This window comes from Alligator mississippiensis, chromosome 2 (assembly GCF_030867095.1).
Source record: "Alligator mississippiensis isolate rAllMis1 chromosome 2, rAllMis1, whole genome shotgun sequence".
NCBI classification, from domain to species: domain Eukaryota; kingdom Metazoa; phylum Chordata; order Crocodylia; family Alligatoridae; genus Alligator; species Alligator mississippiensis.
In genome coordinates, this window is record NC_081825.1 from 168,300,421 (window position 1) to 168,566,074 (window position 265,654).

The window sequence follows — 265,654 nt, forward strand, 5'->3', positions numbered from 1 at the left end:
GTAAAAACATATGGAATGGTTTAGAATAAAATATTAATTGCATTAATGTAAAAAAGGAAGCAAAACAGTTCTATGGTGATATATCCAAGTGCTGGTTTACAGCAGAAAATGCAATATAAGGCTATAGAAATCATGTGAAATGTTATATCTGTGTAAGTGAATGACACAAAATTCCTGATGACTTCTTGGGGGCTCCAGTTGAGTCTAGAGTCCACACATATAAGACAAGGTGCAACTTTCCAGGTTGTTGTAAGGCAAGTTAGATATTGCTGAAAGATTTCAGAATTTAACTTAGAATGTTTAAGTTTGTATAGGATCCATTCTAGATTTTTCTGAACAGTTACAACCTTCTGTCTTCCTTCTGCATTCAAATGCTCAGATGGACTTTTTGTGTTCCAGGCTAAGTCCGAATATCTGTCTGGAGCATCTCTGAGCAACTGATAATTATGTTTTCAAATGCTGTATTTAAGACAAGTTGAACATATAAAAGTCTGTTGGGTGACTGGAGATAATCAGATACTGTTTCACATGATATTGTATTTTGTTCCCCTTTTGGGCACTGCTAGTAAAAACACATTATTAAATGTGGGATTCAGTATATTTTTGATAATTAATATCAAGATAATATGGTAGAATTGGTGGCTAGGTAAATGATGTTGTATACTTAAAAAAAGGTTACAAACTCCTTTACCAAATTCTGGTGTATTCATGTTTGACTAGGGGTTCTACCAAACGGCTGACCGAATTCATGGGCAGATCCTGGGTCCAGCTGCCATTTTCATGGGCTGAGCACAGCAGTCTCCCATCCCCGTCCCCCACCTGCCCACATCTCTGATTGGCCAAGGGGCCCTGCCAGTCCCGCTCCATCCCTCCCCACAGATTGCCAGATGGTTTGAAACTTGATGTAATTACCCTGATTAAGCCCAGGGAAGTCATTAATCCACACATTATTAAGCATAGATTAATGTTTTCCCAGGTTTAATCAGGGTAATTAAGGTTTCTGGCCATCACCAAGCTGGACTGTGGTCCGGGTCTGGGTCTGGGTCTGGTTGGTAGATGGAAAGCTGCAAGCGGCTGCACCAGGGTCTGCAGGGCCTCGGCATGGCTTGTTGCCACCAGCAGGTGCACGCGCACAATGAGCTATGCCAAGGCTCTGTGGACCCTGGTGCAGTCACTTGCAGCCTTCCAGATGCCTACCACAGCTGGCTCACAGCTTTGGTCCAGATGCTTGTGCAGCCTCGCCTCCCCATCCTCCACCCGTGCCCCCTGCTGTCTGCCTGACCTCCGGCCTGCCCCCTGCCCTCCACTGTCCTCCTTCCACCACCATGCTCCCCACCTTCCTTTCCTACTCCAAGACTGAAGGGCTTTTCACTCTCCTCTGCTTGCAGGTAAGTTGTTGGGGTTTTTTTGCAGCGAGCCTGCTGTTTTTCACAGAGCCCACCATTTTCTGTGGAGCCCATCTGAATTTGCAGTTTCTGTGGAAATCACACAATCATGAATTCAGTAGGTTCCTACTAATAACCTCCATCTCCTCCCCCCAAAAGTATTCTTTCATCTTAATTTCAGAAGCAAGCTAAATAAAAAAGCCTGTTACTGAAGCAGTCTGTAGGAAACATTTTGCTTTAAGTGTCATGAGAAATAATTGCATAACTTATATATTTCATGTCTTATGTTCTTATGTCTTATTGTTCTATTTGTACCAGGGAAGAGTCAGCAGGGATGCTTACACCAGATGCTGAGGATATGAGGGACTGGCAGCATACTGCAGTGTTATGTAAGTGTAGAACTATTTAGCTCTCAAGTAAAGGCAAGTTAAATCTAGCAGTGGCCTCACATCTGTCAGTTTGGGTTATCTGCTGTACCACATAACATAAAGAATTATTTTGAAAGGGTTCTAAAGCTGAAACGTGAAAAAATGCTTTGGTTCGAAATGGAAGTTTTCATGTTTTATTGGCCAGTAAAGATTAAATTAGTGTACTAAATGCAGAAACTCACACCCCAAAATGTTCTAAAATTATAGCAATAATTTAATATATACTTTCTAACATATGCATAGTACAGTATAACCTCATAAATCTGCATATCAAAAATCCGGAATTATAAAAGATACAGTACTTTTTAAAACTACACTTCACTGGGGAGTAGTGGTGGCCAGTCCCAGAGCAGCGGAGCAGGAAGCTTGCACCCAGCAGCTGCCGCCGCCATCTACCACCCCGTGCCGCTGCTCTGCGTGCAGCCACTGTTCCAGGACCAGCCACTGCTCCAGTTTCTAAAATCCAGAATGTTAACATTTCCAGCAGGTGCTCAGTCCTGAGCATGCCAGATTTATGAGGTTATACTGTACAAGGAAAACAATACTATAATTTAAAATCCGTATCTACAACTAATAAAGATCTGAGAAGAAACTGACAGTGCATATATTTTTATCAGATATTGTTCTCTGCTTGCAGGAGAATGGGTACCTAGATGAGTGACAAATAAAATTATAACTGAACTTTTAAACGTGGGTATCTGATAAAATCCATAGTCAGTATCTCTAGAATGATTTTCTGCACAAACAAGCAATGCATGAATCAAAGCAAGTTTATATTGGCAACTGCAAGGTATCACGTGGTAGGATATAAGCTTTATCTCCCTCCAGAAGTAGGGACATTCTTTAGTCTGGCCATGTCCCATTATTGCTGGGTATCAGGAAGAATGATAAGCATGGCCTTTTGTTGTCTCTAGCATTCCCACAGGGCTTTATAGTTCCATGTTCTCTGTGTCTCCCACTGGTCATCCTCCCAACATGCTACTAGAAAACACCTCTGAAATGAACTGTGGGGAACTTTCTCCAGAAATCTCTGCAACATCTGAGGTATGTAGTTTCTCTGCTGCTTTTATTTCCCTTTGGACCAGACCCAATGCTTTGTTGTATGATGGTGTCAGGTATCCAGGTTGTAGCCATATTGAGGCAAAAGGAATCAGAACTCGTGGCAGAGGTTGATATCTTTTATTAGACCAACTAGATATTTGCAAAAAAACCCAACCCTTTATTTGCAAGCTTTCAGGCACAGGCATCCTTCTTCAGGCATAGGAAAAAGCAAAGATTGTAAAAGTTCTCCTAGGTAGAAATGAAAATTCAAGCATAAGTTGTAGCTTCATAGTAAGATGTGCTAACAGCTAACCCATAGATGAGAATTCTGCTTGTACCCTACTCAGTTCAAAAAAATCTTCAAACCAGTCTGTAAGAAAACAAGATGCACATAGCATTTAGTGGCATTTATCTTGGTAAGTGGTGAGAAATGGTCTGGTTGGAAGCTGATTTAAATTATAGGACAAATGTTAAGAAACAACCTCTATAATTATCTACAGTTTTTTGTACATGCAAAACTTGACAGTGCATATTCAAATACACGGTGTGAAAGTAATTGAGACTTTGTGTATTAAAAGACTAACATGAAAAATTGGGGAAGTAGCTTTAAAGATTGGGTGGAAAAACTATTTTTAGCCCAAATGTGAAAAAAAATAGAAGAGGTAGAGGACTGTTATCAGCAGGGATCCTGGTTTTCTCTGATAAAAAAGCCCCAATTTTCAGATTTAAAAAAGTAACCCAAAATCCAAAGTTTTCCATGTTTAAAATGAAACAGCACTAATATATATTCTATACTAGCCAACTGCCCGTCAGGAATGGTGGGGCCCCCGGGCGGTGCCACCCACCACCCCATCTCCCAGGAGCAGGGGGCTGGGGGGAAGCTTGCCCCGCCATCCCCTGGGCCAGCACTCCCTGCTGCCGCTGACTGCAGGGAACAGGTCCGGCGGGGTGGGGGAGGCCAGAGCTGCTGGCCTCCCCCCTCCCCCTGCTCCATCCCCACCATCATGGCGGCAGTCCGTCGCGCCGCCACCTCTTGTCCGGAACACTCTTGGAGCACTTGTTTCAGACAACCAATCAGAGTGTGAATAAAGTGTTATGGAAAGGCAGACAGACAGACCAAGGCTTTTATAATATTAGAGTATATAAAGGGCTTAGTCTGTCTGTGTGTCTGTCTGTCTGTCATGCTCTTTGGCAACTTTGGGGTCCTTTGACCCTAGCTGACTTCCTGTCTCTAGGGCAGGGGACTGGACTTGATGATCTTTGAGGTCCCTTCCAGCCCTAATGTCTATGAAATCTATGAAACTGTGCCTGCACTGCCGAGAGGGCAGAAATTGGCTGCACAGGCCCAGGTGGGTGCGGGACAGGGGGAGGCAAACGGGGGTGGGGGGTCACAATGTTGGTGTCCCCAGTATGTGGATTTTGGGTTAGATTTTTTAATCCAAAAATTGGGGATTTTTTTTTTTTATCAGAGAGACCAGGATCCCTGGTCATCAGAGGTTCATATTTTAAACTGCCTAGGGTAACAAAAGTCCAGCTTGGCCTGATATAAACCAGTCCAAAAGAGGTTAAGTTATAATTTTTCAAGACCTCTGATAAAGCAGAGATGGGCAATTATTTGGCCTGGATGGCCTCTTAGGGAGTTTTGGTGAGCTCTTGCCGGCCAGGTCAGCATCTCCCCCCTTCCCTCAACACCTCACCAAAACTCCCGAAGTGGCCATCTGGGCCAAATAATTGTGATCTAAAGGCAGAGGTGAGTAGACAAAAGTAGAGGAACCTTTGTTCCCCACTTTTCCCTGCACTGAGTCCCTGGCACATGGCCGGGCCAGTGCCATGCTGTGTTCCTGTGCACCACCTTGGACCATGTGGGTGCAGCTGGAGTGGCTCCTGCCTGACCCAGCCAGGGACTTGGGGCAGGGGACTTGCTGGGGGCTTGGGATAGGTGGTACAGGGAAGAGGTGCAGGGAGAAGTGGGGAACACAGCATGGCACCAGCCAGGCTAGGCCTGTACCCCCTACCCGGTCGAGTCCCTGGCACATGGCAGAGTTGGGCAGGAGCTGCACCAGCTGTACCCACGTGGCCCAAGGAAAAATGTGGGAATGCAGTGTGGCATTGTGCTGGGGAATGGAGGAGGGGGTGCAGGGAGAAAGGGGCCAGGAGCCACAGGTTATCCAGGCCCGGCAAGGCGGGTACCCTGCTGTGTTCTCCCCTTCTCCCTGCACCCCTCCCCCACCCCAAATCCCTGATGTGCAGCCGGGTCTGGCCAGTGCCACACTGTTTTCTCTGCGCTGCTTTGGGCCATGTGGGTGCAGTTGGTGTGGCTCCTGCCTGGCCCAGCTGTGTGCCAGGGACTCAGGGTTGGGCAGGAGCCATGTCAGCTGCTCCAGCTGGGCTCATGCAGTGCAGCCCAAAGCAGCACACAGGAACATAGCACAGCGCCACATTAACAGTGCCCATGCCCCTACTAGGCCCCGGGCTGGCAGGGCATGGAAAACCCACAGCCCATGGCCCTCTTCCCCCTGCACCCTCTCCCCTGCCAGCAGGGAGAACCTTACCTGAGCTTCGACTTGCTAGGGGCTGGGCTCTATGGTTTGCAAATGGCTGCAGGGTTGCAGCTGTGTGCAGATAGCCTCACTAGACAGAAGCCTGGCCTGAAGCTTGGTGGCCCCTTGCCTTGAAGCATACACTAGGGGCTGAGAAGCGGGACAAAGCAGGCTGGGCCAGGGAGGGGTGTGACTGTTCTTGCTGCAGCCAGCTGGAAGGGTGAAGACCAAGAGCTGCCAAAAGCCAGCAGCCACAAGCTGGATAAAATTCTCCTTTAAAGGAGCAGCCAAGGACTAGATAGAATCATCTGGAGGGCGAAATGTAGCCCATGGGCCATATTTTTCCCACACCCATGATAAGAGGCTAGCATAATAACAAAATGAAAGACTGAAGAAACAGAAGAAAATGCTTATAGTTTACAGTCACCAAAATGTGTGTTTAGTACATTTTAGTGACATGAAGATGCAGCTCTTTCCTGGACACTGGTCTTCTAGGGATCATTAGAGTGAAGGGAAACAGGACTGAAAGAAGCAATCTTTAGCAACCTGCCTGCCAATCTTCACCGTCTTCTTTGGTCAGGGACTCTTTCAGGTACAGAACAATCCAGCAGTGGACAATTATTCTGGCTGGAGGGCCACTCAGTGAGCTTTGGTGAGCTGTTGAGAGCCCAAAGGGTAGCCCTGCCCTCCAGTCACCATCTTGGGACCAGAATTCCCATCCCCTGACCTATGCCACCAGAGTCCCTCCTTTTGCCCCTGGAAGTACTCCTTTTTGGCATGGAGGGGGGTACCCTCTTGGACCCAGAAAAAAAACCAAATCATATACTAAAAAATCTACCTATATTTTAATTTTATTGCAAAACATATGTTTGTCCTGATCTGTGTTTGTGTCCTGTATATAGAGGGGATTGCATAATAGCTCTAAAATAAAGTTTTACTCTTATATATTGTATGGGAGAGTGTGTGGGGTGTGGTTGAGGGGGGTGTATGGTAGGGGGGTTGAGAGGGTGTGACTGTGTGCAGGGGTGTGTAGGGGATGTTTCGGGGGATGTGTATATGTTGGGTGGCTGTGGGGGCCTGGGGTTTGTGGGGTGACAGAGGTTGGGGGGGCATTGGGACCCCCCACACATATTTTGCCCACCTCTGGAATAACCCATGTCAGAGAAGAGGAACCAAAGGACAGTCCAGAGACAACGGCTCTCCCTCTGGTGAGCTTTTTCCACTCTTGCTGTGTTTGTCTTAAAGGAAAAGATCCAGTCTTGATAACTGCAATGCTATTTCTGAAGCAAACTTTTCTTCCTCCAGGCAGCATAGTCAGTACAATTTTGAAAATCACCTAAGACTGCAAGTGTGGGAGACCCCTCTATTAAGGAAAAAAAAAAAAAAAAAAAAAGGGAAACAATTGATAGTATTAAAATTAAAGCATCAGGTAATACTTTAATTAGTATTAGGTGAGAGGCTCCTTACCAGCTCTGAACCGACTGCCCAGAGGAGTTTTCCATCCATTGACTCCTCTGTGAAATCCTATGAAATATGAACTTTAATTTCTACCCAGAACTTCTACAATCTTTTCTCCGATGCCCGATGAAGGGTGTTTGTGCCCGCCACTAAAAACTTGCAATTAAAGAATTTTTTTTTTTTTTTGCAAAAATCTTGTTGGTCTAATAAAAGGTATCATTTCTACCACGAGTCCTGATTCCCTTAATACTTTACGTTTAAAATGTGCTGTTGTGCCTTTTCCCCCTCACACAGAACATATAAGGTTTGAAAAGGTGTTGGCGGCGCCCATTACAAGCGGAGGAGGTCGGGCCCGCTTGACCCGAGACCCGGAACCACGCGGGCCTCCGGCGTTTGGACAGCGAGCGAGGTGAGGGGGTTCATCTGCGACCCCCGCGCGGGTGGCGCCGGGGACAGCCACTTCTCATGCCGCGCGCGTCCTGCCACGTTTCTTCTTTCTTTTCCCTGCCGTGATACCGATCTGCAGCGACCAAGCAATCACGGGCAATCATTTCCCAAGGGGGAAAAGAACGATGAACCCGAAGGCAGCGGAGCCGGGCCCGGCGGGAAAGCGGACGCACCAGTGCCGCGGCCCCATGGCCGGGCCCGGGGACTGCCGGGAAGGGGCGGAGCTGCGCGGCCTGGGCCCTGCGTGTCGTCGCGGCGCATGTGCCGGGCTCGGGCCCTCCTCGCCGCTGCCGCTGCTGCCCATGGCCGGGACACGCTGGGTGCTGGGCGCGCTGTTGCGGGGCTGCGGCTGTAGCTGCAGCAGCTGCCGGCGGACGGGGGCGGCCTGCCTCCCGCTGCGCCCCGTCGCCGCTGCAGCCGCCGCCGCCGCAGTGTCCGGGCGCCGCCGGCTCCTGCTGCTGCTGGGGGCGTCCGCGGCGGCGCAGAGCCGCGGCCTGCAAGTGGCGGCGGCTGCCGGGAGCCTGCGCCGCCCGCCCGGGCCCGGCTTCGCCCTGCGCGGCCCGCTGCTGCCCCCGGCGCTCGCGGGGGCTCGCGGCTACAGCAGCGAGGTACCACCCCCACCTCTCCGCTCCCCCCCGCCGGCCCCGGCCCCGGCCCCCCTCAGCCCGGGTGGGAGCGGGCCGCGCTTGGCTCGCCTCTGGGCATGGCCGCTTGTCCCAGCCTGGGGGCGTTGACCCCTTTGGCCGCAGGCGCGGGAGAGCGCCTGGCCTGCTCCTCGCACCCCGGCCTATGGAGGGTACCGGCAAGGTCACCTGGGTTAGACTGCCTGGTTCGCGCTTCATCTCCCCTGCTCGCCTCCATGTCCTGCTTCTCCCTCTCCTTTTCCTATTTCCCTCAGAGGGTCGCTGAAAATCCTGTGCTGGGCGGCCCTGAGGAGAGCTGGCCTGGCCCCTTGTGCTTGCCGGGTGGCTCAAAGGTCATCTCTGCCTTTTTTTCACTCATGGTGGCCAAGGTGCTAAGTTCTCGGGCTGTGTTTTCCACAACGAGCGAGGACCTATTTTCCTGCCAGTGGTGGGAAAAGTGGAAGCCAGTATCTGTGTCACTGCTGGAGTTACCTTCCAGAGCCGTAGTCTTCTCCAAAATTCAGAATAAGAGCACATGTCTCTTCTACGCTCATCCTCACTTCCTTGAGAGGAGCGTAAGAAGCATTTGAAATAGTTAGCTGCCTGTTTCTGGCAGACTTTTTATGGCCTTTGAGGAAACCAGCCTGACAGCAGAAGATCTTGGTCCCTTCAAAGTAAGCTTATTGCTACTTCCCTAAATGCATCCAATTCAAAGAAATTCCTTTTGCTCTTGTGGAATGGAAATGTGTTGAATACATCAAAGAATTGGGTCTTTGAGGTCATAACAAAATAATTTCTGAGTAGGTTTGTCTTATGTTGCAAACATTTCGGGCATCTCTAGTTAGTTGCTAGAAGTGAACTCCTATGGCCTTCTTCATAGGTTTTTGAAAAGCAGATTCCAAGGTAGTTAAGTTTAAGTAATTTAGAGCTAGCTTTCTTGAAAAACCTACTGTTAAAAAAAACAACCCTCCCAGTAGGACTAGATAATCTGGCAGGCTGCTTGGGTCTCTGTTTAGTTTTATGACCTGTTGGAAAAACTCCACATTGAGTACATTTAGCACAAAGACTTTGAGTATGTTTAACACAAAAGGGAATGATTTATAAAACAAGTTATTTTTAAAATAAAATGGAATATTAGAATCTGTCTTAAAAAGCAATAATTCTCTCTCTCTCTCTTTTTTTTTTTTTTAAGGATAAAAACTCTCAGTTTGAAGGTGAATATCCTGTGCTCGCTGAATATGAATCAGATTCACCAAAGGCCGGAGAAGAGGAGGACCTGTTTCTCATTCGAGCCCAAGGACTGCCATACTCTTGTACTGTGGAAGATGTGGTTGACTTTTTTGCTGGTATAGTGCTTAATTTTTGTTCAGAGATATTCTCATCGGCCAAATGTAATGTGATTGAGTGTGTGTTTAAATATGAATAATTTAACCTAAAACTTATTCGTGAATGCCAGACGCAGCATTACTTGTATTAATTTGTTTTTGGAGGTATGTAGTATGATGGAGGGAGCTGTTTGTTCTGTGTGGAGGTTCTGTGTTGATAGTATAAATTGTTGTTTGCTTAGGTTTGTGACCTGACTATAGAAAATAACTTGGAAATAATGTTAATTAAGCCGTTCTTCCTTATAAAATTTTATTTTTCAAATGTGTGAGAGTGATGAAGGTACCAATAATTTAATTCTGTTTTTAAAGGTTTTTAAAAATGCCGTTCAGTTATTTGAACTGCAGAATCAAAGCACAGAGTATGCCAGCTAGTTACAGGCCACTGTGCTGCTCTAGTTTGATTTAAGTGGTCAGACTGCTCCCACATAGAGGCCCATTTACCTCATTTGCACTCCACATGGGGGGGAAAAAAGTGCCTGTACAGATCAGGTCATAGGATCAAGTCCTTAAATTTTGTTTGATAACTAGTTAAAACTGAATTGGTTCATGGTTTAGGCTGAAATTGTCTAATTGTGGTATAGTGTGTGTATGGATAGCCTTTTTGGTACGTATAACTTTATAGTGCTATAAAAGTGTTGTGCAAATCTGGCAACACCATTGGAGTAGGGATGATGTCAAGAAAACTGGTAAGGAAAGGTAACATATTTAAAGGCTTTGTGTCTTCTAAAAACCAGAGCAGCCTGTGGGAAAAACTTAGAATTAGACGTCAGGAGATGATGTCTGTTGGTTATGGTATAGAAGAGGGGTATCAAACTTGCTCTGACCCCCAGACTGGATCTATGGACCCCAAGGCTTCTTGTGGGTCAGATCTGGACCCAGTGGGGGTGGGGCAAGTGATGCTGTGTTAGCATAGCCGTTACTTGCTCCCCTGCTGCCAAAAACTATCTTGAATGGGGTCCCATAGCCCTGGATTTGAAGTGGCCCTGCTCCTGAATTCCCAAGCCCACCAAGAACCCCATGGGCTAAAAGTGTAATGGCTTTGTGGGCTGGGTACAGTCTATGGGCCGTGTGTTTGATGCCCCAGCATAGAATGTATTCCACTTGTATGAATACCAAAGAAGTTCATAATTTGCTTAACTACGTAACACTGTGCCAGTCCACATATTCTGCTTAATTTTTGCTAAAATATGATTAGCAGAAAATTTTTGCTAAAATGTAACAAACACCAGCATTATCTGTACATCAGTTAAGTGCAAATGCATCAGAAGAACACAGCGTGTTTCAACCTCACTGCCCACTTTGAAAATGTGGAGAGAGAGAAGCCCTGAAACTAACTATTGGAAACCTTAAAAATTACAGGAGCTAGGGCTGCAAACACTTCAATACTGACAGTCTGCATACCTCACGTGCACTGATTCTTTACATTAAGTTGGGATAAGTGCGTGCTCCAGGTAAGTACATAGCCCTTTTTAAGTCTTGGAGCTGTGCACTTAAATGGAGTACTGTATCATACTGTTTAGATGAAATACAGATATTCCTTACTTAACGTCGCCCCAGGTAATGTTTCGTTATTACGTCACACATCTATTAGAGAACATACTCATTTAAAGTCACACAGCATTCAGTTATAACATTTTTTGGCTGCCACCTGCTAGTAGGTAACTACTGTGATGCAGCTGGATTCGCTTAACATCATTTTGTTTAAAGTTACAATTTTCAAGAACGTAACTACAACGTTAAGCAAGGAGTAACTGTATTAGGCAGGATCAAGCTACAGTTTTGACTGGATCAGCAGGTTATGGTAGGGAAGAAAATATTTATTGAATTGTATTGCACTTTTTTACCTATATTTTTTGTTTAATATCTTTTTAGGCTGCCAAATTCGAAACGGTGAGAGCGGCATACACTTCCTTTTGAACAGCAGTGGCAGACGCAGGGGGGATGCTGTGATTGAACTAGAGTCGGAAGAGGATGTGCAGAAAGCCTTAGAAAAGCATCACAGCTATATGGGTCAGCGATATGTGGAAGGTATGTGTAATTTTAAATTCAGCTGTTTTGAAGGGATGGAACATAGAGTAGGATGAACCAAGACTCTTTGAAAGGAAAAATAAAGGGGCCATTGATTTTTGTTAGAATGAAAACCTTCCCTAAAAATAATTAGGTTGGTGTTGGTAGGTTGAATGTAGTTTCATGTTTTGAGTGAGACTTTCCCTTTTCAGTCAGATTTCACGAAAATCAAGTGTAAAATCCATTTTTTTTATCCTATGTGGCACATCTTGTCCTTCCATAATAGTTTTTCTGGAAAAGTTTAGGTGTATCTTACAAAGAGCTGGAGGAGGGGGAAGATGACTGAAAAGTCAGCTTTTTCCAATTTTTGTTGGTTTGTTTTTGTTTTGGTCTGCTTGTCACTGAAATGGATAGGCATATTTCATAGTAGAGATAGTTGGAAAATAGGTTTTTAACGTATAGAAGATTTCAGTAAAGAAAATTCTTTGTTATGTCCACAAAAACTTAAACCTGGAAATCTTTTGGTTCTGAAATGGTGTTCTTGTGTTTTATGGAAACTGTAGTTTGGATATCTTGTGGTCCAAGCAGTGATCCTTGCTTATGAAAAATAGGTGCACATCTCCCATTATGCATTGTGATAAGTAGAGACTGTACATCCTAGGTGTCACATGGCTGTGGTGGATCATGGCAGATGGAGCGTGGGGATTCTAGCCCTTAAAGGCTGAGAATGAATCATCCAAGCTAAAACTGAGGTGCAGCAGCAAGATTTAAATATCAAATTTCTATCATTTACAATCAAAAATTGAATTTTTTTAATGGAAGACAATCTGAGTGGGGAAAAAAAAATACTTGTCAATCCCAATCATTAAAAATTTTCTGTGAAAATTTTATGAGAATTTTTTTTTCAACCAATCGTACTTAACAAAAGAGCCTTGCATGGATTTTGTGAGAACTCAGGTTGCAGTTCAGTGAATGTCAACTAGGGTGTCATAAGATCCTTTAAGTGTACTTTGGCACCTGGCCTCTGTGCAAGGAGGTAAGCACTCATTTCTCTCCTCGCCTGTGCCTGTCCAAGCATCCCACGGAAGAGCAGCGCTCATGACTGCTCTTCTGGGGATTCCAACTGTTGCCCTGGGCTGGTTGCCCCATGCCATGAGGAGTGGTCTCCGCTATGAGGTGGCAGACTGGCAGGGGATGTGGGGCCATGCTTTTTAGCCCAGCGTGCCCCCTCCCTCCTCCCTTCTCAAGGTTGGTGGGAAAAGCCATGGGGGCAGGTGGCTTCAGTCACTGGTGTTGCAGCATGCAAGTCCCTTGGAGGAGCAGCCATGGCAGCAGAGGTAACTTTTGCCCCTCCAGTACAAGTTAGGAATGGAGAGGGGGCAGATGGCAGAAAACCCCAGCCCAGGTGAATGGGTTCAGTTTATTTCCTAGATGGAGACAATTTCAATATTTTTTTTTTTGTATCCATTTTATTTTGATCCTAACTTTTTACTTTACAGTTTGTAGCCATGAGAGTAAATGTGATCCTTAAATAGCCTGGGCAGAGTATGATATGCATACACTAAAGGTTATTTTGTGAGAGGTCTTTCTTGCTGTGTGTACCTTTTCTGTATAAAAAGAACTTATAGGGGCTTGTGGTTCTCCATATCCTTTACCAGCTTGTTTTTTTTAAAGAACTCGGGGCCGGTTTTTCCAGGGGCCAGTCCCTGTCTGGAGCTCTTCTAAATATCTAGCCACTTTGGCTGCTTGCAGACCTTAAAAAAACAAAACATAGCGGCATTCGCTTTAAACTCAGTGCGCTCCTGCGCTGAGCCCAGCATGTGCCCAGAAGAGGCAGCACATCAGTTGGACCCAGCTCGCCCATTGTCTGTCTAGATCAGGTGCTTTAGTAGGGCTTTTTTGGCAAATTTATCTAATAGTTGATTGACTCAGCTTTAGGTAAAAATGGCAAAAAGCCCTGCCGAAGCTCCCGATCTATACAGATGCTGCGTAGCCAAGTCACAGTAACACTTTGCTTCTTCCAGTAAAGTGTGTGTGTGTAATGTCTGTAGGCTTCCTTCATTGTTTAAAAGAAGTGATTCTTGAGTGAGTGACCCTGGGCTGCTGTGAGATCCTTTTGAGGGTGCCACAGGCTGCAAGGAGGTAAGGACAGGAATAAATAAATTAGTTTTTGAAATGGGGTACCACTAGACTCAGAAAGGATATGGAGAGGTGCCTTGAATATAAAAAGATCAAGAGAGCTCCTGTTGTAGTTGCATGACAATATCTTTAAATATCTGAAGACTAAAAGGTGAATGACTCATCACTCCAATCATGTGGATTATATCGTCTGCTCCCCATGTTAGTGGGTATGGCTAGTAGGGAACTCTGCATGGAACCAGTGGGTTTGTCCTGGAAAGAATGAAGATTAAAAGTCACGTTGGGAAGCCAAGGCTCGTGCTTGTGCAGTGGAAGAGAAGAAGATACAAGTAGGCAGAAAAAGCTATGGGGTGTGTCCTTACTTGGTCTGCAAGGTCTAAAAGCTTAGGCTTGCAGGTTCTCAGGTGCCTCTCCCTCGCATGGTTCTTCTGCACTTTTTAAACTCAGGAACAAAAAGTATAATGTACACTCGAAACTGAAAATATATTTCTTCAGTCCCAAGCCCTTTGAGGTGATTCCTCAAAGTAGCTTTACAGCAGTAGCTTGTGAAGGAAAATGTTTTTCTCCTGTATTTTTTTTAGTTTTTGAAATACGTGATGAAGATGTAGATGCTGTATTGAAGAGACTGCTGTCCGTTCCACCTTCTGTTAAAGATGGAGTTGTACGTCTCCGAGGCCTTCCATACAGTTGCACTGAAGTAGACATTGAAGAGTTTTTTGCAGGTGACTTTTGAGAACGTTCTTTTCTTTTCAGCCAGTCAGTGCTTATAACTTCTAAATAATATTATGTTATCTAGACTTAGTTCATGAAACTTGAAGTTGCAAAAATTCTCAAATGCCACGGTGATGTCTTGCTGTCTGCTAGCTACTTCAATACTGATACCTGTTAGAGTTACCAGGATAACTGCAGGTCGCAACTTTCCTGTCTTTTCTGAGTGTACCCTCTGTAATCATTGAGGGTTCACTTTGTCTGACCAGGCCATGGGCTGCAGTCTTTTGGATCCAACCATGATTAATTCATCTGGTCTGATTTAGGCTCAGTACCTGTTGCAGCCTTTCCTCTGGAAGTTATGGCTAGTGGTAGCCAGTCAGCTGACTGACACCTTAAAGCAAAATGTTTGTTTAAAGCAGGACTGTCCAACTGGCAGGCTGCATTTGGCTTATGGGCTCCTGCCATGCTACCATTCCCCCAGTTTTTTCTGCTGCTGTGGTAACCAGGTTCTCTGGGGCAGGGCAGCACAGTAGGAAGGTGCCCAGTGAGCCCTCTGCTCAGGTGGTGGGGTGTGTGTGTGTACCCACTTCATGGGGTTTGGGCAGGGCTAACGTGGTGGCAGGCATCTTTCTGCTGCCTGTGCCCTGGGGGTGTTGCTCTGACTGCACAGTGGGGATCCCGTGGAGTTCAGAGTCAGTGTGCCACCTAGGGCTTGGAACCAATATGGAGTGCAAGGCCAAGCTACTTAAAAGTTGGACAGCCTTGGTTTAAAGCAAAAGCATTTCAGATAGATAGTTTGTTTGCTGTTCTAAGACTTCATGTCTGGTTATCAGTGACTAATCCTCTTCCTACAAACCCTCCAACACCTCCAGGGTGCGCAGCTTGGCAGTTAGTTTGCCTGACTTAGAAACTAGTTCACCCCTTTTGTTTTAAGGAATGTCTCTAAATCCTGCTCTGTATTTTATGATCATTTTGCATCCTTTTCTGAGTCAGCTCTTTTTTAACTGTTCCAGAACCTTTTTAAATAATTTAGAAACCAGTGCTAACAGAAAATTTTGCTGCTTCCCAGCAGCTCAGATGGTCAAGCTGATAGCTTCCTGTTTTGACTTTTCAGCATTTTATTTACCTTTAATAAAGGGTATGCCTACAGAGGAGTCATTGTTATGACTTCAGTGAAGTCTGTCTTTTATGAAGACATAACTAGCCAACATTAAACTAGCAAGTTCAGGTCCTGCCAGCAGTTTGCTTGTGGTAGCATGGAGCTCAGCCTGGGCTGCAGAGCATGCCTGAGAAACTGTAGATGTGTGGGCACCTAGTCCATGCTGAACTCTGTGCTACTGCAGCTAGACTGCCACCAGGGACCAAGTTGCCTACAGTATCTGCACTTGCTACACTTTCAGTGGGCTGTACAAGCGTGGACATTACTGCATCAATTTAATATTCAAAATGTAAACAGTGTGTCTCAAATCATAACAGCTAGATACTTTTAAAACAAATTGTGAAAACTAAGAGCTAGAGAATAAGATGACACCAAGTTGTGTAGAGTTGCGGACTGTCTGGAGGGTAGGACTATGATCCAGAATAAATTGGAGAAATAGTCTGAATAAATTGGAGAAATGATCTGAAATCAATCAGATGAGCTTCAACAAGGACAAATACAAAAGTCTTGCAATTGGGATAGAGTAAATGTTTGCACAAATACAGTCTGGGGAGTGATTGGCTAGGCTGCAGCACTGCAGAGAGAAGGACAAGGTCCTGGGAATTACATTGGGCCATAAACTGTGAATATGAGCCAAAAGCATACTTTGATTGCCAAAAACGCCAACAGCATACTGGATTCTATTAACAGGAGGATCTCTTCCAAATCAAGGGAAGTGATTCCTCCACTCTATTCAGCAAGTGAGGCCTCACGTAGAGTTCTGTGTTCAGTTTTGGGGCCTGGACTTCATGAAAGATATGGACAGATTGAGAAGAGTCTGTTGGAAAGTGACAAAAATGATTAGAGGTCTGGGAAGCATGATTTATGAAGAAAGGCTGAAAGAGCTACTATTGTTCAGCATGGAGAAGACTAAGTGGGGGGATTTGCTAACCGTCTTCAAATCCCTGAAGAACAATTACAGAGAGGATGGAAATATAGCCTTTTTTCTGTGGCTGTAGGGGGCAGGACTAGGAGCAATGGCCTTGAACTGCAGCACAGGAAATTTAGGCTGGAGGTCAGGAAGAAATTTTTGACTATGAGGGTGGTTAAACATTGGAACAAACTACCTCAGTGTTGTGAAATGTCTATCCCTGGACACTTGACTGGAATGGTTTAGTCAGGAATGGGATGACCTTGACTGGAACACAAGACTGGATTAGATGATTCTGTGAGGTCCTTTCCACCCTTACTTTCCTATGATCCTATGGTAAGATGATATAGCCTTCCGAAAAAAAATAACCAGAGCACTAATTCCACGTGGATTAGTTCAAGATCACATTTAACGTTTGGTTAGAATTACATAAATTCTGCATATATTGTCAAGTTGCGATTAGTTCTGGATTCTCTGGCCTTCAGGAAGGGATTGTGCAGTGGAAATGCAATGAAGCATTGCAAGTATGGTTGGAAATTTCCTAGTTTCTATATGAGTTTGTAGACATTGAGAACAAGAGTCTGTAATAAAATGAGTACCTGCCAGAGAAGCAGTAAGTTGTTTATATCTTTTTGTTTACGAAAATAAAAGAACCAAACCCTCAAAAAAAACACCCCAGAAAAATGCAAACAACTGAAATTTTACAGTAATTGCTTATTGCTTGCTGGAAGAATTTGAGGATTAAAGTCTTTGAGACTAAGGTTTATGAGACAGTACTGTGTTTTCTCACATACATTGCACACCTCTTTCCAAAATTATGCTGCTAGAAGTCTGGGTCATTTACATCATAAATGAGGAAATATGGTAATAGCAGTTTCTGCTGGGAGGGGGAAGGACAATGAAAGTAATGCTGCAGTGCAGGCTGACTGGACATTTTCATCTGCCACAGAGTCTCCTGTTGCAGGAGCAAGGAAAACATATTTTTATTTATTTATTTTTGCACTTATATATTCTCCTTTTCAAAAACAAGTTGTGAATCTTGTTTAGGAATGTGTTGCATGTGATAAAATATGGTAAAATGCATATAAATCCATCAAATAGTTAAGAAATAAGAAAACAGCTGTCCAATAGGTGACGCATTGTATTAAGCCAGCTTGAAAAGTCAGTTGAGAATTGGATATCCTTTTCCTTATTCTGTATAAATTAAAAAGATGACTTGCAACCTTTGAGGAAAAATGCATATGGTACAGCTCACATTTGACAATGCTTTTATCCCCTAAAGGTTTGAGTATTGCTGATATAACATTTGTTATGGACCCAAGAGGAAAAAGAAAAACTGGAGAAGCCTTTGTGCAGTTTACTGCTCCAGAAATGGCAAAGCAAGCCCTGTTAAAGCATAAGGAGGAAATTGGGCATCGGTATGTGCTTCGGTGTGGTTAACAGGCGGCATTTGTGCATATCATAAAGCTAGCTTTATACACGTCATTTAAAGTTTGATACAGCGAGTGAATGATCATATTATGTTCCCTTTTTATTGATGATATGATCCTTCACTCCACGTCCTCGTTCTTTTACTTTGTTTCTTCATAAGAAGAATGAGAATATATGAATTACTATATGGCCATTTGAAGCTACTATGATGATGATTATCACATGTCTGCATAGAGTGGAGATGTAATAGACTGCTTTTTGGTTACATCAGTGATTTGCAAAGGAACTCATTATCCCTTTCACAGACAAAGGTAGAGAGGAGCTTCTGGGACACTAAAGCCAAGTCCTACTAAGGAGTTTATGTCCTTGCCTCCTATTGATTTCAGTAGCACTTAGATGCCTAAATACCTTTGAACCAATCCTTAGTTTATTATACACTTAGGATTCTGCAGTCCCCTACTCCCTGCATGTATTTTATTTAAATTAATTGTGAACACTTACAGTGGTTATTTCTCAGTTACTGCATCTGTACATAGTGATTTCCAGAAGATGGGAGAATTCTTTCGTTGGATAGGGAGGATCCTGGGTCAATATTTCCAAAGCAGGCTCTGTGCTAATAACTGAAATTTGCAAGGACCTGATACCTGCCAGATACTTCAGAAGAAGACACATTTTCCTCTTTTTTTTTTTTTTTGAAGAGAGCTGAGTCATCCTCTTTAAAGAGAGTTTTAACAGTATTCAGAGAGGGGACATAAATTGGAAATAAGTTGCTTCACCAGTAGCTTGACAAATGTGTTCTGCATGATATCTACCTCTGATTTCCAAAGAATTGTAAAGCATTAAACAGTATGGAACTTAACTACGTCAACCCTATCTTTATTTTTAGTATCTGTAGTGGCTGAGTTTATCATTTCTAGGTTGTGTGTTGTAGAAGGGGTGATATACTACCCTGTGCATCCTTGCCACCATGGTTGGCATGGCATCCTCTCTGGTGCCCCCTACTAACTGCCAGTCCATTCTTTGGGTGGGTTCTTTCCTGTGGTTCAGTCTTCCTGTCAAGTCCTACTTAGTTCTTTTGTTTCCAAGGTTTCATAGATTCATAGATGTTAGGGCCGGAAAGTACCTCAATAGATCGAGTCTGGCCCCTTGCATGCGCAGGAAAGAGTGCTGGGTTCAGATGACCCCAGCCAGATGCCTATCTAACCTCCTCTTGAAGACCCCCAGGGTAGGGGAGAGCACCACCTCCCTTGGGAGCCCGTTCCAGACCTTGGCCACTCTAACTGTGAAGTTCTTCCTAATGTCCAGTCTAAATCTGCTGTCTGCTAGCTTATGGCCATTATTTCTTGTGACCCCCGGGGGCACCTTGGTGAGTAGAGCCTCACCAATTCCCTTCTGTGCCCCCATGAGGAATTTATAGGCAGCCACAAGGTCGCCTCTCAACCTTCTCTTGTGGAGGCTGAAGAGGTCCAAGTGCCATAGTCTCTCCTCATAGGGCTTGGCCTGCAAGCCCTTAACCATACGAGTGGCCCTTCTCTGGACCCTCTCCAGGTTATCCGCATCCCTCTTGAAGTGTGGTGCCCAAAACTGCATGCAGTATTCCAACTGTGGTCTGACCATTGCCTGATAGAGGGGAAGTATCACCTCCTTGGTTCTTTCTGTCATGCATCTGCTGATGCACAATAAAGTGCAGTTAGCTTTGCTGATGATTCCTGTTTATCTTGGTGTCCACTAGGACTCTGAGATCCCTTTCCGCTTCCGTGCTGCTGAGCAGGTAATTTCCTAGGCAGTAGGTGTGCTGGACATTTTTCCTCCCTAGGTGCAGCACTTTGCATTTCTCCTTGTTGAACTGCATTCTATTGTTTTCTGCCCACTTGTCCAACCTGTCCAGGTCTGCCTGTAGTTGTTTCTTGCCCTCCGGTGTGTCCACTTCTCCCCACAGTTTTGTATCATCTCCAAACTTGGACAGAGTACACTTCACTCCCTTGTCCAAGTAACTGATGAAGACATTGAAGAGTATCAGTTCAGGGACCGAGCCCTGCAGGACCTCACTGCCCACGCCCTTCCAGGTCGACATCGACCCATCCACCACCACTCCCTGGGTATGACTCTCTAGCCAATTTGCCACCCACCGGACTGTGTAATCATCCAAGTCACAACCTCTTAATTTGTTCACCAGTATGGGGTGGGATACCATATCAAAGGCCTTCTTGAAGTTTTAAGTAAACGATATCTACCCCTACTCCTGCATCCAGGTGTTTTGTAACCTGGTCATAAAAAGAGACTAGATTAGTTAGGCATGATCTACCTGCTACGAACCCGTGCTGGTTTCCCTTCATAATTTTTCCTGCTGGGCTGTCACATATATGAGCCTTAATAATCTTTTCAAAGACTTTGCCAAGGATGGATGTGAGACTGACTGGCCTATAGTTGCCTGGATCCTCCTTCCTCCCCTTCTTGAAAATAGGGACCACATTGGCCCTTTTCCAGTCCTCTGGGACCTGGCCTGTGCGGCATGAGCAGTAAAATATTCTTGCCAGTGGCTGTGCAATGACATCAGCTAGTGCCTTCAGTATCCTTGGATGGAGCTCATCTGGGCCTGCCGATTTAAACGCATCCAGTCCTTCCAAGTGACTCTGCAATGTCTCAGGGTCAACGCTTGGTAGTCTGGTGCCCTGCTGTTGCCTCTTTACAATCCCATTGTGAGACTTGTCTTGCCCCTCATTTAGGAACACTGAGGCAAAGAACTCATTGAGGAGTTCAGCCTTGTACCCCCTGTCTGTCACCAATTGCTTTTGCCCATTCAGTAGTGGTCCTATACTGCCCTGGGCCTGCCTTTTACTCCCTATATAGCTGAAAAACAATTTTTTGTTATCCTTAACTTGGAATGCCATCCTCAGCTCCGTGGTAGCTTTGGCCTTTCTGCCTCCCTACAACTGTGAGCTGAGGAGGTATACTCCTCTTTAGTAATCTCCCCCTGTTTCCACTGCTTATATGCCCCCCTTTTTGCCCTTAGGCTGCTCTGGATTTCTCTGGTCAGCCAAGGAAGCCTCTTGGCCCCTCTCCCCCTTATCAGGATCATCTCCCTCTGTGTCCAAAGGATCACTTCCTTAAGGCACAGCCACCCTTCCTGGACTCCCATCTCACCAAATCTCTTACCCTGAAGTGCATCATTGACTAAACGCTTGAGCTCGCTGAAGTCAGCCTTCCTAAAGTCTAGCACTTCCACCCTACTAGTTACCTTTCCCACTCTGCGCCTTATGGCGAATTCTATTATTTGGTGGTCACTGTCCCCAGGTGACCACTGCCATGTCATCCTCCATTGCCAATACCAGGTCCAGTAAGGCATTCCCCCTAGTGGGACCATGTACTTCCTGCATCAGGTGGAGTGGCCTTCAACTTCAAAATGAAATATCCTTAGTAGGATTGGTCCTCAAAACCAAATCCCATTTCCCTCTTGGAGGTCCCCCAACTTGCACTGGAGATAAACCCTCAAGAGTCTAAATGTAAAGTTAGGTTTGTGTGTCTTGTCTCTCAGGGATGTTTCTAGCTTCTCATTTGTGTTTTTGAGAATGCCAACTTGGAAGGCTGCCTTCCCAGGCCTTGTCTGGAGCTCAGCTGTAGAACTAGCTCCATTCCTGGACCATATTCCTTCCCTGCTCAGGATTCTCCACTTGTTGAGCTTGTCCAGCCCCGTTTTGAAGAACGTGTACCTGTCTCTTGTGCAGGTGTTCACTGGTAACCAAATTACCCAGCCATGCCTCCAGGTGTACCCGTGAGGCTTATTTGAGGTCTGAGGCTGCCATTAACTCTTTTTCTGACACATTTTGGATTATATACTCCAGCATTTGCATTCTTATTTCCTCCATAAAAAATGCTTTCTAAAGTTTCTAGCATCTTTGTCCTCTTTGTCCTCCTTCCAGTTTGTTTTATGCACAATGGAGAATCTGTAGCTGTATGTATTCAGCGCAACTTCACCATAGTGAGATTGTCTGTCATATCATATAAAATAATTTTTTATGCATTCCTTGATATAAGTCAAGGCTTATTAGCATTCTCTAATATTGCATTTCATTTTGATGTTTATGCCTATAACTTCCCATTTACCTGAACTATATTTTAATTGATTATGGTTTCATCCAGTCCAGAGAAGTCTCAAGGTCTAGTAGTATTCTGTTTTCTACTGCATTCTCAAGTACTCCTCTTTTTAGGCAGGGTGCATGTTTTGCTGTTCTGCTATTCTTATTCTCTTGTATTATTTATCCCAACTTTTTTTTAAATTCTAATTAGCAATCTCTCGTTAAAAAAAATCTGTTAGCTTTTGTTATCTGTATACTTTACATATAATATGCCTCTCCCTCTGAGACGGAGGAAATGAACTAACTTGTTTTCCTTCTGTGTTCCTACAGTGCTGATATCATGTTTGAATGCATATAAGACCTGTCTAGCTATTCTATGGGATGCTTCTTTTGCTTCCCTCTCTTCCTCATTGACTCTCAATATCTCCTAACCCTTCTCTGGCTTATCTACCTTAGAGAACATGGTTCCTTTGTCCCCTAGGAGCTATATCTCCTAAGAGGCTTAGTAGACCTTTTGTTACCTTCCTTTTCGTAAAATTAGTGATTCTACCTACATTTAATTGGCCCTGGGATGTAGCTCTTTAGATTACATGACAACTTGATATAAAACTGAGAAGATGGGCTACTAGACCTGCTTGGGTCCTGTTTAGATAGGGGAGTCTATGAAGTAATGAGAGTAAGGGGTACTTGTGTTTTGGTGATGGGCCACTTTCATCATCATCTCTGCTTAATCTATTAAAATCACAGGCTTGGTGATGCAATGAATTCATACCTCTAAATTTTCCTCCAGGTTTTGGGAGTCCTGGTTAGAGAACTGGACTGAAAATTGACTAGAAATAGTGAGGTTTTGCTACTGAACTTGACGTTTCATAAAGATTCAGAATCAAATTAAGTCATTGGATTCATCATACATCCTAAGCTCTTGGGAACTATACCTGTTACTTGTAGGTCATGAAATTACATTTTTCTAAGAACTTTCCATGTTTGTCCCAGTAGCTTTCCATTTTAGTGCCGATATTTTCAACAAACTATACGGAAAAAAGTCCCTTACCTTTCAGGTACTTTAAAAGTGACTACAATACCATCATACAAACATTAAAGAGCAAATTGCAGGGTTTGGCAGCATTCCATTAGTATGTGTAGTTGCTGTGATCATTTTGGATTCACTTCTGAAATGCAGCAGGTAAAGTGGTTCCTAGTGCTTTAAAAGGCTCATTTTAAGGCAGGTTTGCTTAAATATATCTTGGTCCAGTTGAAAACTCAGCTTTAAAATGGCTGTCTTCAATGTGGGTGTGTTCTTGCAGATACCTTTTTCAGTTCAGTAAATTGTAAAATAGACTTACCCAGCACCCCAAAACAAAATTGAATAGGAACTATGGTGGCAGTCTTCAAGGCAACAGCCTTTTTTTGAAAATCTAGTGTGTTTTCTAAGCTGAATGAAGGTAGATTGTCTGTTTTCTTCCTTTTACATCTAGGTACATTGAAATATTTCCCAGCAACAGGAGTGAAATTCAAACCCATAGTGGCTCTCCCTGGAGGAAGAAGATGACCTCTTATCCAGTCACTAAATGGACAAAAGAATCTGAATTGGTCTTTGAAGAAAATGAATTGGGGAAGACTCAAAGACCACACACAACCTCTGAAAGTGAGGGAGAGAATGGTCAGTTCTCACCTTTTGTTCTTTGAAATTCTGTTGCTTCCTCTCATGTGCTTGCCTGCACACAGGTAACTGTTTTTGTTTGCTTCTACAGAACCTTACAGAGGAGTAAGTGAAAAGCCTGAGGATGCTTTGGAAAGTGGGAATTCCTATTCGTCACTGCATTATGTTCATCTGAGAGGCCTGCCATTCCAGGCTAGTGCCCAAGACATTATAAACGTATGTAGCCATAAGATTGTGTGGCTTTATGGAGAATTGCTAAACCACTGTTCTAAATACTCCAGCCTTTAGAACACAGTGTCATTTCTAAGGTTATGCATAGGTGTTACCTTTGTGCTGGGGAAAAAAGCCTTTCTCCCGGTACAAGAAAGTAGTGACAGTCAGTCGAGGGTTTTTATTTGTGTTGGAGAAGTGGCTTCTCTGCGCAAAAAAAAAAAAAAAAAAAGACAAGCACTTTCAGCCAGGCAGATCTCGCCTCTTACATTAGCTTGAATATCTGTATGCTTCTCTCAGTACTGGAATGCACTTAGTATCCCATTGTCTTCCACTCTCCCTCCCTTCCCCCACCCCAAGGGGGATGGAGGTAGAGCCACTGGCTCCCTGCTAGCCTTCTCAATGGCAAGCTGTCAGGGAGTTCTGCAAGGAGCCTGCTGCTGCTTGAATACTGGGAGAGTCTCCAGACTGTTCAGGTAACAGTGCTAATGCCCCCCAGCACTGAACAGAGCTGGCTGTATGCCAGGGGTTTCCTAAGATAGGTGAAGCCATAGGGGAATGCTCCCATCCTGCTAATTAGCTAATTGGGGTGCAGGTATCTTTCCATGGTTTGAACGGAGTTCCAGGTAGTTCCAGCAATGGGCACATCTGCTTCCTGCTCTCTGCACAGTTCTGGATCACCCTCTGGGTCCTGCCAGTCAGCTCACTTCTCGCTAACAAATGTTTAGGTTAGAAGTAACTTAATACAAACCCAAGACCCTGGGCTTGGTCAAGCTGCTTTGGGACCCTCATTGGTTCCAGACCAGCAACTGGGGCTATCAGCTATAGGCAGGATGGAAGTGGTCATAATCCCAGGGCAGCAGGTGGGACAGCGAGCGCAACTGTGACTTGCCTGCATGGAGGGCAGGGAACATGCCCCTGCCCAGAACTAGGTGCTGCTTTTCCTCTCAGCTGCCTTCAGCTGATGTCCATGTAACATCACCTGGAGACAGCTTGTCTGCCATGGCAGTGAGAGGGAGCAAAGGAGCAGTTCTGCATTGCCCCCTGGCTGGAGAGCTTGTCTTTGAGGTGACTTTGCTCTCTAGCCAGGGGACTGGACTGTGTCACGACATTTTTCAGTGCTGCAAATTTCCCAGAAATTTCCCAGAAATTTGCAGTGCTGGAATAAAATGTTAGTCTTTACCTTAAGTGGGTGGTACCTGAAAACAGCTCTGTGAGGTTGGAAAATCAAGAAATGAGTGGGTTTTGAACCTGTGAGCGGGAATCAAGCCCAGGTTGGAGGAAGATGAGTGGAACAGATTCACTAGCTAATGAAATCCCTGTACCTTAAGTAGAATGTCATGTTTATTGGTGTGTGTTTGTTTTTCTGTTTCGTTTTCCTTTGGGTAAAGACATGTTGTGTACCATGAACATCTTTAATGTGTTCTTTTTTGGATAAGAAAGTCTCAGTCTTAAATTTCTCTGGCACCCTGTGTTACGAGTAATTTGACCTGTGGTAAACTGTGGGGTGTGCCATGTTCCAGGCATATGCATATTATATAAATGTTTAATTTGCTTAACAGTGTAACACATCAGTCCCCATCACCTATTGCTTACATAATAACAAACATCTCTTATCTCATTACCAGTTACATGCATAAGCTATTAAGTGCATAGCATCTTTCAGACCTATTGTCTTTAACTTAACTGTAATCCATTTAACTGTATACTAATTGGCACCAGGAACTATGAAGGAAAAGTAGCTGTTAAAAAGTCTTGAAAAAGGCAGGAGATCTCTGTTTCTTGGCTGCTCTCTCCTCATTTTTAAGGCTTTTATTAGTTATTGGTATCCTAAAAATTTAAGAGACCTTGAAAGTGACAGAAGCTAGTTAATTTTGTAGCTTCCAGCACTGCTGGAAGTGCTGTGTGCTTAATGAGCATTTCTCACATTGAGTTTGGGTAAATGCATAGTCTTTTTCACACTTGAGGCTACTGATATAAATTCAGTTTACTATAATGCAAGTAATTCTTCCATAGCTGAGATATGCTAATCCTGTATATTAAATTATTTGACAATTATTTTGGGGCAGAACCCAAAGGCTTGAGCAAGGCTGGTGTGCTAAGATAGCAGACATTGTTCTGATGCTAAACAACTATCTGTTCTAAATTGTGGCTGGGTCCTGAGATGGTGCTAAGTTATTTCTGACATAGTAGTTCTGTTAGCAAGAGGCTAGTGGGTTGGGGAAGGTAAAGGTGGTTGGAATTCCAGAGGCAAAGAGGGGACTAGAGCAAAGTTTCAGTTGGGGAATGTGCACAGTTAGGTAAAGAACAGATGTCAAGGATGACCTGGAGTGGGAAGGTTGGGTGGACTATCTTGTGTGCGTAGATATGTGTATTTTCTTAATGGAGAACTGTAAAAACAGCCTTTACAGTAGCAGGAAGCATGCTGGCCTGAGGCTCAATTTTCTTGTTTACCAAATCTTCTACAGAAGCTTCTGTGCAGATGACTCTTGTGAATGATGTGCACTGAAAGAAAGATGGAAAGAAAGCAAACTTTTGCAACTATTACCAGATCCACTTGGTTTCAGAGTGTATCCAAAGCCTGTCAGTGTAAAGCTATAGCTACTGGATGTTTATGGTTTTCTGGAGAAGAACAACATAGAATACAGTTTACCTAAATAGAGATGGGATGCATGGAATTCCAACTTTGAACTCCTTAGGGGCAATAGATAAACACGATTGCTTTATTCCTTAAATCATAATGAAATGATCACCCATCTTTCTTTGTGTAGGCTGATTTAAGTTTCCATGTGAAATAGAATTAAGTGGTTTCAAATTTTGTTACTATCAAATAGAGAAACTATGAGGTTTGAAAGAGTAAGCTTGAGAGTTAAAGGCCACTTTGTTCTTGTCACTGGTTCCTCTTGACTTCAAGACTTTTACCTGATCAGCATCAAACAGGTTATGTATTTGATCTTCCATTTGTGTTTTCATTCAGTTTCTTGCTCCTCTGAAACCTGTAAAGATTACCATGGAATATAATTCCAGCGGGAAGGCTACAGGAGAAGCAGATGTTCACTTTAAGAGCCATGGCGATGCGGTTGCTGCTATGGTCAAGGACAGGTCACACATGCGTAAGTAGAGTTCATGCTTCTGTGCCTGTTGGATGTCACTGCTTTTTTTGTTTTAACCTTTCATCTCCAGTAATCTGGAACTACTTGTCTGGTGTTGGGCTGTTTACTGATACAGCATATTTCTTCCACTTCTAGAGGCTGAAATATTTTATCCTGCAGTGCTAAACTATATTTGGATAGGATGTTTTAGACAAGGGTGGTCTTGCCCTGAGCAGGAAGTTGGACTAGATCTCCTGAGGTCCCTTGCAGCCCTGTTTTTCTATGATTCTGTGCCTGGTTACGTGCACTCTGTATAATCTATTCACTCAAATTCAAGATGTCTCCTCCCTCCTCCCCCACCAAATCAGCCTAGAGGAAAAATAGCTTTGTCTTGGATTCAAGAACCAGCCCAGGTCAAGCAGCAGCTGCCTGCCCCAGGCAGAAATAGCTTGTTTGGTTGTGGGAGGGGACATGGTAGTTGAAGTGCAGGGGAAATTGGAGGTAAGGATGGGACCTGCAAGCCTCCCTTCCATTCCCCCTGCTCCCCTCCTCACCTTCTGCTCTGGCCTTCCCTGCAGCAACTCTGCCCAGTAGGGAGCTGCTGCTGCTTCACCCTGGTGAGCTGGGCTGAGCTAGGGCTGTGTATTGCTGCTGACTGCCCCTGAAGAGTAAAGCTGCAGCATACAGTGAGCAGGGCAGGCTGTAGGAGAAGTAGGAGGTGGGGGGGATGGGACAGGAAGGGGTGGGAGGCAAGGGCAGGTGCAGGCATATTGGGACAAGGGGCAGGGATCTTGCCCCTGAACCCCCATCACTGCTTTCCCTGCCACAGCAGTGAGAGGTGGGATGAATAATTAGATTATTTACATGGAAAATTATAACAAGTTTTACAATTTTGGATATATATAATCTACCGGGGTGGGGGGTTGTCTTAAATTCTAAATCATCTTGGATTTAGGTAAATAAGGTAATCTTGGTGTTGAAATTTAATAAACTAAACTTTTGTTTAATTTCTTCCCAGAGCATAGATATATTGAATTGTTCCTGAATTCATATCCAAACAAAAATGCCCAGTGACAGTGGCACAACCCCATGGTAGGTAAGTGTATTAAATCCCCTCATCCTTGTGATACCTGCATTTTCCAAAAGTGGGCAAGTTGACCCTTAATTTACATGCTTATATAAAACACAACGCCTCTATATGCTGCTTTGCGTGTTTAAGACAAATTAGTTTCATGGAGAAGTAAGGCTGGATGGGACCTCAAGAAATCATGTAGTCCAGGGGTCAGCAACCCGCCCGGCACACGTGCCAAGCATGGCGCACAAGGCCATTTTGCTTGGCACACCACCACCAGCCTGGGCTCTAAGCAGTTGCTGCCAGCCACAGAGCCCAGGCTGCTCCCCACTGGGCTTAGTGTGCTGGCTGCAGCTGGGAGGCTGCAAACAGCTGCTCCGGGCTATGGCATGTCGGCACTCCGGCACCTTCCAAGGTAGACGTGTTTTTTTTCGGCACTCTGGCCAAAAAACGTTGCCTACCTCTGTTCTAGTCCAACCAGGGATCAAACCTGTGACCTTGGCATTATTAGCATCACACTCTTAAAGCTTATGTCAGAATGCTCAAAGAAGAATGCCTAAAGTTGGTTACCTGAATTTATAAACAGCAACATTTAGTTAATCTAATAAAAGATATCACATCTACCCAAAGAACCTTGATTGCCTATGTCCCTAGGCCAACACAGCTACAACCAACAATCCTAAACAAGAAGTTGAAGCATATCATTAGATATCAACATTTCAGGCATCCGTGTTCAAACACTTAGTTCCAAGGACCCAGTCCAACTTTCATTATAGATTCATAGACATTAGGGCTGGAAGGGACCTTGCAAGATCATCGAGTCCAGCCAGGGGCATGAAGGTCAGTAGGGATCATAGGATCCCAGCAACATCCAATGCCTCTTGAAGGCACTCAGAGTAGGTGCTTGAACCACCTCCAGTGGCAGTCTATTCAAAACCTTGGGGGCTCGGACAGTAAAGAAGTTCTCCCTTATGTCCAGCCTGAAATGGTCCTGGAGGAGTTTGTGACCATTCAACCTTGTCATCCCTTGGGGTGCTCTAGTGAACAGACATTCCCCCAGATCCTGGTGAGCAACACTGATAAACTTATAAGTGGCCACCAGCTCACCCCTGAGCCTGCGCTTTTCCAGGCTGAAGAGCCCCATAGCTCGCAGCCTCTCTTCATAAGGTCTGTTTTCCTGACCTCTGATCATGCGTGTGGCTCTCCTCTGGATTCTCTCAGTTTCTCCACATCCTTTTTGAATTGTGGAGCCCAAAACTGGACACAGTACTCCAGCTGCAGCCTCATCATTAGATTCATTCTTTCCATTAGTGGGAGCTGGATCAGGACCCAAGACAGAAAACACAGCACTGAGGCATGACACACTGCAGTGGGGTAGGGAAGGAGGTTGCTGGGTCCACACTGCTAGACAGAGCCATAGGTGTTAATAGTTAAGCAGTTCAGTGAGGGTATTACAAGGTTTTAAGGGATCATTTTTTCCTGCATCCCAGCCAACCAAGTCTTTATCTGCCTTCAGGGAGAGAGAAGGGAAATTCAGCATCCAGACAGTTTCTCCCTCTTGTGAAAGCTTTTGACTTGATTCTTTAACAAAACTGACTTGTTGCTTGTGGGAACAATCCTTGGCAGTCTGATAGAACTGAAATGTGCCTGAGTTGGCCCCCCAGTCGGCACAGGTGAAATTTATAACACCTGCTTGTTTCAGATAGCTATCTGTCTGATTGTTATTAGTAATGAAGTAGGAAATTTTACCTTCATGACCAATGGAGACTGGATGTACTATTGCCCCTTCAAATACATTGGTTCATTTTGATCCAGCTGCCTCTAAATTGAGTGCAGTGCTGGTAACAGCTTGGATCAAAATGCATCTAAGTAAAATCTTGTCAGGCTTTTCATAATTCAGCAGTAGGTTCTGAATCCTTTCCACTGTGCCTGGGCAGTGAGCCAGCCTGATGGAGTCCATGGGACAAACCAACATAAATGGTGTTCTAGGACTCGGATGGAAGAAAACAGATGACTCCTGAGGAGCTTGTGGGTGATGCCGTTTGGCTCTTATGACCAGAAAAAGTGGGCTGGGGTATCTTAAAAAGGTTATTCTGGAGTTCTTGCCGATAGAGGTAGTTGCCCCTACTGAACGCAGGAGACTCCTCTCCTGTTCTAGAGTTCCTGCAGGAAACTTTGGATTCTTCTCTCTAATGTTTTCTGCAAAATCCAAACTTATTTAATAGCTTTTAGAGTAAGTAGAACCTTTGGAACACATTTGCTGCATTGAATGTGCATCTTTCCCTTTTACATTAGTAACCATAGGAGGGAACATGGTAGGGAGACTTGTGGAATTTCAGTGCTTTAATCTTACTAGAGATAGCAAACACTTATGCTAGACAATTTTAAGGATTGCCCTTACTGTTTGTGTCAGGCAATAGTTCTGTATCTCACTAAGCATTTCCCATAAGATCTCAGAGGAATGTTTAATTACTGTTTATGAACAGTTCAGTGGGAGTTGCATTGTATGCAGTCTTGTTGAAATCTGTTTAATGTGAAGAAGGTGGTTGGATTTAGCTTATACATGTGCCTTCCTCTTGTCAGCATATATGTTCACATCCTTTTGAAGAGCCAAATGTTTCAGTAGCATTTTGGCTTAGACAAAGTTTGGATTTCTCCTCACAATCTGCAAATTATTGTTTAATGGGGGGAGGATCTTATTGAAGGTAGTTGTACTTGGATACTCTGAGACTACACAAGAAGGGTGATGGGGATTTAAAAAGCCATCATGTTACTCTTAACTTTCAATACTTGTTTCCTCTTTCTTCTTAGACTAAAGCAAGCAGCATTTCATTCGCACATACCTGGAGGTGGAATTACAGGCGTTTTTGTCTGGTAGCAAAGATAAAATATAACAGACACTTTCTGAATTGCCTTTAAAAGCAGCTTGTATCAAATTCTTTCATTTGGGTTTGTGTAAGAAGCACATAATAAATTGTATTCACATCCTGTACATGATTTGGCTGATTTTAAAAACAGGAAAAGGTCCACTGCTGGCCTTATACTAGTTGTTAATACTGTACAGTCAGGGGAAGGTCTGGTTCTGTTTTTGCCAAAACTGAAATGGTAACTCCTGTGCATTAGAATTCAGCAGCTTAATTCTGATGTGAGTTGCCTGTTGGATCAGAAAACAGTTCTTGCTGAGAATCTTGTAATATGTAAACACCATCTGAACAGTTAAATGTACCTATAAAAGGGCCAGTCTTTTGCAGCTAGAGCATAACTTTTTGTAAGTTTGATTACAGAAGATAGAAGAACAAATACAAGAGTCCAAAATGATATCTCTAATAGAGATACCATTCCAACAGTGCTTTCCTCATTGTGCAGCAAACAGCCCTTGGCCTTTGTGCTTTAGGATACCGTTGGACACTGTGAAATTGCCTGGGCCCATACAGTTTATAGAAATTAAATAGCAAACTACAACCTGAGGTAGAAGGCGAGTGATTTTTTTAAAAATATTTCTCTGAAGTGCACGAAGACAGCTACACAACTGTTTCATTAAAACTGTTGTCTTACATTTAGTGGATCATTTTTAAATTACTATTGTGTAACAACATTGCCATCTTTTTCAGGTGCTTTACTGCAAGACAACTAGGGTGAATGCATCACTTTATATAGTAGGTGATAAGGTCTTGCATTTGCTCCTTAAGAACAAGCTGTTCTGATGATAAGGAAACCAATTTTGTTTCCACTTGTATTGTGGATAGGCACTTGTACTTTCCTATAGTAAGGACTTTCTGCCCATTCAGTAAGCTCTGTCTCACTAAAAATTAAAATGTCCCAGGAAACTATTGGACAACTTACAGTAAGTAATGTGTTGCAAAGGGGTTAAAACATCATCAAAACATCTAATTAATGTAACTGCAAGTAATAAAGGAAAGCTTTTCCAAATGGAAAGAATGCTTCAGGCTATTCACTACAGTGTGTGCTGCTATTCTACAGTTTTTAAGAGGCAAGTTCTTGTAAAGTTTCAGTGTTGTTGCCGTAATGGTTCAGGAAATACGTGAAAGGCAAGGATTTTTGTGGGTGATATCCTTTATTGGACAAACTGCATGGTTCGGAAAGACAAGCTTTTGAATACAGTGTTTTCTTCTGTCTAAGTCCATCCAAACTATGCAATTGGTCAAACAAAATATGTCACCCACACACACCCTTGCCCCTCTAGTCTTTAAATGTGTTTTGAGCAAAGAAGCGAACTGGAACTTAATTTGGTTTGAAAGGGAACACTCTAGCACATTACAGTTGTCCTTGCAAATCAAGTATTTAGGATACTTAAAGAAAACAAAGGCTGCTATTTGAAAATAAAAATCAAGTAGAGGACTCTGAGAAACATTTCCAAAGTTCAGTAATGACAGTTTGTGGTTTGATGAAACAACTCAAAATGTTTTTTCAAATACGCTGTTATAGAAGTTTTATTTCAAGATTAGGGTGACTATTTAAATGAGGTACAATTATCTAGGAACAGTGCCCTATTTTACTAGGCAATGTGCACACTTATTCCCTGTTCTAAAGAACTGTTGAATCTTTCCGTGGTGGAGGTTGGGTATCATCACTTTCTTGACTTCTGCAACATGCCAACACTCTGGGTGGTAAAAAGCTGTTCTTCAAACACTAGAAGCCAACCCTTCCCCAATAGCTTGGGGAAGAGTGTCATCTCCCATTGAAATGTCCTGAGTGAGTCTGGTAACTGCCTATCTCAAAGAAGAGTAGGGGCATTGGCACAGGTTACCTTAACATACTAGCCCTTAAAATGAGAGCAGTCATTAGTTAAGGCAGGGGTGGGCAATTATTTGGGCCCAAGGGCCATATAGGGAGTTTTGATGAGCTGTCATGGGTTGGACAGGCTAGGTCAGCCTCCCTCCATCTTCCCCCTGCAACAGCACCAAAACTCCCTATATGGCTTTGGGTAGGTGAGGACCAGTGTTCAGGAGTGGGACAGATGATCCCCATATGGAGCACCACAGAGGCAGCCAGGGGCCGGATGCAGCCAGTTGATAGGCCATGGGCCATATTTTGCCCATCCCTGGGTTAAGGTGTGTTAAAACTGCCATAAGCACCCTCTTTGAACCACTAAGTTATGTGACTGCAGCACAGGTTTATCTTTGATTTGTTTTGCCCAGGTCCTTCCAGGGATTTGTGTGGATGCTCTGGGCCAATTATATATATATTACTTTCATTCCTCCATCATCCCAGGTTGCTCTGTGCCCAGCCTTTCCCATTCCTCTGTTCCCTGGGCAAACTTGCAAGCCTCCTGAATGCTACTGCCCAGGGAGTGGTGTGGATTGCAAGCCAACATCCCCTCCCACCTCCAAGGGTTGATGGCTTTGAGCACCTGGGCATTTTCAGTTTGCTGCTGGGCTCTGAGCACCAATAGCTTTGCAGTTTGCTTGCTGTGAGCATGCACATCCTCCTCACATTTACCTCATCGGGTTGCTGCATGCTTAACGCCTCTGCAAACAGCAGCACCTGTTACCTATTTGCTATCTACTTCCCTGGAGATGAGCCAGAGGATCATGGAAAGCAAAAACTAATCTACAAACTGGACCTGTACTGAGGTGGTGGATCTCATTGCTTTGTGGGTTGAGGAGAAAGTACTCACTACTGCCAGGGCCTCAAAAGACATCAAGGGCAGCACCAGGTGCTCTCCTAGTACATTACAGCACAGATGGTGTTGGGGGGGGGGTGGTACTATAGGGACTGGGTGGGCTAGTGGACTACCAACAGCTTGAGCTGCAGGCACACGCCTGCCTTTTACCTCTGTTTCCCATCAAGCGTCTGGCTGCTTCAAGCAGGCTACCACCAGGGTGTGTCCAAACAAACCGGCCCAACCCAATTGCGCACCACCTGTTGCACCAGGCCAGGCTGCCTGTTGCACCACTCATGCGGACCGCCTGGCGCAACAGACGGTCTACATGAGTGGCGCAGGGCCCCAGGTGACTGCCTGAGCAGCTTGGAGCTGCCTGAGAGCACATAGTACTGCACCAAGCTGGGTTGGGTCCACATGATGTGGCACAGGCAGTGCTAGGCGGCCAGGACTGAGCCACACTACCCAATGCCACCCTGGGGGGCTGTGCCAGGAGGCCCCAAGCGCCCCAATGGCTGTGCTGCTGCTGAACTATGGGCTGTGGGGGGGGGGGGGGGTGGCTATGTGGGCTGTGCAAGGGGGCTTTGGCCCCTGTGAGGGAACTGGGATTGTGCGTGGGGGCATGCAAGTCCTGCAGGGAGGCAGGGGCCCTCTGGGTGGGTATGTGGGCCCTGGGGAGCTCTAACTGATAAGAAACCCAGAAGCAAACATCAATACACACAGATATTTAGAATTTATTTTATTATGATGATAGAGACACTGGTAGGCTTCCAAATTGTTTTAACATTGCATTGCAAAACATTGCCCGACTGGTCTCTCTGTCTTTTGTTTTAATTGTGGAAGAACATGTATTTTGGGGTATTTTAAAAAGAGTGAATTTGTGATTTTTTTTAATCAAATTTTGGAGTTTTCAAATAGGGAACACCAGGATTCCTGCTAGTGAGGCAAGTGGCAGGACCCAGGCAGAGAAGTCTGCTAAGGGCTGGTACAAGAGACCCAGCTGGAGATGGCTGACCTCCTGGCCACTTAGGGCCAGGAGGACATGCTTTGACAATTCAAAGCAGGCCACCACACTGAGGACATCTTCCAGACAATAGATTTCATAGACATTAGGGGCTGGAAGTGACCTTGCAAGATAATTGAGTCCAGCCTCCCTGCCATAGGCAGGAAGTCTGCTGGGGTCAAGTGATCCCAGCAAGGTAAACATCCAAACACCTTTTGAATGAGTCCAGAGTAGGTCCTTGCACCACCTCTGAGGGAGTCTGTTCCAGGCCATGGACACTTGGACTGTAAAGAAGTTTTTTTTTTCTTATGTACAGTCTAAATTGGCCTTCTAGGAGTTTGTGGCCATTAGACCTTGTTATCCCTTGGGGAGCCTTGGTGAGCAACTGTTCTCCCAGGTCCTGATGTACAACCCCCTTATATACTTGTAGGCTGCCACCAAGTCCCCCCTGAACCTTCTCTTCTCCAGGCTGAAGAGTCCCATGTCCCTCAACCTCTTCTCTTAAGGCTTGCCCTCTTGGCCTTTGATCATAGAGGTGGCTCTCCTTTGGACTCTCAAGCTTATCTACGTCCCTCCTGAAGTGGAGGGGCCAAAACTTGATGCAGTACTCCAGTTGAGGCCTCACTAAGGCCAAGTAAAGCAGGAAGATGATGTCCCTGGTTTTGCTTGAGATGCACTGGTGGATGCATGCCAGTCTTTGCTTTGCTTTGCCAGCCATGGCATTGCATTCGTGGCTCATGTTCATCTTGTGGTCAATCAAGACCCCCAAGTCTCTTTTGGTCTTGATGCTAGTGAGCGTAGCGCTGCTGAGCCTATAAGTATGCTGCTGGTTCTTCCTCTCAAGGTGGAGCACCTTGCGCTTCTCTATGTTGAAGGCCATCAGGGTTTGGTCCGCCCACCTTACAAGCTGACCTGGACGTGCTCGCATCCCCAGCCCGTCTTCCATTGTGACTACCTTCTCCCATAGTTTAGTGTCATCCATGAACTTTGCCAGTCCGCATCTGATGCCCAAATCCAGATCATTAATGAAGATGTTGAAGAGTACTGGCCTGAGTACTGAGCCTGGGGGACACCACTGGTCACCTTGCACCATGTGTCACTCCCATCAACTAGTACTCTTTGGGTCTGACCCTGGAGCCAGTTCCCCAGCCATCAGACCATGAGATGATTGAGGCTGCAGCTCCCAACCTTAGTCTCCCATGATGTCTTCGTGGTTAAGTCAAAGGGTTTCTTGGAATCCAGATATATGACAACCTAGTCTTCCTTGTCCAGGTAATGCATCACCTGGTCATAGAAGGAGACAAGTTGGTCAGGCAAGACCTGCCGGAAACAAAGCCATGGTGGTGCCTGTTGCAGATGGATCCCTTGATGATTTTCTCCAAGATTTTTTCAGGGATGGACATCAGACTGATTGGCCTGTAATTCGCTGGATCTTCTTTCCTTCCTTTCTTGAAAATTGGGACCATATTGGCTCTTTTCCAGTCTTCTAGAACCTCACCTGCATGTCACAAATTTTCAAATATCTTTGCCATAAGATGTGCCATGATGTCTGCTAGCTCCTTCAAGACTCTTGGGTGCATTCCATCTGGGCCTACGGACTTACGGATGTCTAGCAGGGCAGGCAAATCCCACAGTAAAACAGAAATCCTCAACTCTGCTTGCCCTGCATTGGGCAGAGAAAGTGATCAGTTCATGGTCACTGTCACCAAGCTTCCCCTTGATCCTCAAAGATCGTTCACCAGATCCAGTAGTGCCTCTCTTAGTCAGCCTGTAGACCCCTTGCATTAGGTAGAGTTCATGAGTGCAAGCAAGAAAGCTATGCAACTGGTCAGATTGGGCCATGTGCTCTTCCCACAAAATGCCAGGGAGTTTGAAGCCCCCCCCCCCCCCCCCCCCCCCCCCCCCATTTTCTCCAGCTGCTACCACCTTCATCACAGAACGCTGCCCCAAGAAATGGTTGGCCAAAGCTTCCCTCATCAGATTTGCTGCATGGTGGGTCTGGCCCCAATACTCAGCGGGGAGTGGTTTCTCCAGGGATGACATCTAAAGTGGATGTAGGTCCCAGTCCACCTGCTGTCTGGGAAGACTCCTCTCTTGGCCTCGTGTACATTGCGCAGAGTGCAGGCAGCAGCCACAGAGTTGGAAACATTCTGCAGCCTGAGTTCAAGGTGGATCCCAGGGGCCTCCAGAGCACCTTTAGTCACCCAAAAGTGCATTCTATCCCTATCTAGCAGCTGCTCAGGTAGAAATTGAAGTACTCCTTCCTGGTGTCCAGCCAGCCATCATCTCTAGGAAACCAGAATTCCTGAACACACAGGCATCATCCACCTGTCCCAGCCACCTGACACTGATGTAGGTGAAATGACCCCAGTAGGCCACAACTCCTGCAGTATAAATGAATAGAACCCCTTGTGATTGATAACCTCCAAGGCATTTTGGGGGGGGGGGGGCACAGAATGGGGATATGGTTTCCATTGACAGCCCCCCACATAGTTTAGGAACTCAAACCTGGCAATGACCTGTGTCAGGTTACCATATTTGCAGTTGCAAAAAAGAGGACACCTGTTGCAGGGGGTGTGAGGTGCCCCTCACTCCCAACCCACAGCCCCCTGGTGATGCCAGTGTCCTGCAGTCCCAGCCCACAGCCCCTTGCCCACCCTAGTGTCTCTCACTCCCAAGACACAACCCCCCCCTCCCTCAGCCCTGCTGGTGCCCCTCATTCCTGACCCACAGCCCCCTGCTCTGCTGGAGGGGACTCCAGGCTGACCCCATTCTGACCAGGCTTGAGTGCAGAGGCTGTGGCAGCTCCAGCTCATGCAGTTGGCAGCAGAGCAAGTCCAGCCCCTGTGTGGGCTGAAATGAAGAAGGGAGGCCTGTGGCTGCGCCCCACCAAGCAGCTTGGCTATAGTCCCTCCCAGGCATCCTGTCCCTGCAAGCACAGGCACCAGCCCCAGTAATGCTGGCTCCCCACCACCCCCAACAGGCCCTCCCTGCCCACTTCTGCTGGAGGGGCAGGCACCTCACCCATGCCCTACTGCAGCCCCAGCACCTTGTCACCAACCTCCAATGCTGGCAGGACACTGGACCAACCCCCCTCTCACAGCCATCCCTACCACATACATCCCTGTCACCCCTGCCACCAAGACAGTCCCCAAGCCCTGGCCCTTTCCAGGGCTGCTCCCACCACCCTGCCTGGCAGTATGCCAGCCATGTGTGTGCACAGACACACATGGTGCCCCTCACTTCCCATCACCCCAAACAGCTCTTTGCAGGCTGGAAGGCTGCCCACATACAAGGGGAAAGCTGCAGTTTCTTCCTTTAGAGAGGAAAATCTGTGTTTTACTGCAAATGGAAAACTCAGATCCCTAGTAAACACACAGGCCACTAGAGCAAGCTGGGAAATGCAATTGTACCAGCAATTTCCTGGGCATTTGTTCATATTTTTAAAAAATGCCTGCATGGAGATGGGAGGACCCAAAAAGAGGACTTGTCTGGGAAAACCCAGATATATGGTAACCTACTCCTGTGGCTACCAGAGCACATCTTAGTTCTTGCAATATGGCTTTGCACATCTTGTGCACGGCCATGGTTGCTATTGCCTGTCCCACACCAACCAAACTGGTTGGCCACAATGCTAGTGTCAGGGCTTGTAAGCTTCCACACAGCTATTGTGATGCTTGACAGAAAGGGGAAGCCAGAGCCCAACACATGTCCTGCAATTGGAGCCGGGGGCCAACTTGGCAAAAAGGTCCATGAATGTGCCCCGAGACATCCTGAAATTCCGTTGCCATTGGCCAACATCCCAGGCTTGAAGCATAAGCTGCTCCCACTAGTCTGTGCTCACCAATAGTGCCCAGCCTCAAAGTGACACTCAGTAGCAGGCCCAAAGTGCCACAGCCTCCAGAGCATTGTCTTCTGCATCATGCATCACAACCAGCATGGTACCCACATCAATGTCATTGTCCTCCAGGCAGTGCCCCATCAGGGCCAGTGGCTGACATTACCACTGCCTAGACTGCATGATGGTCCTGGCCAGGACAAGGGTTATTAGGCACCATCTCCCCAGTCTCAGCAGTAACAAGGGAAGATCCTATGTTGTGCCTGGAGAAGGAAGGGATTTGAATTCCCTCTGCACGCCTGACCTTTGGTTCAAGGAGAGCAGTTCAAAGGATGGCCCTTGTTAAAAGGCTAAGTAAACCCTAATGGGCACTAGCATCCCTTACCCACAGTACTCATTTGAACTTGAACCATTATTCACTGAAAATGGCTCTGGCAGCACCTCCCTTACCCAACACATGCAATGAACATTCTGGGTCTTGGTTTTGTCCTCTGTGAACACAACTCAAAGCTGGGGCTTGAACCCCACCTGCCTCCCCTCTCCCTTCTCCCCCTGAACCCCATCTGTCCCCTCTTTCCCATCTCCCCCTGAACCCCATCTGTCCCCTCTTTCCCATCTCCCCCTGAACTCTCCAACTCTCCCCGCCACCCCCAAACACTCACTCACTCACTCACTCACTCACTCACTCACTCACTCACTCACTCACTCACTCACTCACTCACCAGGCAGATGGGCAAGCAATCAGGATCCTAGTTAACTGCTTGTAACCTCATCTGCCAGTTTTAAAAGTCTGGGTACAAAAAAGGAGAACCCCAAAAGCAAGCAACACAAGATACATGCACATACATCTGGGCTCCCCCTGCCCCCACTCCTCTCCTGTTTCTCCCACCCTGCTGCCTGTTCACTTCAAAAGGGGTTTTAGTTGGGTTTTTTTGGTTTGTGTTTAAGGCCCCTGGTGAGCTACGAGGCTCCCTCCAAACTTTCCACCTAGCTACTGTTTCCATGCTCTTGCTCATCACCGTCATCAGGCCCTCTAGGGGCAAGTCACAGTCATGCAGGTCTGAAACAACATGAAATCTATGGCTGTTCTAAAAAACACCATTTTATGACACAACGACGTTCTGTAGATTTCTGACATTATATTGGTGACCTGTGCCAAAGCCCTATTGGGCTAATCTAGTTTCATGCAGCCTTACTAGTTTTTATTGTCATACTCTTATCTCTGCCCTCCTAAATTAATAATGGATTATTTCAGCTTCATAACTGGAGCTGTCAGCATTTCTTTACATGTGTGCATAGTGCATAACATTGTGCTATGCAGACGTACCAGAGAATTAGCTCTGGAACTGGAATCAGGATAGCAGCATTAACACAGTGCTCCACCTGAGCTATTTATCCCTGCTTTTCAGCTGGACAGAATACTATGCTAATGCAGCTATATACTGTTCTTGATTCCCAAGCTAGTTTGCTTGGAGCTCAGAGGCCACTATACAAATCTTTCTATTTATAGATAGCAAAACTCCTGACTGGGCCACAGGTATAGAAGGCTATATAGACGGAGAGAGAGAGTGGACAAAAGGGGCGGGGGTGTAGCTCTCTGTCAAGGAAAGCTATACATCCCTGCAAGCCGACATTGGTGCCCAGGGTGGACAACTGGAGACCTTCTGGGTTAAAATCCGTGGGGAACATGGCACAGGGGACACAATGGTGGGAGTCTACTACACACCTCCTGCCCAGGATCAAGAGCTTGACCAGGAGTTTGCCAGGGAATTGGCTGAGGCGGCACGCTCCCGGTGCATGGTTGCCATGGGAGACTTCAACTACCCAGACATCTCGTGGGAGGAGTGCTTGGCCAAATCCGAGCGGTTGCGAAGCTTTCTCTCGTGCGTGGATGACCTCTATCTGACTCAAGAAGTCGATGGGCCGACAAGAGGTAAAGTTCTGCTAGACCTGGTTCTGGCAATGGGGGATGACCAAATCAGCGATCTAACGATTGAAGGGAAGCTGGGTGACAGTGACCGTGAGCTGATCAACTTTACCATCTGCCGTAAAGCTGGCAAGTCAGTCAGCAATACAGAAGTCCTCAACTTCAGGAATGCTGATTTTGACAAGCTCAGGAGGCTTGTCAGGGAGGCCCTAAAGGGCCACAACCCAAAGGAGAGGGGAGTTCAGGACAAGTGGTTGCTCCTCAAGGGAGCAATCCTGGATGCGCAAGCAAAGTCTACCCCATCTCAGAGGAAAGGCAGCAAAAGGGCACAGCAGCCCCCTTGGCTCTCCAGGGAACTAGTGGACCTCCTGCGTCTAAAAAGAAAGACCTACAAAGGATGGAGGACGGGATCCACCTCCAAGGAGGAATACTCTGCTCTGGTCCGGACCCACAGGGAGCAAGCTAGGAAAGCCAAGGCTGCGACTGAACTCCAACTAGCTACAAATATCAAGGACAATAAAAAGTCCTTTTTTAGATATGTGGGGAGCCAGAGGAAAAGCAAGGGCAACATCGGACCCCTGCTAAACCAGATGGGGCAACTGACAACTGACACCCAGGAAAAAGCCAATTTGCTAAATGAGTACTTTGCGTCAGTCTTTCACCAGTCTCATGGGATGCCCTGCCCACTACAGGACAGGGAGGCCCAGAGGAGGTAGACCCCTTACCCCCTATTGAACCTGACCTTGTGAAGGAACACCTTGAGAGGCTGGACACTTTCAAGTCAGCCGGCCCTGACAGTTTATACCCCAGGGTACTCAAGGAACTGGCAAGCATCATACCTCAGCCCCTGGCACGGATCTTCGAGAGCTCCTGGCACTCTAGTGAAGTGCCCAAAGATTGGAAGAAGGCCAATGTGATGCCTGTCTTCAAGAAAGGGAAGAAAGTAGATTCAGTAAACTACAGGCCCATCAGCCTGACCTCTATCCCGGGGAAGGTCTTAGAAAAGATTATCAAAGAAGCCATCCTTAACAGACTGGCCGATGGCAACATCCTGAGGGATAGCCAGCACAGGTTTGTTGCAGGTAGGTCTTGCTTGACCAATCTTATTTCCTTCTATGACCAGATGACCTATCACCTGGACAAGGGAGAAGAGATTGACATTGTATATCCTTACTTTAAAAAACCCTTCTATCTGGTATCCCATGATCACCTCTTGACAAAACTGGCTAACTGCAGCCTCAGCCTCACCACAATCTGCTGGCGGGGGAATTGGCTCTGCAATAGGACCCAGAGGGTGGTGGTTGATGGAAGGTGATCATCGTGGTGCCCTGTGACCAGTGGGGTACCTCAAGGCTCCGTCCTTGGGCCTACACTATTTAACATCTTCATTAGTGATGTGGACACTGGTATCAGAAGCAGACTGGCCAAGTTCGCCCATGACACCAAACTCTGGGGTAAAGCATCTACACCTGGGGGCAGGAGGGTGATCCAGGCTGACCTTGACAGGCTCAGGAAATGGGCGGACGAGAACCTGATGGTGTTTAACACTGAAAAATGCAAGGTTCTCCACCTTGGGAGGAAAAACCTGCAGCATGCTTATACACTTAGCAGTGCTACACTGGCTAGCACTACGGAAGAAAGGGACTTGGGGGGCTTCCTGCCCCTGGGGCAGAGGGCTGGACTTGATGATCTTCTGAGGTCCCTTCCAGCTCTAATGTCTATGAAATCTATGAAAAACAGAATAGCAAGAGCAAGTACAGCTGTTCTTAGTTAATAGTGATATCCTAGAGGCACGACAGACTGTCAGGCTCCTTCCAGTAAGTAGCTGATGAAGATTTGGCAAAAGGCCATTGCCACTTGTGGCTACAAGGTCAGTAAAGAGAAAATAGAAACAGCCAAGGATTTGGCAACGACGAACCTGAAAATGTTTTCATCAGAGTTTTCCACAATGCCTTCAGCAGACACCAATGGCAACTGTTAAGCCATAGCATGGATGACCCTATTTCCAGGTTCCATGCTGTATGGACGAAAGCAGATGCTCAAATTGTTAAAATAGCATGGGGGGCTGTGAAGTCAGTCATACACAAACATACAAGCAGGCAGAAAAATAAGGGAGGGTGACACCTTACAGACTAACTTGTTCAGACACAAACTTTTGCAGATAATAACCTACTTAGCTATATGCTTAGTCAGATGCCAAGTAGGTTACTATCTGCAAAAGTTTGTATCTCTCTGAACCAGTTTATCTCAAAGGTGCTACCTCCTCCGTAGCCCAACTTCAGACTAACTATACTAATAACCTTGAGGATAAGCTGATGGTGACACTACAGAGACAAGGAGCTGAACTGATGAACAGAATACTCAGTCATGTACAAGTCTTCTGTTAATGATAAAAGTTAGCTTGCTTTTTTGTTCAAAGTAGAAACAAATACATTCCAATTTATAAAAATCTGTAAGTGGAACAGAAATAAACACAGGCTGTAAAAAGATGCTTTTAAACAGTTTATTTTGTGCCAGAAAACACCTTTTCCTCTCCCACTCAGGTTTCAAGGAATGAACCCAAAAGCTACACTTTCAAGCCAGACCTGAACAAACATGCTTGGATAATTTACCTTGTATAGCATCATAAATTAAAATAGTCAGTATTTAAAGTGGAGACAATCAAGTCAAATACTAGAAGTCACAGAAGAGGCAACTGCTGCTGCCATAATAAAATTACATTGTAATCTACCTTTTTAATGTTTTCCTTGCAAGAATTTAAGCTTCAAACAACATATGTAAACCACTGGTAATAGCTGTAGGCTGAAATAAGCTCCTTAAAAAACAAAACAAAACAAAAAAAACCCCAAAAATCAATAAAAGATTTTGCATAAAGTATTTGCTTATTTAATAAAATGAGCTGATCCTGCTTTTAGCATTAAGACTTCAGTTGCAATGTTAATATGTAATAAGTGTAGCAGCATATTTTCCTTTTTTGTGACTGTAAAGGAGGCATAAAGATAATTAATCTGCTACCATCTTAGAACTAATTACAAGGGAAATGTGGACATGTCAGCATAAGAATGATGGTGCTTCCAGTTTAATACCCAAAGGCTGTTAGCATTGTTTACATTTCAATTTATTTTCCAAGTGACCCTGCCAGAAAAGCAAAATTAACTTAATTCAAATATCAGGTTCCAGTCCTGGAATCTGGTACAGTGCATCATTGATTAATTTACCCACCCAGAAACAATCTTATCTTCAGGATAAAGATTCATTAGTTTAGCATCTTTTCCATTTACCCCTGACTCCACATGGATGGCAAAGTACAAGAACTATCTGCCTGGAAAAGAGGCTAAAATCTGAAAGCTGCATTTTCTCCACTTTGATTCTTGGAGGTAAAATAGCTTTGGATTTGGAGTCTTTTACAACTTGTTTCCCGTTCTAAGTGAATGTGGTCAACTGCAGGGAAATACATCTATTCTAACTACTAATCTAATGGGGATAACTAGTATCCTAATGGGGAAAGTATCAGAATAAGGGAAACCATGTCAAGTTCATCTTCTGATCTGTCCCATACGCAAATGCCTGTGGTTAGAGCTCCTTTCAAAAAAGCCTATCTACCTCCTTGTATTCATCATGTGGAGTCAAAACAGAGTACATACTGATAAACAGCATCACCAGCCCAAGCAAGTATGCTGAACTCTGATCTACACATTGTGCTGTTTTTAAGATTAAATTTTAACCAATTTCTAAATAATCCCCTTTAAGGAAAAAAACCCAACACATTTTCCTAAAATAGTTTTGTACAAAAATGCAAACACCCACATAACACATATATAAATATACATATATCAGTCTTTACAGGTTATAGTACATTCTGCAGTCTCAAATGCTTAACTTAAGCTTCCAGTAAAAAGTACGTCAAATAAAAACTATGACAGTCTGATTATATTCCCACAGATGGCTGTAGACTTTAGAAGGCAGCTGCCCCTTTTTGGAATAGTCACTTTAAAGGATTCTACATCTTACCTGATATTCTGATGCAGCAGGAGCTGTAAAATGTACTGAACATGAGTTTCAAATTAGCATTTCTGAGCTACTGGCTAGTAACCACCACTTTGTGGTCAGGCTTTACTCTGACAGCCTCTTAGTAAAACAGGTTATTATTGCTTCAATAATCAGATATAATATTATTCTTACACAGCTGTATTAACCAAAAAAATGTTTAAAAGTTAACAGCTGTATGGTGGGACAGAATGCATAGTCCTAGCCCTGAACATTTGGTTTAAATAATGGAGTAGTATTATGCACTTACATATTTAGAAATTAAGTTACTCTAATTATCAGATCAAGATAGAACGCAGATTTACAATCTCTAGTATGGTCACAACTTCCAAAATCTTGTGTTTTTAGTCTAAATCACGGTGACAGCCTCCACTACAAAGTTCAAAGGTATTTTCTTTTAAACCCTGTATTTAAAATACAAGTGGAACATTTTTCTGTGAAGACTTTTAAACATTCAATACTGGGCAAAAAGGTTGCCATTCAATTCTCATATCATATACAGGCCTCCAAAAGATGACAAAAGAAAAATCCCTTGAGAACTTGCCTCTTGGAACTTCTGAAGTTACTCCACACAGCCCAACATAAGTGGCCACTGGGGGATTTAATTCAAGAAACAACTGGGCCAACATACATTTTTTAATTCCCACTTCTGTAGTGCATTTTTTTTCTGGCTGAAGTATCAGTTTAGCAGAACTGCTAACTGCGGAAGGGAAAAAGGAACAGGTATTTCAAGCACAATCACCATTGTATGTTCATTATGTTTCATTCTGCCTTCCTTGAGGAAGTGACCCTTACTGATTTGAAGACTCGCATTTTTACTTCTTCCAGCAATTCCTTTGTTACATAACTTAAAGCTACTCTGACATGAGGCTCCAAACGGCTCTCCACCCCTGCGACAAGCTCATGCCTGAAAACTAGCGTGTTTTCCTTAAGGAGGGCTCAGACCAGTTATTTAAATGTTTACAGTTCTGAGAAAGATTGTAAGTATGATAAAAGTGCTTCCTTTTTCTGACCACACAAGCACAGAAAATGATTCTTCTCTAAAAACTCCTATTGCTCAGCTCTGGAGCTGTAAAAGTTACAGTAGTTATGGCTTGAACATGCTCTATTTGTGCATCACTGTCCACGTCCTGCATCCTCAAATGGGCTTGTTGAATATTGCTGTATCAACAGTTTGTGACACGGGTTGCAAACACGCTCAGGGTTGATGCTAGATGGAAGGGGCAGTTCATTTGCTGAACAGGCCTCACAGAAGATCCCACCACAGTTCTTGCAAATGTTCTAAAAAAGAATAAAAAAAATGGAGGGAGAAAAAACCCCCTACTGTTAGTGAGATGACAGTAACCTAGGCACAAAGACAGTGTGAAGCATCCATTGGTGCCTCCCTACTGTGCACACAGCCAGCACAGTGTCTCTCTCTCTCTCTCATATAATAGGTTGGGACAGAAGGTTCTATTCTTCTCTCAGGCAGATACCAGCCATTGCGAACCCCCAACTTGTCAGCAACAAAAGGGTAATTCCTTTCCCAAGGATGAGAGGGGTTCTTTGGCACCTTTCCTAGTTTCCAGACTAAAAACAACCAACCAACCAAGATGCTTAAAAAAAAAAAAAAAAAAAAAAAAAAAATCAAACCAAGGCTTCTTTTCATAACTGCCAGAGCAAGCATCCTGAACTGCATACAAAAGCAACTTATCTTTCATTCTCATACTATTTTGCTCACTTTGAACTGGAGATTGTTTCGCAAGTCTGTCAGACAAGTAAGACAACATTTCTACTAAAATAATTTAAAATACCAATTCTTGAACATTCAAATGTTAGTAAATACAGTCTAATGAAAACCTGCAGCTATATGCAAAACCCTGAAATCTTTTGACATACAAAAAATATTAGAGGTGTGCGAAGCAGGCCCTATTCGATTTGGATTTGGCCCAAATCAAGGACAGTGACAGTGATTCAATTAATTGATTCGGATCCCTGATTCAATTCAGCTGAATCTGAAGATTAGATACTGATTTGGAGAATCAGAGATTCAGACATAGACACAGCTTTAAAAGTTTTTTCTACATACCTTGAGGTAGCAGGCACGGCTTGTGAATGCTGTGATGCTGGGGCGCATGGAGCATCCCACAGGAGTGTGTGTGTGTGTGGGGGGGGGGGGGGGGTCCTCCATGTGCTTGGTGGTGAACCTGGAAGTGAATCGGAACTACTTCCGGTCCACTTCTGGGTCTGCCAGGGAGCGTCCAGGGGAACACTCTACCCCCCCACCCACACCTCCTTGGCTTGGCGATTGGCCATGGGGAGACCCCGGGTGTCCCTGTCCTCCCCAACACAGGAGGCATCAATCACTGAGCCAGAGGGGTCATGGGGGGGCCCCCCAGTGCGCTCCCCAGCAGACCCAGAGTACTTCCGGTACACTTCTGGGTCTGCTGTTGAGCATGCTGGGGAGCCCCCTGTGCTTCTGTGGGACACTCCATGCGCCCCAGCATTGCAGCAGTCATGAGCCACCTGCTACCTAGAGGTATGTAGAAAAAATATTTAAAGCTGTGTCTGTCCGAATCTTTCCAAATCAATTTGGAGGGTTCCGATCCGATTTGGAGAGATTAAAGAGTCTCCTGATTTCATACACATTTGGGCTGGAAGGGACCCCAGAGGATCAGAGTCCAGCCCCCGGCCCCAGAGACAGGAAGTCAGCAGGGATCATAGGATCCCAGCAAGATAAGCAACCAAATGCATCTTGAAGTCGTTCAAAGTGGGTGTTTGAACTGCCTCTGGCAGCAGTCTATTCTAAACCTTGGGGGCTCAGACAGTAAAGAAGTTCTTCCTTATGTCCAGTCTGAATCAGTCGTGGCAGAGTTTGCGACCGTTCGATCTTGTCATCCCTCGGGGCGCTCTGGTAACAAGATGTTCCCCCAGATCCTGATGAGCACCCCTGATAAACTTATAGGTAGCCACCAGATCACCCGAGCCTGTGCTTTTCCAGGCTGAAGAGTCCCATGGCTCTCAGCCTCTCATCATAAGGTCTGTTTTCCTGATCTCTGATCATGCGCGTGGCTCTTCTCTGCACTCTCTTAAGCTTCTCCACATCCTTTTTGAATTGTGGAGCCCAAAACTGGATGCAGTACTCCAGCTGCGTCCTCACCAAGGCCGAGTACAATGGGAGAATGACATCCCGGGATTTGCCTGAGAAGCATCTATGGACGCAAGCCAGCGTTTTGCTCGCTTTAATAGCCGCAGCATCACACTGGAGGCTCACGTTCATCTTGTGGTCAATCATGACCTCCAAGTCCCCTTCATCTGTACTGCTAACCAGCATAACACTGCTGAGCCTATAAGCATGCTGCAGGTTTTTCCTCCCAAGGTGGAGAACCTTGCATTTTTCGGTGTTAAACAGCATCAGGTTCTCATCTACCCATTTCATGAGCCTGTCAAGATCTGCCTGGATCACCCTCCCGTCCTCAGGTGTGGATGCTTTACCCCAGAGTTTTGTGTCATCAGCAAACTTCAATTTGGATTTGGAGATTTGGCCACCAAATCGGGCCGAATCTCCACCAAATCGAATCAGGGACCAAAGCTTCACACAGTCTTAAAAAACATACATTTGTGTGTGTGTGTGTGTGTGTATATATATATATAAACAAACTAGAGGAGGAATGTCAAACCCACCTTGTGCCCTTGGCTGGATGTGAACAGTAGGGCTCCTTGCGAGCTTGATCCAGCCTGGGGCATGCAGTGGCAGCAGCTCTAGCTCTGACATGGGGCATGGGCCAATGCTGGTAGCAGCTCTGGCTCAGGCACAGGGCAAGTAGCATAGCTCCAGCTCTTACTTCATGCCCCATCCTGGAGCTGCCACACCACCACCACCACATGTCCATGGCAGCCAAGGAGCTGGGGCTGCAGCAGCAGCAATGGGCAAAGCAGACAGAGAACAACCGGAGCTGTATTAAGCCCTTGCCTTCCTGCAGGCGATCACCATGTCCACCAGTGCCTAAAGGCTCCCGATTCTGCAGCAGGCCACTCCCTCTGGCCAGGCCCCCAATTTCTGGTGGCCTGCTGATAGCCCAGTGGGCTAGATACAGCAACTCCATGGGGGGCCAAATCTGGTCCCTGGGCTGTATATTTGACATGCCTGAAACAGAGCCACCCAACAGGAGTGTATATAACCCAGAAAAACAAGCATTTGCATACACTTGGGAAGTTACAGAACGGTGGTATTAGCACACCTTAACCTGAATGTTTCCCAAAGGCAAATTGAAAAAAAAAAATCTATATTCAATTATTAAAAGGACCTATCCTGACCCAAACTGCTGAAAACTGATGTCTACTTTAGTGCCCTGCCCAACACCACACAAACAAGAAGGCAATTCCTTGCTCAGTCTCCTGCAGAACAATATTGCTGGGATTACAAGGGATGGACAGAACCCTCCGTTCAGGTCTTGGAGATGAGGTGGGGGAGGGGGAACCTTTCAAATTCAATCCTAAGTACTCATGATGAGAGCACAGTTTACACCACCTTTATGCAAACAGCAGTTCAATGCAAGGTCCCCTCTAACCAGCAACAAATTTTTGCTGTCCTCAGGCAAAGATGCCAACTGCAGGAGGGACTAGGTACATCTCCCAGTGTTGTTGACAGCTCTTCTTCACTACAGCAGAGTGGGGGACAGTAGGATCTTTCCCCATCTCCCTTGAGTACAGGTTCTCCAATACTACGGTGCATTTGGGGATAGTTCACTAGCTCTACATGAGACAAGTGGCCTGGCAGCCTTGAGAAAAGCAAGCTAATCTAACTGGCACTCTGTTTCCTCTAGCTGAGGTCAGGCTCATTTGGCATCATTTCCATAATTTTGGGAACGTGCTGGGACAGGAGGGAGAAGGGGAAGAAGTGTGAAGAAAGAAACAGCGGGGGAAGAAATGACCAGGTAGAAAGAGCAAGGGCAAAAAGAGGAACCAAGACAAAGAAGGAGGCAGAAGAGGGAGGGAGCAAAAGAAAGTGGGAAAAATAAAGTAACAAAAAGAAAGCTGACATCCACAGTCTCAAATTCTGACTGATTTTCTGGCAGAAACCAGGAAAATCAAGCAAAGGATAAGACTGACTGTGCTGTTGGGGAAAGTGGGGGGAGGGAGGGGAGTCAAACAGAAAGTGACTCTTTGAGGGATCCTATGAGCACTTTTTCCTGGTCCCCACATCACTAGAGGCAGGAAACAAATATGCCATTAGGCTGTCTGAAGCAGGCATGCAAGCCCCCCTCATTTTCCCCATTATAGGATACCTTTCCTTTGGTTAGGCTGCCTTCCTCTTGGCACAGTTGACATATCTGTAACTTTTCAGGTCCAGACAGCTGATCCTACATCATTAGAAACAGAAACAATTACTTGGTATTACTCACCCTGCTTTCTCCACTTCAGCATTACTGCTAGCAACTGGGACCCTCCACCCTCACAAAGGGCTCCTCCATTTCCCTAGGCAGCTTGCTTAAGAAATGTGCTCCCTGCCTGAAGAGCTGTTGTGAGCAACCATGTGAACAGGACTTCCATCAAACCTTTCAGAAAAAACACAAGGTGTGCTGCTGGTTTATGAAGTAATATTTACAGCCTGTCCAGCAACAGACAGAAAACAAAATAACTGAGTATAACCAACACTGGCTTCATTTGCAAGTTCCTCACAGAGGACCAGAATCCTGATGTGGGACACTGAACCCACCCCACTAATCCAAAGGTAGGTCATGAAGTGCCTGCACAGACAGAAGTAACAGGCTCCCTAAGAAAAACAAGTATGAAGCATTGAAAAAAAACAAACCAAACATTCTTTAATTTGGTTAACCTGATAGAAAACCCCAGTGCAGTACCAGTAAGGCCTGCTTCAACCCTGTACAGGATCTTTGGATCCACTGACTGTGTCCCTGCCACACCTCCAGACTGTCCATAAACGTCCACGTCAGTGCTTCAGTTGGTCTCTATGGCACATAGGGGACTGTAAACCTTTCAGTTCAGCCATTGCACCCTCCTACATCCCTTTCTCCCCAGAGCTACAGGGATTGTTTAAAGTGAAATGTTCCTAGCTGTGCAGCCTGGGAGGATTTGGTTAAGAACACCAAACTTCATGCCAACTTCATTCAATAAGTAGCTCCGATGTTCTCCTAATACTCCTGTTCTCTTCCTTGACATTTATCCATGTGCCTGTAACACTGATCCCCACAACTGACACTTATTTCAGCTGGGCTCTTGTGGCATTCATTTCACATTTTTAGATCACCAGTACAACGCTGAGCTAGTATATGAAGCAACACTCTACCACTGCATTAGTTCTAATGATTGCTTATGCTTAGAAAGAAGTGACTACAGGAATGGCATCATCTTACTTGCAATTTCTGCTTTCTGTGAATTATCAAATCAGATTTAAATTTACCAACAAAAATATCATTCACAAGCATTAGCCCTGCAGAGCAAGTGCCAGATATCAGAGTGAGCTGGCCCTATTGCCAGCACTCATCCAATGCTGTCCATTGAGGCTCAGTCACAGACTCTTCAGTTCTGGGGATGGCAGAAAAGGCAGGAAGAACATAACTGGACATGTTTTCTGCTTTGAAATTAAGGAAGCAAACAAAATAAAAGATGCTTACAATTAAAACAGGGCAAGACCCGACTGAGTGAAATTATTTGTGTGGACAGACTACATAGGCTATCCAAATGTGTTTGTGTAGTTTCTTTTCTGAACCCATCTCTACAGGGTAAAAGAAAGATTTAATTTGGACAATAGGGCTTGGTCTACTCCTTAAAATAACAATCAGACCCCTGACTGATGTAGCTAATCTGGCAACATCTTTGTTAGGATGCAATTGTACTGTAAGAGAAGTCCTCTGGCTGATAGCCGAAAGAATTATTTTGCTAAAGTAAGCAGCCTCCACTAGGGGGAGCCTGTTCTAATTGCAAACTCTTAAACAGATTACTCCTGAGTGAAGAACACAGAGGTTTGTGTGCCAAGAAAGAAGTTGTGGTGAAAATCTAGAAGATTAGGCAAGGAGAACAACTGACCTGCTCTTCTTGTACGTCAGACTCTATGCTACAAATAATTAAAAAAAAAAAAAAGAGAGAGAGAAAGAACATGGTAGTTTAGTATTATCATTTTATCCACATCTTATCAGAATTATTTTGCCCATCAGATATCAGAGCCAAACGCATTAAGTAAGTCCTCATCCTTGTTTGGATTTCCACACACTAAATTTTTATTTTTGTTTCTTGGGATTTATAGGCTTGTAAAATATAGATTAGACATTCATACACCGAATAAACCACCACAAAAATATATATATTAGGGCAGAGGCTCTCAGCCTTTTTATAGACTCAAGGTACCCCTTGGAATATGCCAACTCTTGTGTTACATGCATTTTTTGACTATAGAAATAGAGCATATTTGTTATGTTGCAAAGAACGCAAAAAGACCGTAACAGGTCAGAATGCTTTTAACACTGTGAATTCCTATGTGAAATCTCTGGAAGTATCTTGTGATCATGTTTCCAGGGCTGTGCTTTTGGGGGGGGGGGGGGGGGGGGTTCACTTTTGCACAGCCAGACTATGAAATGTTCCTAAACTGAAAGAAAAGCTATACAGCTTTCTAAGGCAGCTCACAAGAAGATGGGAGAGCAGCAGGAAGAATCTCTCTCTTGTTCTAGAACAGGGGCGGACAAAATTTGTCCCATGGGCCACATCTGGCCTGCCAAACCATTCTATCTGACCCACAGAGCATCTACAAAATTTAGAAAATTAATACAGGTCAGTTGCATCATACGTGCATTTAACTTGCACGAATTCAACTATACAGGGGGTGGGAGGGGGGGTGGGGCTTGCACGCAGCCCTGCCACTTACCTGGAGGCCCATTATGGCGGTGACGGCCACTGCCTCCAAAACCTTCCGCTGTCACCATGGTGCTGTTCCCGGAGCTGTGTGGCCAGCCGCTAGGTGGCAGCAGCAGTGTGGTGGTGGCTGGGCAGCACGCAGCCATCCCCACCACCACCCTGTGCTGCGCTGCTGCCGCAGGCTGCACAGCTCTAAGCACGGCGCCGCGTACAAACTCAAGCCCCACCCCCCCTCCAGCCCCATGTATGGTCACCGATTTTCGCCTTACGCACTGACTTCAGCCCCGGCACACAGGGTGAGAGGTGATTGCACAATAGCTTAAAATGAAGTCTTACTCCTGTATGTTGTGGGGGCTGGGTATATGTTTGTGGGGGGCTGTGGGTATGTGGGGTGTGGGTGGGTATGGGGTTTGTGGAGGGTTTGGTGCCTGGGGTGTGTGAGGGGATGTGGAGGGGTCTGCCTGTATGGCAGTGTGAGGGGGTATGAGTGCATGTGTATGGTTGGGTGTGCGTGTAGGACTCAGCCTATGAACACACACACACACACACACACACACACACACACACGGTGCCCTGCGTAAGATGCGACTGACCTGTATTTATCTGCCCTGACAGAGCTGACAAAAGCCGGGGGAAGCAGGACTCAGGGGGAGCCTCAGCAGGACTGAACAGCCCAGCCTCGCCCCACCCCCAGCCATTGCACACTTCCTGCTCCCACCCTGCTCCAGCACCACATGGATGCCAGCTGCATCACCAGTCTGGGGAGCAAGGGGCTGCGCGGGGTGTGTGTGTGTGTGTGTGTTCATAGGCTGAGTCCTACACACACACCCAACCATACACATGCACCCATACTCCCTCACACTGCCATACAGGCAGACCCCCCCACATCCCCTCACACACCCCAGGCACCGAGCCCTCCACAAACCCCATACCCACCCACACCCCACATACCCATAGCCCCCCACAAACCTATACCCAGCCCCCACAACATACAGGAGTAAGACTTCATTTTAAGCTATTATGCAATCACCTCTATGTACACTACACAAACGCATGTAAACCGGGACAAAAATATTTTTAAAAAAATCAAATTAATGAATACTGTAGATCAGCAGTTCTGAACCTTTTTCAGTCGACGTACCCCTTGGTCTCAGAGTGAGAATTCACGTACCCCCTTTCAATGGGAAATTAATTTTTTTAGGCCCTTCGACCTGTGTTAGACAACATATGAAATATCTCATGTAACCCCTGATGAGGCTTCACATACCTCCTGGGGGTACATGTACCCCCCATTCAGAACTGCTGCTGTAGATGTTTGCATTTTCTAATATAAATTTGGTATTTTTCTGGTTCAGAGATGGCAAAACCACTTGCTGAAAGGAGTACTTCCAGGGACAATAGGAGGGACTTCTGGTGGCAAAGGTCAGGCATTATGGGCGGGACTTCGGTCAAGGGGCAGGGCTACCCATGTGGCCCTCGACAGCTTGCCAAAACTTAGTAAGTGGCCCTCCACCCAAAATAATTGCCCGCTCCTGCTCTAGAAAGAGAAAGCGAAGAAAATGAGGTAAGATTGTAGAAGCTATTTCTTGCTTATAGAGCTGCGGAGATACAGCAGACACAAAGATGACTGCCCATCTTCGTTAGATAGGAGAACTGTCAAACTGGAAAACCTTGAGTGGAACCCTGCCCTCTGAAAGGATGGTTGGGGGTGTGAAATAAGCATGTAGCCTTGCGACCCTCTTGTACGAGGTAGACTTCAATTTAAAAATCCAAAGCTAATGTAAAAGGAAACCAAGTTCCTCCCCTGGCCTCAAGACCTCTCCCAAATTCCCAAAGTGTACACAATTCTCACTCTGCACCTTAAAGTTAACTCCTTCTATGTATTCCAGGTTGATATTTAACTGAAGAAAGCTCAGCACTCTACCATGACACTTTAAAAGTGAAGTGCATGGATTTAGCGTACTATGGGTAGCTGTTCAACAGCTGTAAGTAATTCTAAGGTAGTGAATCTCAACCAGGATCCCATGGCACTTTGGGGTGCCTTTGAAATCCTTTTAAGGGTGTCACGGGATACCACAACATGAGCACTGTTAGGTGTGCAAACATGATTCCCGCTTTTTTTAGTGTCAGGTTTTTTTTTTAACACTGGGATCTTCCGGTGTCAAATTCTGACACCACGTTGCAAATTAGCAGTGTGGCAAACAGGTGCACATGCACCTATGCGGTTTGCAGCACCTTAAACAGCTTTGAAGCGCTGCAAACTGCACTTGCACACTTGTCTGGACACACCTAAGAGATTTAAGATAGGAGAATCTATAGTGTTAACAATATTCTAACCTGTGGTCTTTCCATAGTCTTTGCAAAAAGAAAAATTGCTCTTTTAGTTTTCTTGTAGTAAAAAAAAAAAAAATGAGAACTAAGAGCTGACATTTTCCAAGGGGTGCCTTGAGTCTACAAAGGTTGAGAACCACTGTTCTAGGGCCTTGCTGACACACAAGAGTTGAACTGAATAAAGTAAAATTAGTTTAGAAATCAATTTAACAAAATGAGTGTAACTGCTTTGTATAAAGTCAAATAAACAGACTGTCATCTTTATTTAGCATGCATCTTTATGGAATCATATTAAATAGATACAAGATATCATAGCCAATAGACCAAAAGAGCAAGTTATGGAAATGGGGGATCTCTCCCTAAAGTAGATGTGTACCCGAGATTCTCCCATTGGGAGGCTATAGTAGACTCTCATAAGCACATTGGACAGGTCTGCACCCTCTGCTATACTATGTCATTCAAAAGTGATTTCAGCCTGGGGCACAGATCAATGCCCATACTGGGCAGACATGTTGATGGGAAAAGTACCACTTTTTTTTTTTTTTTTTTTTTTTTTTTACAATTTCTGTGTTCCAGATCAAATTAGCCAAATCAGTTCCAAATCATATTGACTGAGCAGAACTCAATTGTTCCAAAAATTGTATCAACTGAGCAGGCAGAACTCAATTGTTCTAGACACCACGCATAGTGCTACCAGAAGGATAAATTAGTGCAGATTTTTTTTTTTAATGTCCTATGCGGAGGCAGAACAGAACCAGAAGAGGTTCAACATAGAGAAATGCAAAGTGCTGCATCTGGGAAGGAAGAACCCCCAGCTCACCTACAGGCTGGGCATCACTAACCTGACCAGCACTACAAATTCAAAGAATCTGGGGCTAACAATAGGCCCCAGCATGAATATGAGCCGGCAGTACGGTGCTATAGCTGCTAGGGCCAATAAAACTCTGGCATGCATCAATCGATGCATCTCCAGTAAAACCATAGAAGTGATTTTGCCGCTTTACTCAACATTGGTGCAGCTGCAGCTGGAGTACTGCATCCAGTTCTGGGCGTCGCACTTCAATAAGGACGTGCTAAAACTCGAGAGGGTCCAGAGAAGGGCCACCCGCCTGATCAAGCCATACAAGGCAAGCCATACAAGGAGAGACTGAGGGAACTTGAACTCTTCAGTCTAAAGAAAAAAAGGCTGAGAGGGGACCTGATTGTGGCTTACCACTATATCAGAAGCGTACATCAGGGGCTCAGTGAACAACTGTTCACCAGGGTGCCCTGGAGGAAAGCTAGAAATAATGGCCACAAACTCCTGGAAGATAGTTTGAGGTTGAACATTAGGAAAAACTTCTTCACAACTAGGGTGTCCAGACTATGGAACAAGCTCCCCCCAGAGGTGGTGCAATCATCTACACTAGAGGCCTTCAAGAGAAGACTGGATGGTCACCTGGCTGGGGTCACCTGACCCCAGACGTCTTTCCTGCTCATGCAGTGGGTTGGACCCAATGATCCTATGATTCTATGCTTGCCTGGCAAGGGAAACACCATGACCATTGAGGAGGTCTTCCTAGTCGCACCCAAGGAAGACCGCTATCCTGGCACGGGGATAGTACCTGCCACGGTAATGTATAGTAAACCTCCCACTTAGCTGCTGAAGTGGGAAGATCTCGGCTTTATGCCCACTTTATGGAGAGGGGAGACTCTTCCCTAGCTTGCTCCTGGGGCCTTAAGGCTAAGGGCTGTCATAACCCAAAGGTATGATTGTGTGCGCGCTTCGGCACTAAAATTATCCCCGTTGAATTACCGCTTCATTGCACGGTGGAGTTTTGCTGCATAGAGAACCCACGTGCAAGGGAAAAGTTCCCGCCAATTTGCAGCTCTATTAGTGGGTTGCATTTCTCAAGTTGCATCAGAAATGCACGGTGCAAAGGAGTTCCCGCCACCTGTACGCAAATTTGTTCCCCGCTATTGGCTAGTTCTAAATTATTCCCACATGGCGGCTAGCGATTGGCCTGCTAGCCATATAAGAGGCTTGAGCGGTTTCCGCCCAGGCCGAGCAGGACTCCACATTGATCTCGTGGGGACTCTGGGTACACGGCAGGGCAACAGAAACCTTGTGTGAGATTCAGAGGAGTCTGGCGGCCTGATCCACCGCCCACCTCTTCCTGTCTTCGAACGATAAAATTTTATAAGACGTATGTACGAGTTTCCATTTCGGTGGCGCGCTTGTCCAGGGCATCCGGAGCTCTGTTTACGTGGAGCCTAGCAAACTCCACGTGATAGTTCATGTTGTTTTGTCTGTAACCGCAACTCAAGCAAGTTTTCCAGCCTGCACCGCGACCATCTCCGGCGTAAGTAAACAAACTTCAAATCTACCATTATGCGTCTGTGCCTAATTCTAGCTCGTCGCCCACCTTCTCCGATCCGGCGTGCCCGGGCTGCTGGCCACAGCCCGCGTGCAGCACGAAAAGGGTCCGGATCACACCCGGCCCGTACAAGGGCAAGTGAAACTCCAGGGCATCCAAGCCTCTGGGCTTGGGCCTGCAAGTAGGATGTTCACCAAAGGTTCTGGAAACATCTGAAGCCCCAGATGGGGGTGGAGGATGTTTACCAGTAGTAGGGCCACTTATGGTTCTGGACTGAGTTATGGATTTGGAATTTGGTTTGGCTAATTTGGCTTGGAATATGGAATTTATTTATTTATTTTATTTAAATTAAGTGGCTGGGGAAATAACATGACCATGATGGTGGCAGGGGAAATACCCTGACTGAGGTAATGCAACTAAAACGGCACTGTGTAGTGGTGGGCTGCACCCTTGTCTGCTTGCAGACAGGACTCCTTACAAAAGCCTCATGGGGAAGCAGGAAGTGAGGGAGGTTCCCCAATTTTTATTGTCCTGATCTCTAATGCCTCTAACAGAAAGCAGACAAAACTGCTTCTTGGATTACAAAGGAGAATAAAACAAGGAAGAACCAGGAAACAAAACTTAGGGAAGGAGATACTTTTCAATACATACTTGTTTGGTAAAACTGCATTTTCGTCTTTTACCAGTCTGCCATTTTCCTCCTGGGCTTTATGTTTTCCCTCCTGCCAAAAAGGAGAACATATTTACTGGTCAAATCCAAATTTTACCAGCTCCACCACAGATTTTACATTTGCACACTGTCTGGGCTATTTGGTGAGGATTCTCAAAAGTGTTTAAACAACTTTTGGGAAGTGCAAGTCTCATTTGATTTTCCTCGGAATGTGTACTCTTCAGCTACTTTTGATAATCCCATCCTTTGATATTATGGACTAAAGTAGCACTTGACCACCAGTCTAAGCACATTAACCAGCTGCTTGCCTTCTTTCTGCAGGGACCAGAACACAACTGAAAGATATCCCAACTGAGCTAGAATTGAACAGAATTCATTATTGTCTCCACCTGCTGGAGAGGAGAAACCCTACACTACCACCTGGATTGGCATGGCAGAAACTGGAAGTGCAAACATTACTGTACAGACTTATTTAAAATGTATTGATGAAATAAAAGCATAACCCCAGCCACATAATACTGTATTGTTATGACTAAGACAATAAGCTTATCTAAACCAGTGATGGAGCGAGTTTTAAGAGTCCTGGTAGCAGAACCCATGCCTATGGGGACTGTAAGAAATGTCAAGCAAAATTTGAACAGACCCTAAATGTGAACCTGCCATAGATATGAGATATAACATATTAGTGTTGTGCTGAAGATGCAAATGCCTGATCTTCTGACCCTGTCCATTCTACAAGCAGAGATGGACAACTTCGTGAAGAAAAAAAAGGACATCAAACCTCCCTCTCCTAATAAAGTGACAAAGTACTGTTGTTATTCAGTGCCTTATATTAGAGAATGCTTGTGCTTAAATTAATTGTCATTGTTAGCCAGTGAATGAAAGCTTCACTGTGATACTGACAAGACGGATCTAACAATATTCAAACCAATGGCTTTATATTGAGGAATAATTAATGTAAGTAAACTATTGATCACTTCTTGACCTCTCGTGGACTAAGATCGAGTGTAGGAAGTACCTGAGGCCCTGGACTAAAGAGTCTGGGATGGAGGATGCTTGTCTGTAGTATCTGGGGGCATCCAAACCCCAAGACCTCTGGGCCTAGGCCTGCATATAGCATGGCTACCAATGGACTTGGGAGTATCTGAAGTCCCAGGGTGATAGGCCTGGGATGGAGGATGCTCACCGGTTGTAGTGACATACATCATGTTCAGAATGATTGAGTCTGCCTGCTTAATTGATCTGATTTTTGGAATGACTGAATTCTGCTCAATCAATATGATTTGGAACCAATTTGGCTAATTTAACCTGGAACACGAAATATATGATAAAAGACTGAAAAAAAAAAAAAACCCAGTAGAGTTTGGGACACAGTGGCCAAAATGTTAAAAGGCTGGTCACAACTTATTCAGGAAAGACACAGAAGTGTCTACGGTTTGTTTGGTAAAGCTAAATGGGACTAACATGTAGTTTTGAACATTCATTTTTGGGGCGTGGGGCAGACCTGACAAGAGGTAACTCCTGTGACCTTGCTCTCCAAAGTAGCGTTATAGTCATCTGCTAATGATTTCAATACTATACAACACATATTGGTCATATGCAAAGATCCTGTATGTGTGTGTGCACATGCATGCATGCACAACTATTTTGCATATTAGCTGAAGTGGGCAATTGCAACAGATTTGGATGCTGACAACTTTTAAGCAGCTGCTTAAGCTGCAATATGCATACCTTAACAGGTAACTTTCTTTAAAAAAATGCTTACTATTAAATAATATTGCTTTTAAACATTTTTAAAAATTTGCTCTTTTATACATCCAAAAAGCAGCAGCTATTCCTAATTTCTGCTACTTCAGAATGTCAGGACTGGAATTTCCTGTTATCATGATGAACAGTTTTTTAAGTGCATTGTACTTAATCAGATATAGCACTCAGAGTACCTTGCATATTACTGTGTGTTCTTCTTGAATAAAGCTGAAGTACAGTCACCTTCAAGATTCCGTCAATTATCAGGTAGGGAAGGATATGCTCTCTTATTAATTGCTGAAATTATTGCTTTTAAAATATATTTTTCAGGATCATACTGAAGAAAAAAACATTGATTTTGTAGTGTGCGAGAATGAAGTACAAAACAAAAAAAAAAACAAAAAAAAAAGGGCTTTCCTATCTTACATAGCTGATGTGGGTAGAAGTTAAGTGAGGCATGATGACAATGCATACACAGTCATATGAAGTACAAGGCAGGACAACAGATAAAATTAAACCATGTTTAAACATGAACAAACAAGAGTCACCAAAAGTGACACTACCGTTTTTACTTCAGTCTTCTGGCAGCCTTTGCCTTGGACTAGAGTGCTTTTGCTTGCTTGGATACCGTGATGGGTATGTGACCATCTGTGCCTTTCCCGTTTCAATTCCAGTTCAAGATGGTTGCTACAGTATAACAAGATAGAGTTAGGATCTGGTTTTAAAGTGATCAAATGCACAGCAATTAGAATGACTTAGTTTGCCCTCTTTTTATGTTAAAACCATTAATCCCCACTAAAAGAACTGCATTTCTGAATGATAAATTATTCCAGGTTTATCAGGCCTGAATCCATGCTAGAGCTATAGTCCAGTCTACCTTAATTTTGTGAATTATGCACCTGTTCACAGCTCCCTGAGGATTAAGAGCCATGGCTAGTACTACAATAATTATTTGTTTAAAAACAAATTAAAACTGAATATGAAATCAAAAGCAAAACCCTCAACCAGTTCCTAGAGTCACCTTTAATGTTCTTCCTATCACATTCAGTACTATCCATAACATCCTTTCCTGCTGTTAGAGCCACCAAGTTCTAGGATACAGGCCCTCTTCAGTGAGAATGCCCTGCTGCACGTCCCTGGGTGTTCAAGTCCAGGAACTGTTAAGCCAGAGTGTCTTACAACTGGTCTCAGTGCTATGGCACTAGTGGGGTGCGATTTGATCTCAGGTAACAGAAGTTAGATATGGTTTTGCAGATATGATATAAACACAATTAAATGTAGCATAATACCCTACTTACTTGAATCCAAAACTCTCCCCCGCTTCCTCTGGAGTCAGCATGGGGAGAAAAAAAGCCTTGTATTGAATTTGAGTATCTTCCCAGAGCAGGCAGTGGCTTAACTCCAGCTTTGGCCATGGGTTTAGGGCTGAAGTCAGAGCTAAGCTGCTGCCTACCTCAGGCTGCAATACCTTGTTTGCTGGAGAAAGGGGCACATAGCCCAGGGGAACCTGCAGCCTGCCCCTCCCTTACCCTGTCCCCAATGCCTGTACCTCATCTCCCCCATCCCCAGCCTATCCCTGTTCCCCAAGCCGTCCCCTCTGCCCTGTACCTTCTGCTCCAGTCCCTGGGCCTCAACCGCAGGAAGGAGACTGCTACCACTTCTCCCATCCTGGGCTAGGCTGGGGTCATGCTACTTTTGACTGCCCTGGAAGACCAGGCACACAGACAGGCTTGCTAACCTAGTGAGGAGAGCTAAGTTTGCTGGGGGATGCAAACCAAAGCCCTGAGGTAAGTGAGGAAGTGTGAGTGACCTAGAGGAAGGACAAGCAGGAGTGAGTAACAGGGGAGTCCTGCTCATTTTTCCTGAGAAATCAGGGCAATCAGATAGTTACCTTAGGTGCCTGTACACGAATGCACCGAACTTGGGAAACAAGCAAAAAAATTGGAAGCCCTTGCACAGTCATGGAACTATGATGTGACTGGAATAACAGAGACTTGGTAGGATAGCTCGCATAACTGGAGCATTGTATGGATAGTTATAAACTGTTCAGGAAGGACAGGTAGGGGAGAAAAGAAGGAGAGTTGCACTTTATGTTAACGAGCTGTATGATTGCTCAGAGATCCAGTATAAAAGTGGAGATAAGCCTGTTGAAAGTCTCTGGGTTAGGATCAGAGGAGAGAACAATAAGGGTGATGTTGCGGGGTGGGTCTGCTTATAGACCACCATACCAGGAGGATGAGACTTTCTTCAAACAGCTAGCAGATGTTTCCCTGATCACAGGCCCTGGTTCACATGAAGGACTTCAATCACCCTGACATCTGCTGGGAGGGCAATACTGCAGTACGCAAGCTATCCAGGAAGTTTTTGGAGAGTATTCCTGGCACAAGTGCTGGAGCAGCCAACTAGAGGCCATACTCTTTTTAACCTGCTGCTCAGAAACAGGGAAGAATTGGTGGGGAATGTAGTAGTGGATGGCAACTTAGGCAGCAGTGACCATGAGATGATTGAGTTCAGGATCCTGAGGAAAGGAAGGATGGAGAGCAGCAGAGTAAGGACCCACAACTTCAGGAAAGCAGACTTCAACTCACTCAGGGAACTCATGGACAGGATCCCCTGGGAAGCCAGACTGAGGGGGAGAGGAGTCTGCAAAAGCTAGCTGTACGTTAAAGAAGCCTTACTGAGGGTGCATGAACAAACCATCCCGATGCACTGGAAGACTAGCAAGTATGGCAGAACACCAGCTTAACTTAGCAGGGAACTTTTCAGTAAGTTAAATCACAAGAAGAAAGCTCACAAGAAGTGGCAACTTGGAGAAACAACTAAGGAGGAGTATAAGAGCATTGCTCAGGTATGCAGGGATGAAATCAGGAAGGCCGAAGCACAATTGGAGTCGCAGCTAGCAAGGGATGTGAAGGGTAACTAGAAGGGCTCCTACAAAAATATTGGTAACAAGAGAAAGATTAGGGAAAGTGTGGGTCCCTTACTGAATGGGGGAGGCTGAAGCACTCAATGACTTTTTTACCTCAGTCTTCAGAGGTAAGATCCCAATCTACTGCACTCGGCAGCACAGTTTGGGGAGATCAGCAGCCAACTGTGGCAAAAGAACAGGCTGGGAACTATTTAGAAAAGCTGGACATGTACAAGTCCATGGGGCCAAACACCATGCAACCATGGGTGCTGAGGGAATTGGCCCAATGTGATTACAGAGCCATGGGCCATCATTTTTGAAAACTCATGGTGATCAGGAGAGGTCCCAGATGATTGGAAAAGGGAAAAATAATTCCCATATTTAAGAAAGGGAAAAAGGAGGATCCAGGGGACTACAGACCAGTCAGCCTCACCTCAGTCCCTGGAAAAATCATGAAGCAGATCCTCTAAGCACTTGGAGGAAGTGATTAGGAACAGTCAGCATGGATTCACCAAGGGCAAGTCATGCCTGACCAACCTGACTGCCCTCTATAATGAGATGACTGGCTCTGCAGGTGCAGTATACCTAGACTTTAGCAAGGCTTTTGATAGTCTCCCACGATAGTCTCACAAGCCAGCTAAGGAAGTATGGGTTGGATGAATGGACTGTAAGGTGGACAGAAAACTGGCTGGATCATCAGACTCAGAGTATATTAGTCAATGGCCCAGTGTCTAGTTGGCAGTCAGTATTAAGTGGAGTGCCCCAGAGATTGGTCCTAGAGCTGGTTTTGTTCAATACGTAGAGTGCACCTGGAAGATGGCAGGTTTGTAGATGACACCAAGCTGGGGGGAGTAGTAGATACACTGGAGGGCAGGGTTAGGATTCAGAGAGACCTCGACAAATTGGAGGATTGGACCAAAAGAAATCTCATGAGGTTCAATAACAACAAGTACAAGGTCCTGCACTTAAGACAGAACAATCCCATGCACCAGGACAGGCTGGGGGCTGAGTGGCTGGGCAGCAGCTTTGCACAAAAGGCCCTAGGGATATAGTGGACAATAAACTGAATATAAGCCAGCAGCGTGCCCTTGTTGCCAAGAAGGCTAATGGCATACTGAGCTGCATTGGTAGGAGTGTTGCTAGCAGAGCAAGGGAAGTGATTATTCCCCTCTATTCAGCACTGCCGAAACCACATCTGGAGTACTATGTCCAGTTTTGGGCCCACCACTACAGAAATGATGTGGACAAGTTGGAGAAAGTCCTGCGGAAGGCTACAAAAATGGTGACAGGGCTGGGGCACATGGCTTCTGAGAAGAGGCTGAGGGAACTGGGATTATTTAGTCTAGAGAAGTTTGAGAGGGGATTTAATAGCAACCTTCAACTACCTGATGGCTGGTTCCAAAGAGGATGGAGCTAGACTGTTCTCAGTGGTGGCAGATGACAGAACAAAGAAAAATGGTCTCAAGTTGCAGCAAGGGAAGTCTAGGTTAGATATTAGGAAAAACCTTCTCACTAGGAGGGTAGTAAAACACTGGAACAGGTTACCAGAGAGGTTAAGTCTCCATCCTTGGAGATTTTTAAGGCCCAGCTAGACAAAGTCTTAGCTGGGATGATCTAGTTGGGGATTGTCTTGCTTTGAGCAGGGGATTGCACTAGATGACATCCTGGAGGTACATTCCAACCCTAATTTTCTATGATTTTAACAGAGCTGCAGCAGAAGGTAATGTGGAAGGGGGCAGACATATGGGAACAGGTGGCAGAGGTCAGGCACTGGCATGGTGGGAGCAGGCTGCAGGGGGTAGAGGCAGGGAGTGGATGGCAAGCACAGGCATGGGGGCAAGGGGTAGCGGGGGAGGCAAAGACATGGAACAGCAGGAATAGGTAGAGGGGCAGGCGACTAAGGGGTAGGGGTCTGGCCCCTTGCCCCCTTCAGCAGTGGGAAAAGAAAATTTAAGATGACCTTCCTTCCACTAATTAGACTGTGTATATGTAAAATTACAAATTTATTATAACATTTAACAAAATTATAATTTTCCATGTATAGAATCTAATTATTGGGGGGTTGTCTTAAAATTTGAAGATGTCTTGGATTCAGGTAATTATGGTATATGGTGCAGAGGCATAATAAGTCTCTCTAGCTCACTCAGAAGCAAGGGCACTGGTCTGCATACCAGCTGTGGCAGAGGGCTCTTATGTTAGCCCCATGTGGAATATGCTGCAGTGATCTAAAAGCCAGAGGTGACAGACACACAAATAGTTCAGTAAGTTCTTATTTGAAAGGAAGACATTGTAACCACCAGTCAAAAGGACAGAAGGAAGAGGACAGCCGATTCACTTATGCCATCAGAAGCAGCCAGAAGTGAAAAGTGATTAAAAAAAAAAAAGAGAGAGAGAAAAATAGTTGCAGACCCCCAACAGAAGCCTTTCACTGGAGCAGCAACTTGAACATACAGCAAACAACCCTCATCTGCTTGGTCTGATCTAGAATGACTTCAGCCGGCGCTCTCATTCAAATCTGTCTCGGCCAAGCATAGGAAAATCTGCAATATCACCCTACCTAGACCAAATGAATAGAGATATGGACCAGCATACTGTCAGGACATTACAAGAGAGCTCTCAGAGAAGACGGGTGGGTACACCAATGAAAGTGACAGAAACTATAATTTTGTGCACTATTACACTAAACTGAAAAAAGAGCCAAAACAAAAAGAACCAAACCAAAACAATAAAGACAATGAAAACAAACCCACACAGACAGCTGGGAACAATTCTTGCCCAAAAGGTGAAGATTAGGGAAATCCGCACCTTGCCCTCCTTCAAAACCACAATCTTATTCCACTATCAGAGCCAATGCCTTCTCAAGAATTATTAGACACCATGAGGGACATGGGTTTTTACTAGCAGGTAGCTGCCCACAGAAACCCAGTGAATCTGTGTCCACCCGTGCATTTACTATACTAGAAGTCACAGAAATCTTGACCCCAAAACTGCATTAAAATTTATCCCCCAAAATTTATTATATACCAACAGGAAAACCCTTCACAATCTTTACCACTAAAAAGACTACCCCTATGGCCCTGTTACAGAGAGAAGTTGCACTAAAATTTGGCTGAAACTTAACTACCTAAAATTGACTCAGAAATCAATTTAACTAAATCTGTGCAAACCCCTTACATGGGCATAATTAAACCAGGTTGAGTGCCTCCTTGATTTACCCTAAACTCAGCACAGAAACAATTTAAAAAATAAACTGATAAAAGGCATGCCATTTTATAAAGCTGTCTACACCCTGATGGGGTTGCTCAGATATTATTGACTAAACAAAATAAAAAAAATAAATAAATAATCAGTGCAATTCAGTGCAACTTGCATGTGGAAAAAAAGGCCTAAACTCTCTTTGTGTCTGATGGTATTACTAGTAGTGAAGAAACAAAACCTGGCATTTCTGTCCTTTTCAGTGCAGTCTAACTACCACAGCAGGTGTGTGTGCGCGCGTGGGGGGAGGGGTGGTGGTGGTAGAAATCAGATGTGGGCACTAAAAGGTGTGCTTCCACGAATTTAGTGTGGCCAGCCTGCTGCAGAGGGTTCAGAGGAGGGCCACCCGCTTGGTGCGAGGGCAGCAGGACAGGCCATACAAGGAGAGACTGAGGGACCTGAACCTGTTCAGCTTCAGCAAGCGGAGGCTGAGGAGGGACCTGGTGGCTGCCTACAAACTCACCAGGGGAGATCAACAGCAAATAGGTAGAGCCCTTTTCTCCCCAGCAACACCTGGGGTGACGAGGAACAATGGTAATAAGCTGATGGAGAATAGGTTTAGGTTGGAGAGCAGAAGGCAATATTTTAGTTAGGGTGGCCAAAATCTGGAACCAACTTCCAGGGAAGAGGTCCTCGCCCCTACCTTGGGCAAATTCAAAAGGAAGTTGGACGATCACCTGTCTGGGGTCTTGTGAACCCAGCATTCATTCCTGCCTGTGGCAGGGGGTCAGGCTAGATGATCTGTTCAGGTCCCTCCTGACCCTAGCTACTGTGATGCTATGAATTGGATACGTGTCCTTAATATGCATAAATAATACTCTTAAGATCCCATATAACAGCAGTCAGCTCCCAAAACATTACCATTTTGATTTGTGTTACTGTGCTTTAGAGAGGATCCTTACAAACTGGGTTTTTTGGGGGGGGTATCTATTAAAAAAAACAAAAACGCAGGAGACAGAGAAAAGCAGCAGTACAAGGGATAAGGTATCTGATAATACCTCCATGCAGCTAGCTACAGTGACTCTTCCCTGGGACAGAGCATATGTTATATGTACAAAATGAGACAGGCTCTTCTAAGTTCAAGGTAAGACAATTTGTGTTTCTCTGATGTTAGTAAACTGATGTCACTGTAGGAGGAAGATGCCAGCCCTTCACAGCTAAGTTATCTCTGTTTGACTCTCAAGTCTGTGGCTGGCTATCAACAAAATTAAAGGTGTTTGTGAATTTAAAAACACATGTGTTTACTTATTAGATTGGTGCCAAAGTTGTTTATTATCTCCTTCTCCTAAAGGGCATTTGCTGCTGAAAAGGAAGTCCATCTAGATCATGTCACCTCTCCACCAACTTTTTAAATATAGCAGCATCCCTGCTGGAAAGCCACTGTCGTGCTCAACTTACCTCAGTGGTTTCCAACTGAGCGGCCTAGTCACCCCAGCCAGGTAAAACCATCCCATGAGACTTCCGTGTAGCCAGACTAGGAAGGGCTGTGCAGTCTCTGTCTCATTAGGGTTCATTGCTAACTCCAAGCAGGCAAGAGAGCCAGCTTGTACTGCTGCCATTCCTGGTCCAACTCTGCACAACATTCTCCCAGAAACAGGGTGTGCTTGGGGCAGGTGGCATTGTCCTTTATGCCTCTGTTTCTAGGAAGAGCATGCGGGGGGAGATAGGCAGACCAGGAACAGCTATAGAATAGGTTGGCTCTTTTCCCTGAGTTAGAGTTGTCAGAGAATAATAATGCAGGAAGAACATGTACTTGCCATGGAGGTGCCACCATGGTGGTGGTGGCAGCGCCTCCATCACAGCACCCCTGAGGGGTGTCTCAGGGCACCCCAAGGTGCTGTGGCACCCTGACTGAGAACCACTGTTGTAGATAATGAAACAATAGCTCCTGGTTATGAATATGCATTTTCCTCTCAGAAATTGGTATTCTAGAATACAAAAGTATGTTATTAAAAGGACACTCCCCCCCCAACCCCCCCAGACTTTGGTCAAGTACACTGTATAATCAAAAAGGAGCGACTGCAGCTCAAGAAGATATCTCCAAAGCTGGCTCAGATACTGCTAGCAGCGTAGCTACAGCAACACAGTGCCCAGATCAGGCCATAAAACATGCCTTTTAAACTTGGCAGATAGTTTAAAGCTCGCTCAGGTATGTCTACACAAGCTATGGTCACACTTTTGACTACAACACAGACATACTCCTAAAGCAGTTTTTAAGTGCTTGAAGAACAATTTTATATTTAAATTTCTGCCCATTTTGTTCTGTGGATTGCTTAAAACAAGATTTTTCTTATTTTTATTTCTCTTGATCATTTTCCTCAAAGATTTCCTGTTTTGTGTTTTTATTTTAAAAATATATTTAAAGACCAACTGCAATTCAGATGTCCAGATCTGAAAATCTGAAACTTAATGTAAAGTGAATGCTTTGATACAAATACCCTCTCCCATCTAGGATATATCTGCCTGTCTCTTCCCCCAATCCCTTCCCATTTTGGGAGGGCTCTCTCAAATATCTCCTACCAGGCTCAGAAAACAAACCCAAGTAATATATTAGAAAGCTGTTTCTTCACCGCTGCTTGATGAGCTTTTCCACTTCTATCTGAAGACTGTTGATCTTGTCCCCAAATTCATGCTTGAACAACCGGTTGTCCTCCTCAGCAGACTGGCGTTCCTTCTCTGCTTGTTGCAATCTGGATTTGAGCCACATGAACTTGTGATAAAAAACAAAAGCCATGGTGGAGAGGAAGACTGAATTTAAACAACAAAGAAACTAAACCCAATGAAGGGGAAAACACAAATTATGTTTTAAAAAGTGGCGGGAAGGAAAGTCTTCTAAAGGAAAAACAAAATGTTGGTGAACCAGGCAGAAGAAACTCTGATTTTCAATTTTTTTTTATTCTATTACTACAGATTACAGCCATTAAATGATAAACAGAAACATCACTTTTATCCAGATTCAAAGCAACCCTCAAGTACACAGAATTTTAAGTCAAATTTGATTTTAATGTACATTACAGTTCAACTTTACACATGTAACTGGAACTTGTGACATAGATTATCTACCATATTTAGAATTAGTGCATTTTCCTGGTCTCTTCCACAACTATCACATCAGATTAAGCACACCGGCATTTACACCAAAGCAATTTACGCTCCGTATCAAAAGTAAGAAATTGCTATATATCTGAAGTCTTCCATTTTACTTAAGCATCACTGTGATAGGAAACAATCTAATTTCCCATATGAAGAATCTTGGGGAGTTGTAATAATCCTAACTAGCCACTTGGATACCCTGATGAAAATCTTTATTCTGTAGAAATTAAAACGAATTCAGAATAAATGGTCACTCAAGAATAATTTCAAGTTTTCAAACATGTGAGTTGATGACTATACTCAGATACTTAGGTGTGGCTCTACCAGGAAGGTAGACCTTATAAAAGGTCTGCCTCCATGCAGACATCAATTACACAGGCCAAGAACCAAAACACCTGTGTAGGAAGGCAAAAATTGAGCCCCATACATTTTTAGGTGTACCCAGTGGAAATCAATAATCAATAGGTTGTCCAGCTGCATTAGTCACATATATCTCCCACTGTCCATCAAGGAGTCCTATTCTACATGACAGAGTGGGAAAATTACATGACAGGGAATTTTTGCAATCACCTCACTAGAGCGCAAAACTATTAGGACACAAGGAAAACAGAATCAAACTCAATTTCTTGAAGCAAAGTATTTATAGAATTATTTACAAAGCCAATATTGTGATCTCTTGTGACCACAGCAACAAGGATGTTAACATACAATATTCCAATCTACAGTTTTAAAAAGTTTGCAGTAAAATGTTAAGTTTATAATTATTTTTCCTATTTAGTACTGTTTCCACGCTTTAGTTGGTTTTAGATTAGGAAATTCCACATTTGTACCAAGCAACAGAAACTTAGAAGCAAATTTAACAAGTGTAATAGTGAAAGGCAATTATTTCCTTTTAACTGTATGCTAGCTACTCTGAGACAAGGAGTGGCCAGTAAAGTACTACAAGTTCCATGCCCTCCCCTGCTCAGTTTTATTTATTTCTTTTTTTACACTAAGGTATAAAGAGCAGAAAAGTTTCGTAAAATGTGTAATTCTTTTTTCTAGAGGAGGAAAGGCATAACAAAATACCTCACCCCTCCTTCCTTCAGTTCAGAAGAACTGCAACATATTTCTAGAGGGAATTATGGCAGAGGTAGAAGGCAATGCAAAGATAAAGAGGTTTTTCACTGAAGGTACCACTCTATAATATTACTCTAAGACACCTATTTACTAATTTTGTATAAATGAAGTTTAAAGGAATGTGAAGATGATCCCTGCCCCCAAGTCACTAAGGCAAAATTGTTGCAAGCAGTCTTGGTTTGGGAGGACTGGATTTTTCATGGTGATGATATACTAAGATGTGGTGCTAATTTCCCCATATGTAGTTCATTTGTCCTGGTTTGGGGGTTAAACCAAAGGCAAAAAAAATGAGAAAGTAATGGCTTGGGATACACACAGCTACCAACAACTTCCAGGGACACGTTTTCTTTGTCTACATCACAAAAGGGTGAGAGAGAAATCTAGCCTGACTTTTCCAGAACTGGCCAACCAGGTATCTCAACCAGAACAACTCATCTACTATCCATTAAAATGCTGAAGCCTTGTGCTGCATACATCAATGGTATCTACAGAGCCACAGGTTTATCATTCCTTATGGTTTTTTCTGGTGTATTTATTGGCCAACAAAGATTAAACAGCAAATTTGGGATTTTATACTACATTATAACTCTAAAGAAAAACCCAAAGGTTTTAACAAATTCAGCAAATTCCAAATCAATCTTAGGTGACAAATAACATTTAAACAGTTGCTTTTAATGATTCTCAAGTTTTTCCCCTCATAACTGAATTTTGAGATCAGAGCTGTGAGGTGAACAGATGTAAAAATGCCTAATGGTGTTTCTGGATCAATTTGTTTGCTGCAATGTTTAAGGTTTTTGCCTGTTTCACCAAATCCTTTTCACTACATAAAAGAAGTTAGAATGATGATGTAGAGAAAAATGAAGAGGGAAGGAAAAAAAAAAAGAGAGATAGCAAGAGAAAAGATCATATCAATTAACTGAACAGGTATCATAATACATTTCTATAAAGCACAAAAAGGATACATTTGTGAGGGTGCTCTACACAAGACTATACAAGTACAACATGTTGTGCTAATTCAATTTAGCTTGCATTCATTTTCCATCAAGACCCTTTATATAGGAAAATAACTTAAAAAAAAAATCTCAATGCACCCTCCCCCATTTCTTCCTCCACATTTTTTTCCTAAGGAACAGCTTTCCCTTTCAGAAATGGAGATCTCAGGCTGGTAAATAGCTATGGAGGGTCCTAAGTAAGTGCTGGAGGTATTCTGGAACAGGTCCTCTGTGAAGTAAATCAATGTAGTTCCATTCAAAGTCAGTACAATATTTACTTGAATCCAAGCCAAGATAGCAAAAGCCCCTCATCCTGGATTTGAGTATAAGTGGGGGGAAGGGCTGGGCAGGTAGCAGCCACCTGCCCCCCCCCCCCCCCACTCACTGCCGCCTCAGGAATCTAATTAATGGGGAGTCATCTTAATTTTGAAGTTGCCTTGGACTCAGGTAAATACAATATATACCAGCTAAGCTTCTCACCTTCTCAACAGACTACTAAAAGAGACCCAGCTCAAAAAGCAAAAAGTTGTCTTACTGAAGAGCCCCTTCTGATCACGTGAAGGTCAGTAACACGTTAGTAATGCTCTCCTTTGAAGAGGTGCTTGAGTAGGGTTCCCCAAACTAAATGGATGTTAATCCCAACAGCCACTTCTGCCTCTTTCCAATACTCCCCACTTCAAAACCCCAATATTTTTTTCAGCTCAGGCTGCATACAAATGTTCATTTCTACCAGAAGAATTTTTCTCTGATAGAAAAATAGCCCAAAAGGTGCCACCCCTGCCTTAGGGAAGCCCACTACTAGACAGCCTGCCCTATCCCATCTGGAAAAGGAGGCAGGCTGCCAGGTAGCAGTTTGCATCTGCTGAAAAGCAGTAGCTTACCTGGAGGAGTGCAGGGAGAGAGGGGGAGTGCACTCAGCCACGGTTCCAGAGCTGACCCAGAGCAATGCAGGGCATTGTGGGGGGCATTTGGCTGTAGTGACTGGCCTTGCCCGCACTGCTCCATGTCAGCTGGGCATTGTGGGAGGCAAGGCAAAAGTTAGAGGGGCCAGAAGTTGGGAGCTGAGCTAGGCTGAGGAAAGTCTCTTCATGCCTGGCTCTCAGCCCTTCCGGCCTCCCCACTTCTAACACGTGGCTCTGCCAGACAGCAAGGCAGGGCCAGCAGAAGCTGGGCTCCCAGGGAAGACTTTCCCAGAGCCCTGTTCCTGGCCACTGGCTTTTAAATTGCCACCCCACTGCTCAGCTGGGTGGTGTAGCAGCAAGGGGTAGCTGGAGGGAGCCAAGAAAGCCCCCTACCTCTCCCACAATGGGGGACTGTCTGGTTTAGGGAAGAGAGAGAAAGCAATTGCGGCTGCTACCCTCACCTCCCAGTCTATGGAGAGGTGGTGGGGGGGAAAGGTGACCCTCACACCTTCTCCAAACCAGGGCTCCATTCTTTCTGGTCCCCAGGAGAAATTAAACCAGGGAAAACTGGAAAGTTAAGCTAAGGAAAAGCTACTTTTACTCCAGGAGAAAAAGCCTGAATGTCTGTATGCTTTTGGTTTCTACCAGGAGGATGGCAATTATCCCAACAGAAACTTTTTATTTTTTGCGGCTAGGATCTGGAACCAACTTCCAAGGGAAGTGGTGCTGGCTCCTACCCTGGGGGTCTTTAAGAAGCGGCTCGATGCCTACATGGCTGGGGTCACTTGAGCCCAGTTTCTCTCCTGCCCAGGCAGGGGGTCGGACCTGAAGATCTACAAGGTCCCTTCCGACCCTACTTCTACGATTCTATGAAAGTCTGCACCTGGCCTCAGGCTCCCTAGAAACCATAGAACTACAAAATAAGTTTCAGATCTGTCCCTTTTGAAATACTGATCCTCTTTGCCTCCACTATATTGTGTTATTGCTGTTGAGACCCAAGTGTTTTTCCAAAACGATACTGATGTAGTCAAACATGTAAACAAACAAGCCAACTGACTTCTGTTACACCCTGGTCTCCTGAATCAATAAAATAAGTTCCATGTTTTGCAACCAAGCTGCAGAATTTGATCCACAGCCATAATGGAGCACAACCATTTTCCTACACAAGGCAATGACAGCATGGACAGATTTAAAATGGTGACAAGACTAGGCCACTGAAATTTTAATAAGGACTCTATAAAAGGGACTTTTCTAGGAGTAGCACTGGAACAACTGTTACAGCTCTGCATATAAATATTTGTTATAAACTATCTGTAAAAAAGCACTGGGACACTGATATTCTGAAACAAAAAAGTGTAATTTTACCTTTGTTCAAGCTGTTTAATGGTAGCAGCCATCTGATTTGTCTTCTCCTCCAAGCGGCTGTTTAATTCACTCTTTTGTTTCACTCCCAGGTCTGAACTCTGAAAAGGAGAGTTGTAGCACACTACCAGTAAGTAGCAATACTGTATGTACCCAAATACAAGCTGACCCTGATACAACCCCCCAATAATTAGATTCTACACAGGGAAAATTTATAAATTTATAATAATTTTCCATATATGGCATCTAATTATTGGAGGATCATCTTAAATCTGTGTGCCCCCCACTACTGCAGGTGCTAGGGAGACAAGTGATGAGGGGAGCAGTAACAGGGAAGGTAGTTGGGGAGGCGCTGGGGGGGCACATGGTAGTGCTGCTGGTGTGGGGGGAGCTGCAGGTGACAGAAGCAGTGTGGAGTGGGGAGGAAAGCGGGGGGGGGAAATCAGGGCAGCCTGAAGCTGTAGGGGTAGGGGGGTAGAAGCAAGCACAATGGGGGGTAAACTGGGGAGGGGTACAAGTAGAAGGGGGCAAGCTGCTTGCCTCTTTCTCTGCTTGCCCCACTGCCTTCCCCTCCTCCTCCCCGCCACAGCCTCAGGTTGCCCAATTCCCCCTTCCCGTTCCCCGCTTCTCCACCCTCCACACTGCTTCTATCACCTGCTGCCTCAGGTCCCCACCTCCCCTTTCTCCCCCCTCCCTGCACCCCCCACCCCTCTTATTTTTGTTCCATGCCAACAGCCTCCATCCTTGCTCCAGCCAAGCCCCACAGCAGCAGTGTGGAACCAGCACTGCTAGTCCAGCCTGGCCCCATAGTGGCAGTGCTGGCTCCCCACTGCTGCTGCTACAGAGCCACACTGGAGTTGCAGCAGCTGTCTGCCCTCCTGCATGACTGTAAAATGATGGGCTTCCCCTGCCCCCCACATATTAAAAGTGTGTGTGGGGGGGGGGAAATCTTATCTTCTAATTGAGTAAATAAGGTAAGTAAATATGAAGTCAGTTTCAAGAAATTATTTGGGCACTAAAATGGAATTGGTGACAGTTAAGCAGATAGAGGGAAGTGATCCAAAAATCAAATAAATGGTGCAAAAATTAACACGGAGGCTATTTTCATGTATTCTGGTGACTGTAAATAAGATATACCTGAATCACAGGGAACAAAGTAGAATGATCAACATGTTTTGTTTACTGATGTAGTACCCCCCAATGTCATACAATTGTCCTGCATAGGAATAAACTCTTTGGCATCAAATTCTGTGCACTATTGTAAAATTAAGTTAAGGGCTGCTATGAGCATTAATTGTGTATCCTGCCTTAAAAGCCTGCTCTAGTGATTTCAGAGACATGTAATGGCATTGTATACCATATTTACTGGATTCCAAGAAGAAGTTTTTTAATCCCATTTAACATGGGAAAAAAGCCCCTCATCTTGGAATTGAATACAAGGCAGCAGGGTGGGGGAGGAGGGGGCAGGCAGCAGCTGTGGCTGGAGCTCAGTCTTGGGGTTGGAGCTACAGCTGCCTGCCTCTCTCTACCCGCTCCCACAGCCCTTAGGTCCCACCCCGCTGTCACCTCCCTTTCTTCCACAGCCTCTGGCCCCTGTTCCCCTCCCTCCTCCCAGCCTTGGGAGCACAGCCCCAACCCAGCCAGGTAGCAGGCTGGAGTGGGGATGGAGCCTGCCAGCACCAGAGCAAAGGTAAATAGGGGAATGAGGAGAGGGCAGGCAGAAGGGGGAGCAAGTAGTGGGGTGGACAGGCAGCAGGGGGAAAGCTGCTTGACCCCATAACCACCTACCCCAATCGCCTGCCCTCAACCACTGCTTTCCCTGCTGCAGTGGTGGTAGGGGGACACATTTAAAAGATGACCCCCCAATAATTAGATTCTATACATAGAAATATTTATAAATTTGTTATAATTTTCTATGTACAGAATCTAATTATTGGGGGGTTCATCTTAAATTCAGGTATACACAGTAAATTAAAAGAGTAGATTTTATTGGAATAAACTCTGGAATACCAGTGTTTTGGATTTAGAAAAAATGCTTTCCACACTTGTAGGTTTGATTGCTAAGACTTTTCATTAGAACTCAGTTTGGTTATGTGGCAGATTCTTAGGAAGTACAAATTATAAGGTCTAGGATTGTGTTGGATTTTGGAACTCTCTCTCATTCCAGAACTTTATGCCTTTTGTACTGTGATTTTATTTCAGCATTATGAACTATGTACCAGTCACAGATTAGGAAGCAAAACTTCAGGCTGGAGATGCTGAAAATATTGTCATTTATACACCAAGTTATTTGTTCCTACTGCTGTTAAGATTTATTTTCCAAACTGGGGAATCATTGGGAGGGTTAATATTGTTATCTGCACTAACAAAAGTTAAATGATCAAGGAAGGAAAGCCTGCTCAAACATCTCTTCCCAAAGAGATGGAAAAGATCCATCTCCCTACTTTTTAGCAAGTAAATAAACAATCACAGGTGGAACTATGGAACAATGACCTAGTATTGAGAGCTGCTCCAAAAACATCAAGAGAACTACACATGCTCCTGAGGCAATTCCTCCCCCCCCCCCCAGCTCTTAAAATGAACTGGGGGGGTATACTTACAAGTTTCAGAAACCTGTGATGAAAGAACAGCCCCATTCATCCAAATTGTTATCCACAAAATAATAAAATGTGGTATTTTAAAAAGGTGTAAACGTTAGCAGAACACACTGAAATGTGCGGGATCTAAAATTCAAACCAATTTTGTACAAAATGGATAGCTTCTAGACAATGTCACATTTACCATATTTACCCAAATCCAAGACCACGCTGAATTTAAGATGACCTCCCAATAATTAGAATCTATACATAGAAAATTTATAATTTGTTATAACTTTCCATGTATAGAATTTAATTATAGGTGGATCATTTTAAATTTGTGTCGTTTCCGCCCCCCCCCAATACTGCAGCAGAGAAGACAGTGGCAGGGGGCAGGCAACACAAGGGGGGAACAAGGGGAAGGTCAAGCAGTCTGCCCCCAACCTCACATCCCCCCTTGCTGCCTGCCCCCCCCCCTTTCCCTGCATCTCTGTTACCCCCACTGGCCATTTACCCCTACTTCACACTGGCAGGCTCCATCCCTGCTCCAGTCTGGGGCGCAAAGCACAACCTCAACCCAGCCCAGTAGCAGTGGTGTGGCTTGAGGCCTAGCTAGAGCTGCTACTGCCATTTGGCTGGTCTGGGAGCAAGACGGATCCTGAGAGCAACAGAGCAATGGTAAGTGACTGAGGTGTGGGGGATGAGCAGGTGGGGTGGGCTGGGGGGAGAGGTGGGGAAGGCTGCCTCAGTCTATTTCAAGACTAGAGGCTTTTTTCTCCTTCCACATTAAATGGGAGAAAGGGGGGAACCTTGTCTTGGCATCAAGAACATATGGTAGCCTTCCCTACTTGGGAAGGTTAGCTTTGATGCAGCCTGAAGATAAGTAGTATCAAATGGGAAAAAAAACAGGGATAGAGGGAGAAGTTATGAAATGGGGAAAGCAAGGACAGAAACAAACATGTAGTCTCCCGTTTCATCTCTCTGATAAGAAAAAGAAAGCAAAATTGACTCAGAGGCATCATTTTCACAAAGGGACCATAATCCTGACCTTTTCTTACCTGCAGCTTGAAGGAAAGCTCATGTTTTAGGGCCCTGAGATCATCTAGTTGCTGCCTGAGTGCTACTAGTGCATCCTGCTTCTCACAAACATCTTTTTCCAGCATCTTCATGGCCAGCTCCATCTCCTGTCGCATTCCAATCTGCACCTCCAACTCTTTTTCCACATCCTAAAACCAAATATATTTGATACCTGTATTTTAAAGAAAGTCTAATGACTGCAACATGGTTCACTTAATACATGATGGCCCTTCCATGCTGTGCACTCCATTAAGTCCTACTATTACCAATGCACACTAATCACATGAAACATGCTGCAAGAAGAATACTTTGTTGTTATGATCAAACCAGTTTAAAAAAAAGAGACCCACTATTGCAGCAGCCTAACTAGAACAAGAGTATCCCAGTCAGAACCTACATCAGTGCCCTATACCTATGGTAAGCAAAAGTTTTGATGGGTATGCATATTGGATGCAAGGATATTAATTGGTTAACATTTGTAAAATACAGATATGGAAACTGAGCTCACGCCTAGTCAGCAATGTGCTCGAAGAGTAGGACAATCACTTCTGAAAGAGTATTTTTAGAAGTGGGCTTAAATAAAGCATTCTGCAATATCATCAGTCTCGGCAAGTCTTGATCCATATAACATGCCACCCTTAAAAGCTGATTATTATGTAATGACTACTAAAGAAAATCAACACTGTTCTGAACTTTGAGTTTAGACCAAGCTTACCAGCCGTAGTTGAGTCTCTTCCTTCAATTGTTTGCGTGCTTCACTCAGTGCATGTCCATCTGCAGTTCTGTCTTGCTTAGTTACCTAGAGTTAGCAAAAAGATCAAAGCAGAAGGAAATCAAACTCTCGCAATCTTGGTGTTTGTTATTTACTTCTACTTTCTTAAAACAAATTTCACAGTTGAAAATGTTGTTAAATGTATTGTCTTTCCTAAGTTAATGCAGCATGCAAATTCCTTGTGAAAATAACTTGTGTGAGCACAGGAAAAAAGTATTTAAAGCAGCCTGTACATCAGTGTAGCTATTCTCAGACTATATACAGTAAACTTTTTAAAGTATGAACTAATTTGATTAAGCACGTTTAACATTAAAACCTAAAAGCACACTCCAGAGTAGATACCAATATCTTCTTTTATGGTTATGAAGAAATAATCCTGGAACAGCTCACTGTATTGTCCAGTAAAAGATAGGATTATATAGCAAGAGCATCATTGGGAGAAGTTATGCACACAGAGACACATAGACACACAGACACCTTGCGATTGGATTCTAAGATATAAGAGCTTTCTTCTTTAACTCGTTCCATCTCTTCCTGCAGTGTTATAATCCTATTGTTTGCAACTGCAAGCTGTGAACAAAGAAAGATAATCACAATTTAACATCAAAAATAGGTCTTGCTGTATTTCTTCTCTAGGCAGCACTTAACCTTTGAAACATTGACTGCTAAATTCACTAAATAACAAACAAAAAGTACTGTTTATAACAAGAGTTCAGCCTTCACACCTACTTGTTCATTATGAGCTAAAATGGAGGCCTACCAATTCATTTCAAGTAGGTCAATAAGCTACTCAGTAACTATATCTGGTCACAAACCACCAGCGACCCTTTGGTCCCTCTGCAGAAAGTTCTTTTAATGGAGCTGTGTATGCAGTGCTGGAATACAAGCTCTTAAATGAAAGGAAATATGTCAATTGAATCCCAACTACATTCTTTGGACTTGAGTGATAAACACACAAACAAGGGAGGCCATGGGCAACTGGTGCCACCTTAGGTCAGTGGGGCAGTACGTGGCCCCCCCCAGAGACCAGCAGCGACTAGCTGCAGGGGCCCCCCCCAATCTCACCAACAGGGGGTGGGAGGAGCCCCAGAAGTGGCTGGCGCTCACAGGATAGGCAGATCAGAGAGAGCTTGACTATTTACTCCTGGACAACACACAGGATTCTATGAGCCAGGGATTCTCTGAGCCAATCTCTATTGGAACTCTTAGGAAAAAGATATCACCTTTGACCAACCAGTTACTCAGATTTTAATGCAGTAGGCCAAAAACAACTGGGTATAGTTCTTTCACAAGACAACATAATTCAAGTCTTAGATGACTTCCTTTACACTACAGAAAAAGCCAGCGACATTCTGTGATACTCGTTGAGCAGCTTCATAAAAAGTGTCACAACTGGATAAAAGTGGTTTTAAAGTGGAGGTGTATCTGTAATGGTCTGGGAAATGTGTGAAAGGCAAGGATTTTTGTGGGTGATATCTTTTACTGGATCAGCTGCATGGCTGGGATAAACTTAGACAAGCTTTTGACTGCAATATGTGTAAATCTAGCCCAACCATGCAGCTGGTTATCACCTACAAAAATTCTTCCCTCAAAAACTGAATAAAGAGTGCCCTGGCAACCATGTGATGAAGTGACATGTGACACAATTAAGTGGCTAAGCTCTGATGATAGCTTTGGAGGGCAGCATGTTTCAACATCAGATAAATGATACCCTTAAACAGTATGGAGATTTTACTGAGTAACAAATAAACAAACACCTTTACACACACTTTGGCACTAAAATTAAATTTGACAGGGGTCATGTTTGCTTAGTACAACATTCATCTCTTTCAGGCTGTAAATGAGAGACCATTTGCTACAGCATAATCGGAAAAAAGGTCTGTATAATCCATATTGCTTTTTTAATATCAAGTACTTTGTTTTTATTTGCACAATAGACCTTTTCTCCCTTAACTTTATGAGCAGATAGTTTCATTAGTGAAGATTCATGTATGCCACAGGAGAGATTCCAAAGCTCTTTATAACTGGAACACATCCATTAAAACACTATTCAGTACGCAGATGTATACACCCCTTTTGATGCGATATAAATGAGCAACACATAAAAGGCCATTACTGTATTTTTCCAGATTATTTCTGTGTACTGACTAGACTGTGAGCAACCAAAGAAAATGTAAAGATTACATTTCAATTACCATTTTCAATTGTTGACTACCTTAAGAAAAACTAATGGAAAAAGTTGAATAAAGCGAGTTTTTAAACAAAATGAAGCCCTTTAAAAGTTTTCCTTCTAATTCTTAGCTCACTGGGATTTACAAAGCCATACAGAATCTGTGACTACACAATCAGATCAATGCATCCTGACAAAGTACAGACAGTCAAAAGCCCGAGGCTGAATCGATGCAATCTTTGCAGGCTTTTTAAAACTGCATAGATAGAACCAATAAGCAAGTGAAATGACATTCACTTTTCAAACAGGAAAGGCAGCCAGACCTGGGCAGTGCCCATACTAATAGCCAGGGGGCACTACAGCAAGCCTCCCAGCCTGCTAGTCCCTGCAGTGACCTAGAACCCTCTGATTCCCCAAGCCATGCCCCCCCTCCTCAGCTTCCCTGCAGGATGAGCAAGGGTGCAGGATGAGCAAGGATATGGGGGTGGGGCAGGGAGCCTGCAGCAGGACTTGGCTCCACCCCCCGAGCTGGAAGCAGGGGCTGGAGTCCCCTAGTTATGCACCTTTCTCAGCCTTCGGGCAGGCTGAGGGGAGGGGGCAGAAGGGCAGGCAATTGTTTTAATTCATGCAATTGCTGATTGTCCCCGTTGTTGAGTCAGTAAAAGCTGTCAGCACACTTTGTACCTGTTTCAGATTCCCAGTTTATTACACAGTACAACTCGCATTCAGGAGACATCACCTCTGCTTTAATTACAGGCTCCACAAGACAATGACAAAATGTCCTTGCCTGTGACACCTACCTCTTCAGTTAGTTTAGTGTTAGATTTTTCTAAAGCATCAACCTTTGCCTGCAGATTGTTCACAGTAGCACTGTCAAATCAAAGAGAAAAAACTACTGTAATTATATTGAAAGAAACCAATCACTTTGTATTTCTTTTAGATGACAGCATAACAGAAAAGAATGTGTTACCTTAAGTGTCTGTTGAGTTCTTCTACATAATTTTTCTGATCCAAAATAGCAGTAATTTGACCATCTCTGGAAACAGAACAAAGAGTCAGAGGTCCCTCAAATGCATTTCTTTCAACCTCTCTCAGCTTCATGGCAATAGAAAAATTAGCCCTGGACCAGCTCATTCTTTAATTACCTGAACACTCATCAGCTACGTTATTTCCCTGAGGGTTATATATGGAATGGAGGACCTGATAGCACTGGACTGCTAGCAAGAGACAGGCTGACCCCATCCAGCCTTTCCCTAATGAGAATGACCCCCCTTCCCCAACTGCTTAGGTTGTCTCTGAAAGCAGGGACTCCTAACATAGAGCCCAGAGTAGTTGTGGTTCCATGCTGAGGGGACTTCATCAGAAGACAGAACATAAGAAAGTGAAGTGACATCTTGCCTACGTTGAACCACAAGTTGCTCCCAACCCGCCCCTTCACATCATAAGCACAAGGATAGTGATCTTTAAAGCTTTATGTGAAATCTCAGTAGGACAGCCCTAATAGGCCACTAGACATTTCTATCTTGGTCAGTTCTCCCATGCTGTAGAAGACAAGGTATGACGCAATGGCTTTAAACTGCAACAAAATAGATTTAGATTAGGTATCAGGACAAACCTCTTTACTTTTAGAACAGTGAGGCAATGAAAAAGACTACCCAGAGAAGCTGTTGGAAAAGTTCATTGAAGGTTTTCAAAAAGAAGCTGTATAAGCATTGGACAGGGTAACTTAGAAGCATGATTTTTCTATTCATGCAGGTGGGGCAATCAGATCTTTGAGGTTTCTTGCAACCCTTGATCCTATGATCTAAGGTTCATTTAAACCAAGTAGAAAACCATTTGAACCACAGTAGGGGAATTCCAATGGGTCCAGAAGACTCCCTGTGATGCATAGGCATATTTAAAAAAAATGAAGGGCAGTTAAAAGCTATGCCTTTCTGCAAAATGAGTTACAGCCCTTTGACTTCTGACAAGTTGCCAATGCAACATTCAGCTGAACAAAGGTTGGTAAATCTCCATTACAATATTTGCTGGGGGGAAAAAAAAATTAAGACAATATATCAATTAGCACAAAAAAATTAAAATAAATGAGCATTAGGGCTGCTTAATAAAACAGTCATGTCACCAGGACCTTCCCAATGAAAGTTGTAAACAGAACTTTGATGCCATCAATTTTTGGCATGAAACATTAAAAATAATAATTTTGAAGAGTGAGAAATACAAGAAAAAAAATACTTGAAAAGAAGTTGACCCACCCCCACTTCCCTCCCCACCTGCCACCCACCCCCCACCCCCACTTTTACCCTTGCTCTATGCCAGCATGCTCCATCCCTACTCCTATCTGTGGCACAGAGCACAGCAGTACAGACATTGCGCTGCTGCTATGGGACTGCACTGGGACCACACTCTGGGCCCCAGGCTGCAGCACAGATATAGGAATCTGCCAGCACTGGAGCAAGGTAAGCAGGGAGGGGAGGGGAGGGGCCCTGAGACTGAGGGGGGGCAGAAGTGGTAAAAGCCCAAGCCTGCAGAGGGCTGGTACAAGGGGGAGCAGGGGGGAACTCTGATAAATACAGTATTCAACATGGATCACGTACTGATATTGGAGGCTGAGCACCTATCCCTGCTGGTTGCAGAACCATTAAAAAAAAAAAGTACACAAAAACCTAGGGTGCTTGCAGACATAAAAAACCTCCCCAAAACAGCGCTTTACTTTAAACTCAGTGCTTTCCCATGCCAAGCCCTGTGCATACCCCAAAGAGGCAGCACATTACTTCAACCTGGTTTGCCCAATGTCTGTAAAGATTGGGCACTTTTGTGGAGCTTTTTTGGCACTTTTAACTAATAGCTGATTGAATAAACTTTAGTTAACAAAAAGCCCTGCTGAAGCGTCTGATCTTTACACAGGCTGCAGAGCCAGGTTAAAGTAACATGCTGCTTCTTTTGGTAAAGCATTATTTTTTTGTTTGGGTTTTGTTTTTTTTAAATGTCTGCAAGCAGCCTCAGTTCCTAAACTAAAGGAGAGCTGCAGAGAAACTTTCTGATAAAGAAAGTTTGTTTTATAAAAAAAAAGAAAAAAGAAAAATAAAACATTCTCCCCATGTTATTTTCTAGTTACATCAATAAAAGCACAAAGAAGCATAGGTTTTGCAGAATCTTTCCTCTTTCTCTGGTCTTTAGCTTCTTAGTTGTATGTTGTAACCAGAATTGAAGCAGAAGTCAAGAAAACTGTATTGTTTTTGTTAAAAATGCAGGATGGATTATGGGGTAACTTAAAATTCTACTGAAAAAACAAAAATAACCCAAGGGGAAAAAAAAGGACATGCACTTGCCCTTGTACTTACCCCTCATTGCCCTTTGTGCTGTTCCCATCCTTCAAGTACATGGAAAAATCAATAACTCCAACCTACAAGGGAAGAATTTAGTATATTTAGGAAGAGGTTAGAATCATGTGTAAAATAAGAGTGTTCTTACCATAATACAAATTTGGTGTTGTATATTTAAGACATTGTGTATTTGAGCGCAATGAGGTTTCTTCCAATTTATAATCTGAAATAAATCCACTATACTAAACTGATTAAAATGAGGATGAGTTCAAGTGAAAAATCAGCAACCTTATAGTGCTGAAAGAAGGGAAAAATAGAAGATTCTAACCAACACACTTGTACGTACAGCTCTCATGGCTAGTGTAACAGAAGTGCCCATTAAGCACACACACTTCTAGGAAAAACAAACAAAAAAAACATCTCAAGCCAGAGCTACAGAAGCAGCATCTCCCTCCTCTTCAGCTGTCTCCTTCCTATACCCAGAGAGGATAGCAGGGCGGGGGATCACTGCAGTACGAAAAGATAGCAGTGGAAAGTGCTCTGGCAGCAGTTTTCTGCAAGGGATGTTACATCTACATGACCAAGCCAAGTATAAAAGATCCACTGCCACTGGTAAATCTCAAGAGGAAGCTACTGAAATCCTAGTAGTAATAGTAGTAACAACAACAATAATAGTAATCGTCATCATCAACAAAAAAAATCCCACATTTTGGCAGCATTTTCAGCCAACTATACGAAGGAACAAACCAAAAAAAAAAAAAAAATCAAAATAAGGAACATAATCATAACAGCAAGTTTACAGAATGTTCCTTAATTAGCCAATGAGTGTAATTAAAAACCCATCAAATCGAACACCAGCAGAAATTAAGGGCATGAAAATTCATCCCAGGAATAAATATTCATCAGCTCTTCAGTACCTGTGAATCCAGGTCTTCTCCTTTCATGCAGAAGTTTGCATCAATGACATTTAACCCCACTAAGAGGCCAGCAATTATGGCACCTTCTTCTTCCATCATGAGTGCATTAGGCTCATAAAATTCACTGAAAGACATTAATGTGAGACGAGGGCTCCATATGGAAGGAACTCGATAAATTCCATAGGTACATATCAAACTGCTGTAAACTCTTCCTATGTTCTAGCTTTGGCTACTCTAATACCACTTGAAAATCATTTTTAACATACAGGTAGAGACTTGTTCACAAGATTAATATTAAAATTAAGCATTTTGCACCTGCTAATTCTATTCTATTTTATAAGCTTCACTCAAACAAGATCACCCCCATGTTCGCCAAATGGCAATTTTAAGCTTCCTTACCACTCAATACAAATGAGGAAACTGAAAAAAGTATCACTCACTGAAAACCTAAAAACTTATATAACAAATAAAAACATCACCCCAATTATCACATACTGTTACTAAGCATTCACATTGCACTTTTCACCCAAAACTGGCAACACATTTTTCAGACGTGAGTCATTATTATTCCCACTTTATGGACAGAGAAAAATGGAAGTGTGAAAGCAACTCACCCAAGATTAAATAGCAGGTAAATGACAGTCAGAAGAAAATCCAAGCGTGCTTTATTTCTACTCCTGTGCCCTAGCACCTGAAGGACAACACTCCCTCCTTTTTATGCAAATACAAGCATCTTACCTCTCATTACCTAAATAATATGCAATAGTTGATTCTGCTTCACACTTTTCTTTCTATTTAAAAGTAGAAGACAACAACTTTCAAATAAAAAGCAGAAAATCTGAGAACTCAGAAACTAGCTCTGGATTTCACCAAAGCTGTTCTCAAACAGAGGTAACAGTACTGCTGTGATGTCACAATTGCAAAATAATAAATGAATTCCATTTGAGAGCAATGGATGTACCTCACTAGGGAACACTGAGTTAAAGTAAGCTCTCGAATTCAAGAGAGCAGGCACTGCTCACCTGAGAAGATCCTTTCTGTTAATTAAGGCTTTCATGTATTCAGAAAGCTTCTTCTGCATTAAGGCCAGACGAAGCCAGGCTCTTCCTCTACCCACAGGCGTCCTAGCAGAATTCAGAAACAAAACAAAGAAGTTACTTACATATATGGCACATATTCACATAGAGTTTTAATGTCATCTCGAAGCTGTATTTTTCACCCATTGTTATGGGTAAAAAAAACTGACTGTAAATTAGAAATACCCACGCAATCATTTGTCTTTGTTTCTTCTTCCTTCTGTTACCTTCTATCCTCTTTCCCTTCTTCCCATGTGCTGTCTTATCTAGACTAGGGTGTCAAACTTGTTTGGTTCTGTGGGGTTTCCTGAGACCCAGACAAAAGCTGGTGATCAAAACCCCTGACTATGGAGGTGGGAAAAGAAAGCGTAGGGAGGTGAGTAGTTAGTTAGTTCACTTATTGTGAAACAATAAATGACATTCTAGAAACTTGTAATGAATTTTTAAAACTTTCAATGGTAAGGAAGTGTAAAAGTGGATGAGCAGATTTTTTCTCCTTAGCATTTACTCCAAAGCCCCGAGGTCAGCCCAAACAGTGACAAAATTAAACAACACACACATAGCAACTATAAAAGACAAAAGTCAGTTTTTTAAATGCAGTTATGCTATGTAGGCAGCATGCCACTTCTTCAAGCATTTTGGTGCTTGCATTTGGAGACATTACAGCAGATGGTTGCTAGGAGAAGCTTTTCTATCGTGCTGATTTTGGTTCTTCCCTCAGCAGAATAGCTCCTGCAGTGCTACATGGCTTAATGGTGGTGAAGGAAAAGGAGGCAGGAAGAGGTCAGGGGAAAGAATCAGAGCAAGGGGTACCTGCCTGTAAAAGAAGTAGGAAGCAGAGAGAGAGAGGGAGAGTACATGTGTGAGGAAGCGAGCATGTACACACGTGTGTGCGCACACTGACTCCTCCAGGACTGAGGGGCAAGGCATGTAGCCTTCCTGCCCTCGCTGTGCTAACAGATGACACTATGATGCAACAAATGAGGCAGGCCGCCACCTACACAAGGGCATTCTTGGCTTCATGGAACATTTGACAATTTTTGACTGTGGTCATTATTTGAACAGTCAGTTGACTAGCTTTCCCAACTCTAGTCTGAATTAACACAACAGGGATGCCCACACACCAGTCTGTCTGTCTGTCTCCTCTTTTTCTCTCTCCCTCTCTCTGAGGCCTTGACCTTCTAAGGGTCCAAGAAAGCATATTTAGAATGCTGTTCTCCAAATGCTAGGTAACATTTGTAACACGAACAAGAAAGTTTTCTGGTTTTAAAGCTTCACCTTTTATACTTACCTCCTTTCTCCATTTCTTCTGGCAAGTAGAATATACATAGTTTTATAAATGTAGGTGTTGATATGCAGGATCACAGCAGTGGCTCACTGGGATTGTATACAATGGCCAGTATTCAAAAGCAAAGGCCATAAATCCCAGAGTAAACAACAACATAATCCCAGGAAAAAAAAAATCTAAATTTTAACACTTTGTAAACCAAATAACACCACAGACACATATACACTTTCTTTTCTATGAGCAGAAAGAGGTAGGTAGCTGTGTTGTCTTCTGTTTGACTTCAGACTAAGGTAGCAGTACACCTTGCTTTCTGCCTTTCTCTTCTAGTATAACTAAAGACTTTGCCCCTCACTCTCCATTTATAGGTGTCCTTTAAAAAAAATAAAAGGAAAAAATCCCATTGTGATCAACCTCCATGTTTTGTATCAATTACTTCCAGAGGTTTTTAAATCATTACTTCATGATCACAGAGATGGTTAGCCATGTTAGTTTAAACCAGGTAGAAGAAAGGGAAGAGTGGCACCTAAAAGACTGACGGACTAATGAGGTCATACCTCTCTGAACCAGTCTCCAATGTGCCACCCTGCCCTACATCCTGTCTTAATTAGTTTTAAGTTCACTGCCTTTAATCTTATTGGATGGCCCCCAGATTTTCTATAACAGGAAAGGGTAAATAGGAATGCTGGCCTGCCATGCCAGCACACACACACACACACACACACACACACACACACACACACACACACTAAGCCTACATGAACACCTTCATTAAGCTTCAGTAAAATCAATGGGACACATGGCTGTGCCCACATCACTCACAGGGTTAGAGCTTCAGGTGACAGATGCCTTGGTAAATCAGGAGACCTTCCCTATGCCTGTGTGTCATGTCAATTACTCATCTCCTCTCTGAATTAAGGAGTCATTCTTTCCTCTATTTTTGTATGGAAGTCTACATCTCCTATCGTTTTTGCTATACTTCTCCACATATCCCACTTCAAAAAAATATATATGGCAGAAATAGGAGTTAAGCAAAACTAAGCACACTAGCTAAGGTAAAGGTGTCATAAGATGCAAGGGTGTCAAACTCAGTTGGCCTGTGGAGCTTCTTGTGGGCTGGATGACCCACAGGCAGCAACAGCAGTGTTAATCCCCGCAAAATGTGAGACCCAAGGAGTTAATGAAGTTGCCACTCAACCTTACCCCCACTTTCCTTCATTGCTGCCATTTTTAGTTGTCTTGATATATAAAATTATTCCCTCTACTCCACAAATTATTACCTTCCTATTAATATTTTTGACTGTTTGACCACTACCCCACCTTCCTTTTTAAAATCAATCTTTTCAACAAACTCAGATAGTCACTGCGTTCCAACATATCACAGAAAATTCTTACGGTATATTTTCCTCCTCTTAATCCACCCTCCTAACACACTTCCTCTTGAATCAGACTGGAGAGAAAGGGCTGTTTCTTTTCTCAGAACTCACTGCCATTCATTTATTCCTGGCATGAAACATACAGTTCATTTTTTACAATGAGAAAGAACATCCTTCCTCAAGACCAATTTTTTTCTCAAAGGAAAGATTAAGGCCCCATCTACACATTACACTTAAAGCATGATTAGCCAGTTAATCAGGTCCAAAGTGGTCACTTGACCACACATTAAATCAATTAACGGCAGGATAAAAACAAAAATAAGCTACAAAGTTATGTGCAATGACTCTGCAGCTGCTTCCTATCATGCCATTAACTGATCATGTGGCCAGGGCCAGAAAGCTCCATCAGCTGATCAGAGTTCCCAGGTGAGGGGCCCATGTGCACCCCCAGCCTGGGCGCTCCCACCTGACACTAGCTCCCAGCCACGGGAGTCCCATCAGCTGACATGGTGTCCCAGCCACAGGGGCACCCCATGCACTCCTGCAGCTGCAAGACTGCAACTGAGGCAGTATCCTAGCCACAGGGGTTCACGGGGTGCCCCTGTGATTGGGACACTGTCAGCTGTGGGGCTGGGACCCAGGGTCACCTGATGGGGCTCCCAGCCATGGGATCATGCAGGGGGAGCCTGGGATCAGGATTGGGCTCAGAATCAGGCTCCCCCTGCGCCAGCAGTAAGATGTGGTTGGGTTCCAACTTGTGATCCCACAATCATGCCTCCTGCCAGCCACACGTGGCATGACAGGAGGTACAACTGTGTTGATCACACATCAAATCCCATCGCACCTTTACCTGCCTGTGTAGAGGGGCCCTTAGATCCATTTGTACTGACAGGAAATGGCAGAGGATAGATTTTTCTCCCCGGACCCTAGACCCTTCCCCTCCTTAGAATTAGTCTACTACTTACAATTAAAGCCTACAGGATTTACCTGTAAAGCAGCAGAACAGGATTTTACTTACTTAAGACCTGGTAGATCTTTAACACTTGCTGTGATCTCAGCAGCTTCAGGAACAAGCTTCTCTACCAACTCTAGAGGTCCCCAAAATGACTTATTTTGCCCAAGAAAAGTCTTCTTGGCTAAAACAAAAAAGATACATATAAAATTAACAGGTCTTATACCCACACCATCTAAATACATCCTCAAGCTTGTTCAAAACTGAACTGAAAGCAAATCTGAGACCTCCAGGAAGTTTTCTTTTCAGAAATATTAATGACAACACTGTTTTATTTTTTTATCTTTTTCTTGTAAATAAGTGGGTTCAAGAACAGATTCTCAAATGGTGGAGTGCACCCTAGACAAGCAGGATTGATTGCCTATCATGTTTATGGGTGATATTAGTATAAAGTAAATGAATGATAGCTTGGAACAAATGCTGTCACAAGTAGATATTTAATATGGCATGGAGGAAACACGAGCAACACCCAAGGACAACGTGGTGGTGAGTACCCTTGCCCCAGCTCCTGAGAAAGGGGCTAGAATTTCTACCAGAATGCTGTCACTAGACCTTTCTGTAGTGCACTTGGTCAGATCTGAATCTTGTTAGAAAATAACTCTACCACCTCCTGATTTCTGACCCTTCCCTTTCCTCTGCAGTTTCCAAAATCTTGAGAAAGATGGTTCCCTTAGTTAACCACTCTGGTGCCCACTTTAAGCAGCAAGAGCATGAAATGATACTTTTGCAGTTTTGCTGGTTTCTGAACAGTGACAGTGAAGCTAATCAGATTGTTATTAGCATGAAGCTATGGACACCGGTAGTGGTACTACAGCTGTCTCTGCAGACTTGGATAGCAAATACTGCAGTAGTTCATATACAGCTCGTATCTAGAGGGTTATTTTCACAACTGTATTAGAAACTTATTCTTGTTGCATCTTTCTTATAATTAAAAATAAAAATGAATGGCTTAGATGCACACACCTCACCCAAGATATCTTCTCTCTCCCTAGTGAACAGGAAAGTGGATTTTTTTCTTAAAACCTGCACCTACTGGTGCTAAAAGGATAAAAATAAATCTCCCTTAGCATAATCTTACTATAACCAGCACTGAAATAATTTATTCAATAAGTAATCAAAAAAGCCATCAAGCCACCTGAGAGGTGACTTGATAGCCGCGTACAAGTAGGTCAAGAGTGAGGATCAAGATCTAGGGGAGCAACTCTTCAGGAAGGTACCCCTTGAGAGGACCAATGGACACAAGCTAATTGAGGGAAACTTTAGGCTGGACATAAGGAATAAATCTTTTCTGTAAGGGTAACTAGAATCTGGAACACACTCCCAGCAGAGGTGGTACAGTCACCATCCTTGGAGGTGTTCAAGAGGAGACTGAATAAGTACCTCATTGAGCTTGTTTGAGTGCAATAACCTCCTGCCCATGGCAGGGGACTGGACTCAATGATCTTGCAGGTCCCTTCCAATCCTTTGATTCTATAGTGCTTGGAAGCAGCTACTAAAATAGCATTGCAGGAGATCTGTACAAAAGCTGCAGACAGTTTAGACAATCTCCAATTCATTTTCAAAGTAAATGCTCTTTTCTTCCCCCAAAGTAGTCATTTTATATATTTATTACATTTATAAACTGTCTTTCCTGACAAATGCTCATGGCAACTTGCAGAAGAGGGCAAATAACTTATAAATCAAGTGAATAAGAGAACAAATAGGAGAAACAAAAACTTGTAAAAGCCAATAGAGCAGGGGAGTCAAACTCATTTGGCCCCCTAGACCAGAACTGAACTGCAGGGCTCCTCACAGACCTGATCCAGACCCACCTCTAGACACATCAGGAAGTTGCAGGGGTTAATGCAGTCAACCCACTACCTCTTCAGCAAAAAGCTTTCACAACAGGGCTCCATACCCCAGAATTTGGTGGTGGACCCTGCCCTGGCTTGCACCATTCCTGAATTCCCGGCAGCTCCAAGAGCCCCATGGGAAATCATACATTTGATGTACCTGCAGTACAGTATTAAAATGAACTACAAAGCAGAACTCGTCTAAACAATATCCCAGCTTAACTTTGCTTGCTAAACACCTGCCCAAACAGAAAGATCTTAAGAGTGTTTCCAAAAGATCTACAGGGTCAGGCTCTGGCAGGCCTCAAGGGGGAGGGAGTTCCAGAACTGAGAGGCAACTACTACGGATGGCCTCCCATGTGTTTTTGCCAAGTGGACTTGGTGCACTGATGCTATTTTCAGGAGGCTACTCTTAACTGATCTTAGGGATTGTTCAGGAATTGTGAAGCAGCATAAGGGAGAAGACAAGCCCTTACTTACATCAGGCCCAAACTACTTAGGGCCTTATAGGTCATAGTGAGAATCTTGAATTGCACCCAGAAAGCTAGTGGAAGCCAGTGCAGACTCTGGGATACTGAAGTTATGTGCCCTAGTTACCCACCCACAGTCAGAAAATAGGCCACAGCATTCTGCACCAGCTGCATCTTCCAGATGGTCACTGAGGACAGCCCCACATAAAATGCATTGCAGTAGACTAGCCTTGAGGTTATGAAGGCACAGATGAGGCACACTCAAATCTGGAAGAAAGGGTCAGTCTTCTCACTAAATGTAGTCAGTGAAAGGCATTCCTAGCCACCACTAACCTGAAAAGCAGGTGCAGCACAGACTCCAGAAGCACCTTAAGGCTGCAAACCCGGCACCTTCCTTGACAAAGGGAGACTGAATTCCATAAACAATAGGTGTCCTGACTCCCCACATTCCCCCTCCAGGTCATGTGGGCTGTCCACTGCCATAACCCCCATCTTGTCTGGATTCACCATCAATTGGTTCACCTGCATCCACACCCCAACTGCAGCCAGGCACTGGCAAAGGTCTGACATGACAGGCAGCAAATCACTGATGATATTTTTGCAACTTTAAGTTATACATCCATACTTTATGGTTAAACAAACATGCCGCTGGTACCTTTTGAAAGCTACACTTCAGATTTAAGCCACACAACAACATCTGAAACCTATACAACTAATAAAACTACTGAGAAAGGGTCACTGTGCTACAGCTCACCACACACTCAGAGAAACAATACTACTTTTTTACTGCAGGAGAAGGTGCTGAAAAGTAAGAAATTAAGTTTGCTGAGGAAGCAAGTTATTCAGCAATGGCTTCCAGTCAACCATATTCAACACACATTTAAAAATATTAAGAATGATGAGCAGCTTTAAAAAGAACCAGGTATGCCAGCCAGATGATTATACACGTATATAGATTTCTTCTGCTTTATGCCATGCCACTTTGGCTGCAATCACCTTGTTCAGTCTCTTTATAAATTCATAGATTGTAAGGGGCCAGAAAGGACCTTGGAAGATCATGAAGTCCAGCCTCCTGCACTAGGCAGGAAAGACAACTGGGGTCATGTGACCCCAGCAAGGTGACCATCCAGTCTCCACCACCTCTGAAGGGTGATTGCACCACCTCTGGAGGGAACGTATTCCACAGTCTGGACACCCTAACTGTGAAAACATTTAGACTAATGTTGGCAAGTCTAATTATAAAAGTTACGTTCTTAAAGCAAAACTACCTCACCTTCCCCACCTCACATTCAGATCTGCCATACTATCCCAACCCTCTCCCCTAGTAGCCTTTTAATTTAACATTCTTACCTTTCAAGCCATGTTTAAGGCAGTGCTCCATCACTACAAAGAACTGCTGAAGAGGTGCATAGTCTGAATCCAGTGTTCTGCCCAAATTAAGTGCTGACTCAATCAACCCCTTTATACTCAGTTTAGCCATATTCATTAGGTTCATGCGTTCATTAGCCATGAGATAATTAGGATCTATAAGAAAACAAAAAGGCAGTGTTTGGTGACAAAAGCAGTATTAAATATCATAAATATTATTCTCTATTGCCTTCAGAACAAAATTTAAGGGTTAAGACTTTGAAAGGCAGTCATTTACAGTCCACTATTCTTTTTTATTAAGAAAAATTGAAAATCTGCTCCACCAGAAGTGATCAAAGGCTCTTTTTATTGAAAAAAGGGGGGAAACCATATTTGGAACAGGAAGAGTAAACTCAAGCTACTTTCGTTCTGCTAAAGAATAATCTGAAAAGGAACAGTGCTAGCAGACATGCATTAATACTTTACTTAATGTTTTTTAATATGCTGCCACTTAATCTGGGGAGCGATGTGATTTAGCTGTATGCAAAGAGGAGTGACCAGGAGAAGGACCAGTAATTAAATGCCAGTAAGGTACATCTAGCTTGTAATTGGTCCTTCTCCTATGGATATACAAGATGCTCCTCTGCCCCTTAAATATTTATCCACCCAACGCATTTTCTACCTAGTCTCACATTGCCATTTGAAATGCAATACACTCAGAATTATTACATCAACATGACTAACATGCCACCTTTCTTGCAACTACCAACCAGACAGGCAGCCATTATATTATCTCTGAGGCCTCCCCAACATACCTATTACCATCCAAGTCTTTTCCCACTTTTGATACTTTACTTCCATTGCAATCGTCATTAGCAGTTGATGACTGTATGATTTTGATTCCAGTCTCTAAATACATTTGACAATAAGCTAACTGCATGCAGCATCCCCAAACACACCACTAAAATTCGGATTATTTTCAATGCTGGAAACAGAGTAAGAACAAGACATTTTCCAATTCAATTGCTCCAACTTCCCTGTCTTCAGGCCTCTCTTTACCCTACCTATTCCCCTGCTAGCCTATACAAAATGCTTATGTAAACATCTTTTCTTCAACTTTGACTCCTTACAGATTTCCATATTAGAACCCAAACCAGACAGGGAACCTAGTTATAACAGTGTCATCCCATGACCTGGGTATAAAGCAGCAATCCAAACTTTCAGTATACCCAGCAAGAGGTAGTTAACTGTGTTAGTCTGAAGTCTGGCAGAAGGTAGGGCAGGGTGACACCTAAAAGACTAATTTGTTCAGAAAGGCATGTGCTTTCATAGGCGACAGCCTACCTCATTACATGCACAGCATTCAGGCTCCACCGATGCTGAAGTATAACTTTCAGGGGAACTTGTTACAATAACTAAATCATTGGCCATGGGTAGCGAGGGCACACAGGTGCACATGCACCCCCTGAGCTTGGCGGTACACCCCCTGCAAAAAGGCACCACCAAACACTGCTGGCGGTGCCTGTGGGTGGTCCCTGCTTGCCCCCCCCGCTGCCACCAGCACTACAGCTGCCTGTGGGAGCTCACCGGTCACCGTCGCCGCCACTGCCTGTGGGAACTCCGCGTGCCCCCACCCAGCCTCCAGGGGCACACAACGTTCATGAACTAAATACTATAATGGACAGGATCTTCCTGCCTTGGGCAGGGAGCCGGACTAGATGATCTCATGAGGTTCCTTCTAGCCCTACTTTCCTACAATCTTCCTATGTATGTCCCCATAAGTGGGCTACAGTTTTTGTACAGATTCTGACAAAGTAGACTGTTGCCTATGAAAACTTATGCCTCTCTCAAGGAGTTAGTCCCCACCCTGACCTACCTTGTGTGTACAGCAAAAATTTATATTTCTGGGAACATACATAGGAAGGCCCTGGCTACTGTACTATTTAGCTGTTCTAACAGATTCCCCCAAATGTTACATTTTAGTGCAAATGGGGGCTAAATAGGAAGAAAAAAGAAGAAATTGTACACAAGTATAAGGGAAAGAGTTAAAATTTCACTTCAGTGCTTTTAAAAGTCCTCTCTGAATACCTGTCCTGATGGTCCCTTTACAGTCTCATCTGCAACTGCCTTCTTTTATTCATGCCACCCTATAAACCAGGGCTGTCCAACCTCTGGGTAGCTGGGGGCCCCACACAGTGCCAGCTGCCATTCCAAGGACCACTTGGCATACAAACCACCCCCTCCAGGAGTCACCCCAGCACCTCCCCCACTCCCAGGTCTGTGCACAGCATGAGCACCCTTGTTTCTTACCCCCAAGCTGGGCTTGTGGCATGGGCAGCACAGTTTCCCTCCCAGCCATGTTTGCTGCCCACCTGCAGTGCAGGAAGCTGACTCCTGCTTTTGCTGTATGCACATATGGAGCATGGACACCCTGGCCTCCCTGCCATGTGTACAGCACAGGCACTCTGACCCCCTCCTCCTGTTTTACCCCACCCCCAGGAGCAGGGGCAGGAAGCAGAAATCAGAGGGCAGGGGAGTCCAAAGAACCCAGCTCCCATGATAGGAACTAACAGGAGGGCAGTGACAGCTAGGTAGGAGTCTGTGGGCTGCCAGCTGGACCACCCTGCTGTAAGACTGCTTCTTCTCCTTCCTGTTTCTTCCACGCTATTCCCTTCCCTTGGTATACTATACAAATGGGGATATGCCCCTGAGGCCTCTTCCCTGCCTCCTGCAATCACATCTGTTCAGCCAAGCTTTCTAGCTATAATGATTAACCACTATTTCATTCATTTTCATTTAAACTAATGCTCTCAACATTTTAGACAAAGGGATTCCACTCTTCACAAAACACATTCTATCCATTATAAACCTGTCTACAAGCACTTATGTCAGTCCATATGCAATTTGCCTATTTACATTTGTTAATGGCTTTACTATGTTTAGCAGCAGAAACACAGAGAAGCACTCAAGTGGACCCAGACAATGGTGGTTTGCCAAGAAAAATGTCTAGTTTCTACAAGGAAGTAAAAATATATTTAAAATTAAAAATATTTTAAATGAGCTGCTGAACTGGAACAAGTTGGGAGACTGCTCTACTTAAATACTGGGGATGTACTTAGGGAAGTATGGAGATGAATAATGCCTAGACAGAAGTCACCTAGATATCAGCAATATAACGATCCAAAGGCCACTATTTTATCTTTTTATAACTGATATCCAGCTACAAGCTCCATTTGTTGTAGAGGTGGGGCGGGAGCAAGGGAAAACAAGTGAAAGAACAAAACGTATGGGGGGAGAGGGGGAAGAAAGAACAAGTGACAAAGAACAAACTAAAGGAAATGCAAGGAAAGCTCTTTATTTATTTTACGTTATGCCCTTTATCACTGAACTGAAGACTGCAACTGTAATTACATGTAAATCACACAGAGAAAAAAAAACAGATCAGCCAAAAAGGCTTCAGAGCTTTCCAATATAAACACTGCACTATCACAAACGTCGCTACAGAATAGCGATGCTGCTGCTGATGAAAGAACATGAAACATTTTTCATTTTAACTTAGTAAAAACATTCTGAGATACAAATGGAATTATTTCTCATAGGTTTTTTTCTTCCCCCTTATACAGACAATCAGTTGATCTTGCTCCAATTCCATGTGGATTACCTACTCTTCAAAAAGTACTCACTGATCTTTATTGATGGTTTTTTTGTTAAGCAATAATTAAACTGACTTGCGAAACAAACTACCTTTTCCCTCAGATGTGCTCTTCAGGTCACAGCACATGAACTGGGGAGGATAAATACACACCGTTATTGTCTGAACTGAACTTGTTCTATCGATGGATGGCTGTGAAGGCCAAAACCTGCTTGACACCCACTACATAAAACAAATTCACAAACACAACAAATGAAAAACTTCTGAACGATAATGTATTTCAATCAATGCCAGCCACACAATGCATTTTTTACTATTTACTTTCAGAAAGGAACAGAGCTCCGTAGAAAAAACTAACAGGTTGCAGCTTAAATCCATGCATCGGGCTTGCAAATCCACGTCTAAATTGAAATCTTTAAAGACTGTCAAAAGAACTTCTACACCGAATCTCACAAGAATAGAAAATAAACATGGCTACAAAGCTGTTTTTCAGTCTGTGACTTTCTGCAGTTTGAACGGGTTTAATATAGTCTGGCAGACTTTCAACAAAATAAAAATGGAAGTGAGGTCAAGAATAAAGAATGGTTATTTACCCTATAGCAACTACAGTTCTTCAGGATGATTTTATTTAGGGTACAAGTCCACCATAGTCTTACATGCATGACACTATACAAGTGGGGTACATGTACTTGTTTTTTAAATAAAAATGTCCATCTTTCAAACCACACTTCTCCCTCAGTTCTCTTGCAATTCAATGCTCATGTTGCCAAGGACTCTAGAAAAAGTGGAGGAATCAATGGCAAGTTGTAGGAGCCACATAGACAACATCTTAAAGAACCACAGTTACCAGAGCGACCAATCTTTCTTTTGCAGGTATGTGTCAGTGAGGATCCAACTATGACTAGCAGTGATGGAATTGAAGGATTTCAACTGCATCAGTCAGGGACTGCACTACCGCTCTCCCAAATTTGGTATCTGATCCAACTGGCCTATCAAGGGATCTCTTCCCAATCACCACCAAAGCACGAGACAGACATTGTTGCCAAAGCCACAGAATTAGCGACAGTCCTGCATGTTTCAGACAGCATACAGTTGAGCAATGTATTAATTGGAGCTACTAGTCAGTCCATATTGTTTTGCACTATCAATATAGAAACTCGCTTCCATTTTGAGGGCTCTCTCCTAGAGAGCATCCTGTTTTCAAGACTATTTCCTGAAATTGCAGGCACACCTATCTGTAGTGCTCAACCAGCTTATGAACAACCCATAACCCATGACTTAAGGCCTATGTTCAGCATCTGAGCTTGGTCCACAGAGCATGTCCAGACAGGTTGGCACATGAATGGGAATCTGCCTGGACATGTGCAATTGGCCTGATAGTCAAGGATTGCCTCAGCCAGTAAGAGCTATGAGTATCAACATAGCCAAGATCAGATGGAACAAGATTATTAACTGGGGTTGGGGTGGGGTAGCAGAGGAGACATTGGTGAGAAGTCATACAAGGTCAAGATCACTAAAGAAGAAAGGCATTTAGTCCCAAGCCTAGCCCAGCAATTCTCAACTGGGGTGCCACAAGATCCTTCTGAGTGTCATAGATTGTGAGGAGATAAGCACTTGCTCTTCCCCACTCAGCCCCTATGCAAGGAGGTAAGTGTAGGTTCATCTCTGGGTAAAAAACTCTTGCTTACCCCTGCTGGCATCTGTGCAAGAAACTAAGTGTTTTGCAAACAGAACTTTTTTTTCTTTCAAATAAGATTTGCTCTCGGTTGGGCAGGTTTCTTCACCACAATGGAGTACACCCAAAGCATTACTGCACTATTGAGTCATCATGTTCCAGTCATTTATGGAATTCACTGGTCAAGTTATTGAGGGGTAACATGGTGCCTACCCCAGAGCACTTCTAGTTATAGCATAAACAAACTGCCATTTAAAGAAAATACACAAGACAATTTAATGGGGATTGTGATTACAGTGATTGGTTCTTCAAACTGCGAAAATGCTGAAAAACCCACTAAGGATCACAAACACAGGGTTTTCTACATTCTTTAAAAAGTATGCATTTCTTAGGATCAGATCCTGCTATTTACTATTTACAGGTGAACTGCTGCCCTCATGCAGAGCCCCAGTGAAGTCAAAGTAATAGTATAATCTCCTTGGGGCATGGAACTCACAAGTTGGTATAGTGTATCGCAAAATGCCCCTGATTCTAGTTACAGTCAATGGATGCTACTGTAATAATAATAATAAGCATGTTCACGGATGCCAGTGGTTCCTCTGACCCAGCTATGATACAATGCATGCTCCTGATCCAACTATTACCTGGTCAGGATCTGCAAAAATGACATAGGGCAGTTCCATTTGGTCACAGTGGCCATAGCCAAAGCACCCACACCACAGCAGCCCTGAGAGGGCCTTGCTATTGTACCCTGGTTGAGAGTCACTGTTTTAACAGAATAATTTAATTAATTTTTAAAAGGAAACAAGTATCATGCATCAGAAAAAAATCTCTGCATTTCAGTCACCTAGAATCATTTATGAAAAACTAGGTAAATTTTAGCAGTCCAGATTATGAACCCCTAATCGCCTGTATAATTTCAAATACGTGTAGCAACTGCATCCATTGTTGTCACATTGAAATCCTATTTATAAATGAAGGATTTTCTCCAATTTTAGTTTGCTTTCTCAAAGCCCCTGTTGTGACACTTGGATAAAGCAGAAGGCAGTAGTTTATACACTCATCTAGAAAGACTATAGAGCTCTCCCTGTGAATAAGCAGAACAGGAATAGATTCTGGATAGCATAATTAGCACTCTCTCCTTTGAAGCACTCATGTATGCCTCCTGAGCATTAGAAATGTAACAGATTTTTTTTCCAGTCGTGCTGCAAGCAGGTGGATGTAGAGGCTGTTTCTGGGGACTGGCAGAGGAGCGGCAGCACATGGAGCAGAGCTTCCCAGCAGTCATCTCAAGCAGCACTTCCCGGTGCCGCACAGCAACCAGAGAAGTGGTCCCCAGCATTGCAACTCAGCAGCGCTCCACCCAGCAGCAGTGTGGCAACAAGTTGGAGACGGGCCTTTGGATGGCAGCCCTGGTGTGAGAAACCTCAGACCCTAAACAGCCACCCAGATAACTGCAGAAAAGCTACTGAGGGGAAAGAGCTGTCAATGGCCGTACCAGCACCAACGAGGACTGGAACAGCCAGAGCACTGGCTCCACCAAAAGCAGCAGAGGGGCTGTCAATGGAAAGAAAGCCGACACCACCCACAACAGCAGTAATGAGGGCTGGCGTAGCGACAGCAGCACCAGTAACAACAGTGGAGGCTGAAGCAGCCAGGACACTTGTAGCTGCAGCGGTGATAAGGGCCCCTGGCAGTAGGGCCACTGAGTCTAGCTGTCACCGCAACAGCACCGCAGCCCCAAGTCCCCTTGGAAGTCCAAGACTGGCTATCTGAGGGGTGGTGAACCCACCAAAGACAACGAACTGTAAGTCGGCCACACAGGCTGTGGAGCCCCAGGTGAGTGCCCTGCAAACAGGCCTAGGCTAGGAGCCAAGCAGTAGTAAGAATAAGTCTACTGCTCAACAGAGTCATTGCTGGGGTAGAATTTGTATGATAAATAGGCTAGTAAAGACACCTCATGTTAAAACGAAGAGAACCCAACACCCTCAGAGAGAACTCTTTGCAATAGACTGATTGCCCCGATTCGCTCATAAGAACCTGCTGGGTTTATCCAGAGAGATGTAACAAAGCAGCTGAGCACCCAGGGCACTGGGATGCATGGGGGACAGCAATGACTTCTGGCTGCCATCATGCCACCAACATGATTGTGCAGCTCTGGTGGCCACTGTTATGGCACCCCTGCTTTTTCTACATATCTCAAGGTATCAGGCATAGCTCATGAACACTGAGATGGTGGGGTGGATGGAGCATCCCACAGGTGTGTGGGCCCCCACCTGCATGCTTGGCAGTGAACCCAGAAATGAACCAGAAGAAATTTCAGGTCTGCCAGGGAGCACCCTGCCCCTCCCCCCCCACCTCAGCAATCAGCCGTGGGGGGACCCTGGGTGCCCCCAAGACCCAGGAGGCGACAGTTGCTGAGCTGGGGGGGGCAGCGTGCTCCCCGGCAGACCCAGAAGCGGACTGGAAGTGCTTCTGGTACACTTTCAGGTCTGCTGCTGAGCTCTCCGAGGACCTGGGGGTCGCTCCACCCGCCCCAACATTCACAAGCCACCTGGTACCTTGAAGTACGTAGAAAAACATTTAAAGCTGTGTCTGTCTGAATAGTCGAATCTTTCTGAATCGATTCAGAGGGTTCCGATTTGATTTGGAGAGATTAAAGGGTCTACAGATTCGGAGATTCAGCCACCGAATTGGGCCAAATCTCTCCCGAATTGAATCAGGGACTAAAGCTTTGCACAGCCCTACTGCCTAGCATGTGCAAGTTGCAAGATCCTGGATCTGACACCTGAGTTTCTACCAGATTCACAGAAGTTTAGGGCTGGAAGCAACCTCGTGTGATCATTGGGTCCAGCCCCCCTGCTCAGGGCAGGAAAGATGGCTGAGGTCCAATGACCCCAGCAATGTGTGCATCCAGTCTCCCTTTGAAGATATCCAGGATAGATAACAGAGAACTGTCCACAGCAGAGTGATCAGTGGCTTGGTCAAATACATTTCAATCAGAAAATGACCTTACTTCAGCAAAAAACAGTAAAATTTCATTTTTCCAATAGTAACAAAGGCATGAGAGAACTTTAGTCAATTAAGAAAATTTCTCTGTAATCAATCGATTCTTAGAGACACTTTCAGCTAACAGAAAATTACAAAATTGAGGCTGTACTAAATTCTGCTCCTGCAGAGGAATATTATTCAGGCATCTGCAGTTGCAAGGGGAAGGAATACAAATACAAGTCAACCAGAACTATCAGAGAGGTAACTTCATTCTCTTACAGGGTTTACCTACACATAAGGATTCCTAGGAAAGTTGAGACAAATTAACTATGAGCATGAAGTTAAAACTCCTATGTGGAAGTTCTGAAGGCACAAGCTAAAGTGAACTAAGGCCACTTTATTGCAAATGAGCACATCCACACAACAATTCAATGTTCTTCAACTAATGCACTTTGACTTAATCTAAACTTTCTCAAGTGTCCTGTGGATAATTCGCAGTCAGTCCCTCATCTTTCACCAAGTGTTACAGGCTGCCACCTCAGTGAACCATACACACAAGAAACTTCTCTTAAAAAGTGACCTGCAAAGAAAAAGAAAATTAAGTTTGTGATTTGTTTCTCTACAACACATGAAAACACAAATGTATTTGTTTTTGCAAAAAGTATTTTTTCTCCCCCTGCTTGTTTTTAACGTAAGTTCACATCCTGTCTAACCTGGACAAGAACAGGAAAGTGGGAGGGCAGTGTGGAGAGCAGAGGCAGAGTAGACAGGCATTCGCTGACAGTGCCCTGTCCCAAAACCCTTTCCCCAGGGTGGGAAGAGAAAGCGGCAGCAGAACACTGAGGTGCTGAAGACATCCTCGGCACACTCCACAGAGAACACCTATGTAGCCTGAAGGCAGGCAAGGTTCTTTGGGTAGATGTGTCATCTTTCATGAGACCAACTGAGTAGTTGGGGAAAAGTTCTTAGCAAGCTTTTGGGCGCAGTCACCTGTGGTCAGGCATAGGGAGCCTCTGCTGGTCTGAAACTCCAAGGAATGAGAGAAGCTAAAAGTGTGGAGGGATGTCAATGAAAAATGTAAATAGGTAGAGATAAGCAAGACAAAAGGCAAAGCAGGGAGGAGGAAGAGAGCAGGGGGACAAAAAGTCAGAGGGAGGCAACAGAGATAAAATACAAGGTGAAAAAGACCAGCAAGGTTCTTTGAGTTGATGTGATATCTTTCATTAGACCAAGTAGTTGGAAAAAACTTCTTGGCAAACTTTTGGGCGCAAGCACCCTTCTTCAGGCATAGGAGGGAGTCTCTGCTCTTCTGTGACTTTTTCTTGGAGTCTCAGAACAGCAGACTCCCTATGCCTGAAGAAGGGTGACTGCACCTGAAAGCTGGCCAGGAACTTTCTTTCAACTATTCAGTTGGTCTAATAAAAGATAGCACATCGACTCAAAGAACCCTGCCTGCCTTTGTCCTTAGGCCAACACAGCTACAACCAAAACCCCAGTAAGGTGAAAAAGAGACAGTCTGTGAAAAATGGAATAGTTAGCGATGAGGAAAGCAGGAATGGGAGCAGCTAAAAGTGTGACAGGATGTCAGTGAAAATATAAAAGGGTAGAAGTAGGAAAACAAAAGGTACAGGAGAGGGAAGAAAACAGGGGACAAAAAAGGCCAAAGAGAAAACACTACAGAGGTAATAATACAAGGTAAAAAGAGGCTATCAATAAAAAGGAAATGGTAGGGAACTGGAAAGAAAAAGGGCAGAGGGGAGGGGAGGAGAGAAAATGTGGGGGGAAGAAAGGAATGTAAGATGTCAGGTCAGGCAGGTACCATGTGAATCAGATGTCAGGCAGGTTGTAATGGGTTATAAATCCAATGTCAATATTAAGTGCGTGATTTTTAGTATCTAGGAGGTTGATGAAGTGAAATTTGTAGGCTCACCTACAAAAGGTGTGTAGGAGAAACCAAACAAGTGTGCACCAGAATGAATGCACACCGGAATTCGATCAAAGACACGAATACCCAACTGCCTGTGGGGGCACACTTCCCACAGGACAATCAGTCCCTCCCTATCTCTCAACTGTAATCCTCAAAGGGAATTTACAATGCACCTTTTGTAGACAAGCCTAAAAATCATGGGCTCGATATAGACATTGGATTTATGACACACTACAACCTGCCTGACATCCAATTCACATGGTACCTGCCTGGCCTGACCTCTTACTTTCCTTTTCCCACCCCCTACCTTTTCTCCCCTCTCCTCCCCCACTTCTCTGTCATTTTTCCTTCCTGTTTCCCTACCATTTCCTTTTTATTGCTAGCCTCTTTTTTACTTTGCATTGTTACCTCTGTAGTGTTTTCCCTTTGGCCTTTTTTGTCCCGTTTTCTTCTCCCTCCTTTGCCTTTTGTTTTCCTACTTCTACCCTTTTATATATTCACTGACATCCTGTCACATTTTAGCTTCTCCTATTCCTGCTTTCCTCATCTCCAACTATTCCCTTGTTCACAGACTGCCTCTTTTTCACCTTGTATTTTATCTCTGTTGTCTCCCTCTGACTTCTTCTTCCCCCTGCTCTCTTCCTCCTCCCTGCTTTGCCTTTTGTCTTGCTTATCTCTAACTATTTACATTTTCACTGACATCCCTCCACACTTTTAGCTTCTCTCATTCCTTGGAGTTTCAGACCAGCTGAGACTCCCTATGCCTGACAAAGGATGACTGCATCCGAAAGCTTGCAAAGAACTTTTTTCCAACTACTCTATTGGTCTAATAAAAGATAGCACATCTATCTAAAGAACCCTGCCTGCCTATGTCCTTAGACCAACAGGGCTACAAGGAAAAACCCTGCTATATAGCCCGAATGGCTTCATTTTGAAGTGCTTCTAAATAGCAGCAGTTTTTCAGGGCTGTTTTTGGAGTACTTCTGTCATTTTTGGACTGCTTCACAGTTCATGTCCATATGTGAATGTATGGTTCATCCTTTGAAGCATTTCAAATGCCATTTGAAGAGTTTCAAACATTATGTCTACCTAGAGTACAGTACTTCTCTTAGAGGAGAGAGATGATTTAGTTATAGTTAGAATACTAGTAGTTAAAAGCAGAAATAATTTTAACAGAAAGCCTTACCCATAGAAGATATAATACACCATTAAAAGGGCTCTCAAGTTTGTTTGTTTTTTTATAGTCTCAAATGGACTTTTCTGAACATTGGTCCCATCTGAAAGGATTTACACTATTAGTGCTTCTGCATAAAAAGAACCAAGTTGATTAAGTTACAAATGTTTTTAAAAGAAAACACTGTTACACTCTTAAGGAGATCGTTCACATTGGTAGTGTATAAAACTATTGATACATATTCGTGCATATACCTCCAAAGCAAGCACAAATAAATCTTGTTGTTAACTGCTTTCATTACTATGAATTATCTGGATAAAAAAGTACTTTTTAATATTTTGCATATTTAAATCACGTTTTTTTTATATTGTTAGTTCTTTACTTCCTTCCCTTTTAAATATTTAAATGCTTCAAGGAGAACCTATCCTTTTATCAAGGGTCACAGCAAGATGACAATGGAGTTTGTGCTCCCAAGTCACATAAGCACAGTTGGTAATCTTATTGGTGCTTAACTTCATGCTCCTATTTTGGAAATATTTGGCCCATGTGTGAAAATGTTCACAATTATTTGCTAATATGTCAGAAATAAAAGCAACTTACCACCTTTAGCACTGAGGCAGTTTTGTTTTCAAGTGACGAGGATTCTACCCTACTTACAGAAAAGCTTTTAGAAACACAAATTTAACTTTTGATGCTCTAACCCAGGGGAGCTCAACCTCTGAGCTCCAGGCCAAATACAATCCAGACTATGGGGCTCCCCAAGGGTCGTGAAATTTGGCAGCGGGGAGCAATGGCAGTTAATACTGCCACTCCTCCTTGCTGCCAAAATCCCAAGCTCTGTACAGTGGGTCTGAGCCAGGCCATAACCTTCCTACCACACAGCTCAAATGGGGCCAGGCCATACCCGCTCCCCGTCAACAGTCAGCCCATGCCCTCTTCTCCTCCCCACCCTCCATGAGGCTGGGCCATACCTCCATCCCCTGCACAGCTGGTTTGAGGCTGGCGCACGCCTCTTTCCCTTGCACCCAGAAAAGTTGGAACTGGATCACGCCCCCATTCCCCCTCTCCCCGCCATCCCCTCCAGGGCTGAAGCGGGGCTGGGTCATGCCTCCCACCCCCTCTACAGGGTCAGGTCAAGCCCCCTTCCCTACCACATCTGGATAGGGGCTGGACTGCCCCTTTTCCCCTCTGCACAGCCAAATGGAGCCTTGTTGCGTCTGCCCTGGTCACCAGCTTAGGTCTACTGGCTGGATCCCATCCCGCCCACTAGACAAATATTGAGAACTACTTCTCTAAATGATTGGGGGCCAACCTTCTGGCCCTGGGTGCCAAGTAAGAAGAGGTACAGGTATACTCTGGTAGTATTCCCATGCCAGGAACTCCCAAAACAGTCCCCAGCTGCTGTTGCTTTAAAAGTAACAGCTGGGGCAGGCAAAGCATCCGCAGAGACAGTAGCAGCTGAGCTAGGACTGTCTGAGTTTCTAGTGCGGGTAAGACTGCTGTCCCCACCCCACCCCTGCTCTCACAACTGGATCCCATAACCCACATGCCCCTGACTTTCATAACTGCACAACAAACCCCCTCCCATCCCATAGGGTTTGCCCTGGACTCCAACTTTGTACACCTCCTTAACCTGCCACATGCCACGCACACAGGCTGTTAATGCCACTGGTGGCACCCCTGCCACACTTGTACAAAAGCTTAAAATTCAAGCATAAGCAGTCCCATCAGTCATATGAGCAAAAAGTTACATACATGTTTGCTAAATCAGGCACTACTTTCTTTCTTCCTTCTTTTCAAGTGCCACTAAGAAGCATTTTGAAAAAAATAAAATTGAATTAGGATCATAAAAAAAATCATAGGACTGGAAGAAACCCTCAAGGGTCAGGTAGCATAACCCCCTACACAAATGCAGGATGCACTATTATGCCATCCCATACAAATGTCTATCCATCCTGTACCCATTTCATCTTTTGATTAGAACATATACTAGCACAGATTGAAAATTTGGTATGAAGAGTCTCAACAAGATTTTTTTTTTTAAATCACATGTTTTAAAACCTAATTTTAAATGTCTTGGATCTATATCACTCAGCCCTGGAAACTGTCATTCCAGCCACTGATTCAGAAGGATAGTAGCTTCAGACAGTGTTCCAGAATAAGAAAACTAGTCCCACACCTTCTAAACTTTTATTGTGGTCTCATCTTCGTTTTAAGTACTAACAGCTTCATCTTTTCATGGTTTTTTGTTTTTTAAATCAACACTGATAAGAATTTAAAAGGCAAGACTGGACAGATGGGACCAATATCAAGACAGATCAAATTTGGAACCCAAAAGTCTTTACAATGTACTTTAAAAAAAGGTAATAGGTAAAAAATACCACCACATACATACATACATAACAGGCATGCGTGCATGCATGTATGTGTGAGTGAAAACATTTTGTTTAGAATATCAACAGTATATACCATACATTTCAAGCCAAACGATGCAACTAATACAGCACTGTTCAGATGGTGAACCTAGTTCAACTAGACAAGCATGTTTATAATCACATTTATTACCAATGAAAAGGAAAACTGTAGTTGGTACTCAGGCTCAGAGTGATATCTTAAAAACCAAAGACAAGTGGAAATAAAAGCTGAAAGATGTTGGTGTGGCACGCACCTTCAGTATCATCACGCAATTGCTCCACCAAATCTGTCAAATCCTCCCAAGAGTCTTTGCAAACAGCAAAAAGAAAGGAAAAGAAAGAAAATGTCATGCAAGCCATAATCTAAAGGAAAGATTCAAAATCAAGATATAAGAAAGGGAAAACTGAAAGGGAAATTCTTCTAATAAGAAGACTCAGTTGGTAGTGATAAGAGATTTGCAATTCAAAAGAGTTTATTAGTTTGCACAAAGCAATATAACAAGGATTTTTTGTTGGTGGTTTTTGTTTTGGGTGGTTAAGAAGAGATAGCTTTTTATTATTTTAAGAGATAGCAAGTAATGCACACTAGGTAGAATTTGGGTATGTTTAACTCTCAACATGATTAATACTTGTGTAAACCATTTCCTAATAAAGAATTCCAAGTAGAAATCTATATTTTTGTTTTATAACTATGAAGATCAAGGAACTAAACTTGTGATATCAAACTTCTCCATGTGACACTGGCATCTGCTTCAGGTTTCTTCCCCCCCACTCCAACCTTTCAATTTGACATCATAAATAAAAGAAGGAAATAGAGCTAAAAGTGAAAAGCAAGTTCTATATGCTCTCTGTGTTTTAAAGACAATGTACACAAGACACAAGCAAAACTAAACAGTGACATTCCTGTTCTACAGATTGCAAGTCACATTTTAAAGAGATTTGCACAAAAAATGGCGTGCCAACATCTCAAACAAAAACACTTTTGATTCTACTGCTGTCCTGCAAGCTGCAGATAGGTAAAGGGGAGGAGGCAGAAAAGTGGGCAGAACAGAGAAAGCTGGTCTCAACATGCATAGTAAGTCTCTGTCCTTGACTCCATAAACAGTTACCAAACCAGAACTGTAAGTTAACAAATTCTTGGCTTCTTACTTACGTGTTTTGTTCTCTCCTGAAACACTAGTTCTCATTCAGCATGTATGCTTGAGGGGTGAGAAAATTTCATTCCTTTTTCCAAACAGAGCTCTGGGCAAGGTACTGGGCAAAGTGCACTCCCTATGACCTCCTTTCTCCCTCCCCCTCTGAAAAGCTCCTGCTCACCTCCTCCCCAAACCAAGAAACCAGATCTGACTTGAACAACAAAACACTTTACACCGAACAGCTTATTAAGCACAAGAACTCTCCCATATTAGAGTCTTAATGACTGATTTCCATATTTTATTATTCTATTCAATTCTACAGTTGATACCAATTCCTTTTTAAAAAAAATAAGTTTCATACCTTATTTCTTTAATGAGACCTATATTTACTTTTTCTTAAATAACTAAGTACCTGCATCTATAGAGACCAAAAAAGTGGAACAGATTCTCATTTCAGAAACAGTATAAGCACTGAAGATAGTGCCTTTCAGAAATTAAATATTTGAGGAAAACACTTTACATAATGGAATGCTACTGATAAAGACGCTGAGGTTGCTTATATCCATTGGCATAGTACTCTACTCTTTTAGTCATTAAAGAGCCCAACAACTCCTGTAAATATTTAATAAAATTTGCAAGCCTAAACAGAGACTACCAAATACTAGACTTACACTGCATGAACCTCAGATGACAACTAAGGTAAAAGGGATCATAGGCTAAACATAATAAAGTGAGTGAGTGAGAGTCTTCTTGACTTTTAAACTCGTATTATAAAAAAGTTAAACACAAAAGGTAAAAGTGCAGAGAAGTGTGTGGCCTCCCCAGGGATTGAGCATGAAACACTTGTCAGTAGCAAAAGCACCCATATCAGCAGAGATTGAAACCTCCTCCCTAACAGCGCTCTTCATGGGGTTACACATTTAGAACTAGCTGTTCGTCTTCTACCTTGTAGTGTTCCTTCAATGGACACAAACTGGTCTGAGTAAGAGACAGAGAAAGAGAACTGGAAAACCCTTTTTACTATATAGTAAGGACTTTGCACTTAACGTAAAAAGTTTAGAGAAAAATATCACTATTGTTTTTAGCTTTTCTTTATGCAACTGACAGCAGTTTGTGGAAATTCCTTTCCTCATTAACCCTGTATAGTTAGCTTTTCCTCTTTTATGTTAATGTTTTCAAATAGTAAAGAAGAAGAAAACTCAAAACAAGTAACTTAAGTATCTCAACTACTACATTTTTAGATAGCTCTTTTTACCTTCATGGAATCCCTCTAAAAGAATGTCCTACTTTGACTTGGATGTTGCCAATAAATATCTACTTAATTGTCCCATAGTGCTAGAAGTCTTAATTAGTCTCTGTGTATAAGGAAGACTTAATTAGATGCTACCCTACAGTTAAAAACAGTTCCTTAAAATTTAATGAGAAAGGGAAATCTGAAGGCAATAAAAAAGCATGAGAGGAACAGGTGTCTACGAAGGATCTTCTATGCCACCAATTTGTTTCTACTATTACAAATTCTAACAAAGTTCATAGAATCATAGAAAAGTAGGGCTGGAAGGGACCTCAGGAGGTCATATCTAGTCCAACCCCCTGCTCAAAGCAGGACCAGCCCCAACTAGATTATCCCAGCCAAGGCTTTACCTAGCTGGGTTTTGAAAATCTCCAAGGATGGAACTTCCACCACCTCCCTGGGTAACCTGTTCCAGTGCTTACTACGCTCCTAGGAAGAACATTCTTCCTAAGATCTAACCTAAGCTTCCCTTGCTGCAACTCGAGACCATTGCTCCTTGTTCCATCATCACCCACCATTGAGAACAGTCTAGCTCCATCCTCTTTCGAACCCTTCAGGTAGTTGAAGGCTGCTATTAAGTCCCCTCTCAGTTTCCTCTTGTCTAGACTAAATAAGCCCAATTCCCTTAGTCTTTCCTCATAAGTCATGCCACCCAGCCCCCTCACCATTTTTGTCACCCTTCGCTGGACTCTCTCCAATTTGTCCACATCCTTTCTATAGCGGGGGAACCAAAACTGAACACAGTACTCCAGATGTGGCCTAACCAGTGCTGAATAGAAGGGGAAAAAATCACTTCCCTTGACCTACTGGCAACATACTTATCAATGCAGCCCAGTATGCTGTTAGCCTTCTTGGCAACAAGGGCACACTGCTGGCTCATATTCAGCTTATTGTCCACTGTAACCCCCAGGTCCCTTTCCGCAGAGCTGCTGCCCAGCCAGTCAGCCCCCAAGTCTGTACTGGTGCATGGGATTGTTCTGTCTGTCCTAAGTACAGGACTTTGCACTTGTCCTTGTTGAAGCTCATGAGATTCCATTCGGGCTAATCCTCCTATTTGTCTAGATCACTCTGAATCCTAGCCCTACCCTCTGGCATATCTACTACCCCCACAGCTAGGTGTCATCTGCAATTGTAGCTATTAAACGAAGAACCCACATATCGTCATAGGCGACTCCATCCTGAGAGGTACGGAAGGACCCATCTGTCGCCAGGACCCCTCAACACGAGAGGTTTACTGCCTGCCCGGAGCAAAGATTCGGGATGTGACGGGAATAATCCAGGCCAGGATTAAGCCCACCGATTACTACCCCATGGTCCTAGTCCATGTGGGTACTAATGATGTGGCCAGGAGAAGCCCCGATCACCTGATGACGGACTACCATGCTCTGGGCGGCGTGCTGAGGGAGATCAGTGCACAGGTGGTATTCTCTTCTGTCCTACCAGTGAGCGGATGCGGAAGACGGCACAAGAACTGCATTAGAGAAACCAATTGGCAGCTTCAGCAATGGTGTCTCGAGGCAGACTTCGGCTTCCTGGACAACGACCCGCACATCACGACGAAGGACATGCTCAGTTGGGATGGGCTTCACCTGTCCCCCCCCAAAGGTAAGTGTGCGTTCTCTTCTAGGTTGGCGGATCTCCTCCGGCAGGCTTTAAACTAGGCTCACTGGGGGGGAGGGGAAAATGAGGGTGGGGGAAGCCGTGGACCGCCAAACCATGTGGCACCCACAAGGACAGCCCAGCCTGAAGAAGGAGAACATCGGGAACCTGCAATCCATGGGTTGGCCAGCAATACAGCACAGGTAAGCAATAAGCAGGTAAGCAATAAGGGGCCCTTTGGGAATCGGAGCTGGGGGGCAAAAAAGGCACCAGTCACAGGGCTCAGGTGCCTATATACTAATGCTAGGAGCGTGGGGAACAAGCAGGATGAACTAGCACTCCTGCTTGCAGAAAACACCTACGACTTAGTAGGGCTATCTGAAACCTGGTGGGATTCTTCCCATGACTGGGCGGTACATATTGAAGGTTATAGGCTGTACAGAAAGGACAGGGTGGGGAAGAAAGGGGGAGGGGTTGCGCTGTATGTCAATGAGCAATATACATCGACCTGTATCAAGACGGAATCGAAGGAGGAGAAAGTAGAAGGATTGTGGGTTAAGTTACATGGGGGGCAAGGAGAAAGGGATTTGGTGGTAGGGGTCTGCTACAGACCCCCACACCAAGGGGAAGAACTAGATTCGGGGCTCCTGAGGCAGCTCTCAGAGACCATAAAAACTAAGGAGGCGGTAGTCATGGGGGACCTAAACTACCCAGACATCTGCTGGGAGACGCACAGCAAAGTCCCACCACTCACGCACGTTCCTATCCTGCGTACAGGACCTCCACCTGATGCAGGAGGTACACGGTCCCACTAGGGGGAATGCCTTACTGGACCTGGTATTGGCAATGGGGGATGATATGGTAGGGGACCTACAGATTGGTAGTCACCTGGGGGACAGTGATCACCAAATAATAGAATTCACCATAAGATGTCGAGTGGGTAAGGTAACTAGTAGGGTGAAAGTGATAGACTTTACGAAAGCTGATTTTAATGAACTCAGGCGATTAGTCAAGGACGCACTGCAGAGTAGGAGTTTTGAAGAGATGGGAGCCCAGGAAGGCTGGCTGTGCCTTAAGGATATGATCCTACGGGCACAGAGGGAGACGATCCTGATGCGAGGAAAAAGAGGGAAAGGGGCCAGGAGGCTTCCTTGGCTGACCAGAGAAATCCAGGGCAGCCTGCGGACTAAAAGGGGAGCATATAAAAAGTGGAAATGGGGAGAGATTACCAAAGAGGAGTATACCTCCTCTGCTCGCACTTGTAGGGAGGCAGTTACACAGGCCAAAGCTACCATGGAGCTGAGGATGGCATCCCAAGTAAAGGATAACAAAAAATTGTTTTTTAGATATATAGGGAGTAAAAGGAAGGCCCAGGGTGGAATAGGACCCCTAGTAAATGGGCAGAAGCAATTGGTGATGGACAGGGGGGACAAGACTGAACACCTCAACAAGTTCTTTGCCTCAGTGTTCCTAAGTGAGGGGCAGGACAAGGCTCTCACTGGGATTGTAGAGAGGCAGCAGCAAGGCGCCAGACTGCCATGCGTAGACCCTCAGATGGTGCAGAGTCACTTGGAGGAACTGGATGCCTTTAAGTCAGCTGGCCGGATGAGCTCCATCCGAGGGTGCTGAAGGCACTGGCTGACGTCATTGCACAGCCACTGGCGGGAATATTTGAACGCTCGTGGCACATGGGCCAGGTCCCAGAGGGCCAATGTGGTCCCTATTTTCAAGAAGGGGAGGAAGGAGGACCCGGGCAACTATAGGCCAGTCTGTCTCACCTCCATTCTAGGCAAAGTCTTCCAAAAAATTATCAAGGCTCACATCTGTGAGAGCCCGGCAGGACAAATTATGCTGAGGGGAAACCAGCACGGGTTCGTAGCAGGTAGATCATGCCTGACTAATCTAGTCTCTTTTTATGACCAGGTTACGAAACACCTGGACACAGGAGTAGGGGTTGATGTCATATACTTAGACTTCAGGAAGGCCTTCGATACGGTATCCCACACCATACTGGTAAACAAGTTAAGAGGCTGTGACTTGGATGACTACACAGCCCAGTGGGTGACGAATTGGCTGGAAGGTCGCACCCAGAGAGTCGTAGTGGATGGGTCGATGTTGACCTGGAAGGGTGTGGGCAGTGGGGTCTCGCAGGGCTCGGTCCTTGGACCGATACTCTTCAATATCTTCATCAGCGACTTGGACGAGGGAGTGAAGTGTACTCTGTCCAAGTTTGCAGATGACACAAAACTGTGGGGAGAAGTGGACATGCCGGAGGGCAGGGAACAACTACAAGCAGACCTGGACAGGTTGGACATGTGGGAGGAAAACAACAGAATGCAGTTCAACAAGGAGAAATGCAAAGTGCTGCACCTAGGGAGGAAAAATGTCCAGCACACCTACAGCTTAGGGAATGACCTGCTGGGTGGCACGGAAGTGGAAAGGGATCTTGGAGTCCTAGTGGACTCGAAGATGAACATGGGTCGGCAGTGTGATGAAGCCATCAGAAAAGCCAATGGTACTTTATCGTGCATCAGCAGATGCATGACGAATAGGTCCAAGGAGGTGATACTTCCCCTCTATCGGGCACTGGTCAGACCGCAGTTGGAGTACCGCGTGCAATTCTGGGTGCTGAACTTCAAGAGGGATGTGGATAACCTGGAGAGGGTCCAGAGAAGGGCCACTCGTATTGTTAAGGGCCTGCAGACCAAGCCGTACGAGGAGAGACTAGAGAAACTGGAACTTTTCTGCCTCCGCAAGAGAAGGTTGAGAGGCGACCTTGTGGCTGCCTATAAGTTCATCACGGGGGCACAGAAGGGAATTGGTGAGGTTTTATTCACCAAGGCGCCCCCGGGGGTTACAAGAAATAATGGCCACAAGCTAGCAGAGAGCAGATTTAGACTAGACATTAGGAAGAACTTCACAGTTATAGTGGCCAAGGTCTGGAATGGACTCCCAAGGGAGGCGGTGCTCTCCCCTACCCTGGGGGTCTTCAAGAGGTTAGATAAGCATCTAGCTGGGGTCATCTGAATCCAGCACTCTTTCCTGCCTATGCAGGGGGTCGGACTCGGTGATCTATTGAGGTCCATTCCGACCCCAGCATCTATGAATCTATGAATATTTGCTTGCCATTAAAATAATCCATTGTCTCTGAACCTTCACCTCTATGAAGGTGATCACCCAAATTATCAATTTTTCCTTTAAAATTTGAAAACAGATCATATCAGAAATCCACATGCACACATTATATTCATAATAAGTGGTATAAATAATAAAGCAAGCTGTCCATAATAAGGTCAATGATATAAAGAACCAAAATAATTAAAAAGCAGAAAGTGGGCACTGAAAAGGCTGCATTTGTACAAGCAAATATATTAAAGCTTTACAAACAACAAAAAAGAACTCAAATAAATAAGTTTGACAACTCATGTGGCCATATTTTTTAAACTGAAACTTTTAAAGAAAAAACATTGCACAGGTATATTCATTTCTCTAACGACTAGACTCATGATCAAGACAGACCCAGAATGAAAACAAGGAACGCATTAATAATATTATAAGAGCTATTCTAAAAATCAAGGGAACTGCAGTGTCCGGGCCTGACCCCGCCATGACCATCCACTGCAATACAATGAAGTCAGAAATATGGGAAGGTCATGCTTTCCTTTGGCATATGGACTGCAAAAAACAGCATATCAAGCTAGAAGCCCCTCCCCCTCCAGGGAACACTGCTAAACATTGCAATGCCACACTAGTAAACAACCCCAAAAACTTAATGCAGAAGACCCTACACGAGGAAGTATGGCTTGTGGCCTCTGACATGGTGGAGAGAGACAAGGGAAATGCAGTATCTGATTTGATATAAATGTTTTTTTCTAACAGCAGTTGGGAAGAATCTAATAGCAAGAGTGGTTAGATCCCAGAAGAGGCTTTGCTTTAGGTTGCTTCATTTAAATCTGAACAAATAGCTAACATAGCCCTCCTCATTCAAAGCTGAACAAAATGCTGTGGCACTGGTCTTGTGCAAATAACCTACATATTTAGTTCAAATGACCTACAAGATTCACTCTAGAAAAAAACCACACTGGACATAGGATACAGCATTCTGTGCTTGAGCTCCTTCCTCAAACATATGAAGGCGCTTAACCCACACAGCCATATCACTTGTAGATAGGCAACCACTATATAATAAATCCTCAGGACGGAGCCCTCAGCTCTGCAGCTTCCTCGCTAAATGATGACTGCCTTTTACTCTTCCTGGATTACCTAACCATATCCAAATTACCTTCCAATCCAGTGTTCTGCATGCAAATGCATGTGGGTGGCAAGCCACAATTTAATGCATTGTTGTAGCATTAATTTGCATGGAAATCGAGTCCTGCTTGCTATGGTGTTATGTAGTCAATAACAGGTAAGGCATCTCTAGATGTAAAAATGAATGATTTGCAAATACCATTGCCAAAAATGTTTAAGGAGAATCAGAACAGTAAGTTCTTTTTGAAAAAATAAAACAAGACAAAGTGTAACTCACAGAAAATGACATTTTAACATGTCCGACGTGCTTAAGTAATATAGTGAATTTGAGAGCCCAGTTTCTTATTAACTGAATGCTCATAAGAATGACACAGAATAGCCCTAGACCTGACATTCTGCTTAAAACATTACACCCTTTCCCACGAAGTAAATTTAAGACAATGTTCTTAAGACCTTTTTAAGGATACTCCCAGCAGCAACTTGGAGACAAATACAAAACATGGTAGCAATTAAAGACCAACACCCCATGGAAAAGCCAGCCTTTGTTCAGATGCGTAAAATGCATTTATAAGCACTCTAATTCTTCCCTCTTTGCTATCAAAATGCCAAGTGAAACAAAATGAGAATTGCAGACAAATATGATCTGGGAATTACACAAGCTATGAACAAAAACACTTCACAGAAGTAAAAAAAAGATGGAAGCCTTTAAAATTATGTTGCAAATGCCTCAACTAAGATGAGGAACCAAACCAGAGCATGAACTGAAATAAATCAACACAGAAGTTTCTTCAGACACACATAGAGTCTCAGTGCTCTACTGTATCAAAAGACTGCTCTTTCACAGAAAAAACAGTCACTGTTTAGCCATATCTCAAACTGACCATTCGTAAGTGCTTTGTAATTGGTGCAACCCTGAAAGTTCTGTATTTCTTAGTCTCAAAACATTTAAAGCTATAATTCTATTAATTTCTAAAGCACCCTCTACAAACCATGGTATCTGCAGCTTCACTGTTAGATGGCTCTCAATACCCTTATGAATCATATAAAAGGAGGGCTAGAAGGGACCTCAAGAAGTCATCTAGTCTAGCCCTCTGCTGGACTAGTATTAACTCTGTTTTAGAGGCAAAAGTGATAATGGAAACCTGTGCTCACGAGAAGGTCAGCAACCAGATTCTTTTGCTGGTTGTATTCTCAGTTGCGACTTCTCAAAAAGATGCCATGTGGGAAAAAGTGGAAAGTTACTTAAAAGGACTGGAAATATAAAAGCTCTGTGCATGCTAGTTAGCTTTTTGTGGGCCTACTTACCTACCATCAAATTAGGGTGACCACCTTTTCAAAATGAAAAAGGTGGGACACATGGCCACCTCTCCATCTGTCCCTACTGGCAGCATGGCCAAAGCAAAGCTGAGCGGAGAAGGGGCGCATGTGGGCTGCCCACTGCAGGCTTCCAGGCTGCTTGGGGCTGTCAGGAGCGGGATGCAGAGGGTGCCACGTGCATGTGCGCACCTGCATGCCTTACCCACAGGAACCCCATGCTAGCCATGTGCCCCCCTGCCTCTCTGGCAGCAGTGGGGGACACAACTCCCCACCACTGCCAGGTGGGCAGGGGGTGCCTTGCCATGGCAGCACTGCCAGGGTGGAGCCCCAAGGCCACAGCAAGCAGCCCACATCTGCCCCCACCCCATGTACAAATCTGGGGGGGGGGAGGGCAGGGCACATGACCCAGTGCCCCCAGCCCCACTCCCCCTCTCACTGTTGGGGCCTCAATCTGCCCACCCCCTATGCCCTCTTCCCCCCCATAGACATACCTGCAGGGAGCTGATCTTCATGATGCCTGGCTGTCTAGCAAGCCACATGCATGCATGCGGGTGTGCACATGCATGTGGCACCCCCTGCATCCCGCTCCTGACAGCCCCAACCAGCCCAAACTCTGCCAGCCTGCAAGGGGAAACCCACCGTTTCCCATGGTTTTCCACAGTGAATGGAAAACCTAGATTCCTGCGCGAAACTGTGAATCTGGGACAAATGTTGTCCCAGAGTCATGTAGCCCAGGACTGGGACTTAACATTCCCATTCCAGGACTGTTCTGCCCATTTAGGGGTGGGTGGTCACCCTACATCAAAATGTGGATGAATTTTACAGTATGTTACAGATAAAGACAGACTACATTCCTGTAACAACAAATGTAGAAGAAAACAATTTTTAAAGTCAACAGGAACAAAAAAAAAAAAAAAAAAGGAAGAGCTTGAGAGTGCTGCAGGTCTCTCCTGCATAATTAAAAATATATGGACAGTGAAATCTCAACAGGGGAGAGTCAATTGCAAGTTTTGCCATCATACTCAAGCATTAATAAAGTAATTTGGACTTTCAAGAAGCGACAAGATGAACCTGATGCTACAGTCAAAAGTAACACAAGAAAAAAACCTCTTATCCTACTTAAGATAGTAATTTATCTATCTGGCATGAAAAAAAAAAAAATCAGTTTACATATAACAAGCAGGAGGCTGTATTCAGGTCAGGGCCACTGATAGCTCTATATTTCTAAGCCTTCATTAAAATGTCTATTTGTTTGGATACAAGGGAAATCTCCCAGTCTCATAAATGTAAACTGCACGTAAATTGTCTGTACACAGCCCGTTCCATTTTCTCTGTTCTTGCTCCTGGCATAACCAAGACTGCAACAGACTGAAAACTAAACAGTCATCAGTTTCATCTAAGCTGTTTTAGAGAAACCTGTGGGCACAAGTAAATCTGACAAGAATCAGGTCAAATTTGAAATTTCAACTTGCAATGTAGGGAAAAAAAACTGCAAAATTAGGAGGAAGGGAATTAGAAGACACAAAGAAAAATACTTTCAAGATTACTTGGTTGTCTTAGTTTACAGAAATTTAAATTAATCAGTTCAAGGGCACCAAATAATCAAGATTACAGATTAAAGAATAGTAGGATGCATGATCCTGTAAAAGCTTTGGGAAAGGCGATTGTGAATAACACATTAAACCCATCAACACTGTTTATCTCAGCAAGAAAATAAGCAAGCAAGACCTTAATATCCAAGCAAGGTTCTTGAAAATTATCAAGTGCAAGATCACTTTAGAATACTGAGAGAAATTATGGTCCATTTCTTTAAAAGAACAGGTAATATTTTTAAAAGCAACTAAGGGCCAAATTTACAGAATTATTTATACACCTGAGGTACAGATAGATATCTAGTATGATTTACAAGAGTGCTTAATATGACTTCCCATTTGTTTCCTAGGAGTCAGGTAACTACTTGTATTTTTTCTTTTAACTATCTGGATGAAAGAAGCTTAAAACCTAATTTTTTTAAATGTGATTTTAAAGCTTGTCTACATATACACACAAGCTCATATATACTTGAAGTACAATTGCCTCCAGCATAGAAGCAGTTCCATTGTTTATACCAATGCAGATTATCCTAATAAATTTAGGGGGAAAAATCAACTAATAGCAATTAATGGCATCATAATAGTGGTGTAACTTCATTCACAGTATGGATGAAACTTGTTGCTATTTAACTTTTTCAATAAAAAAAATGTAAAAAAATCAGCACCTTAACCAGAATAGTTAAAAACCAGCACAACATTCAGTGCTTTAGGCCTTGGGCTCTTAAGAACCATTACATTATGCAAGTCACTTTTAAAAATGAAACATAAGGGTTCTTGGGAATTTTAGCCAACTCTACTAAAGCTGTGATGGGCAGGTAAAACAAGCTGCAACTGCTGTCAAAAGATGAAAGAAGAAAAGTTAGGTCTGACTTCTATAGCCAAAAAGGGGGAAAAAGGAAAGATAACAAAAGCATGTTAAATCTAAGAAGGGAGAGAATAAATCAGTATAAACAAACTGGTTAACACTGCTTACAAATTCTAAAAGGAGGACTAAGAGAGCTCATCTCTAAATCAGAATTCACACAGTAGCTGGAAGATTACAAGGTTTAAGAAAACCATTAGAAATTCAGTATTATAACTTACTTTCTTTTTCTCTTCTATCATCTTATGTAAAAGGAGAAAAGAGGGGAGAAATAGTTCACTAACTGTCCAGCATGATCATGAACTATGCAAAATTCTGAAGTTTTTTGGGGTTTTTTTTACAAGATAAAGTGAAATTTATTATCTCATTTCGACTTATGCAAAATATCTAGCTGCAAGGTAAGGAAATCAATCTGCTCAGTCATGGGGAGCCCTGTGGTTCACCCTGACCTGGCATAGTGCTTGCTTTGCCTCAACTCCCAGGGAGGCTCAGGAGCAAGGTAAGCACTATGCCCTGCAACTCCTCAAGACTCAGGCCAGCAAATGGGCTCCCCTCCTTTCAGCATCCTGAAAGCAAAGGGGTGCAGCACCACGCACTGCTGCAGCCCAGAGCTGTCAACTTGCGGGGTGGGGGGGGAGGAGCTGTCAACCAAGCCTCACCATGTAGCTGGCATCAGGCTGCATAGAGGGGCTACCCTGCCACATGTTCAATTTTAAAGCTCAAGGGAAACCTGCCAAAAGTGTTACACAGTTTGTGGAATATTTTTGTGGCTGGTTTCCCTATCTGTTGCACCACCAATTCCCTGAATGTGTGGCTGGGTTACTGTTTATGTTGAGATATAAAAAAGGTTAATTGCATCTTAAGTGTAACATCTGTCAGCAGCCTAAGTTACTGTGTTTGCTAGAATTTAACATGCAACATGAGAAAAGAAAGCCTCATCTTGGAGTTGAGTATGGGTAGGGCAGGATGAGCAGCTGCTGAGGTTCAGGTAGTCAACTCTTTTTCATAGATTGGAAGGGGCTCGAAGGGACCTCGCAAAATCATCGAGTTCAGCCCCCCTGCACCAGGCAGGAAAGAGAGCTGGGGTCAGGTGACCCCAGCGAGGTGACCATCCAATCTCCTCTTGAAGATTTCCAGAGTAGGTGATTGCACCAACTCTGGAGGGAATTCATTCCAAGTCTGGACACCCTAACTGTGAAGAAGTTTTTCCTAGTGTTAATCATGAAATGGTCTTCCAGGAGTTTGTGGCCATTACTCCTGGTTTTCCTTAAGGGTGCCCTGGTGAACAGTTGTTCACCGAGCCCTTGATGTATTCTCCTGATATAGCGGTAAGCTGCTACTTGGTTTCCAGCTTTGCCCATCTCCTCCCTGGTACTTGCCACACCTGCCACTTGCTCACTCACACCTGCACCCCTCTTTCCCCTTACACTTGACCCCCCCACCACACACACAGTGGTTTCCCACAGCTCTCCCACGCTCCCCACTGTCACGCACACACACTGTTCCCTGCCACCTGCACCACCCTGGCTCAGCCAGCAGCGCCAAAATCTCCAGCTTGCAACAGCAGGGAGGAACACCGGGGAGACTGCAGTAGCAGAGTAGCTTCTCCGGCTCCAGTTCTGACCATGATCTGGGCATAGAGCCAGAGCTGTCAGTGGCTAAGCTGAGGACAGAGCTGGAGTCGATGCCAAAACCTAAAATAAATGCTATGGGGGGAGGGAGGGCAAGTGGCAAGGGTCTGGAAACTGCCTCAGCGGTGGGAGGGACAAATTCAAAATGACTCCCCAATAATTAGATTTGACATATGGAAAATTATCAACAAATTCATAATTTTCTATTAGAGAATCTAATTATTGGGGGGTTGTCCAAAATTCAAAATCATCTTGGATTGGGGTAAATACGGTACGTACAATGTTTATGAAACACTACTGCTAGAGGCTGAAAGTTATTGACTCCACCCGGAAGCTTGATTACGCTCCTTTTCTACAAGTCAAAAAGGACAGATTCTATTCTTAATTACCCCAGTGAACCCCAGATAATTGCTACTGAAGTAAAGGGAGTTATTCCAAATTTATACTAGCATAACGGAGATCAGAATCAGATCCGAAAAGACTGTTTTTCCATCTGGAAAAAGTGAGAACAATAATATATAGCCATTTTTTCTATTAAAAAAAAGCCAACTGCTGCAGACAGGGTGTTTATTTCTTTTAAATATCAATGGCTGAGCAATGGTTTGCCTCGCACTCCTGTTTTACTGATACATCCTTATGTTCCTGAAATATTAACTCCTTTCTTGCTCCTCCATCTAAAATAACAAAATCAGGTTACTTAAGGGAATTCTAATATAATCAGAGGCTCCTGAGTACAGAGATGACAGAAGGCTTCTCCTCATAAATATTGAACACCTACTGTGCTCAATGTCACCCTCCACTTGGGGAATGCAGGATTAATAGCTGCAAAGGTTGCAACTGCTCATACATTCTCCATCCCAGCACCGGTGGACATTTATAGACATAATCCAGGAGACAGGGTGAGGGGCGCTTTAATTAATGCAGCTCTGAGAGCTGTGTTGATGAAAGCTCGTGGAGCATCACAAGATAGCCCTGTTTATAAGATGACCACCCAATAATCAGATTCCATATATCAAGGATTGTCAACCGGGGGTATGCGTACCCCTTAGGGTACTTGGCAAGGTCATAGGGGGTACACGCAGGTGGGTGGGGACGGAGTGTGCCCTGGGGGGTGGCAATGACGGCATCTCCCACAGCACATTCCCACACATCGCCTCTTACTCGGTGGAGGAGGGGCGTGCCGGGTGCCGTCAGCCCCATGCAGTACATCGCAGCGCCTCCCCTCCCCCCACCCCAGCTTGCTCACCTGATTGGCCGCCAGGAGGCAGCAAAGCGCAAAAGGTCTGAATGGGGGTGGAGGGGGGGGGAGCAGGAGTGTGTTTCTGTGAGAGCTCCCAGGAGCAAGGGGGGGAAGGGCAGCAGCATCCCTCTGTGGACTGACCTGGGGCAGGGGGGCTCACATGCAGCGGCCACCGCTGCACCCCACTATCCCACGGCCGGTCGCATGTCTGGCTCTGCAGGCTGCTGACAGATGGCACACAATTAGCCAGGTGTGTGGCCCGTCAGCAGCCCGCAGAGCCGCACATGTGACCAGCTGTGGGAGGATGACTTGTGGGCCTGCATGTAGCACAATGGGAAGGAGATGGTGGACCTCATATGGTGGAAAAGGGACAGACATAGACTTTTCAGAGACAAGCCCTCCGAAGAGAGCAAGGACAGTGACAACAATGAGGACAAATGTGATGATGACAAGTGAAAACACTAGAATGGCAATGGGTGTGCAGGCGCACGGGTGCGTGGTGCAAACTTTGTAATGGGACTAAAATAGATTAACCGGTAAAATGTGTTTTGGTCTGTCAAGTAAATTATAGTGGTCACTTGAAGGATTAAGTAGAGTGTCTGAACCTTACCTGGGGGGGGACCTCACCTTGTATTTGAGTAAATACAGTAATATGAAATGTTTTGGCAAACATACAGATTCAGAGTAATGGAGAATTCTTTCCTTCAGTTGCCTGTTTTGTGTTTAAAAACACATTTTTCTAATAAAACTTCTACAATAAACAACAAAATAGCTACAATTACATAAACCATTAAACACAAGCTGCTGCTTTAGACATTTTTTTTAAACTACATTTCTGTCACTGTAGGATTTATGAAACCCACTGGTTACCAGGATCCTTGATTTCTCAGCTCCCAGGTTCAGAATAGCGAAGTAGCAACATTTGCAAAAGTATAAATCACATTATAGCCTGTCAGAGACAGGCTATAAAACCAAGGAATCAGTTGAAAATATTGGGAACCAGACATAGGAGAGGCTAGAAACCATTAATGATTCCAACACAGTCAAGTAGTGCAGACTTCCCAGAAAGTTATAGAAAGACAATAAAATATAGTAAATAATATATACAAATAATAAATCAAAATTCTCCAAACTCAAAGCTCTCTTCACCGAGTTCCCTGTGCTGTTGTCATCATTCTCTTTCCCTCCTCACTCTCTCTTTTGTTCTCCCTGTCTACTGCCTTTCTTTCCTCTCATTGAAGAGCTAGTATTGTTTCTTTCTTTTACAAGCAAGAACACTGCTCCTTCCTGCTTCTTGTTCTCATTTCCCTTTTGGGCTGCTCATCTGTAACACCAGAAGAACCAGTCATCGTAGGGGAGAAAACAGCCACTATGGAAACTACTAATGCCAGGACAGAAGCTCATCCTGATGCACCACCACTGAAGTTTTTGGAGCAGGGTGAAGTTTCTTACCTACCTTTATTTGTGGCAGGCATCATAGGTAATCTAGGTGTCACTATACTACACAACAGCTCACTGCTCACAGAATTGGAAGAAGCTGCAAGAAGAATCCCTTGAGGAACAGAAAGGGTTTAAGAACAGAAACCGAGATGCACAAAACCCCACAGGCTGCAGGTTTCTACTTTTAAACTATTTATAGCTTCATTATATTTCAAATTATTATTATTACTATTGTTACTAATACTATGACTACAATAAAAATAAAAATCATAAAGAAGCTTGTATGAGCCTCATTTTGTAAAGAAAACTGTCAGCCTTTGGGGGAAAGACAGTGATTATCTTCGATAAAAACAATCTGGGGCCCAACAGGCAGCATCTGCCTCCCTCCCTCCCAACAAATGACCTTCCCAAACTGTAGGGCTACTGACATCTATATAACAGGTCAGGTTAGTTTTATATGTTATTCAAGTCATATCTGGAAAAAAAAAATCTAGACATAAATGTGTCTGCAGAAAGGTCAGTATTTTCTAACAGAACCTAGTATTTATTTTTTTAAAAGCATCTTTAGCTACAGTTTTAAAAATAAAAGCTATTATGTATAGAAGCATTTATTTGGGTAGAAAGGGTTTGTTTTGTGTGCTTTGGGTGTTCTTTTTTTAGATATGCATATGATTTGAATGAGTACCTGATCAGATTACAGAAGATAGACATGTTTTCAGCATCTTTATAGAAGGGTCTGGGCCCAAACTAAATTAATGGTAGTCCAGCTTTCAGATTAAGTTTGGAGGGTCATATAGAATGGAACCTGCACCTAAACAATCCATGAATGCAGAATCAATATCTGACCAAAGGGGTTTTCCAAAACTCTAACAACAACAGTGCACCCATTTTTCCATCTCGAATATTAGAAGTACTAGAAATTTCCTAAAAAAGGGCATGTGCATCATGTAAGTCCCAGAAGACAGAGATTTTTCTCAAAATCCACTCTTTTCACATTACTCAAAGAATGTACTTTCAACAAAGAACAGGCCATAAGACAAAAATGAGCAAATTCTAAAACTAGGAAGTAATATGAGTAACGTAACACACAGCTAGCTGCCACAGCAAGAAAATTCAAGGCCATATCTGCCATTTCATCCTCATACCTTCCATTATGCCTATTAGGTTGGACACCAGAGTCTGAAAGTGTGCACTGCAGTATTCACCCAAGCAAAATGGGACACACTTAAGATGGATTTATTTTTAAACCCTTTGCATTCTTCACTACTGTGCCTTTGCAAGAGAATCTGAGCTAATGGACTGCTTGCTGTCCCTGCAACCAATCTTATTTTCAAGACCAATTCCATACAAAAGTCCCATCTAGCAAATTATCAAAATAAGATGTTACTAATTTGACAAGGACAGTGCCAAATGACTCAATATAACTAGTTTGTGGAGTTACATCACAATAGTTACTGAATAAGAACCTAATGCTGAAAAAGGTCCTCAGCTCCAATTGATATTGGTCATTTCAAGGAGAGTTCAGCAGCTTACAGCACTTGATATTAAAGTAACTATTGGGTCAGAAGCATGCTGTGTGAAATGCAACAACCCACTGTTTACCATTATTTTTGCAGGACAGGACAGGATAGGGATTTTATGCATTGTAAAGCTTTACATCGGTTCTTTCTATTTCATTCTCACTGCACTTCACCTGGATATTAAACTCCTACCGTCAGTCACATTACTAATCAGTAGTACTCCCAGAAAAGGAAAGACAAATATTTTACATAGCTATGCTCCAGGCCCCAGGCTTCAAAGCCATTGTAAACAACTGACTGCAGGAGTCCTAGTAACATTATCACCTGATACCAGACATGACTGCACAAGCCCTTGTGATCTGCCAAAAATTTATTCTCATACATAAAAAAAAAAAAAAATGGAGCACAAAAATATGGAATTAACACAGCATGTTTACAAAACAGCTGAAAGAGTCTTAATAACTGTTTAAAGAGGGATGTAAAAATAAAATGCACCAGTAAAAATATTCAGGTTATTTACTTCCCTATGAGGTTTTGTATTGTCATCTCTTAGGATGCACCTTCAGGTTTATCGATTTAAAAAAAAAAAAAAAAAATACACATCTCTGATGCTGGAAAAAGATGCAATTATCTTTAGACTGTTTTCAGAGTTATATATTGTTTTGGCTGAGAGATACAATTCTGGTCGTGTTTTTCACAATATTATGAAAGCACCAGTATAGTGAAGACCACCCATCTCCCACATTCCATGCTTGTGACAATGAGGTGGCTGCAGGGCTCCCCTACGAGAGAATTTGACCATACCTTCATGGGTAGGTTCAGGGTCAGGCGTAAGTGAGATGTCATCCAGCTCGCGCAGGCAGAGCCATTCTCCATCCATAGACACTCGGAATTTGCAAAGATAGATGGTCTCCATGGCAGCCTGCGTGATCTTGTCTGTGGTGGGGGTTGGCATATCACTTTGAGGCGTCAGAGCAGACATGATGACTCAGCTGGTACAACAACAACAAAAAAAGGACTAGAAAGAAAAGCTTTCCAAATGGAAAAAAATATAAAGAAATACCTCGCTGTTCAAGAGCAGATTTGCATAAGATCACACAAACTGCCCTGGTCTTTTCATGTACATACACACACACACACACACACACACACACACACAGAGCAAGGCAAAAAATGATGCTCCTCTTCTTGTCTGTCTCCTCCTCCTTTCTCTGCCAACTCTCTTTCTTCAGCTGTGCTAAAGGCAATGAATCCTAAGCATCCAGAGAAATCTTGCCCTCTGCATCAAAAACAAGAAAAAAAATTAAAAAAAAAAAAAGAAAAAGAAAAAAAGGAAAGCTTCCTTTGTAGGTTTCCAAATCAAAATGAGAAGAAAAAAAACCACCACCCCAAAACAGACAAATAGATCTCCAGAAGTGCTGAATCAAACTGCCAGCCTTTCTCCCCCAGATGAGCCAGAATACCGAGTGCTAATAGGATTGGTTGTGCGCAGTAAGCAGGGTGTTGACCAAAATGGCTGACTAATGAACTGAACTGAAAATTCAGACTCATGTGACCAGCTGCTCTGAGAGTAGGGCGAGCAATTCCCAGGATGCTTTATAGATGCTGCTGATGTAGGGAGAGCAATTAGGCTGATATTGGTATCATCATCCATAGCCTCTTTTCAGACTATGCTAGTCAATCTGCGATCAGGCATAACACAATGCACATATTTCTTTTCAGTCTGGCTCAAGCTAGAAACCAGCAAGGAATATCAATGCAATGACTACAAAGAGAGATTTGTACTCCTTTCACAGGCCTGGCTGCTTCTACATAAATTAAATAGAAGATCCTCATTTTTAGACTGGGTGTGCAAGTTACAGTTTAAATATCATATCCAGGCATCTGCAACTTTCTCAAAAGCTACCTTTTGAACTAAAATTTCCCCATGAGAAAAATATTACATGGATTTATCCTCTCAGATAAGAGAATGTGAATAAATCTCCTAGCTTTAAGTATTCTCACTGATTCATGACAGATTTTAAACTAAGAGAGCGAGAGACCAAGCCTAACTTTTTTCTGAATTTTTAAAGCTTTATTAAACAAATATTAAAAACAAATGGTGAAAGTGCAAAGGCATGTAACCATCCCAAAGGCCGAGCATAAAACATTTATCAGCAGGGATATGGGTTTTCCGTTTGCAATGGAAAAATGCAGTAAAACACAGATTTTCTCATTTTAAGGAGAAAACACGGATTTTCTCTTTAAGGAGAAAAATGCAGGTTAAGGGTGGTTTCGTCTAGCAGACTGGCAGAGTTCCACCCTGCAAGGGGCTGGGGGGGAGCCGGAGGAGGGTAGTCAGGCAGGGGGCATCATGTGCACTCACAAAAGCACATGGCTGCCAGGCAGTCTAAAGAGCAGCTCCCACAAGTAAGTTGGGGGGGGGGATTGGAGGCCCCATAGTGAGAGGGGGTAGTTGGGCAGGGTTAGGGCTGCTACCCAGGGTGTGTGGGGCTTGGTGCCTAGGGCCATGTGCAGCCACAGGGCCCTGGCAGGAAGTGGAACAGGGCTGTGGGCAGCTCATCTGGGGAGCGAGGGAAGGCTGGTTCCCTGTCGCTGTATGCAATCCTGGGGGGACATGGGGAGCACATGCCCCCCAGATTTGTACATGGGATGGGGGCAGGCTGCCTGCTGTGGGCTTGGGCTCCTCACCCTGCTGCCTTATCCCCAGGGCCTCCATGGCCCAGCAAGCAGGACTTGATGCGGCAGGGAAGAGCTGGGCCAGGTGGGGAAATTCAGTGTTGCCACGAGCCTAGTGCCGCCGTGGCAAGATGCCTCCTGTCCGCCCAGCTGCAGTGAAAGGCACAACTCCACACTGCCACCCTCACTGCTGCCAAGTGGGCAGGGAGCGCCTCGCCATAGTGATACTTGGCTCATGGCAGGGGTACCGAGCTTCCCCAGCTGGCCCTGCTCTGCCCTGCTGCACCAGGTCCCACCTGCTGGGCTGTGGAGGCCCCAGAGGGAAGGCAGCCGGGTGGGGACCCTGAGCCCACAGCCGGCAGCCCCCTCCCCGCTCCCACCCCACCAAAGGGCTCTATTCCAGCGGTGCTGCCCATGGGAGAGCGGGTGCCAGGATCTACGACCTACTCCACTGTAGGAGCCACTGCCTCCCACAGATAACAGCCGGGGCTCAGGTGCTGCTGGTAAGGGCAGGGGGTTGTAGACCCAGGTCCCTCGCCCAGAGACCTCACAGCTGGGGACCCCCTCCGACAGGGCTTGGGGGGGGGGGAGGGAGGGGCAATGGCATGGACAGGGTTCCAGCATATCTGAGCTGCTCAGCACCACAAAGCAGTGGGGGGAGAGAGCCACAGCTGGACCTGTGTCCTCATGAGCAAAGGGGGCAGGGGGAGCTCTGATTTTCCATGATAAAACACAAAAATCAAACTCCAAAATCTATAGGTATTTAGAATTTATTTTATTACTAGCTGAAACCCACAAAACATCTGCAATTAAATTTTTACTGCAAAAGTATTTCTCTAAATACAGGACTTTTACTTATCCTTTGACCAAATACTTTAATTGAATCAAAACGTCTTGTCCTCAAAAAGGCTACATAAAGCTGTCCATGTGTAAACACAGGTTTAGGAATATAACTACTTATTTTGTCAAGAGTCTGACCTTGTGACTTGTTTATAGTCATAGAATAAAATGACCCTTGTACACATGAGGAAATTGCCCGTTTTAGTGGTTTAATGGCCCTTTTTAACGATTTACTTGTGTAACAGTATACACGTTTGGCAGCATGTTACGATTACATTTCATAACAGTGTACACATTTGGTGGTGTATTTCAATTTACATGACTTTTTTACATAGCAAACTAAAACACATCCCATGTATTTTAGGTGTGGTACGTAACAAATTCCAGCGATATTCTTTACATGTAAAAGGGCCCTATCCTGAGAAGGTGGCAGGGACAGTGCACAGGATGCTGGAAGCCTGGGCATGCTGAGGGAAGCTCAGGCTTGGTGGGCTTCCAGTGCCCCATGCATCGTCCCTGTCACCTTCTTCAGCTGCCAGCACACCCAGCCACCCTCCTGGGGCAGCCAGCCCATTCCCAGGCAGTCCCAGATAGCAGGAAGGCAGCGGGGATGGTCCATGGGGCGCTGGAAGCCTGCCAAGGCCGAGCTTCCCTGAGCATGCCCAGGCTTCCAGTGCCCTGTGCACCGTTGGACCTGGCAGGTGTTGTCTGCAAGCTAGGGCTGCACCCATGCAACTAGCACCCCACCAGGGCAGCCCCGAGGGGCACTGCTGCTGCAGAGGGAAACACCAGGCCCCCCGCAGCTCAGAGGCTGCGTGACCCAGTGGCAGCTCACGTAGGCAGGCTCTGACAAAAGGAAAAAAAAAAAGTGGCAAGGGGCTTGATTTTGTTTTTCTCTCTCTCACAGCTGGGAAGCAAGCTGTTGGCAGGCCACACAGCCCCTGAGCTGTGGGGGATCCTGGTGCTTCCCTCCATGGCAGCAGTGTCCCCTAGGCAGCACCCACCTGCTGGCACCCTGCCCAGGCAGTCCTAGGGGTGCTGACACCACAGAGGGAAGCACTGGGGCCCCCCCACAGCTCAGGGCAGCTCGCCCCCCTGGCCACAGGAGAGGCAGGCAGGCTCTGGGAAAAAGGAAAAGGATAGGACCCCTCACCCCTTCCCCACCCACTTTGGCAGAGCCTGCCTTCTCCGCGATGTGGGGCCCTAGTACTTCATGCTAGCTCTGACTTGCCTGCATATCTGTTTGAAATGCCTTAAGATCTATAATAACAATGTGCTTATTTTGTCTGTCTGGAGCACTTTGATTTGTTATTTCATTAAGCACTGTGATTGGCTGCTGAGACAACCAGAGTGCTCTAGACAGAATAAGCCTATTGTTATTATAGATAGTGAGTGAGGCACTGGTAGGCTTCCAAATTTCTTTAAAATGATAACAATGAAATCTTAGGGTAGATTTGATTTAAATCAAATAGATTTAAATCATGATTTTCTACAGAAAGTTTTCTACAAAAAGTGCATTCTTGTTTAATATCTTTATTCATTTAACTTCTTGAAACTTTCCACTTTTAAAAAAAGGTAAGGGCCTGACTGTGTGTACACAAACTTTCAAAGAGACAGAAGGGCTGATGGGTGGGTAATCAGGTCTGTTAACAGCAGTACATGGAGATGATAGATAACAAGGATGTTATCTCTGGAGACAGCAAACTCTCCCCGTGTCTGAAGAAGAACGTTTGTGCCAGAAAGCTTGCAAAGAACAATTTTTCCAACTATCTAGTTTGTTTAATAAAAGATATCACATCTACCCAAAGAACCTTGTCTGCCTATGATCTCTGGAGGCACAAATCCAGTTTGAGAACTGAAACTAAGCATCACAGAGATGCTTAATGGGATCTATTAGACTGAGCACTGAGTCCCATTGGGTAAAGTGGTTTTCTTTAATCTTTACTAATCTATAGAGGAGCCTCTGGGAACCCCATAAGATTGGGCTAATATAGTCCATGGCCTGTTGTAACCTAAACTTCTAAAAAGGTTACATGTATACATTGTCTCAAACAGTATATAATTAGAAGTTGTAAACCCTATTCTATGATGATATCTTTGATCTTTAACATAAATTAAAACTATCTTTATATGTTTATTTTTTAAAGCATCTTAAAAATAGAAAAATACGTTAAAGAAAAAAATCTGATTTAAATAAAAAAATCCATTAAATCGTTGATTTTTATCCACGCTGTAAAACCTCCTGTTCAACTGATACATAGACACACATACATATAGTGGCGTTTCATTTTAACTGCAGATGCTGGGGTTTTTAATCAGAGAATTCGCATTTTTAAAATACAGAAAACCAGGATCCCTGCTTATCAGCAACAAAAAACCCAGCATGTTGAGAGACTGAAACCCCTTCCATCATGGGGCAACATATGTAGCACCAGCTCTCCATCTTCTACCTTACAAAGTGCTCCCTCAAAGGCCCAACATGACATACGCTGGTTCACATTTTGCTGCAAAGTGAAGTGTCCAAATTCAAATGAGACACATGCCCAGACCAAGAAGAGTTGAGAGAGGGAGACAGTGCACATGTATTATAGAGGCCAGACAGCTATTTAAACATTAGAATCCTCTACCAAAGATCCGTGCAGCAGTAGAAAAGGACTTCTAAAACCTGTTACCACTGAACATGGTATAAAATTGACAACTAACTCTCAACTACTTGGTATGTAAATGGTATCACTGCCTGGCATCTTACAGGTAAACTTGACTTTTCATGCCCCAAATCTTGTGCTTTACTGATACCACAGAGTTGAGTGTCTCAAGGTCACTGCTTAACTAGAGGTGCACCAATACATCGGTCCAATATCAGATTGGCACCAATATAAAGAAAATTAACTCTATTGGAAATTGGCTTTATGTGGCTGATAATTTGGCCAATAAATGCCCGTACGTGCACACAGCCACAGCGCAGCATGCAGGCGGCAAGCACAGCCTGGCAGCATGAAGAGCTGCGCGCAGCTGCTAAGTCTGTTGTGGTAGAAGGGGGTGGGGTGGCAGATCTACACCCCCTGTGGCAGGGGAGGGAGTGGTGCTGAAGTAGACACTGCCCAGCCGGGGCAGGGTGGGCATGGGACAGAGCCACGGTTCATCCGGGGGGCGGATCCTGCCACTGTGCGCCACTTGTCCAGGAGGTGTGTGCCTCCAGATCTGTGCAGGGCGGCACAAGCTGGCTTTAGCTGTGGGCTGGGGCCCACACTGCGCTACACTCAGGGTGGGCGGCAATGCTGAGAGAGGGCTATGGGAGGACTACGGTGAAATCTGGGATGACTACAACCCCCTCCACAGGCCCTCTCCCAGCGCTGCTGCCACCTGCCCTGAGCACAGTTCTGCAGCCTGCTTGGCCCACCCAGCACAGATCCCTCCTGGACAAGCGGCGGGAGCCACTCTCCACCGCCTGCACGAACCACAGCTCCGTCCCGTGCCCACCCCAGCTGGGCAGCGCCTGCCCCTGTCCCAACCCCACTCCCATCCTCACTATGGGGGGCACTGATCTGCCCCCCATGCCCCTTCCCTCCCCCCTTCCTTTTCACCACAAGAGACTTACCAGCTGCACTGGAAATCAAATCAGTATCGGATGATATGCCTCCTTAAGAATCAGCTATCAGTATCTGCCCCCAAAATCTCTATTGGTGCACTCCTATGCTTAACTATATGACAGAATGTAGCCACCCACCTAATGGCAATACTGTAACTTTTAGTTTTCATTATAGTCATAAAGTTGGGGGGAATAAAACAATTTACAGCAGTTATTTTTAACAAAGGCAAAGGGAACCAGTCACTCTGATACAGGAAAGGAGCGTGGAAATGGTTTAGTTAGAATAGTTATGCAGTGTCCTTTAAAGTTATAAACAAATTATAAAACACAGGCAAGAAGTTAAAAATTAAGTTCAATTTTCCAAAAATCAGCCAACCCTCTGAAAGCAAGCCAATCCATTCTGACATTACTATTCTAAAAGTTAAAACATTTATGTTTAGAGCATTCAGATTTAGTGCACAGGCATCAAGTATAAATTAGATTAATTTAACAAACTAATATTACTCCCTATCCTTTTCTCTTGTTTTGTGGGCTTTTTGGCACCTTGTAGCAAAACTTTTTTGTTCTCTAGAGACTACCTCTATTTTTAAAAGCAAGTGTACTCTTTCCCATGTCAGATACAGCAGGAAAAAAAAAAATCTACCTAGTCAGACTTCACACCAATTTTAAGGATGACACTCTACTCTGCATAGAATTTTAGTGCAGGGGTCAAAAAGCAGGTTTATTGCCGAAACTGAGTTGCAGCCATTTCCAGGGAAGAGTCTTTTCAGAAGAATATGGCAAGGGGGACTGCAGAGTGAAACGACAAAACTTGCCATCTGCAAACTTCATACAGTAAAATCTCCACTAGCCGGCATTTAAATAATCAGAATACTTTACAAACCGGAATTTCCAGTTGGTCAGCCAGATGCGGGGAGGGGCGGGGGGAAGCTCACCACCTGAGCTGCTGCTGCTCCATATGCAGCCACCACCACACACACACACCGGAGTTTTTCCATAACCAGCAATTCCCTTACCCTGAGGATGCCAGATAACAAAGATTTTACTGTATATCACAATATTATTTTCGTTACACAAGGCTGACAGTGACTGAGGAATTATGAAAGAATCTATACCAATGCCAGGCAAACAGAAAACAGTTAGTTGAGATTTAATGAGGATACTATTTACAAACAATCAAGGGTACTAAATAAAATGTAATCACACGGAAGTTCCAGGCAACTGAACAACTCAGTAAAGACTACAAGATAAAGATGTGTGAATGATGGATTTTTTCACAGTTCATGGTATAAACTAACTACTAATTTTCAGAAGTTGTATGAAAAAGCTTCCCCTGTGAGCAAGCTGTTCCATAATCATCTACTACACAATTTCTTGCATGTTCCCTGAAACATGTGCATTGTCCACAGACAACCTGTAAGAACAGATGAACCAACAATGAGCCAGGTCCCACATTTCTAAACAATAATTTGATAAATATCAGTTTTTCGCACCCCTACTCACACCGTGTTTTTTGCAGACAGAACCATGAATTTTATGTTCTGAACGTGGTGCCCAGTATCTTTTCCTTCACCCCCTGTGATGGGATGTAGAAAATAAGGTGGCCAGGCTCTGCTCCATGCAACCGCAACAATCCTCAGGTACCGTCTCCTGGTGCCTACTGGTACAGTCAACAAAACCCTTGGAGAAATGGCAGCACACCTGCTCCCAGTTCCAGAGCAAATGGAGCTTCCCTTCCATGCACACACAATCCCTGGAGCCATCTTCTCAGCAATGGACTATTCACAGGCCCTTAAGCAATTAAATCATCACCTCCTTCCCTGAAGAGAACAAGCAAGCAGGATCCAACTCTTTCTAGTACAGGAAGATGGGCAGGTTGGACTTGCCCCGTCCTTGAAGCTGGCACATACACACACCTCCTCCTCTCCTGCAGCAGTGGCACTTCGAACTCTAAAGGCTAAGAGAGTATTTACTAATGGTGCACCAAAAAAGATTTTTTTAGCCAATACCAATGGCCGATTATTAACTATTATCACTGATCCGATTGCCAATATGCAGCCCAGCAGCTTGGAGAGCAGTGTCCCACTGGTAAATCTGGGAGGGCGGAAGGGGCGTGGGGGAGGGGGGAAGATTGAGGCCCCACAGTGAGGGAGGAAGTGGGGCTGAGGCAGGTGCAAGCACTGCCCAGCCAGGGCGGTGAATGTGAATTTTGGGGGCTGCAGGAGGGTGGGGCAGCTCCCTGCCGCTGCGTGAACCCCCAGGGGATGCATGGGAGGCATGTGCCCCCCCCCAGATTTGTGCAGGGGTGAGGCCAGACTGCCTACTGCAGGCTTAGGGCCAGGGGCTGCACTGGCCTCTTCCCACTGGAGAGGCTGGGTGTGGGCTGCGCTCCAAACAAGTGGGGAGGGACGCAGCAGGCAACAGGAGTGCTGGGAGGGATGGCTACAGGATGGGCTACAGCCACCCCAAAATTTGCCACAGCACTCCTCCCAGTGCCACAACCACTCATCTGCCCAGAGTGCAGCCTTGGCTTAGCCCCACCCTGCCAGAAAGAGGCCTGAGCCCACAGCTGGCAGTTTCCCTTGCCCCACGCACAAATCCAGGGGGCGCATATCCCCCATGCTTCCCCCAGTGGAGCTGACCCTTCTCCCAACCACCCTGGACAAGCATCCCACACCCCACCCCAGGGTCCCATTCACAACCCTAGCTAGGCAGTGCCTATCCCTCCCTCAGCCCGACTCCCTTCCGGGGGGGGGGGGGGGGCCTTGATCTGCCCCCTCCATGCTCCTTCCCTCCCCTACACCCCTTCCCCGTCACAGACTTATTGGGTGGACACTGCTCTCCAAACTGCCCAGCTGTATTTCTGGATGCATGCACAGAATTTATTGGTGACATTAATACACCAGCCAAAAAAACCCAATTACCGATAATGTTAAATTTTCCTTTTATCAGTGCCAATCCAATATGCGACCGATATATAGGTGCACCTCTAGTATTTACTCAGCTCAGGGAAAAAGAGGGAATTATTATGGTCACAAACACAGTAAACCAACTTTATTTCTCTATCAAATGTTCAACACAAAGGTAATTCAGTATTTAGAATGACATATGCAACTGAAAGAGAAAATGGAAGCTGCCAAGAGCATTATGATCAGCTAGGCACCCACTGCAAGCCAAGAACAATTTTGCTGAATAAAGACCATGCAATCAGGACCACAGCACACATTTTCAAATTTTCACGGGATTTATTGCAACTTATATCAACTCAAGTCTTATTCTCTAATGTGTTTCTTTTGCTTATCTAATATCAGCTGCATCTGTGCCTCAATGGAAAGTCTCATGAACGTTCACCCAAGAGCAGCTCTTATTGGCATGAGTGGCCTTCACAGTCTCCCTACCTTTATCTTATTTCAAATCTCAAATGAAGATGTACTTTCCTTGGCCCTTACTGTTTCTATTTCTCTGCTACTATAATCTGGGATACTATGTATTTGTACATCATAAATTTAAACCGTTTTGTTCTAAGATAAATGCTGGTGTTTTGATTGCTTAGATTCATAGATTGTAAGGGGCTGGAAGGGACCTCAGAAGATCATTGGGTCCAGCTCCCTGCACCAGGCGGGAAAGACAACTGAAGTCAGGTGACCCCAGCAAGGTGTCCATCCAGTCTCCTGTTAAAGATTTCCAGGGTAGGCGATTGCACCTTCTCTGAAGGGAGCTTATTCCACAGCCTGGACACTAACTGTGAAGAAGTTTTTAGTGAAAGGTGATTTGACCTTGTGCATTCTTAAAAACCTTTGTATGGTTAGTCAGAGTTGCATAACATTTTGAGATGCCACTACTGGAAATATAAAACCAAGAAGAAACCAGACAAAATTTTATCTTAGTTTTATTTTCCCCATGGCCTGGAATAGACTTCCCTCAGAGGTGGTGCAGGCACCTCTGGATTCCTTTAAGAAACACTTGGATGCCAATCTTGCTGGGATCATTTAACCCCTGCTGACTGCCATCCCTTTGATTAGGGGGCTGGTCCTTTCCAGCCCTAATGTCTATGAAATCTATGAAATAGTTTTCCAACAGTTTGTGAACAGTTGTTCACCAACTGATGTAGCAGTAAGCTGCTACCAAGTCCCCTCTCAGCCTTCTCTTTTTCAGGCTGAAGAGTCCCAGGGTCGCTCAGCCTTTCCTCATATGGCTTGCCGTGCAAGTCTCTGATCATACAGGTGGGCCTTCTCTGGACTCTCTCAAGCTTTACCACATCCTTGTTGAAGTGTGGTACCCAGAACTGGACTAAGTACTCCAGCTGCAGGTCTCAGCAGTGCTGAGGAGAGCAGAAGAATCACTTCCTTGGTTTTGCTGCAGATACATCGATTGATGCATGCCAGAGTTTTATTTGCCCTGCTGGCTATAGAGTCGCACTGCCAGCTCATATTCATACCATATTCTATTGTTACCCCCAGGTCCCTTTCATTCGTGGTGCTGGTCAGTTGGCACTGCCAAGCCTGTAGGTGAGTAGGGGGTTGTTCGTCCCCAGGTGGAGCACTTTACATCTCTCAATGTTGAACTTCATCTGTTTCTCAGTCACCCAACTTGCTAGCCTGTCTAGATCCGCCTGTATCTGTAGACTATCTTTAAGCGTGACCACGCTTCCCCATAACTAGGTGTTGTCCACAAACTTTGCCAGTAAGCTCTTTACCCCCCAATCCAAATAATTGATAAAGATGTTGAAAAGTACTGGATCAAGTACAGACCCCTGTGGGACACCACCAGCCACTTCTCGCCAGGATGACACAGATCTGTTCATTAGGACTCTCTGGGTCCTACCCCACAGCTAGCTTCATATCCACCTAACTGTCTCACAGTTAAGCCCACAATCCACCAATTTTGTCATGGTAACATCATGGGTTACCAGACTGAAGGCTTTTTGGAAATCATGGTATACATTATTATCTCTGAATATTTTTATAGTGTTTTAAAATACCATAGGCACTGAAGCACTGTCAGCACATAGCAGGCACAGCACGAAAACTTGCAGTCTTTATAACACTAGCATTATGCTGCCCATTGGGTTAGACCAAAGAGAAGCACTGGTTATTTGTAAAATTAAAGCTACTGTATATGTATATAAAAATGCATAAAATCTTCACACTGGAGATGAGTAACAAATGATGCCATACAGCTGCAAGTTATTTGCAAACAACAGCAGTTTAACTCACTTTGTTTTTCTATAAATTTCAATGTTAATTCAGTTTTAAGGACTCCCTGTTGTCATAACCCAATGAGTTTGGTGCCTCGGCACTATGGAATTTTCTTGACACACGAGAGCCTCTTGCACAGTGAGGGTTTTTGCTGCATAAAGAACCCGCGTGGAGGAGGGAGTTCCCGCCACTTTTGCAGCTGCTTTTGCAGGATGCATTACTCTTTGCAGCACAGAGATGCGTGGTGCAAAGAGTTCCCGCCATTCAGATGCAAATTCGTGCCCCGCAATTGGCTAGTGTGAAATTATTCACACGTGGTGGCCGGTAATTGGCTTGCTGGCCGTTTAAAAACTAGCGCGACTTCTGCCCAAGTCGAAGAGCTTTGAGCACGCTGCAGAGTGCCTCTTAGAGATCCGACTTGCGGCTAGCTGATCGATAGACTGATTACCTATCGATCCTTCTTCCCGTCGCCGAACGCAGTCCCAGACGTACCCTTTTCCCGCCGGCTTGAGTTACGGACGAGTTTACTGGCATTGGCCTCGCCAGCTGGAGCAACTCACATTGTTGTCCAGACGACCGAACCGTTTCCGTCGCAGCCACCCGCGACGCAAGTAAAGTTTTTTGCAACCATTAAGCTTGTCAGCCTCTCTATTCACCAGCCCGCCCCGACGAACGGGTAAATTCTAAATCACCTCGAGTCGGTTCAGCCGGGCCGAAACACCTGTAACCAGCCTCCTCAAGTTTCTCATTCAGCTTGCTTGCAAATGTAAACCACTTATCTTCACTTGGTAAAACAGAGTATCTGTATTCTTCCCTCTTTATTGGAGAATAAAATAGAAATTACTGCATCCCCTTGCCATAAGCCTGTGAACACTTTGAGGAAATATCAAAGGCTACTGATTACCTCAGTTGTCAACAGTATGACAATAGCCCAGCATAAAATTCTTCTTGTATTAGTATTTCACCGATAGTGAAAGTCTCATAATGGAAACAGGCTGCCATCTCCATTACCAATGACATTTAAGCAAAAAGAAACCATTTTCTTTATTGTATATAATAATAATGATCTTCATACAAGACATTTAATGATCAGCTGGGTTAAGGACCATTTACATAGCAACATTCCTCAACTTCGGTAGTCATTAACTGCCAAGAAAACCCTACCTGTTATCTGTACTTGAGTCTCTTCTATTTCTTTACTGCTCTGTTGGGAGGGATTAATATTTATAAAAGTGCTTCTGGATCTTGAATGAACCATGCTGCGTGTGCAAGATACTGAAATAATCTTCCTACTCCTTCATAATTTGTTTTCTAGAATGCTGTGGGTACAGTACTAGCAATTAGAGAACCAAGGGGAACAACAGATGCAAAGAAAAACTTCAGTTGTGGTTATGCAGGAAGAAGGAGCAGATATTGGCTGATACCAGGGCCGTTTCAAGCCATGAAGATAAGAATAAGGGAATTTTTTTTAAAAAAGCCCCACTGAAACAGAATGCGAAATCTTGATCACATACAGGCTCCTCCTGTCCCTCCATTAATACCAAAGAAGGTTATCAACTTATTAAAATGCCCCAACAATGATGACACCCACTACATTGATCACTTTAATGCTATTCACCACAGCTGCCACCTAGAGATGACTTAAAAAGTGATTTATACCCTGAGGCCAAGTAAGCATGCAGGCAAGTAGGGCTAAGGCTCTTGCTGAAACGTACAACCTGTCTGTTTCTTCAGAGAAAAAACTCTAAACACCGACTTATGGTTAATTCCCAAGCAGTGAACCAGGGAGTAATACCCAGCAGCACAATCTGCTGTTGGTTGCTTAAGCAGTGAACAAACAAATAGTGCTACTGTCAGGGATGCAGGAGCTGAAGAGGAAGATGATATCGCTGACAACAGTTGATTTACAAGCAAGTTCAACTCGGGAAAAACAGACAAACATTCAGGGTAGCTTATTTCCTGTTCCCTTCAGTTCCCGGTATATCACTACATCAGTCTTTCTGTCACTTAGCGGAGGTCTTGACATAGGCTGTCACACAAGCAACTGCCACCCCTGAAGCACAGAAACACAGGGAGCCATTCACTATTATACTAGGTCTCCTTGCAAAACGTTAAGCGTTACACAGCAGCAGCTATTTACAGCCTAACAGAGGGGAGGGCATTGTGTTAGGAACAGCTGATTATTTTTTAAACTGGCTTGAACTCCCTCTGTGGCCTTAGGTAAGCCCATTCATTTCCCTCCCTCAGTTTCCCTACCTGCACAAAAGACCTGCCTTACAAGCCTCCTGTAAAAGCCTACCTAGTATACACTAAGAAAGCCTTCAGATATAAAGATCTCCGCAGACAACTAACCTGTGCAAGCGTGACCATAATAATCAACCTTTGTTCTACACCAGTGTTTCTCAACCTTTTAAGGAGTAAGTACCCCCTAACTTTGGAAAATGTTAGTAAGTACCCCAACACTCAATTTTCCAGGGGATTTTATATTTACAGACCAATGTGTGCCATATCTTGGAAAGAGGGCTGTGTATATAGGCCGTGATATGACAGATGTCTGATCTGGTGTGGATAGGGTTGCCACCTTTTATACCAGGGGTGCACAACTCCAGTATGTACCTGGGCTAGAGGTAGTGTAGACCAAAGCTAGGAGGGCTGAACCCAGTGCTGCACAAAGCACGGCGTACCAAATTATTACTGGGGAATTTAAAGCGCTGTGCAATACATGGCACACCAAGTTTTGTGCCATAGTTTTGAGAGGAAAAGAGGGCAAGAGACAAAGTGCTGGGGTACCTGCATACCCCCAGGGGTATGTGTACCACAGGTGGAGAAACTATGCTCTATGCCATGAATAACCTGTCCTCTCCCATTTTGGGATGGATGGATGGATGGATGGACAGATAGCACCTTAATACCAAATACGATTTTTTCCCAACAATCAATATTGTTGCGGGACAGAAAAACTCCTTTCCACTCAACCCCACACCAAAGGGATCGCACAACCAGGAGTACCAAGTCTCCCACCTCATCCAGCACAGTTACAAAGAGACGCTCCAGGGTCCTGGCAGGAGGCAGCCCAAGTCAGCCTGCCCCCGGGACCGCCGCAACCCTCTCCTCCGGCCTGATAAGCCTCCAGGTCTGCTCCAAAGCAAGGGGAGGGAAGAGGCTCACAAGCAGGAGGGGACACGGCTTCCCCCCTGGGCACCCCGAATCCCTTCTCCCAGCTTCAGCCCCCCGCGCCCGCCGCTTTCTGCCACTTCATCCGAGCCGCCCGGTCTGGGGGCGGCAGCAGCGGCACGGGCCCCTCCCAGCCCGGCCTGAGGAGCAGCTGCCCACGTCCCTGTCTCGCCGGGAGGCAGCTTTTCCTCTCGGCGCTTCGCCCGCCGCCGGCTCGGGCCCGGCGGCACATGGCAGGGGCGCGGGGCGGGGGCTACTCACGGGTGCCGGCGCCGCCGTGGCTCAGCAGCAGTACGGGCAGGGGCAGGGGCAGCGCGGCGCCGCCGGGCGGGCTCCAGTCGCTCAGCAGCGGCGGCGGCGTTGGGCGCGGGGCTGCGGCGGCGCCACAGCCCGGCCCGGGGTACAGGAGGAAGTAAGGGGGCGCCGCCGCCGCCTCTCCTTCGACCGACGGCCCGGGCCCCGCGTCCGCCTCCGGCTCCGCGTCCATGGTCCCTCCCGGGCCCGGCCTAGTCCTGGGAACTTGCCCCTGCGGGCAGCCGCCGCCGCCCCGCCCCGTGGGCGGCCCCGGCCCGGCCCGGCCCGGCCCGGGAGCCGCTCGTGTCGCCCTCAGCCGGGGCCTGTGTGGAGACCGTGCAGGCCGCCGCTCCGCGCCAGCACGGCCTGGCAGCCCTCTGCGAGCAGTCTCGTGCCCGCTCCTCTGCTCTTTGCAGCCACCTCAGCCCGAGGCAGCGCCGGTCTCCCTCTCCCACCTCAGCTTTCATCGCTTGCAGCACGTTTGTAAAACACGCGAAGGACTCCTGTGTCAGGACAGCAGCCCCCGGCCATGCAACCCTGGGACCCGGGGCTGCGGCCCGTGCCCGCCCTTCGCCTCAGGACTAGTGCCCTGCCTTGGCTTTCAGCGAGACTGCTCTGAGAAAAGGACGCCAGAGGTTACCCGGGTGGCAAGTGCAGGCCTCTCAAGACCTGCACAGAGGACGCAGAAGATCTTGCTTCCCTCAGTCCGGTTTGCGTCCTTTTTTGGCCGCTGACCTGAACCCCGCTGGTGCACAGAGGGGACAGACAGCCTGATTTCCCAGGGCAGATGTTATGCAGTAGTCGCTATTGCCACGGTACATCATCTCACTGCTGTAGGCACTGAGTGATGATAACTGCCCCTTGCCTGGGATGGAAACAGACACACACCACCAACACCAGTGTGACTTTCACTGATGTAATTTTACCCCCGATCTTTCCTAGGGTAACAAGATACCGAATTCTAATAAGTTGCACTGGTGTATAGGTTTATACACTAGCTAGATTATTTACCAATACCAGTTCCTCTTTATAACCAATACCAAGAGGCATTGTAGAGAAGTGAGATTGTTTAGTCCAACTCAGGGTTAATCCGGCAGTATTAACTTGGAAATAGGCAGCACTGACCTAGTTTACCTTTGTGGATGTTATCCATAGATCTATATAAATGAGCCGTTTTTAAACTGCAGCAAGCTAAGTGATGGGGAACTAAGGTTCTGCCTAATTTACATTGATTAGAAATTTGTCTATTTGAAGTAAAAACAAATAAGATGAATCAAGTAAGTGCAAGTTTTACCCCAAAGGAGTGTTGACTCCACTAAAATAAATCCACTTGAATTCAAACTGCAAAGTTCTCTCCATGCTCCACTGAGAAATGTAAACAAAATATGTTGCCAGAACTAACTTACAGTCTCCAAATATCACGTTTTCAGTTGAATTGATTTTTAATGGACTACACCAAGCACATGGCTCAGAATTGGAAGTTGATATCTGAAGCCATAGCCGTATGATAGAGAAACCAAGAGTGTCATACTCATCTAGCCCCCAGGTGTGGGGCTCCTGGGGGCCAGATCTGGACCCAGTGGCAGGGCAAGTAATATCAGGAAGCTGTGAGCATCAATGCAGCTATTACTCATCTCGAGTGCTGATGTGTCCTCAGTGGGGCTCCAGACCCCCAATTTCAGCAGCATACCCTGCCCCTGAATTCCTGGCCTTTCCAGTATCCCACAGATCAGGTGGCATGACTCCCTGGGTCATATGTTTGACACCCCTGGATTAGACAAGAAACAGCATCTAGTATAAATAAGGAGAAGTTTATCATCGAAGAATACAAATGTAATTCCCAAACATAAGTCTCCAGCTGGAGGCCCCAATTACGGAATCTTTCTGCAAAAGAAGCTTCCTTTTCAATTGTAACATTTTCTAATTTTCAAGAAATACAAAACAAAATTACAGTTCCTAATTTTCTAGCAGATTGCCTAAATAGCATAATAGTCTTAGAACAGATTTATCGAAGTTAGCAATTAACATTTTGCTATGGTTTATACCACAGTGCAAACCCACATAGTAAATCTTGTCTGTGAAACTGAATCAGCTGCGTCTAGGGCACATTAAATATGTCAGCACATAGGCAAATACATATGAATTGTTGATCAGGGAGGCAATATAGGTTCTAGTCCTCTCCGCACCACTAATACTTATAAGGCTCTTTGAATGAGTGCAGGGAGGGGAGGGAAGTCCATGCAGAATTTGACAACATTTAGGGACATTTCCCTTCAAATAACGATAAATGACCCAGCTTCCTTTATTCCAGTTGTAACAGTTTGGAGTGTAAAGCTTGGACTTCTTCACACAAGCTCTTTCCTCCCTCTCTCCCCAAAGAGAATTTTTCTATCACTCTTGCATCTTCTTTCCTCATTGTCCAAATTCAGCAGTCATTCGCATAGCTTAAAAATATCTTATAATTATCCTTACTCCATTAAAGGGCTGTCACTCTGCATGCTAGCTGAGTAGCACTTTCATTTCGTATGTGCCCCTTTGTATATTTTCAAAAGAAAAGTTAATGCATATAAAGAAAAGGTAGTCTTGCAATTAGGGGCCTGATTCTGCCAAGTGCTGGGTATCCTCACTTCCTACAGACTCCAGGAGACTGTTAAGAGTATTAGTGCCCTGCCATATCAGGCCTTATACAGGGGGATCCACGTTCAATTCTTTTTTCTGCGATTCAGTCATCCTTATAAAAACACTAAGCAAGTTACTTTACTACATGCTTAGATTTCTAGTTGCAAAATGAGGGCAGCGCAATGAAGATTAATGCTAATCTTAATGCTTCCACTTATCAACATCGTTTTTCCTGAACCTTGGCTGCAAGAAAAACCTTACAGATTGTGAAAAATATCGTGCACTTAATAACTTTTGGCATCTGATTGAAACAGCACATCATACTGCAGTGTAATATCCCTTTGTTCCACCTGACAAAATTGCAAAAACAGCAACTTAAGGAGACTGGTTTGTCTAGCTCTGACATTAGTCATATACTTCATCACCCACAGTTTGGTAGGGTTTTTAGTTGACTTGAGAAATCAAAATAAATTGATTTCTGGGTTCGTCTTTGTCAGTGATAGGAGAATATAACACTGTAAGTGATTTTGTTGCTTTTACTATAGTATGGAGGGAAGGAAGATACCCAACTCAGGTAATTTTAGGGAGCTGAAAGTATATTTTTATTCCCTGTCAGTTTATTTGGTTTCTTAGAATCCTTAGATGCAGTTTGGGCTTTATAGTATTAAATCAGAAATTATCCATCCTACCCTTCCTTTTATCATTTAATTCATACACCCATACTCTGGGTAGTTACTTGCTCAGGCCAGTAGACAGAACATGTAGGGGTGTGGATGATATTTTCCAGCAGCAGATTTTATTCTCTCTCTCTAAATCTGTCATGCTCTCTGTTGCTACTGTTTCTTTGTCCCACCTATAAAAGGTGAATGCTTGCTAGTAGTTATTGATACAAAGACAAAGCCAGCTACTAGAAAAGGTGATCTTCCCTGTGACTGTAGTTACTGGTATCACAAATACCCTTCTCACTGATGGTTTATACAGGTGCTCTTGATGTTTCTCAAACCATTCTTTTTTAAAGACTCTTTTGTTTAAAGAGTGGGCTGATCAAGTTCAAGAGTGTAACTCAGGAGAATAAGGGGCGAGTAGTGTTGGTGCTGGATTTATGACTCAGATACCTTGTTGCAGGCAAACCCAAACCCTCAGACTGACCACAACACCTCTCCATTCAATAATAGGCTAATTTTATCTGCTGTCACTGTGTAACAATAAGAACAATGCAAACAATTCTACATCTACCAGTCCCAGGGTTCACAGAGTCAAGGTACATCCGGACAGGATGCGAGCTTCACTCTGAGGTTCTCTCTGGAATGTCAGATGTCAGCAGCCTGGAGGTCAGAGGCCAAGGCACACCCTCCTCCAGTGAGGTGGGTGAGATGGGCTGATGGTGTGCCTTCTGCCCATGGTGGCCTCATGTTCCCCTCTTGGGGACCCTTTGCTGCTCTGAAATCCCTCCTTTTGTATCCTTTCTCTCCCTTTGATGACTCTTCCTCTTCGGGCATCACTGATTGGTTTTCCTGTGGTCGTCATACTGTCGATGTTCTGTCCTGTCAGCATATTCCTGTTTCACAAACCCATCACATGCACACATCCTAATTTGGGCTTTTACCAGTTTCTCTTCATTTGGTTTGTTCCCCAAACCCAGAAGAAGGGATCTCCAACTGTGCACTTTGACCTGACCAATTCAGCAGAATCCCTTAGCTCATGTTATGGAACAGTGTGGTACACATTTTCAATTTCCCAGCCTATGTGTCTGCTTGCCTGTGTCAGACACAGTGGGCCTTGAAGAAACTGTCACAAACAGACTTTTAGAAACCAATTGACCCTTGCCATTGCCATGGATCATAATGCAATATTGACTTTATCTATGAGACAATTCTCAAAAGCAAACCTCTCAATACCATTTTCTAGACATCAAGCAAAACCTGGAAAGTTTCTGGTTCAGCTGACTGGTTGGAATGGATGATTTAATACCTCTCTTTTCCTTTCCTTTCCCCCACCCTGCTCCACATCTAGCCCACACCATCACCAAAATTGCATTTGTCAAATTTGCAGCCAACATGCAAAAATTGTATGTGGTGTTACAAATGGCTTGGATGCCTCCATTTGGTCATTCTTCTCTTTGCCTCACTTCAACTCCTGCTAAACCAGTGCAAGTACACCATCCCTAGGAGCAAATACACTGTAGCAGGGCTATGATGCCTTGTGGCAATGGTAAGAAATTTGGAAATGCCATTTCCCCCCCCCCAATCATCAATAAGGACATTATTAGAATAAGAAAAACAATGCTACCTATGGAATCTCCATGCCTCTCACTGTTTCACTATAACCACCTCCTTAATATTTCCCCGAGTCTCCTTCTTGTCTTGTTTCCTGCTATTATAAAAAGTAATGATATGATTTTATGAGAGATTTAAAATCCATTTAATGTTAATCTTTGGTATAAGTCCATTTTGTTATTGTTTTTTAAATACACAAACATTTGCCTCCTTTGAAACAATGTCAACTGTTTGGTCTCTAAATTAGCATGCAGTGAACAACATCCAACGGGGCAGAGAGGTCATTTTATTTTTCAATCCTATGACATGATGGGTACCACATACTGTCTTGATCAGGGGTGTCAAACTCCTGATGAGTCAAATGCCAGATGAATGGTGCAGGGCTGGTCCATAGAAGACCTCTCCTCCCCTCCTCCAGCACACCAGCACCAGATCTGGCGCCTGCTGCAGCCAGTCTTGGACCCACATGGTATGTGACACAGATCCTAGAGTGGCTGGAATGAGACCTTTGTCCACCATAGTCCACCCAGGGGCATGTAGTGCAGATCCCAGACTAGCCAGAGTGGGCACAGCGCTACATGCTGTGGATGCCTTAGCTGAACTGCACCACATACAGCACCCATTCTGGGAACTGCACCTTACACAGCACCTGGTCCAGCTTATCTGGGACCCATACTATATGAGGTGCTTACAGGTGCTGCATGTAGTGCAGGTTCTAGACTAGCTGGAGCAGGCGCCATGTGCAGCACAGGCCTGGAGCTGCTGGGGCACCTACTCTGGCCTGTCTGGGATCTGTGCTACACATGGGCGACTAGTGCCACCTTAGTTGGGGTCCCCACTGACTGGGGGATCCCACTGACCAGGGGGGTGGTCCCCCCACAGCTTCATAGTTTCATAGTAGTTTGGGGTCAGAAGGGACCTGAACAGATCATCTAGTCTGACCCTCCGCCACTGGCAAGAGCATGCACTGGGATCACACGACCCCAGACAGGTGTTAGTCCAAAATTTTTTTGAATTTACCCAAGGTAGGAGCAAGGACCACCTCCCTAGGAAGTTGGTTCCAGATCCTAGCCACCCTAACAGTGAAACAGTGCCTCCTAATCTCTAACCTGAACCTATTCTCTAGCAGCTTCTGGCCATTGTTCCTCATCACCCCAGGTGCTGCTGGGGGGAATAGGACCCTTCCTATTTGCTGCTGATCTCCCCTAACGAGTTTGTAGGCAGCCACCAAATCCCCCCTCAGCCTCCGCTTGCTGAGGCTGAACAGGCTCAGATCCCTCAGCTTCTCCTCATAGGGCCTGCCCTGTTGCCCTCCAACCAAGTGGGTGGCCCTCCTCTGAACCCGCTCAAGGCAGGCCACATCCTTCTTAAAGTGTGGTGCCCAGAAATGGATGCAGTACTCCAATTGAGGCCGGACCAATGTCGCGTAGAGGGGGAGTATCACCTCTCTGGACCGGCTTGAGATGCATCTTTGGATGCATGACAAGGTGCGGTTGGCTTTGCTGGCTGAGGTCTGGCATTGGCAGCTCATGTTCATCTTGGAGTCAATAATGACTCCAAGATCCCTTTCCACGTCTGTGCTCACAAGGGGGAAGCTCCCCAGCTTGTATGTATGCTGTGGATTCCTTCTCCCAAGATGCAGCACCCTGCATTTGTCTACATTGAACCCCATCCTATTACCATCCGTCCACTTCTGTAGTCTGTCTAAATCTAATTGCAGCCTCTCTCTCCCTTCGAACATGCCTACCTCTCCCCACATCTTGGTGTCATCGGCAAACTTGGACAATGTGTTTTCCACCCCCTTGTCCAAGTCGCTGATGAAGATGTTGAACAGCGTAGGCCCGAAGACCGAGCCCTGGGGGACCCCACTGTTCACATCCCACCAGGTCGAGTACAACCCGTCCACCACCACTCTCTGGGTGCGCCCCATCAGCCAATTTTTGTCCCATCCAACTGTGTAGGCATCAATGCCACAGTTGCTCAATTTATTAATGAGAAGCGGTGAGAGACAGTGTCAAAGGCCTTCTTAAAGTCCAGAAAGACTACGTCCACGGTGACACCATCCAGGGATTTAGTTACCTGGTCATAAAAGGCCATCAGGTTGGTCTGGCAGGACCTGCCTTGGATGAACCCACGTTGATTTCCCCTGGGCATGATCTCCCCTGCTGGCCTCTCACAGATGTGATCCTTGATAATTTTTTCAAGGATTTTCCCCAAGACTGATGTGAGGCTTATAGTTTCCTGGGTCCTCCTTTCTTCCCTTCTTATAAATGGGGACCACATTAGCTAGTTTCCAATCTCCAGGCACCTGACCCGTGTACCATGATCACTCATACCGGGAAGGGAGAGGAAGAGTCTTGATTCCCTCATGGCCGATCGCTGCGGCCACTTCTGGGAGCACCACGGTGCTCCTACTCCCCAGCTGGGGCTTGCAGGGGGGCCACCAGTGCTCCTACCTGCCCCCCCTGCCTGTTGCCTAAGCAGAAAGTATGGCTGGTCAGGGGTGCATATGTACCCCATGCACCCTCTACGCATCACCACTGGTGCTACACACCCCTGGCCAGATTGTGCCACATACAACACCCATTCCAGCCATTCCAGGACCTGTGCCACATGTGTCTACCTGTGCAGCACAGTCCTGGGCCCTGCCTACAGGCCTGGTCCAGCATGCACCATACCCCAAGCGGGTCTGCTTAGATCCAGGGGTAGTACTGGTGGCTGGATGGCAGGGCTCTACAGTCCAGATCTGGTCCATGGGTCATATTTTTGACACCTGTGGTCTTGATTGTAGCATAATGTTCTTTGAAAGACTAAGGTGCAGGGTAAAAAAGTGAAGCTGCTATGTCACATTTGTCTTTATTTATATGCTGCCACTCTCAAGAAAGGCTCAGGGTGGCTTATAATACTTGAGTTTTAATTCTGGCATTCCTAGGCAGAGGGAATATTTAAAATTGAAGAGAGAATGTACGAACTGCATTGTTATCAGTTTCTTGTAACTCTGCGCAAGTGCTCACCATTCAGTTCAGAATGTTAACCCAAAGGTGTCTTGGATAATTTCAGTTTGCCCACAATTCTCCCACATACATGTCTTCCCTCAGTATGTGATCCACCTTTAAGGGTATTTTAAACTGAAAATCATTTTTATAGGAGATGTTTATTTCTGTTTAATAAGTACATGAACACCTAGTTCATCTTTTATCATGCCCCCAGCACACTTAGTAAATAAAGGCCAGTTATGAGGGCATGCTACTCCTTCCAGAGTTGAGGCCAGAACTAGATTCCCATTTAATATTCATCCATTTTAAAGAAAGCCACCATCACTACAAGCAGTATGCATTTCAGCATCTGCCAGCAGAGCATCTGAAAACCAAAAATTGTTACTCCTGGTTTTAAACCTTTTCTTATAATACACTCTTACTGGCAACAGTAAATAGCTCAAGCATTTGTGATTCTCTTTCACATGCAGACAGGCTTTATTGCTTGTAACTTAAGCTATGAGAGGACACCAGAGTCAGGAAACCATTAAGGGGCGGTGGATTTCTGAAGTGCTTATGTAAGTTTTAACTCTACTCCCAAGAAAATCAACACAGAGAAATTTTCAAAATCCCACTTTGTAACTATCGTACATTTTTTTAGAACAAAAATCATAGTTGAAGAAACCTGTTGGCACATTAACTTACCACTCCGCTCATTTAACTGAATAATAAGAAAATTAGGGTTGGAAGGGACCTCAGGAGGTCATCTAGTCCAACCCCCTGCTAAAAGCAGGACCATCGCCAACTAGATCATCCCAGTTAAAAACCACCAAGTACAGAGATTCCACCACCTCTCTGGGTAACCTATGCCAGTGCTTTACTACCCTCCTAGTAAGAAAATTTTTCCTAATGTCAGGAACGCCTTGTGCCTCCCAAGGCTGGGGGGGCACAGCGACTGCCTGCAGGTGGTGGTGGCAGTGAGCAGGGAGCTCCCGCAGGCAGCCACACTGATGGCACCAGTGAGGGCGGGCTGAGCAGGGACTGCCTGCAGGCAGCCATAGCAGTGTTGGCAACAGGGGAAAGAGGTGGCAAGTGCTGATCGGTGGTCAGCGACCACCCGCGGATGCCACTGGCAGCAGTAGCAGCAGCCTGTGGCGATCGACAACTGCCTGCAGACTCCACTGGTGGGGTCAGCAGGGAGGGAGGGGTAGGGTGGCAAGCAGCAGCCATCAGCAGGCACCACTGACCAGTCTCAGGGGGTGCACCGCCAGTCTCAGGGGATGCATGTGCACCCCTGCGCACTCCCTATGCATCACCAATGCCAATATCTACCTAAACTTCCCTTGTTGAAACTTGAGACCATTGCTCCTTGTTCTGTCATCTGCCACCACTGAAAGCAGTCTAGCTCCATCCTGTTCGGAACCACCCTTCAGGTAGATGAAGGCTGCTATTAAATCCCCCCTCAGTCTTCTCTTCTCCAGACTAAACAAGCCTGATTCCCTTAGTTTTTCCTCAGAAGTCATGTACCCCACCACCATTTTTGTTGCCCTCCACTAGACACTCTCTAATTTGTCCACATCCTTTCTGTAGTGGGGGTCCAAAAGTTGACGCAGTACTCCAGACATGGCTTCACCAGTGCCAAATCCTCCATCTGGGGGGATTGTGTTTCACACAAGACCCCTTTAACTAAAAATAGTTTTAAAAAAATCCACGCCCTTCTCAATTTCTTGTTTTCACACCTCCAGAAATCCTCTTCTCCTGTGCTAGTGTCTATATAAACATCCACAGCCCACATGGTGAAACACTTTTATTCTTACACCCACCTGCAGTCCTTTTCCTTCCTCCACTCAGAGGTAGCAGCAGCCAAGAGCCCAGTTCCACAAATAGGCCCAAGTTGTGTTGACTGTCATCTCTGCTGTTAGCCATCACAGCTCCCTGGACACATGGAGTTGTCAGCAATAGTTCCTTCCCTGCTCCAAAGGGTAGCTCCTAAGATTAGCACCCAGCTACTTTGGGGCCAGATCAACACCTCCCTACCACTCCCACTATTACAACACATTAGTACCAATTAATTAAGTGCTGTTTAATTTAGTCATGGGTTCTGTTCAGAATTCTACTCTATGCTATGAATCATAGTATATGGTGCAGTTACTTACTACTGTGCTGCACTTGATCATAATTTGTCATCATTAAAGAACAAAAGCAGTGGCAGGGAAGTCATTGCAGCTATACCAGTTTACCCCAGCTGAGGACTTGGGACCATGCAGTCATATACCAAGTTAAGATTCTGTATAGAATCACAGTGCATAGCTCCAGCTTCTGCATGTTTACATGAGTTGAATGTATATGGGCCCTTGCACATACTCCAGTCAGCCTATGTTTTGCCATTTTTACCAACCATTTTTTCTCCCCTTTAACACAAGCATCTGTATATTATTGAGGGAATTGCACTGGTCACCAGGCATAAGTAGCACATTTCTTAAAGGAACAAGCACAGAAGTGATTGGGCTAAATGCAAAAAACCCAAAAGTTTCATACACAGAGAGAGCCATGTCTGGACAGTGAGTGCTATTACTTAATCAAAGACTATGCAAGCAAGCATGCAAACTAAGATTAAAGCAGTAATACACACTCATATAGGTTGTTAGGTACCATCCTACTTTCTAGAGGGGAATCGCTCATTTCAATGATACTCTATAGTGTCATCCACAGGCTGTCATTGTTTTCACTACAGAATAGAGTTGTGACAAGCACTCAACTCTTGGCTTCTTCATTAAGATTGCCAGAAGGGCACTAGTTACAACAGCAAATTTGCAATTTGGACATACATCTATTAATAATTCACCTGAACCCACCTTTTCATTTTATATATGCCACTGGATAGATTTAAGGACTGTCACAGCCAGCTAAGCCAAAACTTGAGACCGATTCTGGAACATGCCAAACTACACTTGCACACACATATCCTCAGCATTGTTTAAAAGAAGTACAAATTTCATCAATACATTTTCTAAAGGGTATATTTTTGAATGCTCTGTTAGCAAGCACAAAGACCAAAAAATTGGTACAATGCTGGCTCTGAACCTTTCCTCATACAAACCTGTTTCACTATAGTCAAAAGTGGGACCTTGGTCTGTTGTAAGAGGCTGATATATTGATACTCTCCAGAAGGAATTTTGGCCTAAGATTAACCTACAGGAACTGCAGTTCTCCAACACATGGGAAAGGCGGGAGACTTTGCAGGTTTTTGTAAGGCAGGGATGTGAAACACTGCCTGCTCTTAGGTCCTTGGTTCTGCCCCTGGGTCTGAGCAGACCCATATGGGGCACAGCACATGTCATGGCTGGATCAGTCCCACAACCCTCCCCCTACTCCCCAGCATACTGGCTCCAGTAGCTGGTTCAGCTGGTCTAAGACCAGTGCTGCATGTGGCACAGACCCCAGAGTGGCCAGATCAGGCACGGCATACAGTACAATCTGGCAGGGGGTGTGTAACACAGATCCCAGACTGGCCAGAACAGGCATTGCGCTGCATGCAGTGCTCACCCTGGCCAAACAGCACAAGATGTGGCATGTGCCCTGGCAGCTCTGCAACTGCACCACACATTGCACCTGCTCCAGTCAGGTGTCTGAGCACCACACACAGCATAGGTTCCAGAACAGCTGGAAGAAGCACCATGTGCAACATGGTTCCCCAAGCAGGCATCACATCTGGAGCAATCAGGACAGGGTGGACACCACATGCAGCAAGTCACCTGCTCTGGCTGGTCTGGGATCCTTGCAACCCACTGCCAGCCAGACTGAACTGCACAGGGCACCCATTCTGGGATCCACACCACACACCGCATGGTACTGACTGATTGGAGCAGCTGCTGGATTTGGTATGCTGGGGGACTTCCAGCCCACAGACTGCCCCTACACCACTCATCCAACCTATGGGCTGGAAGAGGGTTTTCCTTAAATGGGTGTCAAACTCTCTCTCAAGTGATGCAATTTCTAATAGTTTGTACTGCCTCAGAGCTTAGCCTTATTTAACTGTTAGTAAAAACTGCAGCAAGGCCCCTGGACAGAACAAGGAGCATGTTAAATGAATGGAGTCAGCCAACTTGTCCTTCAAAAACAGCTCAGCTGAGCTCCAAATCAGCATGAGACAGATTGATGGACAATTACTTACTGAAATAGAAGTGTGGATGATGCCAAGAAAAAAAGGGGGGGGGGGGGAAAAGAGAGGGAGAGGCTGAGACAGCCATTTCATGGCTAATGAATAAAACTAAAGCATTTAAAATATATTATGGATAATCCACACAGAATATACAGTATGTCAATTTAGGAGTTAAACTCTTTGGGGCTTTGAAGGTAGTGGTTTTCTATTGCGTTAATTGTTCACAAGATGTAAAGCTTTCCTTAGTGATTTATTTGTGCATGTAATTAAATTCTTACATTACATTCCAGTTTTCCAAAGAAGCAAAGAATAGGAAGGAACATGAAGATGAGCTGAGCAAGAGGCACCAAACTCTGTAGCTCAGAACAGCTGGACCAGCAGAACATGCTAAATAAGAGAGGGTCATAGTGGTTGTGAGCATTTCATTCCTCTGCTCATCCTTAAGCAAATACTGCCAAGACCCACCCACTTGCCAAATTCCTGTGAAGTATCCCAACTCAATACATATATGCCCACTGTTATGGGCTATTTTTTGGAGATAGTTAACCCTGTGCTAGCACCTAAACAAAAAATGAGCTTAATAAAAAAAATAAATAAATAAATTAAAAAAAAAAAATCAGTAATCTGTCTACATTACATATTAAAAGACATAACGTTCTATTAAAAAATATATTTATTGGGTTCACATCCAACATCTTCAGCTCCTAAGAACAAAGATGTCACTGAAGCTTTCTGCTTTTCTTAACTCCAGCACGTATGCCAGACAGTTCACCGCCATATCTCTGCTCCTCCCTCCGCACCTCTCGGACTTGACCCTTCCGACGAATCTTAGCACGACGGAATTTCTCACGATGCTTGACTCTTGGGTTACGATCAGCCTTCTTCCTTTTGGGTGCAAGGCCTTTATTCTTCACCATCTGATAGGTTACACCTCTCTTTTTATTTGGATCTTCTTCTTCTTCCAGTACAGGTTCTTCTATAGTATTTTGGCGTTCCCTCTTCTTTCTCTTAAGTTTTACCTTCTCCTCCATCTCCATGTAATATTTCAAGGCTGCCTCTTCATCAAAATCTGAATCATCCGTTAGTTCCTTTGCAGCAGCTTGACCATTAGAAGTCTCACGAAGAGTTTTGGGTTTAGTTTTACAAGCAGTCCTCTGAAGCAGCAACGTGGGTTCCTTCTTTCCCGCTGCAATTTCCTTCTCACTGGGGAATTCTTTAAGGAGCAGCTCAATTTCTGCTGATAACTTCTGATCCACAATGCTCAAGTCATTGATTAAATTTCTGTAAGTAACCAGTCTTTCAATAACAGGATGGCGATGCACTGGCATCCTCTTTGACTTTAAAACCAGGTAGAAGCTGATATTAGCACAATAATTCAAATAGAGATGATACTTGGTCTCCAGATAGTGGCTGCCTTTCCCCTGGGGGATAATCCCATTTTTGACCATTTGTATGAGTGGATGCAGCTTGTCTTTGAGCTCAGCTAACTTAGCTTCAAAGTCCCCAATCAGCTGCAGTAACTCTGGCGATTCCTGCCTCAGCAGCTTCAGCTGCTCTTTCTTGGAAAGCATCTGTAAGTCCTTAGCGATCTTCTGGCCCTTGTCCTGCCCCTGGGCTTTCTGCTGCTCAGCTATGTAGCCTTGCACCAGATCCAGTCCATAGTCATCTTCACCCAGATTCTGCACCAGCCGCTTCTGGATGACCTGAGCTTCCTGCTCCTCTTCCTCCTCCTCGGCCTCGACCTCCTCACGGCTCCGCTTGGCTTTGGAGTGGGCATCGGCCCCATAGTCCGTGTCGTAGTAGAGCTGCTTCCGCTGGCCCCAGGAGAGCTCATGAGGCAGCCTGGAGCCCCGGTCTGGCTCCTCCAAGTCACTCTGCATGGACAGCTCCTCATCCCCCTCCCCCTCGTCCTCTTCATCTTTTTCCTCCTCATCATCGCTGCTCTCCTCCGGCAGCTGCAGCCCCAGCACCTCCTCCTCGCTCTCCGCCTCCTCCTCGCTCTCCAGGGCGCCCATCACCGTCGCCAGCTGCTGCTCGGGGAAATCGTCCACCTCGTCTGGGAAGATCTCCGTGGCCGGCGGCTCCGGCTCCTCCCCGCCATCGCTCTCCGGCTTCGAGGGCTCCCGGCGCACCGGGGCACGGCGCGGCCTCCCCATCCCGCAGCGGAGCAACAAAGGGCCCGGCCTGGCCCACGTGTGCTCACACCCCACTTCCGGCTCCGCGGCGGCGTGTGGCACAGCCCGTGGCAACACTCAGCTGCCCCGGTGTTACTTGCTTAAGCGTCCGCCCACTTCCGGCTCCGGGTCGCATACCCAGGGAGCCCTTCCGGCCGCAACCCGCGTGCGCTCGAGATCTCCCTCCCTATTTCCGGTTACCGTTGCCCCTTCCGCCTGAGGGCTGGCGCCCTTACGTCACTGCCCGCGGTCACGTGGCCAGCGCACAGCATTTCCCCCCCCCCCCCCCCCCAGTTGCCCCACCCTCGCGAGCTGGCCTGCTCCATGGAGAGTGGCGTCCGCCGGGCGGGGTCGGGTCCGGCTCCCGCCCTCTGGCAGCTCGGGAGGGGCGTCTGGCCCTCGCTGTTCGTCAGTTGTCCCGTCCCGGGGCTCCGCGCGGTGCTGCTGAGTGCTTGGTGACTGCCGCTTTTGGACAGGGTGTCAGCCAGGGCCCGGTGAGCTGCCAGTAATGGTGAAAGTGTTCCACGCGCGATAATTTTGGGGGCAGCTGGTTGATGCAGCACGTGCCAAACCCAAGTCAGTCTTAGCCAACGCGTGGATTTGCTGGACTTTTCGTTTCTTTTATTTTTTTATAATAAATTTCGTGTCCCAGGTCAGATCAGCCAAATCGGTTCCAAATCACATCGATTACGCAGAACTCAGTCATTCCAGAAACCATATCGATTGAACAGGCAGAGCTCACTCCTAAACGCACTACAGCCAGCAAGCAGCCTCCCTCCCCAGCTCTCATCCTTTTGGGCCTATCTTCAGATGCTCCCAAATCCATCCCTAGGCATCCTACAGGCAGGCCAAAGCCCAGAGGCTTCAGGGCTCAGCAGCCCCCAGATACTACAGGCAAACACCCTCCATCCCAGACTCTTTGGTCTGGGGCTTCACATCCTTCTTACTTCCCCTGCCAGTCAAGTCTTAATCAACTTTTGGGTTTGCTGTCAGCATTTTCATATGACTACCTGCCTCAAAGTAAATCCTTCAGCTTTTGAGACCCAGTTCTCACTGGCTCACTGCTCAGGTACAGTGAGCAATATAAAGTAAGTTAGAAGACTTATTTGCATATATTTCAGTGTACAGTCGTTTTTCAGTAAATGGGATAATTTTGAGCTTCCAGTACAGTGATTTCATATTTAAGACCTGGCAACGCTGGCTCGGTGGACACACACTTAGTTCTCCCCTTGTAACAAAACGGGCTGCCAGTTCTTGGGCAGGCTCCTGCCCAGACTGCCATGTGCACTAAGCAGGCCTTTCTCTTTTGTTGTTCCAAGGAATCATTATGTATCTAGTGCCCTTTAGGACTGTGCGAAACAGCAGCGTTCTGCTTCGAGTTATGTTTTGACGGAACAGTGTTTCGTTTTGAGTTTTGTTTAGTTTCAAAAGCACTATTCTGTTTTGTTTTGTTGAAATGGTTTTGCTGTTTTGACGTTTCGCCTATAAGCTATAATGGGGAAGCACAAAACAGCCTATCAGGCTCAAATCCCCAGTTCTGCCAGCCACTGGGAGCTGAGCCGGGTGCCGGGAAGTGCTTCCCCACACTGGGTTCAGTTCCCCAGCGGCAGCAGAGCCCCGCAGTGCAGTAGCACTGAGGAGCTGAGCCTGGTGCGGGGGAAGTGCCTTCCGCTACCAGGCTCAGCTCTGAGCAGCTGGCAGCACTGGGGAACTGAGCCCGGTGGGAGGAAGCGGAGTGGTATGCTGGTCCCAGTGGTTCATGGCCCCACGGAACTCATCCCGGGGGTGGGAGGCAGAGCACGGCCCCACCTCTGCCTGCCTTCCGCCGCTGGGCTGAGCTCCATGGGGCTGGCGAAGCCAATTGGAGCACAGGTCGGCAACAGGAGGTGGGCAGAGCCGGTGCTTCACTCCAATCGGCTCTGCCAGCCCCACAGAGCTTAGCCCAGCGGCAGGAGACAGGGAGAGCCAGAGCTGTGCTCCCTGCCAGGCTGAGCCATACGGGGCTGTGGAGCTGCTTGGAGTACAGCCCTGGTGCTCCCCTGTCTCCCACCACCTGGCTGGTTGCTTTGAAATTCAAAACATTTTGAAACTTCCAAAACGTTTTGACTGGCTGCATTTAGTTTTGAGGCTACTTTGAAGCTCTTCGTTTTATTTCAATTTCACTGTTTTGAGCTCGAAGCGAGTCGAAACAGCATCGAAACGAAACAGCTGGCAAAGCTTCGCACAGCCCTAGTGACCTTATAAGTTTTCTGGTGGGTCTAGGCCCACCATCCCTTTTACATAACGAACAGGCCTGTATCTTGCAGTAGCACAGTGTGGATGCTAAGGGAATGAGTATTTATGCAGGGCCTGTCCAAACCAGTCTGTCCCCTGACCATCTTCCTTTACAGCTTCTAACATGTAAAGGCCTAGGAAGTCCTAATTTGGAAGTTGCAAGCCTACTATAATGTTTAAGACTTACTGATGGACTTAAACTCCATAAATCTGCCTAACCCTTTTCTGAACCTGGTTACATTCTTGGCCTCTACAATATCCTGTACTTATAAGCTCCACAAATTACTTGTGCACTGTATGAAAAAAAATATTCCTTTTATTAGTTTAAAGCCTGTTTCCTAATCATTTCCTTGTATGTCCATTAATTCAAGTATTCTGAGAGGCAGTAAATACTAAATCCATATTTATTGTCTCCACACTAATTATTCATTATTGTATAGGCTTCATTTACTACCACCCCTCAGTCAGCTTTTCTCTACCCTGAAAAGTCTTATTTAGTATCTCCCAGTGCATGTACATGTGCGCTTTAATGTGCAGTAGCCTATTTTATGGCGCATTAAAGCATCACTTAAAAAAGTGCAATTATGGTAATGTGCAATACAATAGGCTACTGCACATTAAACATCATTTTAAAATGTATGTTTTCACTACTGCGCATTAGTACCTCAAATGGAGGTACTAAATTTAATGAGCATTAGGAAAAGTGCATTAATGCACATGTAAATGCACCCTCCTTGTACAGAAACCTCCCCATGCCCCGATCATCCTGCCATAGTATTGTGATATTGCCATAGGACATCTTCCTTCCATGCTGCAAGTCTGGAAAAGGTCTGTGTTCCAGGACACAATCCTTTAAACCAGGGGTGGGCAAAATATGGCTCGCAGGCCAGATCTGGCCTACCAAGGGATTCTGTCTGGCACATGTGGGTCCTTTGGCCTCATCCGGCCCAGGCACAGGGAGCAGCCCAGGCCATAGTGTGTGTGGCCAGTCCTGCCATTCTGGGTGGGGCTGGACTCTGCTTTCTGTCAGCCCCCACAGTGGCAGCTCACTCTGTCTAGCTGCCACTGCTAGTGTCTCTGCCACCATTACTGCCACCAGATCTAGCCGCACTGCATGGGCACCCTGGCCTGTCTGCCCCTTATCCACCACTGGGGGCACCAGACAAAGCAGGTGGGCAGGCAAGGTCATCCAGCCCAGGACCCCTGTAGGCAGGGCATGCTTGGACAGGTGGATGGGGTGGAGTCACAGGCAGGTGGAGAGCAGTGTCTGGGAGCAGGATGGGTGGGGTGGAGGCTGGGGCCAGGATCACAGGGTCAGAGCCCAGGGCAGAGCACACATGCACATGGCAGCCAGGCAGTGGTGGAGAGCAGTTCCCATAGCACCCTCCAGGTAAGTCTATGGGGGTGGGTGGGGAGGCACAGGCCATATGCCAGGGGGGCAGGGAGGGCACAGGCAATACATGTGGATGCAGGAGGGCATATGCCCTCCCCAGATTTCTGTACCCACAGCGGGGTGTGAAGCTGCTGCCGGGCAGACCAGCTCTGGGCAGGAGCCTCCTCTGTGGCCCATGGGTGGAACCTGGCACAGGAGGGAGTGCCGCACCACCGTGGCTGCCAAGGTGAGGCATGACAGTGGCAGTGCAGTGTTGTGCCCCCCACCTTGGTGGCCATGGTGGCAGGTGCTCCAGCCTGCACCGGGTCCCACCTGCTAGGCCATGGAAGCATCTCCTGCCCAGAGCTGGTCTGGCTCAACAGCAGCCCCACACCTTGCTGTGGGCACAGAAATCTGGGGGGGCACATGCCCTCCCCTGCTCCCCTCATGCATCACCTGTGCTCTCCCTGCCTCCCAGCCACATCTCCTGTACCTCCCCAGTGCATTGTCTGTGCCCACACCCCTCCTTCCCCACACACCCACCCTCTTTCTCACACACTGGGGGCTGGGGTGGGGGGCTGTGGGTCAGGAATGAGGGGCAGGGGACTGCAGCTCAGGAGCAGGGCTGAGGGGGCTGTGGCTTGGGAATGAGGGTTAACAGCCTGGGCAGGAGCAGGGCACTGACATAGCAGGGCTGCTCAGGGCCACAAAGCAGTGTGGGGGACAGCTGTAGCTAGACTCGCATCCTGGTGAGTGAAGGGGGCAAGCTTTGATTTTCCATGATAAAAAAACCAAAATCAAATGCCAAAATATATAGGTATTTAGAATTTATTTCATTATAATGATTGAGGCACTGGTAGGCTTCCAAATTGCTTTAACATTGTAAATATATCAAATACATCATATAAATAAATATATCAATACATTGTGTTCAACTGACACCTATATATATATATATATATATATATATATATATATATATATATAGGCATTACATTTTAATCATGGAAAAATGCAGATTTGGTATTTTTTTAATCACAGAATTTGTGATTTTATCAGATAATTTTTGATTTTTAAACAAAAAAAGCCAGGATCCCTGGTCATAATAAATGACAAGCTATATTTCCTTGGAGTAGAAGCAGTAACAGACTCTTAGAAGGCATTGGTAAATGCTGACAAACCAAGCAACGGTTTATAATGCCATGAGCAAATAGTGACTTGAGAACAGAGATTCAGCTAGACCAGGCTTGTGCAACATACGGCCCGCGGGCTGCCATGCGGCCCGCCAAGGCATTTTCTGTGGCCCGCGGTGCTGCGACGGGAAACCCCTTGTCCCTTCCCCAGCCCCTCAACAGCTTCCTAAGGGCTGCTGAAGGGCTGGGGAAGGGGAAGGTTCCCTCACACACCGCGTAAGCGCGGCGTGGCCCGGCCCGGTCCCTCGCGGGGCTGGACTCCTCCCCGGCCAGGGGCGGTGCTGACTGCTGCTGCTGAGCGGCCCGCCCGCCGCCCCGAGGAGCCGGGGCCCGCCCGGGTGGCCGCAGCCGGTGCCATGGGCTCGGGGCAGGCGCAGGACGGAGCGTTCACCTGAGAACTTTGCGGCCGGGTGGCGGAGAAGCGGCTCCTCTCGCGGGCCCGGACACGCCGGTCGCTGGCGGGGAGAATGCAAGTCCAGGAGCGCCCGTGCTCCTACCCCCGCCTCCCCGCCCCAACACAAGCCCGTGTCCGTGCCCTGTGTTGCCGGAGCGGCCCCGCGCGGGAAGCCAAACAGCGGCCACTGGCACTGCCGGCCCGCGCCTGCCTCCTCGCCAGCCCCGCAGCCCTGCCCTGCCCCACAGCAAGGCGGCTCCTGCTCCCCCGGCCAGTCTCCCCCCGGGCGCTGCGACTCTCCGGGCCCGGCCGCCCGCGCGCGAGGCCCCGCGTCCCGAGGGGGGCCGCTTCTCATGTGCTGCTGGGGACGGGAGGCGGCGCGGGCACACGCGGCCACCGGGGCAGCGAGGTGGGCAGCGGCGGAGCGGAGGGCGCCTTTTCCGCACATCCCAGGGAGGCTGTGGCCGGGAGGACAAGGAGGAGCCGGGACTGGGGCTCCCGCGCGTGGCAGCAGCTCTCCCCGCCCAGCTTTGCTCCGTGCCCAGCTGAGCCACAAGTCTCTCTCGCAGCCTCTCGGGTGCACTGAGGAGCCCCCGCTCCCTCCTGTCCTGCCTGCCCCTTGCAAGGCAGTGAGCCGCGGAGGCTGCAAAGTCCCACGCAGGTGTCTCCCGCCAAGACACATCCCTCCACCTTTGATCAGTTACCACTCTGGCTGATCTCTTTTCCACATTTGATCTGTTGACTTGCATTATGCTTCTTTCATTATGCGACAGTGTTTATTTTAGTCAAGTGTTTGGTATTATTTCATTGTTGCTTTTATATTGCTTTTATTTTGGATTTTAAACCACATTTCCAGGCCCATTTCATTGTCATTTGCTGCAACTTCATTGGTGTCAAAGGCCTTGTGACATCACTTCCTGATGTGACACTGCTTCTGTAAGGTTTGACCTAGAAACTACTATGCAAAGCCTAAGCAAAAGTGAATGTTATGTGTCGAATGCCCATCTGCAATGATAAGGAGCAGACAGTCTTAGATAGAGGAAGCTTGAAAACAAAAAACAGAATCAGAGGTACTGGAACAAAGAGCTCATTATAATACTAAAAATCACACCCCGAGGCGGGGAAGATATATGCTAATGAAACATATATGTATGTTAATGAGATACATAGCTGAAACACAGGTATAGAGACATGCTCAGTAAAGAACTCCTTGCGTCACTCCTTTATAACCAATTAGCAAACAAGGATGCTTATGAAGATTCAACCTCTTGTATATAAGGGGCTCAGTATTGAATATGTGTGTGCTTGTCTTGTGAAATTATTCCGCTTGCACCTTTTATTGCTAGCAATAAATCTTTTTTATACTTTCACCCCTGGTATCTTTATTGGCCTTTGCATACCGGGCACGAACCCAGACTTGAGCTGGGGCCTAACAGTTTTTGGCATCCCAGATGGGACTGCCGTAGATAGCTTTGCCCGGACTAACTGACGACCAGCTAATCTGCTTTTTCTTATCAAAAGTCGAGCGCGCCCCGGGATTTCTTTTCCTGTTGAGACTTTTGTTTCAGGAGGAGCTGGATCGCTGAGGCGGCAGTAGCCTAACGGTGCAACGCCATAGAGTGAAAGTATCAGTAACAGGCACCTGGGTGAGAGGGTAGAAAGGGCATAAGGCCTACCGTCAGTACGTCTGCCTGGGATTATCTCTGTAAGTATTCTGTCTGGCCCGAGTCCAAGACCAGTGATTTTTTCCCCTGTGAGGACAAGGACTAAGAACAGATCCCTGGATCCCAGGTAAGTCGGACGGTCAGAACTGGGAAGGCAGCCCTGAAATGGGTACTATTAACAGTAAGGTTAGGAAATGTACCCCCCTCTCTTGTGTATTGGGACATTGGGCAGAGTTTGGTGAGGATCCTATGACTAAGAAGAAAGCTAAATTCTTCTGTAAAACTGTGTGGCCACGCTATCAGCTAGATGATAAAGAATATTGGCCTCGGGAGGGAAGTGTTAATTATAATACCATCTTACAATTGATTTTGTTCTGCCGGCAGAATGGTAAATGGGAGGAATTGTTGTATGCGCAAGCATTTATGTCTCTTTGTAGAGATAAAAAAGTTTTGGAGGAATGTGGATTGGGGGAGGGGGTTGGGATCTGTGAGATGGCTGTGGCTCGACCAACTGCAAATCCTGTCCTGGACTGTCCAGAGCCGGAGGCTCCCCCCCCGTGCTGCCTTTACCTTATCCTCTTCCTCCTCCTCCTCTTCCTGATTCATCTGATTCCTCGTTGGCATCTGCTCTTCCTGCTTTTTCCCCCCCTGAGGCAGAAGTTGTAAATACTCCCCGACATAGGGATCTGGAACAGCGCCAACCATGGCCGTCAGGTGCTTGGCAATCTCCAAACTCCCCGACTTCTCCTGATATAAGCCCGGGAGGAGGATGGAGAGTACAGTTAGAAGCAGACTCCGGGGTTAAGGGAAAACATCACAGGGAATCTGATTCTGGCCGTGGGAAGGGAAATGGGGTATTTCCCCTAAGAGAACAAGTGGTACCCGGGCCTCTCGAAGATGACAGTGAGCCAACCTACCGTCGAACCTTTGCGCACGTTCCTTTTAATACCTCAGATTTGTATAATTGGAAGAACAATAACCCCAGCTTGAGAGAATCCTGAAAAGGTACAGAACCAGTTTAAAACGATTTTCAAAACCCATAACCCAACTTGGGCAGATGTTCAGTCTCTTCTAGATATCCTGTTGACACCAGAGGAAAGGAGAATGGTAGTGAACAAAGCTCGTGAGTACGTGGAAAAGGAAATTACTGCAGGGAACCTGCAAGGAAATAGAGACGATCATGTCCCCATCCAGGAACCAGATTGGAAACCAGACCAAGATATGACCTCCATCCGTGCCTGTCAAGAATATATCCTCCGAGGATTGAGAGATGCTGTGAAAAAACCTCAAAATCTCAGTAAGGTGTATGAGATTCGACAGGAGACTAATGAGACCCCGAGTGCTTTTTTTGGAAAGAATTTACACTACTTTCAGGCAATACACTTGTGAGGATCCAGAGGATGCATCGAACGCTCGCATGGTAAATATGATCTTTATAGGTCAGAGTGCACCAGACATTAGAAAGAAATTGCAGAAGGCAGACGGAGCAACAGGTATGCCTATTTCCCAACTAGTAGACATTGCTTACCAAGTATTTACTAACCGAGAAAGTGTTCAGGAAAAGAAACAGGACAAGAAAGAGGAGAGAAAGATGAAAATGCAGACAGCCCTAGTGGCAGCTGCAATCACGAGAAAACCTAGAGATGAGGGATCCTGGAGACAGCCACAGAGACGGGGTCCATTAGAGAAAGATCAATGTGCCTTTTGCAAACGAAAAGGACATTGGAGGCGGGAATGCCCTTATCGAAAAGTTGGGGAAGGTGAAAAGAAAAAAGAGGAGAGCAGTGGATTGTTCGCTTTTGGAAGGGATTCAGATTGAAGGGAACCGGAGGCCCAGGAGGGAAAGATAATCCAGATCCCAGTGTCCCCTGACGAGCCTCTGGTTAAAATGCAAGTAGGGGACAAAGATAAATTGGTAGATTTTCTCGTCGATACAGGTGCTGCCCATTTTGTCTTAACTCAAAAACTGAAACCTTTAAGTAAAAAGACTGTGCCGGTGGTAGGGGTTACAGGGAAGGCAGTAACACGATCCTTCCTACAGCCAATGACCTGTAATCTTGGGCAGGCCGAAGTTACCCATCAATTCTTGTACATGACAAACTGCCCCGTTCCCCTTTTAGGGAGAGACCTCCTCTGTAAACTGCAAGCTATGTTGTCGTTCCAGGATGGGCAAATGTTTTTAACAGTGCCTCCTGAAAAGGGGTGGCATTTACAGGCTTGCCTTCTCGGCCTTCTCCACGAGGAGAGTACACCGGATATTCCTCAACCCCTGCTCGATGCTGTTGTTCCATGGGTATGGGCAGGTCACCGACCCGGGAAGGCTAAAAATGCTGACCCTGTGAAGATTCAACTTTTGCCAGGGGCCCAGCCTCCATGTGTGAAACAATATCCAATGCGGATGGAAGCCAGGAAAGGACTGAAGCCGTTAGTTGAACGGTTCCTGGAGTATGGCCTTCTCCGTGAATGTACATCAGCTTTTAACACACCCATCTTGCCTGTGAAGAAGCCTAAGAGTAATGAATATCGTTTCGTCCAAGACTTGAGAGCTGTAAATAAAGTGGTTGTGAGTATATACCCGGCCGTGCCTAATCCGTACACCTTGCTATCTGCTTTGAACCCAAATCATAACTGGTTTACGGTTATTGATTTAAAAGATGCTTTTTTCTGTATACCGGTAGAGAGGGGATCTCAGGAAATATTTGCATTTGAACGGGAAGACCCAGATACTAGCATTAAGACTCAGTTGTGCTGGACTGTTTTACCCCAAGGATTTAAAAACAGCCCAACCCTATTCGGCAATGCATTAAGCAAGGATTTACGCAGGCTAGAATTGCCACTGTCCTGTGCTCTTTTGCAATATGTGGATGACTTGCTTTTAACAGCCACCACTGAAGCAAGCTGCTTGGAAGGAACAATTTGCCTCCTTAATTTTCTGGGTCAACAAGGATATCGCGTTTCCAGAAAAAAAATGCAGCCCATATCCCAGAAAGTCACATACTTAGGATTTGAATTACAGCCTGGTCAGAGAGCCCTGTTGCCTGAAAGAAAAGAAGCTATATGCCGGCTGGCACCCCCAATAACAAAGAAACAACTATGAGGATTTTTAGGTACAGTAGGTTTTTGCAGGATTTGGATTCCAAATTTTGGGGTTATTGCAAAACCTCTATATGAGGCAACACACGGAGATGAAAAGGTACTCGAATGGACTGAACAGTGTGAGCAAGCATTCTGCCAGTTAAAGCAGGCTCTCATTGAAGCACCCGCCTTAGGACTACCGGACATGAGTAAGCCTTTTTCCCTTTTTGTGCATGACCGAGGTGGGGTAGCCGTGGGAGTCTTAACACAGAAATTGGGTAGCTGGCAACGACCAGTGGCATATTTTTCAAAAAAATTAGACTTTGTGTCATGTGGATGGCCTGCTTGTCTCCGGGCTGTTGCTGCTACCCGTCTGCTAATACAAGAAGCTGAAAAATTAACCCTAGGCCATGAAATGATTGTATATGTGCCTCACGCAGTACTTACAGTCTTGGAACAGAAAGGAGGGAACTGGTTAACTCCGGGACGAATGGCTCGATATCAGGCCATCCTCCTAGATAAGCCTGAAATAAAATTAGCCATTTCTCGCAATGTAAATCCAGCAACACTGTTGCCATCTATGGGTGACACACCAGATCTTGTGCATGACTGTTTGCAAACATTGGAAACTGTTTATTCTTCAAGACCAAATTTGAGAGACAGACCTCTTGAAAAAGCTGACCTGGAGTTCTACACTGATGGCAGCTCGAGTATAGAGAATGGAATTCGAAAATCCGGATATGCTATCGTGACTACACAGAATGTGATAGAAGCAGGACCTTTAAACCCATCTGTTTCAGCTCAAAAGGCTGAACTCATTGCTATGACTCGGGCTTTGCAATTGGCAGCCAACAAAACTGTCAATATTTATACTGACTCTAAATATGTTTTCCTTGTTTTACATGCTCACGGAGCGCTATGGAGAGAGCGAGGTCTACTTGATTCAAAAGGAACAGGCATTAAGCATAGCAAGCAGATAAAAGCCCTCCTTAAGGCAGTCTGGGAACCAAAAGAGGTAGCGATAATGCATTGCAAAGCTCATCAAAAGAAAAATGATGATTCATCCACAAAAGGTAATCGATTTGCTGACGCTACAGCAAAGAAAGCAGCTAAAAAACCTCAGACAGACTTGCTGCCCGAAGTAAGTAATCTGTTACCTCTCCTCCCAGACTTATACCAGCCTGTGACACCACAGTACGGGGAAAGAGACAAACAGTTGATAAGAGAGTTTCAAGCAAAGAAAGGGGAGCACGGGTGGCTAGTAGCAAAGGATGGCCGCATTATCATCCCAGCTGCCTGGGTTCATATGGTAGTGAAGAGAGCTCATCATGGCACCCACTATGGACCCAGGGCCCTGATAAGGTGGATCAGTCACTATGTAACTGGAGTGGGATTAAGAGAGGCTGCCAAGAAGGTATCAGAGACATGTGAGGTCTGCCAGAGAAATAACCCAAAAGGAGGGAGAAAAGAAACTTCAGGACATCAGAGAATAGGCAATGGGCCAGGAGAAGAATGGCAGGTGGATTTTACTGAGTTACCCCGGCAACAGGGGATGAGATATCTCCTTGTCTTTGTGGACACTTTCTCTAATTGGGTTGAGTGCTTCCCATGTCGGACTGCCCAAGCCCGAGAGGTGGTCAAGGCACTCCTACGAGAAATCATACCTCGCTTCGGACTTCCAAAAGGAATAGGGTCAGACAATGGCCCACATTTCATTGCACAAATTACTCAAAAGGTTTCTGAGTTCCTGGGAATCAGCTGGCATTTACACACCCCTTGGAGACCCCAGTCCAGTGGAAAAGTGGAACGTATGAATCAGACCTTAAAAAGACACCTTTCAAAGATTTGCCAAGAAGCTCGACTCAAATGGCCAGAGGCCCTACCCTTGGCCCTGTTACGAGTAAGGGTCGCACCACATTCTAAATTGGGATTAAGCCCATTTGAGATAATGTATGGTAAGCCTTACCCACTGAGTCTGCCCATGGGTACTGAACAACAGTTACATGTTTTAGGAGAGGGAATGATTAGAGAATATGTATGGTCTTTGGTTTCTGTTTTGTCTTCCATCCATCAGCAGGTACGGGACGTGCTGCAGACACAGAACCAGTCTCCTACCCCGGAAAATCGATTATTACCTGGAAGTTACGCTCTTGTGAAAGATTGGAACGAGGAACCACTTCGAGCCAGATGGAAGGGCCCGTATAGAGTACTTTTAACGACCCCAACGGCAGCAAAGCTCGAAGGAATCAAGACTTGGATACATTCCAGTCGCCTAAAGCTGGTGGCTGAACCAGAACAAGAAGAAACTCCTGCAAACTCCGGGACCGGAGGCAGAGAACAGTGGAAGGTGGAGCCAATAAGGGACTTAAAATTCCTGTTCAAAAGAAAGGAACTTTGAATAATTTGTCAATCTTTGATCAAGTTTTACAAGCCTTATTATGAAATTGTTCAAGGTTTTAGTGTGGGGCACCCTGATCTGTCCACTCCTACTTATAGGAGGGGAAAATCTTTTACCACAAGAATTTGACCCTCAGGAAAATGTCTGGATTTATCTGCCCCGGGAAATATTAAATAGAACAGACTTCTGCTTGGCAGGAGGGATCAATGCTCATCTGGTTTTTACCTCATGCTTAATTGCAGTACCTACCCCTTTGAATATTTTACAGAATTATACTATGCTGAAAGATGTAGAGAAGGAAAATACATATCAGGATATATATAAGTGGGGGACTATTGTAAAAGAGAAAAGCAGAGACATGTTTTCTGTACGGGTTCAGGCAACAGCTAATGCTTCTGAATGTTTCTTAATAGTGAATTGTACCAATAATTGCTTTGAATTGAACCAAGGTAGAAAAATCTTCTGTAATAAGACCAGTCAAATATCCTATGTATACACACATACCATCCTTCCTCGAGGATGGTTTCTGGCCTGCGGGAGAATGATATATTCATACCTGCCAGCAAATGCTACTGGGGGACCATGCACCATTGCCCGGGTAACTGCAGCTCTTCCAAGGAAGTCTGACCTAATGCACACTGAACAAACCCCTCTTGGTGGGAGGTTTAAACGAGCATACACTACTCTCACTGCTGATTGTGACGAGAATGATTCCCCTGGACTATTATCTAAGGCAGAATACATAGCATTAGCTGCATCTATGGTGGGGGTTCCGGGTCTTGCTGTAAGTAATAGCAGAAATCTTAATGCAGTGGCCTGTGTTTTAGCAAAAGGACTAAATGCTACATCTCGAGCGCTCTCAGCCTTGAATGCTGAACAAAAACAACTAAGGGACGCTGTCTTAGAGAATAGAGCCGCTATTGATTATCTCTTGTTGCGACACAATCTGGGGTGTGAAACCTTAAAAGGAATGTGCTGCTTCAACCTCACTGATAATTCTGTGCTAATTGAAGACAAAATTGGTGCCTTACAACAATTGACACAGACATTGAAAGAAACATCTGGCTTAGACTTTTCCTGGTTAACTTCCTGGCTTCCCAATTTTGGATGGTTGAAACAGTTGTTTTGTATGGTTATTCTGTTTTGTTTTATAGGGATTATGGTTTGTTTCTGTATCCACTGTATACCGGTTTGTATCGCATCTATCTTCAGGCCTAAGGTAAATCAAATAATTTTGCAAACAAAGAAAGCTGAGAATACCAGATTTGTGTTAAGTCAAATTGAATGGAGCAATCATAATTAATAATAATTATGAATGCTCCAGATGAGGGAAATGTAAGGTTTGACCTAGAAACTACTATGCAAAGCCTAAGCAAAAGTGAATGTTATGTGTTGAATGCCCATCTGCAATGATAAGGAGCAGACAGTCTTAGATAGAGGAAGCTTGAAAACAAAAAACAGAATCAGAGGTACTGGAACAAAGAGCTCATTATAATACTAAAAATCACACCCCGAGGCGGGGAAGATATATGCTAATGAAACATATATGTATGTTAATGAGATACATAGCTAAAACACAGGTACAGAGACATGATCAGTAAAGAACTCCTTGCGTCACTCCTTTATAACCAATTAGCAAACAAGGATGCTTATGAAGATTCAACCTCTTGTATATAAGGGGCTCAGTATTGAATATGTGTGTGCTTGTCTTGTGAAATTATTCCGCTTGCACCTTTTATTGCTAGCAATAAATCTTTTTTATACTTTCACCCCTGGTATCTTTATTGGCCTTTGCATACCGGGCACGAACCCAGACTTGAGCTGGGGCCTAACACTTCCGGTGAGGTCTTTGAAAATGGCTTGCCGGTCCACTGGGTGATAAGATCGTGATCCCGCTCCACATTCAAAAAGGTTGGACACCCCTGAGCTAGATCATGTACTGAGTCATCATTCTCTCAATCAGGAGTCAATATTTTATAAAAGGAATCTTAACATGGACTGACAAATCCATAAAGGCATAAGCTGAGGTTTGAGCTGGCAGCTACACGCAGTTATTTGGGAATGCTTTCTCAGTAATGAATGATGCCACGTAGACAAAGACTTTTGAAGAGGAAACAACTAGTTTTTTCTTGATGTGAAAAGCGTGGTTCATATTTTTAGGTGCCTTTTGGCAACACCTGATGCAACACCTCTTAGTGAATTAGTCTGACAGCAATAAAGAAAGGAAGATATGACGTGTACCTAACATCTGTCTTCCTGTTCACTGAAACTGCTCATTGTCTGGTTTCCTTCAGCCAGATCAAGAAAAGTATCAGCTCTGGTCTTGTCGCATGACACGAATCACAAGAAAATACTTGAAGTTCATGTCTCTAAACATAGGAAGGACAGACTTGATTGATTGATTTATTCTTTATAATGACTTGCACTTGCATGTAAAAATGCCATTTTCTACAGTTGTGCCATTCATAACTATTGAGGCTAGTGAGCTTTGTCGTCAAGTTTTCCTCTTTTGTGATGCATATACTTGCTTAAATCTGACTCTGGCTAGTAGATTATTCCTTCAGGGCAGGCATGTGACTTCTTTTAGATTTGTACAGCACTTAGCATGCTGTAGGAATACTGGATGCAACAAGCAACAGCTAGACAAAGCTGATCCATGAGGAATTCTTATTTTAGAATAATAGAAAATTAAGGGTTGGAAGGGATCTCAGCAGGTCATCTAGTCCAACCCTCTGCTCAAAGCAGGACCATCTTCAACTAGATCATTCTAGTCAGGGCTTTATCTATCCAGGTCTTAAACACCTCCAAGGATGGAGACTCTATAAGCTCTCTGGGTAGCCTGTTCCAGTGCTTTACTATCTTCTCAGTGAGAAAGCTTTTCCTAATATCCAGCCTAAACTTCCCTTGCTGCAACTTGAGACCATTGCTCTTTGTTCTGTCATCTGCCACCACCTGAGAACAATAGCTCCCATCCTCTTTGGAACCCCCCTTCAGGTAGCTGAAGGCTGCTACTAAATCCCCCCTTAGTCTTCTGTTCTCCAGACTAAATGAGCCCAGTTCCCTCAGGCTCTCCTTGTAAGTCGTGTTCCCCAGCAAACTGATCATTTTCATTGCCTTCTGCTGGACTGTCTCCAATTAAGATACATCAGGGGTGGGCAATTATTTCAGCTGGAGGGCCACTTAATGAGTTTCGGTGAGCTGTGAAGAGCTGCAAGGGTAGCCCCGCCTCTTGATGGATGCCCTCCCCCCTGGTTGCCATCTTGGGACTGGAAGTCCCACCTCCTAACCCTGACCTTTGCCATCAGAAGTCCCTCCACTTGCCCCAGAAGTACTCCTTTTGGGAGCAGGGGATGGGAGGCTGCCATCTTGAAACTGGAACAAAAACAAATCATGTACTAAAAACATTGGCAATGTGTAGGGGGTGCACAGGGGTGCACATGCACCCCCTGAGAGCACCAGTGCACCCCCTGAATGGCCATACTGACTGCTCAGGTGATGAGTAGGGGGTCTGGTGGAAGCTCTGGTGCCCCCCTGCAAGCACTGGCCGATCGCTGCGATTGCTGCAGCCGCTTCTGGGAGTGATTGGCCTTTGTGCAATCACCCAGGGGACCCCCCCCCACCCCCCGGTCTGCAGGATTGCCCACAGGGGTTCCCCCCTGGTCAACAGGACTGGTCACAGGGGGGGCATGTGCCCCCCATCTAAAGCAGCCATGACTCAAAAATCTATCGTAATATAACATTTTAATTTCATTTAAAAAATATATTTTTATCCTGATTTATGCGTGTTTGCGTAGTGTATCTTAAGGTGAAATACAGTCTTATTCTTGTATATTGTGTGGGGAAGTAAGGGGGTGTGGTTGCAGAGTGTGTGTGGTGGGGTGTGAGGGATGTGTGTGTGGGATGTGGGCATAGTGCACGGTACTCCTACGGCCAATCCTGCCGATGTGGGGGGTCCCCCACGACCAATCTCTCTGCCCTGACTGCTGCGGTCGATCACTGCAGCCGCTACTGGGAGTGGCTGCAGCAGTTGGCCAGCACTTGCAGGGTGGGCACCAGCAATCTCGCCTGCCCCCCCTGCCCATTGCCTAAGCAGCAAGCGCAGCCAGTCAGGGGTTGTACTGGTGCTCTCGGGGGTGCACATGCACCCCTGTGCACTCCTTACACGTCACCACTGGTATAGTGAGTGGGGTGTGTGGGGGAGCAGGGGAGAATGGTGTGGGTGTGGGGTATGTAGTTGGGCTGGGGTGTGTGGGAGTGTGTGTGGAGGGCATGGGTGTGTCTGGGATTATGTTGGGGGTGTAGGAATGTGTGTGGGGGCTGTGAGAGGGAGTGGGTATGTTTGGGGGTTTGGTGGAGGGTGAGGTGTGTGGGAGGCTGTGGGGGTGTCTGGGGGGTCTGTGGAGTCCCTCGAGTGTGCAAGTCCCTGAAGATGAATGTGGTGGCAGCAAGTCGGGCCAGCTGCTCCCAGCCCCATAGCATGCAGCTCTCCCTACCTCCACCTCACTCCCCAGCTGTAGGTGGTGGCAGTATGCGGGGCCAGCCCAACGTGGCCCAATAGTGCTCCTGCCCAAGTCCCTGGCCACATTTGGAGGCAGGACCAGGCCTGCCTGGCTCCATAGCCATAGCTCCCGTGTTCCCACCCCCGTCCCTGGCTGTACATGGTGGCAGCATGTGGGGCCAGCCCCACAGGCCCCACAGCCGCAGCTCCTGCAGCGTGCGGGGCCAGCCCAGCCCAACTTCAACAGGAGTCCCCAGTCCCAGCCCGGTAGGGCTGTACCTTAATTCCTACTCTTGCAGGCAGGGAGGTGGGAAACAGCCACCGGGTGTCCTGGCACAAGCTCTGCCAGGCAGAGGTTTCTCGTCTCTACTTTGGACCTGGGGCAGGTCAGGCCAGGCTGGGGTGGGGGGATGGTTGTTTAGCAGCTAGAGCTGTACCTCCTGCATGGAGGCAGTGGCTTGCAGAGGGGCAGTCCAGGGAAGGCCAAGGCTTACAGAGGGGCCCTGCAAGCCAGATGAAATTGCAAGTAGGGAGGACTGGATCCAGCCCACGGGCTGTATTTTGCCTGCCCCTGGTCTACATTCTTCTGTACTGGAGGGGCCCAAAACTAGACACAATACTGTAGATGTGGTCTTACAAGTGCCAAATAGAGGGGAATAATTACTTCCTTTGATCTTCTGGCAACATGCCTACTAATGCAGCCCAGTATGCTATTAGCCTTGGTGTCATCTGGAAACTTGCTGATGGTGCACTCCATCACATCTTCCAGGTCATTGATGAAGATTTTGAACAAAACCAGCCCCAGGACCAATCCCTGGCTCACTTCACTTAATACTGGCTGCCAATTAGACATCGAGCAATTGACTGATACACAGTGAGCTTGACAATCCAGCCAGTTTTCTGTCCACCTTTCAGTCCATTCATCCAACCTGTACTTACTTAGCTTGCTTGCAAGAATATTGTGGGAGACCATAGCGGAAGCCTTGCTAAAGTCAAGCTATATCATATCCGCTGCTCTTCCCACATCCAAAGAGCCAGTCATCTCATTATAGAAGCCAGTCAGGTTGTTCAGGCATGACTTGCCCTTACTAAATCCATGGTGACTTTTCCTAATCACTTTCACCTCCAAGTGCTTAGAAATGAATTCCTCAAGGATCTGCTCCATGATTTTTCTAGGGACTGAGGTGAGGCTGACTGGTCTGTAGCTCCCCAGATCCTTCTTCCCTTTCTTCAAGATGGGCACTGTATTTGCCCTTTTCCAGTAGTCTGGGACCTCTCCCAATCACCGTGAGTTTTCAAAGATAATGGCCAGTAATTCTGCAATCACATTGGCCAGCTCCTTCAGCACCCTTCAGTGCATCACATCTGACCCCATAGACTTGTACACGTCCAGTTTTTCTGAATAGCCCCTAACCTATTCTTTTGCCACTGGCTACTCACCTCCAATAAAAGCAATACTTTTATACTCCTCCCTAGTCATTTGTCCAAGTTTCCTCTTCTTGTATCTCCCCTGGAGTTTTTTGTTCCTTCTCTTTGCCCCAGTTTACAGAATAGCTATGACTGGTAATTTTCAAAGGTGACTATATATTCTAGGTCAGGGGTGGGCAATTATTTGGGCCCACAGGCCACATAGGTAGTTTTTGGGGAGCATCCCCCACCACCACAGCAGCCTGGAGCCCATGTACCATTGCCAACAGCACACAGCCCCAGCCTTGGCCCTGGTCCGCCCTACCTTTCTAGGCAGCCCAGGCAGCAGTGATGGCTCCTTCTGGCTGCCACCACCATAGGATCATAGAAAATTAGGGTGGGAAGGAACCTTAGGAGGTCATCTAGTCCAACCCCCTGCTCAAATCAGGACCATCCCCAACTAGATCATCCCAGGCAAGGCTTTGTGTAGCTAGGTCTTAAAAACCTCCAAAGATGGTAGTGGTAGAGATCCATGTGCACAGCCCCAACCCCAGCCTGACCTGCACCCGCTCCAGACTCAGTCCGGTGGAGCAGACCAATTCCAGAATAGCCGGCATCTGTGCACACGGCCTTGACCTGGCCTGCTCCGTGCCTGCTCCATGCCATGCTGAGCAATGGCAGTGACTGGGCAGAGGCTTCTGGGCCCAGGGGAAAAGCACCCCTCTCCCTCCCGCCACTGCTGGGCCCTTTTTGCTGCAGCTTCCCAGAACCCATGCCCAGGCTGCCCTGCAGCTCCTCTGTGCCACCATCACCACCATCTCCGCCCTGCCCAGAGGGGCAGTTGTTGCAGTGCAGAGGCGTCACAGGGCAGCCTAGGCACGGGCTTCCGTGGCTGCAGCAAGAAGGGGCTGGCAGCAGCAAAGGGGGGGGGGATGTTTTTCCCCCAAGCTGAGCAGCACCTTCTGCCTGACTGCTGTCACTGCTGCCACTGCTCAGCGTGGGCAGGCAAGTCCGGAGCAGGCACAGGGGGCCAGGTTGGGGCTATGCATGCAGGTTCTGGCTGGTTCAGAGCTGGTCCACTGCTGGGCTGATTGCAGAGTGGGTGAAGGGTGGGCTGGGGTCGAGGCTGTGTTCATGGGTCCCTGCCAGTACCACAGTGCTGGGGCCAGTGGTGGCAGCAGCCAGAAGGTGCCGCCATTACCTGGGCTGCCTAGAAAGGTAATCCAGCTGCAGAGCCTCCCCAGATCTCCTACATGCCCAGGGGGAGGCAGGATGTGCCACAGGCCCGATGGTGCCTGGGCCATGAGGGACCAAGGGACCCGCTGTGTGCCAGACAAAGTCCCCTCTGTGGCCCGGATCTGGTCCACAAACTGTATTTTGCTCACCCCTGTTCTAGGTCTACTTCTAATCTCGCTACTTGCTAAATAATCGGGTCACTTCACTGATGTCAGTAGAGTGACATGGTAAAAGTGGTGTAAGTGATAGGAGAATCAAAACAACTGGATTTCCTTCAACACGGTAGACTAGTATATATTAGCTTATATTTTATGGCAGCACCTGCTACATGCTTAGTGCTTTCCAAACATTCAGTAAGGGGAGATGCTCCCAGTCTAAAGGAGGTAGAGATGAAGGAGGTAGAGATGATGAGATGAGGTTGCAGAAAGGGTATGTAACAAGTAGAAAAAGTATATATAAATTCAGCTCAATATGGACAGGGTGGTGACTTTGCAGATGAACTTGAGGGGTTGTACCATTTTTAAGAGACTGTGTGGAAGAAGGCACTGAGGTGATTGTATGAGAAGCTGGCATAGGTAGGTAAGTGCTGAAGTTAGGTCAGGCATCTTCAGAGGTGTCCTCAGAACTTCTCACTTCTCTTTTGTGATGTCAAGCCATTCTTTGCTGACTGCAAACTCCAGTTAGCAACTGTCTTTGGAGGCCTTTGTGGATTTAGTGCACGATAAATAGTGCATAGGCCTTGTGCCACCCTGTGCACAGAGGTATAATTCACCCTTCATCCACTATTTAAACATCCCAGGAGTGCAAAAGAGCAACTGGCAACAGCATCATTTTTGCAACATCATAGGTCTAAAGTCGAAGAGGGATACTACACTTAGGTGTTGTTTAGGGGGATGATGGCAGACAATTTTGGAATTGAATTTAGCCAAAAAATTCCTGCTTTTGTGAAAATACTGTGGGAATTTTAATGTCACAGGAGTCCAAAACCTCCATGTTCTCTCCTCTCTAAAAGAAAGCATCTCCAGCAGCAAAGGACCCCTTCCATTTTGCAGGACTAAGGGCTACCAACATCTGCTCAGGTCCTTCCACAGCACCCAGTGGTGTTAGAGGACTCATCCTAACCCTGTCCAGACCTAGCAGTGCTTTGCTTATGAAGCCTCAGGGGATGCCTGCTGATATATGGGGACAAGTTCATACTGGAAATACAACACTGACCTCAGTAGCTGTACCAGACATGGAAGCATGCCCATCATTTGTATTCTGTTAGTTAGAATTTGGGGTTTAGGCCTTTCCATAGACTCCTTTCAGGATATATCTTAGTTATACTGTTGGCACAAGGTGTCCTTTGCAATTGGATATTTAGATCCAGATCACTGGCTGATATAACTGGCACTGCTCCATTGAAGACTATAGGGGTGTAGGTTGTAGCCGTGTTGGTCTAAGGACATAGGCAGACAAGGTTCTTTGGGTGAATCTGATATCTTTTATTAGACCAACTTAAATAGTTGGAAAAAAATTTTAAGCAAACTTTTGGGTTCAAAAGCCCTTCGTCAGGCTAAGGAAGTTTCAGCAGTTGGTGTGTGCTCTTCCTGGATGGAATGAAAAGTAAAGAAGCCAGAGGCTAGGCTGGTATGCATACAAGATAGGCAGTCAGTGAAGATGTAGATTGAGGAGTCAATGGATGAGAGAGAGGCTGGGTGGGGGGGAGAAAAGGGGGATGAATAGTGGAGAGATACCTGGGGAGTCAGACGTCAAGGCAGATTATAACGTGTCATAAATCCAATGTCTATATTTAGTCCATGATTTTTAGTATCCAGGAGGTTGATGAAGTGGAGTTCATAGGCTCGTCTCTGGGAAGTGTTTTGTAAGTTTCTTTGAGGATTAGAACTGAGAGATTGGAGAGAGAGTGGTTTTCTCGTGAGAAATGTGCCCCCACCAGTAATTGGCTATTCCTGTCTTTGATAGATTTCCGGTGTGCATTCATTCTGGTGCATACCTGTTGTTTGGTCTCACCTATGAATTTTCCATCAGAGCATTTGGTGCATTGGATGAGATATATTACATTTCTGGAGGTGCAGCTGTAAGATCCAGGAATGCTGATGGTTCTGTTGTAGGATGTAGTAATTATGGGGGTGGTGGAGATGTGTTGGCAGGTTTTGCATTTCTTATCATGGCATGGTCTGGATCCATTTGGTGTGTTTTGGGCCATACGAAGTTTGCTTCTGGTGATGAGGTTAGCGAGGTTTGGTGCTTGTTTGAAGGCTAGGATGGGTAGCTCTGGGAACATCTGTCTAAGAATTGGGTCTCTTTCTTGTATAGGTTGTAGTTTTTTGAGGATTTTCCATATGGGTTTGAGGGAGGAGTGATATGTTATAATTAGCGGTGTGAGATTTGTCGGGGGTTTTCTTCTGTACTGCAGCAATTTTTCACGTGGTATCCGGGTGGCTCTTTCAAACGTGTGATCTATCTGTTTGGAGGAGCATTCTTGTTGGGTGAAAGCCTTTTTAAGATTGCTGAGGTGGCAATCCTGGGTGTTCTCTTCAGTGCAGATTTGGTGGTATCTGAGGGCTTGGCTCTATATCACAGCTTTTTTGGTGTGTTTAGGGTGATTGCTGGTTCTGTGCAGATATGTATGTTGGTCTGTACGTTTCTTGTATAACATGGTCTGTATTTTATCATTCTGGATACTGATCATTGTGTCTAAAAAGGAGATGTTGGTGCTGGAGTATTCTAGAGAAAGTTGGATGGAAGGATGGTGATTGTTGAATTTCTGATGGAATTCAGTCAGAGATTGCAGGTTTTCAGTCCAGATGATGACAATGTCATTGATATATCTTAAGTATAACAAGGGTTTGATGGTGCAGTTCTTGAGGAAGTCTTCTTCCAGGTGGCTCATAAAAAGGTTGGCATACTGTGGGGCCATTTTGGTGCCCGTAGCTATTCCCATCACCTGGAGGAAGTGTTGGTTATTAAACATGAAATTGTTGTGTGTGAGGATGAAGTGTATAAGATCAGTAATATCTTTAGGTCTGTATTCTGAGTTGTAATCTTGTTTCTGTAGATATGTAAGGCAGGCTTGGATGCCGTCCTGGTGTGGGATGTTGGTATATAGGCTGGTAACATCCATGGTGGCTAGGTGGGTATTGTTGGGAAGGTGGTCTATGTTTTTAAGTTTCCATAGAAAGTCTGTAGTGTCTTGTACAAAACTTGCTCTGTGGGTGATGAGTGGTTTTAGGATTGATTCAACGAAACCTGACGTTTCCTCAGTTAGGGTCCCATGGTTGGATATTATAGGTCTGCCAGGATTTCCTTGTTTGTGGATTTTAGGGAGCATGTAAAAAGTCCCCGAGTTAGGTAGTGGGGGGATCAAGATCTGTAGTTTTTCTTGTAGTCCTGATGTAAATGATTTGATGGTATTGTTCAGTTTCATGGTGAAAAGGGGAGCAGAATCTTCTTGTAGTTCTTTGTGGTAGGTGGTGTCACAGAGTTGTCTGTTGGCTCCTGTATGTAGTCTTCACAGTTTAGGATGACTATGGCTCCTCCTTTATCTGCTGGTTTTATTCCTATTTGGTGGTTAGATCTTAGAGATTCTATGGCCTTTTTCTCTGGTAGAGAGAGGTTGTTATGGTGGTGTGTGTTGTTGATTATTTCATTGTTCATTCTTTCCCTGAAACAGTCAATGTAGTGGTCCTCAGGCCCAGAACACACCAAATGGATCCAGACCATGCCATGACAAGAAATGCAAAACCTGCCAACACATCTCCACCACCCCCACTATTACTACACCCCACAACAGAACCATCAGCATTCCCGGATCTTACAGCTGCACCTCCAGAAATGTAATATATCTCATCCAGTGCACCAAATGCCCTGATGGAAAATACGTAGGAGAGACCAAACAACAACTGCGCACCAGAATGAACGCACACTGGAAATCTATCAAAGACAGGAATACCCAATTACCGGTGGGGGCACATTTCTCCCAAGAAAACTACTCTCTCTCCAATCTCTCAGTTCTAATCCTCAAAGGAAATTTACAAAACACTTCCCAGAGACGAGCCTATGAACTCCACTTCATCAACCTCCTGGATACTAAAAATCATGGACTAAATATAGACATTGGATTTACGACACATTATGACCTGCCTTGACATCTGACACCCCAGGTACCTCTCCACTATTCATCCCCCTTTTCTCCTCCCCACCCAGCCTCTCTCACCCATTGATTCCTCAATCTACATTTTCACTGACTGCCTATCTTGTATGCATACCAGGCCAGCCTCTGGCTTCTTTACTTTTCATTCCATCCAGGAAGAGCACACACCAACTGCTGAAACTTCCTCAGCCTGACAAAGGGTTCTTGAACCCGAAAGCTTGCTTAAAATTTTTTTTCCAACTATTTAAGTTGGTCTAATAAAAGATATCAGATTCACCCAAAGAACCTTGTCTGCCTTGAAGACTATAGAGCACTACTGATTCACACCAGTGGAAGATGGTTGGCTGGTAGAATTCATCCTCATTTATATTACCATTTCCTTTCTTGGTCTTGACTCATAGGTATGAGACACATAATCTACTTTCTCACCTTTCAGAGAAGAAATAAAGTCACCACACAGCCTGTCTGGTGTAATTCTACTGTTAACAAATGCAGATAGGGACATGGCAAAGACAACCTTAATAAATAACATAAGATGAATTCAGAAACCCATGTCTGGTAAATGAAGCTGATATACTGTAGCCAGGAATAGTTCTGTGCAAAACAAGTGCAGGTGCTGGTTTATTTAAAAATCAAAACCACAAAACAGGTGCAGTTTTACTTATAAATATCTAACTTCTTACTAGCATTTAAGTTAATATATATGGAAACAACATAGCACTAATATAGATTTGAGGATGAAACTTCAGCTTTTGCTCACCATCTAGGCCCTCCTCTACTGATCTAAAGTCTTCATAGCTGAGGTTGATATTTAAGGCTGCAAACCAGTTTCCATGATAATCCTTTTTTGCACATGCTCAGCTTCTTGAAATATTCAGGTTTCTGGTCAAATTTTCCACAATTGCTCTTGGTCCATAGATTAATTTTCTTTCAAAGGATTCCATTTTGTCCAACTAAGTTTCAACTTTTGTACTTCATACTCTCATTACAGTCCTATTTAAAATAGGCATTTTAGAATATCTTTATGATTTTTATTCTACTCTACAAAGATCTGAATTATCAACAAGAGCAACAACAGTCACTTTTAAGGAAACTCATTTGACACACAGCAAGGGGGAACAATTCAGCCTTGAAGGTGAATAGCTGGAAAAGGTATAGTTGTGTGAATAGGAACCACCTGGGAACGTGCTTTTTAACTTACCCAGAAGAGTCACTACTGGCTTGATTGTCACAGCAGGAACTTTGAACCTATTTTTGAAATTTAGTTTGGTTCAACTCTGTTGCATACTTGAAAAAAATGTGACTGAAGAGCCTGTTTCTAAGAAGAAAAACCCCAGCTTTTCAAAAGCAGCAAAATCTGTGTTTCTCCTGTTCAAAACCAACATATCAAGAACACGACTGTTTTAAATTGCGTCGTGGCACCACACCAGCTACAGACTAACAAAACATCCAGGTGTTTAGGCAGCTTGTGCCAGGGGCTGTGTCAGGTCTGTGCCCTTGATAAAATCAAAGGTAGGTTATTAAGCAAGCTTTATGACGTCTTTGAACTCCTGGAGCATTGCAAAAGGGACAGAGGGGACCAGGATTTTGACTTCTATAGCTGAAGAAATCAGAATACTTCAAAAGAGTGACACTCCTTGTGATAAGTGTTGGAGCATGATGGTGCATGTGTATGTGTCACACATGTCTATGTCTGACTCAGGTTAAAGAAAGAGATATACCACAAAGTACAGTACAAAACTGATTCTTTGTATGCTGCTGTCACTGGCAACCAGGAAGAAATTCTTGTTTCAGATACATTAGTGTACATTGGGAATAAGTCCCTTGAGGCCAGAGGATTCTGTAGGCCTCAGTTCATTGTAAATATCATCAGAATCCATGCTGTCAATAATTTAATTAGCAACTACTGTAGAAGGCAGGGTAGGGTGGCACCTTACAGACTCATTTGTTCAGAGAGTTATGAGCTTTAATAGAAATCATAGAAAAGAAGGACCAGAAGGGACTTGTAAGATCATCAAGTCTGGTCCCCTGCCAAGGGCAGGAGGTAATTGGGCTCAAATGAGCTCAATGAGGTGCTTATCCAGCCTCCGCTTGAACACCACCAGAGATGGCGACTGCACCACCTCTGCTGGAAGTGTGTTCCAGAGTCTAGTTACCTGTACAGAAAATACGTTTTTCCTTATGTCTAGCTTAAACTTTTCCTCCACTAGTTTGTCCCCATTGGTCCTCGTCCTCCCAGGGAGTGCTTTTCTGAAAAGTTGCTGTCACAGATCCTGGTGTTCTTCCTTGACATATTTGTAGGAAGCTATCAAGTCACTCCTCAGCCTTCTTTTACCCAGACTGAACAAACGCAGATCCCGAAGTCTCTCCTCATAAGGCCTATCCCCAATGTGGGTGGCCCTTCTCTGCACCCTTGATCATGCGGGTGGCCCTTTTCTGCACCCTTTTGAGCTTGTCCACATCCTTCTTGAAGTGCAGTGCCCAGAACTGGCCACAATACTCCAGCTTTGGCCTCACCAATGCTGAATAGAGGAAGAGGAACACCTCTCTGGACCTATTGGTGACACATTTGCTGATGCACGCCAGAGTTCTATTTGCTCTGTTGGTGATTTCATCACACTGATGGCTCATATTCATCCTCTGGTCAATTGTCACCCCCAGGTTTGTTTTGGATGCAGTGCCAGCCACTGGACCACCACCCATCGTATAGATATGGTGAGGGTTCTTCCTACCCAGGTGAAGGACCTGGCATGTGTCCCTGTTGAACCTCATCTGATTGCATTCAGCTCATAGGACCAGCCTGTCTAGGTCATCCTGGATCTTCATCCTGTCCTCAGACATGCCCGCTTCTCCCCACAGCTTGGTATCATCTGCAGACTTAATCATTGCACTTTTCAGTCCCTCATCCAGGTCATTGATAAAAATGTTAAAGAGCACAGGCCCAAGAACTGGGGGACATCACTGGAGATAGCCCTCCAGGTTGAGTCCACGCCATCAATTACCGCTCTCTGGGATAGGTTACAGCCTACTTCATCAGATGCTACAGGTTCATTTTGATTTGCTATTTTTTTAGAGGAAAAGAAAGACTGGCTCCTAGTGAATTATACGTTGACTGGACATGCTCAGTTACATGAACTACAGTACTGCCCCCCTCTCTCCCACAGGCCTTCTGGTGTATAATGAGGACACACAGTAGCAGAACTACATTTGCCAAGTGTCCAGTGGCAAATCTGGGCGTGGGGGAGGGGAGGATGCACTGATGCACATGCAGCCCCCATTAATTCTTAGTCCACCCAAAATTTAAAACCAACTGCCTGGTAGGGGCAGCAGCATTTCTGGTCAGGCAGCACTGAGGAAGTCACTTGACTTAATTTCTTATTATAGTCTATCTGATCCCTATAATCTACCAGATCATCGGGTCCAGCCCCTCTGCACTAGGTAGGAAAGACAACTGGGGTCAGGTGACCCAGTCAGGTGGCCATCCAATCTCTTTTTGAAGATTTCCAGGATAGGCGATTGCATCACCTCTGGAGGGAGTTTATTCCACAGTTTGGAAACCTTAACTGTGAATAAGTTTTTACTAGTGTTAAGCCTGAAACAATCTTCCAGGAGTTTGTGGCCATTACTCCTGATTTTCCCCAAGGGTGCCCAGGTGAACAGTTGTTCACTGAGCCCTTGATGTATTCCCCTGACGTAGCAGTAAGCTCATACCAAGTCCCCTCTCAGCCTTCTCTTTTTTAGGCTGAAGAGGCCCAAGTCCCTCAGCCTTACCTTGTCTGGCTTGCCTTACAAGTCTCTGATCATACAGGTAGTTCTTCTCTGGACTGTCTCAAGGTTTTCCATGTCCTTGTTGAAATGCGGCGCCCAGAACTGGATGCAGTACTCCAGCTGTGGTCTTACCAAATGCTGAGTAAAGCAGAAGAATCACTTCCTTGGTTTTGCTTGAGATGCATTGATTGACGCATGCCAGGGCATCGTTTGCCCTGCTGGATACAGCATTGTACTAATGGTTCATGTTCATACTATGGTCTATTATTACCCCTGGGTCCCTTTCAGTCATGGTGCCACTGAGCCTGTAAGTATGTTGGGGATTGTTCATCCCCAGATGGAGCATTTTACATATCTCTCAATATTGAACTTCGTCTGGTTCCTGCAATCCTCCAATTTTCCCATGAGAACATCATGGGATACCAGATCAAAGGCCTTTTGGGAGTCTAGGTATACAATGTCAACCTTCTCTCTTATCCAGGTGGTGAGTTACCTAGTTGTAGAAGGAGATGAGATCGGTAAGACAAGACCTGCCTGCGACGAAGCCATGCTGGCTGTCATTCAGAATCCTACCTTCTGCAAATGTATTGCACATAGAATCCTTGATGAATTTTTCCAGGATTTTCCCTGGGCTAGGTTAGGCTAATTGGCCTGTGGTTCCCCAGGCCCTATCTCCTCCCCTCCTTGAAGATGGGCACAACATTGGGCCTCTTCCAGTCTTCAGGGACCTCCCCAGAGCACCACGAGTTTTGGAAGAGTTCAGTTTTCTCCTGAGTGTCGGTAATCAGCTGTCCTGAGTTGTTAAGCAATGGCCCCACGTTTCCATTTGTTTTCCTCCTGTTTCCTAAAGAAGGACTTCTTATTGTCCTTGATTTCTGTTGCTGGTTTAAATTCAGCCACCACCTTAGCCTTTCTAATCTGCTCCTTACAAGTGCAGGCTGTTGTTGTATAGTCCTCCTTGGGGACTGTCCCAAGCTTCCATTGTTTGTATGTCTCTTTCTTCTTTTTCAAGAGGACCATGATATCCCTATTAAACCAAGAAGCCTTACTGGCCCTTCTGCTACCTTTCCTCCACATGGGAATGGACTACTTTTGTGCTTCAAGGATTGTGTGCTTGAGGAATGATCATTCTTCATGCACTCCTTTCACCTTTGGACCCTGGTCCCACAACGCTTCCCCTACTATTGCCCTGAGCCTGTTGAAATTCATTTTTTTTCATTCTAAAACTTCAACCCTGCTAGCTGATTTGCCTGCCTTGCGATGGACAGTGAACGTGATGGTCTTGTGATTGCTGTTGCCCAGGCTACCTTATATAGTCAAGTTGCTCACCAGATTGTCTCTTAGAAAGTCTAGGAGCGAACTACCTCTGGCCTGTGCACTCTCTAAGTCAGGTAGAGCTCTTCAATTCAGGTCAGGAAGCAATGCAACCAATCCAACTTAGCCAAGTGTTCCTCCCAAGAGATGTCTGGGTAATTGAAGTCCCCCATGACGACCATGTCCCATGTGTGCGTGGCCTCTGCCAGGTCTTGAGAGTACTCCAGATCGAGGTCCTCCCCCTGCTTTGGTGGTCTGTAGTATACACATACAGTTAGGTCTCTCTCACCATGCCCTGCACCGCCACCTCAGTAGTTTGACCCAGAGGGTTTCGAGCTGCTCTTCTTTGGAGCCGATGTCAGCCTCCAAGGTGGTATACTGCTCCCTCACATACAGAGCTGCACCTCTACATTTCTTCCCTACTCCACCCCTTCTGTGCAGGGTGTAGCCCTCCATGGGTATGTTCCAATCATGTGAGGAGTCCCACCAGGTCTCTGTGATCCCTATTAGATCATAAGGCCCACTGGACAGTAGGAGGGCTAGCTCCTCCTGCTTGTTCCCCATGCTTCTGGCATTAGTGTACAGGCACCTGAGTCATCCAGTTGAGACCCTTGATTTTCTGTCATGCTAATGGAGAACCATTCCTTCAGCTCTTGCAAGAGTAGCTCTCCTAATGTCCTCAACTTCAGAGCTTTCTTGTGTGCAGTCCCCAGGCATGCTCCAGTCAGTGTTTCCCCATTCCCTGGCCATCTTAGTTTAAAGCCCTGTCTAGAAGATCGGCCAGCCTGGCCAAGAACAGGGACTTATCCCTCTGCGTGAGGCGGATGCCGTCCCTTCTGAGGAGTCCTCTCCCCGTGAAGTGTGTGCTGTGGTTGAGGAAACTGAAGCCCTTCACTTTCATATATTCATAGATTGTAAGGCCGGAAGGGACATTGGAAGATCACTGAGTCCAACCCCTGCACTAAGATAACTGGGGGTCAGGTGACCCCAGCAAGGTGACTGTCTAGTCTCCTCTTGAAGATTTCCAGGGTAGGTGATTGCACCACCTCTGGAGGGAGCTTATTCTACAGTCTGGATACCCTGACTGTGAAGAAGTTTTCCCTAATGTTGAGCCTGAATTGGTCTTCCAAGAGTTTGTGGCCATTACTGCTGGTTTTCCCCTCGGGTGCCCTGGTGAACAGTTGCTCACCGAGTCCTTGATGTACTCTAGTGCAGTGGTAAGCTACTACCAGGTCCCCTCTCACCCTTCTTTTCTTCAGGCTGAAGAGTCCCAGATCCCTCAGCCTTTCCTCACATGGCTTGCCGTGTAAGACTGATCATACGGGTGACTCTTTGGACTCTCTCAAGTTTGTCCATGTCCCTGTTAAGTGCGGTGCTCAGAACTGGATGGAGTCTTCCAGCTGCAGTCTCACCAGTGCTGAGTAGAGCGGAAGAATCACCTCCTTGGTTTTGCTAGAGATGTGTTGATTGATGCATGCCAGAGTATTATTTGCCCCACTGGCTACAGCATCGCGCTGCCAGCTCATATTCATACTATGGTCTGTTATTACCCCCAGGTCCCTTTTATTCATGGTGCTAATCAGTTTGGTGCTGCCAAGCCTGTAGGTATGTTGGGGGTTGCTCATCCTAAGGTGGAGCACTTTACACTTCTCAACACTGAACTTCATTAGATTCCAATCCGCCCAGCTTGCCAGCCTGTTTAGATCCACCTGTATTTGTAGCCTATCTTCAAGCATGACCATGCTTCCCCATAACTTGGTGTCGTCTGTGAACTTGGCCAGTGAGCTCTTCACCCCCACTTCTTTGACACATCCTTCCCTCCTCGGTCCACAGCCTGCAACTGGGAGCACAGAGGGGAAAAAAATGAACGCTTGGCTGTCACAAGCCTGTTACCTCTGTGGTAACTTTTTTGACACCTCCTGCTTAACACCTAAAAAGTCAGAAGGATCATGAGGCCCCGCTTTCACGGTCTGTATTCATACTGAAAATCAAGATCAAGCGAGCTTTTGCCCTTCTGCTCCACAGGAGGTTTCTGTCCTCCCTGAGCCCGCCTTAGGACACCTGCGTTACGATTTGACAGGTGTACCGCCCCAGTCAAACTCCCCACCTGACATTATCACTGGAGTGGGTTGGGCCCAGCACACACTGGGCGCTTGGAGCCAGAAGCAAGAGCCCCATGGTATTGATGGTATTGATGTTCCACCAATCAAGCTACCTTTGTTTTGCAGTTCTACTGTCTGCTAGCTGCTCCTGGTAGTGAGGCTCCAAATTCAGTCCTGCAGATTTTAACTCATTCCAATGAACTTATATTTGTTTTTGTTTCAATCTTAAACTGAATAATATAGCCCTAGGCCCTTAGCTTACTAGTAAAGCTGCTAGTTTATTTTTAACTGGAGAAAAATATGTGTTGTGTTACACATGATGATGCATCTCACCATCTACACCACCCGTTTCAGAATTCTAGATCTGCCTGTGAAGTATCCATCCATTCCTCTGTATCTCAGTGATATCTCTAGGAATTGGAATTCAGGCCCCAGTGCACTACTGTGATTAACTCCCAGTTTAATGGCTTGCCAGGCCCAAGCCAAGCCAATGCAGTTAATTAATGACTACCTGCCATATTATTTTTTTATGATTTAACATCAAGGTGAAAGTAAAATGAGTTTCTAGCTCCAAGAATTTACAATCTGGGAGCAGATAGAATTCCTTAGAGACATGCAATGTTCTGAGACATGCATATTTAAAAGATGCTCCTGGATTAATGGGAAGACTTGATCCCTAAGTATATGGAGTATAGAACAGGGTGTCCTGGATTCTGTTCCTGGCTTTGACATTGATTCACTGCATGACTGAGCAAACCATTTCACTTTCCTATGCCTTAGTTTCCATATTACATCCTGGTAGGATGGAGAGGCTGATATCCCCCCAGCTTACTAGGGCACTGTGAAGTGAAGGATCTGTGAGATCCTTGGGTGAAAGACACTCTGTTAGGTATTAGGCTACAGTATTAGGCTCTATGGGTGGGCATGGACAGCCTGTGTGAGGGTTGGGGAGGTTCCTCAGAGTGCAACTGTGATGGAATTGTTTTGCTCAGCCTGGGGAGGAAGATGAGGAGCTGCTACTTCAGACAGAGATTATTTCCTACCTTAGCCATGTCCAATTGATGCTGCATGGCACACTGAGGTGAAGGTTGGGGCTGTGACCCTGACCTGTTCTTACTCCCCTGCACTAGGGTGACCATTTTTCAAAAATGGAAAGATGAGACACAAGCCCATCTCCCTCCCCCCCAGCCCCTCTGCATACAATTGCACAGCTGGAGCAGAGCCAAACCAAGCCTATGGGGGGTGTGGGTGAATGCAGGCTGCCTGCTGTGGGCTCAGGACTCCTTTTCTTTAGGCTGAAGAGTCCGAGATCCCTCAGCCTCTCCTCGTATGGCTTGCCATGCAAGTCCCATGTCATATGGGTGGTCCTTCTTTGGACCCTCTCGAGCTTTAGCACATCCTTGTTGAAGTGTGGCACCCAGAAATGGACGCAATATTCCAGCTGCAGCCGCTGAGTAAAGTGAAAGAATCACTTCTTTGGTTTTACTGGAGATGCATCGGTTTATGCATGCCAGAGTTGTATTGGCCCTAGTGGTTACTATGTCACATTGCCGGCTTATATTCATGCTGGGGTCTATTGTTACCCCCAGATCCCTTTCATTTATAGTGCTGGTCAGGTTAGTGATGCCCAGCCTGTAGGTGTGCTGGGGTATCTTCCTTCCCAGATGCAGCACTTTGCATTTCTCTACGTTGAACCTCATCTGGTTCCATTCTGCCCCACGTGCCAGCCTGTCTAGGTCTGCTTGTATCTGCAGCCTATCTGCGGGTTTGTATGCACAACCCCATATTTTGGTGTTGTCCGCAAACTTGGCCAGTGGGCTTTTCACCCCCTCATCTAGGTCGTTGATTAAGATGTTGAAAAGCACTGGGCCAAGTACTGACCTGGGGTCTGCTGCTGCCCATATCTCACCAGGACAACACCGATCCATTAATTTGGACACTCTGCATCCTACCCCGCAACCAATTTCACACCCGCTTGACAGTCCCACAGTTGGGCCTGATATCTTCCAGTTTTCTGATCAGTATCTTGTGGGATACCAGGTCAGAGGTATCCTGGGAGCCCCACTCTGCCATGGCAAGGCACCCTTTGCCCATCTGGTAGTAGCAGGGGGCACAACTCCACAACATTGCCCCTGCTGCTGCCTGGTGGGCAGGGGGCGTCACACCATGGTGATGCAGCCAGTGTGGGACTCCTGGTAGTGGCAGCACTGAGCCTCTCTGCCCTTCTGTATCGGGTCCCACCTGCTGAGCCACAGAGACCTCAGGGGGAGCAGCAAGGCAGGGAGCTCCAAGCCTGCAGTGGGCAACCCACATCCACCCCCACCCCTTGCACAAGTCTGGAGGAGGAATGTGTCCCCCCACGCCCCTTCTCCAGGAGTTCATGCAGCAGTGGGGAGTTGCCCCTACCCCCAGTGCCCCCTGAATTAACCGCTTGTGCTTCCATCGCATGCCCCAGTCAGGCTCCGTGACCACACATTTCTGCCCCAGCCCTGGGCCCCATATGCTGCCTCAGCTGGGCAGCACCCTCAGCCCCAGCTGCCAAGCCTGCCTCACTTCCTCCCTCACCATGGGGGCCTTAATCTATACCCCCTACCTTTGCTATGCCCCTGCCCTGCATAGACTTGTCTTCAGGGAGCTGCTTTCCATACTCCCTGGCTGTATCCCCAGCCCCCTGCATCCCACTCCCTCCAGCCCCAAACAGCCCCTTGCAGGCTGGAACACTGCCAACCCTCAAGGGGAAATCCACCATTTCCCACACTTTTCTGCGGCAAATGGAAAACCTGGATCCCTGCACATGATACTGGGGATATGGGACAAATGCTGCCCTGGAGTCATTCAGCCCAGGACTGGGACTTGATGTTCCCATTTCGGGAATGGCTGCCCAATAAGGGTCGGGTGGTTACCTTACCTGGTGCACTTGCACATAGAGTAGGGGGTAGAAGGGCTTCCTACTGCTCTCACCATGCCTGAACATCATCACAGTATATCCGACATGACTGTGCAAAGGGCGTGGACTTGAATTGCTCCAACAGCCTGCGTGGCTTGCTTGTAAAGAACCAAAGCTTACTATTACTCTATGGCTTTTTAAGGGAAATCATGGGCCTTAGCCTGCTGCCACTGAAATCAATGGCAAAACATTTCAGGATTTGACTCTGACTTAATGGGAGCAGGGTCAGGCTCTGGGTTGCCAGCTTTGCAGTATTGCCAGCCCTGGGCATTCAGGCATCAGGCATTATTTTTTTTTTGTTTTGTTTTGAGAACGGAGCGGGTGAAGCAAATCTTTTGGTTGGGTTGTGTTTTTTGTTTGTTTGTTTGTTTGTTTTTGTTTAATGTTTTTTTGATTTCTGGGATTTTAGTGGCCACACATTCAAATTTATTGGAATCATGAAGGACAGTAGCTTTTTAAAAAACATACCTTTTTTGAAAAACATGAAAACTGAAAAACGTGAAAAACTTCTGTTATCCACATGACTTCAGGAACAAAACTCTGAAGATACCAGTAAATACTTTAAAAAGTCAAGTCCCTGGCAAGGGGAGGCAGGAATATATTCCCATCTAGGGGCCTGACCTGAGAGAAGGAGAGTTTGCAAATACCTGGTACTGCTTACTTTGAAGTGTAAAAGTCTTTAGAGCTCTTCAAAATCAATCTAAGGCCATGAATAGAGCATTAAAAAAAAAAACCTAAAACCAAAATATATGAAACTAGGGTATCTAAACACACGCTTAACTCCTAAATGTAAATTGCTTGATTCCAGAAGTGCTGGGCATGAGCAGGATGTAAAACAGCGTAGAGTTGTTCTTTTGGGGACTAAATAGTTCTTAAATATTAATGGTTGTTGAGATTTGATTTTGCTTAATGTCCACTGCATAAACTGAGCTGGCATCTTTTGCATATTTTTCTTTCTGATGCTTGCATTTCCCTGTAGCAGGGTTTTTTTTAACTTCTCCTTGATTACAAAAAAAGTGACTGAAAGAAACAAAGATCTGAGAACCAAAACTCCCTATTGGTTAGCCTGTACTTATTTTTAACACTATGAGAAGTGGGGCTCACTAGGCATCTAACAGCTGTTACAGAAGAAAGCACCATCTAAAATTTAGATAGGAAACCTTTCCACATAACATGGTATATAGAGGGAGAGACAGAGGGACAAGTTCTGTTCTGACAAAGATGCAGCTCCACTGATTACACTGATGTTTGCACGGGTGTGACAGACAGCAGTGTTTAGTCAAAAAAAGGGCAAAAGGGAAAGTGGATGTAGGTGTGGCTGACACTCATCCACCCCCTACCTCAATAGGGAAGCTTCTCATGGAGGTACTTGCTATATCCAAGCCTGATGCTCTTTTCCACTATCTCAAAACAAATCTGTGCTCACCCCTGCTCTTCTTGAAGTGCAGGACAAAACACACAGTCTTTAACTGGTGCAGAGCCAGGACCACAGTTAGCAAGATCTGCAGTAAGATGAGAGCATGTGAGTTAGCTTATCTAGAACACCAAGTGCCCAGTGCATACTTCACTGACAATATCTTAAACGTGGCTCAGCCTGGTAGCATAGGCTGGTGAGTAGGGTGGGATTTTATTGGGATCTACTCCTGGCTTTCTCCCTCTAACTTACTTGGTTGTGCCTCCCTTTTATCATATGTCAAATGGGCAGCAATTGTATAGTCCTTTTGTAAAGGCCTTTGAGATCTATGGATGAAAACCTCAATGCAAAGGTGCTGTATAAGAACTTTTTAATCATAAAAATGGGGTTTTGTGTGCATGCATGCATGTGTGTATTTTCTAGAGATCCAGGGTATTTTAAAGCCTTTATCAGAGAGTGAATTAACATCCCAAACAAGTGCCAATAAAAGCTTTATACTACACAACACCAGCCTCTGTTGCAAATTAGCCATAGGTTATAGTTAGGTATGGAAAACCTATCTGACAAATATTTTGGAGAGTGTTTTCATTGTATTTTGTATTTTCTTTCATCTGTAGCCAGGTTCTTCAGCCCTGACTGAGTCAATCTTATTAGGAAACCTGCAACTCCTGGGTTTCTGTCAAGGCAGAAGCTGGGCTCAGTAACCGTTGGGATGCCTTCCAGTCCTGTGTTCCTGTGAATCCAAAAATAAAGATGTTAGAAGGTGAAGGAACGTACTGCTAGTAATGCTGAGGCACTTCAGGGAATGAGTCAAATCATATATGAGGGGAAATACCAGTGGGCAGGGCTCTGGAGAGATGTTCAGGAGGAAGCTGCAGTGCTGTTCTCAGCTCTGCTCCTGGCCTGCTGCCACGTCACTTCTTTGTGCCCTCTTACACTTCCCACTCTTTGAAATGGGACTGGCTCTTTATGTGCTTGTACAGCACCTAACACAGGGAGGCTGTAATTCTAAGGCTTTTGTGTTACACTGTAATAGTAGCCTAAATAAGTGGTTTTATAGTCTGATTTATCAGGACTAGAAGCAGGACCCATGTCCCCTTGCTTACTGGGGAATGATCCTGTCTCATAGAAACACAGAACAGTATGGCTGGAGGGAAGTCATCTAGTCCAACCTACGCTGAAGGCAGGATCATCCATGACTAAAGTCATCTCATGAACAGAGAGGTAGTTAGCAATGTTCATTTGAAGTCAGGCATCTGATCTTACAGAAGCTTATCTCTGGTTTAGGTAGTCTATAAGATACAAATCTATCCTGTCTTCTGCTTAAATCATCTCAGCTAAGTGTCTTAACCATGTCTCATGGTATAAAGCTCAATGTCCTAGCCCAGCGTGTTACTATAAAGGCATCCTCAGTCCAGGAATGAATAAGGTGCATAGCTTCCTGTCAGCTTTATGATGTTGTTACTTCCTCACGAACCAGCCAACTAAAGCCTGTAGCAATTGTTCAACCCATCTGTACGGATTTGAAAGAGCAAAACTGTTTTTTGAGCATTTGACCAACTGTAGTGTCTGGTTTCAAAACCTCCAACCACATCTTACACCAGTGTTAGTGTGAGCAGGCTGGACTATTTATTTTAGGAAACAAATAGCTCTGTCATTTGCACATACTCTTATAGGCAGATGACACCCCTCTAACCCACGTTCTTCAAAAGAAGAGAAAGCAGGATGAAGATCTCTTTGTTACTGTGGGGAGCCCTGGCACTTTTCTTGGGGGCCATTCTTGCAGCAGGTAGGTGAGAAATGATATGAAGGCAATTGAGAATCATGTTTCAAATATAAATCTTACATTTGAGCAACTCTGCTGAACAGCCATATACTGTTAATGGTCTTAACAAATAGACAAAATCAAGGCTCAGTCTGCTAGAGCAGGAGCCAAAGCACAGGAAAGTCAGACTTTAGTGGACTTTTGGTGGGAGTCTAAGTCTTTGTCTTCACCACGATAGTGGGAATTTTTAGATTCCCATTGCAACTCTAAGAGTGATCACTAGCAACTCAATAATCTCTTATTGTAGAGATTCTGGAGCATTAAACAGAGAATCCATTGGTTGCTCTTCCTCCCAGATCTGAAGCTGACAAACAGGACTATTCTTCGCTAGAATTAAAGGCATCTTAATGTTTCTTTATGCATGTAACTGACTGCTACAAAAGGGCCTGATTCTGATCTCATTCTAGTTTTACACCATACAAACCTACATGGAGCTACTCCTGATTCACACTGGTTAACTGAGATCTGAATCTTGTCCACATAGATGAAAATAATTGAAAGAGAGTAATTGTTGACTATTTTGATGCAATTTAATAACACAGTGGTGTAGCTTCAGTTACACTAAAGTGGTTAAGATTCACTGGGCAAAATTCTGACTTATGTTTTACCTGACTGAGAACAGTACTCCCCTCATTACCCACTATGTCCTATGTTTTCTCTAATTTCAGTAAGCATTACGGTTTGCGTGATGGGGTGGTTGGTTAACAGTATTGCTTTCCATGAGGTGTAATAGTGTATGCACAATTCACAGGGAAGTCAGTGGGAGTGAAGAGCATCTTTGGGAACGTGATTTGGCCCCTTTACTTCACAATTAATGCATTTGGATCAAATTAAATCTTTTCTTGCTTTAATAACAAAAATAGCTTAAAATTCAGCGGAGTGGGAGCACCAGTTTGCACTTTATTTGCACTTTAATATGCTGCAGTTGATTATTCATTGATTTTATAGAGTTCTGTTCCCATATAATGTGGCAACTTAAAAGATAACCCACTATTCAAAAGAAATGTTTAATCAAAAGCAGCTTTTTATGGGAATCCATCAGGAAAGAAGTGTTATTGTCTATTGATCCAACTATGGAATATTTGTCCAACCTGCAGCTAATTGGGAGAACATTAGCAGAGTTCATAGGAACTGTTTTCCTTTCCCAAAGAAGCCTTCAGTACCTTGTCAGTATATGGAGGTGTTATTTATAAAGCTCAGGTGTCTTGTATGATGATTTATTTTCAATTATGCAATTTGTAAGAAGATTTACATTTCTAGGAATTATAGAGCTCCTATTTGTTAAATGCAATTGTATTGCTGTTATATGCTTTCTTACACATTTGCAAAGAAAAGTTTTCAGATATGATGCTATAGTACATACAATCAGTAGCGTAACCGAAGGGGGCAAACAAGGTAATTGCCCTAGGCACCTGTGTGGAGGAGCCCAAAAGGGAGAAAACATTTAAGAGCAGGGGCATTAAAAAGGTGTAACACACTCCAGAGCTAAAAACACCCCTCAGGGAGCTATGAGCCATGCTCATTTCCTTCCTGGTCTAAAGCTCTTTGAAGCAAACATTATTTATTAGAAACGATGCTGCCAGTTTTTAAAACAGCAACACACACAGCTGGTTTATTAACTTCAGTGCCCCTTTGTTGATTTGTCTTACAAAGTTTTGGGGTTGTCTCACATTTTGAGCTTACCAGAGAGAACGGCAGCTAAAATCTGTGACTTGCAAGACTCGGGTCTTTGGTATGTATGTCCCTATAGGCTGGCAGATGGCGTCAGTCCATGTTAAGACTGCTACAAAATGTGTGTACAGAACTGGGGATCCGTTGAAAACCAGTACTTTGGTAATTTAGAAGATGTTGAGTGTGTGAGTTAAGTCAAAGTAGGACTTAATAGACATGTAAACCTTGTATTAGCCCTCTGCACTTGGGTGACTTTTACCCTGATTTCCTATTCCTCCATTTTTTACTAAACACTACAGACCAGACCAGAAATCGCAACTTCCTTTCAGTGAATTGCTTAGTCTTGGACAATGCCTCAGGATTGTGGAAATTTGGCCAAGTGTCAGAGCTCCCATGCTTAGTTGAACTTAATGTGAGCTCTCTACTCTACTTCTAAATGAAACTTCAACTGTGTTTTGAAACATTGCATTTTACTGAAACTGCTTAAATATCAAAACTTTGTTTTGACTCTATTTGAATTAATGTTTTGTTCCAACATTTTCAAAATGAAACATTTTTTTTTCAAACAGTCTGCTTTCTTTAGCAATTCACCTATAAGAAAGAGAGGCTAAAAGGGTTAAATAACCTGAGCGGTAAACAGAAAATTTCATTTTGGTAAATAAAACCTACTCTTGAATTTGTTTTAACAACCCGTGCAACAGTAGGACACTGGCAGCCCTTCTCTCCCTACTTTAATTGTGGTAGATTTGAGTGTTTTTGGTGTCTTTGAGTAATATGCCTTGTAGCTGTGCAACAGGGTTGAGTGTATAGTTTAAAAAATAAGTTATACCAGTGGTCAGCAAGCTTTTGAGGTTGTGGGCCAGGGTGACCCAGTTAAGACTAGAAACAAGAGGGGGGTGCTTGGTAGGACCTAGCTACTGCTGCCACTTTTCTTCATCATGGCAGAGGAAAATGACTACCACTGAAGCCTTCCACTGCTGAATGCCACAAAGCCCCACATCTGCAGGACTGATCAAATGGCTCTGCAGGACAGATATGGCTTGTTGGGCCATAGGTTGCTGACCCCTGGGTTGGAGAAGGACTTGTATGGGATGGTTTGGATAGGGATGATCCTGCCTTGAGCAGGGGGTTGGGACTAGATGACCTCCTGAGGTCCCTTCCAACCCTACTTTTCTGTGATTCTATGATAAAACATTTTGTGGGGTTGATCCAAAAAACATTTTTTTTGATTGAAGAAAAAAAAAGAATTCTGCTTATGTTTGATCCCGATATCTATTTTCCTGAAATTTTGTATCAGATGTTGTACTGGGAAATCCCCCAGCTCTATTCAGGAGCTGTACAAATGCCAAAATGCTGCCCAAAGGGTTCAGAACTGCCACTGGGCAATGGACACTAAATGAGCCCTCTCCGTCTGTTTTACAGGAGCAGTTGTGAAACAGGAGGCCCAGACTGGTTCTGACTATATTGCCAATCATGCCTATTTTTAGAGGGCACTATCACTATAATGGCAGGCAGAAGGCAGATGGGAACCAGTTCATTTCCAGTGTCAGATGGTGGCTAATAAACAGCCTTGTGATAGCAGCATTATTCAGACCTCGCTGTGCCTCTGTGTTTCATTTGTATCACAGTGTGGTGTAAAACACTGTTTCCTGTGGAGCAGAACATCTGGCTTGGCTGTAATTGAGGCATAACACAAGGACGTCCTTTCTCCTGCTTTGTTTCATGTTTCTCCAACTTTTTCCACGGACCTCTCATTAGTGGATTCATCCCCTACTGCCTCCTTCTTCCTGTCTGACCAAGTAGTAGGTGCAGGCCACACCACGTTTGAGACTGGGAAGAGAGAAAGAGGCTCAGTTTTCTTAGGAGAACTATGCACCAGCCTTGACAACAATCAGATCATGAAGAGAACCTGAAGTACATTTCATCCTTGTGCTCTGTTGACAGGATACCTGGGAATAGATATCAAGTCAAGCAAATGACAAGACTTTTCTCTCTCTTTCTAACTCATTCTGTGTTTTGGCAGGTTACGAGGATGAGGAGTGGGAAGAGCATGTCCTGGTCGATAACAAATGTCAATGTGTCCGGGTGACCTCTAAGTTTGTCCCTTCCAAAGACAATCCTCAGGAAGAAATCTTGGAGAGAAACATCCGTGTCATGTAAGTGGCAGACAAAACTTTATTTTGTAAAAGCTGAGGCGGCATGTCACAGCCAGCTCCTTGTTTTTGTAACTGCTCAGCATATTAGTTATGGGAGACCCAAGAAGTTTTCCTTGTGGCCTGCTCTTCATGCAATAATTCAGATTCTATTAGCACTTATCTAATTCTCTCATGGCTTATGGCACATAGAGGCAAGTGACCCATGTCACACCAAATGGATCTATTTTACCAGCTGAATTACATTTGCATAATGTATATCCCCCTCCTTACAAACCGTGGTTCAAGAATATTTAAAGGGTTAGAGTAGCTCTTTAAAACATGCTGTGAAGGAGATAAGAACAGCATTTCCAGTGCTCATATTAGGGACACTGTCTAGCTCAGAGCATAGGATCTGACAATCCAGAATAGACCCCAGGTCCAACAGACCAGCTACTGTCTTATCCCTGGGAAAGGATTAATGCCTCATGTTTCAGGGAAGGCCAAACCCCTGGCTACAGTTAGGTAGTTGCCAGCACACACTGGGCACATCTACATGTGCGAATTTACTGTGCAGTAATCAAAATTACTGTGCAGTATGGGCACGCATCTACGTGTGCCTGCCTGTACTGCACAGTAAATATGGTGACTTACGCCGACTTGAGTGTAAATTTGATACCTGCATCATGCAGCTATCAAATTTACGCCTGATTAGTTATTGCACAGTAACACATGTGTAGACACCTTACTGTGCAGTAACACTGTGTGTGTGGACTGACTTGGGGCTAACTTTAGTCCCAAGTCTGACCATGCACAGCATCAGTGCACTTTAATGCCTGTACGTGTAGATGCTGGCCTATTCCTGCTTATTGTACAGTAATTTACTGCACAGTGAATTTAAGCTGGTGTAAATGCATGTGTAGACCCACCCACAGTGTCTGAATTTGCTTTCACATAAACCTCCCACTGAGGTGGTGGGGAGGAGGGGAGGCAAGTTGGCTGAGAAGGCAAGCTTGAGGTCAGAGGAGTTTAAGAGCACTAATGAAACTTTATTGTTGAAAAAGGCTGTGAATCATGAGCGTTGGTGAGTCTAGGCCTCTATCTACTTGGACATGCCCGGATATAACTCCTGTCATTGGCAAGACTTATGGCAGTTGTTAAATTACTAGTATTTCAACAGTTTGCCGTGCTTTGATATCCTCTAGTCTTTCCATGGTGGTCCCTAGCAGTGGCGTAGAAAAAATCTACCTTGCGGGCACATGGAAGCTAAGCTCAGGTCTAACACATAGCAAGCAAGTATTTGAAGTTTTGTTGGGAGCAGCAGTGGAAAGAGATGAAAAGATCTGTGCATAAAACAAGATAAGAACTTGGCTTCAGCCATATCAGGATAATAATTCATTGTGCAGTTTGCAGATTTCACCTGAATAATTCTCAGGAGCTTTTATGATTATCTTTTCCCTCACCTTCTAGAGTCCCACTGAAGAGCAGAATGAACATCTCTGACCCTACCTCTCCACTGAGAACCACTTTTGTCTACCGACTGTCTGAACTGTGAGGAATTTTCTTTACTGCATTCATGTTGTAACATTACCTCTCCATACCATGGACAGACAGGGAAGTTATGGCAGAGGGTCAGTGGCTGGGCCAAGGTTATACAGGAATTCTGCAACAGGGCTTGAGAACAGACCTCAGTTTTCCTAACCCCCAGTCCTGCATCCTGGTCAGGACAGGGTCTTTCCTCCTGAGATAACAAAATCCTACATTTCTTAATTCAGGGTATGGTTAAAGACAGACAACATTGAAAATCCCTTTATAAACTGTTATTTTTTGTGAAGACTGCATTGTAAATGTATTGATTTCAGAGTTGCATACTATCATGACTTTCTCTCAGGTTTCACAGCACTTGAAGTTTTACTTAAGCCTCAGAAGGCAAGTGCTTATAGGAAAATCACAGTTTCATTTTACATGAAAGCATATAGACCCTCATATTGCAGATAAAGTCCTACCATGACCCTGGCTCATTCTGAAAGCTCAAAACCAACATGGCACATATTGGTTGTCCAGTGACTTGTGAGGGTTTCCCCCTACTGCCATGTGCAGCCCTAGATAATATGGTGGCTGGTCCTAAGCTCTAGAAGGCAGCAGAAGCTGCCTGAACATATTTGTCAAGGTAGCAGTGAGGACTCAAGGCTCCTCAGTGCTGCAGCCTCTTTCCATGACTAACATATACCCACTCAATCTGTCTTTCAGCTGCAAGAAATGTGATCCCACGGAAATCGAGCTGGGTGGCCAGATAGTTACTGCTCAGCAAAGCACCGACTGCAGCAAATCAGATACGTGCTATACCTATGACAGGAACAAGTGCTATACCACAACCTTCCCATTTGCCTATGGTGGTCAGACCAAGAACATTGAAGCTGCCCTCACACCAGCATCCTGCTATGCCGATTAGATCACTCCAGTGCTGTCATGCTGCCTGTTGAAACTATGCCCTTCCCCACAAAAATACTTTTACATTAGTGCCCTATTAGCCAGAGAAACTGCGTCAGAAATATCAGGGTAATGCAGCGCCTGTTCCTGACAGTTAATGATCTTCATGAAAAAGGTTGCTGTCTTTCCATGGTACTTGTTGGTGATAAAAGATTCTTGTGTTACTTCCCTGGCCACTTGTTTCAAAATGAATAATTAAACCAATTATACTTTGGGAGCAAACTCCCACACTGTGGGCCAGATGCTCAGCTGGTATAAATCAGCAAGATTCCACTCCCATGCAGTGGATCTATACCAATTTATGCCAGTCGAGGATCTGGCTATAACATCATTTGATCCCTTGTTAAGCAAAACTGTCAAAGAAGTCAATGGGACTTTTGCTACAATAGGGGATGCAGGACTTGGCCTTCTCAGTGCATAGGAACAGTGTATCCAAGGCAGCAGGCAAGTGTTCATATTCAGATTTCTCCCCTCTCTTTTCCAAAGCAATTTTTCCAGTATCTTAGTTATATTAACTTAGAGAAGACCTTTAGCTCAGAGTTAATGCTACTACACATAAACTCTAGACCAGTGCATAATTTGAAGTAGCCTCTTTTTTGTATTCCTTTGGAAAACCCCAAATGATTTTACATAATCTAAAATAATCCTTTGCAAACTTTAACCAACAGTATATTATATTACAGTTTAATTTTCAAAGTTAGCAGATTTGGTACTATCATAAACCAAATGATATCCCACTATAAGTTAGGAGGGAAAGCAGTAGAGTGGAGCTTGCAAAGACAGGCAGATTTGAATATCTAATTTTAATTAAGTTTTAATGAGTGTCCCAGTCCTTTATGCAGCTTTGAAAAAATCACATCTTTAATATATCCTGACCTGTTTAAAGAAGATTGAGTATGCTGCAGCTCTTAAGTATTTTCAGATAATGCCAAAACACCCAATATTATAGGAAAGATTAATTAATTTTGACTTATTTTAGAGATCAAGCTACCAACCAACGGTATTTCACTATTGTGAAATTATCAGTACTTGATCAATATTAATGTTTTTCTCAATTGACTTGTCCCTGTAGAGAACAAATTATTTTTCAGTTTGAACAAATATCTGTGTCCTGATACCTCCATGGACAGATTTCTGGGGCTGAATGGATCTGATGGCAAAAGCTGGGTGCTCATTAGGGGTTTATTCCAATCTTCCACATCCCTTTCTTTTCTCTTGTTTCTACATGGAACTTCCCCAAAGAGGCTGATATTGTATTGTACATTACAGTGAATGTGTTATACCTGGTATTGTCATTAGACAATCATGTATGCAAGTGCATAAACTGTACAGCATTACATTAAGCCAGGCTGGTACATTCCTCACTGTTTTAAAATTTGGTTGCAGGTCCCTATGCTATCTTTCAGTTTAATTTGTGTTGCAATAAAAATAAGGCAAGAGCTATTTACCTGAAGCTTCAACTTTGTTAGCAAAACATAAGATATTAAATAGATTTTTTCTCTTGCATTTATCTGTGTGGTGAATTTAAATGGCAATAAAGGTAGAAGTCTCGCCTACTGATTTTCTTCTGAACTTCAAAGAGAAGAAGAAGAAAAAGAATTTTCACTATGTCCACATTATAATTAAAGTTAAGTCCTTACAGAATACACGTTAGACATCTGGAATTGCATTGAAGTATTCCTGTGATGGAATTTGCTCAGCCAGAGGACACCAAGTTCAGTATCACTTAAGTGGAGAGTGGTGAGTGTATAATTAGAGGCACTATGACTTGGTGTGACTACAATTAAATATATGGGCACTGAGGTCCACCTGAATACTGTATATTGAAGAACCAGTGTCTGGCATATTAGAGCTGTATAGTGGGGAAGGGGACCTATAAAAGCCCAGAACAGTGCTGATGGGAGCTAACACTTCAATAGACCCAATTCGTATGTGGGTCAAGATACGAGAGAACATGGGGAGGGTGACTTACTTGTAGGAGTCTACTATAGACTCCCCCCATCAAGAGGAAGACCTAGATCGGGAATTCAATAGGGAACTGGTTGAAACCACATGTTCCTGATGCTTGATCATCATGGGGGGACTTCAGGTTCCCTGACATCTCTTGGGATGAATGCATGGCCAAATCTGACAGGTCACATAGCTTTCTCACGTGCATCGATGACCTCTGCCTAACCTAGGAGGTCTGTGCATCGACTAAGGGAGAGGCATTATTGGATCTGGTCCTGGTCATGGGGGAGGACCTGGTGAGCAATCTGTGGATTGAAGGGAAGCTTGGTGACAGCAACCATGACTTGGTCACCTTCTTAGTTCACCAAAGAGCAGGCAAACCCCTCAGTAAAACAGAGGTCCTTAACTTTGGGAAGGCCGACTTCTGCAATCTGAGAGAATTGGTCAGGCAATCAGAGGTCATACCCCCCCAGAAAAGGGAGTACATGAGGAATGGTTATTGCTCAAAAACATAATCCTTGAAGCACAGGGCAAAGCCATCCCTTCTTGCAAGAAATGCAGTCAGTGAGCAAGGAAGCCTCTATGGCTGAATAAGGAACTGTTGGACCTCATTAAGCTCAAAAGAGTAGCCTATCCCAGCTGGAAAACAGGAAGCATTACCAAAGAGGATTATCCTGCACTCACTGGCACCTGCAGAGAGCGATCAAGAAAAGCCAAGGCAGAAACCAAACTTAGGCTAGCTACAGGGATAAAGGACAACAGAAAATCCTTCTTCAAAATTGTGGGAAGTAGAAAAAAGAACAAGGACAGTATTGGGCCCCTGAGAGATCCAAAGGAGCAACTGACATCAGATGCCCAAGAAAAGGCCAATCTAAATGACTTTTTTGCATCCGTTTTTTCACCCTCCCAAGAAGATCACACTGCCAGGAATGGCACAAAGCAATTCGGGATTGGGTGATGGGCCCAAAATCGATGTGGATCATGTGAGGGAACACCTTGGGAAACTGGACATTCACAAGTCTGCAGGCACAAATGGAATGCACCCAGGGGTCTTGAAAGAGCTGGCAGACATCATTGCATCCCCCTTGGCAAGGATATTTGAAAAATTGTGGTGCTTGGGCGAGGTCCTGGATGACTGGAAAAGAGCCAATGTGGTCTCTATCTACAAGAAAGGGAGGACGGATGACTTGCAGAACTATAGACCAATCAGTCTGACATCCATCCCTGGAAAAATCCTGAAGGAAATTGTCAAGGGATCCATCAACGACAGACTAATAGAAGGCAAGGTTCTGAATGCCAGCCAACATGGCTTTGTGACTGGCAGGTCTTGCCTGACCAACCTCATCTCCTTCTACGACCACGTAACATATGCCCTGGACAAGGGAGATGATGTGGACGTCATATATCTGGACTTCAAGAAGGCCTTTGACCTAGTTCCCAATGATGTCCTCATGGTTAAGATGGAGAACTGTGGCCTTGATCATCTTATGGTCAAATGGCTAGGCAACTGGCTATGGGGTTGGACCCAAAGAGTACTAGTTGAAGGGAGCAAATCAACATGGCACAGGGTTACCAGTGAAGTCCCTCAGGGCTTGGTACTCGGGCCAGTACTCTTTAACATTTTCATCAATGATCTAGATTCGGGAGTCAGATGTGAACTGGCCAAGTTCACGGACAATGCCAAATTATGGGGGAGGGCTGTCACGCTGCAGGACAGGCTTGGAATACAGGCCGACTTGGATACATTCTCAAGGTGAGCTGACCAAAACTGGATGGCCTTCAATGCAGAGAAGTGCAAGGTGCTGCACCTCGGTAGGAAGAACCCTCAGCATACTTATAGGCTCAGCAGTGCTATGCTTGCTAGCACCAAGACCAAAAGGGACTTGGGGGTCTTGATTGACCACAAGATGAATATGAATCACCATTGTGATGAGGTGGTGGGCAAAGCTAACCAAACTTTGGTGTGCATCCACTGATGCATCTCAAGCAAATCCAGGGAAGTCATCCTCACACTTTACTCAGCCCTGGTGAGACCACAGCTGAAGTACTGCATCCAGTATTGGGCCCCCCACTTCAGGAAGGATGTGGAGAAGCTTGAAAGAGTCCAGAGGAGAGCCACTCATATGATCCAAGGCCTGGAGGGAAGGCCATATGATGAGAGGCTGAGGGACTTGGGACTCTTCATTTTGGAGAAGAGAAGGCTCAGGGGGACTTGGTGGCAGCATACAACTTCATAAAAGGGGTGCATCAGGACCTGGGAGAACACCTGTTTACCAGAGCTCCCCAAGTGATAACAAGGTCTAATGGCCATAAACTCCAGGAAGGCCGATTTAGACTAGACATAAGAAAAAAGTTATTTACAGTGTGTGTGTCCAGGGTCTGGAACAGATGCCCCCCCAGAGGTGGTGCAAGCACCTACTCTGGATTCCTTCAAAAAACAGCTGGATTTATTTCTTGCTGGGGTCACTTGATCCCAGCTGACTTCCTGTCTATGGCAGGGGGGCTGGACCTGATGATCTCATGAGGTTCCTTCCAGCCCCTAATGTCTATGAAATCTATGAATCTATGAACTCTGGAATATGCGATACCTTGTTAGAGTTAGGGTTAGAAAAGCTCACTAGAAAGACTCTGGTATAGTGCAGGAACTGTGAAATTCCCAATAGTAAAATGCATTAAGGTAAAACTTGAAGAGAATTGGAGCTTGTATATAGAGTACTAACTAGATAGGAAGGATTAGGGTGTTGGTTTAGGACATGGGAGTTCTGGATTCATCCTCCTGATCTCTCACATACTTCCTGTGGCACCCTGAACAAGTTTCATTGTCCCAGGTTTCTTTAAGGTTAGTTGTTACCAGTAGCACAAATAGATGTGGGGAAGGTTGATCAGGGCAGCAGCCCTAAATACCACATTTATGGGGAGATGCAAAAGCAGCCACTGCTATAGTGGTACCACAAATGGCATGGCAGCAGCCAGAGCTATTCTGTGTCATGGCTGCCCTGGGCATGGAGTTGCCCTTCTATGAACTCCCAAATCACTGGGAGTTAGGCACTTAACCTTTAAAAATCTGTTCTTCAGCCTCTTAGCCTCAGTTCACTGTTTATCAAATAGGGATAAGAACACGTCCCTTCCTTGTAGGGGTATTGCTAAGATGAATGCATTAAAGATTCTGAAGTGTTCAACTAATAAGTATTCATGGGGTCCATAATGAACTGGCCAGACAACTATGGTGAAAATAATAACACGATATCTGTAGTCATTAAAAATAACTGAAAATCAAGTAAAAGCCCACAAATATATTCAAAATGCTCATGGAATATCAAAGCATTGTGAGGGGTGTTAGTTGGGGGATTCTGGTGGATCTTAGTGGAATCTCATGGCACAAAGCAGCTCCAACATCTTGAAAACTCAGGAATAATTGTTGCTATGCAAAAATAAGCAATAAACTCCTCTAAAGTAGTGTAAGAGCAGCACGTCCCATGTGCTATTTCTATTAAACAGTTTAGGAGAAGGCACAAATTGGTTTCAATTATTGTGGTTTCTGGCCCAGTTCTTCTGAAAAACAGGACAATCATGCAGGACAATAAATGAGCTGACATACTTCAGGGTACTTCCATCTCATTTACAAGCAACATAATACTGCTTCTTCAGTGGAACATAATTATCATGGAAGCAAAGTTGACTCCCATGACCCCAGATTCATATTGGGACACAGTCTGAAGAAGCCATTAATACCAGAAGATTCTAGTCTATGGAGGGAAAAAAAAGCAGAGAGGAACAAGAGGTTTTTGCTAGAAGTATTACAAGACGAGGGGAGGAACTTCCGACGATATCACTAGAACAAGGTTTTTAAGAAAGCAGAATGAGTTTCCCCATTTGTTTATTAGAACATAAGCCTAAATGTAGGGGGTCTGTAATAGGTTTGTGGGCATGCTCCATTTCCATCTAATCTCACATCCTACAACTTGGTATCACATGTAGCTCTTTGGAGCGGTTCTTCACAAATTATTCTAACTTGGCCAACTACCCCTGGTCAATCCTTTGTGCTAAACCTTGGCATTCACTGTACATCTTTTAACACATGGACAAGCTAGTATGACCTCAACTTTCCCATTAGCTGCCCCATACCTCACAAGTTTGACAGTGTGGAACCTGTCAGGCTTTGACTCCCATTGATGGTTCACCAGGCCCACCTCTCATTTTGGTCCTTGTGATTTCCTTACCTTAGGAGGAGAACTGCACCTCCACAATCTTATATTTTAATAGACTCTTATGCTAAGTACAGACAGTCAAAAAGCCTGCGACTGAATTGATTTGGTCTTTGCAGTTTAGTCTAAGTTGCAAAGATTGAACCAATAAGCAAATGAACAGATGCTCACTTTTGATTCAGGACATGCAGCCACATGCCTGCAGTGGCTCAGGCCAGAAGCTGCTAGAGCATGGCTTTCTGGCACGTAGCCAGCATGGGCTGTGTGTTCGCTTTCTCTTCCTGCTACCCCCAAAGTCTCTGGGATTTGCAGTCCAGACTCACAGCAGCAGGACTCTGCAAGGTTGCTCATCACTTCCTCTTCCTGCTTCTAGGTACCTCTTGGATTTGTAGTCCATAGTTGCAGCCAGCATGAAGTAAGCAGGTGCCCAGATCTGTACTCAGGGGAAGGGAAGTTTAACCCCCATCCCTGGCCCCAGACTCCAGCAGGGGTTTTCCTGGGTGGGTCGGTGACCCAGCCAGTGAGCCAGCCACCACTGCTCCAACTAGGGAGCAGAGGACCAGGGCCATCCCTGCTCTCTGGAACAGACAGCCCAGCTCAGCCCAGGGCTGCAAAATGATGGGATGTTGGGGGTCTCTGTTTTAACTTGAACCAGGAAGAGGTCTGAGACAGAAGTTTAATTAACTGGTTTGACCTAAATCAGTTAAGTCTGATACTATGTTCAACCAGATTTATCTTAAACCAGTTTCAGCCATTTTGAAACTGGTTTATGTGCACTGAACATCTATTCTGCTACAGATTTAAACCAGTTTCTGATCACTTAAACCAGTTTATGTGAAACTTCTGTCCCTAGCCTTAGAAGTCCCTTCCTGACTTGCCTCATATGGCACAGATCAGCTGTCTTCCCCAGCCACTCAGGGACAGAGGGAAGAGTATGAGGGAGATTGGTTCAGTCAGTTCTTCTGTAGCAGGAGCCCCCTATTAGAAGCAAGTGAGTGCAGTGCTGTAGGGAGGCTAGCTGTGAAGTGGTAAGCAAGTTGCCTGAAGAAACAGGCAGCAGGTATAGGTGATAAGCAGGAGGCCCATTTTCCCTGATGAAAATTGCTAATTCTCTGATAAACCCCCCCCAAATCTGTGATTAAACTGAAAGGCCCCCCCACAGCCCCCCTGGCCTTGCTGGTGCCTCTCACCCCCCCAGCCCTGGTGGTACTCTTCACTCCCCCCACAGCCCCCTGGCCCTGCTCCTGCCCCTCACCCCCCCCATCCCCCCAGCCCTGCTGGTTGCCCTTCACCCTCAACCCACAGTTTCTGCACCCCCAGCCCTTCTGGAGGGGCTCCCCAGCTGCCAGGGCTATGGGGCTAGGGACCTGGGTCTGCAGCCCCTTGCTCCTGGCAGCAGGTGGTAGCTGTTGCAGTGAAGCAGAGCCTGGCTCCCCACACTGCTGCCTGCTGCCTGTCTGCTGTTCCCACCGCAGCATGCACTCCCAGGGGGCAGGGGGTCCTGTGCCCCCCAGATCTGTGCGTGGGGTGGGGGCTGCACACTGTCCACTGTGAACTCGGGCTCCCACCGTGCTGCCCTTCCACAGGTATGTGCACCCAGTGCTGCAGGGAACAGCGGAGCCATGCAGGAAATCTGCTTGCTGCTGCAAACTCTGTGCTGGACTGGTGACGTGTCCCCTGCATGCAATCGTGTGCCGCCGCCCCTGCTGCAACCACACCTGCAGGGGATACGTCACCAGGGCAGCGCAGCACAGAGCTTGCAGTGGCAAGCAGCTTTCCTGCGTGGCTCCACTGTTCTTTGCAGCGCTAGGTTGCACATGCCAGGCTGTAGAGGACCCAGAGGAGGGCAGCAGGGAGGGAGCCTGAGCCTGAAACGGGCAGCCTGCACCTGCACCCTGTGCTCAGATCTGGGGGGCACGGGTCCCTGCTGGCCCCTAGGAGTGCACACAGTGGCAGGGAGCAACACCCGCCTGAGCCCGCAATGGGCAGCTTGTCCTGCCCCCACTCTGTGCACAGATCTGGGGGTTGCGGGTCTTCCCTGCCCCCCAGGAGCGTGTGCAGCAGTGGAGAGCTGGCCTCACCCTGCTGTCTCCCAGACGAGCCACATCCCGCCACAGCCCCATCCTGCTCCCTGCTGGGGCCTTCCAGCCACGGACTGTGGTCCTGGGCCCCAAGCCACAGGAACTACCTGACTGGGCAGCAGCCCCAGCCCCTGCCCTGCTCAACTCCCTCCTTATGGGAGCCTCAATCCCCCCACCCTTACCTGCAGGAACTGCTCTTCAGGCTGCCTGGTGGCCATGTGCCCCCTGCATTTGCCTCCAGTAAAAGGTAAAATCTGTGGTTTTCTCTGTTTTTTTGTGGGAAACAGAAAACCCAGATCCCTGGTGATAAGGAGGTGGGCTAGAGAAATAAGCCTGTTAATGAGGGAAAAAGAGAAGCCCCTGAGCCTGGCAGCCAAGTGATTGAAAGGCAGGGGGAGGCATGGAGAAAGGGCCATATGAACCTGACCCCAGGGATAGAGGCTTGGACTGGCTTTGATCCTGCAGGAGGACAGAGTTGCTGAATACCTCCTAGACATAAGTGGTTTTGTGTTAGGGTTGTTTGTGTCCTGACTGGAGGTTTGGGGTGGTTGGGAAACCACAGGTGGGGTGTCAGGGAGACACTCCACTTTGGTGGGCTAAAGCTAAATTGTTTAGGGGCTGAAGCCAAGATAGAGCCCTGCAAGGGCCTGAGGCCCAGTGGGCTACAGGGGCTGCCATAGCAATGTGCCCCTGCCTGCCTGGTAAGCAGCCAGGGCAGCAGCGGCATACAGTGTGCCACCCACTGCTGCCAGGTGGCCAGGGGGCATGTGGCCAGTGCGGGGCTCCCGAGGAAGGGCTGCAGAGTGGGGAGCCCCAAGCCTGCAACTGGCAGCTTGCATCTACCCCTCTCGGCTCTGCTCTGACCATGCTGCCGGTGGAGGTAGGGGAGAGGGGGGCCAGTCAGGGAAGGTATGTGTCCTGCCTTTCAATTTGTAAAAGGTGTTCACCCTAAATATAGTTAGCCAGGCCTGCCAGTAGGCCACTAGGAGAAGCTAGGGGGTCAGCAAGGTGGGAATTCAGATTATCAGAGCATCAGACTGGGGTCTAGGTTGGGGGGCTGAGGACACATGTACCAAGTTTCAGAAGACAAGAGGTAAAATCTGAGAGATGTAACCTGAGAAGTGAGCCAAGATCAGAAGCCAGGGGTCAGAGAGCCAGTGCCTAGTTTCAGGGGAAATATGAAGTCCGAGTCAGGAGAAGCCAAAGCTGAGTCATGAGCCAGGAGAATTGAAAGGAACAGAGGGCATGAGGATTACCAGAACAGACTGAGACTGGTTAGCAGTGCTTTCAGCAGCCAATCCAGTTGCTCATCTCCATAGACAACCAGGGCAATCTCATTAGGCAGGGATCTGGGGTAGGTGCGATGGCTCAAGTGCTCGGCTCAACTGAGCATGATTAATCAGAGGCCCTGATACAGGGGGCCTGGAGCTGAGAAAAAGGATGAAAGAGCAGTATCTTGCTTGGGCAGGGACAGGGGCCAAAACAAAACTGCCTAGGGGATGAGCAGGGCAGAGTAAAGCACCCAAGGCTTACTCTGGTCTCCGAGGGCAGCCTCCCATATTTCTCAATTAGACAGCAAGACATGGCAGGTGAGCATAGGGCAGTGAACTGAGAGACTCTAGGGGGCCAGGCTGGGTTGGAGTGGCTGCTAGAGGGTGCCATGACTGTCCTCTGGAGGCAGACCCTGTCACATCTTTCAGACCCCAAATGGCAGTGTGGCCAAGTCACATGGGCTATGGCATTGCCAGAGGTCAGTATAAATTCCCTGGGCCCGTCTATACCTGTTGCATCCCTGGGTTAGGGTTTCCAGACTCAGAAGCCATCTGTAATGAGCCAAGGCCCAGGTGGGGCTATTTGACCCCAAGCTCCCGCTGGAGGTATTCTGACAATCAGGCTGAATCACAGCTCAGGAAGAGGCCCTGCCTGCACTCGTTATCTATGCTCAGACCAGACAGCGGAGACTTGTGACTCCATGCTTCAAACCTCTAGTTAGGACCTTCCTACCAGACTCTGATTGTTCTTGCTCTTGTTCACTTCAGTTCCTGTCTTGGACCGCTTAGCCTGGATCAACTGGTTGCCTTAACCACAGCTTCATCTTGACCTTTGGCTTGATAACCTGGGCTTGGATTTATACCAGGCAGACCTTGGCTTACACTCTGGTAACCCCCTGACCAAGCACGCTCCACTTGGACTGACTGCCTATGGTCTGGTCACTCCCTTAGACTGCCTAGGCTTGTGCCTCTAATTCCCAGGTCAATTCTTCTTTCTGGCCCTTTGGTTGTCACCCGCAATGATCTATTGCCTTGAACCTTCCCTGGCCTCTGGCTGCCTACTGGGAGCTGTTCAGTACCGGCTCTGGAGCCCCTTTCTTCACATGGGCCTGGACTCTATGCCCCAACCCCGGCCCTCATGACTGCCTGCTGTCCTGGGACCCGCTGCTTGCTGTGTTTAAGTTGCCTTCTACAGATCTGCTGGAGGGCAGATCTCCAAACTCAGAGGGACAGCACCCCTGGTGCTACTCTCATCTTTAGTAATGGGGCATAGGGAACCCTCTTTTAATATCCAAGATTCAAATTCTCCTTCCCCACAGTTATGAGCTGGGGCTAACCTAGTTTTCAAACCCACCTGAGGAAAAAAATGAACCAACCAGAAAACAGACCCTGAGAGATTTATCCTTACCTGAAGAACAAAGTTGCTTTACTGAAAGAATGAGGAGAAGACAAAGCCTGTTTCAATCTTTAACAGAGCCTGCTAGGAAGACATGGCTGGGGCTCTTTACCATGCAAGTTAGTTCTGCTTAGCACTAGGGAGGAGTGGAGGCTGTGCCTAAGGACACAGTGGAGAGACCAATGAGGGAGAATATGTTTATGGATGTCTGGCAAGATACTGCTCTGCTTCAAAGGACTTTTGGCAAAGATTTTAGATCACTAATGAAGGATCAGCTCATATGTGAGTTACTGCTTTTGAGTGTAAAAAATGCACTCTATTTTCAAGAATTGTTTTTCCATCTCTTCTCTTTATCGGATGACTTCTGAGAAACAGGGTTTTTGACTTACTATTGTTGGCTGGGATCCCCTTCTTGCCCTGTTTCCTATCATCAGAGTCACAGTCCTAGTTGTTTTGCAAAACATAATATATTGGCAATAATACTACTATCCAAAGACCTCAAGGAATGGATTGGCACAGACCCACTCTTGGTTCCTATGCATAGCAGAAAGTACTCTGAGCCTATCTCTATAACAAACCCAGTATTTATCTGCATCAGACACCATCTGCTATCCACATTTTAATCTCACTCAGCTGCTCCTGCTAGGCTGGACCTGAGCAAAATTTTCTCCTGGCTTTTAGAGGCCCTTCTAAAGGGAGACTGAGTTTATTTATCAGCTAGAATCAGAACCCCTTTTGCCTAGCTACACTGCTCTTCTCATCTTCTTCCCCACAGCAAATAGTTTCTTCTGTGTCTGCTTCCCTGTTGCTTTACCACAGGGGTACACTACAGGCCCCCTTAAAGGTAGTGCAGGGCTGCACCATCTCAGAAGGACTTGTAAACTGAGGCCAGCAACAGGTTACTATATCCCCCTCTAGCCTGGACCCTGGGGTAAGCCTGGAAGGAATTCTGTTTCATAAAGGGGTGGCTTCTGGGTCCTGTTCTACATTAGGGCTTCTAGGATATAGCAATGTCTGTTAGTAGTGTGGGTTTTTATAGCTTTTCTATACCAGCAGAAGCTTGTTTATGACAGCATAAGCTGGTTTGTTGGGACAGATAAACCAATATACTTTCCTTACATTTGACCTGAGCACAGTATCTCACAGGGCATGTCCAGACTGGTGTAAATTGTGCAGCTAAAGAAAGAGTCTGGTCCCTGGATAGAAAGCTCCTTCTGGAAGCACAACAGACCCTTGAGCACATAATGCTGTGGCTCTTAGCCATGGCCATTAAACAAAGTAGTGCAGCATGTGCACCTGCTATCTCTAGAACGCAGTAGCATTTTCCAGGCAGACTTTAGGGTGACTGAGCAGCTAGGACAGTAAATTCCAGGTGCATATCCACTAATGCAAGTCTATCTCTAAGTGCTCTCAGACTAACGATTTCTGTAAAGGGAAACAATCCACCCATCTTCAAGCTTACAGTTAGGGGAGTTCTCCAAGCTCCAGCTGCAGTTATTCTGACCATCAAGAGCTCTCCAGGAGTTTTTTTTTAACTCCTGTTGCTTGTAACTAAGCCAGAGTTTTGCATTAATTGACAATTGTGGAGGAGGAGCCTTCTCTCAGCCCCTCATGTCTCTTCAGATGCTCCTTCCTATGGCTTTTTGAAGACCCCTCCTGTGTTCCAGTAGCACTGGTTGCAGCAAGCATCTTCAGAAGGAACTAAAATAAAAAAACAAAACCCTAAGCTCAATTGTCAGCAAAGCACTTATATGAATGGCTGTTGAATTTAAAAACAAAAACAAACTCTCAGTCACAGAAGAACAAAAAACCAATGAGCTTGACATTTTATCTGTGAAGATATATGTATGTGTATCTGTGAATGATAGGATACCAGACCCAATGAAGTCATCTCTTGCCTGAGTGCCCAGGAGAATGAAGTGATCCATGTGTGCACATCTACCACTTGGGTAACAGCAGTGCAAACTTCCTACATGCTTATGTTGCCATTTAATTGTCCTGACCAAATGGCTGCAGAACCATGCCAGGGAGACCTGTGTTTCAACTTATCTCTTGTCAGCAGCGTTTCAGCTCAGTATTTTTTTTCTAGTGAGAACTAGCCTATCAAAACTGTGTCATAGGTCTGAAGATTCAGATCTGATATGAGCTGTCTGGCTGAATAGAGCTCAATCAATTTATATTAAGGTATAAATCTGGCCCCAAGGCTAAAAGCCATGTTCTATAATGTAACTTGGCCTGACCTAAAGGAGAAGAGTGTTATAGCATGACAGAGCACTGATGTGCTGTATCCTATTGTGTAGATTGGCCCTGTAGTCTGCACGCTTAGTTAGTCCATAGCAGGAAAGAATTGCGGGGAGGTTGGCTGGTGGTGCACCCATACCCACCCTTTGATTCTTGCTGCTCTGAAAAATTAAAACAAACTGCAGGGGCAGCTGCATTTTTATTTGGGCAGAGCTAAAAGAGTGGATTTACTTTATCTGTCATTATTATCTACTTGTTGTTGCTCTTCACTCCAAAGGTGTTAACAACCCTTGACCTTCCACTAATCAAGCTATCCTTTCCTCTGCAACTATCCTGTCATGCACTTCCACTAAAGTTTCTCCGCTCACCCCCCAGCCTGTCCAGTAAAAGTATTCTGCTACTTAGGAAGCAGTACCAGGTGGCTTTGTTCCTGGGGGATTCAAACTCATTGGGCACACCTACATGTGTGCTTTAATGTGCATTAGCCTATTTTAATGTGCATTAAAGTGTTCCCAAAACACACATTTTTTAGCTAATGTGCATTAAAATAGGCTAATGCACCTTTTTTCTAGTACCTCACAATGGAGGTACTAAATTTAATGCACATTACCTAAAGTGCATTAATGTAGACATGCCTGTTGCAAATCAAAGGCAGGGAGGGGAGGAGAAGAGCCAGGCTGAGAACAAGGTGATATTTTAGTGCTGCGGTGGTCAGAGGCAGGAGGGAGTTGCAAAGGTGAGGCAAAATAAGTTCCTACAGTGACCTTTTCCTGGGTTATTCATTGCAGCAGATGGGGAAGACTGTGAGAGGCTGTACCAGCAGTGCAACCAGGGCAGCATAATGCTGGCCTAGGTAAATCTGGAAGGATTGGTCTCCCTGAGTGAGGGTGCTGTCAGTGGTTGAAGTGACTCTTTTCAACCCCAACCCCAACCCCAACTGTTTATTTCTGTGTTTGAGGATGGAAGACAGTGGAGATCAACTATGGGCATGCTATGGGGTGGGAGGCTAGTAGTGTGAAGAGTGGTGGTGGAGACAGTTACAGCACTGCCCCATGGTCAGGGACTATGGCGGGGGACGTTGTTTGGGAGTGGCTCTGAGGCAGAGGGGGACCATGAAGGGCTGGAGTGGGGTCATAGGCATCACAGGCCTTTTTGGGGATGGGAGAAGGACTGTGGAATAAAGGGGGGTGGGGTAAGGAGAAATCAGGGTGTTATGGGGGTGTAAGCAGAATATGGGGTTTGGAGCTGAGGGGTATGCTGGAGGCTGTGGGGTGAAATAGACTCTCAGGGGGGTTGACAGCGAGACTGTGGGTGAGAAGGGCCCAGGTGGTATGAAGGGCTGCAGTGAGAGTTGGGTGCTCAGAGGGGCAGGAGAGGGCTCATTGGGGTGTGAGATGGGGGGGAGGATGGTGGGGCCTGGAGCTTGAGGCACAAAGGGCTGGGACTAAACATGCAGGATGTGTGGTTTAACAGGGGACAGAATGGAGCCAGGGCCATTTGAGGTAGCAGGGGTAATTCATAACAGGCAGTGAGGAGCACTTTGGAGCCACGGTGGAGTGTCTGGGACACCCACATGTTGGGTGCAAGGAACAGTTATGTCTGCAGCCAGGTTTGGGGTAACAGCTATACTTCCTTGGCACCAGGTGCCTGCCCCACCCTGGAACAGTAGCCCCCCCTACCAGTTATTTTTTGTCTTGACTTAGGTTTTAAACAGAGTGATATAGCCCTAAGCCCTTACCATATTAGTAATGTGTCTGTTTCCTTTTAATTGGAGAAAAATATGCATTGCATTACATAAGGATGCAGGTGATATAATGCATCATCTTTTCAAAATGCTGGATCTGCCCATGGTCCATAGTGACTTACCTCAGGCTTCCTGTAGCCTTTCCTTTCAAGGAATTCCTTAAAAGCATATGTCCCGTGGAGCTGTATGACCTCAGCCTCCTAAGAGAATTTCCAGAATTAAGTTGAAGAGCTCCATATGCAGGGAATATTTTAAATAAAGTACACTTTTGTTTTTGCCTACATCAAACCAAGAGGCAACACAAAAGGGCATTTCTATGACATTTGTCACACGTGCTAGGTAACCATCAGAACTTTAAAGTATCTGATTTGCTGTTTACATAAAGATTTGGTAACTTTGCAGGAGATACTTTGCAGAGGAGGGAATTAGGCTTCCTTACAATGTGAGTGAACACTTGCAGATGAATGATGTATTTTCCAGTGGGCGTGTCTACATGTACAATTAATGCGCAGAAAGCTTACTGCATGTTAAAATGCTGTGCACTAAGCTTTCCCTGAGGGCTAGGAGGGGTGGGAGCAGACTCCTGCCAGAAGCAGCAAATGGGTGCACATTTAGAATTTTTCTGTCTTTTAACTGTAAATTATTCTGGAGTAAACCCAGCAAGCAACATTTGCACATGTAGATGCACCTGCTGATAACCTAGTGGATTCTCTGAGGAGTTGTGTAGTGAGACTGAGGTCTGCCCAGTTAAAAAACAGAAAAATTCTACTCTCCTTTCTGTAACAAGTGATATTCCTCCAGGCTACGTGGGGGAGTCCGCACATACATCCTGGAGGTGGCTGGTGACTGTCCTATTTTGGGTAGACTTCCCCATGCAGCCTGGGGCTGTCTAGAAACTGTCCTGAGCAGGGGCAGGTCCCAGCCCCATGCCACAACTGGGCAATTGAGTCACAGGGTTTGGAAAGAGCTGCAGGGTCAAGGAGAGGGGGGCGGGGGGCAGGTCCCAATCCCCTGCTCCAATTTGCCCATGGGCCAGGTAGCAGTGAGCCCCCAGCTGGGCAGGGATTCCCAGCCGATCAGGCCCACTGCTACCTGGCCCACTGCTGGATCGGGGCAGGGGGCTGGGCCCTGCCTCTCCCCTGCAGCTCTTTCCAAGCCCCCTGTCCTTGATCGGGAAGCTGGGGCCAGGAGCTACCTCCTGCTGGGACAGGGGGACATTGCACCCTCCTGGGTTCTGCCACTGGAGCCCACCCCAGCAGCAGGTATCTCCTGGGAGCAGGGAGCAATCTGGCCCAGTGCTCCCTGCCAGCCCCTGGGCTAGTACCCAGGGGGAGGGAGCTTCTAGCTTCCCCTGGCTGTTGCAGGAGGCCAGAACAGGGCTGGAGGGAGTGGGAGTAGACTGCTGCCAGGAGTAGTAAATCTCCTCCTGAATCTGCACATGTGTAGACTCCTGCTCAGGGTGGGTCTTAGGGGTGTGCAAAGTGGGCCCTATTCGATTTGGATTTGGATTCAGCCCAAATCGGGGACAGCAATTCAGTTCGTTGATTTGGTTCACTGTCCCTGATTGCATTTGGCCGAATCTGAAGATTTGATGCTGATTCAGAGAATCAGCAATATGGACATAGCTGCAGCTTTAAAAGTTTTTTCTCCATACCTCGAGGTACCAGCACGGCTTGTGAACGCTGCCATGCTGGGGTGCATGCAGTGTTTTGCAGGAGTGTGTGTGTGTGGGGGGGGGGGGGGGGGGGGGGGCGTGGGCTCTCCATGTGCTCAGCGGTGAACCCAGAAGTGGACCAGAAGTACTTCCAGTCCACTTTCAAGTCTGCCGGAGAGCGTGCAGGGGGATCCCTTGCACCCTCCCAGCTTGGCGATTGGCTGCAGGGGGACCCTGGCTTGGGTGCACCCCCCAGACCCGGGGGGGGCAATGTGCTGTCCGGCAGGCGCAGAAGTGGAGTGGAAGTGCTTGTGGTCCACTTCTGGGTCTGCTGCCAAGTGTGCTGGGCCCCCCGCACTTCTGTGAGACACTCCATCCGCCCCAGCATCACAGCAGTCACGAGCCCCTGCTACCTAGAGGTATGTAGAAAACACATTTAAAGCTGTGTCTGTGTCCAAATCTCTGAATCTCTCCGAAGTGATTCAGAAAGTTCCAATTTGATTCAGAGAAATTAAAGGGTCCTCTGATTCGATTTGGATTTGGTGATTCGGCCACTGAATCAAGCTGAATCTCTGTCGAATTGAATCAGGAACCAAAGCTTTGCACAGCCCTACTGGGTTTACTTTAGAGTTATTTTCACTAGAGTAAAACCACCCTGCAACATTTGCATGCGTAGATGCACCCAGTGGATGCATCTATACAAGTCGCTTTGTCACCGTAGCTAGTCACTATGGCTACATAGTGTCAGCAGGCATGAACTGTGATGCCAACGCGACTGCGCAGTAGCAATGAGCTACTGCACAATAGGGTTAGAAATGACCTGTGTGGCGCCAGTTCTGTGTAGTACCAGTGGTGACTGTGCAGTCAGGTGCACGTGTAGATGTGCCCAGTAAATGCTAATTCTGTCCACAGATTGCTAAAGCTTTCATTAACAGATGAAATTGACATCCTGCTCCTAACACAGAATCTGATTCAAACTTATCCCTTCTTTGGCTTTACCTTTATTGTTAACATAATCAAATAATCAAAGTATCACTCCCCGCTTACAATTTTTCTTGATCCTGACTATTCCCAGGTATTTTTTTCTTGCAAGACTCATCTGACTTTGCTCTTATTGTTGTACATCACAGAAGTTCAAACCCCTCTTATCCTTCTGGGGTAGAGCTAAGAGAACCCATCTGGTCTTATAGCCACATGAGTCACAAGAGCAGCTCTGCAGTTCTCCGAAAGTTCTTGGAGTCTGACTCTTCTATAATTTTAAAACCCAAAACAATGGGACTGCTACTTGTTCTAAGTCAGTGAGCCAAAATTGTGCAAGTATAATTGCTTTATTAATCTGGTAGTGTAAGTGTGGTGTAGCTGTGCTGGTCCAGAAATTATGCAAGAGGCAAGGATTTCTTAGGCTGCTTTGTTTTCTTGGACCAACTGCATGGTTGGGATAGAGCTGGACAAGCTTTCAAATGCAAGACATTCTGTATCAGGTCTCACCAGTACCAGCCAAGCACAGCAAAGTAAAAATGAAGAATGTCTTGCATTTGAAAGCTTGTCTAACTATCCCAATTATGCAGTTGATCCAAGAAAAAGAATCACCCTCAATATGGGTGAGATGATATAGTTGAGGACAGTCCTGCTTTGAGCAGAAGGTTAAACTAGATGACCTCCTGAGTTCCCTTCCTACCCTAGTTGTCTATTACTCTTATCTGGTACACTCTCTTTCCAAGTGATCCACTGCTAAGATCTTACACTTAATTTTGAAAACTCTGCCATCTAGTGGACCAAGAGTATCTTTACCTTTCTTTAAACTTGCAGAGTCCATGTACTCCATAGACGCACATTTACATAGGCTTATTTTTTCCATTTTATGCTATGTATGAATCCAGTCACAGCAGTCTTTTGCTGCTGCTGTTAATAATCAACCTAATTTTATCACTTAGCCTCTCTGAGGTGCTCTGGCAATTCAACAGGACATTGCCAACAATTTTAATGGCTTATCACAGCCTCTAAGGCAGGCATTTCAAGCATCTGGCCTGTGAAATTGTTCCATCTGGTCCACTAGGCTACTGGTGAGCCAAGGAATTTATGGGCATGGCTGGTGGGGGTATGGCCAGCTATGGAAATCGGGGGCCTATGGCTCTGATTAATATGGCCTTTGGGCAAGTGAGAATTATGTGACAGCCCCTGCTTGCCCTTTGGCCACTTGGCCCACCACAGCTTGTGCTGTCTCCACCACGGCAAGTGACTGTCTGACCCAGAACCACTTGCCTTACTTGCCACTGCTGCAGTGGCTGCCCTTGCTCCTATCCCCATAGTCTGAGTCTGATCTGGCTTGTGAAGAGCCCCATGGTCCAGATCTAACCTGGGTCACAAGGTGAGTTTGACATCCCTGCTCTAAGGGACTTAGGGTAGCTGTCTGCTTCACCATTGCTGGATTCAATTGCTTTATAATGGTGGATATTACAGCCAAAAAATAAGTTATTTCTGAGCTATTTCACATGCTTGATTTCCTCCATGAAATAAATGTTTGCCATATCTGAAAGTACCTAGCTGGTATTTACTAAAGCCAAATACAAATTAAAAAAATATTTTGAGATAAGTACTGATTTGAGTTGAATTGTCTTTTGGAATCAGTCCATATAAACTTGCTATTATGCCATCAACTAGCCTAAACTAAGTGAATTGATATGTTTGTACCAGACTAGCCAGTAGGGTGGATGACATGAACCGTTCTACTGTTCATTGGAACTGGGTCACATAACACTGTGTGGAAATGTTCTTTGACTTAAATGAAAATTACACCATAGATTCTCCAGGTGCTTATAGTACCTTTCCATTAAGTCGCATTTTCATGTTCTGAAAACTATCAACAGGTGCTTTTGGAGCCTCCAAAGTTTCATTTGCTTTTTGTTTTCTCCATGTTTTTGGGTCAAGGTACCAGGCTCCATACCTAATCTTCTCCCATTTTGTTTGGGAAGGATCCTGTTAAAAATAATCAGTGATATTTCCTAATTATTTTTATATTTGCCTCTTTTCTCCCACATTAGCTATGTAAGCAACTTCCCTCTACCAGGTGGAATGTCAGACCCGATCTATGTGTGAGTCAAGCACATACTGGGTGCATCTACACAAAACACTTTACTATGCAATAGTGTAGTTTACTGCACAGTAAGCATGCATGTCTACATGTGCGCATGCTTACTGTGCAGTAAATCTCACTGAGAGCAAGTAAACTTGCTACCTGTAAATGCATAGCAAATTTACTTGCAGTTACTAACAGCGCAGTAGTACTCATGTAGACACCTGACTGGGAGCAAATCTGGATAAGGATCTCAAGCAACTGCAGAGCTGGTACTGGGAGCTCCCCGCTGGTTGGGACTGCAGAGCCTGTTCCCCACCCAGCTCCATGATCGCAGAGCTGGGTGGGGACCAGGCTGGCAAGCTTGTTCCCTGCTTGGCTCCATGAGCATGGAGCTGGGTGGGGAATAGGCTCCCCAGCCTGTTCTTCACCCAGCTCTGCACTCACAGAGCTGAGCAGGGAACAAGCTTCCCAGCCTCTGCCCTGCAATTGCGGAGCTGGAGCTGGGAACTGTCTTGGTCAGGGTCAGGTCCCAACCCTGTGCTGCAGTTGGGTAATTGAGGCATGGGGCTTGGAAAGAGATGTAGCAGTGGGGTAGGTCCCAGTGTCTTGCCCTGATCTACTCGTGGGGCAGCTAGCAGTGAGGGCTGGGACCTGCCCTTCCCCTGCAGCTCTTTTCAAGTCCCCTGCCCCTGACTGGAGAGCTGGGGCCAGGAGCTCCCTGCTGCTGGGGCAGGGGGACACTGTCCCTGCCCTGGCAACCAGCAGCTCCCCTAGGGGCAGGGTGCAATGGCCCTGCCTGGTGCTCCCTGCCAGCCCCTGGACTAGCACCCAAGGGAATCCTTGCGCTCCCCCTGGTGGTGGCAGGAGCCCATTGCAGGGCCCTAGAAAGCAGGAGCAGTTTTGCTGCCATTAGCAGCAAATCTTCTCCCACTTCCCTGAACGTGCAGACAGCTACCTGCAAGCATTTACTTGCAAGTAAACTTCTCCCAGATCTAATCCACTGAGTACATGAGTGAAGTATAGCTGATCGTGTCTCCTATGGGTACATACAGCAGATATAAGTCCTAGCATCACCAGAGGTGTGAATGTTTGATGATTAGTTACCCTAGGTAAGAAATGGATGCTATTACTTTTATATTTTTTAATACACATAGTACTAGGGAGGGTTCCATTTTGTATTGTAAGAGGCCACATTCCTCTTAAAGACTCCCTCTTTTCAACCCATTAAGCCATTGCTTAGTTCTTAAATTGGTTAACTTTATGGAGGAGCAATGATGTCTCTGTCTCTAGTGGCAATAGTTTGGGAGTCACTGGTGTAATGAGAGTCTCTCCATCAAAGTCTTAAATTAAAGAAATACTATTTTTGGACAGGAAATAACCTCTTATCAGCTGTGGTTGTGATTTGCTTTCTGTTATCTTGCCTAGCTTGGGCCTCTTGCCTAAAGTCCCCAAGTATCACTTCCTCTTGGGGTTTGACGTACATGAGCTCGAGGCAGTGGAAAACATTTTGTGCATAGCAAGTGATTAAAATTTGACAGTGTAGTGAGATGAGGAACCAACCAGGCGGGTGAAAGTTGTAAGTTAAAAGTGCAATATTCTGTACTCAAACGTGCACCTTCTTCCATTTCCTCAGTTTGTAAATAGACCCTTTTGCTCTTGCATACCACTAAGGCAGGTTCAATTAATCTAGGAGATACCACTTATGGGAGTTTAACACTATCATCTAATGCACCAGTTTTGAATACAAAAGCAAAACTTTTAAGAGTCAGCAGCAATCTGGTTAGCTTAAGGACTGAGTGGTTAGTCCTTCAAGGATTCTCCCATCTTCCACACAAAAGTAAAGGCCCCAAAAGGTTCAGAAGACTTTAGTGATTTTGAGTAGTTCACTTTTTAGCATCCAACTTTTTAAAAAGTCTATTTTCAGAGGGTGGGAACTCAGCATTGCCTAAAACCAGACTGTTTTAATGTGTTAAGTTCAGTTAAAAGATTGCAAGGTAACTAGACTTTGGAAAACATAAGCCCTGACCAGTTTACCTTAGCATAGCAGGGATGGCACCCTGCATTAAGAGGACTCTTGGCAGAAGTCTGAGGAGGTGAAACCCCCAGACACTTTCTCAGCTCGGCAGGCACATTGTTTAGTTCAACAACGTGGATAGGCACAGAGATGGTAGGCTTGGTTTCATAGCCAGTATCAAACATGCTTAGGATGGTGGCTTCATCCATGTTGTATTTCTCTCCTCCCTGGAATAACAACCCAAGGACACAAGGTAAGAGTTAGAGAAAAGGGGCTTTTCTTGCTGCTGCTTTGATTTAGAAGGCTTATGCCCAGTCCCCATAGACTGCAGTTCCTGGAAGACAGAGTCCAAATGCACCTTTAGCTTTCTCTCTTAGGCCACAATGCCTGTCCAATCTTTACACATTTAAATGTGTTGTTCATCATCATTTGTAGGCCCATTTCAAGCTGGTTTGAAAACAATATATAACCTGATGCACTAAGGCCAATCAAATAAAATTAACTCTGCCCCAAATGCACTTAGTGATATTCCAGAACAAAGAGGGGTGATGTTTCCTTTGCATTCCTTCCCATCAGTTGAGTTCTGTTATGCACAACTGACACCAGATCTAAACAGTGGATTTCTGGAATGGGAGCCTGCAGGCTTTGCAGATTCTTCTACTTACCAAAGAAGTTACCCAGTCACAAAACTCCTTAGTTATTTGCTTTATGTTCTCATCCAGGGGAGGAATATAGTTCAGTCTGGCCGCCCTCTCTCTTGCTGCCACCTCTTTCTTTGAAAGCCGTGTGTATGAATTCTTGCCTCTGAACTCTTTTCTTTTGAAGATACTGATTTTATAAAAAGTGTGAAATGCCTTTGATTAGCACACTTAAGGACCACTAATAACCAGCACAACAAAGTTGGATCACAGATGGTCCAGCTTATTTCTAAATGGATTGTACTTTCAGCACTAAATAGAGGGACTGGGTGTCAGAAATAAGCTGTATTTGTCCAACAGAGGAATATGGGGAAAGTATTTTGCATAATGCATAAACTTTCCCACTAATGCCACTAACTTAATTAGAGCTATCTGCAGCACCATCAGTAGAGAGTGTAGCATTGTATGGCCTATCTGTTTCTACTTAATTCCTCATATGTGAACAGACACTTCAAAAGTCATATGCAGGCCATACTTGGGTAACTGGGGAGCAACAGCTCTCACAGACATTCCTTTATCCAGTTCTTTAGTTCTTCTGCATGGCTGAGAAATGCATGCAAACACTGGATTAGGTAGGACTTTCAGAAAATGAAGAAGTACGGGGTATGAAAGATATCCAGCTATAGGAACACATCCCTTCTCTTTTAACACACCTCGTTTCACTGAAGTGACCCCAGACACAGTAAGAGAAACCCTTGGGGCTGCTCACTCTGTCCTGCCCAGTACTCACAGTACGGATGACCTGGGCACTGGGGTGGTTTTTTTTCTTTGCCCATCCTCCAGCAGGTACTGCTCTTTCTGAGGAGCATGGTTCTCCTGTTCATGATCCTTGCATCCAGCTTCACAACTCAAACACATTTCAGGGTCCAGGACATCCATCACTTCTTTAAAAAGCTAGGGGTCAAACAAGAGAGCACATGTTCAAACACACTTCACCAGGGCTGTTCCTATGGAGGCTGGATTGGATAGGATGCCATGTAACAAACAATTATATCAAACACTATAAGAAAGGCCAGACTGTATCAGCTCCATTGCCCATCTAGTCCAGCTCCATCCTCTGCTCTTCCATTACTGTTCTTAACCTTTTTAGACTCAAGACACCTTTCTGAAAATATGAGATCTTAAGTTTCACTTGTTTTTTGACTACAGAAAAATAATAGAGCAACTTTTCTGTTGCAGAGAACTCAAAAAGGCCACAATAGACCAGAGGCAGGCAAGATTCTTTGGGTAGATATGATATCTTTTATTCGACCAACTGAATAGTTGGAAAAAATGTTCTTTGCAAGCTTTCAGGCACTAATCCCTTTTGAGGATTAGAATTGACATATCAGAGAGAGAGTGATTGTCTTGGGAAAAGTGTGAACCCACAGGTAATTGGATATTTTTGTCTTTGATGGATTTTCAGTGTGTGTTCATTCTGGTATGCAGTTGTTGTTTGGTTTCTCCTACATATTTTCCCTGGTCACAGGCCAGAATATTTTTAACATTATGGATTCCTATTTGAAATCTCTGGATTTACCTTGTGACTGGCGTGCACGCCTAACAGTGTTAACATTACATGGCACCCCATGATATATTTGAAAGGATCACGAGGAAGCATCATGGTTGAGAATCACTGGTCTATCCATTGTATCTAATGCAAAAAGCAGAAACACCACTGGAAGGAGAGGGGAGGGGGCAGGAGTAAGAGCCAGAGCTCTGGGCTCCATCCCTTCCATGGTAGTGCCAGTCTCCCTGAGCCAAACAGCAAGGCTCCCTCTAGTTTGTTCTCCTTTTGGCCCCACATATTTTTTCCTGTTTCAACAGAAGGAATGGGCCTTGCCTAGTCTATGGTCTTGTGATTAGGATACTTTATTGGGAAAGACATCATGCCCCCTCTGGCTGGAGGGCTTAAAACAGGGGTGGCAGTTACTCAGACTGGAGGGCCACTTGGGTAGTTTTGGTGAGCTGCTGCGGGATGGGTCAGCACCCCCACACCCCAACGTATTGGGTCAGCACCCCCTCCATCCGCCACCTGCCTGTAGCAGCTCACCAAAACTCCTTAAGTGGCTCTGCCCTGCACTCAGCTAGGCAGAAAGGAGAGGGCCATGGGTGGGCAGGGAGTGGCATCCAGGAGCGGGATGAGTGGGCCTGGGGCCAGGGCCGGGATTGGGATCATGGGCCCAGGGCAAAGCCATGATGCACTCCCTGCACGCCCCTGCTTGTGGAGCTGGCGTGTATCGCAGGGATGTGTGAGCAGTGGATCCTGATCTGGCCTGGGCCCCAGGACTCCAGTCATAGCTGCAGCCCATCCTGAACCCAGACACTGCTCTTTGCCCACCTGTGGCCCCGTCCCATCCACCCCACCATATGCCCTGCTCACATGGGTCCTGGGCCAGTCTCCATGGAGACTCCATCCACCTGCACCATCTGGCACCCCCAGCAGTGGATGCAGGGTAGAAGTGGTGGAGTGCCCAGGCAGCAGGGCCAGGTACACCAGTGGTGGCAGACACTGGCAGCAGTAGCTGGATGTGCTACTAAGAAGCAAGTCCAGCTGCCCCAGCCCCAGCCCCAGTGTGTGCCCAGGTGTGGTGGGACCTGCCATGGCCCAGGCTGCCACCCATGGCTGGCTGGCACAGTTCACCAGTCATGACCATGACCCCATGTGCTTGCCTTCCAAAGCAACACTTTTTCCCCCCTGTTTCATATGCTTTGGGTTGACAAATCAGTGATGGAGGGTGGGTTGCTGAAAAGAGTGTGATAAATTTCAGTTTTAACTGGGTATCTCACAACTGTGGCTCAAAACAGTTTAAATCTCAAGCTCTGTTTAAGATCATTTATCTTGCCACATTCTGTAGGTTTTCTATTTGTAAACTGCAGCAGCTTTTTTTTTAAGTGACAGGAGGAGCTGCATTTTAGATCACTTACGTTTTAACAACTTGGTGGAAGGATGCATGCTTCAAGGAAGGGTACTGAGAAAATGTGGGATTTACCTCTGGAGGGACACTTTCTTCCAGATGAGGGTAGAGCACCAGAGGGTGCTGGCTCACACAGTACTCTATCTGTGAGATGTAATCCCTTCTGGCTTTTTGCAAGGGACTGAGCTTGCAAGGGCTGATCTGGGTTTTGGTGCATCTTTTCCTTCCTTTTGGCTGAGCCATGCAAGAAGCATTAGATGCACTATTGTTTTGCAGAATTGGTACAGGCCCCTTTGTGCCATGAATTATGTTGTTGTCAGATGGAGGAGGGAAGCCATCTCTAAAATCATCCAATCCATTTTTCAAGAATGTCCAGCGCCGGCTGTTCAGAGAATCAGAGAATTTCAATTTGTTTTCTCGAATGCATTTCAAAGGCATTTTTTTCCCTGGCACCTGAAAGCAAGCATTGGTCATTAGTGCTTCAAATAAGGTAGGTTATCATGAAAAACATAAAGACAATGAGATGTCACCTGTATTCTTAACTATTCTGCTTCTAAATGGCTATCCAATTCAACCAGGCTTGTGCAAGCTGCCCAAGGGGAGCACCTACTTCACAGAAAGCTTCTTGAGCAAGTCTGCAGATTACACAAAACTGGAAAGCATTTCAAACATGTTGGAGGATGGGAGCTCAAGTCAAAAGGATCTCAACAGATTGGAAAGCTGGGTTAGAGCTAACAGGATGAAGTTCAGTATGGACAAATGGAAAGTGCTACACCTCAGGAGGAATAATCAAAAAACAAAAATATAAAATGGGTGACACCTAGCTGGATGGAAAAGGACTTTGGAGGCTTGACAGTCCACAGACTTAATATAAGCGCAGTGTGACACAGCTGCAAAAAAGGTGAATACAGTTTTGGGATGCATCAATAGAAGCATTAGGTGCAAGACATGGGAGATGATGGTGCCTTTCTATTTGGCACTGATTAGGCCTCATCTGGACTCCTGTGTGCAGTTCTGGGCACCACATTTTAAAAAGGACATAGAAAAGTTAGAGAGGGTCCAGAGGTGAGCAACAAATATGATCAAGGGCTTGGAAAACAAGTCATATGAGGAGAGGCTGAAGGTGTGCCAGAAAACGTGCTTAAGACAGGACATCAGTGGTCTTCAAATACTTGAAGGGTTGCCATAAAGAAGAGGGAAAAGCACCTTTTTCTCTCTTGCTGTAGAGAGGATGATGTGGACCAATGGCTTGGAGTTACAGCAAAATACGTTTAGATTGAATATCCAGAAAATTTTCTTCACTGTTAAAATAGTGAGGCAATGGGATAGACTGCCAAGGGGAAGCACAGACTCTCCATCACTGGATGTGTTCAGGAAGAGGTGGGACAGCTACTGGTCATACCCATGTTCTATTATGGGTATTTCCCATGTTTCTGGGCTTTTTCCGGTTTCCCCTGCCCACCCCTTTCTGCTATGGGAAGCATAATGGGAGAGGTCCCCATCACAGTGACATGTATGAAAGTGGCACAGGGTACTGCTAGTGATAAACTGTAACAGAGAACTGGGCAGCCAGCCAGAGCCCTGGGTCAGGGCCTGCTGGCAGGGGGAAGTCCAGGGTTCCCCATGTTGTTATTGGCTCATGAGTGCCAGGGAGAAGACTGCTTATGTGGTGGGAAATGGGGGATGGTCAAGAAGAGTGAACTCCAGATGCTGTACTATGGTGCATCCTATGTGGTGGGGCGAAAGCTCTGAGAACTGTGGCTGAGCCCAGTGAATTCCAGAAGAGGCCAGGAGAGGATCCCAGCTGTACATCCTGTGAGGTGTGGAAAGTGGAGAGTGTAGCTGTGTTAACTTGCACAGGGAGAGATGAGTATCCTTAGATGCATAGTGTGAGTGTTTAAATTCAACCTGCACAAATAGACTCTACTGGGGGTGGCAAGCCAGATGCACCGTAAAATGTACCACTAATCAGACACCCTTCAAGAGAAAAGCCATTAAAGCATGTGGTGGGCAAGATAAGCAGTGGGTGGGAGTATGTAGTTTTTCTCATTGCTCTCCTGTTAAGCAGAGTTGGCTAAAAATCAGAATTTCCTTCTTGAAACGCTGGCATTTCAAAATTAGTTTTTTTCTGCAACATAACTAAACCTCCCAAATTATTTTGTTTTGACATTATCTAGATGTTTTGACTTATTGTTTCCATTATTACATTGTAGCTTGCACTATATTATGCATGGTCAGAAAGACAATCAAAAAAGATATTTTGATAAAATCAATGTTCCCTGTGATTTCTGTCCATTCACCATGTTCTGACAGAGAACTGCTCCATCAGTAAACTTTTCAGTTGCTCTCCTAAGAAGTTTGTCTTCATTCCTCATGCTTACCTTCTTTAAGGTGATTATTCTTCCATTAAATTCTAACCATTCAGATTGAAATCTTTCGTCTTTGGTCTGTGTTGCAGGATAAATTGTCTTAAAACTTCAATAAAAAGGTTCAGTCATTTCAGAGAATAAGACAGGGAAATAGGTAGCTTTACTCTCTTTAATTTCAAGAATGTTCAGGTAAAATTTTCAAAAATTACTCAGGGAATGTCAACATTGCCGTCCCAGTGACTGCAGAAATCCTGTGTGCACTTGCACAGAGTAGTGAGCCTTATTAAGGCCTGTCCTGCTTTTCTGATTAACAGCTATTTCCCATTTGGTTTTGCAGTGCACTTCCATACGGCACAGTCAAGAACTTGTAAGCTCTAAGGGTACATAAAGATGTTCAGGGAGGTTAGATTGTATTAAAAAATGGCCACCCAATCTAACTTATTTCACTCAGATGCAGACCTTACACTAAGATCCCTATCTAGGACAATCTAAGTGTAAACTGTACAGAAATTCAGGGCAGTTAAACCAGTCTAAAAATGGCCGACCCAATCTAAGTTAACCCTGCCTCCAAAGTACTCTGACTAAGATTGGGTCTGCCATTTGTAGACTGATTTAACTATCCTGAACTTCCTTACAGTTCCCAGTGCATCCCCAGGGCAAGAAAAGCCCAGCTGCTGGCCCCAGCCCCAGGGCTGTGCTTTTCCTACCTGTTCCCTGGCACCATGCTATTTTTGGCCCTGGTTCTTCCTTCCCCCCCGCTCCTCCCCTCCCTCCCGATGGACAGCCCTTTCCCTTGAAGCCCATCAAATCCCCCATCCTGCAAGTTGTTCAAGATGCCAGTTTTACCGGTGTGTTCCAGTGCCAGAAGCCGAGGAAGTCAGGGGTAGATGGAGGGGTCAGTTAGCTGGAAGAGGGGCTGTTCATCTGGGGGCAAGGGGGAGTCAGGGGCTAAAAATAGCCCTTGGTCCTGAGGGAGAAAGCTCACCCCCACCAAGTCCCCCATGGATCCTACTAGCCCCTGATCCTGTCATAACCTCATGGACCACCTCCGACCTGAATAGCAACCCCAATCCCCCCCATGGACACTGCCTGCTCCCCTGACCCTCCATGTGGATCGCATTAGCCCCTCCCACTCCCACCCAGAGCCTGCTTGTCTCCCTAAGCCCCCTCCACTAGTCCCCCCATCTTGACTTACCTTAGATCAGGTGGCCATTTTTATTTTGATCTAGCCCCACAACCTCCCCAAATGTCTGTACATACCCTAAGGGTTGTAGTTGCTGTGTATGATAACAAGAGCAATTGGTGACTAAGAATCCCTTTGGCGCACACCCCCCCTTCCAATGTCCAAAGAATAAACACAGTCTAACCAACTTGCATGAAATGACATCGTTTAGTTACCGTAGTCTATGGAATTAATAGGGATGACTGGCAAAGAAGAAATTAATGCAATGTCATTTTTTCCTTGCAATAGCAGGAAGTGGACTCCAGACAGGTGAGCCATTAATGAAGTGTAAGGAAGCAAGGCAAGAGTAAAAGAAAGAGCTCTACCCTGATATGTGGGCTGTCTTGCAACAGAATCCTCATTGCTCTGAAACTAGGAAGGCCAAAGGCAGTGTGATCAATCCTTCAGGCACTCTTGGCCATACCCAAATTCATCGTTTTACTGTTTCCAAATGTGACACCACATTTGCCTTTTTGTTCAGGTTGCTGATTTACAGTTAATTTTTACTTATTAAAAAGGAAGGATGATCTTGTAATTAGAGCTGTGGCCTGATGCTCAGGAAATGTGGGCTCAATTCCTGGCTTTGCTACAGGTTTCCTGGATGCCCATGGGCATGGCACTTTGCCTCTGCTCTATAAAATGGGGCTTGTCTTGTCTCTTTGGAGTCTAGAAATAAGCTTCCTTCCAACCCCACAATTTGAGTGCCATGCTAGTTGCCTTAGAAGTAAAGAAGACAAAGTCCCACCTGCCCCTGATAGGGAGCTCCTGGTCCCAGCTCCCCAGCTACTGGGGCAGAGGGATGTTGCCGCTCCTGGACTCCACCACCAGAGCCCACCTTGACAGCAGACAGCTCCCAGTGGCAGGGAGCAATTTCCCAGCCCCTACCAGGTGTCTTCTGGCCCCATGTTCCCTGCCAGCCCCTGGGGTAGCACCCATAGGGAGCCTCACACTCCCCCTGGTTGCTGTGGGGGGCTGGTGCAGAGCTGGAGGGGTAGGAGCAGACTGCTGCCAGAAGCAGCAAATCTGCTCCCAAATGGGTGCACATTTAGATTTTTTTCTGTCTTTTAACTGTAAATTATTCTGGAGTAAACCCAACAAGCAGCATTTGCACACGTAGACCTAATGGATTCTCTGAGGGGTAGCGTAGCGAGACTGAGGTCTGCCCAGTTAAAAGACAGAGAAATTCTACTCTCCCCTCTGTAACAAGTGATATCTCCGTTATATCTCTAACAGAGAGAGCTGATGTTTGCCTTTCTTGTAAGATTAAATCTGCTGAGCCCTCACTCAGTATTAACGGTTGAAATGCATTGTGTCATTAACATAAGAAGAGGGGAGCCGGATAGACTGAGTTTCTTAGCTTCCAGCTGTGTAAACTTTTCTTTAGAGGAGAGGGGTAGCAGGAGGTTTCATTTTGTGTGTCCTGTCATGTCTATATGGCAGCTTCAGCACAGGGCAGTATTTTAATTTGAAGGCATGCACAATGACAACTAAGATTTGGGAGCAAGCCTCAAACTCATTCTAGCAAGCCCATTCAAACAGAGATACCACATCCCAGCACTTTCCCCCTGAGGAATCTCAGTTTTCCATTCCAAATTGTGAAAGCATTAAGGGCAAATTTTTCAAAACTAACTTGGCCTCATTGAAAATCACACATGGCTCCATGTTGCTGGAGGGCATATCTGTGATTGCATAACCAGTTTGGCAGCAGCAGCACAGAGCTCAATGTGGGCTGCAGAGGTTCCCTGCAAATCTATGTTAGTGAGTTTGTTCTGGGCTCATTTTGCAGGGGATGTTTGTGATTCCTTTTCTCCTGTTTTGCTATGATGCTCAGCATAACAGCCCTATTTTCCATCTTAGTTTCATTTCCTTTCTTGTCCCAGAGGGGCTCTTTTCTTCACTGCCTCATCTAGCAACTGGGGAAATTCTGTTTTACAATAAATGCAGTGCAGAATCATTACCCAGTGGTTTAAAAGTTACTGTGAACTCATTTAGATGGCAAAAATGAAAAACCACAAGGGTTTGCTTGACCAAAGGGGAGATGGAGAAACTGTGGACTGATGCCTACGGGCAGAAGGGTTGAGCAGGACAACCTGGTCCTAAAGTAGGGACAGGGCACAGGCCTCACATATGACTGCTGCTTTCATAGCAACACTGTAGGCCAGGAGGGGAATATGCTGGTAGGACCTCTTTAGCATGAGGATCACACTGAGACTTATGTCTCCTCCGACACCCCAGGTCTCTGTGTACCCACCCCATCCTATTTCTATTCTGTGCTTTGGTCAGGGAACAGGAACAGAAGGGGTTTGGAGGCAACTATTGACTTGGTTACTGTTAACTAAACAACATATGTAAGTTTACTTGTCCCAGCCTGTTGGGTGGACTTGCACCTGTGCTTGACCAGTCCAAGTTGGGACACTGCACGTTGGGAATGCTGGTACTAGGCTTAAATATAACAATACATTTGAGCTAATATTTAGAAGTTGGCATAAATTCTATAAATCTTGAGATTAATGATGGCAAGTTCCCCTTCCAATGTACTTGAGCATTCACTGCATCTTGGCTGCAGGGTTGGACAGGCTTCCAAAATTGTATGGATATCCCTGATCAATGTGTATGAGCATTTTGAGACCCCTTGTCAGCAACATTTCAGTAGTCCGATCTCCTCTCCCTCTCCCTCTTCAGTCGGGGTAGCGGGGGGTGGAGGCTGAAGGCAGCCTGCACCAGCTCAGGCCAGCAGGTGGGGGCTCTCTAGCTACTGAACCCACTCCCCCCAGACCTGTCCCCGATATTTGGGGCTGTCAGCAAGGGAGCTTCCACCTGCTGAATGTCCAGAGATGGGGAAGGGCAGAGAAGGGGGACCCCTTGCCTCCCAGCTCCAGCCCAACTACCCCAGCTAAGGTATTCAAAGGAGCTGGGTTGGGCCCCTGAGGCAAGGGGTCCATTCCCCCTCCCTTGCCTCTCAGCTCTGGGCATTCAGCAGCCAGGAGCAGCCAGCATGGAGCTGCAGGCCCCTAAATGACCAAAGCTGAGGGGAGAAGGGGGAGGAATGGAGCACCTTTTGCCTTGAGTACCTGACCCAGCTCCTCCCAATACCCCAGCTGGAGTGGGGCTGCAAGGTGAGGGTCTCCACCTCCACCCCAGCTCTGGCTATTCAGTAACCAGCAGCTCCCTCTCCTTTTCTCTGACAGTCTGGGAGGTGGGGCTGGAGGCCAGCTCAGCCCTGCCCCCCATGCAATAAATTAACCCTGGAGGGAACACAAGTTCCCTAAGACACTCTGCTTTTAAGCACCTTAATGTAACACCTGATTTAACCAGGGTTATTTTTTTTGCAAGATCAGCCATTTTTAAAGCACTCTGCAGCTGTGCATACATAGGCAATGCATAGGGGATGCACGGGGGTGCGCATGCACCCCCTGAAAGCATTGGTGCCCCCTCTAAGAGCGACCACTCTCTGCTTAGGCAATGGGCAGGGGGGGCAGGCAGAGTGCTGATGCCACACCCCCGAAAAGTGCTGCCAACATTTCCAGGCTCGGTGTCCAGCCACAGGGGGACCCCTGGTAGGCAATCGGCACTGCCTCATCCCGCCACCGACACCACTATGGCCACCTGCAGATAGTCCCCGCTTGGCCCATCCTTGCCACCGAAGTCAGCGTGGCTGCCTGTGGGTGGTCCCCACTTGACGCCACCACAGCCTCACTGCTGACACTGCCACCACTACCTGCAGGCAGTCACCGTGCCCCTCCAGCCTTGGGAAGCACGCATTGCCTATGTGTGCACGTGTGTTAAGTCATAGCTGTAGAGGGCTGTTAGGGGTCAGATCACTCAAAAACTGTCACTTCTGTCTGTGCCCTTAATGTGTGGCATAAATAGAACAAGGTTTCCTGGCATTCCTTTTTCTGGAAGAGAACTCGGTGGAAAATGGCTGCAGTGCTTCCAGGTTTTTCTTGTTAAGCCTACCAAGGGTGAAATCCTTTAGAGTAGTGGAGCAGGCCTAAGGGCCTACTACCAGTTCCAAGAGGAGAAAGAAAATTAAAACTATGAGAAGTCATTCATCAGTTCAATACTTTAACTACCCAAGAACATCTCTTAGAAAAGGCAAGCTTTCTTTGCAAAAGATGCTGGCTAAGACAAGTGCCCGGCAAAGGCCTTAGGGGATTTGCTTTGTGAAAGGGTTAGATGGAAAATATACTTTTCTGAGACCCAAGTAAAATAGGAAAGTAAAGACCACCTGCAAGATGTGTGCTAAGAGGCTGGTTGCTCCTTTCTTCTTGTGAGTGGCCCTTATCTGTAGCCAATTGACTTTTACTTTGAAGAAATGTAGTAGTGGAAAAGTTTTCTTGTGAGTCAAGTCTCTTTTTTCTCTTGGGTCCCCAAGAGGAAGTGGGGAGGGAGGCAATGCTGGAATGCCTGCTGGAGCCTGAAACCAGGTGGCATGGGGGATCAGGGTTTGAATCAGTGTAGCTGTGTGGGTTATGGACTGGGAATCCAGGGCAGGAACCCATAACACGTGCCCACAGCCACCCAGGCAGGAGCAGAGATTGGTGCTCCCCAGCAGCTCAGTGGAGTTACAACAACTCAGCGAAGGGCCCTTCACAACGCAGTGGGAGATGATGTCCCCCAGCGGATAGTGACGGCAAGGGAGAGGACGCAATCAAATTCCCAGGAACTAACCTCTTTTGGGTCGAGACTCCCCCACTCTCAGACTCCTGAGCCTGGGGTCAAAGACTCCCCAGTAGGGTAGGGGTACTACAGGGTATACTTTGACAGAATTTTTAACTGTATTTTGTGTTTTGGTGTTTGCCTCTGTAATAAATCAAGAGCTTGTGTCCGTACTGCTTGCGAGAGAAAGGTTGCTTGTTTTGTTGAACACCCTTGTGATTCATTTAGTGTTTCCCAGGTGGTCTGGGTGGGGGCTCAAGCCAAGGTAAAATATATTTAATGTCCCAAAATTGATCTGGCCCTTGTTGCTGCTAGCAGGTGCTCAGCAGAAGGGTTACATTAGGAATACTGGGGTATGGCACAGTATGGTAACAGCACAAGCCAGGGATACTCTAAGCTAGCTCTGCATCACTTTCCTCTGAAACAAGAAGCAATATGCCATGCCGGGTTGTGGGCAGCCATGTCTGAGGCCACACAGGGATCCAGGTGTTGACTGGAGGAATGAGCAGATTCCAGGGACGGGCTAGGTCAAAGCCAGGCAGTCAATCTGAACAGGGTCTAGGAAAAGCCAGGGGAATTAGTCAGAAAGCAAAGACAGAGAGCAAGCTGGGTCAAGAAGCCAGGAGATGAAGCACAGAGTAGTCAGAACACAAGCCAACAGGAGCAACAAGGCCGTCTGGGATCAAGTTGAGCCTTGTTGCTCAGACACTTCCTGTACTGGATTAGGGATTTATATGGGGGATATGGAGGGTCAACTGATCCCAGATGGCCACTCCCATGCCAGTGAATGGGAAGGGGGCTAGGCTCTTTAAGAGAACGGAGGACAGCCTTGACCAGCAAGGGTGACCAGATGTAGGGTGGCAGGCCAGAGTGAACAGCACTGGTGGTCAGGCTGTGGCTCCGGCCTGGCACAGTATAGCTGTTCGTTTTAGCATGATGCTCTGTCATGGCTAATAGGCACTGCCTCTCAGAAGAGATAATTAGCTCAGTTATAGTGCCATGTAAGTATGGCTTACCATTTTTGGGTTTAGACTTTTGTGCACAGAGCTAGCTTGCAGTATCTCTGCATAATGCTGCCTTGCACAACACAGACACACCTTCAGATACCTAAATCCCTTCAGTGGTTAAGTACCCTTACAACTTTGGGTCATTGTATCATTTAGGTCATTGTATCATTTGGTCATTGTGTTGCTGTGGAAATCAAATCCCAAATCAACAGTTCCCATTTTACAGATGAGCATTGATAACAATTTCCCATCGCACAAGAGATCTGTGAGGGCAGAAATATTGACAGCTATGAGGTCCTCAGACACTACTAAAAAGAGCCATAAATACCTGGGGTCATTGACCATCAACTAGCTATAAATATTGCACCATATCTCTTAACTGCAGAACATTTGGAAAATAAGAGTCACATAGCAGATTTTCAGTGCCTTAAAATTAACATGTTCACTAGGTCTTAATTGCCATCTCTTTTCTCTTGACGTGCTCCCTTGCTCACCTAATTCCTTTCTCATCTTCTTTTCATAGATCAAAATGTATGTCCACTAGTGGGTCAAATTTTCATACCTCACTAATGAAAACATTGTAATTCTTTGACTTCTGTGAGACTCTGTATAGGATAAGATATGCCATGTAATTTGCTCTGTTACTTTCATCAGCTTTACAGTAACATCTTGGTTTGCCAAAGCATAAAGAAATCTAACACAATCTCCTTTAAAAAATAAATTATGCTACTTGGAGTAGCAGACACCTCTGAATTATAGTAATGAAGTGCAATAGATTGTCTAAAATAATATTATGTTATGAATAACCTGACCATTAGTTGAAATTGCAACAAGAAAAGTATGGTACATACCTTGGGATGTACAAGTTTGCATGTAAAACTTTCACGTACAGACAGGAAACTTTCATGTCAGTTGTCAGTGATATGTTCGCAAGTTTCAGCTGCTCCCCTTAAATGAGCTTACAAATATAGGGGTGCTTTACTTTGTAATATAACCGTAGGGAAGGAACGCACAAGTTCTAAGCTCCCACTGGCATTATGCATGCCAGATATGTTTGGGATTGGTTGCTGTGGAAACCAAATCCCAGACTTATTAACTCACAACAACAAAAGCCATCTTTTCAGTTCTTCTGTTCTTAATATCTGTATGTTGAAAGCAGCAATTTAAGAATAAAAGGCAAAAGTTGATTTCACCAGAATAGTGAAGTTCCCTTGCATACAGTGTTCATGTTGAAAACTGGATTAAAAAATAGTAATCCTTAACATTCACAAAGTGAAATACTGTACTTCCTTTAAGCGATTTAATGTCTTGCTTCACACGGCTGTGCTAAATTGTTTTTAACTCTTTGTAGTACCAGGGTTAACATTTCTCTTACTAAGATTGCCAGCAATACAAGAACTACATCGAGTATCGATAGGTTGTGACAAAATGTTTCCTCTTTTTTCCAGTTTCCCCTTGAACACACTTTTAATGCAGTACTGAAACTGGACTCAATAGCAAAACACAAAATATACAAGAGATGTATCCTCAGATATGTATTCACAGTGTTGAGGAAGTTATCAGGGAAATATAAAATTAAATTGGTACTATCACCAACTCCATTTGCTCTAACAGCTCCTTTGCAACAGAAAGTCAAGGAAGAATTTAAAGAGGATGGAAGCAATGAGAGTGCTGAAAATCAGCTTTCTGCAAACTCTAGGAATAACTCAGAGGTAAACTGAGGCCCACTGTCTGACATAAGGACCTCAAGAACACTGTGCCTGGCAAATACAGAATTCAGTTTTTGGATCATTTGTGCCAGCGAGGTCTGTGTAAGCAAAGCCAAATCAATATAACTGAAAAAATAATCCAATAGTAAAACACACGTTTGTCTTTTTTTGAAAAATAAATCCATTGCTACCTGCTGCCAAGGTTCATCTGATTCTTTGTAGAAAGTAACGGAGACTTATTTGTTGTTGCATTTCTTGCAACCTTGAACTAAAATTTGAATTTGCTTATTTAGCCCAGGCTGCCACATAGATTGTTGTGCTCTTGCTCTGCTTTTGTTTATGCCCTGGTGCCCCTCCTGGATTTTCAAAAGCCTTTCTTCCTGAAGTGCCTGTGGAAGCCATTTTGGTCCTGCCACTGTGGTTGTAAGTCTTTTGGAAGTTGTGTCCTGTTGGACATATCATTAACAAAAATGGAATTCATCCAGACCCAGAAAAAAAGGCATTGCATGTCTTACCTGAACCCCAGAACCTCAGGATTCCAGGTAGAAGATCATCCAAGACTTTGGATGCCAGGAATGCCACCAGGGGTTTGTGGCAGACTGGTCACCCTCACCCTCACCTCCATCCCTGGAAATATCATGGAGCAAGACCTCAAGGAATCCATTTCTAATCACTTGGAGGAAAAAGAAGGTAATTATAAACAGTCAGCATAGATTCACGTAGGGTAAGTCATTTATGCCTCAACAACCTGATTGTCTTCTATGATGAGATGACAATAACCTGATTATGTTCTATGATGGTTCTGTGGGTGTGGGAAGAACAGCAGACATGATATACCTTGACTTTAGCAATAGTTTTGATATAGTCTCCCACAACGTTCTCACAAATAAGCTAAGGATATATGGATTGGATGAATGGACTGGAAGATGGATAGAAAACTGGTTGGATCATTAGGCTCAAAGGATAGTAATCAATGGCTGTATGTCTAGTTGGCAGCCAGTATCAAGTGGATTGCCCCAGAGGTTAGTCCTGGGTCCAATTTTGTTCAATATCTTCATCAATGACCTGGAAGATGGGATGGAGTGCATTTTTAGTATGTTTGCAGATGACACCAAGCTGGGGAGAGTAGTAGATACATTGGAGGGTAGAGCTAGGATTCAGAAAGACCTAGATAAATTGGAGAACTGGACTAAAAGAATTCTCCTGAGGTGCAATAAGGAGAAATTCAATAAGGAGAGCCAGGGAGCCAGCGAACAGGGGCTGCAAACAGGGTAAGCAGTTTGCTGGAAGTTTCCTCCTGCCATATGTGCATCCAGAGGCTTCAGGAACACATACATGTTGATTGTGTTGAGCAGTCTGTATGGGCAAGGATGTGGTCCAAGCTAAAGAGGCTAGAAGTTCCCTTGCATTTTAGAAGAGGAGGTTCTTGACTGCATGGGGCAGATAAAGGTGCTGCTACTTCAGGTTCTAGTTGCTGTTCTAGGAAAATGATGTAGATATGTGTTCAATAGTTTCTCTTGCTTTAATGCTATCAACCTCAGTTGATCTCTATGGATTCTCTCAGGTTGTCCAAAATGGCTGTTCCTTGTGCTTATTGTTAGAAAATCCTTACAACCATGGACAAAGGACCTGGTCCAAACTTTAGAGGGCCTAACTGAGAGAGCATTTGTTAAGGGAGAGCTATTAGTTATATTAGTTTGTTTTTCATTAATGAAGGGAAATTAGGGCAAAGCATGGCTTAACAATTTATTCTGCAAGTGGCAGGGTTTGTGCTTACCCTAACAAGTTCTGGGAATGACTCATTTGTGAATCATATACCAAGAAAGGCCTGTCTCCCACTCATGAGTTTCACTTATCAGGGTCACGGTGCCAGTGCTTCTTTTCATCATTGTTATTGTGGGACATCCTGGCTGTGAAGACAAGGCAGATATGGAAGTGCTTTTGGAAATCCCTGTCAGGCTTTGTACTTTTGGTTTTAGCGACAGATCTGTAAGGAAGTTTGGCCTTCCCTGCAGAGATAGAGGGACTGTTGAAAAAATCATGTATTTGTTTCTTTCTTTATTCGATTTACATGCTGCTGCCTCCCCCCTCCTTCCCCCCTACCCCCAAAAGGCTTAGGGTGCTTACAATAAAAAATAGACACATTGTAAAGACTGATATAGATATTAAAATAAAATAATATGTATAGAACAAAGTCCCCAAGCAAAGCCCCTAAACTTAGCCCTGCCTTCTGAAGTCTTGCCCAAATAAAACAGGTCTCAGAACCCTTCTGGAAGATGACCAGGCCCAGGCTCTTACAGTCCCCAAGGAGGAGGACATTCCAGTGCCCAGGAACTGCTGAAAACAACCTCTTGTGTGTTTCCACCAAACAAACTTGGTGCACAGGTATTTACAAGAGCAGTTGCCCTTGGCTCACTTTAGGGCTAGTGATGGAATGTGCAGATGGAACAAAATCATGTGCCTCAAAGCATCCTTGACTTCAGAGTGTGGCAGGCAGTGGGTTTATGCCAAATCACAGACTGCACAGTCACACAATTGTTCCCTTGGTGCTGCTTGCCCTTTAAAGAAGAAGACCATTTCCTAAGATATAGCTTGGTTGTGGTTTTCTTTCTCAGTTCTGTAATCTACAGCTCGGGGCATGTGAGAGCACACACTGTGGTTGCCTGTCTCATCTCTTTATTTAGCTTCCAGATATTCTATAATATCCATTCCTGTAGGAGTTCTGTCAGCTTGAAAGCAGTAAGAGGAAGGAGCTAAAAAAAGCAAAATATCCAGACACACAAAAGTGTTGGTTTCTGAGTCTTTTTTGACTATTAAATTATTGATATAGCCTCTCTCCCTAACCCTTTTAGTCATAATAACAATACTGACAGACAGTTGACCATCTGACTGTCCTTGTAAGGCCTTCAATTTCTGTGCAGCAGTAAAAGACAAGAATGCCATTGCAGCTACTTGCCCATTGGTATACATAGGATTAGCAAATCACTGTTCTCATGTTGAAAAGTGGATGTACCTTGTTCTGTATGCTAGAACTACAGCTCTTAAGACTGGAAAGATACAGATTTAGCCTCAGTGTGGATGCTAATCTGGAGATGACCAGAAAACTAGCCATAATCATTCAGATCTCACTTCCACGTGTTTGTGCCCATCACAGCTCTGCATTATTCCAAAAAGAGGGGCAGATCCACAACCAGCCTAAATTGTCATTGCTCCGTGGAAATCAGCAGACATAGTATTTAATCCCCACTGCAGATCTGCACTAGCTTCTTTCAGCGACTTGCTGTTCATTATGGCACATAAGTGAGGCACCAGAAGTTGTCCCATGTGAGCTGACTGTGCAGCACATCAGTCCAAAGCTCCCTGGTATGAAAGAGGAGGTTAAGTGTAGATAGTGAAATCACCTTGGATAGGGTGCAACAGCTTTGTTCGGGTATGGATTATGTCCAGATAGCTATCGGTTCCACCTAAAAACTGGGAACTTGTTAGCAGACACTATTCTTGCCCTAGCACCAGAATGCAGTTCTATTTTCAATCTGCACATCTAAACCACAAAGCTTCAAAGGACAAGCAAGTATCAGGAGTGAGTTTGAAAGTGTAATCTTTGATGAGCCCTGTGATTTGTTGCTCCAATGTCTATCTAAGGGCAATTACCTGTAATTAAGAAATATCTGTTTTACAGAAATCAATAATGAAGCATTTGCAGTGCTGTAAATCCATTTTGAAATAAATGTTTTTATTCCTTAGGTCGCAGGTATTACATAGGTCACACCCTGAGCAGGGTCCAGGTGGTGTGCGAGCAGGGTCCAAGTGGTGTGCAAGCATGGACTGATTATTCCAACATCTTCCTAACATGGAAATGGGTATGTTCCAGAAGCTCCTGAAGGTAATGTGAAGGTTCACTTTGCTTTCAATGGGCAGTGACTCTGGGCATAAATATTCTTTCATTGCAGTGATGGTGAAATTAAGAAGGCCCACTTTTCATTTTTGTTGAGTGCCCACAGCACTCATTGGCCTCCAGGTAGACTTCTAGGTGTTGCAGAAGTAGTTTTGCATGGGGCCAGGTTCATAAAAGGACTTAGTTGTCCAGAACTGGACTGAGGTAGACTATTGTTGCTTTAAACTGAACTGCAATTCAAGAAAACCCTGCAAGGACCTCAAACTTACTAGAAACATCCCTGTTCTGCCTTATATTTTCCTAAGTACTTGCTATTTTTATTCTGGGTGTTGGGAACTGAATCATGGGGTTAGTCCTCATTATTAGGGCCAGGACAGTAAACCTGGAGGGCGGGGGGGGGGGGGGGGTGGGGGGGGGGGTCGGAGCTGCCTCAGTTGGTAAGCCAGAAGTCTACAGCCAAAAAGCAAGAGCCTGTGCTAGGGTAAATAACCTGGAGTTAGAACCCATTGTGGGGGGGTTTCCAGAAGAACTAGGTTGCTTACAGGGCATGCTCTTTATGCATTGTTAACTAGTGATGCTGGCAGACCTTTAGAGTCTTGGCTAAGCCTGTGCATTCAACATCTGGCTGCAGTGACAATAAAGGCCTATTGTATACTCAAATGGTTTGCTGGCACAGCTCCAGTTCTGGTGACACCATTGAGTACATGTACATGCAATGCCTCTTTGTGGAAGAAGGACCTTTGGATGAACAGAGAGGTGGTGTCCAATTCTACTTCTCAATGATTCTCTATGGTTCTATGACCTCCTTTCTGCCACTACAATCACCACTTCTGCTGCTTGGCATGAGGGTTCTGGTACTGCCTGGTAACAAGCTGGAGGGCCATGAAGACACTTTTGCACTACCTGGGTGGTACAGTCGGTTCTGAAGCAAGTATCCTTCCAGCTCTGGCAGCACCACTGATGCAGTTAGACCAGGGGTGGGCAATTATTTCAGGTGAAGGGCCGCTTGCTGAGTTTTGGCAAGCTGTTGAGGGCCCCATGGGTAGCCCCACCCCTTGACAGGTGCCCTGCCCCCTGGTCATCATCTTGTGACCAGAAGTCCCACTCCCTAACCCCTGACCTTTGCCACCAGACGTCCCTCCCCTTGCCCCCAGAAGTACTCCTTTCAGCAAAAGGTTTTGCCATCTCAGAACCAGAAAAATACCAAACTATATTCTAAAAAACAAACATCTAAAACATTAATTTTATTTAAAAAATGTTTTTACATGTGTTTGTGTAGTGTACATACAGGTGATTGCACAATAGCTTAAAATGAAGTCTTACACTTGTATATTGTGGGGGGCATGGGGGTGGGTATAGGTTTGTGGGGGGCTGAGGGTGTGTGGGTATGTGGGGTTTGGGGGAGGGTGTGGGTATGTCGGGGTAGATAGTTGTGGGGGTTGTGCATGTGAGGTAAGGGAGTATGTGGATGTTTGTGTGGATATGTGGAGTGTGGGTGGGTATGGGGTTTGTGGTGGACTGTGTTGGGAGGGTAGTGGGGCTGGGGTGTGTAAGGGGGTGTGGGAGTCTGTGTATGGTAGTACAAGGGGGGGTGCATGTGTATAGTGGGGTGTGCATGGGGGACTCACCCTATGAACACACACACACACACACACACACACACACACACACTGCCCCTCCCTACACATACACACTCTGCTCCTCCCTGCACACACAAACACACACACACCCTACCAGTGTGGGCCCCATGCTCCTCGATCCAGTGATGTAGCCAGGAGCCACGTGGTGCTGGAGCAGTGCAGGGGCAGGAAGGCAGGGAAATAGCTGGAGGTGGGGCCAGGCTGGGCTGCTTGATCCTGCCAACTCCTCCTGCATCCTACTGCTCCAGCTCCCATCATCTTTGACAGGCAGCCAGGAGCAAATAAATATTAATTTACTAAATTTTTTAGGGACCCCACAGGCTGGATAGAATGGCCTGGCAGGCTGGATCCAGCCCATGGGCTGCATTTTGCCCGCCCCTGGGTTAGACTGTTCAGGACCACCAGGAGAGGAGAAAGTGCCCACATGGTTAGGTTTTAACATCTTATTGAAGTAATACAGTAAGAGGCATTTCCTTAGATTGAGCCTGTTTTTGTGGCTGAACTAAATGTTAAAGGTTCCATCATTTGCCTTTTGGATCATCTTGCAGTACATCATAGAAACCATAAAGTCACACAGTGTGATACCATGACTTCTGTGATGCTTTCAACACATGCAATGAAAGTAGAATTTAACTTAGTCTGCATGGAATCCTCTGAGTTCTCTGTCTCGGATTATACCAAACACTAATTGATTTTCTGTAGGAGGAGCTGGCCTTCTCATAAAACTTGTTGCATATTTAATACTTGTTTTGGGTTCCCAGAAAGGAAACATCTTGACATGGGGCAACACTCCTCTGGGCCGTAAGAATATGGGTATTGCAATAAGCACATCTTGTCTCCTTAGCCAATGAGGAATTCCATCCAGGAATGGGAGTTCTGGTGCTATGAAGGTAAATGGAAGGAGAGTAAAAACTGGGGGAAAAATCATACATATGCACAAAAAACACTTCCTGTCTTATAACACAAGGCCAAGAGTTTCTTTAAAAGTTGAAAGTAATGACTTCCGGAAATAGCAAGAGGAAATGCTGCATTGCACAATGTGCGTCTGTGGAATTACTCGTCACAGGAGGTAACTGAACCCAAGAATTTAAAGAAGGAACTGGAAATCTATAAGAATTTCAGCTATATCCAGCGGGATCACTTGTGACAACCTGAGGAGTGATCCTGGAGCTCCAAGTCCCCTCTCCAGCTGTTCTTCTGTGCATACGTAGTGCTTCAACCAGATTTTGTTCCAAGAAGATGACTCAGCTTGACAAAATCTCAGTCTAACCAGCATCCTGACCAGACCATACAGATCAGTGGAGGAAGGCTCTGCTACCTGTCAGATTCCTCCCAGGTTCTGCAAAAAGATTAAGGTCCACTGTTCTTGTCCGAATGGAACGCATGTGGTTGTCAGTTTCCTTGAAAATCACTCTTGTCATGAGCCAATCAGCAGGATATAAAACAAATAATAAGTTTTATTACATACCATATAAAAAATGAAAAAAATAACTGTTAAGATTGGAGACAAATACACAACACAGCACAGAAGTACCTTGCTACTACTCTCTAACATGAAGCAGCTTCCTAGTGAGTTCGATCTGTGTTTCCAGCACCTGGCAAACCTGACAATTTTTCCCAGACCATTCATCAGACTCCCTGACTATGGTTCTTTCTTTCTCCTGGCCCAGCTGTCATGCCTACACTTCTCTCTAAAAGATTTTCCTTAAATCCCTTATAATTATCTCTCCATCTTTTATTTCCCATTCTGTTCCTTAGGATGCATGTTTATTTTGGTAAATAAACACAGGTTTCTCAGGTCTGGTATCTACATGTTAATTACCCTAATCATGTTCTTTGATACATTACCAAGCCATTGTCTCATACACTTTCTATTTTGCTTTCTCTGGATCTGATTCCTAGGGCCACAATGAGCTATTTCAGTCCACTCAGAAACTACCTGTGGGCGTTTGTAGGCAACACTTTAAAGCGGGTGTAAAGCGGGTTAAATGCCTTTTGCACCACTTTAATGGCATTGCTGTTTGCACATTTGGCAGTTTATTGTGTGTTAATTCCAGCCGCTGTAGCACATTCAGTGGCATAATGCGCCTTAAATGACTTTGGGAAGCAACAAATGACTTTGGGGCGCTGAAAAGTAAAACACCTCTGAGGAGTTTTTAGTTTCCTATTCTACAGCTGTGGAGGGAAGCACCGGGCTTCGTGTGGTTCAGGGGCTATGCAGGCAGACCATGCAGGCAGCCTGGCAGCAGCCCGGGAGGGCAGGCTCCACAGAAGAAAAAAAAAAAAGTGGTGAGCCTGATCTTTTTTTTTTTTATTTTCCCCAGAGCCCGCCTGCCTGCCTGAGCTGTGCGGGGGCCCATTGCTTCCTTCCACAACTGCGGTGCCCCCCGGGACTGCCCAAGCGGGGTGCCTGTGGGTGGGTGCCACCTGGCGGGGGGGCTGCCATTGTTGCGGAGGGAAGCACCAGCCCCCCTCCCCCCCAGCTCAGGGACCACTCTTCCCACCAGCAGCTCACTCTCCCCTCCCGGCTGCTGGAGAAGCAGGTAAGGATTGGGCTCCAACATGGGTGTACACAACACAGGGATTTACTTTGCCCTAAATTGAAGTGGTGTTTTTAAAAAACCACTGCTTCAATTTAGGGAGAATTAAACCCCTGTGTTGTGTACAAATGCCCTATGATTCCTAATTTGGGTGCATAAAGAACAGGCATAAGTTGGAGACCATATAAGCATATCCTCAGTCTTTAATGCTGAAGAGTAATTCTCAATCTGTCTATAACTGCAGCCTTATTTTTTTTATTTTAATAGAATATTTACAAATATATACTTCTCCTTTCTTAAAAAGAGATTTAAAAAAAAAATAGAGAAGTTTGACTGTCTAATTCCAGAGCACGGAACAGATGCCTGCTGATATAAAACTAGATAATGCAGTCACCAAAGAATAACCAGCTCCCTGAACTGAGGGGAAGGAGATAGGTTTCTTTTAAATCAAAAATGAAACTAGCACATCTTTGCCTACTAAGTGAATGGAACAGAGAACGGATGATTACAGAAGGAAATTCCCAAAGCCTTTGCTCAGAAATCCCGAGGAGCCCTACAAATACAGGTTCAAAGGTTCCTTTTTCTGCCACACTTGGAAAGGAGCAGTGAGAAGAGGAGACATCTCTCAGCAGCAGAGCCAAATATGAAGCCTTTGATTCTTCTTTCATTCCTGCTTCTGCTGATGGCTGTGGTGCAAGGTATTTATCTTCTTCTTGCATTTCTTTTCATTGTTCCTCACACTCTGATCTAGGAATTTGTCTTAAACACTCAATTTTTCAGCTCCAACAAATGCCAAGGAACCCATGTTAAATGACATTCGATGCCCTAAAAGTGCTGTCTCAGAGATTAGGCAGACAAGGTTCTTTGGGTGAATCTGATATCTTTAATTAGTCTCAGAGATTAGTTCTTTTAGCTGCTGCACTGACACAACATCTGGAAGCACTTGAAGCAGTAGACCAGAGGCAGCTGAGGGCTTGTGCTATTGATAATGCAGAGGAAGATAAAGCAGGAAAAGATCTCCATTTTTATGTCATCTTAGTTTAAGTGACTTTTGCCTACAGATAATTGGTTTGTCCAGAATGAAGTATAGATTCATACTCAGACTATGATGAGATGATCTTCACTAAAGGACTGGATAATATTCTCTTGTATGTTAATACTCATTAGAACATTAGAGCAGTTATTCAGTTGTTTAAATGTTTATTTGGTTTTTTAAACAATATTTAAATTTTGCTGAAAAAATGGTATTTGCCAAGTGATTTTCTGCTCTCGGCTATAAAAATACAGCTTTCAGATGAAAGCAATAGGCAAAATATTCTTCAGCTTTCCATCTCTCCTTCTCTTTTGACACGTAAGTGAAGGAAACTCTGGGACTGATAAGTTCATTATAAGTGTCTCATGCTCAACTGTGTTTCTAACCATATTAGGATCAATGACCAGCAGAAGAGGACGCTGTCTTTGCATAGGACCAGGGATGCCCGCTGTGCACCCAAAACGCGTTGCAAAGGTTGAAATATATGGTCCAAGCAACAGCTGCGATCACATTGAAGTGATGTGAGTGACCAGTTAATACTGTCTATAGTGCACATTTCATAATGGGTTGGATTTCATGTTTGTCCAGAAGTGTTACATTTCTGCCAGCACTGAGATATTTATTCATCTTTTTTTCTGACAGAGTCACATTGAAGGGGAAAGGGCAGAAGTGTCTGAACAACAAGTCTCCACAAGCATGGCAGATGATACAGGTAGCTCACCAGAGTGCTTCTTGTGCCTTTGCTATACTGCTTTGCTGAGCTTTTGATGCAGCTCTTAGGGGGCTGTAAAAGTGACATTAGGGCATCCTACTTTTTTCCTCAGATCCTTGCACTTGATATAATTCCACTGTTGGACATTTCTAGGATACAGAATTGTCCACACTGTTGCTAGTCTCTGCTGTACTCTTAGTACCTGTCTTTCATAGCTTTCAAAACCCTGGGATTGATAATGTTGATTTTGGGATTGCAAGATGCCATGGACTGAGAAGATGCCATTTCAGTGAAGTTCATGGAAGTCCTGAAACATTGGTTTCTCATCCTTTTCTTTTAAAAACTGAACCATAGTTTTCAAATTGTGAACTGAGTCCAAGTCAAATGTTAGACTCCAAGTAATCAAATTTCTCTGCCTGAAGTTCAGCTCTAACCAAGTCAAGATCTTATTTGCTCCTAATTTTAAATCATTATAATGTGCATGCATTTGATTTAAGTTAGATATAATTGGATTTTCTTGCTATTCAAGTATGAACATTGACATCACTCGCAGCTGGATCAGATTCTAAATTTTAATCTTCTACCAGTTAGTAGAGACTCAGCTCTGATAGAAAACAAAGATACAACACAGCCCAGATTAATATGCATTAATTTCTTCTGTTAAAACAAACTCAAGTGCAGGGGAGAATACTATATACTGCAAGAGGAATTAAACCTGACACTGACTTATAACCTTTCTATAGCAGGTCTGGCTGAATGCAAATTTTTAATAAACAGAAAAGCCAGATTTTTGGAAACATCATGTTAATGGCCTTGATTGGTGGCAGGTGATAAGAAGACATGGTGTTCAGTCCTGGAACTGGCCAGAGGTTTTGTAAATGAGAAAGGAAAAATCAAATCATAAACATGGGCCACATCAGTATATTTGTACTCATGGTTTGATACTATCTGCTTCAACTGTGGGGTTTGTGGTATACCTTACTTGTATCACATTGACCAAAAGGTTTCATGTGTTGGTTACAGCATGGTCTTGACAGTCAAAGCTTCTATAATCTCTTCCCGGTGCTGTTACCAATTCACTGTGAGCCACACATGGAGCCTTTAGTGACAGTGAGCATTACTCTCTTCTATGTGTGGTTCAGCCTATTTCAGTGGACTATTCCTAGAGTAAGATACTATGCAGTAAAAGTTTTAGTCTGGCCTATCTGACCTGAGCCACATGTGCTTTTCATATGCTGCATCTGATAAATCATCTGTCTATATATAGATACTTTCCCAACTTTATAATGCTTTTGAAATACTGGAGATGCAATGGAACACAGTCCAAAGAAACAGTACCTGTAGCAAGCTAAAACAAACTAACAGTGGTATTTTTTTTCCTTCCAGAAATTCATGAAAAAATCAAACAAAGCTCAAAGAAAATGAGTGTGCAAAACTACTCCTGGGCATTGCTGCTGGTGGCACTTACCTGCCCTCAGGAGGGGTGAGCTCTTGACAAGTCTTTCCAACTGTGCCCTGCACTGCTGTGTTTCAGTTTGTTTGCAGCTGTGATGTACCCACAAGGAAGTGTGGGGCAAACCCCAGAGAAGATAAGGAATTGTGACATAGCTTAAGAACCTATCTTCATTTTGCACGTTGGCTATCCAATAATAGTATAAATAACAAAAGAGTTTAAAGTTTCTAATTATTGGGGACTTAGAACTTGGCCATGATTTAGGAATGAAAAATTCTATGTCCTCCCTTGTCTTCAAAAATATTTACCAGGATAATACTGCAGAAAACAGATGGGTAAATCATTCATATTTTATGACACTCCATTAAAATTTGTCTGACTCTGATATAATAGGCTCTAATGTAAACTAATGAAAGCCACATAATGCTTTGTGTAACATGACTTAATAGGGACTGTCATTCTCTAGACTATCAGTTTGTATAAGAATTGTGATGCTGGGGCACAACCTATCATATAGCTGAAGTAGTATTTACACATTGAATTCAAGTGGCATTTTTCCTAAGAAATAAAGATACATTTTGTGAATTTTGTTTATGTTTGTAAATAATACATCAAAATAATTTTGTGACTGTATACACATTTTATAAATAAATAGTTTTGTTGGAATCCAGGCCTTCCTTCTTGTCTTCTGGGTAAAAATGCACACAAACCTCTTTCCCAAAAACACAGTGAATAATGTTACTAAACACATTTGGGGCCAGTCCTTCAGTAGTATCAATCAGCATGCTACCACTGACATCCCTGCAGCCTTGCCAGTTGACACTGGCTGAGGGAACGGTCCTATAGAGTGAATGATGAATGAGTTTAGGAAGCTAGTGTTGCCTGCCATCCCAGCAGTTTATCTATGGCAGCATGCTGCAGCTGTTGCTCTCACTCTGAGGGCTTGTATTTCTTGTGTCAGTAGTTCCATCAACCCCAAGCTTAAAAAAATCATGAGTTGGAGTCAAAAAGGGATTTGTTCCTCAGACTGTGAATTTTTTTTTTGTCCAAGGAGTTCATATTCTGTGGTGCACCCAGAGGCTTAAGTAATTGCTCATACCAGCTGCTCTTTGTCTCTCTCTATTGTACCCCCCAACACTCTCTCTTGTTCTGTCTTCTTCTCCCTCTGTATTTCAGGGATTCTCTGCAATGCCCCAGACCCTCTCCTTTGTCAGGGGCTCGGAGTAACCTCTATTTCCCATGTGGGTGCCAGAGCCCAACAAGCCAGGGGCTCTACATCTCTTTTCCCCGAGCTACTAGGGGTGGTGTGCTTCATTCTCCCTTTCCCCTCATCCCACTTCCCTGAGCGTGGCTGTGGCTGTGTGTGTACTCCTGTTCGCTTCACTCAGCATGTCAACATGTTAAGCGCACGTAGGGGCTATTTCTATGTCAGAAGGGATTGCCATATTGTTCCAGTTGTAAGCTGACCTTTTTTTGTCTAAAAGAATGATAACAATTCACTCAGCTTATATGTGGGGGTGACCAATAACTAGGCCCCCTGAAAATATGGATGTTTTTCTTGTATGCACAAAAAATACTTCAGTAAACATAAGAAATCAAATCTTTTCAGTGCAGTCTTTATTTTAATATTATGTGTTTAATCCTTTGAGTCCTTTTCTTGGTTGATTCTCCTGTGAGATTTTGTAGGGACAAGAACAATTTGAGGTTTTTATTTGTACTTACGAACTTATATATGGGAGAATCCCCCGCAACATGCATTAAACTAAACAGGATTCACTCTGGAGCTGGATGCTTTAATGCCACACACTATAAGATTGGCTTAAAAGACAGTTTGATATGTGAATGTGGTGATGCACCACAGACTGCTAACTGCTTCCTCACATGTGTAGCACACCCACACACCCAGGATGAAGACCTGGCAAGCATCAATGATAAACCACTTGTGTGGCTTTGCCACATTAAGGATGTGTAGAGGAGGAAATGAAGTATATAAGAGAAGATGTGAATAGGTGACTAAGTCTGCTTATGTGCCTAATAGATGGAATAGAATCTGACCAGTTAGCTTTTTCCTTCTCCATGTACCACGTTAGTTTATCAACCACAATATTATTAGACTTCTTGCAATTTATTAAAGAATTTGTTACTACAGAGTTGGTATCTATGGCCTTCACTTGGAGACATTTAATTGTCTGGAACAGGGGTAGGCATGAACAAAGCTTGCCTTTGGCGGCTGGGGAGGCACGGAGGTGCTGAGAGTGGCGAGAGCATGGTGGCAGGAAGCGGGGAGCTCCTGCAGATGCCACCGGCACTCTCGGCAGCAGGAGGGGGGGTGGCGAGCACCAACCATAGGTCAGTGACCACCCACAAATGCTGCTGGTGATTGCTGACCACCCGTAGACACCGCAGGTAGTGTCAGTGATGGGGGGCAGCAAGCGGCAACCACCCACAGGCACCGCTGATAGTCTCAGCAGTGCATTTTCATGTGGGGTGCACTGCCACACTCAAGGGATGCACATGTACCCGTGTGCACCCCCGATGCATCACCAATGGGAGTAAGCATTAGGGGTGTGCGAAGCGGGCCTTATTTGATTTGGATTCGGCCTGAATCGGGGACAGTGATTTGATTCGTTGATTCAGATCACTGTCCCTGATTCGATTTGGCTGAATCCAAATCTGAAGATTTGATGCTGATTTGCAGAATCAGCAATTCAGCCATAGACACAATTTTAAATGTTTTTTCTACATACCTTGAGGTACCAGCATGGCTCATGAATACTGCGATGGTGCGGCGGATGGAGTGTCCTACAGGAGCACAGGGTCCCCCCTGCCCCCCACCCCATGTGCTCAGCGATGAACCCAGAAGGGGATAGGAAGTCTGCCAGGGAGTGTGCTGGGGCCCCCCCCCCCATGCTCCCCAGCTCAATAATCAGCTGCAGGGGGACCCCGGGTGTCCCCCCAGACCCAGGAGGAACTAGTTGCTGAGCCGGAGGGTGCAGGGGGGTCCCCTGGTGTGCTCCCAGGCGGACCTGGAAGTGGACCGGTAGTGCTTCTGGTTCACTTCCGGGTCTGCTGCCGAGCGCACTGGGGAGCCCCCACACTCCTGTGGGACGCTCCATCTGCCCCAGCATCACAACATTCACAAGACGCCTGGTACCCAGAGGTATGAAGAAAAAACATTTAAAGCTGTGTCTATGTCCAAATTGCCGAATCTTTCCAAATCTCTCTAAATCAATTTGAAGGGTTCCGATTCGATTTGGAGAGATTCAAAGGTCTGATTCGATTCAGATTTGGACGTTCAGCTACTGAATCAGGCCGAATCTCCGCTGAATCGAATCAGGGACCAAAGCTTCTCACAGCCCTAGTAGGCATCCCCTGGCATAGGTGCCAGAGCGTGGCACACAAAGGCATTTCGCTTGGCACGTGCACCTTGGTGGGGAAGGAGCCAGGGCTTCATTGCCACAAAAGGGATTGGGCCCCTCAGTGTTCCCTCACCATCTCCCCATGGCACGCCAATATCTTACAAGTTGAGGTTGTGGGTGTTTTTGGCACTCTGCCGCAAGACATTGCTGACCCCTGGTGGCATGTTGATGTGGGTTGTATTCAAGCTGGCAGTAGTTTCCTGGAAATTATGTTAGTTGGCATTCCCAGCATTGCACAATTAGAATGCTTTGGGATCTGCTTTAGAACAGCTGTGGCTGTCAAAAATCCCTGAGCGTGTTTATATTATGCTACAGATAGATCTCTATTTCATGTAAATCACAGGCTTTCTGCATCTCCAGTCTCAAATAACCAGATATTAATATCTTGGTATCAAGGTAAATCCCAGACACAGGCAGGAACATTAGTCAATGCTGCCCGGTGACAAATATCAGAAAGGGAAATCCCTCTCCCATACAGCACTGTGACATTTATTGAAATCTCAAGCCCCAAATGGCAGTAGTCAGAAAAGAAGTTCAATGCAGCCCACTGAAGCGCTCTTCCCTCAATCCAAACATGAGACTAAACTCTGACTCTGAACCCGTTACGCTATCCTTAATTTTGAACATGCTAATAGACTTCTCAGCTGCAGTGAAATTACTCGTGTGAATAGACTGATAAACACAGGTATGTGTGGATGATTTTTCCCTATGCTTGATTTTCAGAAGCTAGAGTCAATGAGATTCATTTACCCACTAGCTTTGAAAAAAGACAGAGGAGCTGGTTCTTTTTTTCCTTGCACCATCAATAAATAGTTAAACCTCTGCCAGTTGAATGTAAAGTATAGCACTATCATGAATATTTAGTGGTGTTTTACATCCACTTTGTACAAGAGGAGTTAACTCCACTGGGGGGAGGCTGTAGAGCCTCAGATGTTTATTGCTAATATCACATTCTATAATTCTAGGGATTTTCAACCTCTGGTTGACCTGAGTAAAACCTCAGGGATGCTTCTGTCCCACCCCCGTGAAGAGCTTCAGAGTGCAGCTACACAGGTGCTGGGCTTGGCCAGGAACAGTACCAGTAGCAGGTGTGTCCCCTACTTCCTGCACCAAGAGATATAGCAGGGTTTGTGCCCCAGGAAGGGTTTGTGCCCTAAGAAAACCCTGTTGGAGTGGGAGAGAAGAAGGAAGTGGAAAGGATGGGGAGGTGTTACTGAGCACTAGAGGGAAGGGTATAAGGAGGGTGTGGGAAGAAGGGCCCTTACCTGCTTCAGGGACTCAAAAGGTCCTCAGTTTCTCTTCTTGCCCTGGTGGTGGGAGCACTAGGAACCCTGTGGGTTTTGCAGTGCCCGCTCCTGGTACCCAACATATCTGCTGCACACACACCCCATCCTCCTCCCTTCCAAATCCAAGCACCAGATAATTTCTGTTTTAGAATATCAGGGCCAAATATTCATGTCTTGAAAACCCTTCCTGATACTGACCCCAAAAGTATTTTAGTCCAGAGGTTGGCAACCTGTGGCTGCCAAGGGGTACACTGGGCTGGCAAGGGGAGAGACGCTTAGGTCAGAAGCACAGGAATGAGTCATCTGGGGGTGGGAGGGGAAAGCTTTTATGAACTAGGCAGTATTGTGTGCAGAATGTTTTTTTTTTCCCCTTTAATTTGCATTGCATTAACATTCAATTGCATAGAGATTCATGTCTCTGCCTTTATGTACTCCTCACATAACCCATGGCCTGTGCCTCAGTTTCTCCTTTGCTGGTATCAGTTTTTCTCGGGAGAAGTGGGGGGTGGAGGGGAGGGATGTTCAGACCAGGGTAGGCTGTGGTGCAGTGCTGGGGAGGGAGGGGGGTGGGGAACACAGCTAAACAGCCCATTTCATTGCCCCAGCATTGAATTTACAACCCTTCTGAATACCCATTGCCTCATGGGGAGTTGGTTGTAGCCATGTTAGCCTAAGGACACAGGCATGCAAGGGTCTTTGGGTAAATCTGATACCTTTTATTAGACCAACTAAGTAGTTGGAAAAATTGTTCTCTGCAAGCTTTTGGGCACAAACACCCTTCTTCAGACAGAGGGAGAGTCTGCTGGTGTGTGTGCGCTCTCCTGAGTGGAATAGAAGCCAATATGCAAAATCCAGGCCTGTGAAAATGCAAGCGTGTCACAGTGAAGATCAGAGGTGATGGGAGACAATAGGTGTGAGACAGGTTGGTAGCGGGGGAAGAGGGGTGGGGAATGTAGACCTGTGATAGAATGTAGCTGGTAAAATGTAGAGAGGTGACCTGGGGTTATAACCTGCCTGCTATCTGATAATGTGCCATAAGTCCAATGTCTATATTCAGCCCATGATTTTTTGCATCCGGTAGATTTATGAAATGAAGGTCATAGGCTTGTCTACAAAAGGTATTTTGTAAATTCCCTTTGAGGATTAGAACTGAGAGATTGTAGAGAGAGAGAGAGGTTATCTTGTGAGAAGTGTGCACCCACAGGTAATTGGATATTTTTGTCTCTGACAGATTTTCAGTGGGCATTCATTCTGGTATGCAGTTGTTGTTTGGTTTTGCCTATATATTTTCCATCAGGGCATTCAGTGCACTGGATGAGATATATTATATTTCTGAAGATGCAGGTGTAAGATCCAGGAATGGTGAAGGTTCTGTTGTGGGGTGCAGTTATTGTGGGAGTGTTGGAAATGTGTTGGCAGATTTTACATTTTTTGTCCCAGAATGGTCTGGATCCATTCGGTGTGTTTTGGGCCATAGGAAATTTGCTTCTGGTGATGAGGTTTGCTAGGTTTGGTGCTTTCTTAAAGGCTAGGATGGGTGGTTCTGGGAAGATCTCTTTAAGAACTGGGTTTTCTAGTATGGGTTGCAGTTGTTTGAGGATTTTCTGTATAGGTTCCAGGGAAGGACGGTATGTCATAACTAACAGTGTGAGATTCGTAGGGATTTCCTTTTTGTACTGCAGCAGTTCTTCATGTGATATGTCAGTGGACCTTTCAAAAGTGCAATCCATCTCTCTGGAGGACCGGCAATCATCACCTTACAAATCTCAAAAGGGCTTTCAGTCAACAAGGACACTCCTCCAGAGATTTCTATTCTACCCAGAAGAGCACACAAAACACCAGCAGACTCTCCCTATGCTTGAAGGAGGGTGCTTGTGCCTGAAAGCTTGCAAAGAACAATTTTCCCAACAATTAAGTTGATCTACTAAAGGATATCACATGTACCCAAAAAACCTTGCCTGCCATTGCCTCATGGAGTACTTGACAGTTTTCTGAGCTGGTAACTTGTGTTAAAGGCTCATCCTCCTCAAAGCTCATCCATGCTGACAGCCCCCTCTATTATTAGCTCAGTGACTGGGATCTCTCATAAAAACTCATCTGCCACTGAAGGCTGTAAAACCAGATCCTACCCCCACCTGCTGCTAGCCCTTTCCCCACCATCAGGATCTGTGCACCATCAGAGTGTGCAGACAGGAGTGCAGCTCCCAGCTGTAACCTAGAATGATTTCTCTAAAGTGCTCTGAGTTATAACATTACCCCAGACCAAACACAAGTTCACTGTTAGTTCAGGGGACAGGGGAATCTATCTGGAGCTGGGAGCCTGCAGCCTGGTTTCCATAGAAATGGCCAAGCTCTCTGCCAGTGCTCACAGTTTTTAGTCTAGGAGAAGGGAAAGGCAATGGAGGGAGCTCATTCTTGAGGCTCCCCAGCTGATGCTGAAGGGTGTGTGAATTCACCGGGGGGGGGATGAGGGGGGCCGCAATACACCCGCCCCACCCTCCATGGGGGTGGAAAACCCCTGAGACTGAACTTCTGCTTTCTTTCCCTGCTCTCATTCTGAAAACAGCAACAGGTTGGGAACTCAGCAGCCACACATTACAGAAGATGCTACATTTTGTAACATCTTTATCTGATATCCCATGCTATGAGGGGTCAGCTTTTCACTCAATTGGCCATTTTTTAAACTGTCTGCAGCCATGCACTTGTTTTTGGTCACAGCTATAAACTGTTTTCTGTGGTCAGATCAGGAAAAAATTGTCACTTCTGCTGCACCCAGAGTGAAACCTGGGAGCAGCTCCCCTCCCCTGATCCCTCCCCACTAAGAGCACAGTGCAGTGCTTAATGAAGACTCATCAATGGACTATTACCTAGAATTCTTACCTTTTATTTTTAAGGGTGGGAGCAGGGAGACCCACAAGCCTGGTCTGAAACCACTTCAGAAACCTCAGCCAGCTCTCCTGCTAGCTGGGCAGGAGCATAGCATGCAGGATTTGGGGATCCTGGGGCACATTCCTGGGATGGGGCATCTGGTTCTGGGGTGCTCTGAATATCACCCCCACCCCCTAGAAATTTGGCAGCTACAGCCCTGTCAATTTTCACCTCTAGCTGCATCCTCCCATCCAAGTCCTCAGGCTATGCCCCAGTGAAGTTAAAGGATAAGAGCTAGTGGAGTGCGGGACCCTCATACAGACATTTAATAGGGAGCAAGGGGAATTGTGATTTACCCTGGAAGCCAGAAGGGGGAATGCAAGTGGGATTGCAGAACAGACATCCAATGTAGGAGAGTCTGTATGTAGCAGGTCCAAGTCCCAAGGGGTGGCTGTGATGCCCCTGATGGCAGTGTGGCTCCTGCTTGGCTCTAATATTGCTGTCCCTCAATTTTGCTCGCCCACCACACCTTGATCTTGTTAAAGGTTGAATAAGGAAGGTTGCCTACTGGCCTTAGAGTGATCCCCTGCTCTACCAAATCTCCAACGGGGTTCCCCTGCACCCGTGCTAGTCTCAACTATGCCCTTGGGCTCAAATAGGCCCTCTCAGCCTGACCTGGCCTCTGCAAGGCACCTGTAGCCTTAAGGGCTATTTGCATGGTTCTGTTCCTCCCCTACACTGTGCCCCAAACCTCACAGGTGGCATCATCAGGGACATTCTCTTTGTCACCTGCTTATACTCGCACGGCCCTCGTCCAGCCCCTCCGACCACTTGGTCTCCCGCACAGCCCCAATCAAGTCTCCAAGCCTCTCAGTCTCTCACTCAGCCCCTCCCTAGGCTGCTGGACTCCTCAGCCCCTCGTTTGACTCCACTCTGGGCTGCCAGACTCTCTGGTCCCTCCTTTGGCCCCTTTCTTGTCCCTCATATCTCTCAGCTCCTCTCTGGGCTGCCAGACCCTCTGGTCTCTCACACAATTCCCAGCCCCTTACTGGCCCACTGGGCCTGGCTGGTCCCACTCTTGTAGAAGAAAGCCCACTTTTTCTCTTGCCTGCATTTGCTCTCCCCTCTTTGGATATGTTTCTCTTTTTCTACCTTTTCTTCCTTCCTCTCTCTTTCACTTTAAGATAAGGAATTGTGTTTTAAAATTTGTATGTGTGCATTTTGTATCTCCCCTTGTAGTTTGGTATTTTTATCTATTTGTGTGCCATGACATTTGTAGCTTATATTTTATACTCTTCACCTTTCAACTTTTAACTGAATGTGTTTAGTTTCATAAGTAAATTATACATTGTAACAATGTTAACAAGGGCAGGAATCAAATTGCCCTTCCCTGTATTAGGCTGGCCTCTGAAAGAGCGAGTGAATCAGTGATTGAATGTGTAACATAGTAGCAGGCAGCAATTATCACCTGGAAGCTGCAGATCAACCAAGGGAAGAACTCAATAGAAGACAATGTAACAACCGGGAAATCTCTAAATGTCACTGATCAAGGGCTAGAAGCCCTGGCCTGAGTTAATCAACGCCAGAGACCAACTTTTGGGCTGAATATCTCCAGATCGACCACTCCCAGAGCCCTATTCAAAATTCAACAATGGACTCCCAAACCTGCACGTACATGTGGACGACCCCTGGGGCTGACAGATGCTGTCCAGTAGCCACTGAAGGGGGGGGGGGGGGAAGTCCCACGAGGGTCAATGACCCCTGGATTGGGCAAACCTGAAAACTGGGGAGTCACCAAAGTCTGCCAAGGACAGATAAAAGGCAGTGAAAAGTGACCCTCAGTGGTGCCCTCTTGATCTTCAACTCTACCAGACCTGTCCAGCCAGAAGGACCAGCCGGCGACCCCCTTCTGGAAGATAACACCATGCTGCAAGAAGCCTCAGCAACAGACTCCAGCGCTTGTAGGATAGGTATACCTGACTCTGTAGCTTGCTACTGTGTGTGTGTGTGTGTATGTGTGTGCATGTGTGCATGTGTGTGTGTGGGGATCAGCCCCAAGGTTTATAATTACAGTGTTTCAATCCGCCCAATAAACTAGAATTTTAAGGATCCCGAATTGGACATTTGTAGCCAACACTCTCCGTCCCTGCTGGACTGCTGGTCCTCTAAGTAAGCCTCGCCTGCTTTTTCAGGGCTTCAGACTAAACTGCTAAACTGCTAGTACAACTTAATAGAGAGGACACGCCTTCTGGCAGGTATTCAAGCCTTCTCCAGGATTAACATAAACCAGGTCCACCTGCCTGTATTACAAAGTAGTAGGGGTGATGATGTGGGCTCTATTTGATTCGGATTCAGCCCGAATCAGGCACAGTGATTCAATTCATTGATTCGGATCACTGTCCTTGATTCAATTCGGCTAACTCCGAAGATTCAATGCTGATTTGGAGAATCATTGATTTGGCCATAGACACAGCTGTAAATATTTTTTCTACATACCTTGAGGTACCAGCATGGCTCGTGATGGCTGTGATGGTGCAGCAGATGGAGCATCCCACAGGAGTGAGGGGGCCCCCCCACGTGCTTGGCGGTGAACCCAAAAGTGGACCAGAAGCCCTTCTAGTCCACTTCTGGATCCACTGCCAAGTGCACGGGGGGGCCCCCCTGCATGCTCCCTGGTAGACCCAGAAGTGGAGCAGAAGGGCTTCTGGTCCACTTCCAGGTCTTTTGCCGAGCACACTGGGGAGTCCCCCTGCACTTCTGTGGGACACTCCAGCCACCCCAGCATCGCCTGCTACCTAAAGGTATGTAGAAAAAACATTTAAAGCTGTGTCTATGTCTGAATCTCCAAATCTTTCCGAATTGATTTGGAGGGTTCTGATTTGATTCAGAGAGGCTAAAGGGTCTCTGATTGGATTTGGATTCAGAAATTTGGCCACTGAATTGGGCCGAATCTCCACTACATCAAATCAGGGACCAAAGCTTTGCACAGCCCTACAAAATAGCTTTCTTCTAGCATTCAGGAGCCTTGCTGCTCTGCTACTAGGAACTCCTCACTTCATGGCTCCCAGGGCTGGACTGCTTAAGCTGCTCAGGCTCAGGGCTGCAGATGGCTGCTGGTTACAGGAGTCCTTAATTACCTCCCTTTGCCACCTGCCAGCAGCCTCTCTGGCTGCTTGCTCCCTTAAAGGACCAAGTGCACCCCAGTGCCCTGCTACAGTGTAAAACCTGGGGGCTCACAATGAAAGCCTGTTTTTCTACTGCTTATGCAGGATGAGCCTTACAGCCTCTAGACCTGATGGAATCTGACACCAAGGCCACAGCATACCCCTGGAGCCCTAAAGGCAGCCAGACCCTGGAGACAAGTAGCCCTGAACAGGGTGGAGAAGCTTGCAGCACTGGTGTTAGCATTTCAGGAGTTGTGACAGTTGTATGGAAAGCATGCTGTGCCTTTCTGGCCCAAAAAGGAATTGCCCAGTTTGAGGCTGTCACGAACTAAGTCCCACTAATGCTGGAGAGTACTCATGTGGAAGGAGTCCTGGGCAGATCTCACTGCATCCATGAGGATGCTGACTGAAAGGCTCCCAGATCTCCTCTCTCCATCAGCTCAAGGAGACCAGAGTTGCAGAATGCCCTGGCATCATGCAGTGTATCTGACCACCTGGCATTCACATTTTCATAATTTCATAGTTGTTAGGGGCTGGAAGGGTCCTTACAGATCATTGGGTCCAGCCCCCCTGCACTTGGGCAGGAAAGACTGCTGGTGTTTCAGTTTGGGCCTCAGCTTAGGCATTGCCCCATCCAACAAATTGGTTAAACAATTTGTGCCGGAACAATGATCCAAAATGGCCCCATAATGTGTGAATCTCCCTTCATAGTCTAGTGGCCTGCAGCACCACAGAGAAGAAGTCCTTGCAGATGATGTAGCCCCTGGCTTGGTGTGCAGGGTGCACGATGGTACACCATCAACACAGGGAAACCCATATGGCTAAATTGAGCCACAACTTCCCGTGGGTTGGTGAAGTGAATGAAACATGAGTCCAGCATGTTCTTGCTCACCAAATACACCGCTGGCACTGTGAACTTGCTTGTACCATACTAGTTTGCCACAAACCAGTAGCTGTCAGGGGGGTGGCAATCCTGAAATTAAGCGCATGATTGAGGTTTGAGGAACTTTATGCCCATCTCCTTAGGAATGCAGAAGGAGTCCCTCCTCCCCGACACAACCTGGTCACCCATCTGCCGTCCCCCAACTCAAATTAGCCTGGAATGCAACAGAACGGGGCCCATGGTAGGCAACTGCAATTAACTGAGAAGCTTTCAAGGGAAAGTTTTTGTAAAGTCATAGAGTCCTTGGAGAGCCTCCATCCCCCCGAAATGCAGAGGCACAGGTCAGGAAGCACCCACACACCTTGCCATCCCTCCACCCTCACCTCCTACTCCAAATCAGCCTGGGACATCACTGCCAATTGATTCTTAATTAAGTAGCTCTCTAGGGAAACTCTTAAAGCTGTGGAGTCCTTGGGACACTCCCAGAACGCCCAGGCCCTTTGGGCATGCAGAAGCTGGAGTCCAGGCAGTGCCACCTTGCACCCTTTCTTTGGTGTACCCCCGATCAGGTTATCGCCACATAGATTTCAGTAAAGTGCTGGAGTAGACTTTATTGAACTCAGTGTTAGTGAGAAGGGGTAGCACCAAATTGCAATTGTGGGATATTTGTCTCCTCTTTCCTCTTGGCATTCAGCCAGTCAAGGTTTTCCTCCCCTGCTCAGGGAATCCAGAGGAAAACTCTGGGCACTCGCAAGTGGGAGGCACACTGGGCTTGGTACTTTACCACCCTCTGGTGGTGGTTTTGAAGCACTAAGATGTCTAAAAGGTGACTTTTACTTAAAACCCTAGTGAATGTGCCAATACCTCCAACCTGGGACAACTGTGAACCAATCCCAGTTAGAGGCATTTTTAGAATGGTTCAGTTGTTGTACCTGTCCCTATCCATAAGATGTTGACCAAAGTTTCAGCTCTGAAAGCCGCGATATCTGAGGACGATTTAGCTTCACCTGCATCTGCCCATATCGAATTGCTAAAGGCAACAATAGTTTGAACAACAAATGTTTTTATTTAGCATATAAGCAAACTAAGCAGCTTCTAGTGTTGTTGGACTGATGGCAACACTTTGTCTAAAGGCAACAACAGCAGCTTGAATAATCAGCATGTGGCTCTTTTGCGCTTACCTTTACATCTCCCTAATTATTGCAAGGGGAAAGATGCTACAATCTTTCTAATTCAATGTCAGCTTTAACCAGACTACATATGGATCCAACTAGCCAAGTGAATGAATAGCATTCATATGCTGTAGACACGTTTACACCTGCATTTGATCCAGGATCAGTTTACTCACGAGTAAACTACTGGTGCAGAGAAGCAGGACCAGATTTGTTGCCAACGGTGGGACCCTGCCGCCACTGGGGGAGCTCTAAGCTCCCCCTGGGTGCTAGCCAAGAGGCTGGCAGAGAGCACTGGGCCAGGAGACAGCTGTCTCCTGGGTGGGTCTGGGACATTGCACCTGGCCCTGGGAGCTGCCAGCTGCTGGGTCAGGGACAATGTTTCCCTGCCCCAGCATCAGGGAGCTCCTGGCCCTGGCTCCCTAATCAAGGGCAGGGGACTTGGAAAGAGCTGCAGGGGAGAGGCAGATCCCAGCCCCCTACTCTGATCTGCCAGTGGGGTAGCTAGTAGCTAGCTTGCTGCTAGCTGCCCCACCAGCAGATAGTGACTCCCCAGCCCCTGCCAGGAGGGAGCTCCTTGTCTCTCAGCACCAAGTTTGCACATGCGGGGATGGTGCTAGGAGACACTTATCTCCCAGCACCAGCTCTGCCGTTACAGGGCCAGCACTGGGAGATCCTTTTCCCAGCCCCCTGCTCCCCGATTGTGATCTTGGAGCAGTGGGCTTGGAGCTCCCTGCTGCTGGGGTAGGGGGACATAGTCCCCGCCTGGGCTCATGTGGTAGAGCCCACCCTGGCAACAGGCAGCTCCAGGGGGTAGGGAGCAATCTCCTGCCCCCAGTGGGCAGCTGGCCAGAAGCAGTGCTACTGTGCCATTACTAATTGAAAGTAAATTTACTACTTGCACTTGCAGGTAGCAAATTTACTCATGATTAGGGAGGTTTACTTTGTAGTAAGTATATGTATGCACTTCACAGTAAACTATGGTACTGAGCAGTTAAGTGTCTGAGTAGATGTGCCCTGTTTGAAGTTATCACCAACAGGTCTGCATTCATTTTCCAGGAAATGTCACCAGCCATAAATGGAGAGGACTCACAATTGGTACCTGCATACAACATCAACTTTACGGGAAAGTGTGAAAATATGAAACAAGTGCAATCTAGAGGCTCAGAGCAGCGCACAGAAAAAGAACCCAATGTCTATCATTTTAAATGTTTTGAGTACTTAAAAGATTGGCAGCAGCTTTGCTTGACCTCGCTGCCAAGAAACCTAGATGGTTTCCTTCAAACCTGCTGTTTTATCACACACTGGAAGAAATATTTTCTTTAATAAGGTAAATGTTCGACAAGAGGCAGCATACAAATCTTTTTAAAGGGTAATGCTCTTGTTACACAGTTCCACAAGAGCTGATAGGCGTAAGAGCTAAATAGCAATTAAATATTTTGTTTGGTGTATAACAAACTCATTATCTTCTAGTGTTGCTGAATGACAAAAAACAGGTTCTTCTACTACAATCTGTTTCTCACATACCTGCGAGACCAGATAGTCATCTGACAGGCAGTAGGCCTTTGAGAATATAAGCACAAACAGGTTTAGTCTCAAGTTGGGAAAGAACAAATCCACATGGTAAATATGAGAGAAGTAGCTGTTTCACACCCTTCAAGTCAGCAGAACAACTAGCAAAGGGTAGTGTCATTCATACAATACTGGAAATATTTTAAAAGCTTTGTAACAGCATCTGGAACGTGTGAAATATATCTACATCACAGTTGCAGCAGTGAATACACTGAAAGGTTAAGACCACTGCTGGTCTAGTCATGACAACACAGGCTAATTTATCCTGTTTCTCCTTCAGACTATGCAGAAGAGAACCACCTTTGCTCTTTTGCTGTCTGTGCGCCAAAAATCAGAGATCAGTGTTATTTTCAACTGTTTGAAGATAGGCCTCTTCCATCAGATGACAGTTTTCCTTTAAAAAGAAAACACGTATACTGAAAAATCAGGGGTTTTTTTTTACTATAAAACGTTTCCTGTGAGCCATTCAAAGACTCAGTGCCAGTGAAAGGTGAATACCTCAGAATCAATCTTTTCACAGAATAACACACTTGTAGTCCAAGCCTTCTCTCCTCTCAATCCAAAACTTCATGTGCTGTCACCCTTTAATAAATGCAAGCATCAGAATTTGAAATAGGGTCCTCAGGGAAGGAGGGTTCACAATAAGACATACTACACAACAATTTTTCCAGGTTGTAGCAGCTCCTTTACAACCTTCAGAAGAGCAAGAAGTGTATGGACTGTAGGATTAAGTACATTTAAAGACTTAGGCCACTAAACCAAAAGTAGTGATGCAACGCTACTGATGCAACCACTGATACAATGCAGCACAGCCCGAACATGAAGGTGCACTGTATGCAGCTGGGGCTATTTTGTAGCAAAACAAAAGTAGAAGGCCACCTTAGTAGGACAGGAGTTGTGGCAACATGAAATACCTACCATCACCTGCAGGTTCAAGTGCCCAAGTATAGAATCAAGGAATCATCGAAAATGAGTGTTGGAAGGGACCTCTGGAGGTCATCTAATCCAGGGGTGGGCAAAATACAGCCCATGGGCCAGATCCAGTCTGCCAGGCCATTCTATTTGGCCCATGGGACCCCTAAAAAATTTAGAAAATATTTATCTGCCCCTGGCTGCCTGTCAAAGAGGACAGGAGCCAAGGGCAGTAGGACCTAGGGGGCGCTGACAGCAGGAGGCAGGAACCCAGGCCCTGCCCACCCCCAGCCATTTCCCTGGTTCCTGCCCCTGCCCTGCTCCAGCACCATGTGGCTCCCGGATGCATGGTCGGACTGGGGAGCACAGGACCCTGATGGTATGGAGTGGGGAGGGAGCGTGCACATGCACAGGCAGGGGCAGAGTGTGTGTGTGTGTGTGTGTGTGTTCGTTCACAGGTCGAGTCCCACCCCCCCCCATACACATGTACCTACACCCCCCTCGCACAGGCTGCTCTGGATCATTTACCTTCCCTGGGCAGGATCTGGGGCCTGGTGCCTGGTTTCTCTTCCCCTTCCTCTTCTTGCTCCCAGCAAACTGCCTGCAAACTGCTTACCCTGCTTGCAGCCCCTGTTCGCTGGCTCCTTGGTTGCTGACTTGCCAACCAAGTAGTTGGTTTAGGAGATGGTTCCCCAAGATTGGCTCAGGTAGCTGAGAGGCAACATATTTAAACTTTTCTGACTAGACAGCCACATAAATAGTTAGCATACACTGCTGAAATCTGCCTTAATAGTGAGTTACTTGCTCACAGGACTGATGAAACAGGTTCAGAGCTCACTCATGCTCAATGTAGTTTGACAATTGTTTAAATGCTTCCATTTGTATATCAAGGCACACTGAAACTGCCATGAATGAGTTCATTACTAGAATATAGCATTTCTTTTTCTCCAAATATCAAGCAAGCCACTCATTTTGAGTTTTGTAAAGTTGTTAATGCCAAGTAAAAGGGTAATGCAGGAAAGGCATTATGTACTAGTGTGGAAGAAACAAGCTTCACTCTGTTGTTTAGTCACAAAGTTGTTAGAGACCTTTATTTACAAGCAGCTGCAGGGGGGAGGCACTGAGCCTCTCCCCCACCGACAATCAAAGCAAACCTTTTAAATGTTTCAATTTTCAGGTCACATGACACAAGATATAAGAAGTTGAACAAAGAACTAGTTGGAACCAAGAAGCTGCAAAGGTGGGAAAATTATGGGTTGACTGATTGACCTCATAGGTCTGCTCAGTGTTTGTAGAAAATTCCACAAAGCACTTCTTAGAAAGATATTAAGGCCTGGGGTTTTCTTCTACACTAGCCAGTCCAGGAATAGATTCCAGAAAGTGCTCTTTCTGGCTTAGGGCTGAAAACTAGCTGCAAGAGGCAGTTCAAGTTAGTAGGGACCAAATGAACCCCATATACAGAACATAGGAAGGTAGAGCTGGAAAGACTTCTCAAGGTCATCTAGTTCAACTCCCTGCTCAAGATCATCCCTGACTAAACCATCCCAGCCAAGTGTTTTGCCAAACTGCTCCTGAAAATTTCTAGGGATGGAGATTGCACAAACTGTAGGTAACTGTAACTAACCCTACCTCTTTCAACCCTTCCTCATAAGTCTTGGTTCTTAGGCCCCTAATCACTTTTGTTGCTCTTTGCTGGACTTTCTCCAAACTATCCACATCCTTCTTGAAACATGGGGCCCCAAACTAGATACAGTACTCCAGATAAGGCCTCACCAGTGCCAAACAGAGTGGAAAAATCCCTTGATTTGCAAGTGGCATTCCAGTTGATACAACCCAGTAAGCTATTGACTTTTTCTTTGCAACAAGAGCACACTATTGGCTCATATTCAGCTTATGGTCCGTTGTAACTGCCCCCCACCAAATACTTCTCTGCAGTACTGCAGCCTATCCAGGCATTCCCCAGTCTGTATTTATGCATACAATTATTTTGTCCCAAGTGCAGGACTTTGCACTTCCCTTGTTGAATGTCATCTGATTGATTGTGGACCATTTCGCCAGTCTATCCAGGTCATTCTGGATCCCAGCCATACCTTGCATCAGGTCAGTAACCTCACTCATATTTGGTGTCATCCACAAATTTGCTAAGTGTGTACTCAATCCCATTGTCCACATCATTAATGAAGTCATTAAGCTCTACCAAACCCAGAACAGATCTCAACTATTGTTTCTGAGTACCTGTCTCTTCTGTCTTCCAATGCCTTCTTTGGCTGTCTTCCTTCCATGGTGTGGGAGATCTCTTTGTGAACTGAGTTGATGGAGGCCTCATGGTTGCTTCTGAGCCTAGCCACCTCCTCCTGCAGCTACCTTATCTGTTTGCTGAAAGAATCCACCAAGAAACACCTCACACCACAAGCATTCCCCCACCTGGCTATCCTTAACAGAGGCTTTGGCACTGCAATATATTTCAGCCATGTGTTTGACTCTCCTGCTAGCTCCTTCCTCTTCAGCTGGGCCACGGGGGTGGGGGATGCATCAGGCAGGGACAAGCCTGAGCCTGTGCTTATCATGAGGTCCCTTCCAGCCTAAACTTCTGTGAATCTGCTTAATTCCTCACACCTCCAGGGTGTGGGAGCACTCAGATCACTGGCATAGACAGTGAAAATGAAAATGTCCCTTCCCTTATCACTAAAAGATGCTGCTGCCATTTTTTTTTTAAAAGCAGATTTAGCACTTTAGCAAACTGCATCTGAGTGCTTGGCCAGTAATTTCCACTGCTATACTGTTTGACTTTAAAAAAAATCTGACAAACATATATAGCTTGATTTTTACTTTTTAAACCTTACATAGATTATGGTAAATTTAGACCTTAAGTTAGGTTATCAGAATTCCAATTTTTATTTTAAATAACTTATCTATACTTGAATAACTTATCTTTATTTTAATAACTTATCTTATTTCAGTAAAAGTCCCTTTTGATCTCTTAAAACTATTTTTTATCTACTGCATTTTAAACAGCATGCTGTTCAATATACAATATTTCTGCATGGCTCCTCATTGACATCTTTTAAACTATAGAGCACTTAGTGAAGTTTTTTAGTCAGCAGAACCAATCCCTTGATCTGAGGATGACAGTCTTCCAGTAAGTAGGGAAGTCGTTTGTAAGTCTACAGATGACTGAGGCAGCCAATCTGAGATCCATGTGTTCGACTGCATGGAAAAGAGTTCCAAGAGGTAGGAGTAGATCCTGGTGGATCACAGCTCTTTCCCCTGTCTCTTTCATCTATCCACCTCCATAGTGAGGCGTATTTGCTCAAAATGATCAGTATTTTGTTGTATATCACAGCAGCATTGGGGATGATTCAGAGTCTCCCATCATTGATGATATGGTTGCAAAGTTTTCAGGTGGTTCTGATATGTCATCCCAAGTTTCACACCCATACAACACCGTAGGAATGGCAACTGATAAGAAGTTTGATTCAGCTCCTGATATCATGATCATTGAAGATCATTGAGATGTCCAAAGGCAAAACTGGTAAAATGTATGTGGTGTTAAATACTGTCATCTATGTTTACTTTTTTGGAAAAGATGGCTTCCCACATTGAGGAAATGTTCAACATCCTCCAAGGATTACCCTCTAACTGTATTCTGTGGAGGACTGGCTGGTTGGTTTATGGTGTATAAAGGATCTGGGGTTTTGTGAAGCTGATAGCGGGTCCATGGATTTCATATGATGAGTTTCATAGTTGGTAGGGTCAGAAGGGACCTGAACAGACCAAGTCTGACCCCCTGCCCTGGGCAGGAACAAGTGCTGGGATCATAATATCCCAGCCAGATCCAACCTCCTCTTGAAGACCCCCAAGGTAGGGGAGAGCACCACCTCCCTTGGGAGCCCATTCCAGAGCCTGGCAGCCCTAACTGTAAGGTAATGCTTCCTGATATCAAGCCTGAACCTGCTGTCAGTCAATTTGTGGCCGTTATTCCTTGTTATCCCAGGTGCTGCCCAGGGGAACGGAGCCTCACCTATTTTCCGCTGGTCCCCCCTGGTGAGTTTAGAGATGGCCACCAGATCCCCTCTCAGTCTTGTCTTGTGGAGGCTGAATACATTCAGGCCTTTTAGTCTATCTTCATAGGGCCTAGCCTGCTGCTCCCTGACCATGTGAGTGGTCCTCCTCTGGACCCTCTCAAGGTTAGCCACATCCCTCTTGAAGCATGGTGCCCAGAACTGGATGCAGTACTCCAACTGTGGTCTGACCAGCACCGCATAGTGGGGAAGGAACACCTCCCTGGACCTGCTTGTGATACTTCTGTAGATGCACAAGATGCGGTTAGCTTTACTGACTGCTTCCTCACGTTGGCGGCTCCTGTCCATCCTGGAATCAACAATGACTCCAAGATCCCTTTCAGCAGCTGTGTTGTTGATACTAACCTGTGGACACTCACCCCTTCCAAGGTGTTGTGCTCCCTCAACTACCAGTGAAATTACAGAGGAGTTAAAAACAACCTCTTATGATAGGGTTCTAATAAATGGTAGTATAAATGGTGGGAGATGACAGGTTTTTGGGTGGTGGTGGTTGTTTTGTTTTTAAATGATATTCAGAAGTGTGCAAGGAGAGATTGTGAAAATGAGTCCTAAGTAGTGTCTGCACACTTCCACTTGTGGAATCAAGGGGTTTGCATCATGAGTTTATGGAGTCATTTCACGAGTTGTACTCTTGGTCCTGTTCATCCTTTTTCCATTTGAAGGTTCAGAGAATAGAAAAGGTGTGGCTTCATCTGCTCTTCAATTCCTTCCAGTTACTCAAGGTGCAGGGATCTTAAATAATGCTCAGGGTCCTTTATGCTTCCTTCATCAGCTTTATTATATTGTTTGACAGCTCACTTTTGCTGTTGGATTATTATTAGTCAGCATTTCTGAAGACGGAAGAGATATCTGGACAGTATGGGCATTGTCTGGACCCACTATGGCATGGGACTTACCCCATGATAGGAAGGCTTTGCAAGTCTAACAGCACCAAATATACCTGTATGCCTGGTGTACATAACACCAAATTCCAGGTGATTAAGTTTGCCAGGATTATGGTGAACTGCTTTTCAAAGTTGCTCTGGATCCCTGGGTGTATTTAGCTTAATATAATATGGAGCTGAAGATCCAGCAGTGAATTTGGAGAAACATTTTCCATTTTGTGGTTCTGCATCCTTAATAAATCTCTGAAGTACCCAGGTTCATCCAACTGATGCTGGCACAGATGGATCTTTGGTTGTCAAATGTGAATAGGCACTTCCTAAAGAGGTTCTGTGCCAAGTATGAGCCACATTGGTGTTCCCGGATTCACCACTGCGCCCTCTGGTGCAGGCACTGACTATCATTTTGAAGTGCAGCATCAAGAGTTTGGCACCATTTTGTTTCTGTGCTCAATGTGGTGAGACAGAGATCTCCAGATCCATCTAAGTCAGTTATGTGAAACCTTTCTGACCTGTGAACTGACTCTACGTGCCATGTCCAACCTTGCATGCTGGGTCCAGAGCCATGAATTGACTCCACACACCAGGTCTGGGACTGTGCCCCAGGTCTGACCACATGGACAAGGTCCAGGGCCATGCACTGCATCCAGCCCTGCGCATCAGCCCAATCCAGCACATTGGGCCATACCATCCAGCTCATAGGACTCCCTGCAGAGGTCCAAAAATGTAGTGGAGGAGGAGCTGGTGGCAGTGTTAATTGCCATAGGGCTTCCACAGTTGTAGCAATTAACACTGCCACTGCTCCCCCACTGCCACAAATGGGGAGTCCTACAGGCTGAATGACTTAACTCCATGGGCAGTACTTTGAGCACTGCTTATCTAGATTGACCTAATGA

The 265,654-nt window shown here is 45.4% G+C and overlaps 6 protein-coding genes and 1 long non-coding RNA gene across 27 annotated transcripts; 3 read left to right on the forward strand and 4 right to left on the reverse strand.

The window, feature by feature from the left end:
- Nucleotides 1-6,227: 6,227 nt before the first annotated feature.
- LOC132248645 (uncharacterized) lies at nt 6,228-7,427 on the reverse strand. The gene is made up of 2 exons (XR_009459961.1): nt 6,862-7,427; nt 6,228-6,757 (listed from the first exon to the last, which is right to left on the reverse strand). It is a non-coding gene; the product is annotated as an uncharacterized LOC132248645 (long non-coding RNA).
- A 149-nt stretch (nt 7,428-7,576) lies between these two features.
- Nucleotides 7,577-57,937, forward strand: GRSF1 (G-rich RNA sequence binding factor 1). Of its 9 annotated transcripts, none has more exons than XR_009459958.1 (11): nt 7,577-7,907; nt 9,115-9,268; nt 11,180-11,335; nt 14,035-14,175; nt 17,516-17,651; nt 23,216-23,400; nt 23,492-23,616; nt 26,588-26,723; nt 27,721-27,798; nt 49,616-49,925; nt 57,743-57,937. XR_009459958.1 is itself a non-coding variant. In XM_059722378.1 (10 exons), exons 1-9 carry the CDS (start codon nt 7,602-7,604, stop codon nt 27,774-27,776), a joined length of 1,395 nt encoding a protein of 464 aa, XP_059578361.1. In that variant the 5' UTR covers nt 7,577-7,601; the 3' UTR covers nt 27,777-27,798; nt 57,743-57,937. The 9 variants fall into 9 exon arrangements, 6 of the variants coding, with proteins under 6 accessions (XP_059578361.1, XP_059578363.1, XP_059578364.1 ...); XR_009459959.1 differs by having other exon boundaries at nt 27,721-27,794; XR_009459960.1 differs by lacking the exon at nt 57,743-57,937 and adding an exon at nt 51,152-51,299.
- RUFY3 (RUN and FYVE domain containing 3) lies at nt 42,655-139,777 on the reverse strand. 9 transcript variants are annotated; one of them, XM_019493502.2, is made up of 20 exons: nt 139,485-139,549; nt 124,548-124,735; nt 122,240-122,335; nt 92,035-92,208; nt 88,389-88,506; nt 84,656-84,757; nt 83,634-83,757; nt 82,735-82,796; nt 80,364-80,429; nt 80,194-80,263; nt 77,701-77,793; nt 77,167-77,250; nt 76,433-76,600; nt 72,802-72,899; nt 67,901-68,020; nt 59,731-59,854; nt 57,403-57,473; nt 51,242-51,269; nt 49,480-49,554; nt 42,655-45,493 (listed from the first exon to the last, which is right to left on the reverse strand). In XM_019493502.2, the coding sequence occupies exons 2-20, from the start codon at nt 124,723-124,725 to the stop codon at nt 45,329-45,331; spliced, it is 2,016 nt and encodes a 671-aa protein (XP_019349047.1). In that variant the 5' UTR covers nt 124,726-124,735; nt 139,485-139,549; the 3' UTR covers nt 42,655-45,328. The 9 variants fall into 9 exon arrangements, with proteins under 9 accessions (XP_019349047.1, XP_019349048.1, XP_019349050.1 ...); XM_019493503.2 differs by lacking the exons at nt 122,240-122,335; nt 139,485-139,549 and adding an exon at nt 106,119-106,172 and having other exon boundaries at nt 124,548-125,486; XM_019493505.2 differs by lacking the exons at nt 122,240-122,335; nt 124,548-124,735; nt 139,485-139,549 and adding exons at nt 106,119-106,172; nt 107,018-107,108.
- Nucleotides 139,778-151,780: 12,003 nt separating this feature from the next.
- On the reverse strand, nt 151,781-153,927 carry UTP3 (UTP3 small subunit processome component). Its single transcript, XM_006274008.4, has one exon. The coding sequence runs from the start codon at nt 153,703-153,705 to the stop codon at nt 152,269-152,271; it is 1,437 nt and encodes a 478-aa protein (XP_006274070.1). The 5' UTR covers nt 153,706-153,927; the 3' UTR covers nt 151,781-152,268.
- Nucleotides 153,928-189,288: 35,361 nt separating this feature from the next.
- LOC102570887 (protein FAM47E) lies at nt 189,289-232,730 on the reverse strand. 4 transcript variants are annotated; one of them, XR_002092149.2, is made up of 9 exons: nt 232,389-232,722; nt 222,356-222,733; nt 220,114-220,277; nt 219,351-219,513; nt 218,706-218,912; nt 216,419-216,571; nt 212,064-212,141; nt 209,419-209,657; nt 189,289-189,668 (listed from the first exon to the last, which is right to left on the reverse strand). XR_002092149.2 is itself a non-coding variant. In XM_019493532.2 (8 exons), exons 1-8 carry the CDS (start codon nt 232,442-232,444, stop codon nt 209,526-209,528), a joined length of 1,260 nt encoding a protein of 419 aa, XP_019349077.2. In that variant the 5' UTR covers nt 232,445-232,727; the 3' UTR covers nt 207,965-209,525. The 4 variants fall into 4 exon arrangements, 3 of the variants coding, with proteins under 3 accessions (XP_019349077.2, XP_019349076.2, XP_019349078.2); XM_019493532.2 differs by lacking the exon at nt 189,289-189,668 and having other exon boundaries at nt 207,965-209,657; nt 222,356-222,662; nt 232,389-232,727; XM_019493531.2 differs by lacking the exon at nt 189,289-189,668 and having other exon boundaries at nt 207,965-209,657.
- On the forward strand, nt 189,627-198,559 carry JCHAIN (joining chain of multimeric IgA and IgM). Of its 2 annotated transcripts, XM_059722383.1 has the most exons (5): nt 189,627-189,698; nt 190,612-190,724; nt 194,455-194,587; nt 196,034-196,114; nt 196,814-198,559. In XM_059722383.1, the coding sequence occupies exons 2-5, from the start codon at nt 190,661-190,663 to the stop codon at nt 197,013-197,015; spliced, it is 480 nt and encodes a 159-aa protein (XP_059578366.1). In that variant the 5' UTR covers nt 189,627-189,698; nt 190,612-190,660; the 3' UTR covers nt 197,016-198,559. The 2 variants fall into 2 exon arrangements, with proteins under 2 accessions (XP_059578366.1, XP_006270094.1); XM_006270032.4 differs by having other exon boundaries at nt 189,662-190,724.
- An 8,676-nt stretch (nt 232,731-241,406) lies between the features above and the next one.
- Nucleotides 241,407-245,185, forward strand: LOC102576476 (C-X-C motif chemokine 11). The gene is made up of 4 exons (XM_006270033.4): nt 241,407-242,019; nt 242,749-242,875; nt 242,997-243,066; nt 244,453-245,185. Exons 1-4 carry the CDS (start codon nt 241,965-241,967, stop codon nt 244,489-244,491), a joined length of 291 nt encoding a protein of 96 aa, XP_006270095.1. The 5' UTR covers nt 241,407-241,964; the 3' UTR covers nt 244,492-245,185.
- Nucleotides 245,186-265,654: the final 20,469 nt, after the last annotated feature.

What these genes read in the sequence shown, in the direction of transcription:
- GRSF1 (XM_059722378.1), top strand. Translation starts at nt 7,602, where the DNA reads ATGGCCGGGACACGCTGGGTGCTGGGCGCGCTGTTGCGGGGCTGCGGC. An exon ending in TGTGGTTGACTTTTTTGCTG is followed by an intron (nt 9,269 to 11,179) that starts GTATAGTGCTTA and finishes ATATCTTTTTAG; the next exon opens with GCTGCCAAATTCGAAACGGT. An exon ending in AAGGAGGAAATTGGGCATCG is followed by an intron (nt 17,652 to 23,215) that starts GTATGTGCTTCG and finishes TTTTACATCTAG; the next exon opens with GTACATTGAAATATTTCCCA.
- RUFY3 (XM_019493502.2), bottom strand. Translation starts at nt 124,725, where the DNA reads ATGTCTGCTCTGACGCCTCAAAGTGATATGCCAACCCCCACCACAGAC. An exon ending in AAAGATCTACCAGGTCTTAA is followed by an intron (nt 84,758 to 88,388) that starts GTAAGTAAAATC and finishes GAATTCTGCTAG; the next exon opens with GACGCCTGTGGGTAGAGGAA. An exon ending in TCTTAGAATCCAATCGCAAG is followed by an intron (nt 77,251 to 77,700) that starts GTGTCTGTGTGT and finishes TGCTAACTCTAG; the next exon opens with GTAACTAAGCAAGACAGAAC.
- JCHAIN (XM_059722383.1), top strand. Translation starts at nt 190,661, where the DNA reads ATGAAGATCTCTTTGTTACTGTGGGGAGCCCTGGCACTTTTCTTGGGG. An exon ending in GGGGGCCATTCTTGCAGCAG is followed by an intron (nt 190,725 to 194,454) that starts GTAGGTGAGAAA and finishes GTGTTTTGGCAG; the next exon opens with GTTACGAGGATGAGGAGTGG. An exon ending in GTCTACCGACTGTCTGAACT is followed by an intron (nt 196,115 to 196,813) that starts GTGAGGAATTTT and finishes TCTGTCTTTCAG; the next exon opens with CTGCAAGAAATGTGATCCCA.
- LOC102570887 (XM_019493532.2), bottom strand. Translation starts at nt 232,444, where the DNA reads ATGAAAGTTTCCTGTCTGTACGTGAAAGTTTTACATGCAAACTTGTAC. An exon ending in GCAAACTTGTACATCCCAAG is followed by an intron (nt 222,663 to 232,388) that starts GTATGTACCATA and finishes TTCTCTGAACAG; the next exon opens with CCGGCGCTGGACATTCTTGA. An exon ending in GTGCCCAGGTCATCCGTACT is followed by an intron (nt 219,514 to 220,113) that starts GTGAGTACTGGG and finishes TTATAAAATCAG; the next exon opens with TATCTTCAAAAGAAAAGAGT.
- UTP3 (XM_006274008.4), bottom strand. Translation starts at nt 153,705, where the DNA reads ATGGGGAGGCCGCGCCGTGCCCCGGTGCGCCGGGAGCCCTCGAAGCCG.
- LOC102576476 (XM_006270033.4), top strand. Translation starts at nt 241,965, where the DNA reads ATGAAGCCTTTGATTCTTCTTTCATTCCTGCTTCTGCTGATGGCTGTG. An exon ending in GCTGATGGCTGTGGTGCAAG is followed by an intron (nt 242,020 to 242,748) that starts GTATTTATCTTC and finishes TAACCATATTAG; the next exon opens with GATCAATGACCAGCAGAAGA. An exon ending in AAGCATGGCAGATGATACAG is followed by an intron (nt 243,067 to 244,452) that starts GTAGCTCACCAG and finishes TTTTCCTTCCAG; the next exon opens with AAATTCATGAAAAAATCAAA.